The 271,707-nt window shown below is 44.2% G+C and overlaps 45 protein-coding genes and 1 non-coding gene across 78 annotated transcripts; 27 read left to right on the top strand and 19 right to left on the bottom strand.

Annotated features, from left to right (window-relative positions):
* Window positions 1-52,557: 52,557 nt before the first annotated feature.
* Window positions 52,558-54,264, top strand: LOC6608152 (venom serine protease). Its single transcript, XM_002032862.2, has 5 exons — window positions 52,558-52,822; window positions 52,892-53,216; window positions 53,427-53,525; window positions 53,611-53,776; window positions 53,835-54,264. The coding sequence occupies exons 1-5, from the start codon at window positions 52,583-52,585 to the stop codon at window positions 54,220-54,222; spliced, it is 1,218 nt and encodes a 405-aa protein (XP_002032898.2). The 5' UTR covers window positions 52,558-52,582; the 3' UTR covers window positions 54,223-54,264.
* A 367-nt stretch (window positions 54,265-54,631) lies between these two features.
* Window positions 54,632-56,078, top strand: LOC6608151 (venom serine protease). The gene is made up of 4 exons (XM_002032861.2): window positions 54,632-54,856; window positions 54,947-55,379; window positions 55,437-55,605; window positions 55,663-56,078. Exons 1-4 carry the CDS (start codon window positions 54,638-54,640, stop codon window positions 56,036-56,038), a joined length of 1,197 nt encoding a protein of 398 aa, XP_002032897.1. The 5' UTR covers window positions 54,632-54,637; the 3' UTR covers window positions 56,039-56,078.
* Window positions 56,079-57,599: 1,521 nt separating this feature from the next.
* Window positions 57,600-58,634, top strand: LOC6608150. The gene has a single exon (XM_002032860.2). The coding sequence runs from the start codon at window positions 57,825-57,827 to the stop codon at window positions 58,503-58,505; it is 681 nt and encodes a 226-aa protein (XP_002032896.1). The 5' UTR covers window positions 57,600-57,824; the 3' UTR covers window positions 58,506-58,634.
* Window positions 58,635-58,819: 185 nt separating this feature from the next.
* Window positions 58,820-59,444, top strand: LOC6608149. Its single transcript, XM_002032859.2, has one exon. The coding sequence runs from the start codon at window positions 58,925-58,927 to the stop codon at window positions 59,252-59,254; it is 330 nt and encodes a 109-aa protein (XP_002032895.1). The 5' UTR covers window positions 58,820-58,924; the 3' UTR covers window positions 59,255-59,444.
* A 1,106-nt stretch (window positions 59,445-60,550) lies between these two features.
* LOC6608148 lies at window positions 60,551-61,345 on the top strand. Its single transcript, XM_002032858.2, has one exon. It carries the CDS (start codon window positions 60,824-60,826, stop codon window positions 61,157-61,159), a length of 336 nt encoding a protein of 111 aa, XP_002032894.1. The 5' UTR covers window positions 60,551-60,823; the 3' UTR covers window positions 61,160-61,345.
* Window positions 61,346-61,548: 203 nt separating this feature from the next.
* Window positions 61,549-62,121, bottom strand: LOC6608147. Its single transcript, XM_002032857.2, has one exon. The coding sequence runs from the start codon at window positions 62,012-62,014 to the stop codon at window positions 61,634-61,636; it is 381 nt and encodes a 126-aa protein (XP_002032893.1). The 5' UTR covers window positions 62,015-62,121; the 3' UTR covers window positions 61,549-61,633.
* A 126-nt stretch (window positions 62,122-62,247) lies between these two features.
* Window positions 62,248-62,809, bottom strand: LOC6608146. Its single transcript, XM_002032856.2, has one exon. It carries the CDS (start codon window positions 62,682-62,684, stop codon window positions 62,421-62,423), a length of 264 nt encoding a protein of 87 aa, XP_002032892.1. The 5' UTR covers window positions 62,685-62,809; the 3' UTR covers window positions 62,248-62,420.
* A 2,535-nt stretch (window positions 62,810-65,344) lies between these two features.
* LOC6608145 lies at window positions 65,345-67,449 on the bottom strand. The gene is made up of 3 exons (XM_002032855.2): window positions 67,228-67,449; window positions 66,168-66,870; window positions 65,345-66,058 (listed from the first exon to the last, which is right to left on the bottom strand). Exons 1-3 carry the CDS (start codon window positions 67,447-67,449, stop codon window positions 65,394-65,396), a joined length of 1,590 nt encoding a protein of 529 aa, XP_002032891.1. The 3' UTR covers window positions 65,345-65,393.
* A 4,709-nt stretch (window positions 67,450-72,158) lies between these two features.
* Window positions 72,159-72,413, top strand: LOC116800568. Its single transcript, XM_032716273.1, has one exon. It carries the CDS (start codon window positions 72,211-72,213, stop codon window positions 72,343-72,345), a length of 135 nt encoding a protein of 44 aa, XP_032572164.1. The 5' UTR covers window positions 72,159-72,210; the 3' UTR covers window positions 72,346-72,413.
* Window positions 72,414-80,994: 8,581 nt separating this feature from the next.
* Window positions 80,995-83,493, bottom strand: LOC6608144 (protein peanut). The gene has a single exon (XM_002032854.2). It carries the CDS (start codon window positions 83,289-83,291, stop codon window positions 81,672-81,674), a length of 1,620 nt encoding a protein of 539 aa, XP_002032890.1. The 5' UTR covers window positions 83,292-83,493; the 3' UTR covers window positions 80,995-81,671.
* A 5,617-nt stretch (window positions 83,494-89,110) lies between these two features.
* LOC6608143 (protein deadpan) lies at window positions 89,111-92,467 on the top strand. The gene is made up of 3 exons (XM_002032853.2): window positions 89,111-89,456; window positions 89,766-89,861; window positions 90,963-92,467. Exons 1-3 carry the CDS (start codon window positions 89,331-89,333, stop codon window positions 92,046-92,048), a joined length of 1,308 nt encoding a protein of 435 aa, XP_002032889.1. The 5' UTR covers window positions 89,111-89,330; the 3' UTR covers window positions 92,049-92,467.
* Window positions 92,468-92,730: 263 nt separating this feature from the next.
* On the top strand, window positions 92,731-93,368 carry LOC6608141. Its single transcript, XM_002032851.2, has one exon. The coding sequence runs from the start codon at window positions 92,833-92,835 to the stop codon at window positions 93,247-93,249; it is 417 nt and encodes a 138-aa protein (XP_002032887.1). The 5' UTR covers window positions 92,731-92,832; the 3' UTR covers window positions 93,250-93,368.
* A 1,649-nt stretch (window positions 93,369-95,017) lies between these two features.
* Window positions 95,018-149,382, bottom strand: LOC6608140 (low-density lipoprotein receptor-related protein 1B). Of its 2 annotated transcripts, none has more exons than XM_032716944.1 (22): window positions 148,675-149,382; window positions 114,731-114,844; window positions 111,859-111,984; window positions 111,656-111,778; window positions 111,173-111,424; window positions 110,788-111,108; window positions 110,134-110,510; window positions 109,188-109,933; window positions 108,066-109,133; window positions 106,239-107,997; window positions 105,883-106,178; window positions 105,462-105,817; window positions 105,136-105,404; window positions 102,966-105,080; window positions 102,048-102,717; window positions 99,869-101,906; window positions 99,394-99,780; window positions 98,519-99,332; window positions 97,883-98,447; window positions 96,483-97,815; window positions 96,299-96,425; window positions 95,018-96,184 (listed from the first exon to the last, which is right to left on the bottom strand). In XM_032716944.1, the coding sequence occupies exons 1-22, from the start codon at window positions 148,847-148,849 to the stop codon at window positions 96,020-96,022; spliced, it is 14,196 nt and encodes a 4,731-aa protein (XP_032572835.1). In that variant the 5' UTR covers window positions 148,850-149,382; the 3' UTR covers window positions 95,018-96,019. The 2 variants fall into 2 exon arrangements, with proteins under 2 accessions (XP_032572835.1, XP_002032886.2); XM_002032850.2 differs by having other exon boundaries at window positions 95,018-96,172.
* On the top strand, window positions 115,779-116,578 carry LOC6608139 (protein nemuri). The gene has a single exon (XM_002032849.2). The coding sequence runs from the start codon at window positions 115,779-115,781 to the stop codon at window positions 116,502-116,504; it is 726 nt and encodes a 241-aa protein (XP_002032885.1). The 3' UTR covers window positions 116,505-116,578.
* Window positions 149,383-149,656: 274 nt separating the features above from the next.
* Window positions 149,657-150,971, top strand: LOC6608137 (succinate dehydrogenase assembly factor 2-A, mitochondrial). The gene is made up of 3 exons (XM_002032847.2): window positions 149,657-149,835; window positions 149,946-150,142; window positions 150,545-150,971. Exons 1-3 carry the CDS (start codon window positions 149,818-149,820, stop codon window positions 150,819-150,821), a joined length of 492 nt encoding a protein of 163 aa, XP_002032883.1. The 5' UTR covers window positions 149,657-149,817; the 3' UTR covers window positions 150,822-150,971.
* Window positions 150,914-153,059, bottom strand: LOC6608136 (DNA mismatch repair protein Mlh1). Its single transcript, XM_002032846.2, has 2 exons — window positions 152,205-153,059; window positions 150,914-152,149 (listed from the first exon to the last, which is right to left on the bottom strand). Exons 1-2 carry the CDS (start codon window positions 153,019-153,021, stop codon window positions 150,972-150,974), a joined length of 1,995 nt encoding a protein of 664 aa, XP_002032882.1. The 5' UTR covers window positions 153,022-153,059; the 3' UTR covers window positions 150,914-150,971.
* A 150-nt stretch (window positions 153,060-153,209) lies between these two features.
* LOC6608135 (poly [ADP-ribose] polymerase tankyrase) lies at window positions 153,210-155,361 on the bottom strand. Its single transcript, XM_002032845.2, has 5 exons — window positions 155,177-155,361; window positions 154,233-155,113; window positions 154,106-154,168; window positions 153,855-154,050; window positions 153,210-153,791 (listed from the first exon to the last, which is right to left on the bottom strand). The coding sequence occupies exons 1-5, from the start codon at window positions 155,258-155,260 to the stop codon at window positions 153,633-153,635; spliced, it is 1,383 nt and encodes a 460-aa protein (XP_002032881.1). The 5' UTR covers window positions 155,261-155,361; the 3' UTR covers window positions 153,210-153,632.
* A 235-nt stretch (window positions 155,362-155,596) lies between these two features.
* LOC6608133 (probable ATP-dependent RNA helicase DDX27) lies at window positions 155,597-158,468 on the bottom strand. The gene is made up of 5 exons (XM_002032844.2): window positions 158,299-158,468; window positions 157,416-158,240; window positions 156,480-157,212; window positions 155,876-156,419; window positions 155,597-155,814 (listed from the first exon to the last, which is right to left on the bottom strand). Exons 1-5 carry the CDS (start codon window positions 158,389-158,391, stop codon window positions 155,661-155,663), a joined length of 2,349 nt encoding a protein of 782 aa, XP_002032880.1. The 5' UTR covers window positions 158,392-158,468; the 3' UTR covers window positions 155,597-155,660.
* Window positions 158,469-158,674: 206 nt separating this feature from the next.
* Window positions 158,675-159,355, top strand: LOC6608132. Its single transcript, XM_002032843.2, has 2 exons — window positions 158,675-158,779; window positions 158,841-159,355. The coding sequence occupies exons 1-2, from the start codon at window positions 158,745-158,747 to the stop codon at window positions 159,280-159,282; spliced, it is 477 nt and encodes a 158-aa protein (XP_002032879.1). The 5' UTR covers window positions 158,675-158,744; the 3' UTR covers window positions 159,283-159,355.
* Window positions 159,356-159,838: 483 nt separating this feature from the next.
* Window positions 159,839-161,655, top strand: LOC6608131 (ras-related GTP-binding protein C). The gene is made up of 5 exons (XM_002032842.2): window positions 159,839-160,020; window positions 160,102-160,572; window positions 160,636-160,854; window positions 160,914-161,056; window positions 161,112-161,655. Exons 1-5 carry the CDS (start codon window positions 160,018-160,020, stop codon window positions 161,431-161,433), a joined length of 1,158 nt encoding a protein of 385 aa, XP_002032878.2. The 5' UTR covers window positions 159,839-160,017; the 3' UTR covers window positions 161,434-161,655.
* A 436-nt stretch (window positions 161,656-162,091) lies between these two features.
* Window positions 162,092-163,851, top strand: LOC6608130 (glycoprotein-N-acetylgalactosamine 3-beta-galactosyltransferase 1). The gene is made up of 3 exons (XM_002032841.2): window positions 162,092-162,282; window positions 162,346-163,229; window positions 163,287-163,851. Exons 1-3 carry the CDS (start codon window positions 162,240-162,242, stop codon window positions 163,698-163,700), a joined length of 1,341 nt encoding a protein of 446 aa, XP_002032877.1. The 5' UTR covers window positions 162,092-162,239; the 3' UTR covers window positions 163,701-163,851.
* An 870-nt stretch (window positions 163,852-164,721) lies between these two features.
* Trnai-aau lies at window positions 164,722-164,795 on the bottom strand. Its single transcript has one exon. It is a non-coding gene; the product is annotated as a tRNA-Ile (tRNA).
* Window positions 164,796-165,800: 1,005 nt separating this feature from the next.
* LOC6608128 (phenoloxidase-activating factor 2) lies at window positions 165,801-166,513 on the top strand (the record flags this gene model as incomplete). Its single annotated transcript, XM_002032840.2, has 2 exons — window positions 165,801-165,945; window positions 166,017-166,513. Coding segments are annotated over 2 exons (642 nt in total), but the record flags the coding sequence as incomplete, so codon positions are not given.
* Window positions 166,514-167,442: 929 nt separating this feature from the next.
* On the top strand, window positions 167,443-177,453 carry LOC6608127 (PDZ domain-containing protein GIPC3). Of its 3 annotated transcripts, none has more exons than XM_032717201.1 (2): window positions 167,443-167,532; window positions 176,182-177,453. In XM_032717201.1, exon 2 carries the CDS (start codon window positions 176,294-176,296, stop codon window positions 177,302-177,304), a length of 1,011 nt encoding a protein of 336 aa, XP_032573092.1. In that variant the 5' UTR covers window positions 167,443-167,532; window positions 176,182-176,293; the 3' UTR covers window positions 177,305-177,453. The 3 variants fall into 3 exon arrangements, with proteins under 3 accessions (XP_032573092.1, XP_032573093.1, XP_002032875.1); XM_032717202.1 differs by lacking the exon at window positions 167,443-167,532 and adding an exon at window positions 175,141-175,250; XM_002032839.2 differs by lacking the exon at window positions 167,443-167,532 and adding an exon at window positions 175,414-175,629.
* On the top strand, window positions 167,446-188,061 carry LOC6608126 (phosphatidate phosphatase LPIN3). 8 transcript variants are annotated; one of them, XM_032717193.1, is made up of 12 exons: window positions 167,446-167,532; window positions 182,315-182,743; window positions 183,103-183,311; window positions 183,382-183,519; window positions 183,590-184,720; window positions 184,783-184,885; window positions 185,028-185,156; window positions 185,250-185,445; window positions 185,509-185,720; window positions 185,777-186,277; window positions 186,354-186,457; window positions 186,799-187,156. In XM_032717193.1, the coding sequence occupies exons 2-12, from the start codon at window positions 182,564-182,566 to the stop codon at window positions 187,154-187,156; spliced, it is 3,261 nt and encodes a 1,086-aa protein (XP_032573084.1). In that variant the 5' UTR covers window positions 167,446-167,532; window positions 182,315-182,563. The 8 variants fall into 8 exon arrangements, with proteins under 8 accessions (XP_032573084.1, XP_032573088.1, XP_032573089.1 ...); XM_032717197.1 differs by lacking the exons at window positions 167,446-167,532; window positions 186,799-187,156 and adding exons at window positions 178,571-178,796; window positions 187,697-188,061; XM_032717198.1 differs by lacking the exons at window positions 167,446-167,532; window positions 186,799-187,156 and adding exons at window positions 178,571-178,796; window positions 187,697-187,892 and having other exon boundaries at window positions 184,786-184,885.
* Window positions 188,062-190,264: 2,203 nt separating this feature from the next.
* LOC6608124 (general odorant-binding protein 99a) lies at window positions 190,265-190,988 on the top strand. The gene is made up of 2 exons (XM_002032836.2): window positions 190,265-190,388; window positions 190,459-190,988. Exons 1-2 carry the CDS (start codon window positions 190,344-190,346, stop codon window positions 190,843-190,845), a joined length of 432 nt encoding a protein of 143 aa, XP_002032872.1. The 5' UTR covers window positions 190,265-190,343; the 3' UTR covers window positions 190,846-190,988.
* A 583-nt stretch (window positions 190,989-191,571) lies between these two features.
* Window positions 191,572-194,003, bottom strand: LOC6608123 (polyadenylate-binding protein 2). Of its 3 annotated transcripts, none has more exons than XM_032714578.1 (6): window positions 193,926-194,003; window positions 193,287-193,505; window positions 192,629-193,030; window positions 192,335-192,468; window positions 192,202-192,272; window positions 191,572-191,735 (listed from the first exon to the last, which is right to left on the bottom strand). In XM_032714578.1, the coding sequence occupies exons 2-5, from the start codon at window positions 193,395-193,397 to the stop codon at window positions 192,230-192,232; spliced, it is 690 nt and encodes a 229-aa protein (XP_032570469.1). In that variant the 5' UTR covers window positions 193,398-193,505; window positions 193,926-194,003; the 3' UTR covers window positions 191,572-191,735; window positions 192,202-192,229. The 3 variants fall into 3 exon arrangements, with proteins under 3 accessions (XP_032570469.1, XP_002032871.1, XP_032570470.1); XM_002032835.2 differs by having other exon boundaries at window positions 193,701-193,983; XM_032714579.1 differs by having other exon boundaries at window positions 192,202-192,269; window positions 193,701-193,982.
* A 91-nt stretch (window positions 194,004-194,094) lies between these two features.
* Window positions 194,095-194,808, top strand: LOC6608122. Its single transcript, XM_002032834.2, has 2 exons — window positions 194,095-194,201; window positions 194,267-194,808. The coding sequence occupies exon 2, from the start codon at window positions 194,338-194,340 to the stop codon at window positions 194,788-194,790; it is 453 nt and encodes a 150-aa protein (XP_002032870.1). The 5' UTR covers window positions 194,095-194,201; window positions 194,267-194,337; the 3' UTR covers window positions 194,791-194,808.
* A 24-nt stretch (window positions 194,809-194,832) lies between these two features.
* LOC6608121 (snRNA-activating protein complex subunit 3) lies at window positions 194,833-196,126 on the top strand. Its single transcript, XM_002032833.2, has one exon. It carries the CDS (start codon window positions 194,853-194,855, stop codon window positions 195,984-195,986), a length of 1,134 nt encoding a protein of 377 aa, XP_002032869.1. The 5' UTR covers window positions 194,833-194,852; the 3' UTR covers window positions 195,987-196,126.
* LOC6608120 lies at window positions 196,002-197,911 on the bottom strand. Its single transcript, XM_002032832.2, has 2 exons — window positions 197,218-197,911; window positions 196,002-197,155 (listed from the first exon to the last, which is right to left on the bottom strand). Exons 1-2 carry the CDS (start codon window positions 197,766-197,768, stop codon window positions 196,684-196,686), a joined length of 1,023 nt encoding a protein of 340 aa, XP_002032868.1. The 5' UTR covers window positions 197,769-197,911; the 3' UTR covers window positions 196,002-196,683.
* A 233-nt stretch (window positions 197,912-198,144) lies between these two features.
* LOC6608119 (coilin) lies at window positions 198,145-200,378 on the top strand. Of its 2 annotated transcripts, none has more exons than XM_032714577.1 (5): window positions 198,145-198,343; window positions 198,399-198,484; window positions 198,539-199,812; window positions 199,875-200,078; window positions 200,136-200,378. In XM_032714577.1, the coding sequence occupies exons 1-5, from the start codon at window positions 198,209-198,211 to the stop codon at window positions 200,273-200,275; spliced, it is 1,839 nt and encodes a 612-aa protein (XP_032570468.1). In that variant the 5' UTR covers window positions 198,145-198,208; the 3' UTR covers window positions 200,276-200,378. The 2 variants fall into 2 exon arrangements, with proteins under 2 accessions (XP_032570468.1, XP_002032867.1); XM_002032831.2 differs by having other exon boundaries at window positions 198,147-198,343; window positions 199,872-200,078.
* Window positions 200,285-202,351, bottom strand: LOC6608118 (nuclear pore complex protein Nup50). The gene is made up of 3 exons (XM_002032830.2): window positions 202,031-202,351; window positions 200,794-201,974; window positions 200,285-200,732 (listed from the first exon to the last, which is right to left on the bottom strand). Exons 1-3 carry the CDS (start codon window positions 202,254-202,256, stop codon window positions 200,394-200,396), a joined length of 1,746 nt encoding a protein of 581 aa, XP_002032866.1. The 5' UTR covers window positions 202,257-202,351; the 3' UTR covers window positions 200,285-200,393.
* Window positions 202,352-202,464: 113 nt separating this feature from the next.
* Window positions 202,465-210,841, top strand: LOC6608117 (arfGAP with SH3 domain, ANK repeat and PH domain-containing protein). 7 transcript variants are annotated; one of them, XM_032714574.1, is made up of 13 exons: window positions 202,465-203,139; window positions 205,724-205,796; window positions 205,876-206,021; window positions 206,090-206,430; window positions 206,495-206,937; window positions 207,023-207,458; window positions 207,521-208,001; window positions 208,062-208,181; window positions 208,326-209,079; window positions 209,135-209,211; window positions 209,318-209,365; window positions 209,628-209,813; window positions 209,880-210,841. In XM_032714574.1, exons 1-13 carry the CDS (start codon window positions 203,011-203,013, stop codon window positions 210,075-210,077), a joined length of 3,432 nt encoding a protein of 1,143 aa, XP_032570465.1. In that variant the 5' UTR covers window positions 202,465-203,010; the 3' UTR covers window positions 210,078-210,841. The 7 variants fall into 7 exon arrangements, with proteins under 7 accessions (XP_032570465.1, XP_032570462.1, XP_032570466.1 ...); XM_032714571.1 differs by having other exon boundaries at window positions 208,242-209,079; XM_032714573.1 differs by lacking the exon at window positions 202,465-203,139 and adding an exon at window positions 205,491-205,538.
* Window positions 210,842-211,863: 1,022 nt separating this feature from the next.
* Window positions 211,864-212,696, bottom strand: LOC6608115. Its single transcript, XM_002032827.2, has one exon. It carries the CDS (start codon window positions 212,603-212,605, stop codon window positions 212,123-212,125), a length of 483 nt encoding a protein of 160 aa, XP_002032863.1. The 5' UTR covers window positions 212,606-212,696; the 3' UTR covers window positions 211,864-212,122.
* A 68-nt stretch (window positions 212,697-212,764) lies between these two features.
* Window positions 212,765-216,802, top strand: LOC6608114 (cullin-4A). 2 transcript variants are annotated; one of them, XR_004361273.1, is made up of 12 exons: window positions 212,765-213,062; window positions 213,140-213,548; window positions 213,608-213,852; window positions 213,914-214,374; window positions 214,426-214,612; window positions 214,711-214,903; window positions 214,962-215,098; window positions 215,153-215,542; window positions 215,601-215,879; window positions 215,939-216,091; window positions 216,155-216,453; window positions 216,517-216,802. XR_004361273.1 is itself a non-coding variant. In XM_032714576.1 (11 exons), exons 2-11 carry the CDS (start codon window positions 213,230-213,232, stop codon window positions 216,248-216,250), a joined length of 2,460 nt encoding a protein of 819 aa, XP_032570467.1. In that variant the 5' UTR covers window positions 212,765-213,062; window positions 213,140-213,229; the 3' UTR covers window positions 216,251-216,802. The 2 variants fall into 2 exon arrangements, 1 of the variants encoding a protein (XP_032570467.1); XM_032714576.1 differs by having other exon boundaries at window positions 216,155-216,802.
* LOC6608113 (CSC1-like protein 2) lies at window positions 216,722-220,372 on the bottom strand. Its single transcript, XM_002032825.2, has 3 exons — window positions 220,215-220,372; window positions 218,588-219,505; window positions 216,722-218,529 (listed from the first exon to the last, which is right to left on the bottom strand). Exons 2-3 carry the CDS (start codon window positions 219,497-219,499, stop codon window positions 217,159-217,161), a joined length of 2,283 nt encoding a protein of 760 aa, XP_002032861.2. The 5' UTR covers window positions 219,500-219,505; window positions 220,215-220,372; the 3' UTR covers window positions 216,722-217,158.
* LOC6608112 lies at window positions 219,937-222,129 on the top strand. Its single transcript, XM_002032824.2, has 2 exons — window positions 219,937-219,940; window positions 220,705-222,129. The coding sequence occupies exons 1-2, from the start codon at window positions 219,937-219,939 to the stop codon at window positions 222,000-222,002; spliced, it is 1,302 nt and encodes a 433-aa protein (XP_002032860.2). The 3' UTR covers window positions 222,003-222,129.
* Window positions 222,126-227,382, bottom strand: LOC6608111 (potassium channel subfamily K member 16). The gene is made up of 7 exons (XM_002032823.2): window positions 226,923-227,382; window positions 223,572-224,011; window positions 223,143-223,494; window positions 222,852-223,081; window positions 222,663-222,789; window positions 222,414-222,515; window positions 222,126-222,358 (listed from the first exon to the last, which is right to left on the bottom strand). Exons 2-7 carry the CDS (start codon window positions 223,874-223,876, stop codon window positions 222,287-222,289), a joined length of 1,188 nt encoding a protein of 395 aa, XP_002032859.1. The 5' UTR covers window positions 223,877-224,011; window positions 226,923-227,382; the 3' UTR covers window positions 222,126-222,286.
* Window positions 227,383-227,903: 521 nt separating this feature from the next.
* On the bottom strand, window positions 227,904-229,692 carry LOC6608110 (solute carrier family 2, facilitated glucose transporter member 3). Its single transcript, XM_002032822.2, has 5 exons — window positions 229,499-229,692; window positions 228,699-229,445; window positions 228,430-228,642; window positions 228,267-228,369; window positions 227,904-228,213 (listed from the first exon to the last, which is right to left on the bottom strand). Exons 1-5 carry the CDS (start codon window positions 229,613-229,615, stop codon window positions 227,960-227,962), a joined length of 1,434 nt encoding a protein of 477 aa, XP_002032858.1. The 5' UTR covers window positions 229,616-229,692; the 3' UTR covers window positions 227,904-227,959.
* A 242-nt stretch (window positions 229,693-229,934) lies between these two features.
* On the bottom strand, window positions 229,935-231,997 carry LOC6608109 (solute carrier family 2, facilitated glucose transporter member 7). 2 transcript variants are annotated; one of them, XM_032715015.1, is made up of 5 exons: window positions 231,752-231,997; window positions 231,342-231,625; window positions 230,685-231,285; window positions 230,304-230,625; window positions 229,935-230,245 (listed from the first exon to the last, which is right to left on the bottom strand). In XM_032715015.1, the coding sequence occupies exons 1-5, from the start codon at window positions 231,758-231,760 to the stop codon at window positions 229,992-229,994; spliced, it is 1,470 nt and encodes a 489-aa protein (XP_032570906.1). In that variant the 5' UTR covers window positions 231,761-231,997; the 3' UTR covers window positions 229,935-229,991. The 2 variants fall into 2 exon arrangements, with proteins under 2 accessions (XP_032570906.1, XP_002032857.1); XM_002032821.2 differs by having other exon boundaries at window positions 231,746-231,996.
* Window positions 231,998-232,327: 330 nt separating this feature from the next.
* Window positions 232,328-238,664, bottom strand: LOC6608108 (solute carrier family 2, facilitated glucose transporter member 1). 2 transcript variants are annotated; one of them, XM_032715014.1, is made up of 7 exons: window positions 238,531-238,664; window positions 234,608-234,712; window positions 234,391-234,551; window positions 233,537-234,131; window positions 233,267-233,479; window positions 233,087-233,189; window positions 232,328-232,831 (listed from the first exon to the last, which is right to left on the bottom strand). In XM_032715014.1, exons 1-7 carry the CDS (start codon window positions 238,555-238,557, stop codon window positions 232,578-232,580), a joined length of 1,458 nt encoding a protein of 485 aa, XP_032570905.1. In that variant the 5' UTR covers window positions 238,558-238,664; the 3' UTR covers window positions 232,328-232,577. The 2 variants fall into 2 exon arrangements, with proteins under 2 accessions (XP_032570905.1, XP_002032856.1); XM_002032820.2 differs by lacking the exon at window positions 238,531-238,664 and adding an exon at window positions 235,892-236,303.
* LOC6608107 (sugar transporter SWEET1) lies at window positions 237,014-238,529 on the top strand. Its single transcript, XM_002032819.2, has 5 exons — window positions 237,014-237,198; window positions 237,274-237,351; window positions 237,682-237,911; window positions 237,979-238,154; window positions 238,226-238,529. Exons 1-5 carry the CDS (start codon window positions 237,122-237,124, stop codon window positions 238,343-238,345), a joined length of 681 nt encoding a protein of 226 aa, XP_002032855.1. The 5' UTR covers window positions 237,014-237,121; the 3' UTR covers window positions 238,346-238,529.
* Window positions 238,665-239,142: 478 nt separating the features above from the next.
* On the top strand, window positions 239,143-239,998 carry LOC6608106 (vacuolar protein sorting-associated protein 28 homolog). Its single transcript, XM_002032818.2, has one exon. The coding sequence runs from the start codon at window positions 239,231-239,233 to the stop codon at window positions 239,861-239,863; it is 633 nt and encodes a 210-aa protein (XP_002032854.1). The 5' UTR covers window positions 239,143-239,230; the 3' UTR covers window positions 239,864-239,998.
* Window positions 239,999-240,902: 904 nt separating this feature from the next.
* LOC6608105 (protein lingerer) lies at window positions 240,903-251,575 on the bottom strand. Of its 7 annotated transcripts, none has more exons than XM_032714236.1 (15): window positions 251,550-251,575; window positions 249,227-249,632; window positions 248,994-249,171; window positions 247,298-248,712; window positions 246,761-247,176; window positions 246,310-246,417; window positions 246,089-246,193; window positions 245,860-245,960; window positions 245,114-245,544; window positions 243,905-244,039; window positions 243,724-243,849; window positions 243,406-243,654; window positions 243,033-243,188; window positions 242,227-242,259; window positions 240,903-241,786 (listed from the first exon to the last, which is right to left on the bottom strand). In XM_032714236.1, exons 2-15 carry the CDS (start codon window positions 249,602-249,604, stop codon window positions 241,688-241,690), a joined length of 3,930 nt encoding a protein of 1,309 aa, XP_032570127.1. In that variant the 5' UTR covers window positions 249,605-249,632; window positions 251,550-251,575; the 3' UTR covers window positions 240,903-241,687. The 7 variants fall into 7 exon arrangements, with proteins under 7 accessions (XP_032570127.1, XP_032570124.1, XP_032570125.1 ...); XM_032714233.1 differs by having other exon boundaries at window positions 243,412-243,654; window positions 245,018-245,544; window positions 251,550-251,574; XM_032714234.1 differs by lacking the exon at window positions 242,227-242,259 and having other exon boundaries at window positions 245,018-245,544; window positions 251,550-251,574.
* Window positions 251,576-251,887: 312 nt separating this feature from the next.
* On the top strand, window positions 251,888-253,468 carry LOC116800296. 2 transcript variants are annotated; one of them, XM_032714241.1, is made up of 3 exons: window positions 251,888-252,275; window positions 252,341-252,451; window positions 252,897-253,468. In XM_032714241.1, exons 1-3 carry the CDS (start codon window positions 252,021-252,023, stop codon window positions 252,903-252,905), a joined length of 375 nt encoding a protein of 124 aa, XP_032570132.1. In that variant the 5' UTR covers window positions 251,888-252,020; the 3' UTR covers window positions 252,906-253,468. The 2 variants fall into 2 exon arrangements, with proteins under 2 accessions (XP_032570132.1, XP_032570131.1); XM_032714240.1 differs by having other exon boundaries at window positions 251,890-252,275; window positions 252,341-252,506.
* Window positions 253,469-254,165: 697 nt separating this feature from the next.
* On the top strand, window positions 254,166-267,382 carry LOC6608104 (putative uncharacterized protein DDB_G0277255). Of its 4 annotated transcripts, none has more exons than XM_032715876.1 (5): window positions 254,166-254,458; window positions 262,154-263,320; window positions 263,388-263,774; window positions 264,478-264,606; window positions 264,669-267,382. In XM_032715876.1, exons 2-5 carry the CDS (start codon window positions 262,154-262,156, stop codon window positions 265,146-265,148), a joined length of 2,163 nt encoding a protein of 720 aa, XP_032571767.1. In that variant the 5' UTR covers window positions 254,166-254,458; the 3' UTR covers window positions 265,149-267,382. The 4 variants fall into 4 exon arrangements, with proteins under 4 accessions (XP_032571767.1, XP_032571766.1, XP_032571765.1 ...); XM_032715875.1 differs by lacking the exon at window positions 254,166-254,458 and adding an exon at window positions 257,840-257,931 and having other exon boundaries at window positions 263,421-263,774; XM_032715874.1 differs by lacking the exon at window positions 254,166-254,458 and adding an exon at window positions 257,840-257,931.
* The last annotated feature ends 4,325 nt before the right edge of the window (window positions 267,383-271,707 follow it).

Here is a 271,707-nt window from a genome sequence, read left to right as displayed (position 1 = left end):
AATTAGTTAATCTACACTTTGGCTGTAGAAATCCAACGATTACATCCCACTGTGCACAGAGTTGCCTCGCGCAGCTTGTGCCTCAAGTGGCGTACTTAATGCCATTCGAATTATGCGCATGCGTCCCCTTGGAGGACGTGGCTCTGGAGCCTGAACCTGGGCAGCAGCCTTTCGCGAGGAGGCAGACTGCAATGCCCTTCCACCGCCCATTCTTCCAGAACGCCGCCTTGGCGATCCACCAAAGCCAGCACCACCCTGGTACGTGGTAATTTTGTAATATCGTAAAGTATTTTTTAATTGAACGCACCACCTTCGGCACACTCATAGAGCGGGCTTTACGAGGCCTACGAGGCTCTCTGAACCGGTGGCTGCTCTTTGGGCTTTGTCAACTCTGGGGTCTAGAGTCTAGACGACGCAGTGCTGCAGTCAAGCTGGTGGTGGCAACCCTGGAGCCAGCCCACTTTTATGACTCACTTCCTTTTTGGGTGATTTATGGGAACGCGAATGCCTCTCTGCCGGCATTAAAATTAGCTCTAATTATGAGAGTGGATCGGAACGCAGCCAATTAAAAGTGCATTTCCCGCCAGCATAAATCAATAAAAGATTTATGTGACTCTGCCTATAGATGGGTATAATTTTAATGATTAGTCGCGAGCACATTTGGCGTTTTGCATAACCTTTGGCAGCCTTCCTTCTATCCTTCGCCAGGTCTTCGCCAGCATTTCTTTTATTTTTCGGCCATTCGGAACGGGTCTGGGCCATTCATTCCGCATTCATTCATGGGCGAGCCAGATCGGCTCAACTTGCCCAAGCTTGGGATCGGAGCGGATCGCATCGGATAGGATCGGATCGGAGGTAACCTGTTCCTGTTCCCCAGACTCACGACTTTATAATTAGGCAGCCTCGCTTAGCTGATGTTGCTGCTGAAGCTGCTTCTTCTTCTGCTCGGGTGGTTAATGCATTCATAATAATATTTCTTTTTGCTGTTAAATTTATGTTTTCTGCCTTGTAGCCTTTCGCTGAAGCTCCTCTGCTCCCGCTCCTGCTCCAGCTCCAGCTCCTGCTCGTCCTCCTCTACATCATCATCTTTTTTATTTATTTTTGCCAGTTTTAATTTTCTCGCTTCCACTTCCCCTCGCCGCCTCCTTTGGCGAAATCGTTTTGCATTCTTAAACATAATTGCATGTGGGCGTGGTCACATATGAAATTTCTTTGATTAAAGTCGATTAAAATCGCGGCCTGTTTTGCCTGCTGTTCTCGTTGCTGCTGTTGTTGCCGTAGTTATTACTGTTGTTGCTGCTGGTCAAGTTAGCCAAGTTGGCCAAGTAGTTGGCCAGCATATGAGGCAGTCGCCGCTGCCGCAGATGAGTCGGAGTTTTATGGGTTCAAGGATTAGGGCGGTAGCAGCCGCCCAATCCCCTCGGATCTTAAAAAGCATTGCCAACCCACATTGGGTTCACCAAGAATATCTGAATGCGGTCATGAGCTGAGAGAAAAAGTTAATCAGGGTTCTTAATGAGTTGTTTTTATTTGCACAAAACTAACCAGATTGTATATCTTAGCTATGATTTGTAATAAGACATTAGAAGATAGGCAAATTTCATACTTGTGCCAATACAGCACTAGATTTGGAGGTTAGTATAAATTCCTTAGCAGACGTGTATACAAAAGATTTACATTGTAGCTTTAATAGCCATTCTAGGAATCCAATCAAGTGATCTGTGGTATATTCTTAGCCATTTTAAGGGTTCGATTAATAAGGCCTTCAGTTCTATAATTGATCTAACCAACCTGCTAAGTACTCGACTCGTATATGCTGATCATAGGAAGATCGCAACGCAGAGCTTACATGCTAGCTTAAGATGCTCTGTCTTTAAACTTTTAAACACACTGAGAAAAGTTTTAAATTATCTATGATATTACTTTTTATTAATGAAAATATGAAAAGTGGCCTTTTTGTTTTAAAAAAAAACTATAAAATATACAACTAGCTAATCCGCTCATTGCAAATCTATTAATAACCGATCTTTTAAGTGATCTGTCTTTTTTTAAGTACCCATACCCAAACCTATCCGCATCATCATCATCATCATCAGCGGCTGCGTGGCCAGTTGGCCACTCCCAGCTCCGGCTCCCATTGGCCCCGCCAACACCCCCTCCTGCGATGGTGGACATGCCGCTTCTAATCTGCACTCGAGTGAATTGCAAATTACGTGTCTTAAATTGAAGTTTTACGAGTTGCTACTCTAAATGTTTGCACCAAAGTGCTCGGTTGGATGTGTTTGCTCAGGGTCCCAGCTCCTCGGGATTCTAATGGACGGTGGGGAGGAGGTGCATCTGGGATGTGGCTCTGGAAGACCCCGCTGATGATGAGGATGGTGCTGCGTGTTTAGGCGCGAGTGTTGTATTTCATGTTGCCAGTTCTCCTCGCCAGTTGCGCTGGCCATTCTCCACTTGGGATGGTTGTTTATGCGATGCAGGATATGATAATAATTACACCTTCAACGTTTGCTGCTCTGTGCCAACTCCATCTGGCCAGGAAGTCGGCCTACTGCTCCTGGCCCGGTTCCCCTTCGTATCGCCTCTGCGGCCTGGCTGGCGATTAAAAATTGATCTCATTATAATTATTTTTTATAATTTATGAAGCCTTAAAACTGTGTGTGCTGCATCATGGCCACAAAGTAGTCATTATTAATGCCATAAATTTCGATTCCCCCGAGCTCCACGTCCCTCACTTAATGATGGAAGAGCTTGTAGGATCCGAGCCCTGCCTCAATCCCTATTGGCGAATTATGAGCAAACTCGTAAGATTTCAATGTTCCTCACATTGGACTCCAACTATATACCCGCTTGATTTGACAAGGCGGAGGGAAATATTCAGAGTACTCCTACACATGTCCCTGCTTCTCAGGTACCTCCTGGGCCTCCTGGCCCACCTTCCGGGAACCCACATATCTCAGATAGAATTCAAGCAAACATTATGCATATTACCATAGACCTGAAATGCACCACCAGCTAGAGAACACGCACGGCGACATATGATGATAAAGCGAAGAGAAACAAACACACTGTAAACTAAATCTTGCCAAGATTAAAATGTTCCACATGGACCAAACAACGTAATTAAATGGATTGGTGATTGTGAATAGAGGAGCAATGGGGTGCATTGATCTTCTGCAATCTTAATATACGCAGTTAACTTAGCTTTACGAATTTTGAATAGAATAGTTTCTACAATAATCAACTAATATTCTTTCCAGTGCACACAGAGACACCCGCACATCCGCAAATGAAGGGGTGAATTGGGGGCCCTCCTGCTCATTTTGCATTTTAGTTTGTAATTTAGTTTCATTTATTGCGATTTTACATTGACGCCTGACACGCAAATTCGTGTAATCCTTTCTGCCTTGCCAAGGAGCCCAGGAGGACAGGGGCGGCGGGTCAGGGGCTGCCTTCGAGTGGCTGTCTTAGCCATTGCCCGAACCGCTGGCACATCGAGCCATCGCCAATGCGCCACACAAAGTCCAATTAAATTATGAGGGTCCACACGCCAAGACAACGACGACAGCGACGACCACAGAAGTCTCAGATTCAGCTCCCCCCTGCCAGAAAGTCACCCCACTCATGCCAACTAGGTACACTGAGAAAAAGTCTGTTAAATACTCTAAATGAATATTCACTTTCAGTTGGCTTCATGCGACAGTTCAATGCTGTACTTTCAAAGAGTTCAAGATCAAGATATAATCTTTTTGGCTGAGTGCATCGTCCACTGAGCCGTAGCAATTTCAAGAACTGCTTATGCCTAACTTCAGGACATTGGACTTGGACTGGCTCATTTCGAGAGCCTCCTTTTTGGCCACTACCTTTGCCGTTGGCTTGCATTGGCACTGGCATTGGCAATGCGGTGTAAGAGTAATTAAAATCCCTTGATTAATATGTAAATTTAATGAGATTACGAATTCAGCGAACAAGATTAGTAATGCATGGGTCGCTCTGCTTCGACTTGGTCGCCACCGCCTTGCCTTCTCCACGTATTTCTGTCACTGTCTGAACGGGCTGTTCTCCACTTCTCCCCTCTCGCTCTGCCACACTGTTCGCTCTCTTTCCCACCTTCACGGCTAGCACTGAGTTCGGCGTGTAATTTTCACCATCTTAACCCTTTCAGGCCAAGCAAACACTTGTAATTTGAAGACATTCTTCGACTATATTTTATTAGAATTAAAATAAGATTCTAAAAAATTGGTAAGATTTGGAAAACTAATTTTTGTATTTAATCAATTTTATATGCTTATTAATATACACTTGCAGAGCTGTCCAAGTGTATGCAACAATCATTGTTAGAGTCAACCAACATAGATACTTATGGATATAGCTTCTAAATATATATGCTAACTGAAAATGAGCTTATAAGAAATATTCATTCCAATCTGTTCCACTTGTAGGGTTAAGCAGCGGACCCCAGCCAAGCTAAATGCCAGGCCAGGCCAATCTAGACATCGGCCAGATCCCCAGCCCCCCACTCCCGCCTCCGACTGTGTGTGTGCGAGTGTGTGTGCGAGTGTGAGTGGGTCTGCTAAGAGCTTGTTAACATTTCTGTGGAAAGCCGCAGCAGCGGAGGCCACAACTCGAGAGTCCAAGTGCAAGTCCAAATCGAAGTGCTTTTGAGCCACCCAAAAAGCAAATCGACATCGACGGAAAATTGGAAGCGCGAAATAAACTTGTACATAAATTGTGTGAAATGGATTTGCTTGTAGTTCAAAAGGTTTTCGATTTGTTGTTGCCGTTGTTAGTTGCCCGGCTAGTTTGCTGGCTTGTAGCTGGGGGTCTCATTTGGTTAATCTGTCAGCATCTGGCGTGTAGCAGTTTTGATCCTCATGTGATAAATTTTCATTAAATCAGAGGGGAGTGTGCTGGCCACCTTTGGTTGCATGTTGAATTGGACTTAAAGCAACGGAAACCTCACGAAGGAGTAGCATACATTGTTATTTATTTGGCAGTTGGATGTGTATCCCCTTTGCATTACGCCGTAGACGAACTAACTCCGCTTTGCTCATTCGCTTACGGAATTTTCATCCCCTATTCGGCAGCCTCGCTGTTTAGTAAACTCCGCGAGGTTTTCATCAACTTTTTGCTCATTATCCAAAAACGCGCCCGCGTTTTTTGCCGCTCCAGTTTGAGGCACTTGGCAACTGCGTCTGCCATTGGCCCTGGCAACTGGAAATCCTGCTGATTGGACGGATGAGGTCCTTAGGCGCCAAATCGGGGACGGCTTTGCTCTGCGGGTGAAGGAGTTTTACAGCTTTTATCATAATGGGGTTAAGTTTGGTAATTTAAAGGGGAAATCTAGTTGAATCAAGCTTCAAATAAATCGTTTTTTATCTCTTTCAAAAAAGAAAGGATTTTGAATTCGTAGTACCATATGAAATAGATTTTTGTTCTTTACATAACGGGAGTACTTTTTTTAAATATACATATGTAATCTTCTGGATAGATGGCTTCTAGCCACTTTCTTAATTTTTGTGAAGGTCACCCGAAGGCGTTTCCAGCAAATCAATGTCAGTGTGAAAAAAAAATGTGCAATGTTCTGGGTTCGGTATTCGGAAGACATGCGACAGGAGACCGGGTGGCGTGTCGACTGTGAGGTGGTGTCAGTTATGAGCTCAATGGCCAAATAGCAAGCCAAAGGCTTCAATGACTGAAAGTGAGCCCGAGTCGAGAGTCCGGAGTCCAGGGTCCAGACTGTCGGACAGACGGACTGAAGGACAGAGTGAAGGGTGGCTTGTGGGCGGCAGAAGCACGCAGACAGGCGACAATAGTGTCCATGTCCGAGTGCATGTTCCTCGTCCTGGGGCCGCCCACGTCCTCGCTCATGGTCCGGAAAAACTGCAACGAGTGGGCGGAAAATGCAGCTGTAGTGTGCTTCGGAAAATGGGAAACGGGAAGTGCCTGTTGCCTTTTGCAGTTGCAGTGGCTTGCTAAACATGGTCCAAACACGAAGCGCTGAAATATGCAGGACATCTTCTCTGGGTCGTTCCCAGTCAAGGTCGCTTAACGCCGGCTTAAAGCGACTGGCAAAAGTCGCAATAAAAACGCAAACAAACTGGGCAGACGGAAAAGTGAAAGAAAGAGAATGCAGTAGAGGAACTGGAGTGGAGCAGAAGAAGCTATAGACGTTCGTTAACTTTGGCTGGCTTAGAGATGGTCCCGCTGTGTGAGAAATGACTTTTCAAGGACTGCCACCCACACAGGCACACACACACACACACACACATGGGGGTGGGTGAAAAAACGTAGTATACTTTTTCGAGCGAATGGCCCGAGTTTTTCCTGGCAACTGGTTTTCGGTTCTGCCACTTGTTCCTGGCCACCTTTCACCACTTTCTCCTGCTGCCTGTCCTTCTCGGCTAAACCCTCTTCACACTCCCAGGATTCCTTGTGTCTGTCTGTGTGGAAACTTCAACTGCGAAGTATGCAATATATTTTTGGGTCCGACTAGAGACGTTTGCAGCTCGTTTTGCCATGTCCGCCCCAAGTAAAGCCCCCCTTTTTTTGAGCCAAAATGTGTCAAGGTCGTTTGCCCCTTTCGCCACTTTAAACACAAAAACCATTCGGCTTTAAAACTTGCCGGTCGGCCAACTGTTGCGGCCAAAAACGGATATGCATAAAATGTTGCGTGCTAGCCACGCCCCCTGGACCATTGCCAGAATGCAGCCGCCCCCCTAGCGCTCTTCCTCTTGTTAACACACAACAAATAAGAGATTCTCGTGGTGCGTGTGTGCCTGTGTGTGTGGTGTCTGTGTTTGATTCTGTGGCATACTTTCGGCGCCCGTTCACGGGCCTAACTATAAAATCGGCTGATCCCCTTTCATTTAGCACGACCACTTGTCGTTATGATGATTCATGTGGCCCGCCACAGGACCTCGCCATCCCTTCCGTCCATCCTTCTGGCCCCCCATCCCATCTTTAGGACCCTTCCGAATGCACAAAACACTGCTGGTTTCGAGTGTTTTGTTAAAAGCCGCTCAATTGGAATGCAATTTTCATTTGGCTGTATGTTTGGCCGTTGGGGTCAACGCATTACGCCTACGCCGGGTATGGCTGCCATTTTAAAGTAATTGGCGTCTAGCGGAAACTAAATCCAAGTAGGGATACATTAACTTAAGCTCGTTCATAAAGATAATGTGACCAATTCATTATAACCTAATATATATTGATTTAATTTTGGAAACATGGTAAATAAAAAAGCAATACTGACAAGGAACTGTATAAAACTCGCTGAGAAAAAATACCTTTGGGTAAGTTACCAGCCTTTTTCCCTTTTTTTTAGTTACAAACTTAATAATTTGATCTCAGCTTTAGAGTGCAGTAACGAACAAACCAGTATCGTCCTTCAGTTATTTTGAAAAGTTTAAAGTTTAGTTGCTGGTTCAAATCAAAAATGTATTTCCCCAAATATATGCCCTCTACTATATGGTACATTTGATATAAATTGGTCTCATATTATAATTTTTACCGCCGTTCATTGATACCATTTTTATATTCTTAAAAAGAATACACTTTTATCGCGAAGCTTAACCTCTGACCCCGCCTGTCGCTGGCCGGCTGAATGCAGTAAGGCAGGAAACAGGTGAAAACAAAGTAGGAGGCGGTGTTCTTGGCAAAACAGCGAGCGAAACTGCCGGCGATGCACACATTTGCATTTACTATACGAGTATGTGCGCAAAATAAAGCTCAAAAAGTCAGATGCAAAAAAATTGTCAAAAATCAACTATGAGCATTTTTTTATGTTGATTTCTTGCCACTTGCGCTGCTGCGACGCCGGCCGCGCTGACCGCTTTTTTTTGCGTTTTTTGGTGGGCGGAGCCTTGTGAGGGAACGACTTTTGTTGTTGCTGTTTTCCGGCCTTTTTCCCGCTGCCGTCGCGGCTTTTTTACTGAGCCGCCATTGCGTAGTTTTTGCCGGCATTTGTTACATTTTCTTCTTTTTAGCAATGGGCGTGTGTAGGCAGGCTGCAGGATTGGGTGGACACTGTGGTGGGCGGCGGGGGAAACTGTGGGAGGGAGAGGGAACGAAGGACCGCTGTCCGGCGAACAGAGACGGCACGAGAGGGAGCGAGTGAGAGATGGAGAGAGCAAATGTAACATGCCAGTTAAAAGCGAAACAAAAACATTAAAACATAAGAAGGATGAGCGTTTTTTCACCAAAATTATGCCGCATGAGTATTATATTTTTTTTGTAAGTTCGATAAGCGTTATCTCCTTGACCACCAGACCTTTGCCATTTTCAAGAAAGGGGAACATAAAACCAATATATATGCATATATTTTCGTAATTTGATAAATGTTTAAATGTTTTTGTTTAACAGTAATGTAATTTTTATCTAATTTCTAAATAAATAAAAAAGAACAGAGGTATACTCTTCTTTTAAAAGATTTAAAAGCCAATGTCTCTTTGAAAACTCGACTTGTAGCTTTTATTGAAGACATGGAAGAATTTGTTGCTTCTGAAAAATTTAAATCTTTAAATTGTTATTCTATTTAAAACAATTGGGGGGATAAAATGAGAATGTAAAGCACAAATAATATCACTGCTGACGGCAGTCCACGTAGTGACGAAGAGCACCAAGAAGAGAAGAAATAAAAATCTCTTTTGGTTGTCCGTAAAAGATTAGTTGTACCTAAAAACTAATCATAAATCGAATGACTTATTTAGTTTGTTTATACCGTTTAAGGAAAACTTACAATAGTTGTATTAAATTTGACTAGCAAAATAACCGTTTCCCTTCCACTGCCGAACATTGTTTTCAGCTCCACCTTCCCCTCCTGCTGCACTTCAATGTCGGACTTCCGCTCGGGGATCCGACACTTCTTCACAAGAAATCCTTGAATGTAATCCTCGCTGCATATTGCGGTCATCGCTTCACGGCTCTTTGCTCCGCCGTTAATGATTTACCAAATTTTGCAGCCGCAAATGTAAAATACACGACTCTGGAGGCCTCCGGTCCCACGGCTCCTGGCTGCCTCGTCCTTTCGATTCACCCCCCCGCGTCTGCCATAATCATGACCGGAGTCAGTCGCCAAATGTTTATTAATTGAAAACGTAAAATTGCATTTTTGGACTGTTATTGGCCAGCCCGCGACGCTCTGTGGCCATTGCCATGATTTCGATAATGCGGTTGCCACTGGCCACAAAAACAGTTTGTCGCTGTCAGCGCATTCATGTTGGCCCAGAGACCAGGAGGTGGGCGTTGCGGGCGGAGGTGGGGCGGGGTCTGCTGCAACGGGGCTGATAATTGGCATCGGGTCAATTGCAGCCGTCGATTTGGGGTGGGGATAAATGCACACAGAGTGCAGCGGAGCCTCGCCAATAAAATTAAATATGACTTTGTGTCACATTAAATGTTAAGTACAACTTTCTTGTGTCCTTTTTGCAGTACTTGAAATATGGAAATTAAAGTTTTTTATACTGTGTTGGCTTTGTATGGAACCCTATATTTTTATAGGAATGTATCTAAAAAAGGCACGGAGCTTCTTTTTCGTTATATGTGAATTGTTCCATAATTTAGAAAAAATATATATTTATCTTACATGGTTACATTTAAAATATGTTTTTATTGCCTTAATTGTGAGTAAGCTGAAAAATTCTGTCCTGCAGAAGTTTCTTGGAAGCTATTTATTTATGTAGGCATTAAAAACTATATTCTACACGCAATATAAAGAAGTTTTATTTTGTCTTAAGTACATCTTGTTCCATATAAACAGATATTTTAGATACATTTTTACATTAAAAGCTATCAAAATAAAGAGCACGCGAGGATGAGTACGTTTTCCTTTAAAAAATACTCTAGAGTTGTGTATGTACTTGTGTTTATGTGTTATGTTAAGAACACACACTCCATACACACACACGTGCTTTCCCCTTTCGATTGCCCTCCAGTTTTTGTGCAATTTAGCCAGGAAACTGAAAAAGCAAAACTTTAATCAACATTTTCATTTGGTTTATTGCATAAAACATTTCTCTTAATTTGAAGTCACCCACACTGGAGCGAAACCACTAAGTCCTGGCACAAGACATTGCGTTCGTCCCAACATCAATTCGCTTTCAATGCAGCAAATTTTCAAATTTCCAAATTTTCAATTCATTTGCAGCGCACATCCACACATTGCATTTCGAGGATGGCCAGGATGTGGGGGTGTGCAGCCGGCTCATAAATTTAGCATTATGTGCTTTAGATGCCTATCGCATATTCATATACAAATCATCTATATATCACTCGCACATGCTGGATACAACGCCTTCTCGGGGTGTGTACGATTATATGTATATCTGAATCTCCAGGCTTGTTTGCACTTTGGCAGCCGCTCCACACAAGGACTAACGAAATTAAGAAAAATTAGTTGCATGTGCATGCTATGTACTGCAGTGTGTGTGTGCGAGTCTCAGAAATCATAAGCCACACTCACACAGGACGAAAACAACAACAGCAGCAAGGACACCTGGCCTGGGGCATTGGAGTAGACTGCAGCATGATTTTCAACATTCTACGCAAGATTTTCGTAGCCCGAAGAATTTTTGGCAGGCGATGGGATTATGTCACATGCCTGGGCAGCAATTCGGATAGACAGAGACGGCCATATCCGAGGTGCGAGCGGGACAAAGCTACAGCTTGCCGCATAGCCCAAATGGCTAAGACCATTTTCCCATGCCAAATTCGCATTACACCTATTCGTGCCATTTTAATTTCGTTGCCCTCTGCTGGTTTTCGCATGCAAATAAGTCGAAATGAGAGGCTCCGCCCGTATGTGTGTATGTGTGTGTTTGAGTGAGTGTGTGTGTTGTTGTGTGCACCTAATTGAGCTTAGACTGCCGGAATGCCACTTACACTTGTCTCATATTTCCAGCCATGCAAAGTGCAGCAAAACTATTGTTGCAGTCACAAACTGCATGTGGAAATAGACGACGAGGGACGAGAACTTACTTACGCCGCTTAATTAGTAGGAAGCGGTACACTCAGCCGGTTTTATACCAAAAAAGAGTCAGCAATATTCAAGGACCTTGCAAAAGCATCTCTTAACATGCATTTCATTCAAATAAATGTAAAATATTTTTTTATTATTTCTTAAAAGTTGGTATAAAATATTCCAAACAGAAATTTAAAAATAATCTTTCGTCCCTATTAGGTTTGTATATCAGAAACAGGATAAGAACAGTAAATCTGCCTGTCTGTACGCCTTTTCAGTCGCTTAGGCCATTGAATACCTTAATCTTCTTCTTTCTGTGCCAGTACAGGGTGTGTGATAGTCGAGCTATTCGTGACTACAGTGCTTTGTCTTGTTTTATGACTACTATACTTTTCATTTTACTATATACTATATGTTCATTTATGAATATATATTTTCATTTCAAATTGTAACTTAATTTGTATTGCCATTATTTTCTTCGCGTGTATGAACAGCAGCAACGAAACACTGACAGCTACAAATACAACGGGGGCGATGAGTGTGTTGTTGTGTGCTCACTTCCGCCGACAATTGTGTCCTCGTTGAGTTTGTCGTCCTGCAGAATCTTCCTTTCCGCCCGCTCCACCCCTCTTCACCCCACTGAACCCATCATCCTTTGGCTGGGGCTAATGATGTCAAATTACTTGCGGGCATTTTTATGTCATAATTAAACTGACAACGAGAGGCAATTTTTTTATTTGAGTGAGCGGCACTTGGCGCTGCAACTGGAACTGAACTGAACAGAAACTGGGGCCCAGAAAAGTGCGCTGCGCTTGTGTTTTTTTTTATTTAGATGCACAATTGCTGCAATTGCAGTTCCTCATCCACGCTCCGCTCCTTGTTAACATACTTAAATGCACACAGTGGGCCAAAAGGAAGAGGAAGCCGGGCATAAAAATAAACACACACTCACTGGCACACGTTTGAGGACCTGCAAGTATGCCATGAAGTTTTGTTATTGCCACTAATTACAAGCAGCCGCTGCTTCTATTGTTGTTGTATTTCTGGGCTTATCATCCACTAGTCCACTTTGTTTGCCGTGGCTAATTTGTTTGCGGCCCAAACGGCGGCAAAGAGCGACCCGAATGAGCGGGAGGTCCTTGGGGTCCTGGAGTAAGCCAAATATTTTCGGAGCTTTAGAAGGCCTGAGCACGGGAAGGATTTTAGGGCTTTAAGGCGTGTCAAAGGAAAAGAAAAACTAAGCCATATATCCCCTAGAATGTTAACTTTTAGCTCAATGCGATTTGTGCATGTGAAATGTTCGACATTGCCTCACTACTTGTTCCATTTCTAGAATAAGCACATTGGTTCCATTCTAAGTCTTGGCCTTAATGGAAGGATATGATATATTATCTTGTAAATTATGTAGTACTTCGGAATTACAACGAAATCTTAAAATTCGAAACGCAACCGCAATGGGTTTCTGTGGTGAGCGACTCGCATGCTGTCCGGTAGGGGGTTGTATGGATCTCCACCCATGTGTTTCCCTGACCCCCCAAGTTGACCTGCCGAAAGGGGACGACTAGCGTCGACCTCCTTGATCCATTTGAGGCCGCTCCGGCAGTCACCGGATATGCGTGGCCATTAAAGTCCGATCCGATCCCCCGCCGGACCCCGGATCCACGTGTCCGCAGCCGTGGAGAGGAGTGGAGTGGACAGAAGAGCCGAGCCGAGCTGTTCAAACATTGTAATTCGCGCCCTGGTCGCATCGACTGGCTGGGTGGCTTGGTGATGGTGGCTGACAATGGTTAAAAATTGTTTCGATGTTACCTGTTTGGAGCCAGCAAAGCGGAGGACTGCGCATCCATTTTTTGCGCCAGGGTATATATATTTTATTGCGCTGGTAGTTGAAAGGAAATGAAAATTGTTTTATGCGGTTACGACAAAAAGTATGCGATGCATTTCATTTTAACTTCTTTTTTGCTTTCGCCGCTGCCTGATGGGCAGCAACTCAGATCCTGGCAACTGGGCCGCAAAAGTTTAAATAAATGTTTGATGGAATGCACAATTTGGCCGGCCGGCAAGCCCTCGGTAGCTCAGTTAAATGTTAATCACCTACCCGGTAACAAAACCGAAAAATCTGTGCGCTTTTTGCATTTTTTGCATTTTTCGGAGAAGTGCAGCTGCTGCTGCAGTGGGAACCACATCCGCTGGCCGATTCCTTCGAATCCTTCGTACAATTAAACTAATTTCCGCTGATGGCAAGACAACTTATTTTGCATCGACAATAAGTTGTCCCCAACTGTCCTCTGCCTGCACATGTCAATCGCTGGGGGCCATCGATTTCATTTCGCGACGAGCTCGCCAGCTGCCGCATCTTCCCCATTTTCGTCCCCACTCGGCTCCAAAACCCAAAACACCGCGACTTCTGCTCCTGCTCATCAGTTTCTTATTTACAAAAGAAATCATGCAATTTGCATTTGTCTCTTTGCAAGCTGCTGATGCTGATGTTTTCCACTGCTTTGCCCTGCCTGATTTTGTTTTATTTCATTTTCGACTCGTTTTGTTGAGACGTCAAGTACAGCGATTGGTTGGCAGTGGTTCCAAAGTGAGAAATCTGAGAGTATACGATTTTACTTATTTTTTTTTAAATTTTTTATTTCAATTTTCCATTGCTTTGTTAAGGAGTTGCGAGTGGAAATGACTAATGCACTTAACTTAAAACATGTAGCTTTCTCCACGACTTAAATAACCAATATTATGGCCTGATTCTGGACACTGAGGATGTCTTCATATCCTTATATACAAGGAATCTCACGCTGAATCTCTGTACCTTATAGTTCATCTTAAGGCACTTCTTGAAATGGAAATGCAAAAATCAAATGTCATTGAGAAAAGACATTTTCAAATAGAACAGGATCAGCAGGATGGATTACCTCATTACAGACGAATACCCCCTGGTCACTGTGCCAGCTTGGTCAACTGTCAGGCCATCAGCTGATTTGCATCGAAACGAAGCGAAAGCCACCAACAGTCAAATTGCCAAGCGCTGTGAGGATTAATTCATTACAAAAACCCGTTCAGCACAAGAAATAATAACAACAATCAGTGGATAGCAAAGGACAGGCCCTAAGCGATTCCGATTCGGATTCGCTCCTTATTTTTTATTTTTTTTTTTTGTTTTTTTTTTTGTGTCCCTGTTTTGCTGTCTTTCCTCTTAATGCCACCGAAAACTCATTTGAATTTAGTTTTCATTTAATTTAATTTAATTCGCTAGTTCCCAGAGCTCCACGTTGGATGGTGTGTTTGGCCAGGCTCTCGGTTTTCCTTCATTACGTTTCGGATGACTGTGGGTCTTGGCTGATTTTCATTAGTTTTTTCCATATAAGTTTCAAATCGATAACGAGCATTCGTCGAAATCATATACATATATGAGTGGATGCCACAGCCAGTAGCTGGACTTCAAGTCGGATTGGGTTGTCCGCGCTGGTGAGTCTGGCATGCGCATTGGCCAGCAGCATCATCATTGGCATCCACATCCTCATCGTCATCAGCTCCAGCATCAGCATCATCAGCACGCTTAGCCCACGGGCTGCTTAGCCAGGTTCGAGGGCCACACCAGCTGGCCGGCTGTTTGGGCCACGTTAAGAAACCCGGCCAAGGCGGGCAGAGCGGCTTGTGAGTTATGTAAAGCGGCGCTGCTGTGACATAAATTGTTTGCTTTTGTCATGCTCCACCGGGCGGATGAGGACCACCAGCAGTTGGGCTTGATAAGAGGAGAAGTACCTAGTGGATGGCCAAACGAGGGGAAGACATTGCCCCCGGACCAGACTCAAACTAAGCAATTAATAATCAATTTATCCCCGAGACCGAGCATAGCAAATTTCTTAATGCTTTTACAGAGCTTCTCTGGTGATATTTAAACGAAAATAATGTTTCATAAAATTATCTGAAGCAAATAAGGAAAGGATTAAATCAAATGAAACAGGCACACGTTATAAAGGAACTGCTTAAGCGACAGGTTCTATAGCAAGTAATTTCATTTCCTGACACATCCTCCTCTTTATTTGATATCCAAGGCACCTTAAGCATCAATCGTCTTGTCTTCCCGGCAATTCGTTCATCACCAGACTGATTTTGCCATCTTAAGCAGGACCCCAATGATAAATTAGCATACGTTTAGAGGGCCAAGAAGACAGGACCGCCCATCCGCATGGCCGTATGCAAACAAGCAAAGTTTAACCCTTTGTTGCCGGCCGAAGACGGGCGTCTTCATCGAGATAATTAAAATGCATAATTATAACGAAAATGCGACAACATTTTCCCGACAGCAGCAAATTACGACAAATGCCGACAACGCATTTAGAAATGCAAATCAATCAGGGGTGGTGTCCTGCCGCAGGACGAGCACTGGACCCAGGGCCGTGGCAATGGGCCGTCGTCTCAAGTAGGCAATCCCAAAGGTCCGAGGCGAGGCATTATCATTTGGATACGCTTTTGTGTGTGACGGGCGTCAAAAAATCAACTTCTAATTAGCATAAAATTTCATTCGACAAAAGTTTATTGAGTTCTGCATTAATTGTACGCCCGAAACCGACGAATAACCCTTTAAGATGTGGGGAGGTTGGGGCTGCGGGGTCTGCAAGGTGCGTAGACAATTAATCTTGAAATTGGGCAATATTTGACTTTTGTAGTCGCTCTTGCCTGTCCTGCCCCCCTCCCTCCCTCTCTCCACTCAGCCCGCTTTTAATGGGCAAATTTGAATTGCTAATATGCGGTGACTGGTGAGGGAATCAGACTGTTTTTTGGGGCTTCGATGTTGACATATCGAGCCATATAACATAATGAACGCTTTGGCCGCAGTTTTGCATATTTTCCCCTTTCCGCCTTTTTTCCTGGTCTATTTTTATTAATTTTCTCCCAATGGCCAGAGCATTCTAATTAGTGTTAGATCTGCTATCTGCCCAACAGGATTTTATGGACTTTTTTAATTGAAAAATCGAATGGAAATGGATTTAGAAAAATTGAAAATACTAAAATGATGTGGAGATAAGAGAAAAAATGTTTGTGCCATTGGTTAATAATAACACAAGGGAAATAGAAATAATGTCTTTTTTTGCACCAAAGCTATGAAATTTATTCACTTAAAACATTGTCAATTACGAAAAAAATTACCTAATGAGAAAATTACATTTTGCACTCCAACACTTTCCAGGAATGAATTTTCGCTTGTGGCCTTTACCCTTTGCCCTTTAACTAATTGCAGGCAAATAAAATTGACACAGAGAAGGAAGCTGAGAAGTGATGTGGGCCAGTTTGCATTACGAAAACTAGCTAAATAAACAAAAGTCTTACAAATTATTAAACATATATATTTATATATTTATATATATTTATTTCGTGATTTAAATCAAATAATTCACATTTAATTATATATTTATTTTAATATTTATTTAACAACATTTAAACAAAATATATAAATACACGTTTTTTTCATTTATGTGGGAATTGGTATTAGATCTTTCGATTCCTCTACATTGCAGCCCTGATTAAAATGCAACCCTAGACAAGAGCAAGCTATCGATAGATTTTAAGTGCTATTGGCTAACAAAAACTACACTCTTTTTTTCTGTTTTAGCTAGAAAGTAGCAATACTCGCAACACATTTGTGAAGACAGGATCGCAGGAGGCTGCTCCTGGCCAGGCGCAATCTAATTGCATACTTTCGAGCGCATAACTTTGCACTAAAATTAACCTCTAACCTATTTTACGCTGCTTCCCGCCAGCGGCCCATATAATGAAGGACGCAGACCAGGTTCTCGCAGCGGATGCAAATGAAGAGCTGCACGGAGATGCCAAAGGACCTGAACAGCAGTTGGAACCGGAGGACGCGAACATCTGGCAGCTTTGGCTGCCGTGACGCGACCGCCAAAGCGCGTGGAGCTCTGCTTGCGCGTGGAAGGAGCAGGGGAAGAGGGCAGAGGTCAAGGAGGTGGGCGGCCAGGTGAGTGAGTCCTGCCCGCAACAACATGCAACGCCATCATCGTCGCCATCAGGAGCAGCGGCCCGGTCTTAATTGCACGAATTTCATTTTGTTTAAATGAACAGCAATTTGGAATGGAGGTCACCGCCGAGGAAAGTGCAGGTGTGTCCAGGTGGGTGAACTCAAAGACAGCTGGGCTCCTCATCTAAGAGGTAAATAAACGGAAGTTATTTAATTTTGCTTTCCTGATTTGAAACCGAACTTAAAAATATCTAAATGTATAATATGATAGTTTTGAGTTTGAATGTATAAATATGTTATACATGTTATTTTCATGGAAACATGTACATTGGTTTATATTTATAATCCTTAAAATAAAATTAAAAAAAATAAAATTTAAAAAATTCAACGTTTTTATATCAATCACTAGCAAAGTCTATCTAAAACTGTAGTTCCAAACCAGATTAATTAAAAGCTTGTCCTTATTTTTTTAAGGAGTACAAGTTTTAGAAGCCTGCAGTTGATATGAATGCAACCCCTGAGTTCTGCAGGGGTTCTTTTCCTAGTAATTGACACCAATTTCGCAGTACTTATGACTAGTTTCAAGGTTCTAATTCTCGTCAACGTCAGCATAATTGTATGCAATGGCAAATTTTAATTTGAGCTCACAAAATGCATTATCATGCGCGTCCTCCGAATAAAAGGGTCACTATGTGTGTGTGTGTGAGTACTGGTGCTTGTGTTTATGAGCCAAGTAAGGCAAATACGTGATTTGAATTTTAATATTTGCTTATTGAAAAAGGAAAAGCAGCTTGCGGCACTGGAATCTATGTCAGGGCAGGTCATGACATAATATAGAATGCTGGATTGACACGTTCATTAGTCACTCACTGGTTGGCTATAAATAAACGTGGGCTTAACTTGACAAAAAGTTATGTTAACTCTTTAGAGGTCTCTCCCACCAGTATGCAATTATTATAAACTTAATTAATTTTAAAAATATTATATTTAAGTATTAGCTATGTAGTCTACTGAGCAGCTATCTGCACTAATCCTATTTAGGCAAAATATTTGCCCACTTTTGTGTATCTACCCTTAGAGTTGCCAATCCATTTTCGAAGCCTTCTTTTCCGCTGCTTAACAGTCCAAGCCTGTCCACCCGTGCCACCGAAAATTTTTAATTTATTACGTCTGTCGATGATTTTTCTACTACTTTTTATGGCGATTTAAGCAACATTTTTTTCCGGACCCGTCATCCCCGTTCCGTTTGCACCACCCACATCATATATGTATGCATGTATGTGTACATGTGTATAATGCGAGGCGAATACGAAACTCGCGAAATTCGTAATTTTGCATTTTTATACAAATTCCGCGAGCTTGTTCTTATTTTTATTTTGACCGAAAACGGGGGTGTGGCAAAAAGTGACAGAGAGCGAGCGGCAGAGCGCAGAGCAGAGCAGAACGAACAGCAGGAGCATTGTTTTCCTTAATTAATGTTTAATCAGCAGGACTCGAACAAACGGCCAGCGTCCGTGGCTGCTGACCAAAGCAGCGAACCACACGCGATAATGGTCAAAATAATAAAAATGAACAGCTGAGCATCAGCCAGGGAACCAGGGATCCTGGGAGCCAGGGAAGCCACCCAAAAATAACCCCACCCCCAGCTGAAATGGGGGTTTGCTTTTTAATGCTCGGGTGTGCGGCTTAAGGTGGCGCTGCGATGGCGATGGCGACTTCCTCCTGCATCCTCCACATGGCTCGGCTTCTTCGTTGGCATCGTTTTTTACCAATTTCCAGTGAACCGAAGCCAGCGCGTTGTTTTCGAATCCCCCAGCACACACACACACACACACATCCGCAGGAATGGGATAAAATGGGGATGGGGGATGGTGGGTGTGGCGTTGGCCTGGGCAATGCAAAAACGTAAATGAAAACAAATTCGCGGCCAAGAAAAAATTAACAAAACACAAAACAAACTTTTGGGCGCATGTGAAGGCATCGGGATGAGGTTGGTCCCACACATATACTCGTATGGTGTGGCATGGGGCAACATGGTACTGTCGCTGCACATTTTTCCAGCGTGCACGTACCCATAATCAGTCGACGGGGCAGGAAGGTGGGCAGGACACCCTGCAAGGCGTCTCGGTGGCAGTGGCAGTGGGGTGGCGACCATTTGGTCAAGCGACAGTTCCCCCCAAAACGGAAAAAATGTATGAGAAAGTTGCTGCCTGAATTTACGCGAGAATAAAAGAATTTCGGCGGACGGAGCCGGAAGGGGTTGAAGCGCTAAAAATGGCAAGGCAATGGCAAAAAATCGCTGGTCGCCAGGGTAAGCAGCTTCAATTGAGGACATAGACGGTATGGGTACAATGGTGGGGTAGGGGCGACCAGACGACAACCGAATGTGTGTACCACCACCAGATCCAACGACCCACCAATCCACTACCCACTGGGCTCAATCGGACCTGGAGCGATGGTCAATTGCAAGCCAAGTTTTGACTTCTGAAATTTTTGGAATTAGGAGTTTAAGTTACTTGACATACATGAGCCATTTGGTCACACTGGTTACTCGTTTTCAACCATCATTTAGCCAAATAAAATAAGATTTAAATAAGTACTATATAGTTCATTTAAGTACACTTAATTTGAAGATTTCATTAGCTAATTTCAATATTCTTATACGTATCTAACATTCTTTTGCTTAACTCAGGGAAACAATAATAAGTGAGTGAGTAACTGTTGGCACTCTGAATCAATAATCAATATATGCATGCACTGATTGCCGGGGGAATAAGTTTGAATGCGAAATCAAAAAGTATTTTGCCGACTCAAGGCCCGTATGTATTCGATACTCGAGTGCATACCTGGGCCAACAATCCTGCTATGCGGCTGAAATTCTAATTTACTTAAATTACATTTTATTCCATTCAATAACTTAGAATGACTTTGGAATACTCGCACGCACACAGACACGAAGCTAAACACGTAACCGAAAACTTACATGCACAAAATGCTAGGCAGAGAGAGACAGAAAGAGAGAGCGAGAATCGAGAACTTTGCGACGTAATGAAAACCTCCTAAATGTATGCAATGAAATGCATTTCGAGGCGTACCCACCCGACCCGAAAGCCACCCCACCGCCCAGCCACCCAGCTCCCCACCCAGATACACGACTGCAACTTGTACTAATAATAATGCAAATGTCTGCCTGTCATTTCTGTTCATTTACTTAAAGTTCCTTCAGGCCCGCACCACAACGCATTTGGCCGCCCCAAAATGAAAGGGCTGAGTGGGCTGAGTGGGGGGGTGGTATGGGAGTTTCTGGGCTATGAGAGTTCTGGCGTCAGAACTTAACTACGCATACTAATACATGCATAGGCAAAGCCGGCCACCCGCCCAAAGCTCACCCCGTCCATTTGTATAGCCGAAAATGCACACCAGACTTTTTGGGTCCTTTAACTGAATTAACTTGTACGGCATGGCCACCCCAGGATACCCAAACCCAGGCCGTGCCCGCCCAGGACACGCCCGCCCACCGCCTGCTATACTAACCAACTATTGTGCGTCACTCGAAAACGGAGACGTAGACGGAGACGCAGAAAGAGGCGGCGACAGGATGGCCAGGACGAAGAAGTGGGAGCGGCAGGCGAAGACGGCGACGGCGACTGCGACGGCGACGACGATGGGGGAAAATCCTAGCCCAAGCTACGTTCTCATAACATTTTCGTTTGTAAATTTTGAATTTTCGTAATTCCAAATGAGAATGCAAGCCCTCCGCTCCCCGGCCCGATTCCCCCTCTCCGCCCGTAGTTTCAGTGAATTTCCACAGTCCTCCGCCCCGAAAACATTCCCCCCTCGGCCCGCCCCGCATTGCGGCAGACTTAGACTTGGTCATTTTATGCGTTTGATGCTAATTTTCCAAGGCGGTTTTGGCAGCGTTGGCAAGGACACTGCACTGGTGTTGGTGTGGTGTTGTCAGGCACTCCGGCTATGTGTTAGTATGCGTCCGCCGGAGAGTGAGTGCGAGTGTGTGTGCGAGTGTGTTTGGGTTTGGGTTTCCGTTCTGCTTTGATGGCGCCCGAGGGGGGGACAGTTGGGCTGGCTGGTAGCTTTGTTAATGCCAAAAACTTAAGCAGCCGTAGCGTCGTCATCATCGTCATCATCATCATCGTAGTCGTCGTCGTCGTCGTCATCATCATGACCATCATTGTCGACGTCCATGTCCGAAAAAGGGGGTAATTTTGTCCCTGTGTTTGTGTGTGGACAGATTTATAATTGTGCGCTGTTGCTGCCATTGTTGTTGCTGCTGTTTGCTGTATATATGTATGTATGCGAGTGTGTGCAAGTATTGAAGACGTGAGCGGAAACGCCGGGGAGCAGCAAGTCATCTACATGAGTGCAAGTAGCTGGCTGCATGTCCTGACGCTTCCTAACGCTTCCTGTCCAACGCAGCCAACTGGCCAAGTTGTTGTTGCTGCTGCTGCTCGCTGTGTTTGTTGTGCTTGCAGCTATCGGTGCGGAATAGGCTTTTGTATTTGGCCAAAATAGGGAAAACGAAGAAGCTGCAGCCGGAAAAGGACAGCAGCAGTCGGCAAAGGACAGCGACAGTGGCAGCTTTTAATGTATGCAGACAAGTGCTTAATTAAGCCAGAGTCGTGGTCAAAGCTTCGTTCACTTAAGGGGGGGAAAGGATTACCCCTTTTGTGGGGATTACAAAAAAATTTAGATTAAGATAAGGTAAGATGTGACCTAAAATAGGCATGCCTTTGGGCTCTATCCTTAAAGCATAGTTCCTGGAATTGAATTCACTGGAGGCTTCTCCATTATGAAATAAGTAATATCTTTAATAAAAAAATATTTAAAATAAAGTGATTTTTCAACTAAGTACAGATACATATAAATACATATATATTGAAAAATATATTTACAAACATACCAAATTAAAAATATTTTAATTTTATAATAAGGTATTTAAAATTGCTATAAATTATCTTAAATGCATTGCAATGCACCTCTTAATTTCGGTAATAAATACATACATGTACGACATTTTCCAATGTTCAAGTGGCGCTAGAATAGGGACTTACCACTTTTTTAGTTTTTAGTTTTAACTGGACCCCCGTTGAAACTCTGTAAAACGCCGCCCCTGTGTTGCGACTAATTCATTTACACTGCAATAGTTCATTTATATATGAAAACCAAACACTGGCACACAAACCCATGAAGTGGAGTCAAACTCCAGCCAACTTATGTATTATATGCGAGCTTAGATATGTACGTACGAAAGGACAACATGCAACTAAATACATGCACAGACCGATGTCTAATTGTACATACACACACATTATCAAATTCCACACACACACACAGCCAAAGCCAAAGCCATGGTTGTGTGCGAGCGCAAGACATGGACATGGACAAAGTATGTTGGTGTCGTCGTCAAATGAATCTCATTTGCATTTAAATTAGGAACCTCGAAGAAGCAGAAGCCGAAGCCAAAGTTGATGGGCATCGGGAGCGGGCAGGGAAGTGCTGTCCATGCGGCTGTCCGCCCGTTCCACCTCGTTCCCCCGCCACTGCCGCTTCCGTTCCGTTCCCGTCCGAAGAGCCCCCGCTTGCCGCTCCCTCGACTGGCTGCATAAAATCTGTTTCAACATTTCGATAAATTTTCTTAAGGGGGGCACCACGGCAGTTTGCATTTTCGGGCCATCGCTGCAATGTCTTTCCAATTCGGCTTAGTTAGTTCGGACTGGTGTGTGTTTGTGGGCTTAGGGTCTTCGGTGGGCTTGGGTCCTCGTTCCACGCTCCCCGCTCCTTGCTCCTCGGTGTGGAGTGGGTGACTTCTGAATGCATAAATGTTGATAATAATGTTGAGTAAAACTTGATTTGTTTAGTGCTCTCGAAGCATACACATCTATCCGAGCGTCCCTGGGATACAGATACATGCGCACAGCGCTCCGTCTCTTTCCCGCCCACTCGGCCAATACATAATGCATATAATGAGTATGCAGATGGAGTTGCAGATGCCTCGGATGCAGTTGTGGTCGAATCTGGCCTGCAGCGTGGAAGGAGCTACGAGTTCGATGGCTGCAGGAAAGATTCTGCACCCTGGGACAAGGTCGAGATATGTGCTCCTAAAAAGTAGGTTTGAATACAAGATATAACTAATCGGGTTGGAATAAGAGTAGATACAACTGACAATAAAACAGTTAATAGATCCAACATCATTAATGGTATATCATATCATTTGCTTCATTTTATAGTTCTTGCTTTGAAATTTTGTGTTTTACAGTTGAATCATGAACAGATATCCCTAAGTGTGCTAAATTTTATTCTAGTAAAAAAACAATTTTCCCCACTGTCCAAATAAACACAAAACTACACTCAACACTCATCTGCATATTGACCATTAGTTCTAATCATTTTATATGCCTAAAGAGACAACAACAGCAACCGAGCGAGTCCTGGCAAACAACAGACAAAGCAGACATTTCTGTCTTTGTCATCTCTACAAGCCACAGATACACACACACACACGGATACACAAACACACATTATTTCGGAGGAGCGTAGGATCGAGGCGGCGAGTGCAGTGTGCAGGACCTCGACTTGCATATACCTGCATATAAAATAATCTGTTTACTATAAATATCATTTCATATGCAACGTAAATACATAAAAGCCAGCACACACACGTCAGGCAAATTTGCAGCACATCAAAGTTATACGAAATATGCATTAAATAGCCAGGATGAAGGGGCGGGGAGGGGTGGTCCGATGTCGTTGTCCTGCTCAGGGCTGTTGTTGTCTGCTGCATATCCTTAGCAACTTCGCTCGGCCATGTGTTTGTGCATTTTTGAGTTTCTAATTATAAGTGATACTCAATGTCCACATATAAACACCCACACACACACACACGTCCATGCGCATACGGCACAAATTGGTAATTTTGTAGACGTTCTCCAAGGCGCCTGGAAGTATGCAATGCAATTTATCCCAGCACATATATGTATATCCTGGCTCCACTGCAGCCGTTGTAAATTCGTTTATTGCCCAATACATAATCGTCTTATGTGCCACATTATTACATAGGGAGTACAGCCACAGCGAGCTGAAAATATAATTGTTACATAAGCAACGCCTTCGGCCGAGGCGCAACATTTCTGATTATACACATTTTAATTAAAAATATTCGTCAACTCCCGACACCGAGCCCGAAAGTACAACTCGAACAATTTTAAGCATAAGCGAATTATGCAAAACTTTTGATGTTTTTCCTAGCTCCAGCCCACATTTCCCCCCCTCCCTCATAATCAAGCATTTTGATTTTAGTTTTCATTATGCCCAGGTTCTGGACGTGGACGGCTTCTCAGCATAATATTTACCACTATGCAGTGGATAACCATCCTCCCTCCGCCCGCCATCCACATTTCCCGCTCCGAAACCGAGACCAAGCTGCTTAGCATTGTCATCCATTTGCTTGTTTTGCATATTCATAATTTTATTTTACGTATTTCAATTAGAATACCATCAGAGAAAGTGCTCTACTTAGGACAATGGAACTATCCGAGTGTCTGCTGGATTAACTGGTGGTGGTGAGTGGATAACAAAATGGGGCAGGGATATTATAGCTATCTGTAAGTGTTTTATAATTAATTATATTGCCTTGGCTTTGAACAGCCTGCTCTAAATGAAGGCAGGATGCAAGATTCATCCATCAAAAAGGCGGCTTTTCAGCTATCGAGATCCCCCAACCCATAATTACGCCCAAACATAATGAATTCGATCTGAAAACTAGTATAATTTATAACCCCCCTTTGCCAACTCAGAACGTACAGGACTTGAACCCGGCGAAATCTTTCACTGACATTGACGGCACAAAGTCAAAAGTCAAAGGAGCAGCCATAATATATTGATTACGAGTTTGAATAGGCGACGCAGCAGGGCGGCTGCACCATGTCTATAAGGCGTTTGGGTACCGATGGGTGTGCGCTTTGGCCTGGGCGCACAAAGTGCGTCCTGGCTGCGATGTCGCCATGTATGCGGTTGCCTTTTGTCGTGGCCACAATAACTTACTCATTTTGCTCAATAATAAATGCAATTATGTGCCGGGTACCTCGGCGAACCCCTTCGTGGCCCCTCGCTGGCATAAAGGAGACGCAGTGCGCCCAGAAGGACCAAAAGGACGAACAACAAGCAAATTAATTTAGACACAAAGCCCGCGCTGACGACGAAGTCCTGGAAAGCGCTGTCAGTTCTTGGCCCGAAAATTTGCATTTGGGCGCAGCTTCCCGAAAATGCCTTTGTTTAGATTTCCTTGCGAAATTAATTTATTGGAAAATTAGCGCACGACACACACAAGCTGCTGAACTAATTGAAAAGGGTGGCGAAGTGTCTAGATAGATGGGCTCGGATTGAGGCCACGACAAGTCAGCTGCATGCAACATGAGTACCGCATCATTTTAACATATTTATAAGTCTGAATTCATTATTGGCCAGCCCGGGACGAGCTTAGTTGAGCCGAGGCGGCCAGACAATTACCGGCAATTAGTTGCGGTCTTTCAACCGACTTGGCTAAGTAGTTGCAGCTCTTGACTCCTCTACTTACTTTCTATAATTAGCACATTCTTATTTCGCCGGTGTTAACAGGCTCCAGGCACGCAGATTACCACAATTGTGGCTCATAATCACGATGTTTATCCGTGGGAACCTGGCCCATGGCCATCGCACGCTCAAATTATTATGCTCGAGAGCAATTGCCATTCGAAATTGCTTAAATAGGTAAAAAGATAGGAAAACTAACTTATGCGATGTGCGCAGCAAAAGCTAAACTAACAATAATTATAAATATTCTACAAACTAAATAGAACCCAAGGCTACTAAGCGCAACAAATTTATTCGGATAGTTTATGGTTTAATTAAATTAATACATTTAATTAAATTAATAACATGCCAGAAAAATCGAATGATGCTTGAATATTTCCTTTGCCTCAAAACAGCCCTTTCGAAAAAACATCATTATAAGATGAAAATTGTATTTTCCTGGCACTTCCTGTCGCTCTGCCCTCCTGCACTGCTTGTAATTAACTTAAATGATAATAAATAACCTTTAATATTTTATTAATTAACTTCCGTTGTGCGTATGCCAGTACCTGAACCCAGAATTCAGAATCAGAATCCAGATTCGAGAATACCGAAGCATTGAGTGCCGAAGTTTGCAGGGAGGGTACGCATTAAAACGCATGGAAAATTAAATCCTGACGCAAAACCGATTATGTCAGCTGGATTTTTTGGCAAGTCCTTCATTAAAATGTCATTCGGCACAGGAAATTGAAACATTTAACATTTGCAAATGGCCCACGCCCTGTAATGTGCAAAAAGTGCGTTGGCCCAGTCATTGGCAAATTGTTTTCGTTAATTTCGAAAGTTTTCACAATTTTTAGCGAGTTTGCCGGCACGCCATTTGGCTGGAATTAGTTCGACTATTTCCTGCTCTGCAATCGCATTTGGCTTGCAAATCGCGGGCCCCTTACGCCCCACCAATCACTCAAATGTAGTCTAATTTTGTATTACATAAATGTCGGAGTCGCAGAACGCAGCCCCTCCTGTCTTGGCTTCTTGGTTTCTTGGGGGTCTGTCGTCTGTCGTCTTTGGTCTTTCTGGGTTTCGATATCTCCGATATCCGTGGTCCGGTATAATTTGTGCGCGTTTAATTTGTAATTCTATTACCCAGGCAAACCGAGTAGACTTGGGCCAACTGGTTCGGTTCCCTCCTCATCTACTGCGTCCGCGGCGCCCCTGCCCCTCTCAATTATGTTAATTCGAGCTTCTGTCGAAACAGTTAGAGCGCGGTGTCCGATCGATCGGCATCGATCAATTCGCCTGTCCGTATAATAATATGAAAATTTAGCATTTCCGCTGTGTGTATCGCCAGCGAGCGGGGATTGGGAAATGGTCCGCTTTTGTCTGTGGCACGATCAGGGGGCCTGATTTTTGTGCATAATATTCCCCCTTTAATTTGGTAATTTTTTTTTCAAATATCAGTAAACTGAAATGCTGGAAACAATGCATTTTAATACCAAGAATGCATAAATTAAAAAACATCTTTCGATACCATTTATGTATTTTATGTAACTGTTAACATTTTAAGGCCAATCTTTCTTATTTTCTCAAAAATACTATACAAATATTCATACAAATATTTAAAATGTTTATTGTTTCAAATGTTCTGTGTAGATATGAAATAACTTTGTTCCTATAATTTACCTGTAGTTCTACCACATTTTTTATAATATTTAAAGCCCACTTAGCAATCATGGTACAAAAATCCATTTGAAAATACTTGAAATTTACTAAAATTGTCTGCAAAATAGTTTATCTGTTAGGCGTTTGCCTACTGTTTGTTAATGAATGGTTCCGTAAATCGTTAAAGGCTTGTTTGAGTAACCCAGATACCAGAACCCCTTTTCAATACCCTGCCTTTTTTTTCCCCCTTCAGTTATTGTGTGCAAAGTATCCGGTTGACTCAACTAAGCCCCTGGAACCCATGCGAATCCCATCCCTAACAGCTGGCGCCCATTTCGGTTCACGTAACCTGGCCAAAAGCAGACCAGACCTCAACCCGCCGACGACTGGACTGGACTGGACCACATGCCTCCGCGCACTCCGAGGACCAACTGATGGATGTGGATGTGTATATGGATGCGTACGTGCCAGCATCTCGAAGCGAAAGCCAAGGAATGCCCAAAGAAGTGGAGCAGCCGGCGTGACGTCACGGTCGGTGAGTAAAAACTGCAGGAGAAACCGGAGCCAACGAAGCCTGAAAAAAGGGGAAAAACAAACTGAACGAACGAGTTAAAACCGCCGGCCAACTCGAGTGAGTTGGGCGCAATTGAGTCAAGAGCGCAGAAAAGGAGGCAAACGAACTCAAGCAGATGCCAGAGGAAGGAAGTAAGAAATGAAGACGCAGGTGAAGGGTTGCCGGGGCAGTTGGGGTCTGGAAAAATTCACGGGGGGAGTGGGTGAGCATTGCTGAGAGTGGCAAATGAAGCAACCGGTTTCCCAGAGAGTGGTGGACTCGGAATCGTAAGTAGAGGGTATGGGCTATGGGGGAACTGCTGTCAATTTGGCCAGCTCGACTTGCTCAGTGCTTAGTGGGCTAGGTCGTGTAGGAAGGATCCACTAATTGCTTGGGTGGCGCACATTTTTTCACTCAATTGCCAACTGGAGCATGAGGAGCCATTCCAGGGGATGGATGCTAAAATGTGTCAAAAGTTTTGGATTAGTCGATGGCGAATGGAACGCATTTGAATCGGATAAAGGATGATTGATGTCGCCTGTGCTGGGCTGAGTCGATCTATCGCAAATTCTATTCACAAATAAACTTTAAATATATATTAAATCCGTTTTAAATGATTCAAAGTCGTAATGTACTCGTTTATTAATACAAATATATAACGATTATCTAGTATAACGTTTTATTTATGACGTTATTGCGAACTACGGTGATGCTGAATTAAATACTCTAACATTTCTAAAAAGCTTGAAACCTTACTTGCACATTGATAATTTTACGTTTACTTTTAAGCAATATTCCAAGCCATAATAAGTAAACAAACTTTTTTGTATATTAATTATATTATTATGTTTCATATCTTCCTTCCGTATTAAAAATAAAATAAGTGCATCTATATAAGAAGAGTGTATTAAAATCTGCATTGAATTGCGACTAGACAAAAGTCATCTTGTGAAAACATTAATTACCCAAGTGCTCAAATCAGGAAAAACTTATTAAATAAAGCAAACAATAATTTAGGACAGCATTTCCCCAGAATAATCTCATTCATAAATTTGATGCGAGATAGCTTAGTCGAACAGGCCGCAAATCACAAATTCAGCTTAAACCAAATCCAAGTCCTCCAAACTCGGAGACAATTTTAATGATCTCCTCGGTGGCCGGCTGTTGTAATTACTTTATAAGAAGCCAGAGCCGGTATTGGCCAACACCCTCGATTAGCATGCCAAAGCCAGCAGAAACTGGTAGGAGCAGTGGACTCAAGCCGCCGCCTGCTGCCAGCCACATCAGCATCATCAATAGACGGTGAACTCCTGCTGCTCCTCATTCTGCACCTCCAACTCCAGGCTCAGCCTCGATTTAAGCCAATAGTCCACGTCCCCGTCCCGCCCCATCCCGTCCGCATTCACCGCCTCCTGCTGCTGGCCTCGTCATGTAACTTAACCTCATTGACCAAACGCATTCGACGAACATCAAATGTGAATTAGTGCACTACGATTGCGGCGGCCGCCACACACAGATACACTCGAACACCAGTGCAGTTGGTAGGTCTTCAGTACTTGCAGTGCTTTTGTTGTCGGCGGTTGGTCGGCGGATAGAGTCTTGCAGTTGTTGTTGGCCTGGCCGCTTCTCATCGGCGACCGCTGACGCTGCTATGCATGCATAATTCGCAGGCATAATTTAATTTATAGACGAGGCAATTGCATTTGCATAGGACAGCGCAAGTGACTTAGGCGAGGTCCCAGCTCCGCGGCTCTACGGGTCTTCGATCCACCTCCCCCGACCAACAACACCCACCTCCAATCTCCCGGAGCAGAAATTATTACAAGACCCCAGCGTGGACCCGAAAACGAGCGGCGCGAAAAGCCGAACGAACGAAAATTTTAATTGCACCAAATATGCAACGGACTTGGAGTCGGGGGGCCCAAGAAATCCCCCAGAGATGTGTGGTCTCCTCTGGCATATCACTAAAAGCCAACGCAGGTTAATGGCGTAAATGTTAACAATGGACGAGGAAGTGTAAATCGTGGCCAAGTCCGTCTAAGGTGCACAGAAAAAAACCTACCTTTGATTTAATTTTTAATATTACTCCCCGCGACATACGATTATTTATGGCTTTAAAATAATAAGCTAAGATAAGTAAGCTTATATATATTAGAGTAAATAGTTCAAACATAACCACTAGGTGTACATTTTTTTCTTTAGTGTAGTTAGGCCAACTTAGCGGGCCAACAAATGACTTGGTCTCGAATTGAGCCAGCGACCACCTGGAATAGAAGACGTCGTAGTTGCTGTTGTTGGAGTATGGCTCTTGTTGTGGCCTAAAGTGCTTGGCTCATTTGGGCCTGTTTGCAAGGGCTTGGTGTTGGAATCTATATTGATTGAAAGGACTGATTAAAGATTCAAGTAATCTAGGAATTAGGAAATCTGCAATCGCACATAAATGCCTGTGCACTAAGAATAAATTGTATTACCAAATTCCTTTCATTTTTTGATTTCACTAAAAGCTGGACAAAGAAATTTAACTTTGAGCCAATTATGCATACTTACATCCTTTTGCAGGCATCTTTTGGTCAAGACATAAGCCTATTAACAGGAATTTAGTACACTCCCTTGCCTCTCATACCTTTGAAAACGAAACATCCCATCGGCCAATGACTTCCCAGCCAGACACATGGAGTTGGAGTAAGTAACTCAAAGGATAGCAGCGAGTTATAGCCATAGTTATTTGGCGCCCAATTTACTAATAACATGGCTGATTCAGGCGGCGCGGAGCCAATAAGTCGCCCGTGCAAAATTTTTTTCGATAGCTCCGTGGCCATTGTTATTTATTTATATAGATTTTTATTTTAATTTTTATTGCCCCTGCGACAGCGACTGGCAACACGGAAATAGTTTAATTGCATTGCCGAGAGGCAGCCTGGGCAGCGAGGGATCAGGATCAGAAGCAGGACGAGGAGGATGTGGAGGAGGAGGATGGCGGGGCAAAGGGCAACTTTGCTACAATCTCAAAGTTGAATGGCGTCGCATTTGTCGCCACGTCAATATGACAGCGGCACTTCCGTTTCCGCAGTCATGGCGTCGCTCGCTGCGCTTCTTTGGCCTCTCTGGCAGTCGGTAATCAAATTGTATCATCATATTTGGCTTAAAAGCGAACCCGCGTTTTTCACAAGCAAATTAAATGCAAAATGTTTCTCGGCCAAACGACAATGCTGTGACAAAACACAAAACGAAGGCAATCAGAGTCACTTTTTTCAGCGATGACTCTTTGATTATTGTTGCAGTTTAATGGATTTAGCCGCAGATAATAAATTGCATTATTTTGTGGCAGCCCGTGTACGCTTATCGCAAAAAATATTAATTAAGCACATATGTACTTACACACACTAGAACAGGCAACATATAACAACTAAACTACAAATAATTGTGTACTTTAAAAAGTATCGTTTGTTGTATAATCTATGTACTAATTCAATGATATTATGAATATACAAATTTCATTTAATCTTATATATTCACATTGCTAATATAAACTGAATATAACTTGAATTTCCTTAAGTCTTTCATTATCTTTAGTATGTTTTGTTTTTTATCAAGGGCTTTAAAATAAAAGATCTCCTTAAAGAACTCCAACCCCAAGAAAACTCTTAACTCTATGAGCACCTTATGTCGTCTTTTGTCCAAACAAATAGATGAAGCTAACAGTATAGAAGGTTGCATAACTTTGAGCGAAAGGAAAACGCTTCCGGTTCGAAGGAAGTGTCTGTGGGGAAAAGCTTAGAGCCACCCGTTGCTCCCAACTCCTGGGGCGGATTTCCAAAGTGTCACACAACGAAAAACAGAAACAAAAACGAGGAAAAAATTAAAACGTTTTCCTGTTGCTCTCCTTTGGTCCTTCCTGCTCCTTTTGCTCCTCCTGCGCGCTGCTCCTTTCGGCATCTACGGTCTCGGGTCTCCCAACTGGCTGAGTGTTGTTTTTCAAGGACGCAAGACGACGCGCAGACAAAATGTTTGCTAGACAGGATGTGGCCGGCGAAGTGGGGCAAAGGAACTCTGCCACTGGATGTGGCAGGGCGATGTCAAAAATGTCTTTATTGGCTAGGTTTTGGGTCAAAGCTCGGCATCCTTGGGGGGTGTGAGCCAATTCGACGTTTGGCCGTGAAAGGCAGAAGACTGAAAGTTACTTCTAAAACAAACAGAAGCACTGAATGCCAACAAAGACGAAAATCCAATTAATCGGCAGTTAATCCTCATGAAAAAATCTAAAAAATTGCTACACAGTGACGAATTTTGACACAAATTATACACACGAACAATTAAATTTAGCCAAGCAGGCTTAAGAACAATTAAAATGAGAAAAAGTGGTAGTCATTAATTTCAAAACATAAAAACTAAGAGAAATTTCAGATATTTCAAATCAGTAGTTTTACCGAAAAAGAACAACCAATGCTGTGCAATCATTATTTTATTAATATCTTTCGGATTCCCCAACTTTCTCTCGCTGTACACTGGCCAACCAAAGGAGATGGATGCTGCTCCTCCGGCGACTTGGGCCGCTTATCCTTTTAATCATAATAAGGAATGCGCCAGCGTCGGAGCCATCCCCCGAAAACGCTGAACAGAGACAGAGTCAGCGTTCCGGCTCGCGACTCGCGGAAAAAATAAGGTATCCGAGTGTATGTGTGTATATGTGCGCGGGGAGGGAGGAACATTTTCCGCGTCGTCGTTGTCGTCATCGTCATCGTTTTCCTCAGCATCCTCGTCGGCGTCGCGACCAATCACAAAATTTCGTGGAAAAGCGCGCAAAAATAAATAACGCAAAAAACGAAACGAGGAAAACATAAGTAGGCAACAACAACCGCTGACAATGACAGGCGCTGCTTGAGGTTAGCGACGTCGCTGCAAACTAATGCGTCGCTGCCGGCAGGAGAAAGTGGCAGCGGCAGCTGCGCGGCGGCAGAGCAGGAGAAATGGCTTTTCCCGCCACTCGGGGGTAGTTTTCTTGACTTTTCCGAGCAGGGGAGAGTCGCTCAAATGACTGCAGTTCTTTGAGTGCGAGCATTGAGCAAGAAACTTCAAACTATGAGTGAGCTGAAATTTTCCATTTGTGGTTGTGGGTGACGAAAAGTTTTCAAGGTTGGCCTGCCAAGTGTTTAAACTCTGTGCTAAGTGAGTGGCAATGTCTAAAATATGGCGAAATGACCGTCTACCCACAGTTTTGGCAGTTAATATTAAATGACCTCGAATCAGATATGTGTTGAGGCTAACCAGAAATAATTTCCCTAATCTTCCGAATACCTACAGATATCGAATACCTAATTGCCTTATGCATAATTAAAGTTCGCATTTAGCATAAATTCATTAAGTATATGTCATGCAACCAGAATGTTTAATTTATCAAGTAAACGACAAGTGAATTTGTAATTAAACCAATGAAACTTACATTACGTATACGCAGTGCAATCTTTCACATCAAGTATACGCCATGTACCAAACGTCCGCTCCCTTAAAAGGCTCTCTTAAGCTTTCTCTTCGAAGCTTTTATGGTTCATTCTCCATCTCTCTCCATCTGTTTCGCTCTCTTTCTCTCCCATACTAAATTTTTAATGATTTTCTGATCATGTACAAGATGCGTTATGTCCAAAGAAAAATGCGAGAAAGGGCAGCCAAGGATTTTCCGCATTTTTTCCGCGTCTCTGCTGCTTAACTGATTATTGTCAGGGGCCGGAGAAAGGGACTCAGTCGAAGAGAAAGCACGTCCAGGACCAAGCCTATTCGCAATTTTCTAAGCCAATCGCAGGACGACGGCAACGACGACGACGTCGGCGCACGACAACAAAACAACAACGAACGACGAACGGGCGGCGAACGCTCACGAAGCCTGATTATGTCCTGCCCCAAGGATGCGAGCTGAGTGTGAGCCACAATTAATTATCGCAGGCTGAATTTTTCCCTTTCGCACCACAGCTGCCAGATAATAAAAATGGGCGAAGCCAGAAAAACAGCGCCGCACGCCACGCCCTGCAGCGCCCATTAAGAGCCGCACACACACACGCACACACATAGATCATTTAAAATGCGCGTCGATGACCATTTCAAATGTTAAACCCACCGACGGGCAGGAGGATCCATCGCCAGTGCCCCCAAAACCCCCACGTCGGATGTGTAGACTGACAGAAATAGTAGAAATAAAACGCCGCACAGAAAGCGGAGAGAAGAAAAGCCGGGTAAGGTGGGGTGGAGGAACCGATTGGCGCTTGATATCAGAGACAGAAAATAAAACCAATGCAAATATAACACAAATATGTGTACAAAGCGAAAGAAAAATTCTACAATTGCTGCGCCTCGTGCAGACCACCCTCGGATAGCCCCAACTCCTTCTGGAGCTCCACCGAAAAAACCGCGTGTCTGCGCCAAAAAACAAAGTCAAATGGAAAGCGTTCAGGGGGCAAACAACAAGCAACAACCAACAACGCCAGCAACAACATCAACAACAACGCAAAGTTAGCAAAACAATTGAACAATCGCCTGGCATTTCGAAGCTGGCGGCCAAAATATAGAGAAAACGGGTCCGCATCCGCGGATTTTGGACTGAGGTTGGAGTTCCCGGGATTGGGATTGGGTTTGGGATTGGGATTTGGTTTGGCATTGGTATTGGCATTGGTCTGCGGATTGGGATTGGATCCGGTCAGCGAGTACCAACTGACCACCATGCATAGGTTGCGGTTTCTCCGGGCTTCTCCGTCAAGTTCCGCCACCAGCCACCAAATGAGAAACAAACTTTATAAATTGAAGCCCGCCCTCATGAGCTATGATCTATTTGCTTTGTGTTTCAGGAACAAGATATTTTAGGTTTTGTGCTGGGTTTAAGTAACAATCAAATAATATACTTGGCTTTTTTATTTCACAAAACACCAAGAGCACTTTCGCTTATATACTATATATATATAGTTACATATCAGAGTTTTTTTCCTGCCTATAAGAAGTGTACAGATATAGATATCCATATTTGCCATTACGTTTTTTGTATGGTTTTGCTCTTACTTACCAAGACATGAACAAAACTACGGACGTACGGACATATACGGCTATTTATGCTATGCTATATATATATACTCTTGATCCTCTTCTAAATCATCAATTTAAAGCAGAATTTCTTACCATTTAAGAATGGTAACTTCCTAACAAAACTAGTTTGAATTATTTGAATCATTTTCGTAGTTGAAACCATAAATTATGTCAGTATGAAAACCCTTCGGTACATCTATATACATTGTTGTCCATGATTAAAGCCACAGATTTGTTTAAATCATAGGTATTCGCAGTTTGTGTTCCAACACAATTGTTTTTGAAGCCCAAAAGGAGTTTTTATCAATTTAAAGTCCAATGGAAATTAATAAAAAATGCTCGAAAAAAAATTAAAAAGTGCATGGAGAGCGAAGGTCGCTTGAATTTTGGCCGCGATCAGGGTCATGGGAGCAAATACTTCAACTGCATTGTGCACTGAATGCATCGGTTGATTTTCCTGCACTTTTACCCCTACACCCACCCTCTTCTCCTTTGCATCCACTGTTTTGGCTTCTATACGCTATATATCCTCTTTGTGGGGTTTGTTTTTGTACGTATTTGGTATTTGGGACACAATCAAGTGCAATGGCACGAGCTGCAATAAATCAGACATTGATCCACATATATATATGGGAATATAGATACATATATACATATATGCATGCATTTTCCGCACACATAAAAACCCCTAGACTCGACGGACTTTTTGTTGTTGCGCTGTTAAGCGACCTTGAACCCCAGTGCGAAGAGCGTTCAAACAAAGATGAACAAAAACAGACCAAAAAGAATCGGCAGTGCAGAGAGGCAAACGAAAAAACCGCCTGCATGTGTATAAAATGTGTTAAATAAATATCTATATGCACATACATACACACATATATACCAAAGCCGGCCATGAATGGCGGCAGAGCCCCAAAAACAGGCCTCCGACCATATGTTCACAAAGCCGGTCCATAGTGCGTGTGCCACATGTTGCAAGCGTTGCACTCACTCAGCCCGAGCTGCACACAAAGTTCAGCGAAATGCTGCAACAATCTGGGGTAAGTTTGGAGTCCAGGGGCTCACGGACTTTCCCGCCCACTGAGAGCATATTTGATTCCAGTGCAGTAGTTGCAGTTGCAGCTGCATCTGCAGTTCCTGCTGCAATTGCAGTGCACGCAGTTGCAGTTGAATGAGTGGTAAGCTCCAGCTGACAATGCGCCAAAAGCCACTGTCGTTCAAAGGGAATCTGTAATGACATCGAACTGCAGCTGACAACCTATGAATTAAGTAAATATAAGTTAATATTTAATGAGTATTAATAGTTAATAGTTTACTTTAAGACAAAATAATAACTAAACTAATAACTTAACCCATTTCAGGAAATAAATCATGCAACAAAAAATCCTTGGAATAGAAGGTGCACAATTTATAAAAACTTTCAATGTTCTACAACAATACTTATATTTTAGCCAATACAATAGTAGAACACTCAAAAGCTAAAAATCTGTTAGGCAAACTTTTGTGGGATTAATTTCTTCTACGATTTGCGTTTTAATCCAATTTGTGTGTCACGAGCATTGAAATGTATAATTACACAGAAAATATTAGATGGTAATAATAATGACTTTCAAAAAGACTTCAATTGCAAGCTACACTTAAATCATATGTACATATTTACATTATAGCTTGTGATGAAACACCTTTTTGCTTAATACCAACTTCTTAAGCCTTGTCTGTAACGTATTATATACATATATGTAACGAACTAAAATGTTTCATTTAAGATTAAACTTGGTATACCAAGAACAAGAACTGCAAAACATATTTAGCGGAAAACTAATGTCCCTTCACAGGGAAGAATTTCTTGCGAAACCGCAATGCAAAACTGTCATTTGCCTGGTGGATCCCCATTTTTTCCGCTGGCTAAAACCACAGACAACGACAACGGCACACAAACACAGGAGACATGTGTGTAAGGCGAGCAAGAGGGGCGCTTTTCATTAAAAGAAATTCAGCTTTGAATTTTTCTCATCTTTTTTCTGTGCTTTCCGCCAAGCGAGTACATAAATAGGCAGCAGCAGAAGCAGCAACAACAAAGGCGGCACATAGGAAAATGTGGAAAAGCTAACTGCAGAAAGGGACGGGAAAGCGGCGTAGGGCAAACGAGACAGAGAGCGGCAACAAATGGCGAGCATCTTTCGCTTTAATTGCAAACTAAGCGTGCGGTTGGCAGGGCCTAAAAAAGTGCATAACAAATGGTAAAAAAGGACCACGCACATGGGAGACGCCAAAAAGTAGGCTTCAACGGGCGGTGCGATAAACAACAACAGGGCAGCGACGCCGGCCGAGGCAGCGGCAGCGACAGCGACTGCAACTGCAGCAGAGTCCCGTTAGTTGCAACCCCCATAACCGAAACCCAAATACCAATCCCAAAAGCCAAACGTGGGCCTGTCGGTAGTTTTTTTCCCCAACCACCCAGCCACCCACCACCCTTGAGTCCCCTTTCCCGCCCCTCCACGCCCATGCAACGCAGCTGAACGCAGGGCGGAGCCTAGGATACATAAGGGGGCTCACACACACACACCCAAAAAAAAACGGGGGGCCCATTTTTTTTTACCCCTGCCAGTGTCTGTGTGTGGGTGCAGCGAAAGTGCACTGGTGTTTGTGTAGTTTGCACGCATTTCATCATTTTGGGGGGCGTGGACGTGGGGGGTTTGCTGGCGAGGGGGGGCTGCGCGTAGAAATTGTTTTTAGAAATACGCGAAAATGTTTGCTGCACAGCAAAAAAATGTTTTTCACATCGTTTTTTCGGCTCCGCCGCCTGGAAATGAGAAATTTTTAGTGTCTACATAGAAGGCGGCAGATAAGCGAAAATGCGGCAGGGGTATTTCTGTGATGGCTGCGTGCTGTTGACTGTTCCTAATGGCCACTGGGTGTATGTGTGTGGGTATGAGAGTGTATGGGAGTGTGTGAAACCGTTTTTTTAGGCTCCAACTGATGTAGAGACAGACACACACACACGCAGATCGGAGGTTAGAGGTTGAGCAGGAAGGAGGGAAGGAGCGCAGACATCAATTGGTTTCTGTGCAGAGCGGGAAAGTAAACTACACATAGGCATAGATAAGCACAGAGCTGGCGACCAGAGGGGGCTAAAGTAGAGTCTAGTATTTTTACAAAGAAATTGACCAACACTGGTCACGATCGATTCATACAAGTTTTTCTGTTTTCTATTAAAACATTTATGAAGTGCCATTAAAGAGGTTTGTTTATAAACTTCTAAACATTTCCATTGGTATTCATTTATTCTTGAGTTTATTCAGAAAATATATCATAATTGATTCATTGATGCCATCAATAACTTAGGAAAGCATTTGTACATTGAGCATAAAATGAACGAATATTCATGATATAGGAAGATCTTAATCTTAAGACCTCTATTGTTTCAATTAAGCTTATAACAAATTTACCAACATAATTACTTGCTTGTTTAGCATACCTTGTCCCATCCCCCTTTTTCGCCACCCATGGGCCTACAATCTGTAACTACAGTCGCCTCCATCCAGCAGCAATTTCGGCCACCCAGCCAACTTTTTAGTACATAACCATTACGCTTGGGTAAATGCCCCTTTTTGGCATTGTTCTTAGCCATTCGCACAACTAGGCCTCTTCCTGCGAGTGAAGAGCTGGGTTAAATGCAAGACGCTTTCCTCAATAGTTGATCAACTGGACGATTTGGTCCTGAGGTTGCGGCCGAGTTTGCGGCTGCTAATGAAGTGGCTCGGGTCAGGAGTTGGCATTAAATGCCAGAATTAAGACACCCGGTGAGCAAACGGGTACGAAAATTAATGCAAATAACCGGCAGGTATTTTAATCAAGCGGTGTCCCGCCCATTTCGCAGACCCAAGGGGAATGCGGGGTTGTGCAGGACCTCCTAATACGTTTTTCCCGAATTATTTGATATGTGCGCGCACAATAAAAAGCCAGCGACGGGGTGTTGGCATTGATGATGGCCACGGTCCGCACTCGACATCCTACACCCTGGACGCTCTGGGCCCGAAATTAAAGGCTAACCAAGGCGGAGGTCCTGGAAGGGGCTCTGGAGTAGATCCCGGCTGTACAAGTGCGCATAATAACCATCAATCAAGCGGCATAGACAGGTGGTCGGTCAGGCGGTGAGCGGTGGTGTGGGTGGAGGCTTCACCGGACCGGCAGCAGACTCAAACAAACAACGCTGACCAGTCGCCAACTTGCAGACTCACACACTCGACAGCGACAAAAAATAAAACGCGAAATTTTCGCATTTCACGAAAAATTTTCGCATTAATTTACCAAAAGGCGTTGGGCCAAAGCAAAAAACAAAAAAAGCACATTTTTGACTCCCTGCCCCGTGGAAAAAATTACGCCGCATAAAATGGACAACAAAAGCAACAAGCCAACAAATTTTTAGAACATTTTTTTACCCACTCAAGTGCCAAAGGGTTGGGCGGCTGACAAGGGAGGGGGTGGTGGGGTTGTGCCCCGTTTTTTGGGGGTAAGCTTTAGATTTGTCCGGGCCACCAAGTGGAAGTCAGAAAAACTGCGAGTTTTATGTGTTTTGCGTTTAACGGGCATTTTTCGCGGAATTTTTTTCCGCGGATTGAACTGGGTGGTTATTAAAGTCAAAGCATAAATAACTCATCTATTGCAGAGGTTACAAAATTTAAAATAATTTATTTAATATTATCTGCATGCTTAGGTACATTTCACTGTAACTAGTAACTAGTAGCTACTAATTAAAGAAATACCAACCTTATCGGATAAAACACTTCAATCGCCTACACAATGATTTTCAATTGCGAATGTAAACCACTCGATTGGGAGAGCACACAGGAAGATGTTGGCATAGCAATTAAATTGCCTTTTGCGAAATAATTGCAGGAATGCAGTTTGAAAAAAGCCTGAGACAAGTTTTGGAAGGAATCGAGTGAATAAAAAACCGGTATGCCACAAAGTACACAACAGAAAATGCATAAATTGATGGAAGAACACACAGACGCACTCAAAGATGATGATGAAAAGTTGTGAGCCAAAGTAAAGTGAATGTTTTGGCGTATGGAAATTAGAAAGTTTTTCTCGGACCGTCCAAAACCCGATAGCAACATCCATAGATTGTGTAATAGACAAACTACAAATTATTATTGCTATTAAATGCACAGCAAGAACTTCTTTTCAGGCAAACTTTTGCTTTTGCTTTTGCTCACTTCTTGGTCCGTCATTATGAGGCTGGCATCTTAGGGCGGTCTCCGGACTCGGACTCCGTACTTTCGACTCCGGACTGCGGACTGCGGACTTCGGACTACGGACATCGGACATCGGACATCGGACCTCGCACTCCGGACTTTTGAGCCGTGTGTGCGTAACAAAACCAATCAAGCGGCTGTCCATCGGCCCTGATGGAGATGCTGGCCAGGCCAAAACTTTGCCACTGGGAAACTTAATTAGTGTTCAATCAACAATAAACTATAAACACTCTTTTGCCTTAGAACTTGGACTTTTTGCATGAAAGGTTGCGGTTGCCATGGCTTTTCCCCAGTCCCGAAATGCCGGAAAAACCGTAAGACGGCCAACTCAAAGACAACCGAGACGCAGGGCGGCGGCCAGCGTGCAAATTATAAGTTATTACTTTTGAGTGCCAGAAGAAGTTTCACTCTTTCTGTGGAATCGAATTATTTAGTGATGCAACTGCAATTTAATTAATGACTCTGTGTGCAGCGCTGCTGAATTTGATATACGAAATGCACGCACAAAGCCCCATTAAATTGAAGCATTTTCGTTATGAAATTTAATTGGCAACTGGCAAATGCGCTTTCCATTTTCCCTTTCGCCCAGCACCCCCTACTCGAGTTGCAGCAAAAAACGACAGAGTTTGACCATCAATTAACTATGTATTTAAGTTGGTGGTTATACCAATATATAGCGAACAAGAGTCCTTTTCTTTTCCTACCCTATCACAACTTTTTCCAAATCGAAAGCCAAACACATGCAAGGATGCTGTACAAGAAAAGCCCTCCTTTGCAAGCACATTTTCCATAAAATATACAAAATTATGTAAAAGTTATTAAGTGCATGCAAAGAAGAAAAACATCACACGCACACGCACACACTTGCACCTGCAAGGAAAAACTTTCTAATCACGTGGACATGCCGGCAGCCAAAGTTATATTACTTGGCCAGGCCAAGACAGCCGACCGGTATGTGCACATACATACAAATACATACATATATATTTATGTATGTATTTCCAAAGTTTTCTATTTAAAATGTAAACAGATGCTTGATTGGAATTGGGATCCAACGAGGGCACAGATATTTTAATTGCTGTTATTATAAGTTTCAAAGAAAAAGTGAAGTCAGTCTGCAAAAGCACCGAACTAAAGAATATTAAAATCCCATGAGTTTTTTGTTTAGCTGCAGTTTGCCGGATGAAAAATTTACAAAAATTAGTGCACCCATTTACAAACCTACAAATGGCAGGAAAAGGCATTCCAATTTCCAATTGCTTGTATATATATACAAAGCTCGCGTTTGTACATACATATATGTATGCTCTGATTCCCAGGCAAATCTCACGAGGATTTCCTATTTTTCAGCACTTTTTTCGAGCGTTCCCTGGTTTTTATTAGAATTTTTTCTAATTTGCCAAGGCAAAGCTCAGCTCGCACAGCTCTCGGCGCTCATAACTCACAACACCTGGCGGCCAGGTGAAACGCCAAAAGTGCCGCAAATGAAAAATGCAGGCGGAATTAAATTATAGTCAGTAACGAAACAGCGAAAAAGCGCAAAAAACACTGTTAAAATAACGGCAGGAAAAGAGTAAACTAAAAAGTTCAAACAGGCGGCGCATAGTTGGATGGCAGCGTTTTTTTTCTATACCCTACACCACCCATTTCACTTGAACGAAATTAAATCTGAGCGGAAGCAAAGCGCACAAGCGCCCCTCGGAACACACACACACACACATGTGCACCTTATATGCATCCCTATATACACCTAGAGGTGTGCCCGTGAGCCAAATTAGAAATCTATGCACGCACAAAAGCCTTTCCTTTGCATGTAAGCTCTGTGCTGGCAGTACGTGACGTAAAATTCATTACATTTCACGAGTTTAAACTATTTCTTTTTAAGACTCATAAACAAATAGTAACTTTAGAATCATTTTGTTGTGAGATGGCATCGTGACACTAAAAATGTAAGGCGTGCGCCCATCTCTAAGTACACTCACACAAGAATGAGTGTCGTAATGATGCAGCAGCCGCGCTTAGATTGCATTAAGTGGGTGGCTGAGGGCGGAAAAGCGCCGAAAAGCATAACGCAAGCAAGCAAACTTTTAATTTCCGCGAAAAAGGGAAATATAGTAGGCGAAAGATTCTGAGATGGTACATATATAAATGACTGGACTAAATAAATAATACTCAGATATTCTTATTAAATAAATATGCCAGTATGTATGATAGGACAACAACATTAAATAATCATTCAACTAAATAATACAATATAATATTAATATAATATAATATACTAAATATAATACATAACTAAGACTACAACATTAAATATTAATTCATATAAATAATTATAGGTTTCTAGTATGCATACATATTTTTAATAGAGTATATATCGGATTTATAAACACTATTTCAATGGGCATCTTCAGTTTTGTAAAGTGTATTTTTGTAGCTCTTTGTGAAAAAGCATTAGCTTAAATCACACAGCATCGGCAAATAACAAAAGACACAAATTATAAGTCAGGAGATGCTTTTGAAAGTGTAATTAGTACTCCAGCTCCTTCAATTTGCTGGTATTAGCAAAATATAATTCAATTGAACCCATTTCTTGCAAACTTCGAGTAATTCGAGCACATTTAATTGTTGCTCTCAAAGCAAAAGTTGAAAGGCTAAAAAAGCACAACTCAATTATTTTTATATGGTATTTATTCTTCCATATTTTTCCATCCGTTGCTCTCTAATTAAAACATCATATGTAATTTCACCTTTTTCGTACGTTGCCTTTCTCTCCTGTGTTGCATTAAAATTAATTTCCACATATGTTTTTATACACTTTTTCCGCTTGTCAAGTCAAAAGCTTAGCCCCACATGAAGAACAACTTTTTCTAGTTGCAATTCGAGTTTGCCACACAGCCACACAGTATTTGCCGTGCATCCACCTCCTTTCTGTTTGTAATAAAAATATTATTTTTACAGCGCTCGTTACCTTAACAATGTCCCTAGACCGCCGACGAGTCCTTCCGAAAGTTGAAGAGTGTATGCGCCAGAATGAAAAGCTCGAATAACCTCGCGAGCATTCAGCGCCGGTCAGCAAGTTAAAAGTTAATGAGACAACATAACTTTTGCGGTCCGCAAATGAGTAACAAAGTGTGAAAAAATCCCATCTGTAGTTATGGAAAAGGCTTATATATTTATGCTGCCTTTAATTGCAACCTCTGGGGGACATGTGCCCGTGCGATCAATGCCTAAAAAAGCTGGAAAACCAGGAAAATAATTAAAATGAGAAACATTCACACTGAGAAATATGACAAAGCGAAAGGCTGTTCCGGCTAATCAGTAGAATCCTGTAATGTTAAGCCTACAATATGATTTACCTAATTAAAAATAAAATAATTTTATTCACAAGAGTCATTAAAAATTAAGGATCTCAATTTGCTTACCTTTGAATATGTTGTATTACCCAACTGAAGCTTGCCACTGCCCCACTTGCCCTTCGCATCCCTTAATCAGTGGACATGGGAATACATTTGCCAGTCCAAATGCAACTAGCGGCACTTCAACTTGTGTCTTACGTCGTGTTAACATTACGAAATTTATACCATCATCCAGCGACTGGCGACTGACAACTGGCGGCCAACACCTCCAGGCAGAGCTGGCCGTGCCTTATCCTTTGGCAAGCATCAGCCATTAATCAGGACGAGTTCCAGGACTCGACTGGCGCAGAGCCCCCTTTCCCTCTCGCCCCTCAGACCATCCGCATAGTTGTCCGTCAAGTGGTGCACGCTTATCACTTGCTCCATTGAACGCTCGCCGCGGCGTCTGGCATAAATATCACTTAAATCAGTTGACTTAGCCGGAGCCAGGATATATATGCTATGGCAAGTCAGCTGCCCAGGACATATCAACTTGTAATTGTGACAATTGCTGTCAACAAAGCGCTGGTTCTAGCTGGCGAAGATGGGGGCACAGATTCTGCAGGAAACCGGAAGCCAGACATGGACTGCTTGCCAGGACCCTTTTTCCATCCATTTCCCACACTGCTCCCAAACTCGCAGTCTCTTTTTTCTTTCACGCTGTCACTTTTTTGACAAAATAAGATAAATGACTTTGTTTTTGGTTTTTTTTTTTGGCTTGGTTTGGCTTGGCGGAAAATGCTGTTGGATTGGATAGCTTGGGAGAAAAAAGATAATGACTGGTTAAAATTGCTTATATTAGAATTTTTGAAACTTTGTGGCTTTACCAGAATTTAGAGGAGTATAGAACAATGACTTAACTAATGCGACTGCTACATATCATAAGAATTTTAATCATGTTAGCAAACAAACCAAAAAAGGGATTACTTAAAGGCTAGTTTCGGTTGTAAAAATGAATGGAAAACCGGTAAACAGTGTTGGATAATAAAATACTTTTCAGAACACTTCAAGCCAACTATTATAGCTTATAGATGTGGACAATATTTAAGTGCAGTGGGGCGAATGAAAGTAATGTTGTAATGCATTTGGGAAGAAGTTTGCTTCAAAAGCATTCGCAGAATAGCGCCCCCACCATTTTTGGGGTAACGCGTCAACAATAAATTCGCGATTTCACTCAGTTTGTTGGCTCCATGTGCTCTTCCCGGTTTTGGGTGGCTTCTTTTCGCCGTGCAGGCAGAAGTGAAGGGGAAGGGGACCTGCTACCATCTATGCTCAATGGCTAGTATTTTTATCCCTTTTTTGCTGTGTGGACCATTGACTAAGCCAAACAAAGTCTGATGCTCGAATTTATTATGCTCACTCCAATCGCCGGCTGGAATCGGTCGTTTTCCTTTTTGGTTTTGTCTTTGCGTTTTTTATGTGCTCTCGCCTTTTTTAATTCAATTTATTTTTGGATTTATACGTATTTATGCACATGGGATTCATTTCCGCTTACGGTTTTCTAACTTTTCGCGAGCTAGGGAAAAAATTCAACTTTTTACGCGCCGCGCGTTTTAATGAAAATTGATGCAGCAAAAGTGCGCAAAGGTTATTGGCGTGCCTAAATTAATGTCGTCCATATCGGGCATCCTGGCCAGGATATCTGGTGGCCATGGAGCCTGGGTGACCCTGAAGCAAAATCCGGGATCCGCATTGTGTTCAATAAAATTTTGACATTTCTTAATTGAATTCCGCTGCACAAAGTTTTGAGCGATGGCGAACTCGAACAAAAGCCAACAAACCAAAAATCAAATTACAACAAAAGTCAGGCCAGCAATGAAATTTTCACCACAGCCCACAGACACGCACACTCCTTCACCTGTACACACTCACATATCTATACATATATATATATATATATATATATGTATTTGCACGTACCTGATCAGCACATTGCCAAAACTGTATAACTTCATTAAATAATTGCGCGACCCGAAATGCAGCGGCAAAAGCCGCAAGGACCCAAGAGCAGCGTTGTCCTGGCAAACTTTTCGAAGGCATCGCTAACTGGCAAAAGACGGACGGACCGGCGGTAAGAAGGCAACTTGCCACCTGAACCGTGGCAGAAACAAGCCCCCAAGAACGCAATCCTTCCTTCCTGCCACCATTTCGCTCCTCCATGCTCCTCCTGCTCCATTTTGCTCCATTCTGCTCCTGGTTTTCCCTGGCATGTGTTGCAAATGCTCAAATATTGAATTTTGCGATTTTCCATCGAACATTTTTCGAGCTGTATTCGTGTTGTGTGGCCTTCAGGGGTAAATGAGGTGGGGTTGGCCATACTTGTAGTCAATTAGACAAAATAACCAACGTTATTTGAGTAGCTTTTCTGAAAATAGTTTGGCACTAATGCAAGAAAGAAAGAACAAAAAAGGGCGGTATGTTTGGATTGGGGAGTTCTTGAAGGCTCAACTTAAATAGTTAGCTTTGATTCTTAATTTAATGATTAAAACAACTGTTTAGAAGTCATCGTGATTAAGATAAAACCATGCAATTTTTTACACTTTGTGTTTAACATGATTAATTTAATCACTGCAACGCGGTACATCTCACACTCCGCTGGATCAATTAAAAATCCCACTTCATTAAGTGCATATTGAACAAATAACTCGTGCCGACGTAACCGATATTCATACGCAAAGTGGCAATTTTATCATCAATGCCATAATTTACAAGTTATCAACAGTTGCAGCAGGCTCACCCCGTGGGCAGCTCATTTGCAGTAATTTTCAATAAATGCACCGCTATCAGCCGTCTGCCATCGGCCAAAGGATGTGGAAGGATATATGGGGGACGCTGAGGAACACCGCAGGCTGTAATTCGCGGCAATAATTTTAATTTTAATTGGCTTATTTTGTATTTCAATTAAGTGCCAGTTGCCAGCCAATAAACCAAAAACCAAAACGGCAAACCAAACACAGTTGACAAGGTGTGAAAATATGGAAAATATTTGAAGTGAAAATTCCGCACGAGCGTGGTTGTGTGCGGTGCTCATTAGTTCACCGGAAATCGCACACACACACACATGACCGGCTCGTTTTCGTACGAGTATGTGTTTTCACGCGGTTTCACGCGGCGTATGCGTAATACGAGTAGGTACGATTTTCTGGGTGGCTGTGGCATTGCATATGTTCAATAAACATTCGATTAAATATTATAGAAATATCAAGCTGCAATTTAAAGTAAATAAACCTCTAGTTGAACTAAATTCCAGCGCTTATACTGTTTATTTATCCTAAGCAAACATGAAAACTGGGAAATGCATTCCCTAACACTTTATTTCATTTTTAAAGGCGCCTCATTTTTGGGTTGTGCAGCCCCAAACCTTTTCGAGCATTGTACCTGATTGTCCTTCGATGTCCTTTGTAAACATGTTGACTAAACAAACCGCGACAACTGAGGCAATCTCCCTTTCTTCCCACAGCGACACTCGCTCCCTTTGAGCGGCCATAAATGTCACGACATGGCGCACAAAAGCTTAATTTATAATTAAATTAATTGTTGTAATTACTTCATTAGCGCCCACCTTGGCGGCTTCATTAGGGGCCATTCCGCGGCTATTATAGGGCGCCAGTGGGAGCTGGGTCAGCTCCATTGTTATGTCCATGTAAATGGCAGCCAAAATGCGACACCACGAATTACACAATTAGGCGACATTAACGTTTAATGCGTTATGTTTACCGTTTCATTTAACTGTTTGCCTGCTTCTTTCGTCCGCCTTGTCTTCCGATCCCGAAAAAAAACCCCTAACCATTAGTTGAGAAATATCTGCTTACAACCGGGCACGCAGGTCATAAGCGGCCTAATCGATTCTGGGCTAATAGAAAAATTCTTTGGGGACATTTCGGGCTGTTTTACCTAGCTCTATTTCTGGGTTAATGAATGCCGTAAAGTGTTTTGAGTGATGGAAGAAGTGGTTCTGGTAATTTTGTGTAATTCTTGTGTATTTCTTCTTATCTTGTGAATGGGTTTCGTTTAGGAAATGGCTTAAAAGTTGTTAGTCACTGAACGAACAATACAATACAAAAACCAATATATTGCTTAAAAATAAAATGGAAATTTGATAAGACGCAGCGTAACTATACATTTAAAATATATATCTGGTAAATACGATTATAATTAGTAACAACGAAACTATAATTTTGTTTTATTACTTTCAGTTCATTTTATGCCAGTTCTTGGAAAGTTTTATGCAGATAGATTTTAATTGATTGGCTAGTTTACTTTAAAACGGACTGACAAATAGACGGACTTAGCTTTTGCTAGTGATCAAGAATATAAAAGTCTCAATAAAATCAATATTGCATCTCAAAAGGTAGAAAAAGCTTCATATCCCTGTAAAAATAGACAAATAATTTTAACTAAGGTATATGTTGTATGAACTTATTCAATCTTTTTGTTTTTCCTGAATGAGTGCACAAGGCAATTTTTAAGAATGAGGGGTATCTAATCTTAAAAAAAAATTTATTTGTTACTTAATTTCGTTAGTATGAATTTTAAAAATTATAGGTGTTCATTTGGGAGCTGTAGAAATGATAATAACAACATTTTCAATGACAAAATATCCCACGCTTAAAAAATCATTAGTACTAGAGGCAGAAGTTTTAAGGGACACAAAAAAACATAACAGAGCTGTTAAAAGATGAACCTCTTAATTAAAAAGCCAACAATGTCAATATTTCATATTTATTTTCTCAAAACATTTCAGATCATTTTATGAATCTTTGAGAATAAAAACCAAATTAAATAATTATTTTTTAATAGTGTAAAAAAATATATAATGTGTTATGTTTATGTGCTCTTAATTGATTAGTAGAATGGTATACTATATATTATATATATGTATATTTACTTACTTTCCTTTAATTTTGCTTATTATATCAGCCACATCTATACAATTTCGAAGGTGTAACCATACATGCTTTAAGATGTAAAAAATATTTTTCTTCAAAAGTATTTCTGAAATATATTTTAATAGATAGATTTACGATGTATGGCCTTTTAGACACACGCCAAAATTTTATTTTTTTTAAATTACTAACTAAATCAACTAACTTTTCTCTTATTTTCAAATTAACATCTTACAGCTATTTTTGTTTTTCATTAGTTTCAGCATTTAAAAGATGTATTGAATTGAATTGCGTCCTAAGTGGATTTACTTGATAAATAAAATGTTATATCCCCAACATTTTGCCGAATCCAATAAAATTTAGTTGAGGCATTGCCTTTCGCTCTCGTTTCCCCCTCGCATTCATTCATCAAACATTTACAAACATGGACCATTCAATTAAAATTTGTTGACCATATTAACTAAAACGTCAATCGACAGAAACCCGTTTGCCAGCCAACCAAAGCGAGTATGTGCTGCCCGCCGCTCCCGCCAGCCCCTGCATTTTCCACCGCCGCCCCCGCGTCTCGTGAAAACTCAACGAAGCAAAGAGAGCGCGGCGCCTAAGAGAGCGATGCGCTCGACACGTGGCATTCGAGGGAAAAATAAAAACTGTGCCGCGAGAGGGAGTTGGGAGAGCAGAGTGTGGCGAGCAGAGAGAGCGGAAAATGCAAGAGCTCGGTGAGCATTTTTCTTTTCCCCAACTGTTTTCTTTCTGTTGCTTTTGCCACCCAATTCGTAAACAAATTCTGCCATTGGCCGAGCCAGTTGCTGGGGGAAAACGCTCTTTCCCTCTATGTATCCGCATCTCAGTGTCTGTGTGTAGTTTTTGCCCCACGTTTTCCTCTTATTAACGCGTTTTTGTGATTGGGTTTGGGTGCTGCGGTGGTGTGTGTGGCGCTTCTGTGTGAGTGTGTGTGTGTGCGGAAAACGGAAAATTGCCTATGCGCCAGCCCCAAACTATGCGAAATGAGTGTAATGAGCGAATGTCAGAATGAGAGGCAGCGAGCGCAGTTCGCCAGCTTGCGTCCCATTCGCACATTACACATACGCCGCGTTATCTATGTATGAAATATCTTTTTTTCCTCTGCCTTAGTTTTTCCCACCCCGCCACCCAGCCCCGCGCCACCTGATTTTTTCCTTGGCTTCTCTAACTGCGTTGCCGTTGGCCGAATCCGAGGCTGAGGCTGGAAAACACAGCAAAAAATCGAGGCTCTGTTAATGTTTTTTGCGTGTTTATGTTAATCGGCGACGCTGGCAGCGACAGAGCGTTGCTTAGACGCATACCAAACAAGCCCACCCACCGATGCAAAAAAAACACGCCCAAAAACCCCACTATGTACAACCCATATGTACTTGCTGGCAGTGCGTTTTGTTTTTTTATGCAGTTACTGGGCACACCAGTTTTGTGTTTTTGTTTGCCTGCGGATTGCTTGCTCTTTTCCTTTGGCCATTTTTTATCTGACGTGGAAATGGAAAACTGTACTGGCGAGAGGGAGATAGTTGGTGGTGGCAAGAAAGCCAGGGCCGTTTTTTAATTGCAATTTTTCATTAATTAAAATTTGCTTAGTTTGCATTTGAAAAGCGTTGGGCCCTGGAAAAAAGCGGAAATTTGTATGGATTTATTGTGATTGAAGGTGCAGCAAATTGAATGTGTTTTCCGTTCTGTCTATATGCGTTTTAACTGAATTTCAGAGACTGTATCTGGGAGCTAAGGAGGATGGAAAAGGCCTGATGGATGCGCCGATTCTGCCGGATTACGGTCTCGGAAACTGCAATTACTGTTTATCGATTGCATACTTCTTATTCGCAGGGAATTTGATTAGAAACTTGTCTATTAACAATCAAGATCATAATTTCTTTAAATATATAAATACTTTTTGAATAAGAGCCCAAGAACTAATTGTGCTCAATATCTCAAAATGGATTAGCAACGGGCGGAATCCTTGATTAAAACAATAAAATTTGTATATAATTTTTAGAAATAGCTTTTTTATTAAATGAAATACAGTTAACAAACACAGTTTTAATACTACATATCAAATTCTGTAATTTGATTTCAGGCTATAAAAATAAAAAAGAATTTTAGTATGCAGTAATCATCGGTCCACACATATAGATATGGCAAAAACATATCATAAAATTCGAATTAGGATCGCTAAATGGCCGTTCTTTTGCGGCTTTCTATTAAATATTGGCCGAGGCTACTAGATTTCCCAATCAACTCCCATTTCGGCATTTCCCACGCAGATTTGCCACTACTCCGCATTTTTCATGCTCATCCCGTATGCAATTCAAATAACCCACTAATTTGCGTGTGTTCGGGGCCTTTTCATGGCCGGTTCCTGTTACCGGGCTAACGGCAATTAATGATATGGCCACAGAGTCACAGCCACATCAAATGACAAGCCCTGGGAAAATGCACTCCAACTAACGGAAAAAGAGACATAGACGGAGAGCCATGGGTGGGGAATTTGGCCAAATACCCGACCCAAGCAAAACCCATCCCCCAGTGGAGCCCACTCGGCAGCCAACCAATGCATGAAAACGCATTTTCCCCAACGAAAAGTTAAAAAGTGCGTAGCGCAGCCCACCCACCAATACCCACGCGCTATCACACACACACATTGACACACTGGCGATGTGAAAGAGGGAATGCGATTGGTGGAAAGCCAAAAGGAGCACAAAAAACTCTAACACATAAACTGGCTGGGAAAGGGGGTGGTGGGTGTTTGGAGGGGCGACCGCAACAATACAAAAGTCAAATTAGTGGAAAATGCAAATGCACGGCAAAAAAGAGAGCAAAACAAAAAACGCACAGAAAAAATGCGCAAAAAATGTGTGACACTAGAAAATATAGACATTGGATCGCTATGTGCCAGGGCAGGAAAATTAGAGGAGGCATGGCATGGGCGTGGTGCTCCAAATGTGTTGGGAGCGTTGGAAAAAAGAGCATTTTGTTTCCATATTATAATTACACAGCTCGGGGCATCCTGTGACAAAACTGCTGCATGCTTTTGGGCCTTTTTTATGTGAGTTTCCAATGGGTATTTTTGCATAAAGTCAATTTTTGATGGACAGATTGCTTGATTTTCATCGACATTTAGCTCCACCTTGTCAGCCATTACGGCCATGTTCGTTTTGCCGATTTTCCAAATTGATTTTGAGCGCAAGTTTAATTTCTGCCTACTGCTTTCCATTGCGTTTTCAGCATTTTCAACTTTTTCATTACTAAAAGTTTCCGTATGCTACTTTGATGGCAAACGTACTACAGCTATGCAAATTTACATAAGCGTAAACATAATTAAATATCAACAATAGTTTTTCATCGCCATTTCTACTTGAACTTTTTAAAGTACGTACACGTAAACATATTGATTGATATCTTAGTTATTTGTTTTGAGCCAAAATATATAAAAACCTCAATTGTAACGCAGTGTTTGTTTTAAGCCAATTAAGAAAAGTTATGCAAGAGGGCTGTCAATTTATTTGTGTCTGCTGAGTGGCTTAGATGTCAATAAAAATTAAGTTAAGGAAGGTTATAAAGTAAAAAAATATTTGTAACTTCGCAAAAAGGGAAATGTATTTGCCGTAATTAACTTAAATAAATAGTAATTCCTTAAATGTAGATAAATGATAAAATGGTTGATGTTCTGCTATCTTAACTAGTTGGTAGCAACAGGAAAAAGTAAATTCACTTTTAATCTGTTCAAACAGATCACCGAACGTTGACTCCGCGTTTTGTTTTCGCGTTATTTCTTTATTATTTAATTAAAGCTCATTATTCAGAAAACGGTTATTTGCCCAAGGCTTTGGCTTATCACCAGGCGAACAGCTGTTGGATAACCCTAGAGTATCTTGGCCGAAAAACATACCGTGACATATGAGACTAGAATTTTCCCAAGTTCCGTTGGCAAATGCAGTGGCTCTTATCTACCAAGTGGAAAATGCCTTGGCTCTATTGGCCAAGTTCAAAGTCGATGTGGTATGCATTTGACAAGGCCGTTGGAGTGTTACGATGTATATATCTGTTTGCACAACTGCAGACTGAGGGCGAAATCGCTTTCAACCAAGGCGTATACTGAACGGCAATTCCGTGTGTATTATCATCCGCTGGAACGCGGCCTTTTATTTATTTAATTAGCTCTAGCTTTAGTGTCTTGCCTGATATTAGGAGTGGGTCGCGTTAGCCCAGTTGAGTGCTGGCTGCGATGCCGAAAGGTTTGGCCAAAATGCTAAGTCGCCTGCTAATCTCGCTGCTGCTGTTCGCACCCGCTGTGTTGGCCTACTTCGAGGGCTGTGATAACAACTTCAACCTCAGTCCGGGGACCACCTACGTTGAGTCGCCCTACTACCCCAGCAATTATCCTGGCGGCACTTCCTGTCGCTACAAGTTCACCGCTCCCCTGGACTACTACATCCAAGTGCAATGTTCCCTGGGAATTCCAACGGTAGGAAATTCGGCAAGATACATGGCTATACAAATGGAAAATACGTAAGGCATGTCTTCCCACCCTCAGGGCAACGGTGAGTGCACCACGGATAACTTTTGGCTCGACACGGAGGGCGATCTTTTGATGCGCGGTGCCGAGAACTTCTGTGGCTCCGGAACCCTTTCGCGGGAGTCCCTGTTCACGGAGCTGGTTTTCGCCTACATCTCCACCGGCACGAGGGGAGGCAGCTTTAAGTGCACCCTGATCACCGTCAAACAGAACTGCAATTGTGGATGGTCGGCCACGACGCGGATTGCCAATGGCCAACAGGCGGCGGCAAACGAGTTTCCCAGCATGGCGGCCCTCAAGGATGTGACCAAGAACCAGGCGTCCTTCTGCGGCGGAACCATAGGTGCGTTAATACAGAATACAAGTGGAAAGGTGCCAAGTGGATTTAAATAAAATAAGTCAAATAACCATTTGCGTGCATGAAAAAGTTCGAGTTGCGAACATTTCAAGCTATAGAGTGCAATACAAGGTATCTAAGTAATAGAATATATTTTATATATGAATTTAATTAAGTTTGTTTGGCAATAACATATTTTGAATTATATTCTTTCAGTGGCCCATCGTTACATAATAACCGCTGCCCATTGTATTTACCAAGTTAGCAGGGCCACGAATATTGTGGCTATTGTGGGAACCAATAACCTCGGAAATCGTAAGTTCGCAAAACTAATAAAACTAAGAATATAAAGATTTAATGCCCTGTTATTAACCTAATTCTTACTGATCCCGCTATTAAGCTTCCAGTTCCAGGTACTACCAGCAGTATAATATTCAGCAGATGATACCACATGAGCAATATGTGAGCGACCCCAACGTAAACAATGATATCGCAGTTTTGATAACCGCCAGCAATATTCAGTGGTCCCGTGGCGTGGGTCCCATTTGTCTGCCTCCCGTAGGAACGTAGGTTTCCCCATTTAATATCCAGATTGGATAGAAACTAATTCGATTTCCCATTTAGGAGCACACCATTCACTTACGATCTCGTCGATGTGATTGGCTATGGCACGATCTTCTTTGCCGGACCCACGTCCACAAGTCTGCAGAAGATCAACCTGAATGTGGTCAGCAACCAGGACTGCCAGACGGAGTACCACAATGTGGCCACGATATACACTGGACAAATGTGCACCTATGACTACTCGGGCACAGGTCGCGACTCCTGCCAGTTCGACTCGGGTGGCCCAGTTATCCTGCGGAAGTCCAGGCAGTTCTTGGTCGGAATCATCAGCTACGGAAAGAGCTGTGCTGAATCGCAGTATCCGATGGGTGTCAATACCAGGATAACGTCGTATATTAGCTGGATACGCCAAAAGATCGGAAACTCCAATTGTGTTGTCAGCTTGTAATGTAAATAAATGGACCGGATAAGCTTTAATATTTGAAAATTATTTAAAAAGGATGTTTTCTTCACATAAAGGGTGATTGCATGTGATTAGTGGCAAAGTTTTCAAATCAAAGTTAATACCATAGAAAATATTGGTTTTAATAGCAATGCTAATATTTTTTACTGCGGGTTGTCACTTTGTATGCAAAAGTTATTTTTTAAGGCATATCTTAGAGTTTAACTTCTGCCTGCATTAAAAAGAAATGTCAATAGTAATATTTTCTCACCTTGACCTCAAAACCCAATTGAGCGCTCTCAAATATTTGCCTCGTATTTCAAAACAAAGAAATATACTTTTCCTTATCAATTGGAATGGTCTTATATAAGCAGCACCGAATCTTCATCGAGTTTACAGTTGCAACAGCTTCGCAACCATCATGTACGAACTAAAGATTACTGGGTTACTTTCGCTACTATTTTTTAGTTTGTCTTGTGCCCAACAACAGTGCACTAGATTCTATGATTTGATCCCAAACCGAACGATCAATATAACAAGTTTTAATTACCCCAGTGCAATACCAAGTGGTTCCAACTGTCGATTTCGCTTAAAGGCACCCAGTAATCACGTTATCTATTTGAGCTGTCGCTTTGAGTTGGTAAGTACTATTCTAGAACATAAGCCATAATTAAAATAATACTTTAAAATCTATATCTTGCTTATAAAACATTGATTCCGTTCAAATTAGTTTCCCGACACCTGCGGCTCGGAGTTTCTGTTCATCTCCCGCGATGGCGACCTGCAGTTCCGCGATGGCGAACGGTACTGCCGCATGGGCCAGGTCAACCGGATATCCAACTTCCAGACCATGGCCTTCGCCTACTATTCGAGCAGTCCGCAGACCCAGCAGCGATCCAGACTCAATTGCCAAGCGGTGGCTCGACCGGCGCCCTGCGACTGCGGCTGGTCCTTCCCTAATCGCATAGCCAACGGAGTGGAGGCGGGAAAGCACGAGTTTCCCTCGATGGTGGGCCTCCGGGATCTGGCCTCCAACCTGCCCATCTTCTGCGGCGGCAGCATAGTCAGCGAGCGGTACATCATGACCGCTGCCCACTGTACCGCTCGCCAACCAGTGGCCAGTCGCCTATTGGCGTTGGTCGGGGAGCATGACTTGAGCACGGGTAAGCAATTTGCACAGTTTATTAGAGGAATATTTCTGAAATCCTCATTACTTTCAGGTAGCGAATCAATCTATGCGGCTCAGTATCGCATCCAAAACATAATCAACCATCCTGGCTACATGGAAACAGCATCGGGCAACATAAATGACATAGCCTTGCTCCAGACGGCGACGCCAATCGAATGGTCCCGAGGAGTGGCGCCCATATGTCTTCCCATTAGACAGGCGTAGGTTTAGATCTCATATCTAAAGTCATGGAATCATACAATATGGTTTTCTCACAGGGAGAACAGCTTCAACTACCAGAACGTGGACATCATGGGTTGGGGAACTCTGGGCTTCGCAGCCTCCAAGTCGAACACCCTGCAGAAGGCCACCCTGCTGACCATGGACAATGCCGTCTGTCGAAGTCGTTTCAACTCCAGCATAGCTCCCAGCCACCTATGTACCTACGATGCTGGCGGCAGGGGCCAGGACTCCTGCCAGTACGACTCCGGCGGTCCGGTGATCCTGCGCCAGCGGGAGCGGATGTACCAGCTGGGCGTGATCAGTTACGGCCGAGCCTGCGGTCAGCCCTTTGGCATCGGTGTCAACACCCGGGTCACTTCGCACCTCAACTGGCTGTGGCGCTATATAGGGGGATCTGTGTGTGTGCGTTAAGGATATGCGTCGGATGACTGCCCAAATTTGTGCACAGAGGGAAACAATATTGACCATTAAATTAATTTTACCATATATTGTTACTAGCATGAGTTCCATAAAATTTTTACACCCAAAAGAATTATCCTTTTACTGCAATGTTTGTCTATTGTCTACAAAGTCTATTCTTAAAATCATAAGCAACAAGAGAGAGCGTTATGGTCGACTTCTTTGACTTTAAATAATCGTAGTCGAAGTTGGAAAAAAAATTCAAACAAAAAGAAATCGATAAAAATATGCAAGATTTCTTAAACTTTTTTTCAGAAACGTGGGCGTGACTATTTTAGGCTTGGGAGTGGGCGTGTTTAAATTTGTAAAACAGACAGATAAACGAACAGACAAGCGGACAGGCAAACGGACATGGTCAGATCTACTTGGCTAGTGATTATGATCAAGAATATGTATACAATTTCTTAAAATCTCTTAGAATACATATTTTCCAACTTTTTCTTTTATTTTTAATGTACATATGTACATATATATATTACTTATGTAAAAGTAAAAACTCTGTAAAATATCAAACTAATTGTATTTAATAATACAGCTGCTTTCAATACATACCTTACTTAAAGCCATATATAAATATTTTATTCGTCGTGTACAACTGCTATAGCAGTGCTATATAGTACTCTGTATTTTTTTCCCGTGCACACGCATATTTAAGAATATAGTTCCTCAGAGTCATTCCTTGGCCGACCTCCTTGCACTTTCTTCAGGCATTTGTCGGCGTTGTCTTGAGTTTGGCAAAGTGTTGACAAAGGCCTTAATTTGCATTTAAATTAAAAAGCAGTGACATGTTTCTGCCTACATTTAAACAACGAACAAGCTCGGCAGCCCCGCACTTACCAATCATACCCCGCTGGCCATCAAGAACCGCCAGGCGTAGCAGTTCTTTGTGTGCAATAAAGTTTTATCGCATACTCTATCTGAAAATGGTTGGCACTATTAGTTCACAGTATTTGCCAGTGTTTAACAAAGGCTACACAATCGATGTATGGAAAAGCGAAAAATCTGATTCTAGTATATCAGAGAAAATTAAAACTTGAAATCAATTGGGTCGTAACATTGGTTTTTCCGAATTTCGAAAGCGGGAAAGCGTACAGAGTTCTCACAGTTTTCCTGTGTATTTTGGTATTTATTGTAAAATTGCTTAACTCATAATTGTTGTTGTAATTGTGGACTAACTCAATTCCATGTCTCGCAGTTGTTGTTGCTTCCATTTGGAAATTGCGTTAAATTCGTCCCAGGACTTATCATCGGACCACCAAAGGACCTCGCACCACTGCAGCTGATGCAAAATTAATAAATGTTCATGTGACGAAGGCAAATTGTGTTTTTGGTCTATGATTTTCATTTTGGCTTTGTTGTTTAATTTGCCCGAAAGACTCAAGTCGCAATCAAATTGAATTCCTTGTGGCTGTAAATAAATTATGATATTTTCTTTCGCAGCACACAAATTTTTTTTTCTGTTATGTCTTTTCAGTGAGAGAAATCGAAAACTAAATTGGCCGAGCACAGTAAACATTTGTTTTAGTGTCAGTGTTTTACGAAGACTTCAGCAAACGGCTTGTTGTGTATTTCATTTTAGAAATAGTTTTCCCCTAAAGACAACCAAAATTATCTTGCCCAGGCGCCTTGTTTTTATCAAATTAAAATTTTAGTGGACCCAATTTCGGCCAAAGAATCCGAATCTTTTCGCAAATTAGCCGTTAAATCAGAAAATTTAGGGGAACCAGACAAAACAGAGATGCCAATATTCGCGAAAAACCTACCATGCATTCGCCATCTGGCCAAGAGGACTCTAATTGAGGGGCGGCGCTGGATATCGGGCCTAGAGAAAGGTCAAAACAGCGCAGCCCAAAACGTAAATCCCTGCTACAACAACTGGCCCATGAGAGAGGAGTCTTTTGCGGCAGCCCAGCAGCTCCGCCAAAGGCAGCAGAGCCGCCGGTGGAGCAACAACTACTCCGGCCTGGACTCCGCCATGTTTCGACCAGTCGCCAAACCGGATGAGGTGGTGCCCCGCCGCAACAATGTGTTGGCCGCCCAGAATGCGGCCAGGAGGCGGAACTTCAAGTCGGCGCAGGTGACCCAATACCAGCAGAGGCAGGAGGAAGAGCAGAGACTGGGCGGCGAACCAGAAGCCACGACGGAGGAGCACGACTACGAGTCGGATCTGGAGGTCCGATCGGTACGGGAGACCGTTTTCGGCCTGCCGGAGGACAACTCGGAAGAGGAGATGGATCGCGCCCGGGCTGAGCAGGAGCTTCTCCAACGCGTGGCCGAAGCCTCCAAGCAAGCGGAACGTTTGCCCGAAAGCGCCACCATTTCCCGAAAGGTCATCTCGCCATACAACTCCTACCGCAGCCATCGCACCCGATGGGCGGAGTTCCGGCACAACATGATCTTCGGCCGTACGAGTTACTGAGCCAACAGGAGCCTCAAAGCAAGGTTCATCCTTATCCATTGACGTCTACCTTTCCGGAAGTGAGAAATTTACGGTTGCATTTTTATGTGAGGGCTGGCGATTTTCAAGAACAAATAAAAAATTCGGTCTTCAAAATTATTTTATATTGTATATCTTATTAAATATGTGCTTTTACTTCTGCCCGGAAAATTATCTAACAGGAAGCGGACACGCCCAACTATGGCAGTAAAGATAATGGGTATCTAATAGTCGCGGTACTCGTCTAAAAGATCGGCAAGGACATTCACACAAGTGAAAGCATATCAATCATTGAATTTTCAATCTTTGAGGAACAGCAAATGAATCTCAGTAGTCTTTCCGGCGTACATCCCAAATACTTGGGATTACAAAATTATCCAAATTTGTCACACTTTTGAGCCATGATCAATATTCTTAGGACACTGACAGGCAGAGGTCTTCACCTCACCAGGAGACTTCATCGACGAACACAAATCTGCCAGAAACCCGGAGTCTTTGTCCATCCGGAGCTGCGGCGCACCATTCCCCTCGTCTACTTCAGGAAAGGGGAACTGCCACCTAAGGCGAATAAAGAAGTCCCTTCCAAACAGCAGTGCGAAATATCTCCTTTGGAGAAGAATCGAAAGAGCACGGAGGCCTTCGATCAGTTTTGTAAAAGACAACGCCAATGCTTTTCCAGCACCTACCAGTGGGCAGAGTTCCGGCGAAAGATGATCTACGGCAGTTACTAGAGTGAAGCCACCCAAAAAGGACCAAATCCAGTGAAAGACTCCTTACCCATTAGCCCCTGCATTGTGGCTTAAAAAGTGTTTTGTTTTGATCTAATTCAAAGGCTTTATAAGCCACAATGCACTGCAGTCTGAAATGCATAGTTACATAGCACAGTTCAAGCAATAAAACAGGTTAAAATTGGAAACTGCATTTATTTCTTCTCTTCTTTGTTGGATTGGAAATCTTTAAAATTATTATAACAAGTATCCTTAACCCTTTTTGCTAGCGACATACTTTGACATACCTGCGCATCCTTCTGATCTGAGAAAAGCCAAATACAAACAAGGACTGGGTGGAAAAGTGGCAAAGGAAAGAATGGAGAGAGGCACCAAGTGCACTCAAGTAATATGCTTCATAATTTTTATTGTCAAGCCCTTTTCTTTTGGCTCGGGTGGCACTGGCGCGCACTCGACAACAAAAGCTCAAAAGCGCTTGAGAAAAATGTGAAATAAAAAAGGACTATGAAAAGCAAAGGCGGAAAATTAAGTGCACTGGGTGGTAGTGGTGCAAGAGTGCAACAAAGCAGACCGGGCAGCATAAATTTTATAATATAGAAAAAATCAATGGGCAACGGGGGCACAAAAAATGCAGAGCAGCAAGGATTACGGTCCGGGTTCAGGCACTTTTCATTCAAAGCACTGTCCTACTAGACGGCACTCGAAAAAAAGAGTTGCAACAAGGCACCTAATCAACAAACTATACTCACTAAAGGTCATTTTTTAATAAATTTAGTTAAATTCAAGCCAGTATTTTCCCAGCATTTCCGTATTTTCATTGGAAAATAATTGCTATGATTATTTCGTTCCGTGCTTCGCTATTTGAATCCTGCTCCTCACTTCAAAGCTGCACAATTAACTTGGCCCGCAAATGCTGTGATTTCGCCACTCGCTCCCATTGTTGCCAGTTAATTTTGATGGATTTTTTTATTGCCTTGTTGCAAATTTGCATTTCACTCCGCTGTTCACTGCACTTGGCCGCGTAATTAGGCGCACAACTCTGCCGCGGCTTTGATGTGCCGTCCTGCGAATTGGGCTAAGTAAGGACGAGCGCCGAGGACCTTAATTGTTTAATTATGTTTTGTGCTTTGGTCTCGAGTACGTGCAATGCGATAATTGCTCAAAAGGGAACGCACTCAAATAATGTTACATTATCATTTTGTAAGTTGGCCAAAAGAATATGAAATGTGTGATAGGTACACTTAGCTGCTAATCGAACAATCAACTGAATATGTTCTTAGTGAAGTGATATAAGGTGGGTTCTTTCTAACCCAGTCAGCTTTTCTTTTTAACTAGTCAGCTTTTAGTAACACATAGCCCCGTTTTACTTTTTCTACGTTCCTCCCGTTTAACAGGCAAACTAATACAATAGACAAGTCTTAAATTTACATACCCTATCCTTTCGGCCAATCCTTTTAGCCAAACAATCGCTACACCACAGTACAACTGCATCCAGCGAAAGGCTTACCAATACCGACGGCATCAGAACCACGAAATTACAGGCAAATCCGACTAGTTTCATTCCCTTTCCAAATGCTGCCAGCCAATGGAAGCCAATCGGCCCTATCCGCCTATGTCCGACTGGCGGTCCAGCAAGCCACGTCCCGGATGACTGGAAGATTAACCTACTCGACGCGCCGAAGCCAGTGCGTTGGGGATCTGAAGAAGATCGACGAGGTCCTGTGCCGCCAGCGGGATGAGCCCAATCCAGAGTACCATCACGCTCCGCGATGCTTTGTGAAGAACTTTCATAAGTACCAGGAGCAAGCGCAGGATTGCGGAGAGGTGCAGACGACCCGCTTCCGCAATCCACGATACCGCTGGGCGGACTTCCGGCGACGAATGGTTTATGGCACCTACGATATCTAGACTGTTTCTCTCTGCAATCAATTCTCACCCGGACTTGTCTTGTACGAGTTCAGTCAATCCATAACGAAGTATTCCAAACCGACATGTACAATAGTAAGAATTTTGTGGCCAGATAAACGGATCCAACTCGGTCGTCCGCTCAAATTGCAATATAATTCAGCACAGAATAAATCCGTTACATCTTAACTTTATTGTGCACTTCATTATAACTTAGTCGGGCTATGAGTATTGACCAGGTTTTAGACGGTACCTTAAGCATCAATCTCTAATCTGTTAGCCATGACCCATTTTACAGTTTTTATATGAAATAAGGCCAAGGTCTAATCATGATAAAATATATTTTTCATCCACCTTCTTTTAATTAAAAACCGTATGCCCCTCATATATCAAAGCATTATTTGATAAAATTAAAAAGAAACATTTATATTAAAATACTTAAAACGTTATCTTCCATTTAAACGCTATTACCCACTCTCACGGCTTCGAACCCGAGTCCAAAGCTACCGAACTTTCATCCATCATGTCCGCCATTGGTTCCGTGTTCGAAAGCTGACGATGCGGCCCTCGCAGGGTATTGATGAAGAGGGTGCGGTGGGGCTGGAAACTTAGCTCGTCCGTAACTCGTCTCATGTTCGTCCCGTTGTCGCCGTCCATATGGCGCAAGTTGAGGAAGCTCTTGACCAGCAGGAAGGGCGGCCTCTTTAGATCGGTCCTAGAACTCTTACGCTCCTGGAGCTTCACGGGCACAGGTCTGCGATGGTACGGAAGTCTGTGCTCCGACACTCGTCGCCTCTGCTGTGGCCACATCTTACCCTCCAATATCAGGGAAAAGATGAGAATCCGACCGGTAAACATTATGCCATAGGTGAATGCGGTACCGGTGATCAAAAAAATACTAAAATTTAGGTTAACCAATGTAAAATTTATGTTATATTAAAAAAGTTTTCATATTATGAATGTATCTATCGGGCCTACTGTAATGCGTTGGCTTTGCAACTCCTGATTTGAATTGAAATGGACGTTCTTACTCCCACAATGCACAGATCTTGCATAAAACTTGATAAATAATAATAAAATAATATTCCGTATATAGCAAGTCTAAATTTATAATCATAGCATATTATCATTTTCTTGCTAAAAAATTAAGATTTCAATAAGTCGAATATATTTTTAGAACAGTATTTTTTCGAAAAACTTTAAATTTTGAATAATGACCGCAATGGCGGTTCCCATGGTTATGAATGGTAGTCAAGGAGGGGTATCATCTTTTCTCGTTCTTCCAGCTCGACATAAAATAGTCTCTAAGATCACGAGGAGCACCCTGCATGTACACAGAATCCAGATGATGGAGGGCCAAGAAGCTCTTCACCAGGATGCGGGGTGGTCGGGTTGACTGCGCCGGGGTCTTAATCCTCGCGTCGGGAACTACCGGAAATGGCCGTCTCGTCCTCCTTTGATGCAAGCTCCTGTTCCAAGAAAAATGTAAAACGGATAGGCCCCCGAGAGCTCGACCAATGGACATCATGGCTGGATGTTCGGGGGTTAAAAATACGTTTACTGATAATTCAAATTTAATCGAAGCCAAAACGATGAACTAGGGTTTTTGATGTCATTAAAACTGCCTACTTCTCACACAATTAGTAACTGATTTGAACTTATTTTTTCAATGGCATTTTAGTATGTAGGCTTCTATATGTAGGATTCTATAAATCCACTCCGAGTTGGTATTGTTGAATCTGCAATGTGAAAACTTGGTAAGGCTAATACCTTTTAATTTCGATTTTGAACCTAGAAATAAAATGGTTTCACATACTCGATTTTTGTGATGTAAATGGATTTAATTGGCCCAGTCGTGTGTGCAGGGGCTACGTGGCGAAAAAAAGTGCTGTGTACTAATTTCTGACCACAAACCGAATTTACTTCTGAGGGCTAGCAAAACATTTGCATAGTTGTTCCGAAAAGCATATTCTCTGTGAGTTCGCTCTAGACCATAAAGTGCAGATTCTTTTTCAGATTGGTAGTAAACCCATATGAGGCTTATTTAATATGCTATGCACAGCTCCTTAAGTATCGGCGTTTTGTTAGATAGAAATAGTTGGCTGGAACAGTGCGGCATTGCATGTGGGTCGGCCATTTTGTATTTTCATCGCTGGGGCTTTTGAGCGACGACGATTTGGCGGCTTTTGTGCAACGCGTGGTTTTATGTAACAGACCCCAATCCCTAGTCCGCGAAAATCCCTTTCCCACACGCCCGCAAAACGTCAATTGCATGAGCCGGCACGTCGATATTTTTGCCAATTTTTTAGCCGGCCTCTCGCAAATTGCTTTTTGAGCTTGTTAGAGTTTTTTGGCCCTCATCCCCGACGCACAGATACATATGCACACCCACACACTCACACCAGCACACACGCTAATGAATAGTCAAAGTCCAGGCGATTGCAGCAAAACGAGAACTAAACGCAATGTTTAGGCTGCATTACGACTGCAACTGGAGCCAGCAGGTCCTGCAGGTCCTGCAGGAGCAGCCAGCATCCCGGACAGCCGCCATTTTGTAATCAAATGCAGCACAAAAGTATGCAAAGGAAATTGCCAGAAAAAAAGCACGAAGTAAAAAGCGTTGTGCGCATTGGCTTTCTTCGTACAGTGGACAATCGCAGGATGGCTGGGAACTAAAATGATAGATTTCTACACCACAATCCATAAATAGTAATATAATTCTCCAAATATATACATTGCTGAGCAGAAAAGTAAGTAATGCCTCAGCGATACCAAGTATATCCTTATTTCTTTTGAATTCCTCAAGGTTTCTCTTTACAACGCTTGTGGAATACCCCACATACTTTTCCAATGCGAAGACATGCTAACTAGCTCCTTTACTTTCAGACGAGGAATAGCAACTATTGCTTTGCTTCCGGATTAATCAGAGTTATTACATTTCTACTGTAGCACTGCTCTCTAAACCCAATCCCTTGGCAGCCCTTTAGCGACGGCTGCTGTTAGTGGCTGCTGCTTTTCAATTAGTGCCACCCGAGTACGGATGCACCCCCAGCCACACCACGCCCCCCCCCCCCCACGCACCACCGCCCATTTCTATGCGGAGCCGCCAATCCCCGATCCCTGCCAGCACTTGATGCCGCCGACTGGGTTGACGTGGGTTAGCTGTGTTCTGGCCGCGTTTTACGTAAATTGAACAACAGGCTTGCAAGGCAGCGGCAGCGGGTACCCGAAACTGCAAAACTGCAAAACAAACACGGCCAATACACTGCAACAGCTCGGAACTGCAGGCGAGCTAAGCCAGACAGACGTACACAAAACGAGGACGAGGGTGGAGCATTGAAAAAGTGCAACGCCAGTGCCGGGTTAGACAAAAAACAGGTCCTCCAGAAAAGCGAATAAAAAGACGCGGCCGCCAGACGACTGCCGTATTGCCTTTAAGCCTAAAAGCGAGCTCCATCTGTTATGCGAAACGTTTAATTATTTATCTGAAAGGAAGATCCCGGCTGGCAGTGAAAATAAAGCATCTGAATGGAATTTTATTGACACACCACCCCATCTGAGTGACTGAAGGGGTTATAGGTTGCAGGCAATCGCCGCCCCCGAGGTTAATTAGTTGACATTTGCGCTTAATTGCAACGCCTCGGGCGGAGGACATAGAGCTCCATCCAGGCGTTCCATTCGCATGCATGATTGACAGCCGAGTGGTGGGGCACATCCATCCATACACCTGGTGGAGCTGATACATGCGTATTGATGCCAAGCGCGTTCAGGCAGAGCGACAAACTTGACACCCACTTACAGGTGTTAAGTGCTCCAGCACTCTGATGCTGGTATATTCCCCCATCCCCATCCATTCCCATCCATAACAGATCAGATCTTCAGTACGGCAGGAAATATTACAGCACTGACAACAACTACTATCTACGGAAACAGATGCAGAGTTTCCTAAAACCATTCGATACCAATTGTAAAGGATATTAGTTATGGAAACTTTAGTACAATTCTTCTTATTTTATAACTAAAGGTCAATTCAAACATTAAGAAAAGTATTTCGACTTTGTACCAGGTATGTTACATTAATCTTTTAAAATAAATCAGCAAACAACGACCTCGCAGATCATCTTACAAGATCTTTTCCTTTACAACCCCTATTATTACCCATTAATCAACATTTTTGTTTGCCACATAAAAACTTCTTAGCCTTGCATATACACATAAATCAGCGTAGTTGCTGGTCCTATGTTCTGCCAGGACAATAGGTCACCTCGGGGCTCTTGGTGCGAATCCACTTGATGAAGGAGGCAACGCGAGTGTTGACCGATGGCTGCTGGGCGGCGCAGGCCTGGCCGAAACTGACGATGCCCACGGCCATAAGGCGTCCATTGATCCGCTCGTAGAGAGCTCCTCCCGAGTCATATTGGCAGGTGTCCCGCCCGGGCGTGTATGTGCAGAAAGTGTGGGGCGGTACTCCGCCCGCGGAGCTCAAAGCCTGCCTGCACCGGCGGCCATCGATCACATCCAGCGTGGCCTTGAGCAGGCGATGGGTCTGTGGACCGCCGTAGGAAGTGGTTCCCCACCCGGCGGCCACCACCTGCTGACCCGCAAGCGGCAGCTTCCGGCCATCCTCCGCCGGTTGCAGAGGCAGGCAGGCGGGACCCACATGCTGGCTCCACACGATCGCCGTTCGTGTCTTCAGCATGGCGATATCGTTCTTCGGCTGTCCACTTGCTTGGCTAAAGTCCTCGTGGAGGATCAGGGCGTCAAGGTCGTAGCGCCGAGTGGCAAACGTCTCAAAGGAGTTGGCCAAGTCGTGCTCACCCACCACCACCCGCAACTTGGCAGCACTGTTCGTCTCCGGACCCTGAAAACAGTGGGCGGCGGACAGCAAGTAATGATGGTGAACTGGAACAAATAATACCGAAGTTATAATAAGAAAGAATCTAGTTGATTTTTCTAAGTCAATAATCATTGAAAGTCCCCTTTCCGTTTTTGTACGAATATATGTACTTACTGATCGCAGCGCCGCAGAAGACCTTTCCATGTTTTTTGGTCAGGACACCGGTCATTGGCGGGAACTCGTGCAGGACGGCCTCCTCGTTGGTGGGACTGGCAATCCGAGGAATGCGACTCCAGCCGCAACTGCACGTGGGCTGAAAGGCCTCCACGAGGCAGGAGAAGCGTCCGCCGCCGTGACCAACCGATGGGGCAGCAGGTGGGTAGCTGGAAACAATCCGGGCATGTATTGCGGAAGTCTTTGAACTGCTGCGAATTGGCAACTTGTCAAGGTAAATAGTGGTGCGGGACTTTCTGGACTCTTCGACGTCGTAGAGTAAGGAGGCTACATAGGCCAGGGCATCGCTGACGCCCACATCCTGCAACACGTGCAGCACCTCGTCACTGAGGTCCTCGTCGGCTTCTTCTGGCTCCTCTTCCGCCTCCCGCTTCTCCTCCTCATCCTGTTCATCTATGGAAACAGCTTGTGGTGCCTCGGTAGTTGTGCTCGTAGTTGGCACCGCGTGCAGCTTATCCTTTAACTTGACGGCTGAGGGCGGCTCCGAATGTCCACTCGATATGTAGGAAATCACCGCACGATTGAGAAAACTTTTGCGCTCGAATTTTCCACTGCCGCAAAAGTATTCGGAACTTGTTAACACCTCATCGCCCTCGGAATTGAAGTGAAACACCTCCGTGCGGCATTTCAAGTCCGTGGAAAGCTGCGAAAATCGAGATGAATCATGGCAGTGGTGATTGAAATGGACCATGGCGATGCCACTCTACCTACACAAGCTAGAAAATATAAATGCATTTCTTTTGATTCGTAAATATTTTTCGTAAATGTTATTTACTGAGATTGGTTCATTATTTTAACTTTGTACTTCAGAGTTACGAAAATTTTTTAATAAAATAATTTTGTAGCGCGAAAGAACGCACTCTCTTTATTTTTTGATAATAAAACACTAATGTGAATGGTTATAGATATATAAAAGTAGCACGAATATAGTTTCTTGCATTTAGATTCCACTTGAACATATAATGGGCATCACTGTTATAACTTCACTTGATTTCCTCACCGTTCGCAACTGGAGCTCGCATTTGAATTGGAGCACGTGATCCTTGGGAGCCTCCACGGCGTAGCGACAGGAAGTGCCCACTGGATACAGTGCCGGGTAATAGGGCGAGTTGATGAGAAGTTTCTGGCCCGATTGCAGCTTCACCTGGTGGTTGCACTGCTCGAAGATGGCATTCGTTGAGGACGCTTTCAAAAGAGGCAGAAACAGCAGCCAAGTCCACATGATCCCGATCGCGACAAAGTCTACAGCGGCACTGAGGCGGCTCCATAGGCGACAGCCTCTTAAGAATGATGGAGCTAACACCCAAGTCATCACGCGATCTGCCTACATCTCCACCTCTCAACACCTCTCAACATGGGCACCCACGCCCCGTTCCTGCCTCAAATGCCAGTTAATTAGGGTCTCGAAGAAATCCCAAATTGTTACCGCCGAAAAGATAAGACAGCGGCCGGCACACGAGCGTCTTTAGCGGCTAATTGAAAGAAAGTGCAAGTGTGTCAATCAAAAACTGGTTTTCGGAATTTGGAACACTTTGGAATCGGTAGGTGGAAGTGACCATAAATAGAACTACGTGTTGGCCACCAGTTGGGGTAGGTCGCAGCTGAATTGGAATCTTGTGTCATTTATGTTTTGCTTTCAAATAAAGTTAACAGGCCACTTTTATTCAAAAAGAATCCATTATTGTAGTGTAATCAATATATTGTATCTTTAAATATTATTGTAATTATTTATATATTGATCTTATCATTTTATATACTTAACTCATATTCAACAATGAATTTCTTAATGTTAATTGCTTAATTTTCAATTTCCTATTTTGTCACGTGGCATCCGCTATACAGTCATTAGTTCCAATTCCCCGAGATCCCTTTAAAGTCGACAATTTCGCACCCGCCGTTCCGCCCAGCCCCTGCCACCAGAGCTCATTTTTTAGACCACTTTCAGAGCTGCTTAATTGGATGTGCTCCATATGAGCAAAAAGAGGAGAGCACACAAACTACAAGACCAGGAGGAGCGAAAAAATGGAGCCCAAACCGGCAAGTTTGTCGCCCATTTTGCAAAATAAATATCAGAAAAAAAGGGGAATCCTTGGGAGGGACGACGGATGGCGCCGAGTCTGTCAGAGGCGCAGAGACAAACGCTTAATGCTAATATTATTTTCTTGCTTAACAAGTGATGAGCTACACGCGGGGCACATTGCTGCTGGCCGGACTGGCCGGGGTTTTCCCCGGCAGTTCCGCGGATTTTTCCGACCACACCGCTGGCCGCCAGCCTGCCTGCCTGGCTGTGACTTATTTGCACAAGCCATAAAAAATTTAACTTTATTTCGCCATTTTTAATTTCCTACTCCGCGGATCGTTACGTGGCGCAGCGCATTCGGCGTAAACAGTCAACGTTGGACAATAACTACAAAACCGGACTCGGACCCGGACCCAGAGAATGACCAGCAGAGCTGGGTCCTAGACGTCCAATCTCCACCCAGAAGTCCGCGGAACAATGCTGCTGAAAAAAGCTGATGCTGTTTTCTATTTCCTTTTTCCAGTTTTGGCCGGCGGAGCGGGCGGGGAAAACAAACAGCAAATAATTCAAAGTGGATACAACTAAAGCAAAGTCAAAGCTAATATACGAAAATGTAATAAAAATTAAAAAGAAATAAAAACGAATTAAAATGAGTTTCGAAGGAGCAGCAAAGACCTTCTGGCACCATAAAAAATACACAACAGGGGGATCGAGGACCACGACGAGGTGTGGGCTCCATGGGGGTCTCCGCAAAAGCGACAGTTGTAGGACTTCTTTTTGCGCAGTGGGATGATGACACATGCGAGTGGAGGTCTCTGCACCCTCGAAAGGGTCGGGTCGTCCAGCGGGAGGGGGGATAAAAATATGTGACCATTTGAAGTATGAAATTTATAGGAGCGTATACTAATTCCACTTAAATTACATAAAAGGCCAGGACAAAAGCAGAAACGGTTATATTAACTTTAATTTATTATTGTATTAATCAAACAATGCTTATTATTCTATTAAACAGAAGATTCAATGCTTAGCATTTCATGGTGGAATAAGTCATCCCAATACTTATCTTAGATGATATCTTTCCATGATTTATACCTATGCAGTGATAAGGGTACATATATTATGCACATTACCCACGCCTGTTGGAATTCGCCTCTTTTCTTAATTTCTGCACTTCTATTTTACAAAAATATTGTATCTGAAATTGAAGACAAGGTATTTAACTCACATTATACGAACATCAATAACATCATCAACCTCAATTAATTATAAATAAATAAATTTGACAGTTTTTGATTTTTTTAGGAATGAAGGAAAAAACTCTAATTTGAAACCAACTATATAACATTTTATTTTTCAGAACCTTATTTTAATATATTTATTTTATTAATATATTAATTATTAATATATTAATATATATTATTAATATATTCCATTTAAAATTTTCTGTGGTATAGCCCTCTCTAGCGGTGAGCCGCAGTACTACGAGGTTTCTAGGTTAATAAGACAACGTGTAGGTGGCGCCTTTGAGCCGCGTATACAACGAATGTAGGCGCCAAGTACTGTCCCTGATAGATAGATGGCGCTATCTTGACGGTAAACAGTCCGTAAGATGTATTGTCAAAATTTAGATACAATACAAAATACTGCAGAAGTAATAGATTAGATAGAAAGATTAATTATTAATTATTAATTGTGCATATCAACTAGGATATAATACTAAGGCTAAACTTTTGTGGTAAATTCATGTCTGATTTCTGCGACGGCCTATAAAAAGTATAAAATAGGATGTGTTAAAGATATTTTTGTATTTCGTCAATACAAATCAGCGTTATTTCAGATATATGGAGTAAATCGAGTTTTCATAATATACACAAATATTTGAGCTATAACCAAATTATCGTAGCAAAGAGAAAATGACTGATGTACCCCCACTTATCTCAAGAGCATTTCAAAACTGTATAAATCAAAGTATAAAGTTGCTTGTGATGCATAATCAGATTGCAAGTCAATGTTTCTATATTCTATTTCAAGTCTACCTTGTTAAGAATACACATTTTTCCTTTGCCTTATGTTCTATTCTAATACACTTCTTTTTACTTGTGGTGTATGTATAGAACCAGCACATGAATATCCTCCACCCCTTTAATGATTACCTGGCATCCAGGCCACTTCCTCTTCCCAGGCGTCCTGCTTGACCAGCACAATTAATTAACAATAGATTGTTTTGGCCACAGGGTTCCAAGTGACCCACAGGAAGTGCCTGGCAAGCATAAAAGGAGCCAAAAGGACGAGCAACCATCATTCCGGAAGGAAGAAATGAAGCCAAGCGCAACAGTTGCATGAAGTGCGGGCACTTCAAATTAATAAAAGGAACTGCAAATAACAATGGAAATTAAATGGAAGAGGAAAGGTCAGTCAATGGAACGTCCTGCCGAGAGAGATGCGAGCAAGTGCATGTAGTCCTGGCTGCGTGGGGTCCTTTCCCACAGGTGTGTGTGTGTGTATCTGAGATTTTCCAGAGTTTCCACTGACCACTGATCCTTTGATCAGGACCGCACGGTGCAAATCTAATTAACGCTCCCCAAGAACAACGATCGATCTTCGGGGCCAAGGATTTGTTTGCTTGCATTGCCATTCGATGCGCCAATGTGAGCCCCGACAAAGGACTCTCATGCCAGCAGGACTACCTGCTCGTCCTTGAGAAACGCACTCCATAAGTGTGCGCGTATCAAATTACCATTTCATTTTATTTCATTAGTTCGTCTTGTTTCTCATTTTTTCATTATCCCTTTTCTCGGACTACTTAGCCTAATTGCTGGTACTGAAATGCAAATGAAATCCGAACCATTACGGGCGTCCTGCGATTTATGGGACAGCGAACATGCCCCATTCCGTGGCCCATGGATTCCAAGCGATAGCTGACCACCCACTCCAGATATCGCATCCCATCATCCATCGCCCTAATCCTGACTGATCTCTGGGCTAAATACCTGTTAACCTGTTTCGAGCACAAACAAGCAAATGTTTCTCCCAGGCGAACAAAGGAACCCTCTGCCCTGCCACAACAAACGAGATTTTCTCAGCACCTCCTTTGGCCGATGATCTTATCGATGCGAGTGTGTGCGAGGGTGGGCCCTCATCAAATTGGTTCCCACAAGCCGTGGCCCATATTTTGCAATTTAGATTTCTATTTATTGTCTGGCCGGAGAATATCCTTTCTGCGTGCTGCTCGCCCCTATGCGCCCCTTTTCTTCCGCTCACCGGAAGGAAGTGCACGAAATTTGTGAGAAATGTCTCAAACCGTCGCCCTGGGGCGGGCACAGGAAATTAGCAGAAGGCCGAAACATTTGGCTGTGAAAAGAAATTAAATTAGAATTTGTGCGTTCTTAAAGTGGCTAGGAAAATACATTTAAACTTAAACTAGTAGCTAACCAATGACGGCATTTAGTTATAGACTTAAGTTAATGTTAACATAATTTTATATATTTTTCAATTGTTTGATTTTTACAATTAAGTAACATAAAGCTACAACATTTATTATAGGAGGCATTTTATTTAAGTGTTCTTGAAAAAGTTAGTTATAATAATCACAATTTATTTAACTTTGCATTTACTTGGTATACTTGGCTTTGATATAAAAAGCAAATGAAAAGCATTTGTGCTTCAAATAAAATACACCACCATTTACTGGTCTAGAAAGCATTCCTTGGGAACTCCTTCTAAAGAGTTCCTTAACTTGTCCTCATCTCTCATCCCATCACCGCTGACAAGACCCAGAGTATTCATCAAATTCACACCAAACAAAGGGAGCTGAGCGAATTCCCACCGCACAACACAACACAAGACTTTCCCAAGCCAGACACCTACAAATTCCCATAGCAAACAAATTTGACTTTTGCATACCTGTGCAGCAGGGCCAGGATCTGCTGAACCTGTTACTCCTGCGGGCGAGCCCCTCCCTAAATGCATTCAATTCTCACGGCCAGCAACGGTAACACTCCAACGCACACACAAAAGGACATCCAACCCTGTGAAACAGGTTGCCATGGGAGCGAGAATGCGAACCGAATGGGAACCAGAATGAGAACAGGACGATGACAAGTCCTGAAGTAGGCGCTTCGTTTTCGTTTCGTTTTTATTGATTCAGCTCGTTGATCATAATAAACGATTAGTGTAGCACAGGAGAATCCTTGCTGATCCTTTAGATTTTGCGCTGAGAAATTCCTCAATTTTTTATTGTTTTGTTATCCTTTTTGTGCGGACGATATGGGGATGAAACAGGGGCTGGGAAAATTAGTTAGTGGGTTCGCCCTGGGTTTTTTTTTTGGTCGAGATTTCCAATTCTCAACTGTTTATTTTCTCTAAAATATTTTGATAAAAAATGTACTCAGCTTATCAGCAGATTATTTATGATTGCCGCTGTCACTCAAATGAATTTTTTGGTGAAATCACAGCAAGCCTTTTTCCAAGAATTTTCCATTAAATAAGTTAGAATGGCCCAACAAGCTTACATAACATTGCCGCATAACCAGACAAAGCCTTTTCCTGGTTTCCCAGAACCAAAATTGACTTTCCTAGCAGGAATTCAACGTTTTTTACGCAAATGTAAACACACTTTTTATGCCAAACAGTAAAGGATTCCTCGGAACTATTGACTAACATAAAACCTTTTTAATTCCTGGAATTCTAACTGATTCTTCAAACCGTTGACAAGCGTTTTTTACGCAAATCTAGCTGCATTTTTTACGCAAAACTAAAAAATTACGCGGAGAATCTGTAAAAGGTTCCTTCGATACCTGGAAGTTTCACTCAGCCCTTCCATCCGCCGAATGTCCCGATGTACAAGCCGCTAATCGTCGTGCTAATGGCTTGAGGATGCAGAAGGATATCCTTGCATTATCCTTGCCACCCGCCGTCTTTATTGTGACCAAAACAAATAATCACCCATTGCTCATATTGTCCAATGCTCAAACGGTCTTTACGAGCGGCCCATAAAGTTATCCTTTCTTGCATCCTTTTGACCCACAGTCCTTCCTCGCAAGCAGTTCTGCCGTCAACTTTGCGCATCGCATCCTTTCGAGCCCTTACACGGAACTCCGCCGCTGGAAATTCGCCAAATCATAAACCGTAGCCTTGGGTCGAGGACACTGCATCGCACATTATGCACACGCACAGTGCGAATGGGAGTGCCATATAAAGCCATTAGCGCGCCCATCAAGGTCGCGGATTTGTTTACATTGACTTGGCCGACGATTTAGCCGTAAGTGCTCAGAGACATTAATGAGCAAGCCGAGAACTAGAACAGCCCAAGGTCTGTCTGGACAGGAAGACTGTCATTTTATCGAACCTGGCAGCGAGTATAATATAACAAAATTGATATACACACGAAATAAAGAGCAACTTAGCTTTCAGTTACAAGGAATGAAAGCATTAAATAAACTAAATAAGACCAATTAACATAAATGAAGAAGTGATGTGCATTACAGACTCCAGTCGCAGAATTGTATCTCCGAAATTTAAAATCTGTTTCGATTTAAAAACTATTTCATCCCAAGGAACATTAATCTATCTGATCCAAATTTAAGAAAAATCTATATATTTTCTCAAATAAAAAACAATTCTAAAGACGCAATTAAAATATTTTAATATACATATAATCCATCACGGGTGATTTGCCACAAAACCATGGGAGATCCCTTTTGTTGCGCAATCTTGTTTTCCCCTCAATACGAGTTTATGCCAAAATAAATGGGGATTTTTTGCTGCCTGCTGTTTTAGAATGAATCCAAAATTTACGACATTTAGCTCGCTTCACAGGAACTATAATTTCCTCGGCGAACTTCTTTTGTTGCCACAGCCTGAGATCCAGAGGGCCAGTTTTCCCCCCTAGATCCCGGAGCACACGCTTCTGCCACATTCCCACCACCCAAGGACGAGTTTCTTGTGCGCCGCAGCCAGATCGGGAATTGGCTGCCCAAAAAGCCGGAGAATGCTGAACAAAATGGCTGAAGCGTGGCCAGGAATACGGATCCAGTGCGGAACCAAGGAACTGCAGAACTTTCACACGCGTTGCACACAACCAAGACTGTTTTTTTTTCGGGGTGTCTTGACGAAAATCTTTCGTTCGAGCAAAAACAACAGCTGCAAAAGCAAAGAAAACCCCCGGAACGCGGAAAGGTCGTTGCGCCTCAGCGACCCCTGGCAACCTCCGAAGCCCCTTTCTCCGTCGGCTCTGTTTTCCAACCAACCCCCTGATTGTACATTTCGCAAAAGATTTATCGAGACAAAGCCAAGTTACCAAGGGGTGGAGACTTCTGAGCTGCGCATGCTCAGCTAACTTTTGCTCGTTTTTTAAGGAGATTTTCTAAGGCGACGGGGTGGAGTTGCGTCTATAGCATATGCATAAAAAGGTCTGCGCAGATATATGGGTTGTGTGCTGCGATGTCGTCACACGACTTGGCGCACACCTGGTCACGAGTTGCCATGCGATCTAGGCGATCCATGCTATCCATGCTATCCGGGCAATCCCTTCCGTTTCTGACCTCAGGCAAACTGGCTTCGATTCGTTCTGGCTGAGCGATATGTTAAATTAATAGTTTACTTATGTAGAACGAAGTCGTTCTAACAATGCCCCTAATTACTTTTTACTTTCCTCCCAAAAGGCGAAAAAACGAATTTTCCCAATCATAATCGCTTTATGGTCCACCTACAAAAATCCCTCAAAGAAAGAGAGATTGTCAAAACACTGGCCTAGTCAGAGTCAGTCGAGGGCGTTACCTGATTTCGCCCGCTTTTCCGGGAAAACGCGTTATGGTTTTGTAGACACTTTTGCACATTCACCACGAAAACTGCAAAATTGTGAACCGTGCACCCCCCAAGGTGGCATGCATAATGCGTTTATGAGTGGCCAAGGATCCCGCTTTCCTCCTCGTCCTTCTGCTTCTCGTTTTCTTCCGGGGAGTGTCCTTTGGCCAACGGCGACACTTGCTGTGGTCAGCGTTGCTCGGTTTTCGCCCTAAACCCCGCGTCCAGAAAACTCCGAATAGATAATTTGCTGGCAACCATGAAAATGGTTAGAGAACTTTGCTCTGCCGCTGTGTTCGCCGGAATTCCGAGGCTGAGACATTTCACGCCCTGTATCCTTAGCAAGGATGTGAGTTGAGTTCGGCTTTGAGTTGTTCCTTGAGTGGAGTGCCACATCCGAGTGAGCTAGAGTATTTGAGTCTGTGTAGCTCTGAAAAGAACGAGTTTTGATCAGAAATAAATAAGTGCTTCCAATGTGGAATTGTGAAATTATTTGCGCTTTTTATTACTCATTTTATTACATATTTACTATAAATATTTATTCTCTAATATCAACCACTTTACGGGTATTTACATAATAAGACTTTGAATAGATTATAAGTTATAGTTTATGATTCAATATATCATATTCAGGACAGCAAATGTAAAGACCTTGTAGTGAAATGAACTGTAGCCAGCCTATGAATAAAATATTCAATTTAAATTAATTTTGTTTTGAAGATATTTTCCAATTATTATTTTTTACAGCAGGCAAAAATTTGTTAGCCCAAGTGTCAGCTTTATTTTAAAAATATCACTACGTATTGACAGTTGTTGGTGACCCTTCATACATATAATTTAGTTGGTTGTAAAGAAGATCTGAAATATTTCAAAAAACATAGTGACACATTCTGTCAGATTTGAGTCGAAGCAGTGCTACCTTTCTCACATATTCGGGGGATCAGCTAAAAAAAGAAGCCGGGCTGGCAATTCAATTACTATGAAATGTCCTGCAGGACTCGGTAAAAAAGGAAGAGCAGCTGTTCGAAGCAGAACAGAGTGGGGGAGACTTTGGCGCGTGCCAGGAAAAGAACACCGGGCCTAGGGCTCAAAGTAACGTTCGTTTCAGGATCACCGATAACAATTACTCAAACAGGACGACGATGCAGCTCAATGTGCAACTGCAACCCCGAAAGAGAGAGCGCTCCTTGCAGCTCTTAAGGAGGATCCTGCCGGCGAAGAGAGGGGACCTTCTTTTGTTCGGGATCCTTTGCTTCTTCGCGCATTGCAGAAAGTAACGTATTTTCCTCATTGCTCTTTGGCAGATGATAGCTTCCTGGCACGTGTGCCACTTTTCAGAAAGTCACCCACTCCTCTCATTTCCGCTGTCTAATTCAGCCTAATTAAATCAATTTAATGTGGCGACACAAAACCATCATCTGCCCGATTTGCAGCATGAATAACAATAATAATAATAATAATGCCGCAGTCCCAACGTGTCACAATCGAGAGGAGCACAACACAAATCTGTGACAAGTGTCTCTGCAGCAGCAGCGCTTGCATCACCATTCACCAGCTATTTGAACATCAATTATGAGCACAGACTCGCATTGAATGGATGCTGATGCATTTGAGGGGGTTCTTTGGACAGGGGATACTGGGGAAGGGGCACCGACAATCCGGCCGACATCCACAGAGGATGAGCAGCACTCAGCATGCAGAGACATTCAATGGAGCAGGCCAGCACACAAAAAGAAAGGGTGGCACAAGCCAAGATGCATCACAAAAGGCCGACCAGCAGTGACAGGGTCGTCCGACAGAGGGGGATCCTATCTACAGTTCCCCATGTCAAACTTTTAAGTGCCATATTTTTCAAAAATCGGAAAAGCTGTCAGTATGGGTAACACAATCGGAATTGAATCATTCAAACTCGATATAAACCATATTACCCGTTCTTAGGTGGCCTTTATAAACGTGTAAAATGTGTCACAAAGATTACACTCACGGTTTGATATACACGATCAAGGTGGTTGACTCACTCTAAATTCTGATAAAATTATAACATTATAAACAACAAAGTATAAGAAGAATGTGTAATAATGGACAGATGAATAAAGATGAATACATTTCATATTTTAATATTTATATATGTATGTACATCCTGCTTAGCACAACATTACAGTGCATCAGCTCTTAAAAGCCCCCTTGGGGGCACCACTGCACCCTCGGAAGCTCGGCAAAAGCATCAGCATCGCATCAAGCTAACCTACTTTCAGGTCACTTGACGAACTGCCACAATGTGAACAGACTGCCCACTGGAAATGTTAGTGACCCAAATTGGGTTTGCATAACCGACCGGGGCAACTGTCAATGGCCAGGGAAATCTGTTCCCAGGGTCAGGATGGCAGACCACAAATCTGCTCGTCGCCAACTGTCCCCAATTACATGAAATTATACCCGAAATAGCCCTTTCAGTTTTGATTTTTTCCTCTGTGTCCTTTGTGGCGTCGCATTGTTGGCAGCGTTTAAGAGCCATAATTGTGCGGTTAGTGTTCTTGAGACCATGTGTCAAGTGGCCTGACAGATTGTGGGATAAATGGCTGTCCGAAAGTGAAGAAAAAGTGCAAAAATCTGTACATTAGTAGGTAAACCCCACCTCTAGATGTGCCGCATGCAATTGGTATCGAAAATTATGCTTATGTCTTATTGAAATGCTGTTGCAATTAAATCCCTTAAATTATTTACATCTCTATTAAGAAGCGGGTAAACGATATATGAATTATTTGATCAGTTTCGCATAAACAACTCAATTAAAAACTGAAGAATTCCAGTTCTTCCCACAATCGGAAACAGAACAATACCAACAATGGCCCAAAATCCACCCTCAAAACTATCTGAATCCGAAAGATATTTTCACACCTTCGCAAATGAATTGCCAGATAGCGGGATCACCTGTGCATCGCTGCGATTCCCAGGATGTTGGCAATCGGAATCGGGATATTCCAACTGTAAAATGCACAACAAAAGGGAACGAACGATTTGCGGAAAGCAAAGGGAAGTAGAGAGCGGATGTTGTGCACGCTTCACGCGCAAGCGTAGCGGAAATAAAAAAAAGGACAATGAAAGGACGAACGAAGAGAGGCACACGGATTGCGGGTGAGGAAGTAGAAGTAGAACACGGTGAATTAAATTTTACCGCTATGGGATCGAAATAGAGACAAACGGATGTGAAGCACAATCACTTCCGATTGCGGGCAGGGTAGAGGACCACACGCAGACGGGCGGACTTTGTCCACTCTCAGGTTCTTCAACTGATTCCCTAACCAATCACTATCACTATCGCTATACAATAAATAATTTATCACTAAAAATAACTTTTCTAGAAATATATTACTGCTCTTCTCGATGCTTTGACTTCTAAATTAAAATGTTAACTGACCTCTGCAAATTGGGTGAACTGAACACCCAAACAAATATGTGTCAGTTCCAACAAGTGTTTGTTTATCTAGTCGCGCCGGATAATTTATGGACCCAGCGGTTTTATCAACGCCTCGCAGTTGCGTTCCCACAAGTGTTGCATAAAGCTGATAGAACGTCTCGATCGCTGCCCGCACGATCTCAATTTATTTGCATTGTAAACAAGAAAATATTATATGTATGTATAGGAGCAATCATAAAGCAAAGGAAACAGACCGAGGAAGGCGCCCTTATCACTGTGACATTGAGTCGATGCGAATGGGGGGCGCATGGGGATTGGAATGGGAAATGTAAGAAAACCAAAAAAAACAATCAAACCAATGAACCAACCAACCAGTCTATTAAAATTACTTCCCATTGCCATTTGACATGGAGGAAATCGTATAAAGACAATTTAAAGCTGTAAAACGGATATCTCAAATAAAAATGCATTTAAACACTTGGTTGAAGAGATTTATTGTTACCCTATAATTCAAGAAATAATCAGTTTAAAAATATTTTAAAGATCCTCTTATGTTATTATTTGCTGGGTTAGCTTGTTATTTCCCAGACCCAATAAATAAAATAACTAAAAACCAATTCAATGTATTAAGTTATAGAGAAAGAAAATTGTAGAATATAAGGTATTAAAAAAGCCCCAAAACAAACAGTAACTGTTCATACCCTCGATCATTGTGAAGCTAAGAGTAATACGCATGCGCAACTCTGTTGTTCTCTCTCTCGCAGTCACGTAAGCGTAAGTGTGTCATACTGATGTGGGTGTGTGTGGGAGAGAAGAGGGCTCAGTTTTCCTATGTTATACTCTCTCTCTGTCTACAATGTGCCGGCTCGTTAGAAACGGTCAACATTTGTTTTTGATCTTAAGCGTTTGACTTGCGTTGGTTGGGATCGGTCTTTTTTTGCGTTTGACGTGCAGGAATGCCGTCCACAAGCGTGGCAAACCCCGTAACAGGGTGTTCCTTTTACGCACGCACACACTCTCACCAGATGGACGCCACATAAAGTTCACCCACAAGCGAAAACAAACGGCCTGTTGTGCTCTCATTCTCCCCACACACACACTCACCTACCCTCTCACCCCCTTCCCAACCGACACCCCTGTGCTGTGTACTTGAGTCATCGTCCTAAAAACAGCAGCGAAACGAACTCCACTTTAATACACTCGAAAAAACAGGGTTAAAGCTTTTGAGGGTTAAAAGAATTGGTGAGAGATATTTGAGTAAATAACCATATCACACAATATTGATCGCATCTGATCAATAAAATGAATTCTTCTTTTGAAAGTAGAAATTCTTTTTATATCATATTTAATTAATCAGTACTGCTTCAATCTAAGAAATAAAATAAATCTCAGAAAATCGACATATTTCAAATAGATTTTGTTCAGTGCACGCCGCATCTTCTTCTTTGGTGTTGCGTTCATTGATCGCCAAAGCCAATTGCTTCGAGTTGAGTTAAGTGCTGCGTCAACGTTGTTGACTTACATACTCGACACACACACGCGCACACACAGGCATATCTATATCTTGATTGCCACCCCTCCTGCCGCAAACCGCCCACCACCCACCGCCCCTCTGCCAACTCTCGCTCCATATTTTTTCGACGTCTTTCACCAATGGATTTTCATTTTACGCTTTATACGGCTCTAATTGAGTGCCTTCCAATTGGGTTATGGATTAATTTTTGTGCATAAATTAAATATCCATGCACACATGTCTCTCAATAAAGCTGGTGTCTGGGGCATTTAGAAAGCAATTTCAAGTGGAGAACCAACCAGCGAAAATGCAGTACTTTCTTGTGGAAACAATATCGGCCAAGAAACTAGTAGTTAGTCCTGATAACATCTCGTTGTCTATCAGACAAACGAGATCATGTACTTCCCAGAAGTAATGGTATTGTGATATGACTAAACTGATCCAATATTTATGTACATCACGGAATTCAACTTATCTTATCTGATATTATCTTGATTTTCGCAAAATAAAGCTCATTGCTATCAACTGCGATGAATACCTATTATTCTGACCTAAATTGTGGCCACATAAGGCGAAAGATTGTACACATGAACTTATAGGGAGTGTCGGGCTTTTCGGAATTGCTTGAGTTGCATATGGGCAAGAACTGCATAAAGGTTATTTCTTAGGAAACGAAGAGCATGATACTTTTAGGTGGCACCACCAACTGTTCTCGTTAGTTTTCACTGGTCCGATATGCATCATCTGTACATAAATACGGGGTAAACACTTTTAATTGTTTGCGGCGAGTGATTTACCTATCCGCTTGACTCGAGCCACGTTCCCAGCCAATGCTCCTGCGGAATGACTCATCCATTAGCTCATGGGTAACTAAGAAATTAGTCAGAGATTGGGGAATGTAATCGTCATATCCAAATCGCCATATCCATCGTCATGCCGATCATACCCAGACGTGTGGCAAGCGCACCCGTTCCGCCGCAGTTGAGTAAACAACGAAGTCAATATGGAATTCTTTTCGGTTTTTATGTAGTTAAACTAAGGAGAAGACTTTATTTTGTAAAATGCAAGAGTATATTTTGTTTCTTGATGTTTTCTGCTGCGCTTGCGGCTTTTGCCTTGCTGGTGTGTGTGTTCGGGTGTTCAATGACTTTATGCATAATAGGTAAAATACAATTACAATATCAATATCAATAGCATACGTTATACATGGATTCGTTATTCGTTATAATTAATTTTAGGATCAATTTCGCCTCGCACTCGTACATTCTGCTTCGATTTTTATTGTGATTAGGCTTTAAGATACTTAAGTATTTTGCAAATACCGTTTGTTACTGTCTCCGATTTAATTCGTTTGCGTGTTCAATTCATTAGGCTAGCAAATGTGTTTCGTCAAGTAATGCGTGGATATATATTGGTAAAATACTGCAACTGCTATGTGTTATATGTACTTGTATAGTATGTAGAAAACAAATGCAACGTCCTCGCTGGACGATTGCTGTGCGAATAGAAGCCTTGTGGGGCGGCTGGGCCCAACAATAGATATATTTATGCACTTTTCGAATTACTTTATGTGGTAGGAATAAGAATAGGATACGCTAGGGTTTTCGTTTGCTTTGTTCTCGAGATTAGCGCTTAAGTATACGGGGAGCGGAAGATGGTCGGGGGAAAGGGAGTTTTGAGCGTGTTGACTTAGAACAGACCCTTCTTTTTCTTCTCCTTCTTGCCATCTACATTGTCCGTGCTGCTGTTGGCCCCCAGGCTGCGTCGCTTGAGCTCCTCGAGCGTCACGTGGTTGACATCCTCCCACTCCTTCTTCTCGCGCTCGAACTCGCGTCTCTTCTCCTCCAGCTCCCGGATCTGCAGCTCCAGCGCCTTCTTGCGCTCCTCGTGTCGCCGCGCCAGCTCCAGCTCCGAGTCCCTGAGCTTCTGCATCTTCTCCTTGACCTTCATGTCGAACACCTGCTCCATCTCGGCCTCCATCTTCTTCATCTTCTGCTCGTGCTCCCGCTTCTCCTCCTCCATCTGGGTGAGTGGGTTCTTGTTGGACAGCCTGGCCTTGCCGTCCACCAGTCCCAGTTCGGATAGCTTTCGGCAGCGGTAGTTCTCGTAGTGGACGTTGTTCGTCACGTCCTTGAGGTCCTGCAGGTGCGTGCGTATGACCATGTTGCGCAGCGCTATGAAGTCGCAATGCGTCAGGTTCTCCACCTCCACCAGGCCCCAGGGATAACGCCTACCCCGCACCTTCTTTCCGTCCTGCTCGATGATGGTGTTGGCACCCACCACCGCGAATGGCACTCGGCTGCGCAGATTCTGCGTGGTCTTGGCCTCCTCGGCCGCATCCTCCAGCGTGGCGGGGAAGTCGTAGATCTTGATCTTGTGCTGGGCGATCTCGTTGAGGATCTGCTTCTTGAATAGATGCACCTCGTCGGGCGTCATGGTGTCCGCCTTGGCGATCACCGGCACCAGATTCACCTTGTCCGACAAGCTCTGCATGCAGGCAATGTCCAGCGGCAGGAGTCCGTGTCCCGATGGCGCTATGAAGTAGAGGCAGCAGTGCACCCGGCTGTCCGAAATGGTTTTGCGGTATACCCGCGACTCGGCGGTCAGGTACTCCTCGTACTTGCTATCCACGTACTCCAGGATGGGCACCCAGCAGTTGCTGTTGTCCACGGCATCACCGAATCCGGGTGTGTCCACCACCGTGAGTGTCAGGTTGACGCCGTTCTCCTTGAGCATCACTTTGGTGGCCTCCACGGCCACGGTCTTCTTTTTGCGCAGCGAGGGTCCCGGATACTGTTCCGCGTTGTAGATGTCTGACAGGAACATGGAGTTGATCAGCGTCGACTTGCCCAACCCACTGGCGCCCACCACCATCAGGGTGAACTCGAATCCCCGCTTGACGGCCTTGCGGTAGACCTGATTGGGCAGGTTGGCGAAGCCCACATAGCCGGCGATCTCCATGGGCTTCTGGCGCACCGGTAGCGGTGGCTTCTGTGGCTTCTGCGCCTGCTGGTGCTCCTTCTCCTGCAGATCGTGGGTCAGTTTGTTCGAGTCGCCGTTGGAGGCGCCTCCGCCGCTGGTGTCCAGCTTGCCACTGGCGGCCACTGGCACACTGGGCGGCTGATTGGGCGGTCGGCCACCGACGCCCACCAAGGACTCACTGCCGCCGCTTCCGTTCGTGGCAGAGGACGCCGATGCCGACGCAGCCTGCTGCTTGTCGCGCAGAGCCAGTTGGGCCAGAGTGCTGGGCAGAGCGGAGATGGCGCCGCCGCTGCCGCCATTGACCGCGTTCGAGCGAGGACTATTCATTGGAATAGCGCCAAATTCGCCTTTGAGCCTTCGATATTCGTTCGCAGGTGGGCTTCACTGTATTTATTCACTTTGCTTGCACAGAACCGTTGCTTTTTCACCGCTTTTGTCACGCCTACGCCAGCTCTTTTCGCTCTTACTTTTCTTGCATTTTCTGTGTCAGTAGGACCGTGCGCTGCAACGCGATTAATACTTCTGCTCCGCTCTCGCAGGCAACAACAACGCCCCAGCTCAGGCGCAGTGTGACCCTGGAAAATACCGCACGAGAGCCGCGAATATACCAAACGACGCTTGGAGTGAGAGCGCATGAGTAATGCCACACATACACCCAGAGATACACACACGCACACTGGCGCAGCAATGCACATGCAAACGGGCAAAGAGAACTGTTTTCTGCTGGCCTTATCACTTGAAATGGAATGTTATGTTTAAAAATAGGCAATAAAACGCATTCCGGTGTCCCAGCATTTGGGATTCCAGATTTCTGGCCCGAATGACTGCTCTTGAGTGGCCACGGATCGCATTACAATCGCCCGCTGATGCACAGGAAGAAATTATCCGTCTAGATGACTTTGACTTTTGCTTGAAGCAGGGGTGGATTACTGAGGGGTTTTTTGACTACATATCGTACTATATTTATTTTAAAACATTTCCAGTTTATGTTTGTCCATTTTTATATGGAATTAATATCCAGGGCACACAACAACGGGTTTTTAAATAAAATTGTTCTGGCCCCTATCACTACGCCCATGACTTTTGTGGTTACGGGTTCCCTTTAATTTTTGTTGCAATGTTGCGCATGCCTGCGAGAGCAGCAGAAGGAGCAGAGAAAGAAGAAGAGGAAGCTGAGCTTATCTCTCTCGCTGAGAACTAAAGATGCTTCTGTCGCGTGGGTGTTGTTATTGTGACGCTGAGAACGCGACTTTCGCTTCTCTCTCACACTTGCTATAATTCCATTTGGAAAGAGGTTAGTGAGCTAACTAACGCCCCTTGTGGGCGTGTGAGAAGTGCCATAAAAAGGAGCTGGATAATAGCTGCCCTATGTCGTTTGACCCGCTTCATGCTCGAGTGTCCTCGTCGAAAGTTCCCACACACGCCTCGTCCTGGCACCCTCTCTCCCCCTCCCTCTACGCGTCATCGCATGCCGATGCACACACGCACACGGACAAAGCCCGCTGATTGTGCGCTCTGTGTTTCTGTTTCTGTTTGTTTGTAATTTAAATTCTCATGCACTTCTGGCGATCGTCACTGCGCAGGGGAAGGGGGAGGGGGAGAGGGAGGTACTAACCACCACCATTAAGAGGGTCCTGCGTCCTACTCCGCCTGCTTGGTGGTGGTGGTTTCCTTCCTTCCTACCATCCAGCCTTCCTTGCTTCCGAACTTCCCCCTTTTGCACGTGGATTTCCACCAAACGCCGTCTGCGCGACATCAAGGTGATCGTGAGAAAGTTTTTTTCTCACATTATTCCACGGCGACTCCTGTTTTAATTTTAGCCTCTATCGGAATTAATATGCATTTATGAATTGATATGACTCGCGGTGGCTCGATTTTTACCCTAGGGGATGACTGTACTTATTGGAAGATTTACAGTTGTTGTCGTCAAGGGAAAAGGTAAATCGAGGGAAGTTCTGGGGAATTTTGTGGCTAGAGATCCCCTTGTTTAATTTCTTGTTTTTCTTACTAATTTGATTGTCGATTGAATTTAATGTTCTCTATACATAGTTTTTGTTCTAAAAATTTACTTAATAAATGTTTTTATTTTTTATTAAACTTTATTTAACACATTTAACATTTAAGACTATCCAAAACCTATTGATTAACCTAAAACATATAGAGAAAGGCGATTTTATTCATTAAGTCTTTTAAATTAAATTTATTAAAATTGCAGTACTTAGGCTGTGTATTATGTAGACTCTAAATAATAAGGACATGGCTTAAAAACACTGACAAAAAAGCTTTTTATACATATGTATGTACATATGTATGTACCTTTACTTGAGCCAAATTTTTTTCCAACTTATTTGAACAAGTTTTATAAAGCTTTATTTTTTGGGTGCACCTTTAACTATTAAAAACATGTGCATCGTTTTTTAATAACACAAAAAAAAATGATTTTCTATTATCGTATTCATCAATGCTAAGTACATTTCATCTTTGGCTATGGATTCGAAACTAGACGTTTTTTACGACAGATGCTAGGTCTTGAAATGTGCCACCGCAACTGCAACCGCAAATCTTTACAGCGAACAAATCCCAGCTAATCTCCCCGCAACCCTTCCTCGTGTTCATAGTTTTGAGATCTTGAGCAGCTGTTTCGCATCAGGCACACTCCATACGAAATCCATTCGGAGACGCATCTTCTTCAATATTATGTAAGATGCTTGCCAGCAATTAGGGCCCGCTAGAAGCCAGAGGAAAACCCCGTGCGCCCCTGAAAAGTCACTTTTCCTTAGCGCCGACCATTGTCCGGGCCAAGTCCATTGTTCTCGTGGCCCGAAGAAGTGGCGGGGGATGCAGCCGGGAGAATGGAGTCGGCAGCTGTGCCAATCCTTGGCACGAGAGCAAGGACAGTTTAGTGCAAATGTTGGCTTAGGAGCAGCTGATCCTCCAAGTGACCGTTACATCAGCTGGCATGGGTCACCAATCAATGGGATCAATAATCGGCAGTCGACCCAGTCCATCATGTGTGCTAGTTATTTAGGGTACACCCAATAAAGGTGAAAGTGTTCCTGAAGTCCAATAGCTTATGGTAACATACAGATACAGATATCAGCTTATAGGGTTTTATTAAATTAAAAAAAAACTTTTGGCATAAAGATTGTAATTCAAGTTCTATAAAGAAATATCAGATCCCTATACCCAAAAACGTGTTGGGTTCCAATATGTAGGTTAAATTATGCAGCCAAATATAACTAAAGGCGATAAAAAAGCCAAAAGCAACCACCGCAAGTGTGACGACTCCCTTTCTCAGCAAATAAATTATGGCATCATTTGCTTTTTTTGGGTGGAAAATACATTTCCCCCTTTTTGGAGTCTGTCAGAAAGAACTTTCCAGTTATTAGCCCGACTCCTGGCTGGCCATTTATCAAATTCATAAAAATGAAATCTCCCACAGCAGGAAAAAACAATCAAATAGTTGGGCGGCCCGTCACGACTTCTAATGCCCCGCAGACCGCACACTTCACTCAGGTTTCCCCTCGTCGCTAAGCGCCATAAAAATCAACAAGGAATTCATTTAAATCAACATATATCTTGGCCAAAGGAGGAGTTCTATTCCTGCCCCCGCATCCGAAATCCACTTGGGTTTAGTTCCGTTTGGATCAGCTCACACATTTGCTACCGTTTCATATTTTTCATGCTCATTATTTCTGGTGCATATCTACGTACGTGTATGAATGAGAGGCGCGGGGGCGTTGCAGCTAGCACACCCCAAGTAATAACTGCAGTTCCCACAGCTAAAAATACATACCCCCAAAGTCACTAATTTGAGGTTGAGAAAGGTCTCCATCTCCGTCTTAGTCTGCCGGTGCCCTCAGAATTGATTAAAAAAGAGGGAAGTAGATCGTCACTGGTCGACCGATCGAAGCTCCCAGCCGACCGGGTGTACAATAAAAATTAAAGTGTTTTAATGTGTAAATCGTGCGTTGGGAACGACGCACCGAGGATCCGAGCCCGGGAAGCCCCAAAAAGGAGGACCGGCAGACACAGTACACATCGTACTGACAGATACAGATACAAGCCTGGCTACCGATCGGCAGCGATCGTGCCACACTAAATGGCGTTTACCTTGATCCCTGGGCCGGGAATAAAGAAAAAAAGGAAGGAAAGAAAGAGGAGAAGCCACAGCAGCAGCAGCGGTTGGGGCTGATATTGAACTTTGATTTCTGCCTGGTTTCTTCGTTATAGAATTTCAATTCTCAGTTTCTGAAGAAGCTCTGCAGACTCTGCACGTTTCGCCAGACGATTGATCCACATATGTCGGATGGTTCTGAGGTTTCTTCTCCCTGGCCCATGGCACTTTTACATTCTGCCAGCTCATCGTGCTTATTTCGGGTTTCGTGGGAAAATGTTTGCCAAATTTGCGGCGTTCGAAGGAGCCAAAGTGAACGCCATTAAGCAGGGTGATGTGCTCATCAGTGCAGAATTCAGCCGAACCCCATGGTTTAGTTGCTGTGGATGGTTTAGTTGGTCAATCGTAGCGGTGGCATTTATTCAATTTACGAAAGTTGACATCGGATCAGTGTTGCAGAGCTTGTGCATGATGGATTATCGCCACAGATTATTGCTCAACACGGGATTTACGCTCAGGCGGCGAGGGATCACTTTGCACAACCAGGGTTGCCAGGCGGCGCAATACGTTTACGATCCCACCCAAAACTCCCCAAATCGGTCCATAGGTAGATCTACGTCAGCTGTCAGCTGGCGCATGACCCGCGTCCGTGGTTATTGACAACTCCTATGGTCGTAATCCTGCCAACATCGTAAAGTAATAAATTTGCCTGAAAAAGGAAAATCTGCCGGTGATCGGCTATAAAAATTGGCCCAGCCAGGTAAGCTCCGTAATGATTGACCCCGACCCTGAGTCCCGATCCAGGTCCGATTCCGATCCATTGCAAGTCGCGATTCCGTCCCAAAACCCAAGCAACCCCCTTAAGACGCTCCTGGCGATGAGCCGGCCAGGCAAGAGCGAAGAATTTGAAACTAAGGATTTCGCCTTGCAAGGGGGTTGGGTTGTCACGGGGGTTGCGGCAGCTGCGTCGAACAATTGCCAAGGAGTTCTCCTTAATGAATTGCAAATCATTCGCCGGGCATTGATCAAGTTTGTCCTTGCCAAGGGTGAAATCTGTGCGACTAAATGTGCCATCAGCCACCCAAAAGAGAAACGGACACATAGAACATCTGTCGCGAATAATGCTACTCACTGATAATTTAAAGAAAATCTCAGTTGATACATTTTTTTAGGGATCTAAAGACTTTTTGCTTTGCAAAAGGAAATTTCAAAAATTTAGGAAGAATCGTTGTTAATTCTCCGAATATAGTTTATATTTTTGTTATAACTATTGCTTTAATCGAATATTTAAAAGTATTAATATTGTCATAAGATTTAAGATTAGTTTTGTATTATTATTGCAAAATACATGAATATTTTAGAAAAATAGACGGGATATTAAATCGGCTTGAACACGAATTAAAAGATTAAATTTTAGTTATACATTTTTGTTAAATTTTAATTAATGATAATGTTCTTGATATTAATGCTTAATATTCCCTCAAAATTATTTATATTATTATATGCTTGCTGTATTTTAAAATAAAAACACCTACATTTGGTGGGTTTCGTCAAGCTAAAGGCTAATGACTTGGCTTAACCGAATGTTGTGTTGTTTCTCGATCAGGCTCGACTTAGTCTCGTTTACTTGAGTTCAGCTCCTATTTCCACTAATCCCCTGGAATCCGCAATTCGTTGACTCGGCAACTCTGCCTGCCTGGGAATACCTACTAAAATACTCACTTAAATCTCACTCCGAGCGCGAACTCATTGGAATTGGGGTGGTTATGCACTCACTCACTCTCCGTTTGAGTGCAACTGCGCTGCTGCGGGGAAAAGTTCTCAGTCTGCGGATGGCGATCGTTGGGCTGCCTACCTGCCTCTGCCGCTGCCGCTGCCCGCGTCGCCAGGTAAGAGAGTCCCTCGGTTTCACTCGGGGACTCGTTTCGGCTTCGACCCGATTCGTTTTTAGCTGGTGCCCGTCGCCTCGGAGGATCAGTATCCTTTTGGCATCTCGCGAGCGCGGTCGTCTGCCGCTCTCCTTCGAATGAACATTAAGAATACTACGATTCGATAACCAGAAAGATCTGAAACGAGTACCGCCTGTTAAGTTTTTGTTGTTCGGACATTACAAAGAAGTACGTGCAATAATTGTTATAACTATTTTCGTACTCGAACCAAAGTTTATTGTGTTGTGAAAAAGACCAAATCGAAGCAGAACTATATTGGATTATCTCCCACTTGGATATACAAATTAAAATCGTTACAAAATGGATTACAAAAACGATATTAATTCCGACGACGACTTCGACTGCTCCAACGGCTATAGCGACAGCTATGGCTCCAATGGACGCATGTCCAATCCCAATGGATTGTCAAAAGCAGAACTTAGAAAGGTGAGTTCGCTATTTTGCGATGATATCGCGGGATCTTATGTTATTACAAATAGTGACATAAAGACTCGCATACTAAAAAATAGCAGAGTTTATTAGCACCCTGGATAGTTTTGAATCCAATGCTATCCAGGGATACTGATAAAGTTTATTTTACAATCTATTTTTAATGGCTTAAAAAATGTAAATAATTAAATTTTATTATTTTTTTAAAAATCAACTGAAGACCTTGTTTTATATAATCAAAGATATTCCCTAAGCTGAAATCAATTCCTATAAAATAAACTAATTGATTTCCCTTTTCTATTCCAGACAAACAAACCGATTATGGAGAAACGTCGCCGAGCTCGCATTAATCACTGCCTCAACGAACTGAAGTCCCTTATCCTGGAGGCGATGAAAAAAGACGTAAGTATCTTGCCCGAGAGTCAAAGCAGAAAAGGAGCGGTCCGCCCGCGAATTAGAAACTAGCCCCCGATCCCTATCGACTCACTTTCTTATAAATTATGTCAGTCCATAAAAAAACCCTTAAGGCACAAGTGTCCGAAGGGCGGCAGAACTACAAAAGAACAAAAAACTGTATAAAAAACGAACTCCTACGACACAAGAACTGAAAAAAAAAAAAAAAAACACAAACCAAGGGCTCTAATTGAGTATTAAATTTTATTGATGATCATTACACTAGAGCGCCGACGAGGAGTCAGTCAAGAGACCAAAAAGTGTTAACAAGTCGAGGAATTACGCAGAAATCGCCGGAGATGCGAACGAAACCAGTTTCCAAGGAGTGATCCTGCTGTGAGAAACTACAAAGCAGAAATCAAGTAAAATTTGCCGCCGCAGAATTCTGCAGGAGAGCCGGACCAAAAATCAAATAAGAAAGACATTGAGGGAAAAAAGCAAAAGTAAACAAAAGGTTCAGACAGGGGAGCGGGGGAGGTTGAGGGGGCGGGGCTGGCGAGCGACCTGCGTGGGAACCTTTTGCTAAAATATGCAGTCCCAGCGGCCAGAAAGGGACGGACAATCGGGGACCGAAGACTGGCGAAGATCGCACTGTGCGAAAAAGAAGATCAGGAAGAACATTTTGGATTCTTCTGTGCCCAAAAATGTCTTCATATGAGATCGGAAACGATAAGATCGGCGAGTAGTTTAGCTTAGAACCACTAACTAAAAAAAGTCACCTTTTCATTATTGCTATCCACTAGCCAGGCAATTTTACTTTAAACCCTCTTTTTGCTCAGTGCACGGTAGCAAGATCAGTCGCTCTTCTCGCTGGAGTTGCTGAATCTCACCTTGGTCGTGTGATATTTACAGAGTGGACTCGACTGAAGTGGACTGCAGATTACACGCGAATAGTTGGACATATGAGGCACGAAACGTGCTTCTTAACTTTGCTTTTTCCCAAGCCATTGAACTTGTTGTAGGGCCCCAAACAATTAGCCCGACCATCTCCCACCCCATCCCCATTTCATCATTATCTGACTTTGGTTCCTTCGTCTTCTCTACTTTTAGCCGGCTCGTCATACCAAACTGGAGAAGGCCGACATACTTGAGATGACGGTGAAGCATCTGCAGTCGGTGCAGCGCCAGCAGCTCAACATGGCCATCCAATCGGATCCCAGTGTGGTCCAGAAGTTCAAGACGGGATTTGTGGAGTGCGCGGAGGAGGTGAACCGCTATGTTAGCCAAATGGATGGCATTGACACCGGTGTTCGTCAGCGGCTCAGCGCCCACCTGAACCAGTGTGCCAATAGTCTGGAGCAGATCGGTTCGATGAGCAACTTCAGCAATGGATACCGTGGTGGCATGTTTCCCGCAACGGCTGTCACGGCTGCTCCCACTCCGCTGTTCCCCTCGTTGCCGCAGGACTTGAACAACAACAGCCGCACGGATTCGTCGGCCCCGGCCATCCAAATGGGTGGACTTCAGCTAATTCCCTCCCGCCTGCCCTCGGGAGAGTTTGCCCTGATTATGCCGAATACCGGATCCGCTGCTCCGCCTCCGGGACCCTTTGCCTGGCCAGGATCCGCAGCGGGAGTCGCAGCTGGAACAGCCAGTGCTGCCTTGGCCAGCATTGCCAATCCCACGCATCTGAATGACTACACACAGAGCTTCCGGATGAGCGCGTTCAGCAAACCGGTCAATACCTCAGCCTCAGCCAATCTTCCGGAAAACCTCATCCACACACTGCCCGGCCAAACGCAACTGCCGGTGAAGAACAGCACAAGCCCACCGCTGAGCCCCATCTCCTCCATCTCCAGCCACTGCGAGGAGTCGCGGGCAGCTTCGCCCACCGTGGATGTGATGAGCAAGCACAGTTTCGCCGGCGTCTTCTCAACTCCGCCGCCAACCAGCGCGGAGACCTCCTTCAACACCAGCGGATCCCTCAACTTGAGTGCCGGCAGCCACGACAGCAGCGGATGCTCGCGACCGCTGGCCCACTTGCAGCAACAGCAAGTGAGCTCCACCAGCGGAATCGCCAAGCGCGACAGGGAGGCGGAGGCCGAGTCCAGCGACTGCTCCCTGGACGAACCCTCGTCCAAGAAATTCCTAGCTGGCGCCATCGAAAAGTCGAGCTCCGCTTGGAGGCCGTGGTAGATCAACTGCATAGGCCACTTCTATGTTACGTTTTTACATTGTTAATTTATTTCATTGCAATTTTTTCAAAGATCACTTCAATGCTTTAGAACCCCATTAAGTTTCAACGATTTCTATATGTTTTTATGTATCCCCGTTTCGCTTTCTTCATTTTAAGTTCAGCTGTGATTTTGTATATTTTTTGTGTAGTTCTCGTTTAAGCGCTTTATACGACTATTATGTAGTTCATTAACTAATTATGTTCTTTAATGTTTCATTAACTGCTCAAGTATTTAAACAATTAAACGTGTTTCTATTTAAGTTATGTAGTTTTCATTGTATAGCGTTTATCATTAGGTCATTCACGTTTCTATTTTAGTGTTTTACTTTAACGATTGTAATTTTAACTTATAGGTAATGCAAAATTCGATGGAGTGAAAATAATGATAATAAAAGACAAATGCTGCAATCGAAATTTAATGTTTTTTGGGTTCTTAACTGATTAGAATTTGAAAATTCAAGATCGCAATAATAATCTAGTACTTGAACTCATTGGAAAATCGGAAGCTGAATTCAAACCAATACGGAAACAGCCTTGTCATATATGTTCAATGTTTTCGCAATATTCAATTGAAAAGATAACTCAATCAAAAGCTCCCAATCCATGCTATATAAGCACTAGACACATATTCAGTGTGTGAAAAACAAAATTATTGCAATCAAGAGCGCGCAGTGACTTTCAGGCGTGCATTGAAAAAACTCAGAAATTATTAAAACAATTTAATCGAAAAATTCTACTTTTACCATGCCGGGAAATCTGTTTGAAGTGTTACTAACTGTGGCAATCCTGCCAGTTATTAGTTTGGCAGCTAGTCCTGAAGATGGTCTGCACCAGTACCGTGCTTCTCCAAAGCTCACGGGTCCCGTGAAGCTCCTACACGATCCCGAGGACACCATTCTGAACAGCTTGGATGGCGCTCTGGAAAAGATCTCCACCATCTACATGCAGGCCTTGTTCGCTGGTACCCACACCCCGGAACTGGAAGCACCACTGCGAGCCCTCGAAATGGAGTTGTTCGATCTGCTGGACCAGCTCTATAATCAGAATCGTCTCAAGGACTATATAAAGTACGAGGCGGAAGTGACGCGACAAATGATAATCTACAACATGCTCAAGAGATTGTTTGGCTACACACAGGAAAATGAGGCTGGATCTGTCTGAGCTGTAAATTCTACAAATGTTTTCTAATTATAAGTCCTTCTATGCAATAGCAAGAGAAATGAATTTTAAAATACCATACCATACTGTACAATATATTGCCTAAAACGTGTTATCTGCAATGTTTTTATAATTGTTACTCATTTAAATATTCAAGGTTTTGATTTTTTACTTTCTTGTGTTACTTCGCAATTATCTTGGATATTTAAAAATAAAGTAATATTAAAGTAATTGATATTTTATAGTCAAGAAATTCGAAAATTAAGTTTTCTTTTGTTTATCTGTACGATTTCGTTTGATATTGTAGCAAAAGTACATATGATCCATGGCCTTTGTAAAAAATGAACAATTTAACAGGATTTCAATAAACTTAATTTTAAGCCACAGAATTTGAATGCGTTCGTATATATATCTCTATTATAGTAATAATTTATTAATAATAAATTAATTTGGTTAGCAAAACCACATGGCTAACAAAACATCTGTGTTGTGAACTTTTCATTTTGATCTCTGAATGTAAATGATTGAATAAGGTATCCAAATACAAATAGAATTACATCCTCATATCCCATTATTAATTTGTAGTTTCCCCACCAATGCCTTTCCCTTTCGACCCTTTTTTAATTGTTCCTCACAATTTGATTTTACTTCCGTAATAACTTCCGCAACAGCCTGTTCTCGTCCTGCGGCTGCCTTGCGTGTGGCTGTCGAGTGTCGCCCCCGTCGCTGCCGTTTAGGGACTCGGATCCTTCAACATTTCGATCCCGGTACTTCCCACACTCAATCATATCGGCGCTGCTGTTACCCGATCCTGCTGTGAGAAAGGAACAACACCTTCGCCGAGCGATCGAAAATTATCATAATTTCCATTTCCTTTTACGCTATTATCCTTTTGCATTTCCCAATACCGATGCACTTGTTCGTGTGTTTCCCACACATCCTTGAGATCCCTTATCTGTGCTTGTTTGCTTTGTGGTGGTTCGCATTCCCCCCACCGCTGGGCTCCTTGCATTCCACTTGTCTCGCTGGATCCTTCGCTTTCATTCCATTGTGCGCTGCGTTTGCTGTGATTTGATGCTGGGATCGGAATCCTGTGCGTTTTCCGTGGGGTTTCGGTTATCACTTTTGTTTTTACTTTTGATTTCATTCTTGGGAATCGCTGTGGGAACTCGCACGTCCATCAGCTCGTTCGTATATGAGTTAGGCCATCTACCAAATTTTTGGGCAAACTTGTTTAGCATTATTAACAGAAATCGTCTTAGCGCCCCCTTAGTCCTTTGTCTTTGGGTCTCCGGCATATTTAATTGTCATTTAACAAATTAACTTGCCAAAAATTCAAAAACTCTGGCACTGATTTTCCCACAGACAAATTCCCCTGCTTACAATAGAGTTATTCGTACGGAAAACAAAGTCATGCGGTGTTTCGCAGGAACTCTCCCACACACACATTTTGAATATGCCCCTGTGATCCTTTTCTGCTGCAAGAAAAGGATGAAATGTATCCCGGCTACCTGTGCATCGGCAAATTCAAATCGGCTGCGTTTCTCACAGCCAAACAAAAATATGTAGGTCCTGAATGAACCCAGCTATCTGCGTTTCTTGGGACGATTTGGATTTCTTGTGGGTAACAAGTGTATCTATCGGTATCCGTGAGATGGTCGTGATTGAACAGCTTTGCGCAATGGGAAATGTGGAAATGGGCCTCCCTTAGTTTTCCCAGGATAAGAGCGCCGCTGAAATTCCTTGAGAAAAATGCATGATTGCGGCATTATTATTGCTTTGTATCTTTTTATTTTATTTTTTCTTATTTCGCCTAAAAGAAACACTCCTTAGCTCTATTTATTGCGAATTAATGCATATTTATTATATTTTTACAGTGTTTTCTTGCAGTGCGTTTCTGTTGCGCGTTAGTTAATCGATTCGCGATTTGCTTAGCTTATTACATACATCATTATATGTATAAATATCATTTTTACATTGTATAATTGTTAAAATTTGGCTTTAGTCTGAGCATTATTTTTACAGTATATCCCTTTCGGTTTTAGGTCGATTGATTTGAAAATCGTGCAAACTAAATAGTGCTACAAGTTTGTAGTCATAAGTATTCTAGATGTGTGATGCAATTATTCCTAAGAAATTTGATCGTTAATTGATATATTCTGGATGTGCTGGCGTTGTTCGTCCTGGCTTTGTGAATACTTAATTAATTTAAATGCATATTTGGTCAATCTCAAGAGACGATTTCGATTTCGCCCGCATTCACTAATTGGCAAATTGTTAGTGAGTGCTCGAATGATTCCTCCGTTTTGTTAAATGTTAACTAGGCTGCTTTTGGGCAATAAATGTATAAAATATGTACAACTTTCTCTTCAGCTCGTGAGCTATAACTAAATCTACCAACTACTAAATTTACAGATCCACAAAACGTATCGGATATACACAGATTCACGTATGTTAAAACTTCATTTATCAAAAGGCGCTTGTAAAACGTGTAAGCAAATAAAGTATAAGGACATCGTTAGGGACATAACAAAGGGAGCAAGGCTGCCTGAGTTATAGCTCTTTGGATGAGGGCTCAAGTCAGCCCAAAATTAAAATAATATCAAAAACAATAGAAGGAAACAAAATATACACAAACGTTTACAAAAGTTCGTTATATGGCTAAACTATCAGTCCATTGTGTTCGAGTTCAAATCATTATTGAGGGTTGGGATATGGATGTCTCCATGTACGAGTGCGCCTAGCACAGCTCTCGGTTATAGCGGGTTAATCATCAGAGGATGTCCGGCGTGTGATTCTCGTCGTGCGTGTGCTGCAGCAGACCCTTTCGCTCCTCCGGAGCCGTGCTGTGTGTTATTTCCGTGCTCACTGCCTCCGGAATGGCATCCGCGTACATGGATTCGTACACCGGATTCGCAAAGTTACCCTGCAAAATAAACTGGAGTTAGTTGTGGTCAATAGCATATGTAGGCTGTGGACAATTAATTCTTTGAGTTATAAATATCAAAATGATTATAGCTACATATTATATATTATGAAAATATGTGCTCACCTTGTCATCTTCACTGGCGAATGTTGGCGCCTCATCTGCATCCCCGCGATACATGGCATTGGTGAGCATAATCTCCACGTTGTCCGTCAATCGAGCGTGGGAGAATGGCTGGGCTATGCGATGTTTCCTGTGTAAAAAGCGTAGATTAGATACGCCACATTAAGTCATATTAAAAAACACTCACTTAAGGAAGTAAACTGCACCAGCGAACAATGCAAGTACCAGAAGGATCACCGCCAGAACCAAGACCAGCACAGAGAACACGCTGCCCGATTCCGTGGGCTCCTGTTCGCCCTTTAGGGCATCGGCGCTGTCCGACAGACATGGCACCACCCTGTTGTTTTCACACAAACACTCGTTAATGGAGCTGCCCGGACGGCAAACGTTGCACTCGCCTCCGACGCAGTGAGGCGGCATCTCACAGGCATTGCCCTGCCAGTCTCCAATGCAACTGCAATGTGGCAATCTATACTCGTCCAGGTGACAGACGCCACCATTCGCACAATACCGCGCGCAGGGATTGTCATCCGTAACGGGTAAGGTGCATAAATCTCCATTCCACTGGTCAGTGCAATTGCAGAGTGCCACGCCCTTGATAACGTGACAGGTTCCCGCATTCTGGCATATCATTAACGTGCAGGGATCCCTGGTGGGTACCTTGGTGTTGTCACAAAAGTGCGGTGGGCTGGAGGTTTTGCATAGATCCGATTCGCAACTCTCGCCAATGTAACGCGGCGGACAAGTGCAACTTAGTCGACCACCTCTCTCCGAGCAAGTTCCTCCGTTGCGGCAGAAGTCGCGGCATGAATTTGACTCACAATGTTCGCCAAAGTAGCCACTGGGGCACTTGCACTGCCGTTGACCCTTTGTGCTGATCACACAGGATCCGCCATTCCTGCAAAAATCGGCGCACTCGTCGATCTCGCATCGCTTGCCGGTGAAGCCATCCGGACACTCGCATTGCGGGGTGCCCGTTAGCGTTTCCCTGCAGATACCGCCATTTTCACAGGTTAGATTCCTACAGTGCTCGCATTGCTCGCCCGTGAACATTTTGGGACAGCTACACTTCATGCCTTCCGTTTCTGAGATCAGGCACGATCCTCCATTGTGGCAGCGACTCTGGCAAGCAGGCATGGAGGTCTCGCAACGTGCCCCCGACCATCCTGCTGTACAGGTGCATTTTAGGGGAGGCGGTTCCTGAGATCCTGGCAACGCTGGCGCAACAGAGCAAACTCCGTAGTTCTGACAGTAGCCGGAGCATCGATAGTGCTCACAAAGCTCGCCCTCAAACTGCGGCTGACAGATGCACTTGGGCACGTGGTCCACAATCTTGCAAGTACCCAGGTTACACTGCAGAGGACAATAGTCGGGTATATCCGCGTGCGCCTTGCATACCCCATCATCGGTCATCACATAGCCTTCGGCGCACTTACAACTGTACCCAACGGAAGACTCCGAGGAAAGAATGCAGAGGGCGCGAGATGACTTGCACGGATCCTTGGCGCAAGGATTGCTTACTAGAAATAAAGACATTTGCATTATATAAGAGAGAACATTAATTTTCAGCTTAAAGAGCCAACTTACTATTCCTATTCTGCTTCATTGGATGCAGGATGCCAATGTCAGACGAGCGATAGCCCTTCAGCAAGTACGTGCCGTTGTCGTTACCAAACTTGTTCATCTTAATGATGCTCTGATCGTAGAGCTTGATATACAGATAGTCCTCGAAGACGTCGATCTTCTGCGGTTTCTCTCGATTTCCGAAACGCCTAACCACGTTGCGATCCTTGCCATTGAGTCGGCACGTTTCAATCGTTCCCTTCCGATAGTCAGCCCAGTATAAACGGCCTGTCGGGTAGTCCATTGACAAACTAATTGGCCAGCCCACGTCGCGCTCCACCAAACTCTTTTTGTTGCTGCCATCCAAAGAGGCTACCAGTATTCCATTCTCCAGGGTGGACCAGATCATAATGCGTGATTCCGGCTCCAGGACAATATCCGTAGGATTCATGCCCGTCGACACGAGAGAGATGTACTTTTTACCCTCAATATCGGTGGCCAGAATTTGATTATGCCTCGAGTCAATGATGTACACACGCTGAGATATCCAGTCCACGGCCAGCGATTTTGGATCGTCCAACTCGGGAATCTAACAGGCAATAATAATAGACCACAACGGTTATTTTATGTACAAAATGAGTATAAGTGGTATATACTCACATTAAATGCAGTAAGCTCCTTGAGATCACGGCGCACCCTTACTCCCGTACCCTCCACATGCGGTGTGGCTATCTTCATGGTGTGAACCTTGCCGTGGTGCGAGTCAATCCAGAAGAGCAGCGTATCCTTGGGCCTAATCAGTATGTCGAAAACGTCTATCTTGAGACTATCCGTCTGGAAGAAGCCAACTACGGTGGTGCCCTCCTGCTTGGCAGGGAGAATAAATCGGAACTCCTGCTCCGAGGCCAGCAAGAGGATCTGATCCGGTCCGGATGCCAAGCAAGTGGCATTCTTCTCTGGCCCCTTGTGATAGCCATCCGCGCACTTACAATTGTAGTGGCCAGCCTTCTTCTCAATGCAAATTTGGGAACAGCTTCCGAAACCGCAAACAGGCGGCTGGCAGTTCATCTCATCGGATCCGTCGACGCAGTTGTACTGTCCATCGCAGCGGAAGGCCTTCGAGATACAATCGTCGTTTTCGCATTGGAATTGATCGTGTCGACACTTGGGCAGTGCCGCACACACAGCATCAGATTCATCCTCGTTCTCCCCACAATCATTGACGCCGTCGCAGAGCGCCGAGTTGCGGACACACAGTTGGTTGCGGCACTTGAAGGCGTTTGCATGGCAATGGGTTTTGGCACAGGTCTCCAAGCTCTCGTCACTGCCGTCCAAGCAGTCATCCCATCCATCGCACTTCCAGCGGGACATGATGCACTTGCCGTTTCCGCAGCTAAAGTGATCCGAATGGCAAGTGCAGTTCACCTCGTCAGACCCATCCGGGCAGTCATCATCGCCATCGCATTTGTATTGCCTGCAAAAAGGAACTTTTAAATAAGTACATACATTCCAGGAAAGAAGTCCTGATCACTTACTTGTTGATGCACGTGTTGAAGGCGGCGCACTTGAACTGGTTCTCCTTGCAGGTGATATTGCAGTTGATCTCGTCGCTGTTGTCGTCGCAGTGGATCTCTCCATCGCAGCGATAGTTGTGCTTGATGCACTTACCCGTTCCGCAGCGGAACTCGCTCTCCGAGCAGTTGCGCATCTGGCAGTTGAGCTCGTCGCTTCCATCACCGCAATCGTTCTCGTAATCACAGCGCCAACGGCCGGGAATGCACTTAGAGTTATTGCACTTGAAGTAGGTTGGATCACAGGTGGCCTTTGAGCTAAAGCAGCTGGCAGGCTCGTCCTCGCCATTGGGGCAATCGTGGTCATCGTCACAGCGCCAAGCCAGTGGAATACACCGACCTGAATCGCATCTAAAAATGAAAACGCACTCGTTACTTGATGAAATTCTACTCGCTATTTACTATAGGTACACAACAATTTGTTTTAAAGCATACTCACTGGAAATCATTGGGTCCGCAAGAGACATTATCACAGTTAGCCTCGTCGGACTTGTCCGGACAATCGATGTCTCCATCGCACACCCACACGAAGGGCATGCAGCGGTTGTTGCCGCATTGGAACTGATCCTTTTTGCAGACGAGCGGCGTGCACGCGGACTCATCTTCTCCGCCCGGACAGTCCTTAACACCATCGCATCGCTTTACATTGTCCACGCAGAAAGCACTCGAATTAGCCGTCGCTCCGCACTTCATGTGGTTGTCGAAACACGTGAACTTGTCGCAATTAAGTTCATCAGAACCGTCGCCACACTGGTTGATGCCGTCACAAAGGTTCGATGGGTGGGTGCACTTCTTGTTGGCACACTGGTATTGTCCTGGCTCACAGTGAAAGGGCGGACAGGTCTCTGGCTCATCGCTGCCATCGCCACAATCGTCCTGTGTATCACAGCGCCAGTAAAATGGAATGCACTTGTAGGTGTTAACGCACTCGAAATGAGCTGCCGTACAATTTGCCCGACAAGTCCGACCATCGTCCGCCAAGATAAAGTTTGTGGGGCACATGCACTTGTAGTACGGTTCCTCCGGCGAGAGAACGCACAGAGTGGAACAGTTGGCAGCCAGGCAGGGATTCCCGCTCATCGGCTGCTGCTGTCGGTAGGGATGAAAGACACGTAGGTCCATGGGTCGATGGATTGTGGTAATCAAAGTGGTACAGTTTTGTCCATTGAATATACTGCAGTACTCAATGGACTTGGTCTCCCAATCAGACCAGTAGATGCGACCCTCCCAAACGGCAATGGCAAAGATGTGGTGTAGATTCAACAGGGGATTAATGCTCCTTGCCAGTAGCAATCGCGTATGATTTCCATCCAAATCACTCACCGATATCGTATCTTCCCTGGCATCGCCCCAAAACAACTGTTGCGTCTCAAAGCTAATGGTCAAGGCGTTTGGCCAACCCAAGCCGTCGCGAATAATCATCTTGGGATTGGAGCCATCCATGCCAGCCTTGCCAATGTGCGGACTGTCCCCCCAATCTGACCAGAAGATGTGTCGCTGATATGGGTGCAGGGCAATTCCACGCGGCTCCCGTAGATACTCGTTGATTAGGACCTTCCGGTACTTTCCATCAAGCTGGGAAACTTCTATAGTATCTAATCCCTTATCGCACCAGTACAAATTTTTGGCCACCCAGTCCACGGCTAGGCCATCCGGGTTCTTTAGCATAGCTTGATGCAAGGTCTGCGTTTTGTTTTCCTTGGGACAGTATCGTTTGATGGTGCCCACGGTACTGGTGACATCAGACCAGTACAGGCACTGGCTATCCCAGTCGTAGTCCAGGGCCACTGCATTGGAAAGCTCGTTGATCAAAATGCTGCCATTGCCAGTCATGTCAACCTGACGAATGTAGTAACGGTTGGAGAAGATTAGCTCCATGGACACGTTGCTGGTGGCCTTGCAGGTGTGATGGTCAACCAATGCATAACCCTTTGCGCACAGGCACTTGTATGATCCGTAAGTGTTGATACAGGTCTGTGAGCACGGCTGCTGCTCATCGCACTCATCGATGTCCGTGCAGAGGTGTGGACTCCTGGGGAGAACCTTGTAACCCGGTCGACAATGGCATTGGTAACCGACCACCTTGTCCTCGCACTCGTGCTCGCATATATCTGGAATCAGACACTCATTTACATTGCACAGCTCCTCGTCCGAGAAGTCAGCACAATCGTTCCTTCGATCACATAACAAATCAGCATGGATGCATGCTCCATTTTTGCAGCGGAAGTCATCGGTGCCATTGCATCCACGGGTGTGGGCACAGAGACTGCTCGTCTCGTCGGATCCATCGCCGCAATCCGGTTTACCATCGCACGTCTGGTTCTTAAAAATGCAGAGGCCATCCTGACACTGGTGCATCAGCGATCCGCCAGGACAGGAGTGCGGCTGGAAGGCTGGCACACAGCCTTCATACTCATCGTCACCTCCGGGGCAGTCCTCATCGCCATCGCACACGTAATGAGAGTCGATACAGAGGCCTGTCGATTAAAATGATGATGTAACTTTTAATAGATATAAACAAAGAAAAGCAGTCCCTCCTCATGCAATATAAAGCTTGGATTTGTATTGTGCACCAGATTGCTAATATTATTACGAAATAAATAAAACTCATATCTTACCGCTGGTGCAAAGGTGGGCAGGTGGCGGGCAGTCCGGAATGTGAGCGACACCGCCGCATTGGGGTCCTTCGTCTTCGCTGCCCTCGTCCCCAAGGCCACTAGGACAATCCTTTTCTCCGTCGCACACCCACTTCTGGGGAATGCAGCGACCGGAGCTCTTGCACTGGAACAAGTGCGGCCTGCAAGGACGATTCGGACACTGTGGTCCCTCATCCGAGCCATCTTCGCAGTCACTCTTCCCGTCACATTGCCAACTGGCTGGAATGCACGTTTTATCGCAGGCGAACTGATTGTGCCTGCACTCGGAGCGGCAATTAATCTCATCACTTCCATCTGGACAATCCCTTTCACCATCGCAGTGCCAGGAGCCGGCAATGCAGTTCCCGCTAGCACAGCGGAACTGTCCGGGATCGCAGCTTAAACTGGTGTGGTTGGCGCAGTCCAACTCATCCGTGCCATCTGGACAGTCTGGATCGCCGTCGCAGCGCCATCTGGGCATGATGCACATAGTGCTGTTCCCGCAGTGCACAAACGTCATATCGCTGACCTCGCAGGGAATGGGAGCACACATCTTTTCGTCGCTGAAGTCGCGACAATCCTTCAAACTGTCGCAGAGGAACTTGCGAGGAATGCACTCTCCGCTTCCGCAGCGGAACATATCCGGCATTTCCTAAAAAAGAAGTTTCAAATATTTTCATATCATATTTATATATTTATATACCACTGCCCTATTCAACAAGCAATTAATAACTAATATATTTATTATTTAACTGGTTCAATAAACAACAATTTTCAAAGTAAATGTGATAATATGAAAATCCACTTTTGTACATTGAAAATCCAATTTTATAGATTGACCTCGATCTTTCTTCCGTTCACCTCGATCTTTAAAATTAAATTGTACATGCATGTACTTACCTTGGTTTGGTTATTGGACTGATGAATATCAATATCTTCGGATTGGCACTTGCAGAGCAAGGGGGTCTCATCACTGCCATCGCCGCACTGCTGCTCCCCGTCGCACTTGTGCTCCTTCGGAATGCATCGATGGTTTTGGCACATAAAGTGCGTCTCAGGACATTGGCGGAAGATGCAGTAGCTGCGGAACTCGTCCGATCCATCTGCGCAGTGGGTCACATTATCGCAGGTAAGCTCCAAGGGAATGCATTCGCCGGAATGGCAATTGTACTGCGATAAACCACAGCTCGTGTTCACGGGAGCAATGCATCGACGACCATCAGGTGCCAATACTCCCTGTGTGCAATGGCAGGTAGCATGACCGCTCTTGTTCAGGATACACACGTCCTCGCACTGCCCATTGAGGATCTTGCACTGATTCGCATCGCAGTTGATGCTGGTGTTCTGCACTGCCACAATTCCCATTGGGCGGGTCACGTGTTCTCTCAGAAAGAGCACATCCGTGCCGGTGTACTTGTTTGCTCGAACCACAGCATGAAGTACCCAGTCCGTCCAGAAGAGAAGATCCCCATACACAGCGATTGCAAAGGCGTGCTTGGGCGTGGAATGGGCCAACACCACACGGTTGCTGCCATCATAGTTCGTCCTTTCAATTTTGTCAAGCCGGGCGTCCGCCCAGTATAGCTTCTGCTGCTCCAGGTCCAAAGTCAGCGCATTTGGCATTTTGATATCGGTCTTTATGATCACCTCCGTTCCGTATCCCGTAAGGTATGATCGCTGAATGCAGGGCGACCCCTCGTTCCAGTTGGTCCAGTATATCATGCCCAGACAGGGCTCCACCGCAATGCCACGCGGCTTGTCATTCTCCCGAAGACTAAGCACTTTCTTCACGTGAATTTGGTTCTGATCAGCATGCTCAGAGAGATGCCGCAGCTCAACGCTTCGGATAGTCGCATTATTATTCGAGGTCCAGAAAAGCTGCTCGTTGACAATGTCGTAGGCCAAGCCTTCCACTCGCTGTTGCTGCTCCAAGAGGACGCGCTGGCCGGTGCCATTAAAGTGCACCTGGTTGATGGTGCTAAGCTGGACATCCGAATAGTACACCAACTGTTCCTCGTAGTTATAGGTAATAGCAATTACGTTTCTCATCAAGCTGGTATTGGAAATCATTTGAACAGGCCAGTTTTTATCAGAATGGTCGGTCATGTGGATGCTTTCAATGTTGCTGCGATAGCTAAACAGTAGGAAGTTTTCGTAGGGCTCACAACTGTAGCCATCTGAAGCCAGACGGCTATGGGCACAGGCGCAGACGGCACTGGTTCCGTTAAACAGGCAGAGCTGCTCGCAGGCTCCGTTGCTGTGGGCGCAGGGATTGCTTCCCCGCTGAAGGTGCTTCGAGTATATCTTCAGATCCCTAATGGCATCCTGCTCTGTCTGGAGGACCATTTTTGACTGACTGAGATTTGCCAGAGGAGCCACCCGGATAATTCCCTCGTTGTACTTGTTTTCTGCCCAATATAGGTAATCGCCCATCTTGGCCAGAGCGACAGGATTGTTCAGGCTTTCGTTCAGCAACTGCTCCCGAAGGTTTCCATCGTAGTCCACCTTCATTAGGGCATCCGGATATCGCTCACACCAATACACCTTTGTGGCTTCTATGTCAAGGACCAGACTCCCAACCGCCCAATTGGCTCGGGTTTGATTAACTAAAACAAAGGGCTGACTTCCATCCAAGCCGACACGCCCTATGTGTTGTTGGGTTACATAGAATAGCAGGCCTTGCAAAGGATCCACTGCCAGAGCAGTAGGTTTCTCCAAATTGGAGACCACCACATATCGATGACTGCCATCCAAACGCGCGACCTCAATGATATTTCGCTTTGTGTCGCTCCAGTAGATGTTTCCAGCCACCCAGTCGATGGCAATGCCACCTAGCCAGTCCTGCTGCTTGTATCCCACCAGGTTGAGGGCTTCTAAAATAGTTTCCCTTTGGGTTCCGTCGCGTTTCACGCGGGATATGCTACCCAGCTCATTGTCGCCCCAGTATAATGTATCTGTGTTGGCCAGGTAATCGATGAAGCTTGCCGAGCTTACGCGGGAAATTGGTACCAAAGCCTGAAAAATCGATTTTATCAGATTGTATTTTCCAAAGATTCAACCGTTATATTACCGGAGAAGGCGTGTCGAACTGCTCCGATGGGTCGATCATTTCCACGCCCTGCAACACATCGATGGAGTAGAAAATAAATTCCGCCCGCGGAACACAACCGGTTGGATTGTTCGGCTCTACATCGTAGCCGAGCGCACAGCGGCAGACGTGATCTGTAGAAGAAGTGGCCAAGCAAAGCTGCTGGCAGCCACCGCGATAAGCCCACTCGGCACAGGTGTTTGAGCCGGTCTGGGCGTCCGCATAAAATATCTTCATGCTTTGAATGCTCTCTGTAAACGAAAGTAAGCATGAATAAAGAGCAATATCTTAGTCTTGGATTCGCTTACTCGTATTGACCCTGAGATAGGACATGTTGGAGCAGGCTTCCTTTTCGCATTGCATGATCACACTCTGAATATTCTCCGGAAAGTAGAGCGTTCCATTGTAGACAGTCAGGGAACTGATCGATGTGATAGGACTGGCAACCAGTACCTTTCGCGTCTCGTTTCTTGGAATGTCGTAATAGGCAATACCCGAATTGTCGTATGCATAGTACAACCGCTGAGAATCGAAGTCCATTGTCAAGCTTTGAAGATTGTTCTCGTGCTGATAGATCAACGAACGACTTGAGCCATCAAGATTAGACTGCTCCAATTGGGACATACTTCCATCAGACGCAGAGTGTATCCAATACATTTTGCCACTGCAGAAATAAAAAGATGGTGTCAGGATTGTCACTGTTTGTAGACAAAAGAGCAGATGACTTACTTGGTAGGATCCAGGACAATGCTGTCCACCATATTAAGATCCTCGTGAATAATTGACACAAATTCGCCCTTGAGGTTACTTGCCAGAATATTGCACTTTATCTGGCCAGATGAAAAGTACATGTTCCGGGCAATCCAGTCAACTGCAAAGCCATAGGGTTTCTCAATGTTGGTGTTAATTATGGGCTCTATCAGGCCGTTTGAGATTCCAGCGCTCGAGATCTCATTCTGCTGGATATCCGACCAGAAAATGCGACTTTCGTCTACGAGGAAATCGATGCGTTGTGGAGCGACCAACTTTAAATATCAATAATTAATAAATATTTTGAAAAGTGAACATTTAAATGCTATATTTACCCTTGGAGACTGCCGAATAGTCGGTATGGTGTGGTGATTGGGCTGATGCAAGTCAATGCCCCGAATCTCGTCCACCATAACAAACAGAAGAACCTGCTCATTGGGAACACAATTACGTTCATTGGCTGGATCTAGACGCATTACGTGGGGACATTCGCACTTGAAGGTGCCCCTTCCACTCAAGAGGCAAAGATGGGAACATCCTCCGTTATTCTCGCCACACGGATTCCGATCCCAGGGCTGTCGACTGGAGTGCAAAACCTGAATGCCAAAAGGCTGGGACTGGGTGCGCTGCAGCACCTGTACATCGCTTCCATTCCACTTGTTGGCACGTATAACCGATGTGGTTCGCCAATCTGTCCAGTAGACGTAGTTTTCGAACACAGAAATGGCGAATGGGTGGGAGAGAATTTCTTTGTTGCGCAGTACTACATGATGCTCGGACCCGTCATACATGGTACTACTAATCGAGTCCGACTTGGCATCCACCCAATACACTCTTTTTTGGGTGTAATCCAGAGTCAAGCCATTGGGCCATCCTGCACTTAACTGCCAACTGGTAGAGATCATGCGTCTTCCATCGCCCGACATGCTGGCCCGTTCAATTCTGGGCGAGTTATCATCCCAATCTGTCCAAAAGAGGAGACCCTCCCTTGGATCCAAGGCTATGGCTCGCGGGCTCTCCATGTTTCCAGCGATCAGCGTTCGTCGGAAGCTTCCATTCAGTTTTGCCACCTCGATTTGGTCCAGATTTGAGTCAATCCAGTATAGGTTTTTCCCCACCCAATCAACGGCCAATCCCTCGGTAGTGGAAAGTCCAGAGTGAATAACGGCTTCCACATTTCTCAAACTCTCGCCCACCAGATGACCCCTGTAAATCTTGTCGTCTATCACATCCGTCCAGTATATCTCAACGTTGGATTCGTTATTGTACAAAAAATCGAGAGCGATAATATTCCTTAGGGAACTGTAAAAGTTGCCCACGTTTAATGTCTTTAGGTTGATGCCTTTGATGTCCTGCCTGTTGGTGAAGATAACGTAAGGCTCATCCGGAGCGGTGCTTTTGCATGTGAACCGATCGAAGCCCAAGTCGAATCCATCCAAGCAACGGCAGTCATAACCCTTACCGCTACTTTCACACACCTGTGAACAAGTATCCCAGTGATCGCAGGCGTGCTGCATGCTGCAGCGCTTTCCGTTTGGCTGCAGGTATAGGTGGTCTGGACAGGAGCAGATATATCCCTCCGGAGTGTTATGGCAACGATGGGAGCACTCGTGCCCGCGATCGCACAGCTTATCCGCGCACAGAAAGCCCTCGTCCGTGGTATCCTCGCAATCGTTCTTTCCATCACAAAGCTGATCCACTGTTACACACTGCTTTGAGAAGCCACACAGCCGATCTGGGTGCTCGCAAATCACCGTCTCGTTCATATCAAATCGACTGGTATTGATATGACTGCAGTTTAACTCATCCGTCTTGTCGAAACAGTGCGGAATGCCGTCGCAGCGCAGAAAGTCCGGAATGCACTCGAACGGATCCATGCAAGCGAACTCGAGAGGAGCACACTCACCCAGCTCCTTCCACCCAGTTACTGGGTGGTTATCGCTCTTGGTCTGATTGCAGTTAGCCTCGTCGCTAAAGTCCACGCAGTCGTGGATCCCATCGCACATGTGCATCTCGCCATAGCATCCAATGGGCCGGCAATACTTCTCGCCGTGTTCGCACTCCTGCTCACATTCCATTTCATCGGCATTGTTTCTAGAGAAAGGAAACAGAATATTTATTTATTTTATAAACGTCGAAAGGTTAGGCCAGGATGAACCTACCCACAGTTATCAATGCCGTCGCAGACATCGGCAAACTGGCGACACCGCCCGTTGTTACAATCGAATTCCGGGCATTTGCTGGCAAAGATCGTTTCCGACATCTCATCGGAATCATCATCGGGCCCACAATCAACCACTCCGTCATTAACCCAAGTTAGTTGAATGCAGCGCCCACTCTTCTGGCAAGTGAACTCATTGCTATTGCAGGTGTTCTGGTGGCAGTTGGCCTGATCCGTTCCGTCCGAGCAGTAGGGAATGGAGCTGCACAGCAGCGATCGCTGATAGCAGCGACCATTGCAAACAAAGTTATGGGTTTTATCACAGGTATTGACATTGCAAGGTCCCTTCGGATCAGAGCTCTCGTCACTGCCATCTTCGCAGTCCTCGAAGCCGTCGCACATGTCCTTGCTGTCGAGACATTGTCGCGTGCTGCGGCACATGTAACCAGACGTGCACTTAGGACGAATCGGAGACGGAGCCAGTTGGGGGATGCAGTGGCTTCCGGTGCCGTTAAGTGTGAAACCATCGGGACATCGACATATAGCACCTTTCGGTGTGTTCAAACACATGCCCGGACACTTTGATTGCGCACAAGCACTTGGAGTTTGGGGCAGTGGTTGTGTAGCTATGTCGAATATCCGCAGATCTGCAGCTCTTCCAGTTTTCTGTAAGTGCACTGTTGAGCTAAATGTGCTTGATAGATTGGCCTGATGCGCATGGAAGCGCAGAATAGTGGAGTTCTTGTTGTCTGCCCAATATATCAGTCCATTGTTCTGCACTATCGAGTACGGATGAAACTGGTCCGACTTGAATAGCACCTCCCTCCCGGTGCCATCCAGCCTCATGAGCTCAATTGTGCTCAGTCGAATATCGCACCAGTAAAGCTCCTTTGTGCGTCGATCCACGTCCAGGCTGCGTGGCCATTGCATGGGCATCGCGCTGGTGCCCTTGGCCAGCAACTCCTTGTGCGTGCCATCCATCCAGGCGCTGTAGATGCCGGCCTCGCAGGATTGCGACCCCCACTGCGACCAGTAGAGCAGTCCGGTCGTGGGGTCAAGTTCCAACGACCTTGAAAATAAGATTCGAATTAGATAACATTTATTTCGGTGTCTTTAAACTTACATGGCATCACAGTCAGTGTTGAATGTCAGCACTTTGCTCAAATTTTTCAGTGGGGCGACCTGCATTTTTTTGTGGCTGGTCCAGTACAGGTGATCGTTGACCCAATCGAAGGCCACGGCGTGCACCCTCTTAAGACCTTGGGTCAGCAGTCGCGAGACACTACCATTAAGAGATTGGCTCCGTATGCTGCACGAGGGTTCACCATTTCCGAATGGACTCGCACCTGAATCAGCAACCACATAGAAGACCACCTTGCCTCGAACATTTACATCAATGGCCAGTGTTTTGGATACATTGTATACCGGCACCATTACATCCGGCTGCTCGCCGATCTGCTCCAGCTGCTGAACTTGCTCGGTATCCAGCGGTATGCCGCTGATCCTAGCCAGATGTTTGTCGCTGTACACAAGGAACTTGTCAAGGGCGGAGAGAAGGCAAGTCGTCTGATTGTGCAATTTATAACCGGCGGTGCACATGCATTTGGCGCTGGCGAATCCCTTCGTCCATTGCGGCACACAGATCTGGTTGCAACCGGCGTTGTTATCTCGGCACGGATGAGCCACCTCGGGCTGCTTTTGGCGGTGGAAAATTCTCAAATTGGCTCCACGGCTCACATTCGAATGGAGGATGCGGGTTTTGAGCGAGAATTTGTCCAGGGCAACGATGGACGCGTCCATCCAGGCTGCCAAATAAATCGAATTCTCAAAAACCTCCACGGCATGAATGGTCTTCAATGGCACTGGGGACTACAAAATGAGATACAAAAATAATCAGATAAAGAACAAGCTCCAAAACGTATGCTAAACGAAAGGCTAATAAGGAAATAAGCGATTGTAATCGCCCAACTAAGCTTTGTTATATAAGACATGACCAAAATAATTCATTAGGTTAATTAATTAATTAAAGAAATATTAAAATTGTCAAATATTCGCATCATAGTACTTACATCGAGTGGCCTTTTGAGGGTCCAACGGTTACGACCCTCGTAGTCAACACGGTTAACCTCATCCTTGTAGATGTCAATCCAGTACACCAACTCGTTAGCCAAGTCCAATGTGACGCTGCTCGGGTGATAAACCTGGTCGGTGACCAAAACAGTTCGATTGCTGCCGTCAAGCAGCGAACGGGACAAACTGGGCGTCCAATCCGTGTAAAACATAAAGCCCTTGGTGGGGTCCAGAGCCAGAGATGACAGCGGGTCCACCTGCTGCAGTATCACCCGGCAGTAAGTCATCGCATTTGTGCACAGATAGACCAGGCCGTCGTCCTCGCTGACCAAATACCAATTACCCGACAGCCAGTCCAGCCGAAGCTCAGTGAAAACTGTAAGGAGAAAATAGATCCAAATGAGTTTTCCTAGGCTTACAGGTTCAGTTTTCATTATCAACACCTAGATAATTAGCTATCATAATCGGATATCAATTTAATAATTACTTATAATGATATAAATTCTTTAATATTGTTTGAAAAACAATATATAACACTTAGTTTAGATAGGAAGCTAAAGTTAAGCGAATGCAACTGGGCAATGAATTCTACTTTTGAACCGGAATACCCTCTGCAAGGACCCTCATCGGGGTCAAGATAAACGGTCACTCACATTGCTGCGGCGAGACGAACGAGGAGAAGGGCAGTGTCCAGTTAACCCGGGCGTCATCGACGCGCTGGCACCGCATTTGCAGTTCGGGCCAGCTGAAGAGCAGGGAGCAGAGGGTGCGATTCCGATGCCACACCTCGAAGGCGTGCACGAAGCGAAGGGGTTGCGAGAGCAGCAGTTCCTCCTCACTTCCGACGCCATCCTTGTCCGTGACTTTATCATTATCCTTTGCCCCCGGGGGACCGATGACTTCGCCATTCGTTCCAACACTCTGTACGCCGTCCCGCGAAAGAAAAATCAGCGTGGTCGGCTCCGTTGGTGGCACTATAAATTGAGAGGGATTAGCCGGATGTGTATCTGCTCTGGCGTGTTTTTCTGTGGACCTTACCATTGATGGCCCGGCAGCGATTCCCCTTGGTCTTCGCATAGCCGGAGACGCAGGAGCACTCGTAGGAGCCGGGTGTATTGCGGCACACCTGGTCACAGGTGCCCGGCTCGGAGCACTCGTCGTAGTCCACGCAGCGGGTGGAGTTCGACGACTCTGGCACCTGATCCTTGGGGCAGTAGCAGCGTGCCCCCTGCGGCGTCAGTTTGCAGTTGAAGCTGCAGTTCAGTGCTGCACAAGCAGCGTTCTGTTTATCTATTCAGAAGTGGACATTATCGTTATGAGATTATTTGAAAGATAAGTTTTAAAGAACCAAAATGGTGTGCACCGAATAAGAACAGAATAATGAAATCTTATTAAACTAGTTACGACTTTGTAACCACGCAGTATAACTAAATATTAAACAATTTTAATAGCTCTTATTTTAGGAACTTTAGGAACAGCATGTTGTATGCCCAATTAGCCGAATTGATCGGCTGCACTTACCACATTGCAGCTCATCGTTATCACAGTCCCAGCGGCCGTCGCAGAAGCGGGACAACTCCAGGCAGTCGCCGTTGAGGCACTGGCCCTCGAAGGCGCGGCACTTGGGCGTATCACCATTCGGACCTGGTCGGGAGGCAAATGAGGCGGTGGTCAGTGGGTGGCATGTTGGCATGGTGGCGTGGCCAGGCCCGCGGCTTACTTACAGTTCAGTTCGTCGGATGTGTCGCCCTTGCCGCAGTCGAACTCCCCGTCGCAGAGCCAATTGTTCGGGATGCAGTGGCGGCTCACTCCGCACCGAAACTGGCCCTCGTTGCACTTGGGCGCTCCGGCTGGAAAACGGATGAGAACCAAGCTGAGTACACTCCTCCCGTACAATAACAATAAGCGAAATGAAGATTTATGGAGGGGTTTGTTAGTGGTCTTGGGGCTGGTTGCTCGTTGGTCCGCTTTTCGGCCAACAAAAAGTTGCTTCTGCTGTTGTTCGTACAAATCGCTGAATTATTTCGCGAGATATCGTAAATAACACGCAAACAAGGGCAGTCGTGGCCAACTTTTGGCAGATATAAAACTTTGTACTCCCGCTTTAAGTGGAAACCCCCAGAAATAACTATATAACCCTGGCACTTATAATTGGTTGGGGGTTGGGCGAGCCAAGCGGAAAGTGTCATCAATGTGGTTATGGGGCTTAAGAAGTACATAGTTTATGTCCCGATGAAATCGAAAAAGTATTAGACCGCATGCAACCTCGAACGGGGAAAACGGAGATGTGGTCTCCCAATAACCATCAGTTAACACACCTAGTTGTATTCCATGGGAACACATACACTTTAAAGGAAAGCAAATTAGTTTGGCAACCATCTGGTGGCTTTCTGGAATGGAAAATACCCCTAGTGTCCCCTTGCTCCCTGTTCCACGTTCCTTTCATGGTCATTACCCAATTAGCTCGGCTTTTATTAAAGCGAATGAGTTTCATTCTCATTTTAGGGGGTGACAATGGCCAACCCCCGAAAGACCACGAAAAAGTAACTGTGACAAATACTGCCTCGCTAAATGGCACGTTAATTTTTCGAGTTGACTTCGCCGCATCCAGTTAGTTGAACTCCCCGTGGCACTTGAAAATGTTTAACAATTGCCCGGCAACATAATTTTTGACCATTTTCGAGGGCCCGGGTTGATTAAATAACTGCCGGGCTCCAGTTTGCGCTGCTCCCGCCCTCCAATTTCGCGCGGTGGTCAGCATCCCACGGCTCCGACTCCACGACTCCCTTGACAAAATTTCTGGTACCGGTTTCGTTTTCGCCCGCTTACTCCTTGCTCCCTGGGTTCGGGGGAAAATAAAAAATTTAAACTTTCCTCGGGACCCGGTGACTGCATGCCCTTGGGCTTATTACGTATTATATCCGTGTTGCCTTCCGCCAGCGCCATGCAAATTGCCACGCGAACACCCGAATAGCCGAATGCCGGAATACGGGAATACGGAAGCACGGCAGACGGAGACATGGACACGTCCAATGGATGTCTCTGGAGTTTAACCTCTTGGCAAGCAAAATATTTTTGGCCGTTCCCATGTGTTGCCAATGTGGCTTTTATGGTTATAGTCGCGCATGTCGGTCGCCTCCGTCCTCCGTCCTCCTCCAGTCCACCCATTCCCATCTCCAGGATCACCCATGCCACCCGGCCGCTGTCAAGGCATTGTCATGGTTGCCTTTGATTTGGACCACCATTGCGGAGAAAATACGACGCGTTATTTGAATTTTTCTTTGCACAGTTCCCCTTATTTGTGTCAAGCAATTTGCATCTCTGAAATGCTCACAAGGAGCACAAATGTATGACTCTAGGAAAACAGGAAAATATTATAATATTGTTCGTAATGTCTGCTCTATGGGAACATTCCATTTGCAGTCAAATGAGGAAGGACACCTCGTAAAAGATGATACACTCGAAAATGACACAAGTATGAGCAAAGCACGAAAAGTGAAAGATGGGTCAAAAGGTTAAAATGTTAAGCTCAATGTAACATTTCTCGTTCGAACTTCAGTTATCAATTTAAATCCTCCAATTCGCTCATTTAAAAGTAGCAACTGAAATATTGCCAATGCTTAGATACTGACAGTTGTTAAATCCCAAGGGTCCATTTAAGTCAAGTCCCATTTAAAAGTTGCGTATAAATTTGAATGGAATTTATTTGGGCCGAGGATCTGGGGAAACTTTTTTGTCGCTAGTGTAACGAGGCCAGTTTAAATGCAATATATCAAGAGGCTTATATATATGACAACACTTTATAACTCTGGGTGTGTGTGCCTGTAGTATGTCTGCATTCAGTTCAGTTGTGTTTAATTGAAATTGCGCGAACGGCAAGAGGGGGCAGTACATACAGAAGGCAGGAGACTGGGAAGCTGGGTAGCTGGGATGCTGGGCAAATGGCGAATGTAGATGACAACGATGTGCCGGGCACATTTATTATAATCTGTTGCATTAATATTTGCCGACAATTTGTCGTCTGAGTTGTCGTTCTCTGCCGGCTGCAGTGCCACAAAAATTAAATTAAAAATGCCAGAAGAACTCGGCGACCCAGCAGCAATTGTTGCAGTTCGCAGTTTTCAGTTTGCAGTTCGCTGTCGTCATTGAGTGTAAAAAAGAGCAGATAAAAATGTCTACACATTAATTTTAGTCTTGTGGCTTATTCACTTATCAGCCCTACAAAAAATTAAGGACAAGCGCTTAAATTTCCCACTGACAGTCGACCAGAGTTGGCTTTTATGGACCATGACAACTGGGCTTTCAATTTACGGATTTCTCGGCCCAAAAATGGTCCGACAACTAATTGCATTTGCTGCGGACAGCAGGTGAATATTCCTCCGGTGCTCTCGACCATGTATTTGTGGTGGATTTTTAGGACTGCCCGACCAACCCCCACCTGTCATTAGGACGGACACACGGGGAATAGTCGAAAAAGCGTTCCGACCAAACAGCCAAACCAATAATAAAGCAATCACCGCCTGCTAATGTCCCCAGCGGGGGATGACAGCCCATATGGGGGGCTTACACCGATCGAGGAACATATTGAATACTCACCGCACTCGCTGCCCTCATCGGACATGTCCGGACAATCGGCCTTGGAGTCGCATTTCCATCGCATCGGTATGCAGAAGCCATCGTTGCATGTGAAGTACGAGGCTGGACAAGGACCTGCAATGGGATAGATGACGGAATAATGGTCACTCAGGATGCAAAGGAAGAACGAGGAAGCGCAGGCAGCCAGCCATTCAATCATTCGAGTCTCGGCCACAGTTTGCATACTAATGATTGCAAGGTGATGTGTGTGCGAACGAAACCATTATGCTAATCACAAATAGTTCCATTGTTGTCAAAGAGCTATTCATCGCAACACTAGGGATTAGCTAGAGTGCCACAGCCTGTACTTAAACGATTTCTTAGGTGCGACAATAAATATTCAGATAGCTAATCATATGAAATATGACATATTTTCATTATTTGCAAAACAATTTCTATCCTTGATTTCGGCGCATTACTCTAATCCAATTCAGCCGCCGGGGCACGCTCACATAAATTATTCCCGAACAATAATATTCTCCATCACTTGATCCACAGCTGCGTCCAAAAGGTTGCCAAATTATTTTTCCATTTAATATGCAGAGTGGCGACGTGTTAACGCCACCTTGCCAAACACCATCACCACCCACCGAAAAAGCCCGATGCTGTTCCATACTCTTTTCCAAAAACGCCAGATAATTTCAATGTTTATGCAGTTGTTGTAGGCCAGTACGTGCCTACAATTAAACATTAACAACGGAGCCACATTGCTGGAAGCCAAATGCCGAGGTACGTGACTCAGGAACACTGCATCATTAGGCCGGTCGAAGCTGTTGCTAGCATTTCGTAAACAATAAAAAAGTAATTTAAATTTGCTTAGCGCATAAGTAAGAGGGTGTCGAAAATGTGCCAGCTTCCTGGTGACAGCATTTTCGGATCCAGAAGACCCACTTTCCCAAGTCAAACAAAAAGCATTCGACTCGTTTACTCAGCCGCCCAAAAGCTGAACTTTGGATCGCCATAAAAGCCATGTCCGGGACAGTGCAGCAACATAACGCATCCAACAGCCATGTCATTGAAGTGGCTCTTGTTCGTAGCCCTGGTGGCGCTGCTCAGCATTGGTACAGGTTCCCTGGCCCAGCCCAGGAGGACCAACGTCCAGGGCAGAACTGCTCTGGAGCAGCAGATGCGACTCCAGCGCTTGAATGCCAAATACTATGCCATTCAGCAGGACGAAGAGGATGGCGATGACATCCTGGAGCACGAGGAGGACCTGGGCGACGATAGTGAGGACGAGGAGGGCGATGATATCAAGGATGGTGAGGAGGAGGAAGACGAAAACACAGAAGCTGAAAAGGAGAACACAAAAGTGGATACCAAAAAGGTGACATCTAACACCACACCCGCCAAGCCGAAGACTGAAGTCAAGCACAAGCTGGCGAAGGAGCAGGAGTCCGTCGATGAACTGCAGGACCTTGAGGAGCGCGAGGACGAGGAGGAGCTGGATCTGGAGCAGGAAATCGAACTTCCACGCGCAGAGGTCCGCAATCGACGACGCGGAGGCAGGCGGAACGGCAAGGGCCGACGCAAGGGGCGTGGCAGCAGCAAACGCAGGAGGGGAAACCGCAGGTGCGGCGGCAGGGGAAAGCGCGGCCGTCGTGGCCAACGGAGACGCTCTCCTTCAAAGCGCAGCGGTAGCCAGCGGCGAACGGGCTCTAAAACCAGGCGACAGGGTCAGAAAAACAAAACAACCGCCAACAAGGAAGCTGTTGCGCCTTCAAACAAGGTGGCCTAAAGGCTAAATACTCCCATCTACGAATGCAGCTTTAAGACTCATTAAAACAGCAGCGAAAATCCAAATAAATAAACCACAACAAAATCTTGCTTCCTTGCAACCGATGTATATATATAGAAAAGGACATTTTCCAGGGTTCCATTCACAAAGCTTGCTTTTTCCTAGAATATCTACTTTCAAAGGATATTAGGCCAAAAAAGCTGTTAATCATAATATACTTAGGAAAAAATTACTCACAGTTTCATACCATGAATCTATTACAATGGTTGTGAAAGCTGGACAGATGAAATAATCACTGAACCATGAAGTTTGTTTTCTATTCAGTAAACTGAAACAAATTTATTCAATCGAATTCGACAAAAAGTACAAATTTAAGCCCAGTAAATAATAGATTAATTTAAAACAAATTCTGCACAGGATGTGTTTTGCACCTCAACTTAGTAGAAGAGCTTAACAGCTGCGAATTGCAAATATTGCTGGATATTTGCGTCGGAATGAACTTTATTGTAGCATACTTTTCGGACCAAACACTCACGTATTTCGCCAGAGAAAGTTTTTATCGCGAACTCATGCACAGGTGTGTATATGTGTGTGTGTGTGCCAGGTAGCAACCGCAAGTCATAAATTTCGCAGCTATTCCGCTTTTGTTATAGTGCTTTTTTATGTATTTATGCTGGTATGCTCGCATGACCCCATAAATTATAGAGCGCTGCAATTTCGTTTAGCGGCTTTTGCACTGTTCGAAATTAGTTTTACGCCTCTTTTTGATTTAGTTCGCATTGAGGTTTAGTGCTTGCTCCACATAAAATCAAAATAAGGGATTCCCGCTGCAGTTAGTGAGCCAGCTCCAACTCCCAAATCTGCCTGGGAGGATGCACTCAATTTCAGTTTGTTTTCCCTTCAGCTTATCTTTTGCCCGGCTGCCTTGGCCACTGGGCACTGGGTTCGTTTACCTGACAGCGTCGCCATGCCAATCGTTTGTTTAAGGATGTTCCGCAGAAAGTTCTTTGGAGTCAATGGGAATGTTTCGCAGAGGATTCGAGGAAATTAAGTTCCCGTTAGGTGTCTTTAAGGATTTCATTAAAAGGAAAGAAGAGAATCCTTTGCTATTGAAATAGAAAATCCTTAAAAATAAATTATGTTCCTGTCCCTTCGCCCAAAGCAAGAATTCTTTTAAACAATAAATACTTTACTAACTGATTGCACCTACAGTTAAAATTAAGTGAAAAGGAGGTCGCTCGCATAATTAAAGATAACTTTTATTGCCTCGCTTCACTCCCTTGCAATTTTGCGAAATTCCTTTTGGGAACATTGAGGGACGTTATCCTGTGTTTGCGCTGTCTACCCGGTCTACCTGTAGCCAATTTCGAGCTGCTCTTATCTGTCTGCACTGCTGTTGGCAGTTGGTCAGCACAATGCGATGTGGGTGGATGGCTGGGGATGGGCAGGTGCTCCTCCGCTTGGCTGAGTGGGCGGGGCTGGCTGGTGAGTCCTGTCTCTGTTTCAGGACACGGCCCTTCAGCCAGCCAGCTAGCGCCTGGCAGCCAACGACTGCCTGCCACTGACATTTGCCAAATCAAATAGAAATTTTAATTGACTCTTGGCCGGCAGACGTGCCAACGCTTTAGTTTCCGACTGGGTTCCTCCTTTTCGTAGCGGGCTCTTAAACCACAAGCGGATCTTTAACGCAGCCCTATTACTTTTACAGCCTTAAAGCGTTTGTCCTAGCTATTTGCTCTGATTTCGAGCGAAGCGACCTCTGCCCTGAATCTCTGCTTGTTTTTCCATCAGCAGGAAAACGGGTTAAGCGCCTTTTGGGCTCGAAGGGAAATTTGCATCTGTCGCTGTTGCGAATTATGTGGGCGCACACGGAAAACAGAAACTTTCGGATTCAGGACTCAGATCCAGTTCAGCATCTCTCCTCCACCTCCTCATCTGCTCCTCCCTGTTTGTCAACAACTTTGCGCGCACCTCATATCCAGCAGTCAAAGGGTATATTTGTTGCGTTTAATATGCATTGTTTGTCTAATGAATAATGAATATGTATTTCAAAAGGAATACGAATATGAATAAGATAAGGATAGGTATAAATTGTTTGATTTTCCTTTGTAAAACAACTTCTTTAATAATCCCGCGTTACTTCCTTGGATCACAATGCCACATTGTATCCCAGACTGAGTACCAGTTAGTCGTGACCCTTGTGGACGGCTTTCCATCTTTTTTTTGCACTTGTTTTTGTTTGCTTTTTGGGTCAAAAAGATGTGTGTTTGTGCGCGTTGGCTGTCTGTGTGTAACATAGTTTTTCACTTAATTAGCGCGCTGAATGACGCGTTGACAGTTGGCAGGAGTACGTGCCACGCCTGCGGGGCATGCAACACACAACTTTCCGTGATTGTTGTTGTCTCTTGTTGTCTGCGGGAGCGGCAGTTGTCAGCTGAGGAATGAGCCAGAGATTTCAGGGATTGTGTGCTGCCTGAACTTCCAACTGCAGTGGACGAGGGCTCATAATTAAGGACAAATGGTGTTTATTACGAAAAACAAAGGTCGGCTAATTGGAATTTAAATTTAATTTGGATAAATAGTATTTCTTAAATTGCTGAACTATGTCAACAAAGGGGTGAAAAGGCAAGTGATAATTAAGTTGGTAAAATAAAAACGCATTAACGAACTACAAATTAGTAGTGTAATAAAAAAGTACATTTAACAATTTAATGGATCTAAGAGAAAAAGCAAATTGGTAATCCGCCGCTTGAGATATTGAAAGAAAGAATTGTCAATAAAATTCGCAACAAAGTTAATGATTGAAAGCTTAAATTTACTGCAGAACTCTGAGCCATCATCCCTCATTCGGAATGGAGTTCTTGAATATCGTTTACATTTTCACTGCTGCCAGCCGACAAATTTCCGTTGTCAGCTCGTGCAATTTGCAGTTCACACATCACTTTTATGTCCGCCGCCCCCCGTCTCGCTACTATTAGCTCTTCATCTTTTTACTCCTTTAATGGAAAACTTTGTGGAAATTCGTACAACGCTGGGAAGACTCCTTTTTGATGTCACAACATTTTTGCCTTTACTTTTAATGAGCAGCATCAAGGCAGCGAAATTTTCCACTTAAAAATCGATGCTTTAACAAGCGTTTAATACGGCACAAAAGTAGTAGTACACTGAGAAAATAATATAAAAGGGAAAAACTTAAGTACAAAAATTTAAAAAAAAAGAGAATTGTTAGAGAAAATCATTACTTTGAAGCTAAAGTTCCAAATCCCATAATCCACAACGGTGTAAAAAATTAAAGGGGCAAAACAAAAACAGAACGCTATAGTTAAATTCCTCGACTATCAGATACCCGCTAATCAACTATTGGGATTGCATGTGGGAAATCGCATATCGATAGATACATAGTATGTATGAAAGTCGAGATTCAAGTAAAAGTTCGATTCAAAATGTTGCCACACCAACAAATCGCAAAAACCTATCACTACCACAGTTTTCAAATTTGATTTTGTTGATTTTTGTATTCTGGCAATTTCCACCGATAGATTTAATGCATTTTTAAAGAATTTTTGTGTCAGGGGTATTTGATAGTCGAGGAAATCGACTATAGCGTCCTGTCTTGTTTTATAATAGCAGCTTCCCCTGGCATAAAAATCATGAGAAAGGTGACAAAGAGAGTTGCGGGCGGTGCAGATTTCCGGCAGGCCATGGCCAAGAGCAAACTGTGGAGTCCGCGGGAAGCAGGAAGCCGGAGCTGCATCCTGTGTGGGGGGTGAGGGGGTGTTCCCTCGCTGCGGTGCAGGTCAGCATCTGGCCGTACACACAAATATGGCGGCTTCCGTTGGCATTTCGACTTCCTTGTACTGCGGTCTCAATTTTCATTTATATCGACAGCGAAATCTGATGCAATATCCTCGCATGCGCCGCTCTCCATGTCCCTATGCATAATTTAATGCACTGGAGTGCGCATAATGAGCGTGATTGACATAAATGTACTTTAAATGCATGCGGGAATTGGTTCCAAATTGGGCTCATATAATGGGTCCTACGAAGGAAGTTTTTGTAGGATATGAAAAGGATACAAACAACAGTACCATAAATGCCATTTAGATTTAAACATACCGAATAAAATAGATATATCTTCTAATATCACTAAAATAAATTTCCGTTTTATAAGATGTAAACTTAAAAAAGGATTCGCGTAGAGAACTTACATTGTCATAGGCAAAAACAGTTTATTGTTTGCTAACCATTCTATTTTGATTTCATCCAGTTGTTCTCTTTTGGTCCTAATTTTTTCAGAATGGCTTGCTGGCATCACTGCATGTTTTAGTAGGCGGGCGGTGGGCGTTGGAAATGGGGGATTGCTTTGGGCCAGAAAGCCGTGTCCGGCTTTGGCTTGTTTGCCGTGGACATGGGACTTTGCCGGCGTTTTTGGTTTCGGTTTGCTCGCTCGGTTTGTTGTCTGTGGCCGTATGTTTTCGGCACTTAAATCGAGTTTATTACGTGCTTTCCAACTGGCCAAATGGAGAAAATGGGGCCTGAGAGCACTCCTAAAAGCCAAATCACTTAGAAGCCATAAGTAAAATAAAACTTTAACCCTAACTTTACTTCAACTGCGCCAGGGATTTGTTGTGTCTGTAACCACGAAACTTGTAAATGAGTATTTCGTTTATTAAATTTAATTGTTTTCGGGAAGCGCATAAACAAACAAGAACTTCTTCTCCCATCGACAAAGTTTGTGTAAGCTCTCATGTTAGGCGAAAAGAATAGGGGATTACGATATTAGACATCTGAAGTGCATTTGCACTTCAGCTTAGAGGCTACCTGAATATTTTGAGCATTTTGCATAAAAATGATAAGCTAAACTATTTAACTTATACGCGACCACGCAACCTCCCAGTGCACCCTTTGCCGAAAATTGAGATATAATTTTGCATCTGGATGGACCATAAAGAGTTGCAGCATCATCAACGCTTGTCGAGGGACCAAAATGCAGAAGCTGCGAGAACGAAATCCTGCAAAAGGGCTGAAAAACTTTCTCTTTGCAGTTGAGGAAAAACTTTGTAGCAAATATTTGAATAAGCTACCCTCTGCTTTCTTTTTTCACTCGTACTACCAATTTTTCTTGCATTTATTGCTATGTTTTTCGGTTGCCTAAGGCCAAACTTTCATTAATGAGCCAAAAGTTGTGCAGAAATGGAGCTAAGGAAACAATGATGCCTTTAACACCGTATAAATGTCATTATTGGGTAAATCAAAAAGGAGAGAAAATTAAATTTAAATAGTTTTCATGAATATGTTCGTGTTGATACATTTATTTACATAAATTTGAAAGCTCTAGATCAATAGTGTATTAAAATGAAACGTATGCAAAACTCCAAAAAAAAATGAGACAGACAATGCATACTTTTGCATTGCAGCATTATTTTGCAGTCTGCAAACTTTACCCTTCCATCGATCCATGTTGTGTTCAAGTTTCGGGTTAGGGTTGAGTCAATACCTTAAAGCACTTGATGCCTTTTCATGCTTCCCACAGGCTGCACCATCATCATCGCAATTGTGGTCCTCTCGTCGTTTTCCATCTCCCTCTGGATGTTGAAAATTTCCATCATAAATGTTTATAAACACAATTTTCTAGTTGCGGCAAAAGTTATATTATTGGAGCAGCCTCTTTCCCTGCCATCCGATGCACTATGATTTATACGTAAGCGATCATCAATCTTCTTTTGCTGACATGGTTGTTGTTGGTTCTGTTACTGCCAGTTGAGTGGAGCCGAACAACCAGGCCTTAAATGATTTTCTTTTTGTCTCCCCTTGATTTCCCAGCTCCTAAGACTGCAAATTCATTTTGCTTGTTTCTGGGCAGGAAGGAAGGATGTCAGGACGGAAGGAAGGAAGGATGTGGGAGTGGGTGTGGGTGTGGGTGTTGTGGCTTGTCGTGTCTGTCATTGTCATGTACTTGTCGTACTCGAGGACAATAAATGCATTTACAGCAGCACTAAAAACTCCAGCTGCCACCACAGCAAACGGCAATCAATCGATGATTTCTATTCATTTTTAAACACTTTCGACCAATAAGTATGAAGGACCCAGTCTGATATATTAGAGCTGCTATTTGAATAATAAGAAAAGAAAAACTTAAGTATCAACCTTTTCAATTTTATAGTTATTTGTTTAGAGCAGATAAAATATAATATTTTAGTCTACAATTAAAGCTAACTTCAATTGTATATCTTTTATTTCGCTTAGTGGATCAGCGGCATGATAGTTTAGTTTGATTTGTGGTGATTTCATTATGCTGTTGACAGAGCTTTACGCCTGATTCGCCTTTTGTGCGGCATACCCGGCGTATACGCAATGTTTAACCACATATGCATTACACACACGCCATGTTGAACAACCAATTTATTTACCCAACTACTCAGCTTGAATTGTGCAGGCACTTCGCCTGAAGTGATTGCCGGGCGACAATGTTTTTGGGACCAGATATCCACATTATCCTCTTAGTCGAACAATTCGTTACTCATTCTATCTTCCGGCTCTGTGATAAAGCACTTTCCCGCTGCCTTTGAGGTGGCCCGCACTTTGAGGCACTTGTGGAGATCCTGGCTGATGACTTTTCAAACGTGGCTTCATCTCTGACCTCTGTGTATCTGCTTTTTTTACTCTGACATTGGCAGCAAAAAATCGCTCCAAGTGATTAGCCAGCCAGAAGGATTGGGCTAGAAAAAAGTTAAAGCCACGACGCATATTTTAAGTGGCAAAGTTTCTAAAGGCTAAAGAAAATGGTTGCCCCAACTACCCTCACCCATTTTCCATTCACTCCACTCTGCCGGGCAATAAAAAATACTAGTGGCTTCACAGAGGGGGCGATGCCGAGTAAATAAAAAATTATTGCAAAACTTTCCCATGCAATAAACGATGAAAGTAAGTCCTTCTCCAAGAAGGCACCAGAGCACGAAAATCGCAGTAAAAATAGTTACAGCCACTAAGAACCGGATCTTTCGCAAGAACATCATCTTTCAGTGGCATGTCTGCCTACAATGTCACGACTCCCACCCCCCATCGTGTAATCAACGCAGGTGCCACCCAACCAGATCTGCAGCAGTAGCATTTTGGGGATTTAGACGCAGTTAAACGGCCTACTGACAATCCAGCCCTCCCCACCCGTTTCTGAATCCCATTATGCCGAGGAGCGGACAACACTTTCGTTGGCATGGCACACACGCTTCTATAGTTGCGGCAGACGTGACAATGACCAAATGGCACAATGTTGCACTGCACAGTGGGCATTGTGGGCTTTAGACTGGTGATAGATAGATACATAGATAGATACATAGATAGATACATACATATATAGATAGATAGATAGATAGATAGATAGATAGATAGAGAAATAGAGAGATAGATAGAGAGATAGATAGATATATCGATAGATAGATCGATATATCGATCGATAGATATATCGATATATCGATCGATAGATATATCGATATATATATAGATCGATAGATAGTAGATAGATAGATAGATCATAGATAGTAGATAGATAGATAGATAGAGATATACATAGATAGATGTACTTGCTAAGAGCTGGGCATTACTGGCAATACTATTAAAAATTATAGAAAATGAATGACAACAAACCTAATGAATAGAAATTAAAATAGAAATACCTTTTAAGCAAACAAACCTTATTAGTTAATTAAGGCATCCAACAACATGATGACTTTGGTTATGTGTGCATCATTTTCGGTTGAATTGATCAATAATGTTTTGATTATTATGATTATTATTTGCCTGCCATTCCAATGCTGCATGACAGGCGAATAAAATCAATCATTGCAATTAATTGTTGTGCAAATTCAATTGGCGTTTATATGAGCAATCAAACACCCGTAAAGGAGCATTTATTTTCGGCAAACAGCCATCGATGTATTTAATTGAGCGCAGCCGTTCGCAGCCCATTGTCCAATGTCTGAGCAGTTATTAGAGAAGATGTTGCAGCTATCAAAATGCCATAAAGGCGAATGTTAAACTGTGCTGCCGTAAACTGCTCGCAATACGGCCGTGTTCCCTGGATACTGATGTGGAGCCAGCGGAATGCTGGCCACTCCGTTGAGAATGGGGTAAGGGGCAAGTCGAGCGTGGCGGCCTCAATTAGGCCTCAGTTTGATTAGAGGAGCAGTTGGCCGAGGGAAAAATTTCCATTACACTTAGCATGCCACACGCCCCATTCCTCATCGGCATCATCGCCATCGCCATCGCCATCTCCATTCGCTCCTCTCTTAGGGGCTCTTTCTTTTCATTAGCTAAGTGGCAGAGTGCGGGCTATCCGTTGAGCCTCCGAACAATATAATTTTTATTTGCCCCTCTGTTTTTGTAATTATCCAATGCGAGTGAGTGAGTACCCTGCCTTGAGCTGCATTAAACTTTTCGGGCGTTGATCTATTTTATCTGTTCCCTCAAGTGGCATAAATCACACAGAACACTGGGGCACTGACACAATGGGATAATTAGATGGGAATTGAGACGTCCAATTCAAATTCAAATAGAACTGGATGTAGAACATGTGGCGTTTACCAAAATACACAAAAGAAAAAAATATTTTATTTAACGAAATTCATTCTCTTAATAATCACCAATAATCGTATTTATAAACAAATTATTATTTATTCTTAGAAAAGAATGCAATAATAATAAACAAAGATAAAAAGGAAATATAGATATAAATTCTTCTCTTAATATTGAATTAGAAACTAAATTATTTTATTTCAAGATAAAGAGCTTACTAAAATGGCAGTTGATGATTTCAAATTGTTATGAGAGCACTTAGCGGCATACAGTAAATAACATTTATTGTCATTCATCACCGCATCATAATCATAATACACACAAACACAAATTGTCACTCAAAGCCGAAAGGGGCATTATAAAAATATTACTGCCAAAGCGCAGCCTGGGGAAATTTCAAAATAATGGACAAACGTGACCAGCGCATAACGAGGACGAACATGATTTTCACTTAAACGAAAACTAGTTGGCCAGAAATCCTTTAAAGACCAGGATATGCGGACTGCCAGCCAGCCAGTGGAAGCGGTGTTGACTCACGGACATCTGTCAGAGGCAAGCAAAAGCGATTTTGCGGTTAGTCTGGTAAGCCACAGTGTTGTTGACCCCCTCAAAAAACCCCTTCGACTGCACTTGACTCTGACCCTGCCCCGCTCGTCCCCTCTTCGCTCTCCTCTTGCAGATCCCCGCCGACGCTCATTAAAAACAACAGAGACAGTTGACTCCACCTGTCCCAGGTAGCTCTCAACATGGAGAAATATTCCCTACTACTACTAAACTAAAAACAATGTTTGGCTACTCACAACACTCTTTAGATACTTTTCAGATACTAAGAAAATCTTCCATATTCTTACGAACCTATGGTTGCATTTTTTCCAGTGCATCGTATTTGCCCAGTGCCACCAGCAGCAGGAGAGCCGAAGAGCTGCAGCATCAACAGCCACGTAACTGAGACAGGAGCAGTCCACGTAATTGAATCACCCTCGAGAACATATTAAAACCATCCTGAGCAGCTCGGCAGCATTCCCCACGAGTCCCCGGCTCTCTTTTCTGTATTTCTGGATGTCGGAAAGCGGTTTGGCCTTCAGACAAAAATGACCGATACCAGGGTTCAGGATTTACCGTCCGTCTACCTCTGGTCGGATTGTTGGTATTTTGTTGTTCATCTGAGTTGTGCAACTGATTGCCGGTTGGCTTTGCAATACGTTTCATAAGTTCATTTGCTTACTTTTGGGTTGTAGAATTATAAGTTGTAAGTCGGTTATAACTTAAACAGCACACTTTCTGTGTTGGAATGTTTAAATCGTTTGAGAACGCTTATCAAAGCATTCCATGAAGTGATATAATTAGTCATAATGTTCCCATTCCGATATTTATAAACAAATGAAGTTGAATTCGATTTTGCGTAAAGTGTATAAATGCGTCGTGTGATAAGCTTAATTCCCTTGGGACCCCAGCTGCCCCAACTTCCTCGCTTCCTTGCTTTCTGTTTTTTCCTGTGATCCAACATGAAGTTGCTGCTGTGAGCTGCTGTTGAACCGAACAGGTTCAGAACGGCCACCTGAACAAAGCATACGACGAGAATAAAGGCAAAATCACGACTGATAAATGAAATAAATATTTATGTATATATATATATAAATATCCGTGTGTGCACCGATACACTGAAGCACACGCATGTAATGTTTAAATTTAGATATGTATATCAGCAAATTCCCCGAACGTCGCGAGCACTTGGCCGGCTTATCATTTCGTCTGTGTCGTAAGTCGGTGATGCCTGCTGCCTGCCAAGTAACCAACTACTCCTCCGCTACTCCTGGCCTGGACATGTGTTGGCCAAAAGAGCAGGGCCAGAAGTGAAGGAGGAATCGCCGAGCAGGAGCCGGAATGCAGCGCCAGAACTGCAGCTCCTCCTTTGGACAACTTTTCGTTTTGTGTCATTCTAGAATCTAGATGCAGAAATTTGATGCCAGCTGCAACTTGTTAGGCTCCTGCCTCGACTCAGTCTTCTCCCTCGCTTTCCCGATTTTGTTTGCGCCTTTGAATGGCTTTAACTGGTTACTGGTTTTGGGTTTCAGGAGCTCCTGCAGCTCCTGCACTCTTGCACTCGCTGCAGTCTGTTAATTGCAGCCAAGTTTCCCACATTAAGCTTGGGAAACAATGAAGAATTGAAGTCCGATGAAGGGGAATAGGGGATTTCGCAAATCATGATTTGCTTTCGTCCCAACGCTTTTTGTTTGCCTTGGTTTTGTTGTTCATTAAGGTAAAGGGTAATGCCGACTTGAACTTTTTCCTTGGATCGGTGTGAACTTTCGAAGGCGAAAGCCAAGTCCAAAGACCTTTTAAGTTGTGCAAGCAAAAGGTCTGACCTCTGCCACAATTGGTTGAATAATTGATTTGAGTTTAAGACAAGTGAAGTGAATGTAAGAAAGTGTTGGAATATGCACAATTTTTATTGGTAACTGAAGCGGCTGCTGTGTTGCACAATACCTTTTTTCGGGTGTCTACCCCAAAAACTGTCATTTATTTCAAATATATGTTCCATTATACTTTCCCAGACTTTTTTGTTTTGTGTAGTCCTCTCACGTTTTATTTTTCTTCTACCTTTTATTACAGACAGTTACTTTCAAATTTGAATTTAATTTAAAAGTCTGTATTAAAAGGCTAAAGAAAATAAGAGATTTAATCTGGTAGCAGAACCTGCCATATCACCTTAAGCCTTGAGACCCCACCTGAAGAGCCGCGCTTCCATTATTTATTATCTGGCCAAGAGGTCTCCGCATTTTCCTATTTTTAACCAGACACGGGTTTCAACTTAGTTTGGCCCAAACCCACACACAGAGGCTGCGATAAGGCTATGTAATCGCATTGGAAATCAATCTAGATCCAAAATCGATAACTAGACCATGCTGGCAAACACATTTTAATGTGATGCCCGAGCTGTAAATGTGCAATAATTTATTTAAATTCCCAAATGTGTGCTCTCGCAGACATTGTCATTAATATTTACTCGATTTGATTTTCTTAGCCGTGTCTTTTGGGTTAAGCCATTAAGCTGAAGTCCAGCGGAGCTCCGAGCTCCGCGTGGGCCGCGTCCAACGATCTCTGGGAGGCTTGGAGAGTCGTTAACCGGCAGACCAAGTCAGTCAATCAACCAAGCAAACTAGTTTAGACAGACGGACGACTTGGGCCATCTGGGGACAGAAGGGAAGCAGTTCGAGAACTACATACTTGGGCCAGAGAACGAGAAACTGTAACACGAAAAGCGGCTGAGTGACAAGTTTTCTGAGGCCGAGGCATACATATTAAATGGCATATTTAATATTTTTGTGTTTTATTAGGGGGCAAAGTTTTAATTGGACGCCGAACTACAGAGATATTCCTGTGGAAGCGATTCTGTTTGGAAACAAAGAAATCCATTCTACAAGTACTGCCGACTGAACTGAAATTAGCCTTGACGTTTCGGATGAAGCTGATTGCGAAAATAAATATATATGCACTTCTCCAGCACAGCGAAAGTTTTAATTCGCCCAGATTTTTCGTTTTTATTTATGGCTTTGTTTCTGGGACGGCAACCTTTTGGCTTCTGGCTGAACTTTGATTACACTCAGATCTGTTTGCTGAAAAAGCACGTTCCTCGTGTCTGGGAACTCGGCAGGTCGTTTTCCCCGATACAGATAATCAAATTTCTATGTGCCATATTTTCCCGCTTTTTGTCTGGCTGTCCGTTGTAGCTAAACCCAATTACCTTTTCGCAAGTCGTAAATCTATCTGAATTCACAGAGATGTATAAATACGCCATAAGCGGAAATTCGGTCTCTGGGGTAAATGAATAAATGATATCCTTCTATCCGATATGTGCGATAAATATTTATGTGGCAATTTGGAGCACATTCTTCGACAGCTCAACAACTTTACCCCTCCTCGAAAACTCTGCTCCATTCTTCCAGGGCATTGAGACACATATGTGACATATGTCAATAACATCTTACCACACCGCAACACTCCACACACAAAAAAACAATCATCTCAAATCATAACTTTTTTCCTCTCACTGAAAAATGAGTGGATTGCGCAGTGTTAAAGGGCAGAAAGCTATCAATTATGTAATAGCTTAATTAAGATGGATTAATATCTAGGTAAAATATGTCTCAATTTGCTTTGGGAAAATGATTTTAAAGGGATTTAACCTTTATAACATTGCTTGACAAACAAATCGATCGATTTTTTCCAATTGCACTCTCTCCATATTGTCAATCCCTGCCATGTGAAGTGTTCTTATCACGCTTGTATGGAACTTATGCCCAACGATTTCAATTTCCATAGAATGCCCGCCCAAACTCTTGAACCTGTTCCCCTAGCCATTGATTGGCAGCTGGTATAAGTTTAAACAACCAGAGATTGTTGTTGCTATTACCTTTTCAAAATATGGGCATCGAGTAAGGAACCACAAGGCTTTCAGCATAAGCTACAAAGCTCCTAAGCTGCTCAGCTTCAAAGGCTTAGAGCACTTGCGTAAAAAGCGAAGGAAAACAGAAGGGGTAAAATTAAGAGAGGGAAACTGTTGCAATCAGTTAAAAAAATCTATGGGTACTTGAAGCTAAGGAAAGAGGCTTATGGTAACCTTAAGTTGACCCAGTTTAATGGACTCGACACTTGAGAATCTATTGAAATTCAAGCTGCAAGCACATCCTTCAGGCCCCAAACTAAATCCTTCAGTTCATTTGCTGTAACATTTTCGAACGGCATTTTAATGGTGAATTTCTTGGGGAATTTTTTCGTATTTCGAATGATTAGGCAGCAGTTTGCAGGCGTCCACGGGGCTATTAAACTGTCGAAGTTTGCCATCATCACTCACCCAACAATTACGACAAACCCTCCGAGACTTGCGTTCTGTCTGCTTACTTTAAGCTTTAAATTACGCTTAAATTGTTTTTACGCCTCTTTTGCGTCCGCTTCAGCCATTGAGCAGAGATCTATAAAAGGCATTTGACGCAATCTAAACCCAAGGAATGGCCAGGAAAATGTACATAGCCGTAGAATAAGCTGTTACAAGGGGGTGATTGATAGAATGAGCGCGGTCATGGCAACGTTCGTATCTGTGGAAATTTGTAATGTTATAATATACTTAATTTGCAGCATGATGTACTTAATTTCCTTATATACAAGGATAGTGTACAGCTTTAGTGGCTGTAAACCAATTGCATCTATTATTCAATCACTCCTTAGTTTGCTTTTACTCAATCCGACGTACCTTTAAGAACCCACAAAAAAAGAGGGGCAGCATACTGTTCAACAATTTGGCACATCGTTCGTTCCCTTTTTAGACAAAATTTTTATGCTCTCACCCACTAAAGCTCTTGCCTTTGGCCAACTTCAGCAGACTTGAAGCATTGTCTGCTGGCCATCAATAATTTATGCATTCGACCATCAATCACTTTGAGCTGCTTTGCGTTAGCCAAGAATTGAGAATTGAGAGAGACGTTGTCGTAGAAGTGGTGGTGGTGGTGGGAGGTCTTGGGGATTCCGAGCCGGAGCCCGAGCTAAGTAAAATCAGTCAAGTGTGGATAGCAAGGCGCAAATGGGTTTTGGCCAGGATTGGTTTGATTTCACCCCTCACTGCCATCGAATACCCCATCGAATTGCGACAGACAACGAATGCTTGGTTGTGGAGCACATATTTTATGTATTTTGCATCACTTTACTTAATTTGTGTACAATTCTGTTAATTTTTTTCTTGGCATTTGCCGCTGCGCACAATTTCCATCCTTTGTTATGACCCAAAGACCGGAAGAGCAGAAAAGAAAAACTTTTTCCGTTGGCCCTCTGTAAATTTGCAAAATTGCTTCCTTATTTCATTTTTGGCAAATAAACTGAAAGAATAACATTCCCAGCCCCACCCAGGACATTTCTAGATGCCCGCTCGCTTTTCCAATTTGCCAAAGACATTTCAAACAGCTGACGGTGCTGAAGCATTTGATTTATGCAAAGTTGTTGCCTAAATTGATTTGCAATTGCCAATTTCCTCAAAGAAAACTCATAATCAACCTAGGCAAGCCAAGCCGGGAAACCCAATCCCTCGTGGGGAGCGTGAAGCTACCCCCATACTTAGCGTTGCGTAAATGTTTCACATCGAGGCGTCAATGTGGCTCAAGATGTTCACAGATCTTCGCCGGCTGCCTCCGCCACCCACTCCAATTTAAATTTTCAATATGCGAGGCGACGAGCAAGACGATGACAATGAGATGTGAAGCAAAGTTCACGCCCCAGAGCGACGAGCAAGTCAACAAACAATGAAAACCTTGTAACCCGGGCTTCACCAATGTGAGAGCATTGAACTAACGTATACCGTGTAATGCACTTTATATGGGTTTTCCAAATATATCAGTCCAAACACGATATAGCTAAATGGTACGATTTTTGAAACCCACCAATTTATAATTTCTTTGATGATTTTCATATATCGAGCGATTCCCTTAAACTTTTAGTTTCAATATCGTAGGAATTCCCTTTAAATTCGGTTAGCAAATTACTTCTGGAATTAAATAAATTATTATTATTAATTGGATTAGAATTTTGTAACACCAAACTCATCAGTACGCAAAACTACCCTCTGAATACAACACAAAAAATCCATTTAAATTATATTGAGTTTGTTAGCTGGCGTGCCAGGTTTTTGAGACTTTGGGGGCTTCATTTACATATGTACTTAACACGTGTCGGTTTGGGTGCTTCGGCTTCATTGTGAGCAGCAGGAATCTTTGGGGAAAACAGGGGGCAATTACTTAATGAAGAAACAAAAGCATGGAAAAGTTCTGAGGCCGAAATGCAAATACTCGTTGTACTGGTAGCAATACTCGCACAGCTTTATGCTGCTTAATATATTTATGCAGACAGCCGACAAATGAGACCGACAGGGGGAGAAAGTGAAAGAATGAGCTTTTGTGCTTAATCAAATTACAGCACTAATTAATTTCAATTGTTGCGGTAATGGGATTCTTGTGAGCTGGCTGAACACAAGAAGCATCTTAAAAGGCGTTCTGAAAGATACTTTGGGATTATCTTTACGAAGGCGAATAGCTGTGAAAACAATACAGTGTTTGTATAATGTTACGAACAAGATATATAAATAGATATATTTATAAGTTTAACTGCTGCTTTCTTGTTAATTTAACAAGCAATTGCTAGATGCAATTGATAGATTTTATTAGATACTTATGGGTACTTTCTACAGTCTGCGATACATATGGTTAAACAGGAAATTCTGTACTCTTTATTAATTCTATGCTCAACTAGTGAATTTACTAATGACCTCCTTAATAGGTGCGACAAATGTTTATTTGATTTTAGTGAAGCACTACAATGCTCTTCATTTTACCCACTCATTGCTGCCACACAGCCCACAGTGGTTGCCGCAGCCAAGAGGCAGCACACCGTTGCAAGTTCATTACAAACAATTGATTTGGCAGAACGGCGTAAAACTTGGCACAGGTAAGAAGGAAGGGCCAACTCAGCGCCAGCAATGTCTGCGAAATGGGAAAAGCCGGCATAGAAAGGGGAAAGCGCCGCCGAGGAGAGACAGGAAGCAGAAACCCACTCGGAGCGACAAAGTCTGCCCATGACCAACGCAATGTGGCTGCAACTCTAGACAAAAAGCCAAGTCAGCATTTGCGCCGCAGACGCTCCGGGTGCGAGTTGGGTGGAGGTGGGGCATTGGACCGGAGCCAGGTGGGTGGCAGGCGGGGATGTGGCAGAAGGAGCAGTCGGTGGGCTGGGCTGGGGCATAAATGAGGGCGAGATGTGATGACTGCTGGCGCGCATTAATAATGAAAATATTCAGGCAGCTGCTGCTGCGGCTGCCGTTGATTGAAACCGAAAGGGCAGCAGTCGAGGAATGGCAAGGAACTCCAAGGAGCTACACTTGAATAAACACCGTCGAAATCGGAAGGGATTACTTTCAGGTGATGCAAAGTCTTCATTATCACAACTACTCACATCTACTTTTGCAAATCTTTTACAATACGAAATAAAGTAGAAAACATTTTATTTTTATTATTTTTGAAAAATTTAATGTGATTTAAAGAAACATGATTTTAAAATTTTTAATTATGATTAGTAGGTTTAACAAAATGGTCTTTAAAGTATTGCTTTAAGGTAACCATTTCCATGGTGTAAGCGAGTAGCAAGTGGGTGGGAAATCTTTTCAAAAAGGATTAACATTAAATATGCATGTGTGTGTGTGTGTGTGCCGAGCAGTTTGAATGTGTGTGTGCGGGTGAAAAGTTGCCCGTTGGTTTGAGTAATGTGCGCACATAATGAGTAACAAAGCGCCCTAATGAAGTACTCAAAGCCTTCGAGCAGAAGCCAACTTTCAAGCTCCTGGATATAAAGTTGGCCAAGTGTTAGGGGCGAATTGCCCAGACCCCAGAGAACTTAAACCTTAAAAGTTTCATAAATGCTCGGCTACAAACAGGAAAATTGCGCCCATTTGCCAAATCGGAAGTGGGTAGCAACTTAAAATCAATGTCAATAAGTGAGAGGAGCGTTGAAAAGTAAACAACATGCCAAAAGATTAAACCATTCGCACAACATTAACGTAAACAATGCAAAACACAACATTCAAGAAATTTAAATTTAAATTCCTTCTGGTCAATTCTTTCCGGCTGAAATGTTTTCATTCATTTCATTACACCACAAAAGTCGGCTTTTCGGTATATTTTACTCAAAATTTAATACTCGTTACTTAAAGGGTAAAATATATATTATATTTGATATATGGTATATTTGATATTATGTAACATGCACCCTAAAATGCATATATATTCTAGATGAGGATCATTCCCTATTAACGTCGAGGTCTTGAGAACTATAACAGTTGAGATACAGCCTGCAAATTCTAGTTCACAGTTTGTTTTTAAACAGTGCCACGCCTCCTCTAACGACCACAATTTTGAAAAAAATTTTGATTTCTGCTAACTTTTGTCAATATATCAAAAAAAAATGTTAAATATCCTCATATTCCAACAAGCTTAGTAAAATTTACCTTGCTCACATTGCATAATCTAGGGTATTATAATAGTCTATAGTCTTATATGTACAAATACATATGTATTTTGTATATGTTTACTGCCACAATTATCTTGAGAAAAATTCCTACCACCTGCTTGAAATTTTTGGTCTAAATAAATACATTTATAATTTAAGCAATGATTTCATTTACGTTCAATTTGCTTTGACCACAATAAAATATTTCAGTGAATGAAAAAGTTGCAAAGCACTTTAAAATTTCATATTAAGTGGAATGTCACAAATCTTGATATTTGACTCAAATGTATTTAATACAATAATTCAAGGCGGAAGCAATGCTTTCAATACAATAAATATTTAAAGCAAGTTTATTTTTGTAAACTGGAATTTAATTAAGTGCACTTAGGCTGATTTGATTTTCGTTCGCTGAAGTTGATGCCACCGAGATGCCTACAAGCGTATACGTAATGTGTGACAAATAAAACGCAATCTTGCGGTTTTCTGCCTTTTTTATTGTGGCAATCACGAGCATAATAAAATTAATGATAATAGTAACCATAAAGAAAACGAGAGTAGTTCGCCATCACAATAACAAATGGTAATGATGACAACAATGAGTGGTACTTAATAAATTTAATACGATCCTATTAGGCTCACAATTAGGCGGAAGATTTTTGGTCAATTTAACCCATGAATACCACCGCCTGCGGTTAGTGCGTCATTTGGGCGGATAAACACGGTGGGCTTAACACGATTTCTGGATTTATGTGCATTACCTGGAAATAAAGGAAATAATATTCATTAGTAACGCTGTTTTGTGAACTTGAAGTGCGGAATGTGCGATATAGAAAATATATAGATGTATAAGAAATGTATTGAAGTTATGTGCAGATTGCTAATCGAATTCTGAGTAATCATTAGTAATTGTGGGTTAAGATCTTTAAATGCGCATTAATGCGGTAAAGATAATAAGGAATGTTTTAGAATTAATAATGTTACAGATTAGGTAAGCCGCTCTAAAAATCATGTGGTACCCAAAAACTTATAGATTTCACAAATCAAATTTAATATTATTCCAATCTTCTAAATATAAATATATCATTTATATTTATTTGATTATAATTTATTTATAAAAAATACTGTATAATATAATTCCTTCGATCATTTTCTCATTTATTTCGAATTTAATCTTCGAATTATATTTCAAGCAGGCATTGGTTTACCGTGTGACGTGGCAATTTCGATTTCGATTGCATTACCTGGCGGTGGCAGTGGAAGCCGCATTTGGAATGCCGGGAGGAGACATATTGGCTAACCCGATCCGAACCCAGTGCCACCAATAAATCGCCGGTGAACGACAGGCGCGCTAGATAGTCTGGCGGTACAGAGAGCACCCATGAATCGCCGGCCTAAGCCCGCTGAAATTTATTATAAAATTCAATCTTTTTATTTCTCGCTGGCTTAGATGGGGCAAGAACTTTCCCAGCCCATGTGTCGAAAGCGGCTGCGATAAGAGGAATAGCGAAGAAAACATGGCAAAAGGTATTTAAATCGTTTTTAATGGAAAAATATGCAAAGCAGCAGCGCGGCGGAGTCGTAAGCCGCTGAGAGGCTGAGCCAGGATACCAGACAAATCTCTGCCGACTGCCCGGCCACCTCCTTCATTAAAATTCCAAGCATTTTCACTTTGCGAAAACACACGACTGATGAGGGGCGTCGTGGGTGTGGGCAAAAGGAGGCGCGGCAGTTGGAGAATAAAGAACAGACGGAGAACTCGGCGGGAACTGCTGACTGACACACTTTAAAACAATTTCCTGGCCTGGCATCGCTTCCTTCTGAATACTGAATACAGAATCCAGAAACCAGAAACCAGAAACGAGAATCTAGAATCCAGAATCCCGCCCGAGGAGGTTGGACACATCCTTGTCAGCCCAAAGTGCACGCAGGACATATGACAAACTTGACGTGGCATGTCAAAAGATTTGAAGCCAATTTGTCTGACGAAGTGGGGACACAAAATGGGATGAAGTCGGAGCCAAAAAGCTGTAAGTTGAGGAGTGATTCGCCGTGTTGCTGGGGAATTTTACATTTGAAAAACTCACAAAACGAAAGGAGAAGGCCATTCGATGCAGAAGCTAGCTATATTTCATTCTAAGCACACTGCATAAGCATATTCAACATGCAATTCTAGATGCAAATCGTTTAAGATACATTCAGCTTATGTAGCTTGTACAAGTTATGAAGTTAACAGCCATGTTGATTTAAAGAAATCATATAAGTATTTAGATTTGATAGTAAATTCAAATCATATCAATTTATTTTATATTTATCAAATACGAAATCCTCTATAGCCTCATAATGAAATAATTATGGAAAGTAACACGTATTATATAACATAAAATTCAATAAAAGCCAAAGCCTATCTACGGACAAAGCTGATTAAATAATATATATTGTCTGACATAAACACGGTCATTAGTAAAACTATTTATAGAATAATACTACATAGTTAGTGCCATGTTTCGTTTATAGAAAATCAACGAGTCCACTCGAATATAATAGTTGTAATAATAGAATGATTATGGCGCAATATTTCGGCGCCCTAATTGGATGGAAAGCCCAGGAGATATTTCATTTAGTTTACTCATGTATGTAAATACAAATGCTGATATAATATTGTCTCTCTAATTGGGCGTCCTTTGGGTGGGGAGTGTGTGTTATGTTGTGCATACCAAATGCATATTTAAACTGATTAAATTAGTTCGAGCGTTGTCATAATGAATGCCAACCATGCACACACACACACACACACATTCAGTGGCAGGACCCCAACAAGTTCTAAAGTGCCACTAAAAAGTGCAGGAGAGATAGACAGTTGGCAGCGGCGGAGTGGGTTGGAGCCCGCTCTCGACAGGAGGGTCCTGCTCCTGCTCCTGGTCCTGGCATGTTTGCTCGGGCAAAGCTTTGCACTACTATAAAATTAAGATTAAAAGCTCCAGCTGTAAATGAGTATAAAGCCAGTCTTTGGCCCCTTCTGCGGGGTGCCGTGTTTGTCTAAGGTGAGCATTTGTGTGCCTGCTTGTGAAAGGATGCTCCTCGCGAAAGTCAGCAAGGATACACACAGAGAAAGTGGGGACAGCGACAAATAGAAACAAGCAAACAGAAGCGACATTCCCTCCAACCTTTCCTTCCCTCTCCTAGATTAGCAGCGAATTCTTTTGTGACTGCGAGGAAATTAAAAATTTTTCACTCCAAACACGCAACAAAAGCCAACAGAAGTGAGACAAAGCTTCGTTTTAATTTCCTAGAATACAAAAATATATTATATAAGGGAAATGGGAGCAAAAGTATGATAAAGAAAATGATTAGTAGCAGTTTTGTGGTTTTTGTTGTTTTTTACTTTGTGGAAAGATTACAGAATTTAGTTCTTTTTTGTCTTAGAAAGACAGCTCTGCCTGAATTGGTTCGTATCCGGAAAATATTCAGGATTTTTCAAAGAAACCCGAGTGATACCAAAAAAAAAAGCTGCGGGTGCCTGCACAATTAAAAAAATATTCCATTTTCGTTCCCTCTTTTAAAAAATGTAGTACGAAAAATATGGCTCTTCCTTTTTAGATTCTCCCCTGTCGGGAAAAATGATTAACAAAGATTGATGAAAAGTAAAGGGATTGGCTCGGGTGGTTGTCCTCCTTTTTTTTTGGGCTCGGTGGTGACTTTTGTGATTTTAAAAAGAGGGTTGGGTTGGAAGCGGAAAATAGCTATCCAGAAGTCTGCAGCTGAAAGGATTTCATTCGTAGTGAACAACTGGGATATATACGATAGAAAATTTCTACTGAAAGTGGCTGGGGAAAAATTCCAATAGGATATTAAATTATTTAATTGTTTCATTTTATGAACTCGGTAACGGACCGCCAAACCGAAAGGTTACATATCATTTATAAATGCCTTGCCCCCGCGCCTCCTCAATGCCATAGTTGTCAATCATTTGTCAATTAAGCACTCTATCAATCCGCATGTCTGCCGGAATTCGAATTCCATCTTGTTTGTTTATGCAGCCAATCGCGGGTCGTGTAATATATCTCTGATATGTATATATATATATATTTCAAGCCTACAATACACATTTATTAAAGTGTGTTATTTGCGTTTTTTTGCCCGAGCATAAATTGAAATTCTGTCAGCATCGGGATGATATGGATGATTTGGGTGATGTGATATGGGGATACGGGTGAGAGGGACGGCGGATGTGATCCATCTTTTTCACTCCGCTTTCATTAAATTGAAAAATTGTTCGCCAGGCGCAAATTACACAAATCATCAACGGCGTGGCTCTGGAAATATTGTGGAAATGAATTGCAACTTTGCGCTGCATTATTGTTTTATCCTTATACGTTCTTTTTTTAAAGTATTTATTGCTTTATTATTTTTAACAATTAAGGCAATTCAGAAAAAGTGGATATTCAATAACATGTTGAACTCAGTCGGTTTTTTATCACTTCAGCAGCACAGCAGTAATTAATTAAGGGCCAAACAAAAGAATTTGATTGATGGCCGATACTGTCCCTGATTTCTGATGGAAGGTGTGTTAATAAAAGGCATTAACAGATATTGAAATAATCAAACATTTTACCACATCTATTTGGTTGAATTTAAACGCATAAGCCTCTTTAAGGGATTAACCGAATAAGTTGCCATAACTGTGCCATTTCATTATCATTTCGAAAATCATTCTCATCACAACGGCTTTCCGCGGAAAATAGCATTACTTTCACATAGCATTTATGCCTTTTCCAATTCAGTTCAAGTTGGAATGGCACAGAATACCACATTTTCTAGTTATAAGTACGCGGGACAGAAAATGAAAAACTTTTGCTAATCATTCAACCCGAAGCGATCTCTCACCCCCAAACACCCCCTACCTCTCTCTATCCACACAGTGCCTGACAAAACGTGGCTGGAGACAGTCTCCGCCAAAAGTTTGCACATTAAAATTGGCGCTAAAACTAACAAACTTTGTCAGCAAGCTGAGGGAAACAAAACCCGCACTCCACTCTTCTCCATCAGCCACGCATAACGCGCTTGGAAACTTCTCCAAATGAACTATGGCGAAATGTTGGGAAAAGGATATACTACATATAGATGGATATGGCCAGGCTGATTTATCAGGCGAAATATTTTAATTAGATTGTTGCTATTTAAGCTTGGGCTCTCCATCGCCGAATTCTTCTGCAGAACCCAAATGAGTTGAAGGCCTGAAAGCTTTTTTCTTAATTAAATAGTTAGCAGCCCCAAACATTAGCGCATTTGCATTGAATTTTAATTAAAATGGTGCCTATATCTGCACTTCAAAAAACTGCAGATGAGTAGTGAAAAATTGTGTGTATTGTTCAATACATATTTTAGCATTAGATACGCTTATCTAAGGGACTAATATTAGGAGTTTGTAATAAAATACTTATAGAAGCGATGGTTATTAGTCGAAATCTTAGGGGTAGGCTTGGAGCAATTAATGCGAGACAGGCTCATATTTCATGGCTCGCTTGTCTCAGCCTGATTCCGCATTCCGCTGATAAGGATCTGCCCACCCATACAACATACACGTCCACTGGTGGCTCCCCCTCCAGCGATGCTCCCGCAATTGATGGGACAAAGCCATAAATTAGAGAACAAAGTTGCGACGCATCAACGAGCATGTGAAACATGTTGCGACGCGGAGAACTTATCATCGATGGCCAATGCAACGTGTATCTATGGGTGCCCAGAGCACTGTGATTAACCGGGGGGGCTGCCAAGTGGGCGGGGCGCAGTGGAAGGAAGCAGTTACTCCAAATGGATCGGGCGCAACAAAAGCTAGCAAATCGGGCGGCGAACGCGGTCGGGGCCACCAGATCCAAGGGAGCTGGAGCTGGAAACAATTTTGCATAGCGTCGAGCGCTATGCTTATAATAACAGACGCAGCAGTAGCAGCAACAACAGCAACAACAACAGCAGCAGCAACAAGAGCAGCAGCAGTCGGGCAAACAAAGGAAGAGGAACAAATTACAGCACAAAAACCAGCAGTGCCAACAACAAAAACGCCCGACGAGTGCACCAAAGGTAGGCAAATATGCTAAAACACAAAAAAATGCGGGAAAAAGCGGGGGGCAAAAGGGAAAATTTCAGGAAGCTGTTCTTAAAAGGGTACGACTGCTGCGCTCGATACCCATCATGGCAGAATATTGTATAGGACTCATTAATGACTTTCAATTAAAATGTAGTATTTAAACTGTTTCTTAAATACTTAACTTAGATAGCATTTATGTAACTAGTAAATAAAATGTATTGCAAGACTTTAAATACCAGAAAAACTTAATTTAATGGCTTATATAAATTACACTCAGATAGCATCGAATATACACTAATTGAACCTAAAAGAACAACTCTGGCATAACGCGTTATAGTTGCGCTTCTAGTCCGCAGTCCATTTTAACCAAATATTGTTCGCGGAAAACTGAGGGGCATCCGACTGTTATTAATACAACTAATTGAGAACCTACCACAACGCGATGCGGAGTCGGACATGCAGTGGTGCAAATGGTGCGAATGGGAAAAAGCGGGCAAACGACAGCTTGCAATTACATCCGAGACCACTTCTGCAGCCCGCTGCCTTTGGTGCACCACCCGCTGCACCACCCACCACACCACTACACTACACCACTGCCCCACTGCACCCACACACACACACGAAGGACAAAGTGCACTTCAAACAAAACGTCGCCCACATGGAAGCGTGCGATTTGCCGCAATTGCGTATCATTAATTTGCGTTTTGCCTGCCACCTCCCATCCCAGCTTTCCCTTTCCACCATCCATAATACCGCCTGTCGTCGTTCGGTTAAATTACTTTGTAAAATGTTTCATGGATGCAACGCGAGGAGCAGCAGCACAACAATTACAATTACACAGGGAAGAAACATCACTTATGTACATCAAATGAATTATTCATAAAGTTATAGTAAGTGTTAATGATGAGTAGACAATGTTATTATATTCATTTCAAGTTTCGTTTCGTTTACCTCTTTAAAGGTTAGTTTAGAAAATGAGTATTATTACATAATTAACCATTAGCAACATAACAAAAGAAAGGCTTTCTCAATAAATATCTCGTGTAAATAAGTCTTAAATGACCTAGATATTTAAAAACATAAATATTGAAACTTAGAATACAGTATAAAACATTTAAATAGCTAGTGTTCTTTACTGAACTGATAGTAAAATCTCACAGGTAAATTCGTGAAGTTCGCAAATTCAGTCAGCGCATAAACCAAGGAAAAGAGTAGACAGAGTCCATAGGTGGAAGGATTGGTTTGGCTTTGCGGTTTTGCTGTTACACGAGTACAGCAGTTACTACTTACGTTGCACAGACAACACACCCCACCCCCGCAGTACCACCTCCCACCCCTCTAACGACAGTAGGCGAATCCGTAGCGCTCTTTTAATGCATTTTCAATATTCTAACGATGCCACAGCAAACTGGCCAGAAACACATCAGCGCATCGAGAGCTGGCCATATATAGAGATTATACGAGTGCCCACCGCTATTGATGTTTTCCTGTTTCGGAGATTAACTGCTTTGAAAGGGCTTTTGGCATTGTGTCATTGTTGCCACTGAAATCGAATTATTAAGTGGTTAAATGAATTAAAATTGGTCAAATTGCAGCAGTAGCTAAATGAGATTATCTTTGGTATATGTGCACTTCTATAGAGTCTGTTCAACTCGTAACTTTCGCAAACCCGACATTCCACTCAACTCATCTTGTTTTCAAGCGCCGCTTTTGAAGCTGCTTCCCATCTCAACTGAATGCGAAAAGTATTTGACCTCAAGTAAAACCATTTTATGAGCAATAATAAATGTATTTTCGCTATGTAAAAAAAATAATTATTGCAAAAGTATGCAGAGGCTGTGGAATAAAAGGGGCCAAATGGCGAGGTCCACTCGAGATGCTCGTTGAGTTTGTAGCTTTTCGTACAATTATTTCATGCTGACTGCTAATTAAAACTAAATTGAGTGCATTCGGTGGGCGGGCAAATGAGTGGGCAAATGGGAAAAGTGAATTCACGTTTGACAAATATTCGGACTATTAATCATTTCGATTTGCAACAGCGAACAACACTTCCAGCAATTTCCGTTTAAGGGGAAGCTGAAAAAAACGTGCTAGTAGTAAGCGTTCGCTTAATTAAAATCGTGACAGACAAGAAAAACACTGCGAAAGTATTTAATTTGCAAATGAAACTCACGGATCTGCATGCACCGAAAAAGGATTTAATTTATTAATACAATTAAAGTCTTTTTGCGAACGCAACTTTTCCATTTCTGAATATGTTCCATCACCGTGCACAATTCTCTTATTTAATCTATTTGAATGCCAACTCATTTCGCAAACACAATGAATTCTTAATTGCCATCTAATTATTTGCAATTCCCCAATCGACATTTTTAAGTAGTTGTGAGCGAAATGGAAAATTGAATAAAGAAACCTCAGGTGGATGAGGAAAACTCTGCTCGGTCGCAGTTGGTTTGCAAATCGAGGATTCAACTTTCAGTTCCTGGCAGAAAGTCAAGTCAAGTCGGCGATGATGATGACAAGAATACGTACGCTTTTGCCAACTGTCCTGCCCATGACCATATTGGGCACTTCGTCTAGACCCCCTGGCGATGTTGGTGTCTTTGCCCGACGTCTTGAACCCAACCGATCCGATCTGAACCGGTTCCAGTTCTGAGACCAACCAACCCACACGGCAAGAAATCATGTGGCCGTGTGTCTGGTCTGGTTTTTGCCAATAAGTTGATAAAGTTAAGAGCAATACAATTTGTAAACCCAAATTCATTGAAACCACTTTCAAAATCTCATACATCACAAAATGAAACTAATATGATGTTTGAATTTATTATAATTTCGAGTATAATACGATTTCATAGCTTCAAAGTAAGCTATCTTTTTCTTAAGCATATTATTTATAAATAAACTCTTAGACTTCTAGTTATATTGGCATATTATAGGCAGTGCTGCTGCAATTGATCCCAGATTTTTCCGTGCAATCCCCATATCGGTGGTGCGTCATTCGAGGCCGAAGGGGCCATAAATGCCCGGCGCAGCCAGCAGGAAGCACAATAAAGACAGCACACAACAGCTCGCCTGCATTGAGCGGCAACAATAAAATGTACAATAAATCAATATAGAAAAACGTCTTGCATAAAAAGTCAGCAAAAAAATGGAAAAAGAAGAGGAGCCATTGAATTTCGTTGTGCGAAAGAAACCCTGAATGGATTTTCCACATAATTGCTCTGCAACAAATTACTGGCTTAACCGATTTTTCCGACACAATTATGAAGGGGAGTAAAAGAAAACTAGGTATATGTATATCATGATGTGCGGAGCCTTGCAAACTTTAAACGTTGCCCACCAGATTTTCCCCTCGATTTTCCACCACTCTTGTTTGCCTTTTCCTTTTCGCAAGCCGGCCGGCTTGTATAGTCTGTTTTGGGCCATTTTGCTTTGCTTTTGGCCAACTTGTTTGTCTAAAGGCAAATTTTATCTTTCTGGCTTTGCGTTTTCTTTTTTTTTTTCTTTTTCGGCTCTTTAAGCAGGTGTTACCAGTGTGTGTGCGTGTGTGTACCAGTGTGTTTGTAACCCACCTTACAAACTTGTTTGTTTCTATTGTTGTTGGCGTTACTTAATCGTCTGCGGACAGGTTATCGTTTGCTCTTGAACTTGAGGCGAGCAAACAAACAAACTTAAAGTGGAACTTGAACGGACCCGCCTGGGAATAAATATACACTACAGCCCGAAAATTGTTCTAAAGGTGACTTTCAATCTCGAATTTTGTACGTTCATTACCACATAGGAAAATCATCCAAAATTAGTATGGCTACAGATAATATATAGTCAATATATAGCCAATCATTTGTTGTTTACTTCCATTATTTACTGTAGACTGTGGGAAGGACGCACCACATGCTTACTTAAGCAAATAGAATAGCTTTAGTGTTCAAGAGTACCGATTAATTTTAAACAAATAATCAACGTTTAATCATTACCTACAAATCCTTATCAGTGTCCGATTTCGTGACTGAGTAACACACAAGCAAGATAAGAAATAAACCCAGGATTATAATTTAATCAAAAAAGGCACTTATGCTATATAATCCATCTATATTATTGCACTATTTAACTAGTTAACAATATATCTGAATATATCTCTGGAGACAATCAGTGTGCTTTCATCACTTCTTCTGCCTCCGTTCGTGAACACAAATGAGGCGTGCCACTCCCACTTTGCCTTCCGGTTTGCAGCCCCCTTTTCCCACACCGTCCGTTTAACGCGGACAGCAATTATTAAAACAGAGCCATTGGCGACATGATAAACGATTTCCGCAATATTTCCGCCAGCCCAGGATGGCCGTGGCAGAAATGGCAATGGAGGTGGCGCAAGGGAGGATTCACTGTAGGGTTCACCCCACCGCCCCTCCATCCCTTTATAGCCGCGGGGCAGAACGCTCACTGCGAAACACTTTAGCCGGCTACACAAATTTGTGCACGGGTCGCAAATTGTGGGTGCGTCGCAAATTGTTGAACAGTTCAAAAGGCCGCAGCAGGTTAAAAAATTAGACAGAACTCTTACGTAAAAAAATAGCAATCTTTACATAGCAAGTTGTTCTTAAAAATGAATTAAAAACACGACTACTTGATTATAGAAAATTATTAGTTAAGAAAGAGCTAAGCCTTTGGGGCCAAAACAGATGCTATCTTGTTTTTCAGAATACAATTCTCTTTAATCGAAGCATTAGCCATGTCCATTTGTCTGGATTAACAAAATGCAAATTGGCTTAATTATGCGATTTGTGAAATAGCAAGTGAACGGCCTTGCAAAACGCGATACAAAAGGAAATCTATACTGTAAATGCATACGATCTATATAAATAGCTGGACTTTAAATGGAAGCAACAATACACATTTTGTGCTCTAATACAGTTGTTGTTGTTTACACTTTGGCGAAAAGATTAAAAATGAGTTTTTAAAAATAGAACATAAACAACAACATTTGTGGGTGCAGCTAGCTCCTAGCTACTGAATTCATCGCAGAAGATGTAGATACTAAATCTGCGTAGGGATAGGGATTACAGATATCGCAGTGAATGCGAAATAAGTGCACAAGCTTAATAAATGAATAATCCGAGTCGCTTTCTAACTTTGTCGTTTATCTCATTCGTTGCTTTGACTCGTTGGAATTGTCAGACAGACGGACAATTCAGCTCAAAGAAGCTGGGTTCGGAAAAATCGAATTTTTGAAATTTAAAAGCTGGAATCGTTTGCCCATTTTTTGCCCATGTTTGCCCACCAATTAGTTTTTTTTGCCCACGTCCAGTTTTTGAGATATGAATTTTCGAACAAGTTCGAAAATTTTCGAAGATCAAAAATTTCACTTTTTTCAAAATTTTTTTTTTTTAATCGCAATAACTTCGTTTGCCCACGTTTGCCCACCCTTTAGAATTTTGAAATTTTCGAAAATTTTCGAAGATCAAAAATTTCACTTTTTTCAATTTTTTTTTTTTTAAATCGCAATAACATCGTTTGCCCACGTTTGCCCACCCTTTAGAATTTTGAAAAAATTTATACTTTAGAAAATATAAGACATTCAAGTTTACCTCGGTCTACTTTGCCCACCCTTCGAAATTATTTTTTTTCGTTTGCCCACTCTTAAAAATAAAAAATTTCGATTGCCCACCTCTTAAAACTAAATAATTTCGTTTGCCCATCCTTTAAAATTAGTTTATTTCGTTTGCCCACCCTTTAAAATTAGTTTTTTTCGTTTGCCCACCCTTCGAAATTAGTTTTTTTCGTTTGCCCACTCTTAAAAATAAAAAATTTCGATTGCCCACCTCTTAAAACTAAATAATTTCGTTTGCCCATCCTTTAAAATTAGTTTATTTCGTTTGCCCACCCTTTAAAATTAGTTTTTTTCGTTTGCCCACCCTTCGAAATTAGTTTTTTTCGTTTGCCCACTCTTAAAAATAAAAAATTTCGATTGCCCACCTCTTAAAACTAAATAATTTCGTTTGCCCATCCTTTAAAATTAGTTTATTTCGTTTGCCCACCCTTTAAAATTAGTTTATAATGTTTGCCCATCGTTTAAACTTAGTTTTTTCATTAGCCCACCTCTTTAAAATATATATTTTCAGTTAAAAACGTTTGCCCACCCCTTAAAAATGGTTTTTTCGATTTTCCATCTATAAAACCAAATTTGTACAGATGTATGTAATAACTGTAAGTTGTGGCGCCAATTTACATATGTATCTTAGGATCGGCGGACAGAAGCACTAATATTATTTGATTATGATGAACACATATATGTATGTATGTACATAAATATATATGTATATATACAAACAACTATATATATGTATGTTCATCAACACTTGCATGAAATTTATTAATGATTAAGAAAATTTGATAATTGGTCCGCCGATCCGGTGGGCTAATGAAAAAACTAAGTTTAAACGATGGGCAAACATTATAAACTAATTTTAAAGGGTGGGCAAACGAAATAAACTAATTTTAAAGGATGGGCAAACGAAATTATTTAGTTTTAAGAGGTGGGCAATCGAAATTTTTTATTTTTAAGAGTGGGCAAACGAAAAAAACTAATTTCGAAGGGTGGGCAAACGAAAAAAACTAATTTTAAAGGGTGGGCAAACGAAATAAACTAATTTTAAAGGATGGGCAAACGAAATTATTTAGTTTTAAGAGGTGGGCAATCGAAATTTTTTATTTTTAAGAGTGGGCAAACGAAAAAAACTAATTTCGAAGGGTGGGCAAACGAAAAAAACTAATTTTAAAGGGTGGGCAAACGAAATAAACTAATTTTAAAGGATGGGCAAACGAAATTATTTAGTTTTAAGAGGTGGGCAATCGAAATTTTTTATTTTTAAGAGTGGGCAAACGAAAAAAACTAATTTTAAAGGGTGGGCAAACGAAAAAAACTAATTTTAAAGGGTGGGCAAACGAAATAAACTAATTTTAAAGGATGGGCAAACGAAATTATTTAGTTTTAAGAGGTGGGCAATCGAAATTTTTTATTTTTAAGAGTGGGCAAACGAAAAAAAATAATTTCGAAGGGTGGGCAAAGTAGACCGAGGTAAACTTGAATGTCTTATATTTTCTAAAGTATACATTTTTTCAAAATTCTAAAGGGTGGGCAAACGTGGGCAAACGATTTTATTGCGATTTAAAAAAAAAAAAATTGAAAAAAGTGAAATTTTTGATCTTCGAAAATTTTCGAAAATTTCAAAATTCTAAAGGGTGGGCAAACGTGGGCAAACGAAGTTATTGCGATTAAAAAAAAAAAATTTTGAAAAAAGTGAAATTTTTGATCTTCGAAAATTTTCGAACTTGTTCGAAAATTCATATCTCAAAAACTGGACGTGGGCAAAAAAAACTAATTGGTGGGCAAACATGGGCAAAAAATGGGCAAACGATTCCAGCTTTTAAATTTCAAAAATTCGATTTTTCCGAACCCAGCTTCATTGAGCTGGACAATTCGTTTGATTGATTTCGTTGCCTTCTGTGCATTCGCGCGCTCAAATTGTCACTGAGTTCTGGCGTCGCATCGCTCGTCAAATGAGGAAATGCTTACTTTAATTTTATTTACTTCTGCGCGTTCCTTATCTCAATCTTAACGAGATGGGGGCAGCGGTGGCCTTTGTGCGCAGACTTTTGGACCCCCGGGTCATGGATCATGTGCATGCATAATGCGCCCGAGTCAAGAAGTCCATTGTATGTATGTACATAATTTATTTAAATTCATTTGTTGTTGCAAATTTTTCGCGGCCATAAGTATTTCATTCGGTGTCAGCGGCTGACGCGAACTACGAATTCTATGTATCTTTACTTGCTTACATGCAAAAAGTCAAGTGATGGGTTCAAGTGTAACATTTCTAATGTTGTTTAATTAATTTAATTAATTTTAAAATATATATAGACCTTAAATTAGTACATTTTTGCAGGACTTCTTCAACTTCAACTTTTATATTTGAAAACTCTTTGGAAAAAATTCAAGCTGAGTTCAATTCCTTTTTTTGGACTATCCTCGAGATCTGCATCTTGCATGATGGCCAAATATTTTTATTTAATTCTCGTTGCGTGAAAATTCCAACCGAAACCGCAAAAAAAGGGACAAAAATATTTTGCATACACTTGTTTTTGTTTCTATTTTCATTTGTTTTGCGGCATTTTGCGGCGAGAAAACCAAGGAATTTGCATAACAAAGTGAAGTGACGGTTGGCGGGGGAGGGGGAATGGGGAAAGGGGAACTAACAGCATACAAAAACAGAGAGACAAAGAGACCGACAGAGAGACAGAATGGCAGACGGAGAGCAGTTGTTATTTTTGGCACAGCCAGAGTGATGGGCGGGGGAGCGCGGGGAGAAAGAGATGTTTACTTAGGCCAGGTTAATGCACCGCAGATTAACAACAAATAAGATGCGGGTGAGCGAGAGGGAGATAGGGAGGTGGGCCAGAGGGAGATAGCACACGTACCTTTATCGGGTAGGGGACGCAGAGTGGGGGCCTCCTGTTGCTCCTGCCACTGGACCTTCCTGTAGCTGCTGCTGCTGCTGCGAAAATTGATGCGCCCGCTGCTGTTGCTGCTGCATCTTTCCACGGCGACCAACAACATCAGCAACAAGACCCATGAATTCGCTGTCGCCGGCATTATGCCGCTGGCCTCTCTCCTCGCACACACCACGCACACACAGACGCGCGCGCGACTCTCCTTGTTGTTGTTCTTCTTCTTCTTGCTCTCCTTCGTGTTGTTTCAGCCTTCCTTTTACACAATAACGCAACACTCGCACACTCACGAACTCGAACTCACACCAACACAGACGTAAACCGGGGGTGGCAAGCAAATCACAAACAGGTAACTTTTTTACTTAGATTTCCATTGAAACATGCATTTTGTTTGTTTACTTTTTCGAAACGCTTTGCGCGCTCAGAATTCGCAGCACATTAGTACACCGCACTCAATCACTTCAGCATCCCTCATGCCGCGATTTTCTTATCCGCCAAACACAACGGAAAAAACAAATACTAACTCATTATATTATGCCGGCTGTTTGTACCGAAGCGGCGTGATTTCCCGTAATATTTTCTTCGACTTCAGCAGCACGCACGACCGCTCGATTCAAATATTTTTCGATTTCTGCCCTGCGAGATTTGCGCGAAGCAACCGAACACCTTCAACTGCGTTTACCGATTGAAGCGCTCCAGCCGGTTAAATACTACGTGCATCTATGGAAAGGTATTTTTACATCCGTGACTGCGGTCACACTGTCGCTGTTAGTGAGATGAAGAAATTTAACAGTGCTGTTAATGGACCACAGAAATTGCAAGGCGCTTATTTAAAATAATTTTGATTTATAATCATCTCATTACTTTTAATGGAGATATTTTGATATTATCGAAGATATCAACAAGTGCTAATTAAAAATAAAACAGAGGAAGTCCCTTAACAAAAAAGCTCTGTTAGACTGAAAACGCTCTTTTCGTTTTTTAGTCACAAATCGAACAGCCGGCAGTTGTCACAATATTTTGATTTTTCAAATTTTCCTATAGCCCAATACAAATTTAAAAATACATACTGAACAGAGAAATTTAAGAAGTTTATAATTGTCTGCACCCAGAATGCTGCGCCAATTAAGGGTAAGCCCTGGAACTGTACCCAAAGCGGTTGCATAAGACTGCAATTGAATGCATTTTGTGCAGTTTTCCTACATATGTACATTTTCTATTTATATTTTCGCAACGACCAGTTGACAATGGATATTTCGGGTTGGATCTTCCTCCCGTGGAGACGCTCCATGTCCAACATGAAGGACTCTCCTCCGCCGCCGCCACCTCTGGCCAGCACTTTCGACGACGTGATTGTGGACTACGAGGACCCGGATTATCTCCCACTGCCGGAGTATCCGGTGCGTCCCAATGAGCCGTTGGAAACTCGCAAGCAGCGGTGGGTAAAACTATTAACTATTAATTAATAACTATTAAATTATAAATATTTATGCTTGCCAGAAGGCGCACAATATTATACTTTATTTAATCCTTAATTAAAAGAGATCATAGTTTAATTTCTATATTTTCCCTTGCTTTCATCCACCATTGTCTTGGATTAGCTTGATATATAAACTTATTAAACTAAACCAATAATAATTTTTTACTGACTTTTATTAAGCAAACATGATTACCGCTATTTAGATATTTCCATACTACTTTTCATTTTGAAATGTAAAACAGGAAATTAGGAATTCAACACTCAATTTCTATTTTCTTCATCAAACGCATTTCTGAACTTATTCTTTCCATAAGTATTTCTTAATATTAACCAGAAAAACACTTCACCAATGCTCTCCAGGCTTCTGTACCAATCGCGCAAGCGCGGAATGCTGGAGAACGATCTTCTGCTGAGCACCTTTGCGGCCAAGCATCTCCAGAACTTCAGCGCCGAGCAGACGGCGCAGTACGACCAGCTGATCAACGGGGTAAGCAACGACTGGGACATCTATTACTGGGCCACCGAGGTGAAGCCCACGCCCAAGGAGTACGACACGGAGATTATGGGGCTGTTGAAGGAGCACGTCAAGAACGCCGAACGGGTCACGCGACTCCGCCAGCCGGATCTGAATGCTTAGACATGCACCTCGTGCTTATGAATATGATTAGTTAGAAGTTTTTATGATCCAGGAGATCATATCCTTACCACAATTACCAAAGCGCAAATATGTATGTTTAGAATACAAAATATAATGAATCTTTAAAGTTATGGAAGTGAACAACCGAAACTAACACCTCTCGAACACCTTGTACAGAGTGGGCAGGTTTGTGAGCTCGTAGATCTGATCCTTGATGCGTGGTGGTGGCAGAAGATATTTCTTAAAGGCCGGAAATAGAACGTGTTCCATTGTCCATCTGGAAAAGCACGCAGTCGCACCCTCCCGCCAATCCAATTGCGCGTAAAATCGAGCAGTTTCCCTGCAGAAAGTCTCGAAGCATCGTGCCTCCTGCTCCCAGTCCACTTCGGTGGCCAAGCGGAGCAGGTAAACGGGCAGGAAGGCCACACAAGGTCGATGCTGGTGCAGCAAACTTGGCAGAGATTCGAGCATTCCATCCTCGGAGATGCGCAGCCCGAAATACTCTTTCATGATAGGCGCCTTTTTCAGAAGAATGTCCGCAGCACTGTCCGCCAGCTCAGCCTTATCCCCGTCCTCGGGCGTCCAGCCGGCGGCTTCGCTTTCCAGCGAAAGCACCAGCAGCTCCTTGAGAGGCAATGGCGGAGTTATTGTGATTTCAGAGCAGTTTTGAAACTCGTAAATCATCCGCTGGTAGAAAAGTTCCTCACTAAACGAGCGTGTGTTGCACATATAAAGGCGCGTTTCATGCTGGAACAGGGCTCGCCTCTCATCCACACACCCCACATAGACCAAGTTTTTGAGCGTGCTCCTCAGCTGAACGCTGCACTGCCGCTCCACCCGCTTCCGCATGTCTAGCACGCTGCTCAAACGCACTTCTCGCGATTTTTTTGCCGCTGTAACGCGAAAACTCTCTTCTGGCAGACGAGTCGCTTCTTGAGAGGAACTGGAGGACATTCCCGAGTCACTTTTGACCAGCGGCGCCAGAAACTTATCCAGCTTTTGCTCAGTGGAGTCAGTGCGCACCAGCTCCTTAGGATAGATACGTTGCGTTTTATCAGCCGACTGGGTTTCATCCAGGTCGGGGGCTCCTGGTAGCCTTAGCTGTTTGTAGAACGTCCGCGTGGCATTGCTGCCAAGGAGTCGGGCTTCAACCTGCTGCTTGATGCTATCCGCAATCTCTTCCTGGTAGAGAAAATGCACCTCATGCTTGGTGGGATGGACATTCACGTCCAAGTTCTGGGGCGGCAGCGTCAGGCTCATATATACGAAAGGATGGTGGCCACGGGGCAGGTATGTGGCATAAACCGAGTCCACGGAGGTTCTGAGAGCTAAGGGATATGTTGGATTCGTTTTCTGAATGAGGAGATGTTTAAACTCACTAACCTGTGGACTCCACCAGTCGCTGGTTGATGAACAGCAGCATCTGGCACTTTTTGGCAGAATAGTTAACCTGGGTGATCAGGCACTCAGCCTCGAACTTGAAAACCTCATCGCGGTGGCTAAACTCCAGCAGTTCCTTGGAAATTGCTGCCCCGTAAATGATGCGGATGTTTTCGGATCGGGAACTGGCCACAGGTGTACGCAGGGCAGGTTGCGCGTCTCCCTGCTTGCGGAGGGTGAAGCCCACCCTTGGATTGTGGACAGCGTACCTAGCCAGAACCTCGGACAATCTCTGGAACTCCTCGCCCGGCGAACGGAGTGCCTGCCTCCTTTGCGGCATGTTGTAGAACAGATCCTCTATGCAAATGATCGTGCCTTGGTTTCCGGCACACGGCTTCGGTTGTCCCTGGAGCTTGCCATCCGCATAGGTGGCCTTGTAGCCGCACTTCTCCTTCGCCGTCTTGGTCTGGATGCTTAGGTGCGCCACATGACTAATGCTGGCTAAGGCCTCTCCTCTGAAGCCAAATGTGGCTATCTGGGACAAGTCCTCGAAGCGGGTCAGCTTGGAGGTGGTGAACCGCTCGCACACGATGGCCAGATCCTCACGTCGTATCCCCGTGCCATTGTCCTGGATTTGGAGCAGCTTCAGCCCACCGGCCTTCACCTGCACCTGGATGTGGCTCGATTGGGCGTCCAAACTGTTCTCGAGCAGCTCTTTCAGGGCGTTGGCGGGTCGCTGAATGATCTCACCAGCGGCTATGCGGTTCACCACCACCTCGTCCAGCTTCCGGATGACCCCAGGCTCCAAATCTGCCGCCATGGCGGGAAATCTTTACGCGAAGTTTAATGTAAACAAAAATCAGTGTGCCCGTTTGTTTGCGCGGGAGTATACAAGAGATAAAACAGACTATGCGGTAAGGCGGTAAATTTGAATTGTGATATCACTTTGCCTATAAGGATATGAACAAAAATTGAAGATACATTACCTAATTTAAAACTAAAAATGGGCTGGTTGGTTAACAACTTCTTTATTAATGGGTTAACAAAAATAATTCTTCAATTTTTACATTCGATGTTGTATTAATATATATATATATGGTGTTTTCCGTCATAACCTTTAGTTCATACATTTGAGTACTTCGTTTCTTTTAGTTCAGGTATATTCATTAGTTTTGAGGTAATGTTTGATATATTTCTATTGGGTTCTAAAATATATTGTCTTAACGAGATAACTGTTGTTAAATGTATTGAGAGATTACGCGTTTCCTAACAGTTAGAAATAACAATTAATAAAGTTTGATTCCTACGAAACATGAGTTTTAGCTAAAACTATTTGGATTTGCAAATAAATTCCGCCAGTTCAGAGCGGTAAGGAAAACCACGTTCTTCGTAAACGTTGGAAATAATATGGGGAATGTTCTTCAGCGGATACTATGCGAACCACTTGCACTTAAGGCAAATGAAAACTGAGATTCCCAGGATAATGGTGGTGTACTTGAAATAGCTACGCACCTTTTTGCGTTTACGCTCTGCGAGTATTTCATTGAAGTCAATGAACAGGGGATTCTGGGAGGGACTGAAGGAACCAAGCTAAAAATATATTTAAAATAAGTGAGGGTCCTGACGTAAGAACAATTAAAATGCGACACTTACATATTTGACTGTCTTTGTGATTTGGTTGACTACATCTCTATATCCCTCAAGACTGCTTTTCATCGCAGCCAACTGAATCTCCGAAGGTTGCCCCATTTTATTGTGCTCCTGGTTTTTTAGGATGAAGCGCAGGGAGGCCTGAATAATGACCAAGTGCTGCAGATGACTTGCGGTGATCAGTAGGATCTCATAGAAGCTGGAAGCATTTTTGTGTTAGTTGAAATAGTAACAGAATATAGACCACCACTGACTTGTTCATGTCATCCTTTTTGACCCGAGCTATCGACGAGATGCTCCAGTGATGAAGATGAAAGCTGCAATAAAGGGACATTTTATGATAGGTTCCATACGAATTTTACGTTATTTAAGTCCACTCACTCAAGAATGCCCGTCAGTATCTTGTGACGGAAGATGGGATACTCGATGCCGATCTTGCGAAGTGACTCCTCATCCATGACGAGGAAATCTGCCAGCGAGATCTTCGCAATGGCAAAGTATTGAACCATATTGCCAATATTGATGGCCTGCAGTATGTTGTTAAGTTCCTGAAAATATTCCGGGCAATCGCTCTTAAGGAAGATGCGTGGAATGTGATCCCTTAGCGTGTTGTAGCCCAGGAAGTGCGTCGGCACCAGGTAAGTGGAGGCTGGGCGCGGCAGGATCTCCAGCAGGTCGTAATATCCATGGCACTCCGCCACCTGGGTGGGCGTGTAGCCCTTGTTATTGGCTATCGTGGCATTCGCGCCCGCCTCTACCAACAGCTTGACCACCTCCACGTGATTTTTCTCGATGGCGTGAAAGATGGCAGTGCAGCCCTGATTATCCACAGCATCAAAGCTAACGTCCTTGATAAGCAGACGCACAACACCGACGAAGCCATTCTGGCTAGCGAACATAAGGGGTGTCATTCCATATTTGTCCGACACATTGATCACGGCTCCGTGCCGCAGGAGCAGGCCCACAATTCTCTCCACCACACACGGATCCATGTGGGTGGTGCTGCAGGCCATCATCAGCGGCGTGACGGAATCCAGCTGGCGATTCACGTTGGCCCCTGCCCTTTCCACCAGCCATTCAACTATTTGGCAGTGGCCGCGACATGCGAGCATCAGTAAGTTAAGACCACCTTTTACTGGCTGATCCACTTGGAGGACGAGGCTGCGCATCTCCTGCTGCATCGTCGTGAGATCCCCATCGACGACTGCATCGTAGAGCTTCTGCTCGGGATCCACGTAAGGAGCTGGTTTCGAGCGTTTCACCTGTGCGGAAGATACCCAAGTCACCCAAGGAACACCAGAAGGAACAGAACAAGGAACACATACCACATCCGAGAAGTAGAATCCATCGTAGCTGCTATCCGAGTCGGAATCTAGGGGAGGTCCGTATTTGCTTATGTTGTTCATCATACGGAAACTTAGATAAATCCAAATTTAGCAGCTTAAGCACATTGTTGTGGCCAAAATCAGGAAAAAAGCGAAAGGAGGAAAATGGCCAGGCAAAATTAGTGAAGGGAGGCGATGTTCTGAAAAAGTTTACACCATATCGATTCTTATCGATATCATTGGCGCGCTTTTTAAACTAAGCTAAATGTGACAAACGAAACTAATTTAAGCAATAGTAAATTTGCAGTTACATTAGAGATTAATGTGTTATCCCGACACTCTTAAGGGTTTTATTATTTCATTCGGACTCGCCATTTTTTTTGAGGCGCCTTATGTTTAATGTAAATTAAAAGAATTAAATGCCTTAAAGAAGAAAAAGTTTTATTTTACAAGTATACGATTTAACATAGCGTAGTTTGCAGCTCTACTTCTTTTTATCATTCTTGGCATGACGAGGTCCTCCGAAGTTCTTGCCCTTGTTGAACTTATTCTTTCCCGCCTTGTTCGTTAGCTTCACACTGCTCGCCTTCTTCTTGGCAGCGATCTTGGTCATTTTCTTGTGCCGATTTGCCTCGGACCTGGAAAAGGGTGTACAAAATTAGAACAACTGTTAACGAAAAGCGAGAAAGAGCTACTTACCTTAGACGCAGAGCTCCGCCACGACTCACATCGGTCAAATCGTTAGTGAATGCCGACTGACCGCCGCGTCGCTTCGGTTTGCCGTCGGAGGCACCTCCTCTGTGAACTTCGGTGGCGGCTCCCAGTTTGCCCGGACGCTTGCGCAGCTTGGCCATCTTGGCGCGCACAAGCGACACCTTCTCGATCTCCTTCATGGCTCGCTCTTTGGCGAGCTGCTCGGGCGTCTTCTTTCGAGGCTCCTCCTTCTTCTTCTTGCTGCGCTTTGCCTCGAGCTCCTTGACCGGTGGTCCATTCTCGCCATCGCCGCCGTACTCGGGTCGCTTACGCTTTCCTGCCGTTTTGCCCTTGCCCTTTCCTCCAGATGCTTTATCCTCGTCGCCGGTTGTCAACGCTAAGCGATCCTTCTCCGCCTCGCGTTGCTGTTTCGTCTGGAACCAACCACGTCGCTCGTTGGTCTGTCCCAGCAGCTTTCGCTCTGTTTTTGAGAGCTGTTGCTCCGTCTTGGCTAGTTGCCGTTCGGCCTGTTCTTCGTCCAGAATGTTTTCTACAAAACAATAAAATTACATCAGCAAATTTAAAAAATGTTACATTTATATGAACTTACGGATTTCTGGCTCCAAGCTTGTAAGTTTGTTGCGGTATTTTTCAATAATCTCTGGCGGAATAATACGATTCTTGATGGTACTTTCCGCATTCTTGATTATGTCCTTAACAATCTTGCGCTCCTTTTCACCGGCCAGGGAAACGGATATACCAGCACGCCCAGCTCGAGCGGTACGACCCACACGATGGATGTAGTGCTCTGTGGTGATGGGCATTACAAAGTTGATGACCGTTTTTACGCCCACAATATCGAGACCACGAGCAGCTACATCTGTGGCGATCAGCACATCAATCTGCTCCTCCTTGAACTTCTTGAGGGACTCCAGACGCTGTTGCTGGGTGAGATTGCCATGCAATTCGCCGGCCCGGACGCCCAAGAGACCCAGTAGAATGTGCAGTCGATGGGCCTGCTTTTTGGTTTGCACAAATACCATGCAGTGATCGTGGAACGTCCTGCAAATCAAACTAGCCAGGATGGGTTCCCGGTCGCCCTCCTTATCCTCACGTATGCGAATGAATTCCTGACGCAGATTGAAGGCCACTTGCTGGTTGTTGTTGACGAACACCTTGATGGGCTTGTCCAGCGACACGGCGGCCAGATCTTTGACCTGCTCGCTCATTGTGGCGGAGAACAACATGGTCTGACGTGTCTTACAGCAGGAGTTGATGATCTCCTTCATCTGTTCGGCGAAGTACTCGTCCAGCATACGATCGGCCTCGTCCAGAATGAGAACCTGTTCGGGATATCAAAAGATATTTAAAGTAAGGGTTCAGCTGAAGCAAACAAAGCAAACACAATAGATGTAAAATCAGCTTGCAACTGCCGCGCACAAGCAAGAACCAGGTTTTCCTCTTAGCTCCACAAAGAGCTCAGAGCGCAAGGATGGAGAATCATCATTCTTAAGTTATATAAATTAAATTCTCCTTGATTTCTTACCTCAATGGAATCCAATGTAAAACTGGGCGTATTTTTAATGTGATCGATTAGACGACCTGGCGTGGCAATGACAATGTCGGGATTCTGGCGAAGTACTGCCTCCTGAGCCTTCACATCCAGACCACCAATTGCCAGACCCACATCAATACTGGTGAACTGGCACAACTGCTTTGTCACCTGGTAGACCTGGGCGCCCAGCTCACGAGTGGGCACAAGAACCAGTACCCTGGTGATGGCCTTGTTGTTAAGAGGACGATACAGCAAACGCTCTAGAGTAGGCAACATATAGGCAGCCGTTTTTCCAGTTCCCGTGGCAGCACAACCGCAGATATCACGACCTAGCAGAGCCACCGGAATCGTAGAGGCCTGGATCGGCGTAGGATATGTGTATCCCAGCACACCGATGGCACGCATCAGGGGACGTGACAGGTTCATCTGGTAGAAGGAGGTGATCTGCTCGTTCGCCTCCACTGTGTCGGCGAACTGCATCTTCTCGCCCTCGTCCTCTTCATCCTCCTCTCCAGCCTTCTTCTTCTTCTTCTTGGACTCCTTCTTCTCCCTTAGCCGCAGGTTGTCATGCTTCAATTCGTCTTCGGAGAGATCTATCTCACTTCCATCGCTCTGCTCCGCGGCCACAGCTTCGGCGCCACCCCGCTTTTGCAGCCGGGCGGCGATCTTGTCGTCGGTCTTTGTGCGTGCCTTCCGCTTCACGTACTTCATCAGGTCGTCCCAAGTGTCCTGGTTGTACTCCTTCACCGAGGACACGAACTCGAATCCCTTCTCAAACTCCGTCACCTTCTTGTGCCTCAGTTTTGTGGGTTGGTACTGCGAAGGCACTCGGAACTCAGTTTTGCTTTCGTTTTTAAAAGTGCGAGCTACTTACCTCGACCTCCGCATCGGAGTCCTCCGACAAGTTCTCCACCTCGGCATCGTCCTCGATGGTGCCTATCAAGTCCAGGTTCTTGGTTGCACCCATTTTTGCAGCAAAGAACTATTAAAAACTACACCAGCGCGTGTTTACAATTTAAAACACACGTGTGGCGTGTTAGGGATGGGCAAACCTGTGGTCAAATCATCGTTTGCAAGCGAGGGTGGAATTTGGGTAAATATTAGTTTGTTGCTTTTGTAATGTTAAGTAATTGCAAATAACCATAAACATAAGAATACTAAGTACAAGCAACATATTATTTTCATCATAATTGATATTTTACTTTGTTTTTTCAAGGCATCGATACATAACGAAATTGCGTGCCGGCGATAACTATCATCTCTAAAACGTCAGCTGTTTAACCAATGTTGTTATGAAATTTGCTTGAGTTTTCATCGAAAATGCTGCGTTTGCTGACAAAAACAAGGGTGCTGCGGTGAGTTTTTATAATGATAAGATACCTCGTCAACAGAAGTAACAATGGGCTGTCTTCGTAGGCAACTGATGCCAGCCACAGGCGCCACTCCACCTGTATCCCGCTTCTATGCAAAGAACCAAGGAGCATCCAGCCAAAAGTCGGATGACGACATGGTTAGCAATGAGCCCATCAAGTTTTTCGGCAGCCAGGCGGCCACTTGGCGCGCTAAGGACACACGCAGTGGCGGCAGCGACGAGACCCTGTGGTACCAACCCTACGTAATCTCCGCCAGCCTCGCGATCTTCCTCCTGTACTTCTGTGCGCTGCGCGAGGAGAGCGACATCGATCTGCGACTGGAGGGCAACTTGTACGAGCATGTCAGTGGTCTGGAGGAGGTGCAGCTGACTGTCAACTACAGGTACAACAAGGAACACGGACTGGACACCAAGGAGCAGGAGAGACGGCTCAGGGAACTGGGCGTTGATCTGGGCCAGTTGGACGCCAAGTTGGCCGCCCAGTAGTCGTAGGGTTGGTTTGTTGTACGTTTTTGTTTCGTTAAGTGAAATTAAACATTTTTAATAACTAGAAAATGTATGTTTCTACCAGGGTAAATTAATTATTAATCTTTTTTTAATGGATCGGTGATATTTTCAATCAAGTTTTGGTTGTTTTTGTTTGGTTAACCGAAATTGAGTTTCATTTTGGTTTAGCTTAGTTAAACAATACTTCATTTCTACTTCTAAATCTAAAAATTAAATTGAAAATTTCTTAAATAGGATCGGCTAAAAATAATCATCCAAGTTTTAGATTCAGTCTTGAAAATGTGCAAATAATTTTCCTTTGTTACGCCGATCCACCTAGATAAATATACATATACTGGAGGACGACTTGTGCCCGCACTTTATCACGCGGTGCTGAAGCTGGAAAGGATTATAAACTATAGTATAAAGGTATAAGATTTGAAAAAAATGTATGGATTCGCGCCAAATTTCTTTTATGTGGTCTGAGTGTGACCATACGGCAGCATCCTTGGTAATCACGCCAGCTGTTTGCTATCGATAGGAACAGCTGAGTTCGGTCAGCAGGTGTGCACACACTGGGATTGCGATAAGAAACGCGCAGGAAAAACAGAAAAAGGTAAACTGATCGTGATCGCTATCGCCATTACCTGTGCGTTTCATGCACACATTCGCTGACCAACGGCCGGCCCCACCCCCAAAACCAGAATCCAGTGGAAGGCGGTAGACTCCGACAGCATGGTGAGTAGACAAAGAAGCCATATCGCCATTGGCCCCCGCCCATTGCAACCGACAGACTTGCACCCAATCACGCCCTTTCAGAGCTACGATGACGATGACTATCCGGCGGACACGTTCCCCAAGGACTTTGGCTACCGAGCCTACAACCAGGATGGCCTGGAACTGGAACCCAATGCAACGGGCAGCAGCGAGACAAAGCCGCGCATTCTGCTGATGGGAATGCGGAGATCCGGCAAGAGCTCCATCCAAAAAGTGGTCTTCCACAAGATGTCGCCGAACGAGACGCTCTTCCTGGAGTCGACCAGTAAGATCGTGAAGGACGACATCAACAACTCCAGCTTTGTGCAGTTCCAGATCTGGGACTTCCCCGGCCAGATTGACTTCTTCGAGCCGACCTTTGATTCGGACATGATCTTTGGAGGCTGTGGAGCCCTGGTCTTTGTCATCGATGCCAAGGATGACTACAACGAGGCGCTGACCAAGTTCAAGAACACAGTGCTGCAGGCCTACAAAGTGAATAAGCGCATCAAGTTCGAGGTTTTTATACACAAGGTAATATCCATGAGTTGGGCGCTTATCGTGTTGATAACCCAGCGACACCTGCTCTTTTCCCAGGTGGATGGAATTAGCGACGACTCGAAAATGGAATCACAGCGGGACATACACCAGCGGTCGTCGGATGACCTCAACGAGGCTGGCCTCGATCAGATTCACCTGAGTTTCCATCTGACCTCCATATACGACCACTCCATCTTCGAGGCCTTCTCCAAGGTGGTGCAGAAGCTGATTCCCCAGCTGCCGACGCTGGAGAATCTGCTTAACATTTTTATACCAGTACGCGAAACTTGCATTGTTGTTTTCGAACTACGCAGCTAATTCCTTATCCATTGCAGAACTCCGGAATAGAAAAAGCCTTTCTGTTCGATGTGGTTTCCAAAATTTACATAGCCACGGACTCGTCACCAGTCGATATGCAGACGTATGAGCTCTGCTGCGACATGATTGACGTGGTCATTGATCTGTCCAGCATATACAGGCAAGTTAACTAATTTCGATGTATTTACTGCTTAATAACCATTGCTTTTCCGCAGCTCCGAAGAAACCGCCTTTGACAGCGGGAGCTCTAGTCTCATCAAGTTGAATAACAACACGATACTCTACCTGCGGGAGGTGAACAAGTTCCTGGCCCTGGTCTGCATCCTGCGCGAGGAGAACTTCAACCGGCAGGGCGTCATCGACTACAATTTCATCTGCTTCCGCGACGCCATCAGCGAGGTATTCGAGCTGCGGCTAAAGCGCCAGAAGCAGCTGGAGAACAACGACCAGGACGACGATGATCTGGTCGATGAGCAGACACTGATTCGCCATGGCCACGACGCAGGTGGAATTTCGCGAGCGCAGCCGATTAATTAGGCGCACTGCATCCCCAAGCGGCGAGCCCCTTTTATTGCCCCCTACGCTAGCTTCTCTGTGGACTCTTCGATTCCAATTTGTACGTTCTCTTCCGTTAAATCTGCTGTTACCTTTGTCTATTGATACGTTAAGACGCCACTCTCACAGAGCAGCGTAAAAAATTGCCCAGCGGTTGAAATTAATGATAATACTACCAATAAATATGTCTATTTTTAAATACAAGTGTGCTTTGGCCTAATTTATTGTTTCTTACGTTACTTTTTTGTTGTGATTGGTTGTTTTAGATGCTGCCACGTACATTTTTTGGAAGTGCTACTCTATGATAGTTCATTGTTTTTAGATAATTTTGACCCTCAAAAAAAAGATAACTAGTTTTGATCTTTTAAGAAAAAAAAACTATCCATGGTCTAAAATCTCTCCGCTGAGTAAAGAAAACTATTTTGTCTCGAAATCATATAAGAATATAAGATATAAAGGATAGTTTCTATCTTGGAAACTTTCTACTTGCTTCCTACGCAATATTCCTAACCCACTAAAGTACATAGACCCATTTCTTTCTCCTTAGATCGACTACTCCACAAGTTATGTTTAATCAACTGTTTTCAGGAACTATAGCTCCAGACCTGGACAAGATTATGCTGCTGCTCAGTCGCTTGGCAATCGCATTAGGGTTCATTTGCTGGTGTAAATAGAGTCTTAAAGTTTTGACGTAATTGCAAGACAATTGGACACATAACCCACTTCTTGTTTGCACAAGTGAACCATTCTGTGTTCCCAGTTGAAAGGGAAACCCCAATAGGTACAGAATGACGAGTGCAAGTCTTTTGTCTCGTTCCCTGCTAACAGAAGGTGCATAATCCTCACTTATATCGTAGTAGCTATCTATCTATCTAATCCACTGACCAATTGCAGCTCCGCGCTCCAAGAATCGCTCGGTGTTTACCCTGATTGTAGGCTTGGTGGCCGGCTACTGCCTGGCTCAAATCTTCTCCAGCATTGCGCCGCACGAGAGTCTCTATCCGTATCTCAGCAGACGCCTTCGCCTGTCAAGCGATTCCCAGGGGGCCACAAGTGGTCAATTGGCTCCGGAGCAGAGCGCGTTGAAGCATGATCATCGCAACGACAACGTCAGCGTGGCCGAGCAGCTCAAGAAGGAGGTACGCATCCTCTGCTGGGTGATGACCAATCCAACGAACCACAAGAAGAAGGCTCGCCATGTGAAGCGAACCTGGGGCAAGCGCTGCAACATCCTGCTCTTCATGAGCTCCGGCGCGGATGAGGAGCTGCCCACTGTGAAGCTCGACGTTGGCGAGGGACGGGAGAATCTATGGGCCAAGGTCAAGGAGGCGTTCAAGTATGTCTATCATCACCACTACAACGACGCCGACTTCTTCTACAAGGCCGATGACGACACTTACGCCGTGATCGAGAATATGCGGTATATGCTCTATCCGTACAATCCCGAAACACCCGTGCACTTCGGTTTCAAGTTCAAGCCCCTCGTGAAGCAGGGCTACATGTCCGGCGGAGCAGGCTACATACTCAGTCGGGAGGCGCTGCGTCGCTTCGTGGTCGATGGCATTCCCAATCCCAAGATGTGCTTGCCAGGAACGGTGGTCAACGAGGACATCGAAATCGGGCGATGCATGGAGAACCTGAACGTCACCGCCGGCGATTCCAGGGACGAAATCGGTCGCGGTCGCATGTTTCCCTTCATACCGGAGCATCACTTGATCCCGGCCAAGCGGGATAAAAACTTTTGGTACTGGAACTACCTTTACTACAAGACGGATGAAGTAAGTTTCGCCTGGATAGGTTTTCATAACTCTTATTTGCATCTTGTGTTTCGACAGGGTCTCGACTGCTGCTCGGACTTGGCCATCTCCTTTTACTACGTAGCTCCGAATTCCTTTTATGTCCTGGACTACCTCATCTACCACTTGAAACCGTACGGCCTACTGCGTTCCCTGGAGCCTCTGCCGGCTAAACTCAAAGTTGGCCAGTTGCTACCGCCTCCCGTGGTGCGTCCCCTGGCCAGTAACGAGGATTCCGCCGATGATTACGACAGAATCTATACGACCACGACCGAGAAGCCAAAGGAGCCAGATGCGCGGGAAATGGACTCCAAGGAGGTGGAAAAGGAGGAGGCCGAATACAGGGAAAAGCTTTCAAAGGAGGCCGAGGAACGCGAAGACAATGATTCGGAGTACACTGAAGAGGAAACGGATAAGCATTCCAAATCCAAGGAAACATCGAAGGAAAATTAACATGTATTGAGTTTAGTTGGTAGGAGGTGGTTAGTAGGTGGTTTGGAACCGAGCTGTTTCTGAAACTACTCAGCTCTTCCAGTTAATACAAAGTTTCTTAGATTATTATTTTATTTAGAGTATTTCAAATATATCATAATAAAGATATAGTAAATCCAATAATGGGCATGGTCAGATGTCAGTTCTTTCACAAAATTAGTTGATTTAATTCAATACAAAATTGGGAGATACTCGACTAGCCAAGGGATCTTAAAATCCTAAGCTGATCCCTTGGATTCGCAGGAGATTCCCGACACCACATGGACATACTTTTCCGGAAGTTGCATTTTAATCAATAACCCATTTTAAACATTAAAAATGCACGCTCATACAAGACAACATTGCCTATACGCAATTTTAATTTTTAAGATCGGTAAGTAGAGAGCTAATATATTGAAGGTATTTATGTTTTTAATCTTTGGATTGTGTTTTAATGCAATATGAGTGATTATTAAACTGCAACATAATAAAACTAGTAATATATTTCTAATAATTATAATATACTTGCATTTTGTACATTGAGTTTCAGGGAAAATGGGTTTCGCAATCAATTAGTAAGCTAATATATTTCTAATAATTATATTATTCATTTATTTTTCATATGTATAGTTCAAAGAAAATTGGCTTGCGGGACCTTTTCCACCTTTTGATCTTTTTGGTCGAAATTATATGATATTCGAATGCGATTGAAGATCTATTCTTGACATGAGACCAATAATAATGCCCATAAGCTAAATATGGACATTGATGTCTCTATACAATTTTTTATAAAACTGTTTTCTGAAAGCTCACTAAGTACTTTCGTACGCTCTCAGGGTGCGTGTCGTCACTACGTGAACGCGCGTCCACAGCGATTAGATGATTTTAATATAGCGTGATCTATGCTAAAGTATTCTGGGTACTACAGTTCCTATAGAGGATGAAGACAGGAATGCCTAGATCGACTTGGCTAGCTATCCGGCTAAAAGCAAAAAATGAGGATTGGCCCATGAGGGGATCGAACCCGCGACCTTCGCGTTATTAGCACGACGCTCTAACCAACTGAGCTAATGGGCCTTCGTGACAGCGGCGTTCTGGGTTATCAATTTCAATTAGGGGTGCTTCTCTAAACACTCATATCGCTACTTATTTAAAGTTCGAATAAAGTGAGTGTTATCTATAAACTGATTACTTTTTTGTAATCCAAACCATTGGTTTATAAATATATAGAATGATATATAAATGTATAAATATAATATAAAATTTATATATATATATATAAAATAAAAAACAATTCGATTACAATTTTAAATTTCTTGGAAAACATATTGCATGTTTTTTTATTCTTATCAGCAAAGAAGGAATATAATAAGAAAGTCTGCTGAGAATACTTATTGCAAGATTAGTCTTCGCCAAATAGTCATCTGAATCGGACGATGGAGTGCCGCTGGACCATTGATGTGATGGACCAAATAGATGTGTGGCCAACAATGGGAAGTGCATCAAACCGGCGGTTGTTGGCATCGACCAACTCAGGTATTCATGTGGACCCACTGAAGTGTGTTGGGAAATGGGGGGAGCTCAAGTAAGTGCACTACAGGTCTACAGAGTTTGTACGCAACTTGTATCCATTCTACCCCCAACTACTCCAGATGGAGAATCTGCCCTTGGACCCTATGGATTACGCACAGAATGGCGAGTTTCCCTGGACAATCGCACTATTCCCCTTCTTGGGGATCAGATTAATTTCCACAGCAGCCGTTATGCCGACAGGCTTATGGCCCACCCGAACCGACTAGCAACTATCCTAGCTGATCCCATCTCCCTCCGAAGACTGAAGAGGGTACACCCCAGCGATCTCCTTACCCGGAGGATAATATAACATATTTCATTTTAAGTAATTGATAACTAGACTAGATTTTTCTTTCTTTTGTACTTTATAATTAAGATACCAATTGGTCTCATTTATCTTTATCACACATTAGGTTATGTACAGAGGAATTACTGAACGATTCCTTAATAAACCTTAATAAATAGAATTAGTATTCAAAAAAAAAAAAACTATTCAGAAGGGGTTCGTTCTTTGGAGGAGGCTCCTTGATTGCCCCCGGGGTTGTGCTAACGGCGGCCCACCTGCTGCTGTCCAAGACCTCACATGAGATTGTGGTCAGAGCTGGCGAATGGGACATGGCGTCCGTGGACGAACCGCAACGGCATCAGGAACGCCGTGGGGTCAGGGTGGCTCGACACGAAGACTTCAAATACTTCTATACCTGGACTCTCCATTTAAACTTATAGACGACATCCAGTCCATCTGCTTACCTCTTCAAGGGGCGTCCATTGACCAGACACACTGTTTGGTGTCCGGATGGGGAAAGCGTTTTTTTAACGACTCTCAAATGTCGAGCATACAAAAGAAAGTCGAGTTACCCATAGTGAACAGAGGAGATTGCCAGAATATGTTGAGGAAAACCAGGTTGGGAGCCAGGTTTCAGCTGGCCACCAGTCTCATGTGTGCCGGCGGAGAGAAGGACAAGGATGTCTGCATTGGCGACGGTGGTTCCGCCTTGGTTTGTTCCCCTGACGTAATCTTCGCTAGATTTCAGCAGGTCGGGATCGTGGCCTGGGGCGTCGGCTGCGGCAGGCCAAACGTCCCCTCGACCTATACAAATGTGTCCATGTTCAGGGAGTGGATTGATCGCAACCTGAAAAGCAACTCAGTGGAACCGCTTAGGAACTGTATTCCTATCCACCCAAGAATTTCGTCCTATCAAAAAAGATACAAGCTGCTTTAAATACCAAACTTCGCTAATGTAATTATATATATCGAATCAAATAAATGCATTTATCAAATTAAAAAGTAAGAGTTTTTTCTCTTAGACTACCATTCAGTTGAATGAAAGTGTAATATATATTATTATTTAAATGCAGTATGCGATATTTAGCACATGAAATGACATTTGTTTGATTTGTTCTTTACAGTGACCTTATTAAGATTTAAATTTTTAAACCGTCTATAATAATTTTTATTGCTTCTGGTAGCTTCCACCAAAATAGTGGAAGCTAGTCAATACTATATAAATTTTTCGCGTAAACTTAAATTCCCTTAAATCTGTTAAGTTCACCTTAACCGCCAAACTTTCAAACTCAGCGAAAATGATAAGCCAAAAGTACTCAATATGCCGATTGCCAGCATCGATGGCGGCATCGATGTTTGCCCACCACGAACAGAGCGGCTGGCCACACTATCGCTCAGCTGGCGCAGTTGTTGTTATTCTAGCATTTCTTCAGCGCGAGGTCCGAATTTTCGAGCGCACCGCAGCAACATTTTTCCGGGCGTTAGTTAAACGAGGCGACTAGTTTAATTAGTGGAATTGTGCGACGACGTCGTAGTTGAAATTCAATTTGAACGCCCAGGCGGTGGATCGGTAAATTTGCGACATCAAAGCACGCGAGTGAGTGAAAAGAGAACCCTGGAAAGTGGTCAATGTGTGTGTATTTGGCGAGCAGTGGCGGAGCACTGAAAAAACCAGTTAGCTGGCAGTGAAAGAGATTCAATAACGTGTTGGTGGGCAAAAGAAGAACAAATTGTTTCGAGTGTGCGAGGCGACGACGACGACAGCCAACTGGTCCGGTACGAAAAAGTCCGCTTTCCTCGCTCATTAGCGGCGCTTTCCTCGTGCCCACGATCTGGAAGTCTGGAAATCGGCGATACCTAAAACCGGGCCATACCCACCACTATCATTATCAACAAATTGATATACATATGCAAGTGCAGCAGCGCGTCATCAGCACAGCGCCCATCGCCTAACAGGTGCGTACCGTACCGTCCGTCACTTTCGACATTATATTGGTCTGATCGGGAGTCTCTATCTCTCTCTGGTGCGTGGTCTCTTCCATATACTATAACTATGCATACTATATATGCTCCGTAACAACACACTGCATTGTCTTTCGGGCATTGTTAACACCCCGCCCGGTGGTGGAGCATCTTTGGCATCCATTCAGTCGGTTGCCCATTCATTTGCCTAACAGACTCTTTTCTGCGCCAATCGACGAACAAGTAAAGTGAAAGGCGGCGGCACGCGTTTTCCCATCTTTTGTGTTGAATTTCGCTTCGGCAGCGAGGAAAGCGAAATCGTTCTTAGTCATCAGGACGTGCGGGGTAAGGAGGAGAGTGGGCCAAATCAAGGAGCAGATACACATGCATCCGCCTGGCAACAGGCAACACGTCACAAAAAACAAGGAAAACAAGGAACGAGGAGACATTTCCGAGCTGGGATTACTAATTAACTAAAGGAAAAAAGATGAAACTCTATGGATTTTTTGCCGATTGTAGTGGTGGGGAAGGTGTTACCTGGGATGGAAGGAAATCAAAGGCGATCGATAAAATTATAATATCGATAACTATCATTTGTTTGAGACGAAAGAAAAGATTCGTGGTTTTTTCATTCTGTAGGTTATTTTTTATGTTTGAATAGTTTTTGCAGGATAGGCCAAAACGCTGTTGACCCACGACCTTATCGATTTTGTGCAGCTGCTGGGCGGCTGGCTAATCATTGTTTTTGTGGCGTGACAAGTGTTTCGGCACCACACCCACTGTCTGTATGTCAGAGGGAAAAGCGTAAGCGGAAGTGATTTCATAGACCGAAACTCACCCCGAAAACTGAATACTGAAACGTTGAATGCGGCGTTTCCGTGCTTTGTGGCCATTGCCTGCCCCAAGTCGCTAGTTCATTTTCCGCCATTATGTTGAGGTTAGGACTTTCCGAATCCATGTGATTTCCCAGGGTGCCGGCTTCTGTGCGTCGTCGCAAAAATATGCTACACTTCGGGGGTGCAAACAGCATGCTTTTCGTTTTCGTTGAAGTTTCACGGCCGAATTGATTTTTCCAGCATAGACATTACAAAATGCCTCGCCGAAGTGGCGATAATAAAGCGCCTTTTCAGTTTTGCAGCCAGCACGCACATCGGGGCAATTATTACCGCTTTTCCGTTTTCCCTCTTACAAAACTGTGAATTTAATGCGGCCAGCACGTGGCTCTACGCACTGAGTTTTCCGTTCCTTAGTTTTCATCTGGCCAAGCACTTCTCAGCTGGCCGCCGAAGAGAAAGGGGAAACGAAAGACGCAACCATGAGCAAAGAAACTTAAAACTCCAAACTTGAGCAATTTGTAGGCAAATTAAGGTGTTAACTAACCGTGAAGTTGGTCAGTGGGAAACCCATCGAAGATGCTCTAGCTTAAAGCTCATACAGAGCAGTAATTTTTTTTTTTTAAAAGGGAACTAAATTCTATTTATTAAGGTTTCAAAAGGAATCGTTCAGTAATTCCTCTGTACATAACCTAATGTGTGATAAAGATAAATGAGACCAAATGGTATCTTAATTATAAAGTACAAAAGAAAGAAAAATCTAGTCTAGTTATCAATTACTTAAAATGTAATATGTTATATTATCCTCCGGGTAAGGAAATCGCTGGGGTGTACCCTCTTCAGTCTTCGGAGGGAGATGGGATCAGCTAGGATAGTTGCTAGTCGGTTCGGGTGGGCCATAAGCCTGTCGGCATAACGGCTGCTGTGGAAATTAATCTGATCCCCAAGAAGGGTAACTTTCATATCTCTTTCGATGACCATGTTCGTCACGTACCAGGGGAGCCCAGATGCGTGACGTGCAGCTCTCGACTGGACCACACGGAGCCTATTAAGCTGGGATTTGGCAGCAGTTCCCCACACCTGGATGGCATAACTCCACGTTGGAGCGAGAATGGCTTTGATTAAAGGACCTTAGAGCTCATTTGAAGTTTGCTGGAGTGGAAGAGCCAGTCGAGCTTTTTTAGCTTCGCCAGTGACTTAGATTTGACCGACGTGATGTGGGCCCTCCAGGTCAGTCTCCGATCTAGATGAACTCCTAGGTAGCAGTGCGATCTAGCATTGGTGATAGGGCTTCCATCGAAGGTCAGATCTGTGCAGGTTCCGGGTCGCAGGGAAAAAGTTACACAGGCTGACTTTGAGGAGTTAATGGTCACATTCCATTTGGCAGTCCATTTTTCGATTGCGTGCAGCCATTCCTGGACTGCGTTGGAGGCAGTTTGCAGTGAAGGATGAGACGCCAGCATGGCAGTGTCATCGGCGTAAGTGGCCAGGAGCAGCTGAGCCGGGGGGACTTCGGCGTTGTTTGCGGGAGATGGCATGTCAGCAGTGTACAGGGTGTATAGGAAGGGCCCAAGAACAGAGCAGTAAACAAGAGTTTCTTTGCAGATCTTCGATCTTCTTTTGTAATTTTAGATAAGAAACTAACAAAGTTGAACTTAACTCAGGCAGATAAGAATCTTTAAGTTTAACGAGCTATGATTTCTGACACATTTCTCGCTGTGTATATTCGGCAGACGAGCAGCTCGGAAATTGTTTGATCGATTCGATTCCTTCGCCCGCTTCCGCTCCGCCGCTATCGGCTGTTGCCTTTTGCCCGCCCATTCGCCACTTGCTAACAGTTGTTTTCGTACGTGAGCAGCGCTCGGATACACAGATACTCCCGTCAGATACAGAGATAGCTTCCTCTTCTGCCTGGATGCGATGCACTGTGTCCGCTCCGCGCTCTCCGTTCTCCAGCTCTCCAAGCGGAAGCAACTCCATTTATGTAAATTGCTTGCCTGACATTTCAATGCGACGGGGCGCTTTATGAAAATCTGGAGCGGAATGGTCCAAGCGGGATGAGCGGTGGCTGGGAATAATAGGTTGAAGAATCAGCTCGATTGTTGGAACCATGAGTCTGGTCTGGTAGCTAGGGCTGCAACGGGCTGCTCCGTCATGCCAACAGTTGGCAATCAGTTTAACTGTGCTTTTTATGGCCGTACTTTGCGCTTTTTATGCGCACTCATTGCCGCACATGTGCAATATCACTGGCACTAACGTTTTTCCAATCAGTATCAGATGTACTCGGAACTGGTATGAATGAATCTGCATGTTTTTCATCTGCTTGATGTTCTTACTCCGCTTTAATTATCCACAGTTCCTCAGTTGCATAGCGATCAATCTTTTTGCATACTAAATACTTGTCTTTAACTACAATCAGAAGTAATAGAAAAATCGGATTTTTATTGTTTAGAAGCAATATCAGATACAAAAACTGGCGCTTGTGTACATAAATACATATGTACATATATGTAATTCCACTTTTTTGCCACTTCCAGTTTTAATTATACCGAATTTCCGCTCCGATTTCATCAGCCGTAATTTGTGAACTGATGAAAACAATACAGCCTTCGGATTAACATATTTTAGAGAAACGTTACAAAGAGATAAAGTTCATATTTGGGTTTAGTTTGTCGGGCAGCGTAAACTTGGCCCAAAACAAACATTGCCAAGGCTTTTCGGCTATAATTCGTTTGCTTAATTTGCTTTTTCGAGCTCGCAGTTCAGCGAGGTGAAACGGTTAAATGTTTTCAAAACTGCCCCAATGTTTTCCCTTCGGCATACGTAGATACATAGATACATACTTGGCGTTGCGTGTGGTGCTCTTTGTTGTTTGGCTGTGCCGCCCGTCCCTCCCGTGTGCGTGCATTATGCTAACTAGACCCTAATGTCGGTGCCCGGGTGTTTTGAGTGCTCCACATTAGTAGTTTTTGTGGAATATGCCCCATAAAGGGCCATTCGATATGTTTCCGCCAGGGCTGCGAGTTCATTGCACTGGATCATCGAATCGTGGAGCAACGACTCTGGGTCGGGACCATGCCCAATGCAAAATGTCAGCAATTTATGAATAATGCAGTGAGAAACACAGGAACCGCAGAAAACGTGATCGGAAAATGCCACAAAAACAGTGCATAAATAATACCAACATATTATCGGGCAGGGCGAAGCGACATTTAAGCTTTCGCTTCGCCCACAGTCCATCTGAATTATCTGTGGAAATCGCAAATTGGATACTTGTTTGTATTAGCAGTGGGTCGGGTCTTCGTTCGCCAACTGATACTTCTGTTTTGCTTGTAACTTAGACTAAACGATCGATGTCACTGCTTATTTATGCATTAGCATCACTACACAGAGAGATTTTTATATTTTCTTTTTCTAAGATTTCAAGGTCGAATGAGAGATTACTACCTGCAACACTGATTAAAATGTCATAAATATAAAAGCAAAACTTAAGTGATTTATATTAGTATACATAAATTCATCAAAACTGATGGCTGTTCCACTGGAAATCAATAGAAATGGGGAAAGTATATCTCTCTTCGAATACGCCAGATATTACCTATTCATTTTATAATTATATTATAAATTTCGCATTTTTCTTAACCACATGAACAACAATGAAGTTTAAACTGGATTAATAAAATGAACCGCTTTAAATTGAAATTTCAGTTTGAATATGTTAAACCAAAGACACTAGAATATTATTATTCTAGTGTCTTTGGTTAAACCGATACTGAGTACTTTTCCAGTGCAGCGTTTTCTTCGATTTCATTAGATATGGCAAGCTCAATTTTCTGCTTGTCTCAGTGCCTTTGCCCACAAAATGTTGACTTTTCGAATTAAGTTTCACCGTTAGCAAAGATCATGCGGTCTTTCGCTGGATTCTCGCCTTTCGGCAGCGCTGCCGGCGATTTTCGCATTCAGTCGAAAAAATTGACCTAGTCAACGAAATGGAGATCTCCCCAAGTGAGAACTAGTTTGAAGAGCTTTTGCAAGTTTTGTTAAAGCTTTTGCGCTCTCTTTGCAAAGAGAAAATGCTCTTAAAAAGCAAAACTATTTTCTCTTGCGCTCTCCTTGCACCTTTTGTTTTGGCATTCGAATACACTACTTGTGGTTTTGTGGATACTACAAACATTGGAAACAACTATAACCAACCTTTGGGTTCCCAAGGTTTCCGAACAATCAAAACCTATACTTTGGGGATGACTGTTGAGCACATATGTACAAAGTGGAATGGAAGCATGCGATGGGCAAAGTACATACATACATTTCCACGTAAAGCAGCAAATTCATTTCCCCTTTACTATCGAATAATATTAAGCAGGTAATAGGTTGTTTACAAACCTACGAAAACAAAAAACAACGCGTTTGTTTGACAGTGCGCTATAATGAATAAAAACAAGTGCAGCGTCGATTGCAGCAGCAAACAGCTCGATTGATAATAACAACATTATCGTGCATTACGCAAATGAAAATCAAATACCCTTCTCTGATATCTATAAATATTAAAGCTTTGTTCATACTTTGTAATTTTTAATGCACCCTTTAAGCAAATAGTACATACAATACAGAAAACCTGTAAATCGTTTGTTTTGCAAAATGCATTTTTAAACGTCTCGATAATTTATAGGCGGCGAAGTTTGGATGATTTAGACTTCATTATTCACAAAATTTTCATTGGAAATTTCTTAATTGACTCCACATAAACTATAGTACTTTCATTTAAAACAGTTATTTCAACACACAACTTATAAAACGATGATTAGGCATTTTTGAAGCCCAAAAGTATTATTAACTCCACTAACAAAGTTGCAAGCACTTTGTGCAAAGCTGAAATTGATCGAAGTGAGTGTAAATGCTTTTGGAAGAAAAATTCACTAACAATTTTCAATAAATAGATTGTTGTAAACCATCAAACAATTGTTTTGATTGCTTTAGATTACATTATCGATATCGAGTTAAGACCGATTGACACTATCGACACTATAGTGAGGGTATCAGAAACTTGACGACCCGAACTAGAGTGGCTATCCGATATCCCACGCGCGTGTCGATCGTGCAATGGTGTGCGTATATATTTGGTCACGTATATGTGGCTTTACTTTGTTGTAACAAAAACAAGTTAATAAAACAGCGATTAGAAACGAAGTTCCATAATGTGCTGCTGAAACTAACCAATACACTTGCAATTCGTATTGCACCCCACTCGTGTGTATATCCACATCCAATCCGTTGGGGCAATCAAACTCACATAGTGTTGTTTACACATTTGTTATTTTTAAGTGTGCTTTTCTGCAATTCGACCAGAGGCATGTGCACTTGTTGTTGCGGCCTGTTGTTGTTTACAGCAAACTAAAGCTCCTTTACATATCCAACCCACCGTTTTCCACATTCTCAGCGTCGAGCCCTCCGACGGCGACCAATGGCAGCCAAGTAAACAAGCTGCGGGCAAAACAAAACACACATAATCAGCCGGCAACGCGGAAGCGAATTTGTTTACGTCTTAGCCGAGCGGCAATTAAATATCGAGCCATATCTGTAGCTACGACTATTTACTGGTTTTATCGCCAAATGCACAATGTCTTAGTCCTGAGACTTGTCAACGAGTGAAAACCCTTTTTTAAAGATACCAATAGCAATAATAGTGAGCAGCATCTGCTGCACACGTGCCAAAAAGATTCAAAAATTCCACTTCTTTTGCTGGTTTTTAGTATTTTTTTTACAGTATTTTCGCTTCCACTTGATACATTATTAATTTCGTTACTATGTAAAAACAAACATAATCTTGTGTAATAAATCAAGTCCTTGTGGCTAACAAAAACCCCATTGATTTGCACTCTTTAAGCTGAAAATCGCTGCCGTATTCATATGTTTTAAACAAAAACGAGTTGATTGGACGCAGAAATAGCTGAAATGTCAACACTGCCCCCCAGCAAATGACCCTGGGTGTTATAATTTACGATAACTCTCGGGCGTGTTAGTTCATATGAAGCTTTTTTTGCCAGAAAACAAGAAACCTAAAGCCGAAGCAACTTTTTCGGATGGCGAGGTGATTGTTCGCACCGGTTTTTTTTTTTTTTTTTTTCGTCGAAGGGGGCCTGCCCTCCCAGCCGGCTTCCGCCTTTGGGGGCACACTCAATTCTATGCTCCAACCCAACTGCGTAGTTCGCCCAGGCGGTGCCATATGGTATCTGCCGATGTATGTCATGCTATATGATCGCTCCTCCTATATGTTCGCAGATTCTTGGTCTGCTGAGGCGCGAGTAAGCCACACGCGCTCTCAACTATTTCGACCTTGATGCGACTAGCGGCATTATCTATCCACTGGCGGTTGTTTTGCTTGTTGTGCCAATCTGAATATATTACATATAGAACCCGATTGTCACGAATGTTCATTCACACATGTACATATGTGCGAGTATGTACATATATGGGAATGGTGCAGATACATGTGAATTAAGGGGCTCGTCTCATGCTTGGGATGTGTGTAACGTGCTTTTAATTAAGGCTGCGAGGAAAACCAGTTATTGATGGTGCTGTGGATTCGAAATACATTTCCATATCTGTCTTAATCGTGGATAGTGTTAATGGAACATACGCATATCACTAAAGGTCTTAGGGTCATATTAATCAAGCTTGTCTAATTATCTCCAGGGCGCAACCCACACAATTCACGTTGCTTCGGGAACCTAAGTACTTCGTGCCGGTTAACAAATCGAAGCAAGTCTGTGCCTTAAATTTCTCCAGGCCTTTTTATTCAAGAGACTTCTCTAAATCGATCAAAATTTTGGTGTGTAAATGCAATTTATCAGATCAGTGTACCAGCGTCATTCCCCTCATGTACGTATAATTAGCGGAGATTCAAAGGTTCATGAACCGCGGCTTTTCTCCGGCGGAAGTGCTTACACATGTAACTGCAGAGGAGTAGGGCGGGGAAGTGGCTGCCATCAAGTGGTCACCTTCGGCCGATGGCGGCTCAGTTCACTTTGACGGACTGCTCCGGACGGACGTGGTGCGATAAACCCTCGGCTCCAACCCGTATCTTTTGCCGAGGCCCTTATCGTGCCAAGTTTTCTTATCGGACATTGGGGCAATCTTATCGCCAGCACCAGAAAGTCGGTTAAAAAGTAGTGGAAAGCAGCCAGCTCAGTGTGACTAAAATTGGTCGGAATTCAATGTGTTTTTTCGCAGCTCTTCGCTGTTATGCTGGCTCAGTAGGGTAATGATTTATCGATTGATTACCGAGTTGACTAAAAGATTATAAGTGAGAGTGTTTATGTTGTTAAGACCCCATCTAAGAACTATTCGTGGAAAAGAGCCTTCTGGCACGAGCCTAACCTCAAATAGCAAACGAATTTAATAAGTGCTACTGACCTAAACTTTTGACAAAGACCGGCGATAAGAAGTGACCACAGAGTACTACAAGATCGTACTGAGCTCTCAATATCAATCTGACTAGATCGATTTCTGACTCATCGCTCCATACAGGAGGCCTTGGTATTTCCACTTCCCGTTTGCAATTTACGACCGATTTGAACCGACAAACCGATTAGATAAGCCCGTAGCTTGGTTGTGGGCTGTACTTTACAGTGTTAACTCTGCGCTGACACACACACGCACACACACATCCCCCAATTAATCGCCACTAACTCACCCACCCATGACTAAGTCTATGTCCAAGCAACAGCCACATAAACTACTAAACGCAACGCCTAACACCGAGTGTAATCGCCTAATCGCAAGAGCATCCCCATTTCTTCTACGCACACAGATCAGTGACAGGATCAAGAGCAAGGTAAACGTCCAGCACTACATGTGCTAAAACTAGGAACGGTTCTCCAGCCCAAGGACTTATCGAGGACACTATCCAATCCAAATCAATCATGCCGCTCTTCACGAGAAAATCACCCAAGCAAGGACCCACCGCGGATGGGGGCTCCCAGTTCGGCAGTCGCTCCTCCATGAACTCCGGGTCCTCCCAGGGCAGCCACATTAGCAATAACAACAACAACAGCATTCCGGAGAAAACAAAGCCCCCGCTGGTCTTCCACTGCCAACTGGCCCACGGCAGTCCCACCGGCCTAATCCACGACTTCTCCAGCGTTCGAGAGCTGTACCAGAAGATTGCCGAGTGCTTCGATATATCCGAGAAGGACATTCTCTTCTGCACCCTCAACTCGCACAAGGTGGACATGACGCGTCTGCTGGGCGGGCAGATCGGGCTGGACGACTTCATCTTCGCCCATCGCAAGGGTCGGCCCAAGGAGATCGAGATTGTGAAGTCGCAGGATGCCCTTGGACTGACGATCACCGACAACGGAGCTGGCTACGCCTTCATAAAGCGCATCAAGGAGGACTCGATCATCGATCGCATCGAGCACATCAGCGTTGGCGACCACATCGAGAAGCTCAACGGCCAGAATATGGTGGGCAAGCGGCACTACGAAGTGGCGCGCATGCTGAAGGACATTGCCACCGGGGAGACCTTCACCCTGCGCCTGGTGGAGCCAGTGCGTAGCGGCTTCCAGGGCATCGGACCGCGCAGCCAGTCAAGGGCGTCGGGCTCGGCCGGAGGAAAGAACTATGGCAGCGGCAAGGAGACGCTGCGGTTCAAGGCCAATGGCAATGCCCAGATCGAGCCGCAGTTCGATGAGGCGACTGTGGCCGGCATCGAGGCCATTAACAACCTGCTGGAGTCCTTCATGGGCATCAACGACACGGAGCTGGCGTCCCAGATCTGGGACTTGGGCGACCAAAAGTCCAACTCAATGGACTTCGCCGAGGCCATCGACAACTCGGACCTAGAGTCGTTCGGCTTCACGGATGACTTCATCATCGAGCTGTGGGGTGCCATAACGGATGCCCGGCGCAAGTCCACGACCAGTCCCAAGTAATGGGGTAACCATACCAGACGCTTTTCACCTTGCCCGCTTATTGGGTCCAATAAATGAGGAGTGCTATTATCTACTATCTGAGAACGTTTTGTTTTAGAGCCTAGTTTTATTTACCACGTATCATGCTACAATCCCATATACAAACATATGTCGTCTGCCTTTGCCAATTGTTTATTTATTTGTATTCTTCACGGTAACCTATTTATTATATATATTTTTTGCGTTCAGATGAACGGGGGGGATGTCTCGAGGCATCCCTACTATGCATATATTTTTGGTACAATTTGTTTGATGTACATACATACATACGTATAACTATACTTCTTTAGTTTTATCCTTTAAACAATACAAATATATTTAAATTATTTAAATCGTATGTGATTTTGGTTATTTGCTTTTTATTTCGATTGCTATTGCTTTCTGTTTTGGTAAGTTTGTTTATTTGCTCGGGTCTTTAGGTATTATTTGATTCATAAATAAGAACTATTAGTTTGTCGTAGGCGTTGTTATCTTTTGTTAGCACACCGATTGCATGGCATTCGGAAAATATTCCACAGTCCCCAACTGTGACGAATTGTTTGGCTGCTTTTCTCTTTGCGGTTTTTCTGTTTTTCTACAATTTGCTTCTATAGCGACGGTCCTAGTATACATATTTGGGCCATGGATCATTTGTACGAAAGAACAATCTAGTCAGTGTGAAAACGTCTCCAGTGACGTAGATCGCACCATCCCACAGTGACGCTCTATTCGGGTTCCAGATCGGATCAGATCATACATATACACCATTCCTTTATTTATTACATGCGCGGGAGCTTTTGATTGCTTATAAACAGCTGCTGTTTGGCGTGCGAGCAGCTGATAAGCACAGTTATTAAGGCTTGCGAAACGAGCGAGAGAGAGAGATTGGATTTTGCACACTACACTGACAAAAACCCCCATATACAGCGGAGGTCAGCTGTACAGTTGCTTTTGAACAAATTTAATATTATTTTAATTTTAACTTTGTTGAGTTTACCTATTAGGAATTTCAAAGAAACGTTTAACGAATTCTTACAATTAAAGCTCTGAAACAAGTTAAGTCAGAGCTATTATTGCGGCCACAGCTGTTTGTGCATACATACAAATGCAGATATGCCATGGCAACAAGAGTTACATGACTTTCCGGTTTTACAGGTTCGCTGCAAAGCTTTCGCTCTCTCATTCGGCGCTCTCTTTCACACACACTCTGACACCTGCCTAATTCGATTAGCCGCACCGCTCGAACGCTCAGTCTTCAAAGAGATCTCGACCGAGCAACAAGTGAACGGAAGAATCCGAGCAGTGAAGAATCAGAAAGACCGAGGAAACACTCGAGAACTCTTTAATAACATTGTGAACCAAAAACCAGAAACAGCCACTGAAAATACACGGAAAGCAGAGTGATTCGCCATAGTTTTGCTAGTGTTTTCAAGGGCACCCATCTCATACAGCTGTGCTGCAAATTTTGTGCCAGGTAGTGAATTTAAATAAAAGGCCAAAAAACCACGAATTATATTGAAAATTTCCATTATACTAGAGATCGGTCGAGAATGTACGCCTGCAGACGACACGTATTCTTGGCAAGATTTTCGGTTAGACTTTGGTCGCGTGTTTGTTTGTTTGTTTGTTTGCCCCCTTTCTTGCTCGCGTTCCCCGATCAAAAATTCCATGGACTTTGATCGTGACTCAACACAAATCAGCAAACAGCCGCAGACCCAGACCCATTAAAAAGTGCATATTATAGCTAAACTCGTCGCGAAATGAAACCAATCCGCTGGGACTTAAATTAGACGCGTGATACTTTGTACACAGCCAGAAACCAAGACCCACTTTTTAGATGTGCTTGCTAATCTATTTTTTATCAAATAAATAATGGTTGTGTTTGAACAAATATTAGGAAATACCAAAGTTATTCTACATTCTTATCTATGGAGTCCCTGCGGTTTGTTTGTGTGGAAATCCGAGTTCTCCTTTGTGTCTTTGTTTGGATATATATATAAGTCCTTTCTTAGGTTCTCCCGAAGTTGGCCCCATTCTGAAGTTTCTTTGTTGCCCTCTGTTGTTACGCTTGTTACCATCGCCCGATTCCCATGTGTTTCATCGAATGTTGTTTTGCTCCCCGTTTCTCGGCTTACTTGCCTCCCCAGCTTCGCAGGTGAAAGTGAAGCGGCGGCAACGCGTGACAGATGGCGTGATGTCTGCGGTTCGAGTGCGAGTGCTGCGTGCAATTGTAGGACCCTTGATTAGGTTCCCCTCCTATCATACACTGAGAGAAAAGGTTTCAGCAAAGTGACCGATTAATCTCTGTCGGAATAGTTGGTCTGTATGAAACAGAAAACCATATTCATTAGATAGTAAGTTCCTTTTTGTGGCTTATCTTTAAGTTTCTTCAACATGACTCAATTATCAAAAAATACTGTCAAGCTTTAGTTAAAAGAAAATAAGTCATATTATGGAAACTGTTTATAAACAGATTGCTATATATGTATGTAGGTGTGAACTATTAGTGGCTAGGTTTATCAGTTCAAGCTTAAAATTTTTATATGAGTTTTGTGTTTAGTAGAGGTCGCACAAATGTATGTTTGTTTGTCAAATCGGTTTCGGAACATCCGATGTCTAGCGATCTTTGATTAAAAGCATACTTTGTTAGTAAAATCATCATTAGACGAATACCTATGAGTTTGTAAACAAATAGTAATATCGCTACATCCCCCCGGCTCAGCTGCTCCTGGCCACTTACGCCGATGACACTGCCATGCTGGCGTCTCATCCTTCACTGCAAACTGCCTCCAACGCGGTCCAGGATTGGCTGCACGCAATCGAAAAATGGACTGCCAAATGGAATGTGGCCATTAACTCCTCAAAGTCAGCCTGTGTAACTTTTTCCCTGCGACCAGGAACCTGCACAGATCTGACCTTCAATGGAAGCCCTATCACCAATGCTAGATCGCACTGCTACCTAGGAGTTCATCTAGATCGGAGACTGACCTGGGGGGCCCACATCACGTCGGTCAAATCAAAGTCACTGGCGAAGCTAAAAAAGCTCGACTGGCTCTTCCACTCAAGCAAACTTCAAATGAGCTCTAAGGCTCTTTTAATCAAAGCCATTCTCGCTCCAACGTGGAGTTATGCCATCCAGGTGTGGGGAACTGCCGCCAAATCCCAGCTTAATAGGCTCCGTGTGGTCCAGTCAAGAGCTGCACGTCACGCATCTGGGCTCCCCTGGTACGTGACGAACATAGTCATCGAAAGAGATCTGAAAGTTACCCATCTTGGGGATCAGATTAATTTCCACAGCAGCCGTTATGCCGACAGGCTTATGGCCCACCCGAACCGACTAGCAACTATCCTAGCTGATCCCATCTCTCTCCGAAGACTGAAGAGGGTACACCCCAGCGATCTCCTTACACGGAGGATAACATAACATATTACATTTTCTTTTGTACTTTATAATTAAGATACCACTTGGTCTCATCTATCTTTATCACACATTAGGTTAAGTTCAGAGGAATTACTGAACGATTCCTTTTGAAATCTTAATAAATAGAATTAGTTACTCCAAAAAAAAAAAAAAAAAAAAAAAAAATATCGCTACAAATCAGATGTTTAGGAAAAAATTTCACGTTTAATCCGACGTCTAGTGATAAGACAAACAAACGGTGTAGTTATTTTAAATAGTTCAACCGAAATACGAAGGCATTCAATTGAGATTTAAAGAATACTGATCAATAACAAATAGCCCAGTAAGTTATTTGGTAGTTCGAGTTGATACCAATCCAAGATTATGACAACAAACTACCAACTTTTTTCGTATTCAGATCGATTGAATCTTATCTAGCGAATTCCCAGTCATGTTATTTACGATAATCTTGCCAGATTGTCCAATGTGTGAAAAAGTGCCGATACCGACGCCCGTTGGCACGGCTTCCAAAAGCCAAAAATCTAGCAATTATTGTTTGTCGAATTCGCTTAATTATTGTACAATGTTGGACGTTGAACTCAGTGGCTAGTTATTAACGAACTCGCTCGTTTGTATTTCGAGTTGTAAAGCCCGCGTTTCATTCGATATCGCGTGATGATGTCTTGCGGAGACCACGATTAATTCAACTTTTCTGCCGTGTGCGAATGTGTTTGTGCTTCGAGGCGATATTTGTTCTGAGTTTTATCATTCGCGAACAGTAAAACACGCCACTGGCATTGGTAACCGTCGTTGATAAGCGGCGTTCGACCGGGTTTATCGCCCCAATTCATCGGTGACACTCGTAAATAGTTTTTATCCCAGATAGGCGCTCAAAAGTGCCCACAGCTCGTATAATTTTATTTACCCACCCTCACTGGTTTATTATCGCCTTGAACTTGTAAGAAACGCAACTGCAAGCAGAGAAAATAAAACAAATAAGTCAAATAAGTATTTGCACATTACAGGATTGATACATTTCAAGATACATTACAAATACTAGCTATGATTATGTAGATATCTAGAATTCTAGTCCAACCTCAGCACTATATTCCAGTGCTAAATAATGTCAAACATTATTCGCTTTGGTTGCTATGGCTGTGGCCACGGGTGTAGAATATATTATACGTATGTGGCTGCTTTGTTTATAATTTTCATACTGCGCTTGTATTTCGACGTCACGTCCGCCGTTTGGCAACATTTCAGTGTTGCTGGTGTTGGTGAATGGATGGCGCGGAGGGAGGGAGGAGGGATGTTGCCGGCGGTCAGCAACACTTTGCTACGCGGCTTTGTCTCTGGTCTGTTCTGTAGGCAATCACCTTGACTTTGAGCACCGCCAGGGAGAGGATGGGTTAAAAATACCATGCAGGTGCATTGGCGGGGCTTCCGAGCACAGGATGGCTGGCTGCTGATGCAATGCGTCTATTTTCCGAGCGGCGCTGGCCGTTGCCAAGCCGAAGAGAGAGGCGGGGAAATATGTATGCTTTATGGCCTATACGAATTACTCATGACCGTTTCCGCTTTGCCCTTTACAGTTGCCGTATCTCAGAAGCGGCGGGTCCAAAGTATCGCCGAGTACGCCACAGAGCCGATTCCTTCGCCAATAAGCGGCGCATTTGACCGCCTGCCCATAAACATGGCCGCCATATAACCGCAAACGGCGAACGCAACCACACAAAGTCGGAGCTTTGCGATTAGACAAGCAGATAGCGGGGAGTTCAAGGAGAGATCCCCGCCAGCAAGGAAATCCATTTTGAAGGGAGACCAGCCGCAGCAGACCAAAGATGAACAGCCTGGCGCGGGTCTTCAGCAACTTCCGCGACTTCTACAACGACATCAATGCCGCCACCCTCACGGGAGCCATCGATGTGATCGTGGTGGAGCAGCGCGATGGCGAGTTCCAGTGCTCGCCCTTCCACGTCCGGTTCGGCAAACTGGGAGTGCTCAGGAGTCGGGAGAAGGTGGTAAGTACAGAGATCAGATTTTAAAGGCTGTTTCTATAAACCGAACTAGGAAAATACTCAAAAATATGACTCTTCTGCGAATATAATGCCATTCCTTAAGGAAGTAAACACAAAAAAGCTGACTTTATTGTTATAGCCAATGATTATAACTTCTGAACCACCTATCTAGAAGGTATAATCCCAAGATATTTCATATCTTAAATACACAGATCTATTAACAGGGTCAGTCACGCATTCCTATAGGAGTGAAATCAGTTCAATATCATTTAAATTTTGTATTTCATAATAAAATCAGACAGAATGCCGGAAAAAGATACATCCTATAGAAAATTAACAACTGATCTTAATCATTCATTCAGGTGGACATTGAGATCAATGGCGCACCGGTCGACATACAGATGAAGCTGGGCGATTCTGGCGAGGCCTTCTTTGTGGAGGAGTGTCTGGAGGATGAGGACGAGGAGCTGCCAGCCAACCTGGCCACCTCGCCCATACCCAACAGCTTCTTGGCGTCCCGGGACAAGGCCAACGACACCATGGAGGACATCAGTGTAGTGGTGACAGATAAGTAAGTGAGGTTTACTGCATACTCCACCAGATCCACCAGTCTCACCCTATCATTGGCGAAACCATTTTAGAAACGCTAGCGAGGAGCTGCTTCTGCCACTGCCATTGCCGCGGCGCAACTCCATTGACTTCTCCAAGGAGGAGCCCAAGGAAGCCGTTGTTGAGGGCAGCAAGTTCGAGAATCAAGTCTCGGACTACACGCAGCGCAGGTACATAATGCCTTTTCATGCTCATGAAACTCAGGACAGAGTTAGTTAACAAATTCCTTGACCCAAACAGACACACCGACAACACACTGGAGCGTCGCAACCTAAGCGAAAAGCTCAAGGAGTTCACCACGCAGAAGATCCGGCAGGAGTGGGCCGAGCACGAGGAGCTGTTTCAGGGCGAGAAGAAGCCGGCAGACTCGGAGCTGGAGAACCAAAGCAAAGCTTCAAACGAAGCTGAGACAGAGAAGGAAGTTCCGGCGCTCATTGAAGACAAGGAAAAGGAGGAGATCAAACCAGACGTTAACCTCACACCAGTCACAACCAGCGAAGCCACCAAGGAAGTGTCCAAGAGCAAAACCAAGAAGCGGCGCAAGAAGTCGCAAATGAAGAAGAATGCCCAGCGCAAGAACTCCTCAAGCAGCTCTTTGGGCAGCGCCGGAGGCGGTGATTTGCCTTCGGCGGAGACGCCATCACTGGGAGTGAGCAACATCGATGAGGGAGATGCCCCCATATCCAGTGCCACAAACAACAACAACACCTCGTCGTCAAACGATGAGCAGCCATCCGCTCCCCTGGTGACAGCTCGCACTGGGGACGATAGCCCGCTCAGCGAGATCCCGCACACCCCCACTAGCAATCCACGTCTGGATTTGGACATTCACTTCTTCAGTGACACGGAGATCACCACTCCAGTGGGTGCCGGTGGAGCTGGGTCAGGTCGCGGTGCCGGCGGACGACCTTCGACTCCCATCCAAAGTGACAGTGAACTGGAAACCACAATGCGAGACAAGCGGCATGTGGTGACTGAAGAGAGCACCGCATCGTGGAAGTGGGGCGAGTTGCCCACACCGGAGCAGGCCAAGAATGAGGCCATGAGCGCCGCCCAGGTGCAGCAGAGCGAGCACCAATCGATGCTCAGCAACATGTTCAGCTTCATGAAGAGGGCTAATCGGCTACGCAAGGAGAAGGGCGTCGGCGAAGTGGGAGACATCTACCTGTCTGATCTGGATGCCGGCAGCATGGACCCCGAGATGGCGGCCCTCTACTTCCCTAGTCCCCTGTCCAAGGCGGCATCGCCGCCGGAGGAGGATGGCGAGAGCGGCAATGGCACCAGTCTGCCCCACTCGCCCAGCTCGCTGGAGGAAGGTCAGAAGAGTATTGACTCGGACTTTGACGAAACCAAGCAGCAAAGGGACAACAAGTAAGTAGCACTTGGGGTCAGGCACCAATTTGTATACTAGATTCACATCAATAATCTGCCAGCAGGTACTTGGACTTTGTGGCCATGTCCATGTGCGGAATGTCGGAGCAGGGAGCACCACCCTCGGACGAGGAGTTCGACCGCCACCTGGTCAACTATCCAGACGTGAGTATTGTTCAAATGGCCCAGTGCTATGTTCTGTGTATGTGTTTAAATTCCAAGCACTTCACTGCGCCCCCACGCACTGCATCTCGCCTTGTTAACAAGTCTCTTCCCATGCAACGCCCTCATTTGTACCTGTGCGTAGGTGTGCAAAAGCCCCAGCATTTTTTCATCGCCTAACCTAGTCGTACGGCTGAATGGCAAATACTACACCTGGATGGCTGCATGTCCCATTGTCATGACAATGATCACCTTCCAGAAGCCACTAACCCATGTAAGTTGGCCAAACGCCATGCCTTTTGTGTAGCCCCATGCCTTGTTCGCTTCCGGCTCTAATTAGATTATGTCCACAATTGCCATTTGTCAGGATGCCATTGAGCAGCTGATGTCTCAGACGGTCGACGGCAAGTGCCTGCCTGGCGACGACAAGCAGGAGGCAGTTGCCCAGGCCGACAATGGAGGTCAGACGAAGCGCTACTGGTGGAGCTGGCGGCGCTCGCAGGACGCTGCGCCCAACCACTTGAACAACACTCATGGTATGCCTTTGGTCAAGGATGAAAAAGGTACATAAAGGGTACCCCTAAATGTTAATGAACAGCCCATCTAAAAATTGTACTGCTTTTCAGATGGAGATCAGGCAGCTGTGGCAACGCAAACCTCGCGGCCTACCTCGCCCGACATCAGCGATCCCACGCTGAGTAAGAGCGACTCCCTGGTGAACGCGGAGAACACCTCGGCGTTGGTGGACAACCTGGAGGAGTTAACCATGGCCTCCAACAAGAGCGACGAGCCCAAAGAGCGCTACAAAAAGTCGCTGCGACTCAGCTCGGCAGCTATCGTAAGTCCAGCAATGCAAGCTTCAAATCGAACCTAACCATGCCTATTCTCCTCCAGAAAAAACTAAACCTCAAGGAGGGCATGAATGAAATCGAGTTCAGCGTGACCACCGCCTATCAAGGCACAACGCGCTGCAAGTGCTACTTGTTCCGCTGGAAGCACAACGACAAGGTGGTGATCTCCGACATTGACGGCACCATCACCAAGTCGGACGTGCTGGGCCACATCCTGCCCATGGTGGGCAAGGATTGGGCGCAACTCGGTGTGGCGCAGCTCTTCTCGAAGATCGAGCAGAACGGATACAAACTGCTCTATCTGTCGGCCCGTGCCATCGGCCAGAGCAGGGTGACACGCGAGTACCTCCGGTCGATCCGGCAGGGCAACGTGATGCTGCCGGACGGACCGCTGCTGCTGAATCCCACGTCCCTGATATCGGCCTTCCACCGCGAGGTGATTGAGAAGAAGCCGGAGCAGTTTAAGATCGCCTGTCTGTCGGACATCCGCGATCTGTTCCCCGACAAGGAGCCCTTCTACGCCGGCTACGGCAACCGCATCAATGTAAGTCTGGCGGGCTTATCATATCTGATATGACTAAACCAAATTATTAATTACGCAATATTCTTGACTTTTGCAGGACGTGTGGGCATACCGAGCCGTGGGCATTCCCATCATGCGCATCTTCACGATCAACACCAAGGGCGAGTTGAAGCACGAGCTGACACAAACATTCCAGTCCTCGTAAGTAGCGATCCGTTCACGACCTATCCTAGTGTTAGCTGTATCCGCACATGTGCCTCCCCCATGTACGTGGTTCCGGTGTTGCTCATTACTGAACTCATGCCACATTCGATAACGTTAACTAATTCGCCAAAGAACACCAACAAACAAACGCTAATTGGCTCAAGTCGAATTAACTTCATCAAGTAACGCTAGGTGTCGTAAGCCGTATAAGTGTACCCTCGATCTGTGTAGTATGTATCCATTGTACTACCTAAACCGCACCCCACTCAATCAATCAATCGATCAATCGAAAGCCTGCCAACTCCAATTCAAGCATTTTGGTTGTCAAATTTACACAGTGGCTACATCAATCAGTCGCTAGAAGTCGACGAATACTTTCCCCTCCTAACCAACCATGATGAGTTCGATTACCGGACGGACGTCTTCGACGACGAGGAGTCCGAGGAGGAGCTTCAGTTCAGCGACGACTACGATGTGGACGTCGAGCACGCTCCGAGTGAGGAAAGCGGCGGGGATGAGGACGATGACGATTCCCTCTATAACGATGATTTTGCCAACGATGACGATGGCATCCAGGCAGACGTGGCCTCCGGCGACGAAAGGTCCGCCGACGTGGGCCTCATAATGCGAGTCCGCCGCGTCTCCACCAAAAACGAGGTCATTTTGGCCTCGCCTCCCAAGTGGAGTAATTCCTAGATTAGCTCCAGTCCTAGCCCCAGTCGAAGGTTGTGCAGCTTGCAAATTGTGATAAGTTTTTTAAGAGAGTTAGGATTGTGCTATACCTGTATGTCTGTGCCTGATGTGCCAGGCCAGCGAGCTCCAAGTTCGTCGGCCAGTTAAGTTTCGAAAGTATTCTGCTCGCAGCAGTTCTTTATGTTTAGTTCTAAGGATGACCATTATACATATAAATTACCCAACGAAATATACCTTATCTTTCGCCGTGACGGAACTCTTTTATTTCTCCGAGTGTGGCATGAGTTGTGAGCTAGATCCGTTAGTAGACTGTAGTTAGAGTAGACTGAAGAGGTATTCGGGAGTATGAATCATATAATTCACTTCTCGATGAATTTACCATATTAAAAAAAATGCAGTATATCCCGAGGCGCCTTTTCCCGATCGAAAGTGTCCAAGGAATTGCATACCCTCGGGCTGCTCAGATCGTGGAGATCATAGCATAGCCACAGGAGTGGGTCGTAAATTATTCGTTTGAGATCTAATACCATGCCATTCTTCCAGATACTGCAGCATGACGTACATCGTCGATCAACTGTTCCCGCCGGTGAAACTCGACGAAGCCTCCGCCGAGTTCTCCAACTTCAACTACTGGCGCGACCCCATCCCCGACCTGGAGATCCCCGAGCTGGAGACGGCGCTGGTGCCACCGAGCACCAAGGTGGACATAGCCACCCTGCGCCCCATTCCCGAGAAGTGAACTGGTTGCTGAGAAGTCCAGCTTGCGTACTACAAACCTATTTACTTATATGGATATGCAACACACTCTATTTATAGCAGATATAGCTCTTTTCCAAATTGTTTGCCTAGCTTCAAACCTTCTAGATGTGCTTACCAAAAATGAAATATCTATATTATGCATAAGCTTAGCCAGGATTCGATATTTCCTTGGTTCCATTATCATTTCCTATCGATCGTTTCTAGTAAAATGGGTGGTTTAAGTTGTTATCAAAATTCAGTTATTAATAGTGACTACTATAAGTATGTTCCTTTGAGACTCCCCGCAGGTTCGTAGAAGATGCATATTCCAGACGGCGCAAAGGAGTTGTGATTTTGATTTCATTATTTTTCGTATGTGATCATTTAATTTAAGTTCATTGTGATTAGGTTTTTTTGGAGTTTTTATGAAAACTGTGCTCTAAACCTATGTATACTTAACTGATAGTGTTTCAATACCAATAAATGCTTCAAATTCAAACAAAAGCCGGTCTATATACAATTCTCTGTTTGTGTCTGGAAACCACCTGCACCTGCCTGGCGTCTGGCAGACGAATTATGAGCTGACTGGGGACGACACTCGATTCCCAGGCGGCTTCTCATGTTGCAGTGGAAAGTTCTCGCATCTGGCTGGGGCACCTCCATGATCCGAGCCGAGAGCCGCGGGGGCGTTGGCGGGGGGCATTTCATTTGTCAACGTAATTTTGCCAATTCAATTAATGCTCATTTAATGCAGAGCAGGCCGACCGGCCAGCCTACAGCATACACATTGGTGTACAATGGCCCACGGACAACGAAGTGGGCAGTTAAGTGGCCACAAACGGTCGGTCATGCAAACTCAGTGGCAGATCCACAATTACTTTTCCTAGGGGGCCAAACTCTCCTAGTTTGTATGGGGGAATTACGAAAAGCACGGGTTTGCGTATGTGAACATGCCTTTTGGTTCCAAAGTTCTATGAATTTTATTTTCCATTTAAGCCAGTCGCTATGAAAAAACAAAAACTTATTTATACAATCAATAAACAAACATCAGGAGGCTGACACATAATAAAGACATCAACATTTATTCAAAGATTTATGAATGAATAATGGTGGTTGTTTTGGTATAAGATTGTTTTATATATATTCTTAAACAATCAAAGGAATTTCCAATGAAGTTATATTACATCGATGTCATTTCCTTCAATCCAGAATTATAGCATAAGATAGTTCCATCCCGTGGACCACACCTATGTGATTTTTTTTTTTTTTGGATTTTATACTTATTCTTATTATACTTATTACATATTATTTATAAGCAATGGGAATTTAAACAGATTTTTCTGCTTATGCTAATGCCACAACTTAAATCAGAAACCGCTGATATTTATATTTGAAATGTTGTTGTATAAAATATTTATTAATAAGAAGTCATATGCTGGAAAAAGAAGATGGCAGGGTATACTGACTTTGTCTGGAAAGAGGAAAACCTTTGCTTACCATAGAGTATATATGTATATTCATGATCAGTATCAGCAGCCGGGTGGATTTCGCTATGTTCTACGCAAACTCAGTTCTACAGATATCTAAATGAAACTACCCTAAAAGTCTTTTCTCTAGTAGTATATAAGTAGGAACAGACTGGATTGTACTTGGATCACTAGGAAAATTTGAAAAAAATTTACCTTCGTTGCTGTTGGTTTTCGGCATTTTGTAAACGATATATAATTTCGGTCTTAATTTGGTAAAAATCCAACGTATATATGTGTATTCCGAAAGTCGGAAAAGTAATTGCAAATAACAAAAATTAAATCTTTTTGATTTAAATCCTTATTCGGAATAAATTCTTAGTTTTTATATATGATATATGATGATATATAATGATATATATCTTTCTTTACTGCTCCCTATTTAAATTAGGAAATGCGTTCTCTTGGAATGCTAATGTTTTGGATAGAATAAACAAATTAGCTCATCATATAGAAAAATTAATATATAAAACAAACTTAACCAGAAGTAAATGCCATTTTACTAAAAAAAATATTATAAATTTTGATAAAAAATCTCATAAAAAAATTTTTTCCAGAATGTGTCTGCTGAACAGTAGTAAAAACCCAAAACTGCATTCTAATATTAAGACCTACTGCTAGTATCCCTACAAGCTCTTCAATCCTAGATATCATTTTCATATATCAGGTAATCCTTAATTTCTCGTCTCCTCAACAACCTCGACATTATCAAAAAATTCCATAATGAGATTTAAATTACGCCGGCGAGTGCAACTCAATTGAGCGACACTCAAAATCGCCCCACAGTTGAGTGCGACATACCCACATTGAGCGGGGCTCGAAGGTATAAAAGCTGGAGCAGCCCAGACCACAGTCAACAGTTTCCTCCGAGCGAGCATTCAGTCCTCACACAATCTATCGAAGCAACCAAAAAAATTAGATTCACCATGAAGAACGCTTTTGCCATTTTGCTGTGCGCCCTGCTGGGTCTGGTAAGTGTTGCAAGGGGAGAGAAGCCGATGGCAGCCAGTAATCCAAATCCGTACGCTTGCTCCTCCACAGGCCTCCGCCTCCGACTACAAGCTGCGCACCGCCGAGGATCTGCAGAGCGCGCGCAAGGAGTGTGCCGCCAGCAGCAAGGTGACCGAGGCCCTGATCGCCAAGTACAAGACCTTCGACTATCCCGACGATGACATCACCCGCAACTACATCCAGTGCATCTTCGTCAAATTCGACCTGTTCGATGAGGCCAAGGGCTTCAAGGTGGAGAACCTGGTGGCGCAACTGGGCCAGGGCAAGGAGGACAAGGCCGCGCTGAAGGCCGACATCGAGAAGTGCGCCGACAAGAACGAGCAGAAGTCGCCCGCCAACGAATGGGCCTTCCGTGGCTTCAAGTGTTTCCTTGGCAAGAACCTGCCCCTCGTGCAGGCCGCCGTCCAGAAGAACTAGGAGTTCAGCGCAGTTCCAGGTCAATTCTAGAAGCGCAAGATCAATCAACACGCTAGCAAAGCGGCATTTTCGAGTTGAAGTCCGCTCGGGCTCTGCAAATCCTACGATTGAAATAAAACCATATAATAGTGCTTTTGAATGAAGAATGTTCTTTTTATTATTCACAATATTTATGAGGGCTGGAAGAGAGGCGGTGGTGGTGGTGGCAGGAATCAAGCTGTTACTCGCATCCTCAATCCCAAAAACCTTGTCCCGCCCAAAGGAAAGGCATTGATAGCTTGTTTAATTCGATTATATTTGTCTTCATCTTTTTCGGTTTAGTAAATTCAACTTCTTTTCTTATCTTCTCTTTACTCTATATATTTTTTTGAATATATAAATTACGCACACTTTTTTTTTAAATATTTTGTTGATTTACTTCTTTCCCAAGAGTCTTGTGTTCTTTTGATTTTTTTTTATTATTTTCTTCCTTCTTTACTTGCTTTTGCCATCTTTTAACTTCTTTTATTGGGGTTTGTGTTTCTTTTGCGCTTCTTTTATATATACTTATTGATGTATATAGTTTTTTGTTTTTTAAATCAACTTCTTGTTTTTCATAATCTTTTTTTTTTTTTTTGATGTTTTATTGAAAATTAAAATGTGTGAAAGGGGGTGTTTGGTGTTGGGTGCTTCAAAAAACATTATAGCCAAGTCAAGATATTCGTTTTCCATGTTGATTTTTTATTATTTTCGAGGTCTCTTCTTTTTCGCCTGTTTTCTTGCTGCGGATGCATTTTTTATTGAAACGATATTTTTTCTGGCGTTTTCTGTTGCGATTGTTTTCTCTTTTTTATTTAGCAAAGAAGTTTGGCAATAAAATAATGTTTTTTGAAATTATATTGTAAAAAAATCTGAAATCAAATAGTTAATGGATTAAAGACGAGAGTCGGTAAATTGAATGCAAGCATTAAAGTAAGTCCCAAATACGCTGCGGATAAGAGCAAGCCATTCCCTTAAAGGTTTCGGAAAGTTATTCAGTCTTTGACCTTAAATTTGAATCTTTTTATTCCCCCTAATGATCCATCCAGCTGTGCAAACTAACTCCATTTAGCTCTATAAAAACATTCGGCATTTTCTAGCAATTTAATTTTGTTTTTGATACAGAAAATTTAACATAAAACGACGTGCTCTTTGGTTTCATAAATTTCAAGAAAAAAAGAATATATATCTAAATATAAAAGATATCGGTTTAAAGATTACTTTATGTAGCCCACATAAATCGGACGCCACCCCCACATATCAAATTTCAACAATCAGTCAGTTTCAGTCTCGTTCGTCTGGGTTTTTAAAGAGATCAGTTCGAAAATGTCAACTTACCTTACTAGGGATTTTAATAAAACAATAATCAGTAAGGAGCGTAGTAATTGGCGCGACCACGGTAACCCCTTCTGGAACGAAAGACAGACCGGGATTAGCTCGATCCAATCTAAATTTTCAAGAGCCCACTTACATTGCTCGTCTGGCGCCTCGGAAGGTGGAGTGACAGCACGCCCGGGAGACACGAGCTCCTCGACCACGGAAGCTGCCGCGTGCGAAGCGGTTTGTGGTGGAGAGTCCAGGGCGGTTTGTGCGCTTCGACATTACCTGGAAGCGAATAGAGAAAGGATTAAGCTAAAGTCAACTCTACATATGTGTCTCAAAATTGCGCTACGTAAGAACCATAGTCAGATCTTTTACATTTCTATATATGTATCTGAGAGATTGATAGGTAGCAGGTCTAGCAAAAAGAGCTTCAGATACTCACCTTAATTTGACGCCCTCGGAAGAGGGTTTCGTTCATGGCCAGTGCCGTCTCGACGAACTCCTTGGATCCGAACTCGATGTACGCGAATCCCTTGGGGTGCCCGTCAGCCTTGTTGCAGAGTATGGTTACTCGGTTGATGGTGCCGCATCCGTGGAAGTGGGCCTCCAGTTCCTCGGCCGATGCGCCGTAGTCCACATTGCCCACATAGACGGACCGCGTGTCGATTTCCTGCTTCTCCTCAAGAGAAAGCGGGACTGTGGCCAAACCGGTGGTGGACCCACCGGCCATTTGTTTGTCCACCTCCGACTGCATCTGCTTTATCTTCTCGGCCTCCTCCTCCATCTCCTTGACGCGAGCCTTTATCGCCTCCAGTTCCGGGTCGATTTGCATGCTGGCCTCCTCCTGGCGACGCGGAAAAGATGGAATTCAGTGGTATTTGATTTGGAGCGATGAGCAAACGCCCGAAACCACAGCAGACAATGGAATGGAGTGGCGGCGCGAAGTGACGCTCTGAAAAAGGCAGCCATTGCTGCGGCTTTCGGCTTGTATATCCCCCAAAGCTTTGCGAGCTTTTCCAGGGAATTCGGCGGGCTTTCGCAGGGCGTGAGGCCAAGAAACTGGTTCTTGGGCACTGTCAACAAAGGCAAACCCAACTCACCTCGGTCAGTGTGGCGATTTCTGTGGCGATCTCAGCCTCTTGCTCCCCGTTCGTCTCCTCCAGCGATTCCAGGAGCTGATCCTCGTTCAATGTGATATCTTCATCGGCCATTGTTTTGGATTCGGGTTTGTTTACGTCTGCTACAAAAGCTCGGTTTTGTTGGCGCAAAAGCTTCCGGCGTGGTACACAAAACGGCAGTTGTCGTAACTATGTATGTAGCTGTCAATGAGAAAGGGGCGGCGAAAGTGAGCATAAAGAGCGTAAAACTTTAAGAGCGCGAATGAAGAGTGCATCATGCAAATGCAGTGAAAATCCAGGCTACAAGTAAATAAATTCAGGCTCCGGACACCTAAATGCCTAGGTGTCACTGCGTTCACCCTACGCCTGCTATTTAATTAAACACACTGTTCTTACGTTTAATTATGTACAATTTAGGAGCTCGTTCTGCTGACGTTGAGTTCGCCCAAAATGGCTGCCTGTGAAAACACACGTACGCTGGGTTGCTGTTTTTTGTTCAAAAGTCTGCGTTTTTACAGCCTTTTTAACTTTGTTGCGCGCCACACTACGTCCACTTATATATTTATTTATAAGCTTATTAATTTATTATTTACTAATATTTACAGTTATACGAAAACGTACGTAGTTTTTGACACAAAATGAAACAGTTTTGTGTTCGCCTCGTTTTTACCGATGACAGTTCTGTACAGTCTTCGCCTCGATATGTTGTTTGGTGGTGGGTTTACCTATCGATAACTGCCGGTATTTAAGCAAGCAGTTCTTTGGATGATTATAATAATAGTATTTTCGCACCACAATGCCATTTTAAATTTACCATAGAAAGGGAAGAAGAGAAATGTGGACGCATATACCTAACAAGGTTTTGTAAAAGGATCAGGCGTGTACAAAAAAAACAAAGTATGTTTAAGGACGTCATCTATTGCGAAATAACGCCAACTAATTTATAAACTGCAAAACTATAGCTTGTGGGTTACATGGAACCGGTTTAACCATTGAACATCAAACAACACATGCATAACGATAAAAGGGGAACATGAATGATTCCTCCGATTCGGAGTACGAGGACACAGAGTACCTGGTATTTGCGGATTTCAAGAACCACATCCACCCGCACCAGCTGAAGCACGAGGACGCGGCCATTAAGGTCATCGGAATCGAGAGTGACACGCCTATGGCGGAGGTGAATGGAAGCATCTACCGGGGACGCTACGAACATTCCGTGGGAACCAACGTGTTCTTCGAGAAGGAAAAGGACAACCTGGCAAGTGATCCGCTTTTTGAGTCTGTGTGTCGCCAGCGGTACCAGTACGTGGACAAATCCACCAAGGTGATATCTTTTGAAAGGGTCTACGTGGACAATTTGCACCAGGAGGTAGAGAAGTCGGCTGAGGCTGAACAGGACGAGCAGACCGAGCCAAAGCCAGAATCTCTGAAGCTAAATATAACCTACAAGGAGGCTATTAACAAGTTCGGAGAAGATCACTGAGTGTGGAGAGCTGAGTGTAATCCTCAACAGAAAACACATTTTCAAGACATACCCCTAGTACCATGGATAGCACCTATATGACAACGAAGCCAGCTTTAAACCTGCGAGACTTTCTATCCGACTATCAAAATAAGATATCCGGTACTGCAGACGAAGTGCCCTTCTTTCTGCAAACAAACCCAGTACTTGTCGACGTGTCTGATAGCTGTTCTCTGAACTTGATCGAGTCCCCAGACGACAGCTCGATTGCAGTCTTCCAGCCCGCCGCAGACAAATGCCGCCCAACCTTTTCTCTGCCACAGGAGAACCAGCATGTGCCCTCCACATTTACGGCTCTAAGCCAGCACAAGGACAAGTCCCGTAAGTGTCCCTTTGGCCGCACCCAGTACAGCCACAAACTGAATCCGCAGCCGACAGACGCTCCTAACCTCCACATCGATGCTTGCGGTGAACTGGAGCTAACCGTGCGTGTCTATCGACCACCGCGGGCCTACCATCGCGGGTTTAAGGTGGAGATTCCCGTTTTCGCCGAGGAATTCGTATGTCTGGGCAGCAACTATCTGACCGAGCTGCGGGACAAGATCAGCTGCGTTTGCAATGGAAAACGCTTTGTCGACATCAGCGACGATCCGGATGCACCATTGCCATCTATTGACACAAATCCCGGTTACTTCTTCATCAACGACACATTCTACAACGACCAGCGCAATCCGAACAATCCCGACTATTCCAAGACCGTGTTGCAGTGGGCGGCCAGAGCGAACGGAGTGAACGGAGAAACGCTTAAGGTGGAGAGTATGGAGGGCAAAAGATTCATCGATCTTACTGTCAGCCCCGGGTCACCACTACACTACATGCACCACGGGAATTGCGAGCACCTGTTCGTGATCTCCCAGATCGAGGTGCTAACGCCGCTCAGTAAACGGCCAGATCGCAGCCTGTATCCCTATCCTCACGCCTTCAGCACCTTTAACCGCAGGACCTGCTATATGTGCGGCATTCGCAGCTATAGCTTCATCGTGAACCAGTCCCGGCGACAGCTGCACGATCCCTCCTACCTGTGCCGCAGTTGTTTTCTCAGTTTCTTTTACGTGGATGGTGTCAAGCTGGGCCAGTTCAAAGCCTATCGCATGTACGACCATGTAGAGCTGGAGGACGAAGAGGAGGACGTTAAAGAACAAAATCTCCCCTTCTGAATAAACATGCAGATGTGTGATTTTTTCTTTATTTGCGATCTCCTTTGACTGCAAGATCGCTCAAGGAGTTGATTGATATTTTGTTCTTGTAAAATATTCGTAGATAGATTTAAATAAAATACATACACGTTGCAACAAGAGTAATTGGCATTAAACGTATTCGATTGCCGTAAAGCTGCCTAAATTCCTTGCAATCTAGATTAGCAAAAAGTTTGTGTCCAAGTTAGGAATACAAAAATGCAAACAACGTAAATAGTACGATACATCTGGCTTAGAACTAACGTTAATACATAGATGCAATAGTTCAATGTTTAAAAATTTGTTTAAGGATTTGCACACTGTGGTGCAGAGTATAGACTTGACCAGGACCCATATAAAACAAACCAATAGACTAAATATGGCAAATAACATAATACATTATCCTAGACAAGATACTAGTACTAATGGTACTTAGCAGTACAATACAGTAAAATTCTGTGCACTGGGATTCCGGCGTGCACGTGAAGAGAGACTGTGCGCTTAGTTACGGGGGCGTAGAAATGCATCAACAACATATTGCCAATCCGACCAACAAATATCATTACGAACAACTGCAGGCTGGGATTCCATTCGCCCGGACCTCTTTGGTGTACGCGCTTGCGTTTACTTCAGTGTTAAAGCTTTGACCAGCGGCTTCTCGACGGCGGGCGGCGGATGCCTAGCTCTGGAAGACCAGCTCCCGCTCCACCGACAAGTACTCCAGCATCTGCGCCGGCACTGGCATCTGGGCCAGCTGTTCGCGCGACATCTGGCGCTGCAGAACGCGGCGGCATAGGTCCTGCAGCTTGGGCATGTTGGCGTACCGGCTTAACGGGTACTTGAGGATCACTGGAAACGGTGGCTGCATCTCGTTGGGAACCTTCACAAAGCACACAAAGTTGTCGTTGGTGCAGCGGTGCAAGATATCTTCGATCATCTCCACAATGGACTCGTACTTGAGTTCCTCGAAGTGCCAAAAATTGTCGCGATATTCTAGTCGATAATGCAGGGTTACGTTCACAATCCGAAAGCTGAGCGTGAATTGGGATCCGCTGGTTTCCGAGTCACGGACTAGAAACGACCCAGTCGGCTTGTCGCTCAACTGTCGCTGCGAATCGCGCCTGGAGATCTCACCCCAGTACCACACTTGGCTAAAAACAAACAAAGGGCATGAGTCATCGATCGTTGATGGACGGAGAAACACGGCGCTTACTTGAGCATCTCGGAGCAGGCCTTGTACATGATCTGGTTGGGCGAGTGGGCGTCCTCGCGTTCCAGCCACTTCTTCCGGATAAAGCGCAAGTAGTCGTGTGTGAATGGTAGCGTGGGTTCCGGACAGATGGCCGGCGTAAGGAACTCGTAGGTGGCATCAGTGGTTCCGCCGTCGTCGCAGTCGCCCATGGAGTGCCAGTTTCGCAGGGAGCTGAGCCCTTGGCCAACTTTCCTTCGTAGTCTAGCAAACACGTTTCGCTTGTCCTTGTCCCGCCTTCTGCGCAGAGTTCCTGTGCCCGTGCCCCCATTGCTGCAGCTGGCCATGGAAGAGTCCGCTGCCTCAAGGACGCACACTTCGTTGTTGTTGTTCTGGGATCCACTGGTGGAGGCGGATGCAGACACGGCCAGCGCCGAGTCTGACTTCTTGCGCCTGGTCAGCGAGTGGAACCAGCCCTTCTTTTCCTTCTCCCTGTCCCTTGCGGAGCCACCACCGCCAGTGAGCGCCTGACTCCGCTGGCAGCTCTGGTTTTGACTCTGGTCGCCGTGGCTCATTTTTGAGTGGAGTCGGATCGGATCGGAACGGAACGGCGTCCTCGTGGCGGAATTACATCATTTATCTAATTCGGAGCCGTGATTAATGCCTAACTTTATTGATAAGAACTATTTGTTTTCGTTGTACACAAGAACTGTCTTATCGCTATCGGTCGTGCGTACCTCGTAAATGCTATCGATAACATTGGGGACTTTAAAAAATTAAATTCTAAAATCTTGTTGACTTAAATATATTATTTTCCATATTGCAATTTTTTAATATTAATGTAGTTTGTCATTCAAATAAGCTCAATTTTTATAAATCACTACGAAAAAATGACATTAATTTTACAGAAAAATAAACACATCGATTTAACGATAACGAAATCGAACATACTTCCATCTCTAGTCATGTTAGCACATTTTAAAATAATTTTAATCGTAAGAAAACTAAGTCAGAAATGCGTCAATCCAGCATGAAGATAGATCTATCAAACTTTTTCAAGGACGAACGACGAAATTCGTTGGTTTTCATCGATGCAGCATGGAACAACATCAAGGACCTCCAGGACCACATACAAAACCTCTTTAGCTTGGCAAGATTTTTAAGAATCTCCAACTGCTAATTATTAATAAATTGCATTCCAACAGAAGGACATAAGTTTGCTCACCGCAGATGGATGCTTTCTGCCCCCGAGGGAGTCTATCAAAGTGCTGAACTCTGCCGAAGGACTCAAGTAGGTGAGCTTATTTCTTTTTACGTGCTACTTCAGCATATTCATTTCTTGCAGAGCCTTTCGGTTTGCCAGCCATCATAGTGATACCTTTGTGAGCCCTGCTCCTGTAAAATCCAGTAAGAAGCGCAAGAATCGATCCGTCGAGGAACAGGTACACCTAACCGCCTCCACTCCCCTCCGACCTTCAAAGCGCTCCAAGAACCAGAACAACTCAGAATGGATCAATATTAAGGAAGATCCGTCTTGTGTGAGAAAGAAGGAGTTACTAGATAAGGCTCGTGGACCTTCTGTGCAGTCAAAGCTCTTGATAAACAAGGGCACTCCAAAGGCCCCTGAAGTTTCTAGCATGTCAGCGAACATCGAGACAGAGAACAAGGAATCTGCTCCTCAGATTAAAAAAAAATCGAAAAACAAGAAACCGCCCAAATCGCCCGAGGCATCTGAGCAGGTACAGAATGAACCTGCTCCTAAGAGTGTTTCTCGATGCACGCTGAAGGAGAGTAAAATGTCAGAAAGCAAGAATCAAGATATTCTATCAGAAAAATCTGGTGTGGTAGCGCTGCAGGAAGACGAAACTCCAGAGGAGCAGCAGGACAAAACACACTTGGCTGTGGACCAAACTGAGAAGGGTCCTGGCATTGCTGGTAGCCTCCCATCGATCTCGTTCCGCTCCCCTCTCTTGGAGATGAACTTTAATGTTCCGCGCATAATTCCATTTCCCACTAAAAAAAAACAAATTGAAATTCTGGAATATATACAACTTAAGCCCATCAGCCCTCGTTTGTTTCTGCAGAAAGGGGCTAAGAGTGATACGGCTAAACAATTCCCAAGCAATGGGAAGGATTCAACTTTAAAGCTCGAATCTATCGACACTTTGCACGACGAAGAATCTCCAGATGTAAAGGATAAAAAAACTGTTTCAGAAGATATAAAGACAGCAGTTGCTACTTTTTCCGAAGACATCATTGAAACATCAACCACTCTTCCGGAGGCCATAGCAGCAGTTGAATCCGCTTATCTGGACAATTCGACTGAAGCTGAGACCACTCTTCCCCCCGAAGCTGAAGCAACTAATCCACTTGAGCTTACTGATTCATTTCTGCAGAACAACACATCTATGGAAAAAACACCCAAAGTCGAAATAATTTTGCCAGATGACGAAAATGCATCTCCGATTAAAAATAACGTTGATTCGAAGGATGTAAAAACGGCAAAAGTACCCATTTTTGAGGAAGAACTAGTATCCGATTCCGACGACGATGTAATGTTGGTAGATGACTCCAATATCGACGTTACATGCGACGACTCTGATATTGAGCCGATTCCAGGTGAGATCCGAGACATTAAAATGGTAGTTCTATGCTTATGAGTGCCCTTCACATCTTAGTAGTACAAGATAGGCAATCTTTGGGCATTATAAGGAACCTACTGCGAACTGCAACTCCGCTCACTAGCCTGCCGTCCAGGGGCGATACGGTTATATTTAAACTGCTGAAGATTAAGGGAAACGCCAAATCTGGCTCAACCGAATTTATCGCCGGGAGATGCACTTACGTCAACCGGCGGACCAAAATTGTAACAGTGGAAACAATAAGTAAGCGACTATCAATTTAAATTGTATACCCGAAACTGACCTCGTTAAAATTTGTAGCTTATCCCCCCGAAATCGGTCGCATATTGAGTCAATATTATATGAGTGGGTTGGACGAGTCTTCTGAGGATGTGCGTACTTTAAGTATTCATCTTAAAGATATGATTGAAGCCAAAAGCATTATACCCACAATCGACTGATTATCATTATTGTGTGTACATTCTTGAGTTCTATTTCCAAGGTTTCGTACATTTATAGCTTTCAAAATACAAACGATTAAACATCTATATGTACGAATTCATATTAGTTGTCTATCCTCTACTTCATGTGCTCCTTGATCTTCTCCAGCAAGTCGTCGGCTTCGTCACCGTTCTTTACGCGCAGCAACATCGATGTGGCCTTGGAGTCCTCTGGCGTGGGCACGCAGACCATCAGCACATTGTTCTTGCCCATGCGCTGGCAAGGTATACCCTTGCTAAGAATAAGGTTGACCAGGATGTTGCCCAGATTGGTGTCGGCGCGGACTAACAGTTGGGTCTTTTCGGAATCCTTGACAGGTTTCAAGTACAACGTGCCCACGCCACGATCGCCAAAGTCCTTGTCTTTCTTAATGAATACCTTACACCGCTTGGAGTATACAGCGTCATCCTCCACAACCTGTTTGGAGTAGAAGTTACATTATCTTTCTCTTCGAAAAGAAAATTCTCTTATCATTCACCTGTTTAAACTCGACTTTTGGGGGCGTATCCTCTTCTTTTTCCTCCGCTGACGCTGCAGCTTCAGCTGGCGGATGAATGTTTCCGAGAGAGAAGGGCGTGGCACTGTTGGTGAAGGAAAAGCCCTTTGCGCCGTCTCCTGCTCCTTCCGGCGCTTTTCCGAAACCTGCAAACAACGAGGTGCTTGGCTTGTCGTCGTTGTTACTTTTCAGTCCGAACGAAAAGCCATTGGTCTTCGGTGCCGAGAAGTTAGGCTCATCCTTTTTGGTGGTCGTATCCTTAGCTCCAAAGCTGAAAATGCTGGACTTAGGGGCACCATCGGATTTGGCTTCTCCAGTGGGCTTTGCTGTCAAACTGAAGATACTGGAGGAAGACGACACTGGCGCAGTGGACGCTGCCGTACTGCCGAAGGAGACCAGTGGTGTTGTGGTCGTGGTGGTTGTCCCACCACTGGTTATGGTGCAGTTGGGTTTCTTGGCTAAGGGCGATACGCTGGCGCCTATTGGCGCGCTTGGCTTGCCAAACGTAAACGTAGCAGCCGCTTTTGGTGGCGACGATGCACGGGACACCTTCGCAACTGGTTCTTCAAAACGGGCTTGTGCCGTTTTGGATTTCGTGGAGTTCGTTCTGGCGCTCTCCTCGTCTTGCAGGTCCTTTAGATGCTCATCATAGGTTTTAAACACTGGAGTCAGTATGCAGTAGGGACTTTTGCACATTTGGTCCTGCAAGAATTTCATGACGGACCGATTCAGGTCAGCAACGCATTCGCGGTACTCAGAGGTCTCTATGGTGGATGTGAGGCTAGTGCTGCTGCTGCTGGCTAGTGGCGTTTTGGCTTCGCTTCTCTCCTTCTTGGCAGATGATATGTTGCCAAATATCGAGGTGGTCGGCTTAGCGCCATCGACGGTACTTGTTGATTCCTTGGCCGGCGAAGGAGACGGGGCCGTGCTGGCGGTGCCGAAAATGCTAGTGCTGGCAGGCCTATCGGCCGTGTTGCTGGGGCTGGCGGTGCCGAAAATGCTAGTGCTGGCAGGCCTATCGGCCGAGCTGGAACTGGGGCTGAACCCAAACGAGAATGCAGACTTTTTTGGCTCGCTGCTGGAGGTCGTGGCTGGAGCTGGCAGATTGGCCAGGAAGGAGAAAGGCGAACTCGCGGCTGCGCTCGCAGCCGGCTTGCCGAAACCTAAAAGCAATCGGTGTGAGCAAGTCCCTCAGGTCGGATCAGGTTTGATAGCTTACCGGAGAATCCGCTGAACACGCTTTTGGGCTGTGCAGTCTTTTCTTCGGCGCCATCCTCTTCAGCGGCGGACGATCCACCGGCAATCTTGCGGCGCGCCTTCTTGATAACGCGTGTCTTTAGCTCCTCTTCGGTTGCCGTGCGGAAAGTGCCGCGCTCCTCGGGTTCCTCCTCCACGTCCCAGTTTTCGTGGTTCAGGTTCGAAGTGGCTTGTCGCTTGCCAGCCATTTTGTTCTACTCTGTATTGAAACTCAATGCAAATGCAGTGAAAATGAAAAAAACCGAATAAAATCCACACCGCGTTGCTGGCGGTCGATAAATGTTATCGCTACCTCAATTGGCCGACGAAACTGTGAGTCAGTGAAACAGGGCTGCTGCTTTCGATAGCATATCGATAGGGTAACAACAGCGAGACGCCAGCAGCACAAAATCGCAATAAAACAAAAGTATTAAATCACGCCTAAAGTTAAGTCGACCATGTCCAGTGCCGCGAGTCCCAGTCCCAGTAGCAGTACCAGTCCGAGTGTGTTCCTGATCCTGCCATGATTGCCGCGATTCCGGGTACTGCGCACTTCCCTCGCCCAGAGACAAAGTTAATTGTGCATCTCGATTAGTACGAGCAGTACCAAAAACGCAGAAAACCGAAAAGCGAAAAGCAAAAAGCCAAATCGCATGAGGATGATGAGAACGCCAGTGTGTGGATATATGGATATAGTGCCAGGGAAAGTACGACGAGCAACAACACAAATCGGGAGTGAACAAAGACGCAGAGACACGTACAGTGCTTAAAGGCGTTATCCTGGTAGTTTCTCAGCTATTCGCCGTCCCGCTCCCACTGCCATTTTGCTCCCGTTCCACGGCCTTGGGCGTGAGCTGGTGTGCGTGCGACTCGCGTGCGTTCGTGAGTGTGTGTGTGTGAGTGTGCGTGTGAGTAAAAGATACGCTGTATATACCAGGACATCGGGATATCCTGAGCAGAAAAATGCCGCCATCCCTGATTGCCGTGTCCGAGTTTGTGGAGGAGACGCGCTCCGACTACAGCTCGCCCACCACCTCCACCTTCGCCTCGCGGATGCCCGACTGCCGCCACACGATTGGCGTCCTGGAAGAGGTAAGTGTGTTGTCCAGGCAACTCCCGAGCCATGTTCCTTGTGTAGAGGCAGGTAGTCCAGACAGCCAACCATCTGTGTAGCTACAGACCAAGCAATCCCTAGTACAAGGTTGCCTATCCAGGTGGGTTTACAGGTGTGTTCCGGGAATCCCAGTCTAGGGGTCACTGAATTTAAAGGCATTTGAACCGATGAAAATTTTGTTTACTGCTCAAAAACTAATATCTTTGTAGGCTAAGGAGAGTGAGGAATGTGTTATCATCATTACTGGTTTATTTCAATGGGTAAAAATTTCGATCCATCTACGGATAATGAGTAATAATTCTACCACAATTAGTTTTGCAAAACAAAGTTCCTCTAATTCAATGGAATCTGATCGATGTCGGTGAAAGTGAAAACAGGAGCACGGCGATACTGCAGCTAACATGGCAGACGACGCCCCCTGCCAAACGGTGATGATTATTATTTTCCGGGGGCTGCGGCGGACAGATTTGTAAATTGGCGCGGCGCCAAAATGAGCCACCGCCTGTTATTTTAGTGCGGTCTCTCTCTCCCGGCTGGCGCTCTCTCTGTCTGCCCGCAAGGTGGTTTTCCTCGATTCCACAAAAATAGTACAATGAAAATACAAAGTGCCTTCCGAAACGTGCAAATGCATATGGAGATAGAGGCGCTGGGAACTGGGAGCTGGGCACCGAAGTGCTGCAATTTCTATATTTACTCAAGGCAGCTGTGATGTCGCCTCCACTTTCATGTGCATATATGTATGTATTGATGTATGTAAGTACACGGATATAATACGCCTGCTGATAAAGCTAAGCACACAAAGAGTATTTTACGGCCGGAAAAAGGCGTGTGATAAGAGCAGCGAATCCGAGAACCACGGCTATTCCTGTACGGGAACATTCAGTCAGCTGGGGATATCGGCCACAGAAAACACAGAACGCCTAAGTGGAAAAGTCATCCATGTTGTCACCCGAAAGACCCTTGAGTGGGCCGGTTGTGCAATATACACATAATGCTCCAATTCCCCAGGCTAATGCAGCGCCCGGCGAAACAAAATTAGACGATTTATTGGTCGGTCACGTCATGCCCAGTTTTTCCCGGAACTCTGGGCCGCATTCTTGGACGCCACGTCAAACATTTAATATTTAATTTCGCTGATGGATTTTTGGTGTAGCCCAAGCAGCCCGATGACCTCCATTCCCCGCCAGTTAAATGAATTTTATTTCATTTTTTCAGCCAGTCTCTCCCATTGCGTGTTTATTATATTTGGAGCAGCTGTAAAACTGACTGTCTAAAATGAAATTTAATTTGGTGCGTCCAAGAGTTTCTCTCTGTGCCATTCATTTGGCCGCTCCACAACAAAGTGCTGCTGTAGCCTTCTTCTGCGGCTTTGACTTATTACAAATTAGCATCTTTTGTTATCAAAACAGCTAACTGGCCGCACAACTCGTCCAAAGAGCAAAACAAGTTGACGAATATCGTTAGCTGTTAGCTGGTTTTTGTTTTCGGTCTAGGCGTGTTGTTTGCATTCCCAGTAATTTGCTCAACCTCTATAACATGACTAATCTTCTCCAGCCGATGGCGGATTGCTAGGGGTTCGTTTGTCCCCAGATGTTTGCCACTCAGCGACTATCGCGTAGTATAGAATTGCAATCGCTAATAGTCAGGTTTCCCGGAGTTCGGTCTTGGCCGATTCGCTTGTTAGTTTTTTTTTTCATCACATAACATTTAATCTAATCTGCAGTATTTATTGGGCAGTTGTTGGCTGCTAGCTCATATATCAGTTTCAGCAGGAATGTAAGCGATCTTTGCCGATTCCCATTTGATTCGCAGCCGTGTCAGGATCCCTGCGCCCCTCTCCTTGTCGGCTAATTCAATTTTGAACGCAGCATTTTGAATTGGAGGCAATTGGGGAGAGTCATCGGGTCAATGGGGGAACGAACTCTTACCTTCTCGACTTCGGAAATGTACTGAAATCATTGTTTATGCGATTCCGGTTTTGGCTTATAAAAAACTTTGCCGCATAAAACATTTATGCTGGAAAAAGGGGTGTGTGTCGGTAGGGAAATTGCCTCGAATCTTTTTCACTTGCTGTCTTAATTGGTGCATGCGACTGCATTTGAAATGGGGCTGGTTCGGTTATTAAGTTTAATAATAGAAGTGACCTTGTCGTACATTTTCAATTAGCTGGTGCCATAAAATGTGAGGGGAGTATCGAAGGGATGGCGTTGGTCAACCGACCGACAGGCGAACTGAATACCTAATGCCGATATTGACGCGATTTCAATGTGAAAATATTGTTCATTCGGCGCCCGTCCAAGGCGTTTCCTCTATTGTGTCTTCCCATCTTTGGCTAAGCTTGGGAATGCATTGTGGTTGCTCATCTAAAGCACAGAAGGTGCAGGTCGTTTATTGAAACGCTAAATACAAATGATCGGTCTAAGAAATTTGAAGAATTCCCTCTATCAAAGACTCTCCATGATGCAAAACCTTTTCGCTATCAGTTGTCCTTAAACAATCCACTTTTTTGTATTCCCTTTGACACCATGCTCAATTGATCACTGTAATAACTATCTCTTTCAGAGATTGGAGTTCGACCGGGAGGGTCTAACTAAGCTGAAAAAAGCGGTCAAGGCTATCCACAACTCGGGAAACAGTGAGTACATTCCCTGAGATATGATACCATTTATGTTATTTCCCTCCAAATAATCTTTGCTTTCGCTTTTATCTTTTAGCTCATGTGGACAATGAGATGTTTATGGTGCGAGCTCTGGAGCGGCTGGGCGGCAAGGTTATTGAGCAGGATGAGCCGGACATCGGCGCCGCGTTCCTTAAGTTCAGCGTTGTCACCAAGGAGCTCAGCGCGCTGATGAAGACCCTGGTAGGCATCACGGTTTTGCAACCATTATAGTATTATCTAAGAGATAATTTGTTTACCCACAAAAACAGATGCAAAACATCAACAACATTGTGATGTTTCCGGTGGACTCAATGCTGAAGAGCGAGCTGCGGGGCGTGAAGGGGGACATGAAGCGGCCGTTCGACAAGGCGGCCAAGGACTACGAGGCAAAGTTCATCAAGATTGAGAAGGAGAAGAAAGCCCAGGCCAAAGAGGCGGGTATGGTGCGCACAGAGATCGACGCCGCTGTGGTGGCCGAAGAAATGGAGAAGGAGCGTCGACTCTACCAGCTGCAGACCTGCGAGTATTTGCTGAAGTACAAAGACATTAAGACCAAGACGGGAATCGAGCTGTTGCAGCACCTTATTGAGTATTATCACGCGTTAAGCAAGTGAGTACCTCAACATAGTTATGCTATGTCCACAGATTAGAAGTAACATCTATGGTCTATGCAGCTACTTTAAGGACGGCCTACAGACGATCGAGCACTTCGGCACATACATCGGCGACCTCAGCGAGAAGCTGCATGAGATCAAGCAGAAGCAAGACGAGGATCGTCGCAGTTTGCTAGACCTGCGAACAGTTCTGCGAAGCACTCCAGATTTTGAGCGAGTTGACAATGTGCCATCGTCGGAGAGCCGAAGTGGGGGAGCTGGTTACTCCCTCCACCAGTTGCAAGGTGACAAACACCACGGCGTCACCCGGCAAGGCCACCTTCTCAAGAAGAGCGAGGGCAAGGTGCGTCGCGTGTGGCAGAAACGACGATGCCGGGTCACCAGCGATGGTTTCCTTGACATCTTCCATGCCGACGAATCGAAGCCGCCAACACGCGTAAATCTGCTAACCTGCCAGATTAAGCCGGTGCCGGATGACAAGCGCGGGTTTGATCTTATCAGCTGTAAGTGAAGCACCATAGGACTTGTAAAGACTTAGTTCTCTCATCACTTATACTAATATGATCATTGTGCTCTTCCCTTTTGCAGACAATCGTCCGTACCACTTTCAGGCGGAGGATGAAGGCGATCAGAAGGCATGGATGGCCGTCCTGGTGAACTGCAAGGAAAAAGCACTTACCAAGGCCTTCCAGCACGCCAATCCGCAGATGAGTCCAAGTCTGGTGGAGTTGCAAAAGACTGTGATCCGATATGTACAGCTACTGCCGGGAAACGATCGGTGCTGTGACTGTGGATCGCGTAACGATGTGACCTGGATCAGTTTAAACTTTGGCATTCTGGTGTGCATTCAGTGCTCTGGGGTGCATCGCGATCTAGGCGTCCACCACTCGCGCATCCAGAGTCTTACGCTGGACAACCTGACGACGGCTAACCTGCTGATCGCTCGTGCCATGGGCAACAGCACGCTGAACGACATTATGGAGGCGAAGCTGGGAAGGGGCAAGCTTCAGCACGAGAGCAGCATGTAGGTGTTATTGGCATGGTAGCGATTATTTCCAAGTGCTTACTTTTAATATGTTTTTGCAGGGAAGAGCGCTACGACTTTATCCGCGCCAAGTATGTTGCCAAGCGCTATGTCATGCGCACCTGCTCGGATGACAACGACTTACGGTGCGACTTAGAGCAGGCTGTGGTCAACGCCGACATGAGTCAGTTGCTCCAGGTGTGGGCGGAAGGAGCGGATCTCACTTGCTGTCTGCCCAGCTCTGATGCCGGAGAGACGGCCCTCCATCTGGCCGTGCTGCGCGAGATGGGATCCACGCTGCACATAGTCGACTTTCTCATCCAAAACATGCCGCCCAAAGGTCTTAACAAGGCTACCAACCCGGCTGGTCTGCTGGATGTGACTGGAAAGAATACGGCGTTGCATTTGTGCGCTCTGCACGATCGGAGGGAGTGCATGAAGCTGCTGCTACGCTCTGGAGCGGACTATGAGCTCAAGAACTCACAGAACAAAACAGCTCTGGATATTGCCAAAGAAATGGGACACAATAGCTGCAGGGAGCTCGTAATTCTCTTAATATGGAGCCACTCAAACCAATATTAATCAGCATTTGTTATCCTTCAGATTGAATGTGCCATTAAGCGGGAGAAGAGCGCCTTCGACCACATCAACACTGACTGGAATCTGCCAAACGAGGACGGTTCCACGGATTTCAGCGACGATGAAACAGTCATCGATGAGCGCGTAAGTGGCACATTCCGACTAGCCAAGTTCTATGCTGATCATCTTTCGGTTTACTTGCAGAAATCCCGTTCGCGTCCCCCCAGTTTTGCTGGCGGGGACTCGCCCGTTCTGCGCTCTCGTTCTTCTACTTGCGACTCCATACAGTCCAGTTCTAGTCCAATCGCCAATTGTCCGAGTCGGCAATTTACTCTACCCTCCGGTCTGCCAAGCTATACGCATTCTGCAGGGACTTCACCCAAACAGCACATAAGCGTGGGACAGTATCTGGGCAGTGCTACCAATGTTGGAGGCAATGGGCCCGGGAATGGTGGCTCAAGTCCCAGTTCCGCCTCCAGCCAGAGCGTTCGTGCGGCGCGAAACAGCTTGAATATGCAAAGCGATCTGGGGGGTCATGTGACAGGTGCTCGGAAATCAACATCTACGGCCAACATGAATTCGCTGAAGAAGCGTACAGCCCCAGCACCACCGCCCGGGACATTGGGCAGCGCTTCGTCCAGCTCTTTTTACGGGACTTTGCCTCATCCTCCAAGGCATTCGCAAAACTTCGATGCCAGCGACATTCGAGCCATTAATCACAAGAACCAGTCGCTAGACGTGGCGTATGGCACGTTGCCGCACCTTCGGAGCGTAGAAAGCAGTCCCAGGGGCGGAGGGGGATACGGGTATGGAGTGTCCCAGGATCCAGGAGGATCTGGAAACGGGAGCAATAACAGTCTAATGCCTGCCATGACAACCTTCGGCCACAAGCGTTCACCCAGCGGTGAGTCGCTCAACAGGAATATCCATTTAGCGGGCGCCAAGCTTGTTCTGCCGCCCACCGGGGAGTTGCCCACGCTGAAGCATGTGGACAAATCGGCGTTAACCAGGCCAAAGATTCCGCCACCAGGACCGCCATCAGGTGAGTGTCATACCAGACAACTAAATTGCACTGTTTTTAATATTCTGATTGACAGAGCGCGAAATATCAAACGGACAATCGAACGAGAGCATTAGTTCCATGGACGAGGGTCCAGTGGCGCCTCCCCGTAAGGTAAGTCCCCCAAGAACGTTTAGAGGGTTATGAAAAGGTCCTGTAGATCAACACCCACACCTTTCTTTGTATTTGATCTAATCCGCACTCGGAAAACAATTTGCAGCGCAAGCAACACATCACTCAATTGAGATGCCAGTCCAGCGAGGAGACGGTAAATGGCAAGCACCACCGCTCATTTGCACTTTCATACAATGTTTGACAAGCGAATTACGCAATCTAATAGTTGTTCTTGCTGTTGCAGTTGTCGTTTCTCTAATAAGTGTCTCGCTTTGTGCATCTCTCAAAAGCTCTAACCCTTTCCGCCCATACCTACAAATTATATCGAATCTATAATTTTCAATGTTCAATTGTTGTTGCCGTCTATGCCATTGTAATTATCTCCTTGCTAATGTTTTCGCTTTGAAATCTTTCAGCTGGTTAATCAGTCGGCCAATTTTCCCGACTACGAGTCCTGGCATACGGATATGGACAGCTCCGGTGGCGGATTAGATCACTCAGCCGAGTCGAATGTGTCCTCGAGCGATAACGACCGCCTCAACTCATCGCCGGACAATCCGTCGAAAACCGGTGGGACTGGGATGGGCGGAAAGTTTCACTATGTAAGGGTTTTAATTTATTACTATCCTTGGTTTTTATTGAAGAGATATCAATATCACCATTTCCAGAATGGTCAGCGGCGGTGCCGAGCTCTCTACGATTGCGTGGCGGACAACGATGATGAGCTGGAGTTCAAGGAAGGGGAGATTTTGATCGTGCTGAACGAGCGCACCGACGACGAGAACTGGATGGAGGGCATTATTGAGGGACAGCCGGCGAGGAAGGGCATGTTTCCCGTCAGTTTCGTGCATATGCTGCCTGATTAATCAATCCCCTGTTTGTGCTGAGTGCTAGTGTGTGGCTGCGAGTGATTGTATATAGATATATATAGATGTGTGTATGCGTCTTTTAAACTCTAATGATATATAAAACAAGTTTTTATTTATTACGACTATTTTATCACAAAGCGTTTGACTATTAATTTGCCTAAGACTAAACATGTAAACGTCTCAAGTAAGTTACTCTTAGCTTAGAAGCCAACTACTCATTTACACTTGTATTTCAATCAAAGCCTTTAAGTAGCGATCTTGCTGTGCATTTCCCGTTGGCTTCCTTCCAAGGTTAGCGCTTTAATAACTGAATATGTCCTGCAAATGCTGTAATTCGTACCATAACTAGATCTAACTGTATCTTAGCCTAAAACGCTGTGCGCAAAAGTTACTCAATGTCAGAAGAATTGTCGGGAGATAAACTCATGTATTGTATGCTTGTACTTTATGCTGCCATAAACAGATACTAACGATATCCACACGGGCCCGACCTGGTCGGGATCTTGGTTTTCACTTGAACTCTAAAGTATTCTAAATCTGTTGTTAATGGTTTGACGAAGAGTTTATAAAACAACGTTGAAAGAAATATCAATTTAACCAAACCCAAGCCCAAACTATCCCTGTTGAGGACAAAATTATAAAGAAATACGAGCATATTCTGCAAAAAGGAGAGCAAAAGCCCTTTGTACCTAGAAGTTGTTACCAATTAAGTACCCAATATGTATAAACGTATCCAAAAATTACAAACTGCAAGATATCAATTGTCGAGATTTGCTTATCACATATGATTAATTTGAAAATTCAAAGTGTATATAATCATTTTTTTTAAGACACTGCACACCTTTTTCTTTTTACTCATTTTGTATACACTTTTCAGTATTTATTTAGCAAAACCTTAAAGCATATTGATATTATATGTAAGTCAAATAAACGGAAGAACATAACGCTTATTACATATATACACATATATAAGGTTGTGTTTTTACCAAAAACAATAAGCGGTCGGATTTATTGTGTGGGTTAAGGGTATAGGCAAAATGATATTTATATATGTACATATATTTTTTTTTTGTGAAAAGGTCCGGCAGAAAACCAAAATTCCATACTTATCGAAGGTTTGTTTTGGTAAAAGGTAAATTTTCTTTCAACTTGCTTGCATCGTTAGGGAAAACGTAACTTAAAAAAATTATTAAAATGGGACATGGAAAAGCAGTGCAGTGCAGAAAAACGTAACATGATCAAAAAATGAACTTCTGACAGAATATAATACAACAATTTTGGTAAATTGCTTCAATGCTCCAACCTAATGATATGCAATGCAATCACCTTCTATGAGAAGCCCGAAACACGTGGTAGAAAACAATCCTTTAGCACCAGTTTCACAGCAACAAGGATCCATTTAAAACTGCTACTGAAAATAGCAATTAAGCACAGGGATCCAGCTTAATGGTATGGGCTTGTTTTTCGTACTACGGAGTTGGTCCAATCCATTGAATAAGAAGCAACATGAATAAACAATTTTATGTGAATATTTTGGAGACGGTGATGCCAACCTGTGCCGAATACAATATGCCGCTAAAATGGGTCTTTCAACACGAGGATTGGCTCCGAAATAAATCTATTTCTGTTTTGGGGTGGCCTGCACAGTCGACAAACTTCTTTAATCCCATGGATGTTGTAGCTTCTAAGCCATCTAAAAAAGAAAACCATTGGGCTGTAATTAAGGAATGCGGTGTAAGACCTGGTTGACTCCATCCCAAAACGTTGCACATATACTAAGGGATGCACTTCCAAATATAAATATTATTGGGATAGCCGGATAGCCGCAGTTTTAATGGGAAAACATTTGTTATTAGTAAAAATGTTACTATTGAGTTTATAATTGAAGATTTAAGCATTTTGTATGCGGTGTTAATATTATATTTCTTGCCTAATGTTGTCGTTCTTAATATGGTAATGTTTCTTAATTTAGTTAGCAATTCACAGATTACTATTTTCTTATTTCCTTTTAAGATAATGGCTTTAGCTTTTTAAAAAGGTAACTAGGATAGAATATCATTTAATGATTCGTCTAATTCTTTGTCCTCATCTGTGGGTCTCTTCGAAGGGGTCGGCTCCTCCACTCGCAACTGCTCCATTTTCGTGTAGAACTTTGGGCACTTTTGAAGAACCTTGGAGTATTCCATGAATATTTGAAAGGAGGCCCTTTGGAGCAGAGTTTCTCCCATATGATTGGATGCCAGTATTTTGGCCAAGTTCTTGTAGTCCCGCTGCATAAGGCAATTCCGGGCCAGTCGTAGTTTCTCGTACGCAGTGGATCGTCGAACGTTGAAGTAAAACTCGTTACTGGCCGGAGGAGCACAGGATGGGTTTTGGTTCACCCAAAAGCCATCTTCGGGACTGGTGGCGATCTCAAGCGTGCGTTTCAAAACATTCGCGGGTATCCTCCTGGCTGGGAAATTCTCACCCTTTATTTTACGCGGTGCCGTTTTCAAAGGCGATTGCTTCTCAGCTTTGGTTTTCATTTTATGTGGGCTTGCAAAGCAGAGTTTCTGGAAAGAAAACACTACTTCTTAGGAAAACAATGCGTCGTGCTAACAGCGATAGGCAATGTTAACCTGTTTCACACCAATATCGATAAGCAGTGCTACCCGCTGAGCTATCGAGTACCCGCAGTCAATCGATGTTTTGATTGGTCCGATATCCCAAAAAGCAATATTTTCCGCATGCAACCAAAAACGAAATAATAAAATGTTGCCTGTGTAATTGTACTTGCGAAGTTTTGTCGATTTAAATAGTCTCCCAGGCGCAGAAGGAACCCCATGTGTCCAAAAGGACCCGTCTGTAGGAGAAACTTACTTCGCAGCCGAAAAATTCACAGGAAGTCAATTCGTCTTGAGTTCGCAAGTTGCCAATTTATTGACGGCCCCAGTGCAAAAGTCGCAAAAATATTACGAATATTTGCTGGTAATCATTAGAAGGGTACGTATCGAAATACAAACTGCAATCCCTGCCCTTAAAGGTAAAGCCAGCAATCAATAACCGATCTCCACGACCAGGACTAAGCAAAGCCGGTGCGACGAAAGCAGGGTAGGATCAGGAGAACAGGAGCGGAGTGGAGATCCTGCTGGCAGCAGGGGCCCTAGGCTATGAGTGCGGCCAAGAAGTACAAGCCCATGGACACAACTGAGCTGCACGAAAACACAGAGAACATCGCCGCCTGCCTGAAGAAGGCCGAGAACGTCGCCCCCACCGCTGCCGCCGCCTCGAACCTGGGCCGCAGTGCCTTCGCTGCCCAAAACATGAATTCTGCGTCCACCAACGGCGAGCGCCTGCCAAACTTCTCCAAGCTAGGCGGCAGCGAGATCCGCACGGCTTCAACTACCTCAAATCTCCTCAATCGCATGGGGGCTATTCACAATAGCAAGCCCGGCGATGTCAAGAAGATAGTGATTAAGAACTTTAAGGGTAGGTCCCGTCTAGATCAAAACTGTGTTTACACTGCATGATTCAACTTCCTTCCTTAGATAAGCCCACACTGCCCGATAACTATTCCAAGGACACGTACGTGAAGCTTGAAGAGGCCGTTATCGCCATCCAACTCTCCAAGCCCATTAAATATTCGCTGGAGGAGCTCTACCAGGCGGTGGTGAACATGTGCAGCCACAAGATGGATGCGCAATTGTACGCGAAACTCAAGGAGCTAACAGAGCAACACGTAAAGCGCAATATTAAGCTTAAGGAGCTCACCGGCGGCAGCATGGACAAACTGGTAAGTTCCTGTTTAAGGAGCACATTTAAAGGCTTACTTATCAACTTATATTGTCTTATAGATTTTGCTGGAAAAGATCAACCACTGGTGGCTCTCGTTCTGCCAACAAATGATCATGATTCGCAGCATATTCTTGTATATGGATCGAACTTATGTGCTGCAAAACTCGACCATTCACTCGATTTGGGACATGGGGCTGGACCTTTTTCGCATCCATTTTGCTCAAAACAGCGTTGTCCAAAAGCGAACCGTCGACGGTTTACTAACGCTTATTGAAAAAGAACGGCAAGGCTCCACCGTGGACCGTGGTTTGCTGAAGAGCTTGGTTCGCATGTTATGCGACCTGCAGATCTACACCAGCTCCTTTGAGGAGAAGTTCCTGGACGCAACCAACCAATTGTATAAGGCTGAGAGTCAACGCAAGATGCAGGAACTAGAAGTTCCTGAGTACTTACAGCACGTCAACAAGCGTTTGGCCGAGGAGAACGAGCGTTTGCGTCACTATCTGGACTCGAGCACCAAGTATGCTGGCGTAGTCAAAAATAAAAACAATTATTAATGTATTTCTTACAGACATCCGCTGATTTACAATGTGGAAAAAGAGTTACTTGCCGAACACCTAACGTCCATATTGCAGAAGGGCTTGGATTCATTGTTGGAAGACAACAGACTGAGTGACCTCACACTGTTGTACGGGCTGCTTAGTCGAGTCAAAAATGGAACATCCGAGCTGTGCGGCAATTTCAACGGTTTCATTAAGGTATGGATATGTAAAGTGCTATAAATTTATTAAAAGATACATTTGTTTTAACTGTAGTAGAACATAATAATAGATTGCGCTAATATGCTTACTTTCAGAAAAAGGGACGCACCATTGTCATCGATCCCGAGAAGGATAAGAGCATGGTCCAAGATTTGCTCGATTTCAAGGATAAAATGGATGTCATAGTTCGCACCTGCTTTGAGCACAATGAGAAATTCACAAACTCGTTGCGCGAGGCCTTTGAGTTCTTTATCAACCAACGTGCCAACAAGCCGGCCGAGCTTATTGGTAAGCGCCCACTGTTACTATATTTAAAGGAGTTTGCTAAACTTTATTGTTCCATTAGCTAAATACGTAGATATGAAACTGCGTTCTGGCAACAAGGGAACCACGGATGAGGAGTTGGAAAAGACTCTAGATAAAATCATGGTTCTGTTTCGTTTTATACATGGCAAAGATGTATTTGAAGCGTTTTACAAAAAGGTTGTGTCCATCTTTTGTATATCGAGCATTATTTAATAACGAATACCTTCTTAGGACTTGGCCAAACGATTACTTGTGGGCAAATCGGCATCAGTGGACTCCGAAAAGAGTATGCTCTCCAAGCTTAAGCAGGAGTGCGGTGGGGGGTTTACGTCCAAGCTGGAGGGCATGTTTAAGGACATGGAACTGAGCCGAGATATCAACATTGCGTTCCGCGGACACGCGTTAAGCAATAACCGCGATGTCCACAACTTGGACTTGTGCGTCAGCATTCTGACCATGGGCTACTGGCCTACATATGCGCCTACAGAGGTCACAATGCCGCCACAGTTTATCAATCCTCAGCAGATTTTCAACAAATTTTATCTGGAAAAGCATAGTGGGCGGAAGTTGCAGTGGCAGCCTACATTAGGAAATTGTATGCTGCGTGCTCAATTCGATGCGGTAACTAAAATGGCTCCTTATTTTCTATGCGGTTGCAATGCTTACGTATGTTTCACAGGGTCCAAAAGAATTGTTGGTCTCGCTGTTTCAAGCGCTTGTGCTTCTATTGTTTAACGATAAGCCAGTTCTGAGCTACGAGGAGATATTGGCCGCCACCCTCATCGAAGATGGTGAGTTGCGTCGAACACTTCAGTCCCTGGCTTGTGGGCGCGCCCGCGTTATAACAAAAACACCGAAAGGACGCGAAATCTTGGATGGCGATCAGTTCGATTTTAACAATGAGTTCACAAACAAATTGTTTAGAATCAAGATCAACCAAATACAGATGAAGGAGACAGTAAGTGCCTTTAGTTTTGATGTAATTTGCACACCCTAATCTTTCCAATTTTCCATTAGAATGAGGAGCAAAAGGCGACGGAGGAGCGTGTATTTCAGGATCGCCAGTATCAAATTGATGCGGCTATTGTGCGCATTATGAAAATGCGAAAAACGCTGAGCCATAATCTTCTCATTACCGAGCTGTTCAACCAGCTTACCTTCCCCGTCAAGGTCGGTCAACTAATCCTATTTGTTCTTAGTAAAATGAAGCTAATATGTTTATTGGTATTCCAGCCCGCTGACCTAAAGAAGCGAATCGAGTCGCTCATCGACCGCGACTACATGGAGCGGGACAAGGATAATCAAAACCAATACAACTATGTGGCATAAATGGCCTCAGATTCTGTGAAATCCGAACACCGATTCGATTGTAATTCGCTCTATACCATACACATAAATACTAGCAGTCTAATGAAGTTTTTGGAGTGCCCTGGTCCGATCGGCGATGTTCAGAGTTTTTCAGCTGTAATTTTGTTTCTATAACTAAATCGTTGAACAATCCGCCAGCTAGTAGTGTAGCGACAGTTCTTTTTGTAAGTTACCTTATCATACAATAAATTAAGCGTTTATTTTACAAGCCGAGTCCTTTGAAATAGATCATCGCCCTCTGAACGTCGTGCCTCCAGCAATTTAAAACAGTTTTCGAACCGAAAGCAAACTAGGGGTTCAATAAACTTATTTATTGGACTAATTCTAATTTGTTTACTTTTAATTGATAATTCTCCTTCAATTAACAATAGAAGTGACATTTGCAGGCTAATTTTCTAAAGGAAACATTAAAATAATTATAACTCGTACTAGTAGCTCTGTATGCAAAAAAGAGATACGCATAACTTAATAGTTTTTTATTTACCATAAATAAAAAATTACGTAAAAATATAATGCACTTCGTGTTTCATTTGTAAAATATTACCAGGATTACTGCTTAAAAAAATCAGCGTCGATCCCTTTGTTAAGCATTTAGCAAGGGAATATAGTATATACACAGTTGTTACAGATAAAATTGGGAAATTATGTAGATTATATACAGATCCGAAGTAAATATTGTTATCGCTTTCACGTGCGGAGGTCATATTAAAAATGACATTGAGGCTGGTTTAGGTATCACAAATTGCCTTGGTGTTATCCTCCTGTCATTCTTTCGTATGCAAATCAAAGCCGCCAACTTGCAAAGTTCTCAGTGGCTTTCGTAGATATTTTACAAAAATATTTGTAGTGTCTCCCGACAATAATAACATTTATGCCTCAACACTGTTGACGCTGTATTGTGAGCTGTCGTACTCGGACACGCTGTCGGAGCCGTAGCCCCCAAATCCTGCCACTGACGGTCGCACACTGCTGGTCCTTATCCCATTATCTTTCAGCACATCAGGCACGTAGATGGGTGCCGGACCTGCAATTTCAACAATGCTTGGGCGGCGCGTGGCCGCACACCGCTTAATTGGTGACATAAAGGTGAACAAAGTCATGGTGATAGCCAGGGTGATGATAAGCAGCAGGAATCGAGCCATTCCGTTATCGCCACGGAAGAAACAAATCATGGCCATGACCAGCACCAGGATCACGACCGAGAACTTTGTCATCGTAACTGCCGTGGAGTGGATCTTACCACCCTTGCGTGATATCATATTTGACGGACCGTAGGCGAAGTAGAGGTTGTGGCGATCCACGAAGTGTTTTAGGCAGATGTAGATCATGGCAAACGGCATGATCAGCGGACAAGCTACGCTATACACAATGGCTATGGTGAAAACGAGCGTTGTCCAGGCGTAGTGCGTTCCGAAAGGAAACTCAATTAGAATAGCCTTGCGAATGTACGGCGTTTCGGCCTTGGATTTCGCCTTTAGCAATGACCAGATGTATACAATCAGCTCCGGGAAGCGTAGCAGTTCCAACGCAGTACCGATAAACGCAGCCGTAATGATGTAGTTCACATAGAAGGAGCCGCGTTCCGGCAGGAAAATGCACTGCCAGCGATCAGTCTGATTTAAGAATCCCCACTCCAGCAGCGCCTGTGCCGATGTCAGTCCGAGGGAAGGCAGAATCATGATCATCATGAGCAGATAGCCAAAGCACTTCGTCATGATTGAGTAGTTCTGCTTAGAGCGCGTGTAGTGCCGCATCCACTTGTCCGAAATGGCAACAATCACAGGCATCAGCGCCGAAAGAGTCCAGAGCATCAATGTGGGTAGGAAGTCGGCAACGAGGGGCGAGATCTTACCCTCCGTTTCCTTTACCCATGGTCGACTGTTTAGAAGGCTTACCACCATGGCCGGCGTGGATAGGAAGAAGAGAACAAGAAAGAGCACTGCATTCACACAGAAGAATTTCAAGTACCAGTGACTCTTATTCACATTTAGGTTCTCCCAAAAGAGATCATCAGGCGACGGAGCGAACACCAAGTGCCATTGGCGGTAGGTGCCCGGCGTAAAGTGCGTTACTATGTTCTGGGCCTCCTGCACAGTGGACACGGTGATAAACGCAATGTCCAGGGGCTCATTCATTGTTGAAGCGCGCAGGCGGGCAACATCACCGGACAACTTGCGCTCCTCTCGCTGATAATATTCGTAGGCGTTCTCCTTTTTGCAGGAACACATGTCTGGTTTGGCCTGCAATATACGGTGTGAAACGGATTCTTGACATCAATGTTTAAGTGAATGAACTTACCATGAGAGTATCCCTGTTCCTATGCTGCTCGCAGTACAATCGTGCTTCGTGAACTCGCTCGAACTCGGCGTTCCTTACGTAGAGTCGTGAAATGTTGTACGCAATTGACACATTCTCGATGGTGACGTCTGGAAAGAGCTCCTGCATATAGTTCCGTACCACAGTCTTGTTACGATCGCTGGAGGATATGTTTGAAATCATAATCGTGCGGGTGGCTGCCTTTTTGAAGGCATTCCGTCCCGAGGCGCGCCGCATGATGAGCACTACGAGCGGAATGTACAGAATCGTGATGATCGTGTGCACCCACAGCCAAGGCGAATCCGGCGAAAGATTCGCCATTGTAGTGCGGCCGAAGGCATTCACATCGTACGGATTTTCTTTGGGCCCGTTCAGGAAGTTAACAGGCAGAATGATGACCAGGGAGACGATAGTAACCAATGCCATTACAGCCATCAGGTGCTGCTGAAAGGACAGATAGTGCACGGCATCCGGTCCAGTATGCAGCAGTATGGTCTCCTTACGCAGCTTTAGCGTAACCCGTATCCAGCCGAAAATCCCCTCCTCCGGCTGGATGGGGGACAAGGGCGTGGAGTCGGGAATTCCTTGGGAGGTGGTACTTGGTCTCGGCGACACCTGCGTTGAAGTGCTCGGCTGTGGATCGACCACACTGGCGGCGCGCGAGTAGAAAATCTCAGTCCAACGCTTCTTGCTGCCATTGCTGTTGACCAGCGCCAGACGTCCAAAGTCACCGGCCTGGTGTCGCAGAACCGTAAACAAAAGAATCAGGAGTACCCACAAAATGGTGTTGAGTATTAGGGTTTCCGGAATGCCATTATAGGCGTTGGTAAAGAACGAAGTGCGATTGGCCACCGCCTGGCAGTAGGCATTGTTGCTGTCTTCCGACATGACCATAAATCACTAAAAACAACAAAACCAGAAGCTATTAGTAGTGTGTTCAAAGTCACTGGTAAAGACTCGATAAGAGCGCAGCTGATCGAATTTTCTTCGATGCAATTCCTTTTCGTTTCTATATTGATAAGGCCGTGGGAAAATCTAGAAATTTGATTCTAAAAAGAACACAGTGCTAGCTGATCGGTTTCTTGCACGCCTCCCAGACAGATTAATCTTTTTGGGTCACTCGGGCAAAACAAAGTCCGCAGACCGCAGATGCAGATGCTGGTCTGGAAGGCAATGTGCCCACAGACTAACCCAATTAGAACTAGCAGATACTGTATCTTTATGGACGAAGCCAGAAAGAGTACCAACAAAGGCGTTATAAATCAAGCTAGTCTTGGAAATGAGATAATGGGGAAATCAAACATGTTTTTGTGGGCGTGAGACAACCTGCAATGGGTTGGTTTTTGAGTGGTGGGGGAGGGGGGGAAGAAGAAGCACTACGTCATGTTAGTCCACCACCTCACTTTTGGCTTTGTCGCAATGAATTATCGTTAATCTATTTTCAGCTTGGCTTGTCGCGTGGCAAATGTGCAAAATGCAACAAAAGAAACCCATTCATCGCATTTATTTATTTAATTATTTTTCACTGGCTAAATGGCATTGTATTTGTGTGTTTCTGATTGTTATCCACTTTCATAGCACTGCGATTACCGAACTTTCCACATCATACCTTAGGTGAAATGTATTATTTCCAGTGACTTCTTTTGCGTAGCTTCACATTAAACATCAGCCTTTTAAATCCTAAATCGTGTTTAGCAATAAAAGCAACCAAAGTCGTAAAAGGTATATGAAATAATTGCCTTTCGCTACTTTACTGCATTTTGCTGCCAGTTATCGATAATATTTTTTATCGATTTTTAGACACCATTAGGGGTAGCCCTCGAAAGATATGACAAATTATATTTTATTGTTTTGAATAATACAAAAAAATTTATAAAAGGTATAAAAGATTATTTAAATATGCATGTCCGTATGATATGTGATATTTTGCAAATATTATTATTATTTTAATAGGATATATCGTGGTGATGAATTATCATCACTAACACGCTTAAGGTTGATAAACGATCCTGTTCCTATACCTGTTTACATTATTGCTTGGTATGTCAAACAGACATTTAAATACAATTTGTAGTTATTTTTATCGTTGCCTTTTACAGACAAAGAAAATTTTGTTCAGACTTTTATAAGACTTGTGCCGGCCCTTACCCACCAAATCATAACCATGCAACGCGCACCACCACTGAATTTGACCTTCAAGATTCAGCTGTTGTCCGGCCAAAATGTTATCCTGGTGGAGTGTTCTGGCTACGAGAGCGAGCTGTTCTTGCCGCAAATCGTCGGGGAGCGAATCACAATGCAGAACATTATGCAAAATCGAAGGTGCTGTGCAGAGAGCATGATGTTGCGGGATCCCCCTATGGACATGGGCATGGGCTCCGGAACCATGATTGCGAAGAGTCCGCCACGGCGCTTTGCCGCTGCCAATCCCCCAACCCCACTGGCTAAGAGCACACCGACGAATTCATCTTCTTTGAGAGCTCGTGCTGGTAAGGAAAACGCTGTTCCGCAGCTAACGCCAGAGGGATTGCGATGCCGACCCTTTCATCTATCTGCACCGGGGGAAATGTACGTAGACGAATTGTGCTGCGAGGAGCAGACACCTGAGAGACGGTCATCCTCCAAGTCTATAAGTTCAGCTAACACAAATAATTGTTTTTTTGAGAATGAGATATCACAGCCAGAGATTTCAAGCAAGAACGTCACCAATGTCTATGCCAACGATTTGGGACGTAACAACATTACGCCCTTAAGCATCTCTGAGACTGGTATCTCACCGCCAGTCTTGCCAAAAGAGAACCTAACCGAGCAGAACCATCAAGCGATGGAACTTGCCATCAACAAGACTAAGCCCAAATTGACCGCCGTACGGACATATACTCGTAAACGAGCGGACACCGCCAGCAAAGCAAAGCCCACACCCGTGTGGTCTCCTCTTCAAAAGAAGAAAAAGAACTCGTCGGTATCATCCACCAAGGTGCCGTCTCCCACCATGAAGGTGGAAGTGCGTAAGCGCAAACTGATAGTTGACACCAAGAAGACGCTAGCTGTCCATGATCCTAGGAAATTGTCTTCGGGGTCCATCACAATGAAGAAAATCATAATGAAGCAAGTGACGGGAAAGACACGAAAGCAATTTGAAGCCCTAAAAGTCACAGCCTTTGACTTATTAACCAATTTGTGTGTGAGCAACATTTCCGAGGATCTAAACAAGCAATTCCACAAAGCCTGTGCGAACAGGGTTTGCACTACCTTGCCCAACTACGCAGAGATCGCAGTTGTCCCGCCGCTGGAAATGGATCGTGAGGTGATTGCGCTGATGGCCAGGCAGAAGCGGATGGAAAGGGAGACCCAGAGGCGATGGAGCGCAGTGCCACCGGAATGCAATCCAGCTTAAAGGGCCTGAGGCCTGTTTGTTAGGCTGATCTCGATGTATTTGTTCTGTCATCCAGTCAGTAGTCCAAATGCATATATGCTCTTGTTATTTAGATTAAACATAGAATAAAATCATGCTTTGATCTCCATTTATGATTACAAGTATTATTCATTTACCAAAGAGGAACACATTTGTCTAGTTATATGTACAGTTCTATCTTAAGCTAGCCTAGGAGAGCCTACACTAACAGCGAGTAAAAATATGACTTTGTACGACGACATCTTTGTTTTGGGACTACTTGGCTCCTAGGAGGAGCGGCATCGAAAGCAGGCCTTGAATCCCCGCTTGATCGCCCGAATGTTGTGAACGACTTGCTCCTGCAAAAAAAAAAGTGCGTTAGAAACGATAAAGGGGCTATGCTGTTCAATTTACCTGCATCAAATTGAAGCACATGGCAATCACGGCCATGCCGAGCAGCAGATATATGGCGCAGAGAATGAAGCTGACCTCCACCTTATCCCTGTCGGCGGTTATCTAGCAAATGCAAAATTATTTGATCACTTTCGGCATCTTTTGCAAGCCAACAAATATATATAATCACAATCTTTCCGTTTAAGAATGACTACTTATAACAAGTTCGATTGAGCGCTGAAATAAATGTATATCTCTGAGTATGCATACCACACGATCGCCTGGCACCAGATCTCCAAATCCAATGCTGCTCAGCGATATGAGGCAGAAATAGCTTCCATCCAGATAGTTCCAGTCCTCCCAACGACCGAAGAGCAGCGCACCCCACAGGATATACCTGTATTTATAAGGTTTCAATAGAACATGTCGTAATTGAGCAAAGGATGGAGTTTTTCATACCCGACCATAACGAAGACGCACACAGTGACTGGCACTGTAATCTCATCCGTGCTGCCGCGTATTTCCCGCTCGATATCCGAGTCGGACTCGGTGTACGGAATATCCACGAGGCTGGAACTCTGCCGGGAACTCCTGGTGTATTCGCTACTGCTGCTGTTGGATGAGGTGGTACTGCTGGTGCTTGTGTAGCTGCTGCTTCCCCGGGCATTCTCCATGTCGTGCATTTGGAGCTGAAGTCAGATACCCAAGATCAGTGAACATTTCCCTAAGTGTAAGGTATTTTCAACGCACCGCTCTGGCCAACTGCCGCATTTTTCGTCTCTCGCGGATTATCCGGCGCTTGGCCACGCCGGGGCAAATGCGGCATAGGCACACCTTCGAGTATATCCACTTGAAGGACTTGGCCAGGACGTCGCCAATGTTGGACAGATAGAGCAAGAACAGCGGCATGCCTATGATCGCATATAGAATGGTCACCAACTTTCCCCACTCGGAGTGCGGCGTGATGTTCCCGTATCCGATGGTCGTGATCACCGTCAGCGAGTAGAGAAAGGCTCCGGAGAAGCTCCACTGCTCCACGTCGGGTCCCTTCAGCTGCTTCTTCACTATGGCCCTCTGATAATCCAGAAGCACATCGTTCACCCTGCCGCAGTAACTTAAGGTTTAGGTCACTCGAAAACAAAACAGGTTGCTTAGGTGTGGAACACCTGGACGACTTACCGTCTCCTGTAGGCGTGGTGGTCGAAGAAGCTGATGTTCTCCGCCGTCAGCTCCCATATGCGGCTGAGGCACTCCCCACTGAAGTTCCGTGCTACAAACCGGTGGGGCTTCTCCGACTTGAGCCGCTCGTACTCGAAAATCTCGATGCTCTGGAATATGAACGCTCCGCCGATAATATAAAATGTGACCAGTAGAATTATGCCCACGTTGCTGAACATGAAAGCGGTGAAGTGGCGGCAGTGGTCCTTGAAGCGCTCAAAGGCCGGCTTCTCCCTCCGCCGGAAGGAGCTCCGTCGGGAGGACATGTCTTGGCGGTTCGTTTCCGTTTCGGTCTTAGTTCCGGTTCCGGCTGGCCTTCCACGGACGAGCGCCTGGACATGCTCGGGTCTGGTCCGGCACTCGCATCGATGACGTCTGAAAGGATTTCCGGCTACCTATCGCTGAAAATATCCACGATTAGTTTACCGAATCGCCAGTGCAGAGTGGTAAATAAACAAGTTGCTACATTATCAAAGTGTGTTTGGCGGCATAAATCTTCCAAAATAAAATGTATGCGTTGCTTCAGTTTGTGTGGGTGGTTTATTTTCATGGTTTGGGATTAATGTGATATATACTATCCGAAGATTCTGCTTTTTAACATAAATTTGAAAGAAGATTACAAGCCAGCATTAGTTTGATAGAAGCTAATTCACCATTTGGATATGTTTTTAAAAGAAATTGACAAATTGTCGCGTGACGAAATTCAAAATCAATACATAGCACAAAAAATAAAAAAAAAAGCTTTCGAAAATATATTTTTTGGGCCATTAACATAATTGATTGTATTTTATTTTCACTAACTTGCGCTGATTACTTGTTGAAAATTCTGAACTGCATGTAACTCATGCGATGTGACAGTTTGCGGGCGTTTTTGAAAGCATCAAATATTTTGCCTGGCAGCATGAATGGCTTTTTATTTTTAATACACTGTTTTCTATGCTCTCTAATAAATGGCCAACATGAACATGAATTATTGGACTACAATCTTGGCAGCTGGCCTATGGAACAGTCACTTCATTCCGTCTCATCGCGACTCATCCCGCACCATCGCATCATCCCCACGGATCGTTTGTGTGTGGTATTTCAAATTTCTCGCGTGGCCGGAGGATGACACTCGTCTAGATTCGAGAATTGATGGCGTAGCCGTGGCGTCAAATTGGAAAGTTTCTAACGATCCAATGCGGCGTCTGCGGTTGCCAAACGCGGCCTTTTTGTTTGCTTTCCGTCTTTTTTTAGGGTTCAATTTAGTGGGTGTGAAATACGAGTTCATAGCGGATTATTTTTATAAACTTCTGTTCTGGACGAGGCCGACAGTCATTCGCTTGATTTGTGGCTGACGAAATTGTGCGGCTCCACGGATCTGGATGGCCTTGGAATCCAGCTGCCCACCTGCCCATCTAACGCACCTCATTCGACCGCCCAGAAAATCGGGGGAAATCTGGCACGCACTTTGCCAGCGGGCATAAATTAAAATCGATTTGCAATTGATGTCTGCCTTGCTTATACATAATTAAAAAATGCAAACACAAAACAAACAGAAAGCAAACTAAAAACTGAGGCACGCCAGCCTGTGTGTTTCCAATGAAAATACACAAAATCACGGAAGGCAAACACATTAGTGGATCACGTTCTTTTTCGCAGGGCGAGTCCGCCGAGGATCTGACATAAAAAACATGCCCCACTGTTTATATTTTGGATGCAATTAAGCCACCAGAGCGACGGACACGACGATTCTTTCTGGCCAAGACCGAGCGCATTTTGTGGCCGGCACTTAAAATGCACTTCGTGCGAGTTGGCCGCGATATTTTTGGCCAGCGGGGCAATAAAGCCATTTTCCATTCCGGCCGTACTGCACTCATTAGCTCGAAATGTCTGTTTCGCCTAGCATCGAAATTTTCAATTATAATTGCTCTGAAATTCCCAAGACATCCTAACTCGAATCCGCAGATTAACGAAAAGATCAAAGCGAAAGGCGCAGGAAACTGCCGGCCAATGCTAATGTATGTATTGTGTTTGGATCTCGCCCAGAAAGCGGTTCCATGGGCATCAAGAAGAGGTATTCAATAATTCCATTTAGCCGCTGTGAATTATGTTTATTTCCCAATTTGCCTTTTAGTTAGAGACTAAGTTGCTCATATGTATCTCTCGGGTTCTGTTTACGCCAGATATGGACTGTGACGGCAGTGAAGCACAGTGGATGGGGGTCACCTGAATGTGGAGGAACCTCCACAGCCGGACAAGTGGTCGGCCAATCTGCGGTGTCAGTTGTCAGTCATTGCTCATCACAAGACCTGGCACACTGGCCAAGTAGTTCTGGGCCGGCCATGCAGATCCTTCGGCCAGCACACTTGCACAATTAATTCTCGGCGCTTTTAATTTGCCACGCCGAGAGGAAAATTGAAAGCAGAATTGCTTAAATCTGACAGACAGCCCCAGAATGTTAAGTGTCAGCGGCTACAAGAGAGGAGATTTTAAAATTTAATTACGTTGAAAATTCGGTGAAAATTCGGTGACAATGGCGGGGCGAAAAGCTGACTGACTGACCGCCTGGCTGGCTGGTTGGCATGGAAAAAAGAAATTACGGCGACGACATCATCGCCATCTCCGCACATTGATGACCGGCAGCCCAATTGACATGACAGATCGGCGCGCAAAATGTGCGATTCGAAAACTAATTTTCGAGCATTGACCGCAAATTTGGAAAATTGGGTGCGTATCCGGTTGCTTTCTTTGCTTGTGTACGACGTAAAATTTAAGTTTTTAATAGATTCAAATGTTTTTTTACCTGGACGAAGCCACGCGGAGAAATTCGCGACTATCCGAATATAGTTTTGAAAATGTTCGCAATTTACTTGTTGTTTAGATCGCAATAAATTATTTTAACACGTTCCTCGCCTTCAAGTAAATAAATCAAATTTAGTTATCTGCTTTCAAAGCAGATTTATGATTTTTTAAATTTTCTGGAAAACGATTCTTAAAAGTAGTAAGGGCTGTTTTCATTTAGCTGCTTAAAATACTAAATGGTCCATTAAGAAAATGGAAAATGTTAGAAAGATGATTTTTTAGGGAAAATTTTCAAATTCCAATTTAATCTTTGGTATTGGATAGTTATACATTATATCAATACTTTTCTTAACAGCAACATATTCCATTCCCCACTCTTCACATTGATGTTATTTCTATGTTTTGAAATGTTTTTAAAATTAAATGATTTATTTTTGGAGAATTGTCCAGCGACACTATTTATTTTTGAGGCTGCGGTACTGCAGTAGTAAAACCCACTTTGTGGTCAATGTAAAGGATCACACGAACCTGTTTATTGTTTCGGATTGCTTCGCTGCTGTTGGTGATGCCACTGATGCTCCTCGCCAGATGCTCACCCGTGACGTCATGAGCGACGGACGGGCGGCTGTTGTTCGCGTTGTTGTTGGAGCTGCGAACGCTCCGTTTATTTTAGCAGCTGATGTATTTGCGAGCTATGCATGTGGAATATTATTTATGTTTGCGCGCTCTGTATATTATTTTATCAGTGTTATTCAACGCGCGCCAAGGAGTGCCTTCGACCAGCTACTGTAGAGATTTCCCAATTCCGGCTGATCTGCACAGAACAACTTCTTGGCTTGTTTCGCGTGCCTTGTTTATTTATAACCGAACCACACTTCACCTCACTTCATTTGGCCACCGCCATCACCGCCCGTTTCCCGATGCCGAATGCCGAATGCGATTCCGGAGCAAGTGCCTCATCCGCCGGCCGTGCGCGCTGCTCGACGTTCCGCTGCCCACTGAGACCCGTACTCGCACCCGTATTTATAGAGGGCCATATTGACGCGCTACCTGTGACGTCGCTGCGCTCCACTGTTGGATACCGAATGGGGATCGGGGATGGGCGATCTGTTGGAAAGAGAGGAATCCCCTCTCCCAGGTAGCAAATCGCATCGACTTCCAAATGCCCTATAATTAAAATCTTTAAAAAATAAAGACCATATTTCCTGGCTTACGATGGAGACCAGTACTGATGGTACCAGCAATATTATATACTGAAATATTTCATAAAAGTCAAAGTTGTATATTTCTATATTGTATATGGAGGTCTTGTGAAACGCAAAAAAAATTAGATTTCTTAATACCAGACAGATATTGTATTGAGTTTTAATAAGAGAGGCATCACTGTAGTTTATTTGCTGGTTTAAAGAACTTTAAGATTTGGATTACAAAACTTACAACTTAAAAAAAAAAATACTATTGGATGAGATTCTACCAACATACATATACATATATTTGAAATTGGTAGAAATGTAACCAAAAGCATGGTCAAATAATCAGTCTTTCCTCATCGTCCATAGATGGATCTACTTTATCTTGGACTTGAAGCCGTTCTCCATTAGCTGCGTCACATCCTTGGCATCGCGGTTTCTCGTCTCCGGAAGATATCGGTAGGTTAACAGGAACCCGTAAGCACAAAACACCACACATAAGAGGAACACAAATGGTCCAGTCGCCGAGTTCAGGGTGGGGAAGATCATGTTAAGCACGAAATTGGCCAGCCAATTAAAGAAGCTTCCAAGGGCCATCGCCGAAGGACGCGATGGTGTCTCAAAGATCTCTGTGGGATCGGAAGATATAAGCAATACACCGGTTACCACCGCGGATTTCAACCTGAGCCAATGAAGTATGGAATGGGTCCCAGACCCATGTTGAATGTGACGATATACAGCGACAGGAAGACGATGCAGGCGAATGAGAACTCATGTATAGTTGACTATGGGTGGATTAGAAGGATGTCAAAATAGCCAAACCTAGAGCAGCTAAGTGATGTCACCATTAGTTCCAGGCCAACGACCAGGAGGACCAGGAAGATTGCAGAGCAGAGGCAGGAAGTCGCCATCATGAGGCGTCTGTTGAAGCTTCTCATTAACCAGGGTCCCAGGAGGGCGGATATGAAGTTCAGAAGGCCCAAGGCGAAGTTGAGCCACATAGCCACGGCTGCAGTGAATCCGGATTGGGTGAAGATCTCTATGGAGTAAAACCATATCTGTCAAATTGAAAGTGGTCAGTATGGATAATGTATTCGTATTTAATGTTGCCCACCGCACTAATGCCGCTCATCTGCTGGACGAAGTGGAAGGAGCAAACGATGAACAGCGGCAACTTGAGCTTACTGTTACAAAGCACCTGCTTCATCGTGACCCTCTGACCCTCATCTGCAGAGCTGACCTCGAACTCCGCCATCTCCGCGTTCACACGCCCCTCATCCCGCCGCAGACGCATCAGCGTGACCCTGGCCTTCTCCCTGCGGCCCTGGGACATCAGGAAGCGCGGACTCTCGGGGAACCAGAAGATGGGTGCCAATCCGATCAATACGAAAATGGCGGAACCGGACAGAGCGTAGGGCCACAGTTTCTCCGTTCCCAGAAGGAAATCAAAGCTAAAGACCTGACCCAAAACAATGCCGCCGGTTAAACCGATGCAAGTGAAAACGCCCACGCTGCCACTCAGTTCTGCCGGAGCCAACTCCACCAGGTACATGGGCTGCGTGGCGTAAATCAGAGCGGCAGCAAGTCCTCCGATCAGACGGCCCAGCAGCAGCATCTCGATGGAGTTGGCCATCCGGCAGAAGAGCTGGCAGATGCTGGACACCAACAAGAGCAATCCACTGAGGGTCAGAATCCCTCGACGGCCTAGCCGGGCACTAAAGATCGGGGCAAACGGAGCGCCCAGCATGCCACCTATCAGGAATATGGAGACCACGGCCGACATCATTATGGTCATCTGGGAGTCGCCCAGCCGCGATGAGTACCGCACTAGAGCCGATTCCATTATCCACGACCTAATGAACTAGTTATGTCATTCAGTTGGGACTATTTGGAACAATTCCTTGGTTTACTCACAGCGGACGGAGCATTCATCACACCGAAGGCATATCCAACGGGGATGACGGTGCCCACGGTGATGCACACACATATGAGCACCAGAAGGCAAGTCCAGCCCTGTTTTCCCTCGGCCATACCGAAATTTATGGTAGTGTATGTACTTCGATCTCAAGGTATTTTCATATTACTTTGTTATGATTTTAAAAAAATGTTGACAGTTTGCACGGCAAATTACTAAAGCATACTTTTGGGCTTCTTAATTCCGTCAGATATAAAAAAAATTAAGTGCATAGGTCGTATGAAGATCTGACGGGTTAAAACTCTGCGTCTATGAATGACTGAACTTACTTACTACTAATTACTAAGCCACTTGCCGTAAGGACTTCACCCTATCCTATAATCAGAATTAAATGTAAACCAAATTAAATATCTTTAGAAAGTCCTGCAAGCAGAATTAATTTTTCAAGAAAGCCCAGCTTGTTTTATTTTCAATATAAAAATTAATGCCACTCTAGCTCCGTTTGGAGGAAAGCCCCTGGCTCATAAGCAGCTTCACATCCTTTGGCTCCCGGCCACGTGTCTCTGGCAGGTAACGCCAGGTGAGCAGAAGGCAGTATATGCACACGCACATGCACGGAATGAAGGCAAAGGAGCTCCAGACACTCTGCAGCAATGGAAAGCACATGCCCACAAGGAAGCTTCCGATCCACGAGAAAAGGCTGCCCATGGACATGGCCACGGGACGAGGCGAATCCTCGAGGAGCTCTGTTTAAGATGTAAAAAATATGAATTACTAATGTTGCTCTGGTTCTGCTCTTCGTACCTGAGCCAATGAAGTAAGCAATTGGTCCCAGACCCAGCTGGAAACCGAGGATGAGAGTTAGAATGAAGGCGGCACAGAAGTAGGTGAGGACCGTGCTCTCTGATCTCTCCAAGAAGAAGAGCCCCAAGGACATGGCAAGCAGGGCCAGAGCACACATGGAGCAGGAAATCATCATTAGCGGACGACGCGGAAACCTGCGAATTAGTAGTGGTCCCAGAAGGGAAGTGCACAGATTGTAGATTCCGATTCCCAGATTTAACCATGTGGCTGCTCCGTCAGAGAAACCAGCTTTAGTTAAAATGGAGAGCGAGTAGAAGAATATCTGCAAGAAAACCAGAAATTAATACAAAATCCAATATGGGAACTATGTGCATTACGCACAGCATTGATGCCACTTAGTTGTTGGGTGGCCTGGAAGGAACAGACTAGCAGGAGTGGTAGCCACAGCTCACTATTCCTTAAAACCGTGCACAAAGAACTTGCTTCGGAGCTGGACTTGGCCTCCAGAGTGGCCTTCATCTCAAAAAGTTCTTGCTGCACCTCCTCCTCTGCATTTCTTCCACGCAATCGGAGCAAAGCTTTCTCACTGGCGGCCGAATCCCGCTTGTGCAGGTAGAGCCACCGCGGACTCTCCGGAAACCACCAAAGAAGGACCAAAGATGCCATCACCAAAAGGGAGTAGAAACTCAAGGCATAAGGCCACAGTCGCTCGCTCCCCAGCAAGTGGGACAGAGTGGCCACCTGGGCGAGCAGGATACCACCAGTTACACCGATGCAGGTGAACACTCCGACGCTGCCACTGAGCTCCGATGGAGCGGACTCCAGTAGATACATGGGCTGAGCGGTGAAGATCAGAGCGGAGGCAATGCCGCCTAGAAAGCGGCCAGTCATCAGCATTTCCAGCGATTTGGCTGCTCGACACCAGGTGAACAGGATGCCGGAAACGATGAGGAGCACGCTACTGATCACTAGGCATCCCTTACTGGAAAGATAAGTTAGTTAATATAATCCAATCATCATAATATATTTAAACCTTACCGGCCGTATTTATCACAAAGCACAGCGCTGAAGCAGGATCCGCAGATGCCTCCAATCAGGTAGATGGACACAATGCTTGTCCATAGTATATCTAGCTGGCTGGCAGTGACGATGGTGTCGTATTCGTTTGCCAATATGTCCTGGCACCACTTCTTGATGATCTCGGCCGGGGAATTGAGAACCCCGAAGAAATAGCCAACTGGAATGGTGGTGCCCAACGTTACGGTCAGACAGATGAGCATCAGAAGTGGGGTCCATCCATTGACTTTTGGCGGAGTCACGTGCTGTAAGGAAAGCAGAGTGATTTACATGATTAGCGCGTTGCAATAAGCGCAAACGAAAGACTTAAGCAACAAACTCGTCCCGGATGGAGGGGAAAGTATCAAGAAGATATTTTAAATCACCATTACAACAACCATGGCGATGGAACGATGCTGGCACCCCAAAAGTTAAACCGAAAGTGACTCGCATCCGACGGTTCACTCAGTGCCATTCGACAGCTTGTTGAGTCACCCATACCGCTTGTATATCAATCACGTAAACACATCTTCACTTCGGTTGCCCCGGACTTGGAATACATTTACAGCATATAACCAGCCATAGATAAATTCAGCGTTTTTGTCTTGCGAATACTTGTTTTCTTATCGTTAGACGGGAGCGTTTGTTTGCTCCAACTACTTCCCGGCAATAGAAGTCAATAGTTATATACTCTTACGAATCGATCAGAGATCGTTCGAAGTGGAAAATACAAAATAAGCATAGATATATAAGGAGATCATGATATATTTGTCTTCCAAATCCAAGCGTTGACACTTAATTATCTAACCCAACGCCGTGGAAGAGTATACAGTGATTCCGCGTCGCTCTTGTTCAACAATAAATCTAATTAACAGAGTATTACTTGGCGGTCCGTCCCAAGGCGTTTTAATTGAACTTGTGCAGTGATAAGAGGACGCAGCGCTCAAAGCTTTCCTACAGGGTGACTCTTAAAGTTAGATCAATTTTCGCATTTATTGGTTTGTACAAAAGAACTTACAGGCTAGGCGGGAAATTACAATTAGTAAGAGTAATTTAACCCTGAACAACGTGAATTCCGGCTTATTGTCGACACATACAAAAGGCACACGACATGGACGAATCATTAAGCGACCCACTGCACACATGAAGTTAAACCGTATTATCACAAACCACCGGCTACTTATGGCTAATTGTAAGTTGAGCCCACTGGGCCAGGTCCTATTTGACTTTGGAGCGGAAGCCCTTCGATACGAGTGGCGCCACCTCTGAGGGATCGCGTCCCCGCGTTTCCGGCAGATAGAATTTCGTGAGCAAGAAGAGCAGCACGCAGGTAATGGAGAAGGGCAGGAAGACGAAGGCGCCCCATGCGTTCTGCAGCAGGGGGAACGATATGCCAATTATGAAATTGCACGTCCACGAGGCCAAGCTGCCCATCGACATGGCCACGGAGCGGGGAGCCACCTCGAACAGTTCTGCAAAGTGGAGAGTACAAATCGAATCAGTAAGAGCTCTAAAAATAAACCAGCCATCCAATTATATGGAGAGTGCCTCTGGGAACGTATCTAGTGGTCGTAAACAAATGTGTGCTGGGCAGCCATTGAACCCAATTCGATTCCAATTCCGCCTTAATTGCAGAATCACTTCTTCGAAACACGAGCAGCTGGCCCAATAACGATTAATGGAGCTATTGGAATGCGCACACACAATGGAGTCACGCGACAACTTACCTGCGCCAATAAAGTAGGGAATGGGACCCAGCCCGAATTGGTAGAAGAATATGTAACCCATGATGCAGACGATGCAGGCAATGGCAAACCAGCTAACTTGGTCCTTTAAACAAAAAAATGAAGAAAATGTACCAAAGCATTTGTAGACGTTGTTTTGCCCGTATAAATAATATTACTCACAATATAAAACAAAACAAAGGCTATGGTGAACAGAAAAACGGAGCACAGAGCGCAGGAGAACATCATCAAGGTTCGTCTATTGCACTTGGCCATTAGCCAAGGTCCCAACAAAGAGACAGCCAGATTCAGGCAGCCAGCACCCAAATTGGCCCATTGCGCATCCACTGTGGACAGTCCGGCCTTCTCAAAGATGCTGACCGAGTAATAAAATATCTAAAAAGCCAAAAAATTAATAGGAAGGCCTGAGAAAATGGTGAATACTCCACTTACCGCATTAATGCCCGACAGCTGCTGACCACCATGGAAGCAGCAGACAATGATCAGGGGCAAAGTGAGACGAGGATCGCGCAGGACATCGCAAAAGCTGCTCGTCTGCACCTTGGCATTGGACTCTGCCTCCATCTCGGCCATTTCTTGGGCGATAAGCTCCTCCGCATCCTTGCCCCGCAGCCGCTGAAGCTCCCGCTTGGCAGCTGTACGATTTCCCTTGACGATATACAGGAACTTGGGACTCTCGGGAAAGAGGTACGATGGCAGGTAGCAGACCAGGATCAGAACCATGTAGGCAGTCAGGGCGTAGTGCCAGAGATCCTCAGTGCCGAAGACATCGGCCAAACTGCAGACCTGCCCCACTACCACGCCCCCCGTCACGCCCACGGCAATGAAGACTCCCAGAGTGCCGCGCAGAGCCATTGGAGCCACCTCGGACAGGTACATGGGCAGGGTGGCGGTCACGAGACCGGAGGCAAGACCCACAACAAACCTTCCGATCACCAGCATCTCCACGGAGCTGGCAGCTCGGCAGAAGAAGAAGAGCACCGCTCCCACGGTGAACAGGGCGCCGCAGATGAGAAAGCATGCTTTCCTGGAAAAGATAAGGTAATTATTTATTTGTTACTCAGGGACTGGTATTTTTCATTTCATAGTATATTTAGTTCAACAGAAGTTAAAACAAAAAAAATTTAAATTAAAACAGCTTAAATATATAAAGGGCAGTAAATAATTATTATGGCATAATCCCGCCGCTTATGAATGGTTTCTACAAATATGTGAATTGGCGGATTAGAAGCACTTGAGGAAGGCCAAGTGGCTTATCCTTATCTAATTGATTAACAACTACATACCTGCCAAATTTATTGGCCGCTCCAGCTCCGCCCAGCGAACCGATGGCGCCTCCGACCAGGAACACAGAAACGACGCACGACCACAAGAGATCCAGACCGCCTGCGCTGAGGTTACTTCCGTAGGTGTCGTGCAGGGTCTGATTACACCAAACTTTCATCAGCTGTAAAGATATCGCTTGAATCGGTGTTCCACTCGCTGTGGTTCTCCATATCTCACCTTTGAGGGGGCGTTGATAACGCCTATGCAGTAGCCGGTAGAAACGGCGCCGCCAAATGTGGTTGCCAGGGCCACAAGCAGCAGGAGGTTGCCCCATCGCGGTTTCTGCAAGTGTTCCAATCACAATTAGTTACTCTGGAGCAATAGTTCCCCTTGGTTGTACCCAAAATGCGGACCCTGATAGCGGTTCAGTGCGTCATTGTGCAGGGTCATTTCGGAATTTGAATGGGGGTTGCGTTATCAGCACTCTCTGATTAATTCCAGCTTTGTCATAATCGCAATAATTGGCGCTAATTACGACTAAACTTGACCCACGGCCAAAACTTTCCATTTCTCAGCAGGAGCATTTGGGATCAGATACGATTAGGTCGCATACTATTTATAACCGAATGGAAGACCGCAGGCGGTGCCTCTTTATAACTGATAAGCAGCAATGGCTGGGAACTCAGCCGAGGTATATGTGCACACTGGGAAATCAGTTTGTTTGCCAAAATAATGAAAACGGTGCGGTACCAAGTACTTGTGTACAAAAAAGGTCAAAGTTACAGTACTAAAAACATGGTTGTAAAGTAGAAAGCTTTTAAGCTAACACTTTTAAAATATATTTACATAAAAAGTCATAACTTCCCATTACTTTTATATAATATAATCTAGCTGAATAGTGGGAATCAAAATTCCTTCGTATCTTGTAAATGGTATCTTGTCATTAACGTAGGCATTTGAAATCAGTAACTTCTTAATTGCGCTCAATTTTATAGACATACATACATACGTACATATAGGAAATATTTGAAAAATCCATAAAAGTAATTTTTTAGCGAATTGGATCGTATTTTTGTACTCTCTATATACATATGTGTTTACATACATCGTGTCAACATAGGCTCCACTGTAGGTGAATCGACCATATGCTAATGCGTCGGTTGTGTGTGTGCATGCAAATAAATATCTTTTCGACTTTGAAAACAACTATGCATGACAGAAAATAAAATTAATACATAGAGGAGACGCATATATCCGAGTAAATTTACATATAAAAACAAAAGAAAGAGAGGAAATATTAAAAATAAAATGCGTGAGATAAAAGAGTGGGAAACAGCATCCGGACAGAGAGCGAAAAACAACGGGATCGAAAGAAGAAAACAATGAAAATATGCATGTGCAGAGATGCTGTCCACAGAACAACAACAACAACAAGAACAAGAACCACAAAACAGTGGTGATAGGTAGAAGGAAAATTCGGCGATCTTTCCGCTCTCTCTCTCACCTGGAAAAGAGTCTCACCTGGCTGGGATCCGTCTGCGCCGAAAGCAGTTCCACTCTGTTGGGCTGGGGGTACAATTGCTGAGCCTCCGCCGGCTGGCTTTTGGTGGCCATAACAGTGGACTTTGTCTGGTAATCACCACTTTTTGAGAAAACACTTCCCAAGGCACTCGGAGCACACGGTTGCGTTGTGTGCGTGTTAACACGGTTAGAACAATTTGTAGCAATTGGCGGTAAGGCAGGTAATCGGGTTCTGAAACAGTGTTGTGCAACGGGCACCGAGTGTGGATTCTTAGTTTGCGATCCCCCAGCAGTTCGGAACGCTAAACCACAATTGTTTGTAAACGGCGCACCGCCAGCAGTGCACGCGGGATCGAGTCGGAATCAAAGCGGTACGGTGCGGCAGCGTTGGAGTCGGGAGCGCGACTGAACGCCGCCAGCTGAGCGATGTTGGTAGAGAAAAAGCTTTCGCCAAGAACGAATCGCCCACCACAACAACGCTTTGGGTGCCGGCAACAGATAAGGGTAACATAAATAAGTCAACCCGAGGTAATAATACCCTTGGATACAATTCAACAAGTTTTCATCACCAACTAAACATTTTCCAGATTGCAATCATTTCCAGAACTTAAAAAAAAACACGATATTTTTAAAAGATCTAAATATTTCCCAATAACAGTTTCATAATATTCAAACCCTTTGCTAGAGTATAAAAAGCTTCTTGCGCTTCTGTTGCAAGAAATAGCCAAATTAAACTTTTTTGTAGCAAAGAAATATGGGCTAATAAAAAGAACACAATAACTTAAAAACAGAAAATGAAATAGGAGATTAAAACATTTTATGGACTAAATTATTCCTTTTTCTCAGATTTTAAAAATTAGGTAGAGCTGCTTCCCAAATTATTTTAAAACTGCGCGCGCTGATATCGATAGAAAAGAAATCTTTTAGTTAGTGATGCAAAATCTTTTGTGACACCAAGGGGTGGAAATTTGATGAGATTCTTGTTAAGGTTAAACAAGGAAACTGTTTACTCTAATTTATTTTACGGATACCGAAAGGTTATGCTGATTAACAGCGTAGATTTTAAAAAATCGTGAACTATGTCCTCGCTTACGCGACCATCTCTAGTCGAAAGTGCCATCTCTACGCCCTCGACCAGCTGTTCAGCTTTTTGTTGACGTTGTAGTTGAAACCGCAGCGTCTTTAACCACCTTTTAGGTTTAGCATTAGTTACTAAGGAGATCGATCGCTATGTCGGCGGTGGCCTACGACTCCCTGCTGTCCACGACGGCGGTGATCAGCACCGTCTTCCAGTTCCTCTCCGGCGCGTAAGTCATCCTTGAACCAATGCAACTAGCTTTGTCCAAAGTAGTAGCAACTGTTTGATTTCCTTGTACTTGCAGCATGATATGTCGAAAGTACATCCAGAAGAAAAGCACGGGCGACTCTTCCGGAGTTCCCTTCATATGCGGATTCTTATCGTGAGTAGAAACTGCCGACTTGGCACTACTGAGATAAATTCGAATTGGTCGCGCTTGGCGAGACCGCTGGTTCTTAAAATAAGAAATTCCGTACATGCACATGTGTTTAGAGACTTAAGATTGAACCATAGCTAATTATTTCAAGTTTCATATATTAGGAAAAGACCCATTTTCCTTCCAAAGTTCACGGATTTGGCATACAAAATCAATTGGATATTATACAGCATCCATATTTCAAGACACGAATTGTGTGAACTGCTCCTGCTTGGCTGGCAATTTCCCCTGTGTTCGGCTTTTAACCAACTTTAATAATTGAAAATATTTGTACAGGTGCAGCTTTTGGCTGCGCTACGGTGTCTTAACCAACGAGCAGAGCATTGTGCTGGTCAACATCATAGGATCGACGCTCTTTCTGGTCTACACGCTGATCTACTATGTGTTTACCGTCAACAAACGTGCCTGTGTAAAGCAATTTGGATTCGTTCTGACCGTTCTGGTGGTGGTCATTCTCTACACCAATCGACTGGAAGATCAGCGCGATCGAATGATACACGTCACAGGTACGAGCACGTTTGCGAATACCCTTTGGCAATGTCAGGTTTGCTAAATTACTGAATAAAATTTCAGGAATTGTGTGCTGCATCGTGACCGTGTGTTTCTTCGCCGCCCCGCTGGCTAGTTTGCTGCATGTGATACGGGCGAAGAACTCCGAGAGCCTTCCCCTGCCCCTGATAGCCACGTCCTTCGTGGTCAGCCTGCAGTGGCTAATCTACGGCATACTGATATCGGACTCATTTATCCAGGTGAAACACTTCCCACGACTGGTCAGCCAGACAGCGAATTACGACGGCGTTTGTTTGCTTTGCCTTTTCAGATTCCCAACTTTCTGGGCTGCATACTGTCGCTGCTGCAGTTGGGTCTGTTTGTCCTCTACCCGCCGCGAAGCTACTCCGGCCACGGCTACAAGCTGGTCGAACAGGCTGTGCCGTTTTAGGCAGCTAATCGGACAGAGCCACGCATTTTGCTTTGGCCTCCGAGCATGCCGCATACAGGGTTTATACGTGTTGCTTGCTTAGGCGCCAGGCTTATTTACTATAGACATACGTAAAAGTAAGCCTATATTTATTGTAAAGTATTTATTAAATCCCGAGGATTTGCCTCGAATATGCTGCTACTTACGTTGCCTTGCTGTTCGGTGGCGCCCATTTAATTGTAGCCTTTAGAGTCCGTGTTCCTATTAAACCAACACACGGGAAACGATTGAGTAGCCGAAGCACTTGTTGAGTTCAACTAATATTAGCACAAAGCTCGAATTCGATTCGGCACGTTCTGTACAGATTGAGAGCGGATTTCTGACTGCGAATTCAAATGAGTGAACCCAGTGCACTTTGCTGCGGTCTGCGGTCATTGGTATCGATAAGCTGATATGCTGATATTCCGGGCCATAAACTGTTGAATTAAGCGACCATATACTGCCTGTTTTGCACCTCTGATTTAATGAAAATGTTCGTGGGCGCGGGGGTGGGGGTCTGATCAATGAAATCGACTTGTCTTAATTCAATAATAGTGCTTATCGACCTGCGTGGAATTAGCCAGTAAACATGCAACCAGATAAGGCGGCAATCTTTATTTGGCGCCCAGCATCGATAAGGTAGCATTTTGGGGGGCGGAAATTATTAGCCGGGATCATAAATATTTTCTCTCACAGATTCAAATTTGAAGTGGAGAGACGGTTAGTACTCGTGCGCCTACCAACACTGACTTGATGGTTTTATGGGTATGTGCGCCGTAGGGAGCAACGGCCACACTGTCAAATCCCTGTGAATCATTGTTTTGTGTTTAAAACTAGAAAATATTTGAGCTAGAATCAAATTACAAGATGCAGGAACAGAGTCCCGAGCTGTACGAGGAGGTGAAGCTCTTCCGTAACGCCCGCGAGCGTGAGAAGTACGACAACATGGCCGATCTGTACGCAATCATCAACACCATCCAGCAGCTGGAAAAGGCCTACATCCGCGACTGCATTACACCGCAGGAATACACTGCCGCCTGCTCCAAATACCTGGTCCAGTACAAGGTGGCCTTTAAGCAGGTGCAGTGCGACGAATTCCCCTCGGTGGAGACGTTTGTTAAGAAGTTTCGGCTGGACTGCCCGGCGGCGCTGGAGCGCATCCGCGAGGACCGACCCATCACCATACGCGACGACAAGGGCAACACCTCCAAGTGCATCGCCGAGATCGTGTCGCTGTTCATCACAATCATGGACAAGCTGCGCCTGCAGATCAACACCATGGACGCCCTGCAGCCGGACGTCAAGGACCTGGCGGACAACATGAACCGCCTGTCCCTCATTCCCGAGGACTTCGACGCCAAGCTGAAGGTGGAGAAGTGGCTGGGCAGCCTAAACGAGATGCAGGCCTCCGACGAGTTGAGCGAGGGCCAGGTCCGCCAGTTCCTCTTCGACCTGGAGTCGGCGTACGCGGACTTCAACAAGCTGCTGCACAGCCAGTAGCTATCAGTTTCTCATTGTTTACGTGTATCCCTAAATTTATATAGCATATTCCGATATTAAACAAGTTTTATATACCTTACTTTTGCGGTCCATTTCATCATGTTCGTGAAATGGTTAGCGCAGACTAAAAAAAAATTAAATAGTTTTCAAACTAAGGGGGTATTTTGTTGAACTAAAATAAGAAATGCTTTTTCCTCATCTCACAATATAGTAACTATGTGAAGCGGGACTTCAAATTACGTTAAGATACTAATAAAAGGTGTATCTTATATATCTTATAGGTTTTTTTTTTTTTTTTTTTTAAAGAGAACTAATTCTATTTATTTCAAAAGGAATCGTTCAGTAATTCCTCTGAACATAACATAATGTGTGATAAAGATAAATGAGACCAAGTGGTATCTTAATTATAAAGTACAAAAGAAAGAAAAATCTAGTCTAGTTATCAATTACTTAAAATGTAATATGTTATATTATCCTCCGGGTAAGGAAATCGCTGGGGTGTACCCTCTTCAGTCTTCGGAGGGAGATGGGATCAGCTAGGATAGTTGCTAGTCGGTTCGGGTGGGCCATAAGCCTGTCGGCATAACGGCTGCTGTGGAAATTAATCTGATCCCCAAGAAGGGTAACTTTCAGATCTCTTTCAATGACCATGTTCGTCACGTACCAGGGGAGCCCAGATGCGTGACGTGCAGCTCTCGACTGGACCACACGGAGCCTATTAAGCTGGGATTTGGCGGCAGTTCCCCACACCTGGATGGCATAACTCCACCATTAGTCAAACATTTCAACAGATTTAAGTAAAAATGGCAAGGCGCTTCATTTTTTTTTTTTGCATTTTGTTTGGATTTAATCGTATCTTCTTTTTTGTATTTAGTTTAAATATTAAGGTTATAATTATACATATAAGTTTAAACCGATTACAATAATTAATTTTTGTTTGTTTTGTTTTTCTCATTCACGTTATGTTTGTGGTTTTGTGGTTTATTTAATATATATACTTGTATTTTTAATTTACTGTTCTGCATTTCCGGTTTCTCTCTTACACTCTTAAATCTGTTAAATCGTTTTACGCCTTTAATAATTAATAATTGTTACTCTTTATCTTTGTAAATTTATTTGTATGCAATGTGAAAATGGTACTTGGTATATTTATGCGGATGTTGCTGTATGTTTCGTTTTACTCTTTGTTGTGTGAGGAAGTGTGTTGTGTGTGTGTGGTTGGCTTTAGGAGTCGCCTCCGCAAGTGTGGGGTGTGGTGTGTCTTGAGGCTGAGGGGAGGAGGGAGGCGTGGTCAGGACGCTGCTGAGCGGCGCCTTTACAGTGCGTTCGTAGTAAAAACGTTTCTTATTAAGTAAAGTATGATCGCTTATCATCGTATATTAGATAATCATTCTCCGACGCTGGCGAGGATTTCTCGCTCCCCACCCCGTCGGCGAGTGCTTGATGTTGTTGTTGTTGTGTTGGCGGCTGTGGTTGCTGTTGGTGCGGTTGCTCTTGCTCCTTGACCAGCATCAGCAGCTGGCCGGGAATGGCCGGCATCGCCGATGTCGTCGTCTTCACTATTGTTGCTGTTGGCGTGTTGCTTCCATCCGCGCTCGTTGTGGAGTTGCTGGCTGCTATTGTGGTCACTTTAGAGTTGGTTCCGAGTGTGATGGGCAGCACCCGGGCATTGCTGGCGCTGCTCTTGCTGTAGATGTGGTGAATGGGCGTGGTGGTGGTGGTTGTTGTCGTTGTGGTGGTGCTGGTGTTGCTATTGCTGCGAAGGCTATAAATGTCGTTCGCGCGGGCGATCTGCAGTGGCCGCCAGATCGTGTTCTCCGGAAGCTAGTTCTGTCCGGCCCAGTACGAGGGCGAGTAGCCTTGCTTGCCAGCGGACTTCGACTGACTGGTCGATTGCTGACGCTGCCCGGCACTGTTCGAGTCCTGAAACGATACGGTAGGAGATCAGTACCTAAGTTAAACGCAATCTGGACTGATTGATGCTTCCGCCTCTTTCCAAGCAGAATCAGAATCATCCGCTTCGTTCGGACCGCACCCGGTCATCCATACACAAATGTGGGTTAACGGTTTTAGATACACATATTCGCTGATTATATACACGGCAGTATTATATTATAGTAAAGGCACATGAATATGGATATGCTGATCTGATTATGGCGGCGCGGCGCGACCCGTTCGGCGATCGACATCTTCTTTTGGGCGCCGCTTCTGTGGTACACATGCAACTAGAGGCTAGATGATACGTAACATACTCTTTCGATGGGACAGATTACATGGGGATGAGGCAGGCGTGGGAGGGTTAGTATTATGCAGTTCACCAAGCATTAAGCAACTTTACACGTGATTACAACAAAGGAACTTACCCGGCGGGATGAGCTATGAATCCTGCCGTCCATCTAATAGTTGTCCCATAAAAAATCAAAAGAAATTATAAAGAAAAGTCAAACAATAGAACAGTTTCATGCATTTCTCAATTATTATATGCCTCACTACCATCGTATGAATTAAGCTAACAAACTTTCCAAGGACACTATTTACTCGTACTTCTGCCGATGCTCCAAATCAATTTCAAAGTATCAGAAAATGCATGAAATGTTATTTGTTAGTAACGATCCCAGGTGAAAATGAAAAGGTTTAATGATTGTCACACATAAAATACTTTGGGTGTTTGTCTTACAGATGATGTGCGTAGGTAAATACTTACAAATATATGCTTGGCAGTTAGTGTTCTAATGGAAAAAATTTACAAATACATGCAGTTCAACAAAACTAGATTCACAGCTACAGGACAAATAAAAACGAGGTTAGTGTGATTATCCAGGATTAGTGTAGGAGTAAGCTTATTTAAGGACATAAACCTATATGTCATCACAGTCAACAAGTGTACAATGTAGTGGCGGGTGTGCAGCTACACAATTGGTGAAAATAAAATTAATGTGTTAACAATAACGAGATGAGTTCCCTAAGAATTTCATCAGTCGGCGAAGAAGGACAAGTCGTTGTGATTGTTATTGCAATGGGCGGCAACGAGCTGATTCTGACACTGGGCAGGGTCGGTTTGCCAGATCCGGTGGTATGTAACTTGAGGACCGTTCACATTCCCATGAATGAGCACATGACTTTCCGTCCCTCCGCCTACAACAACCTGAAGTGGTAATTCTGAATGTACCTGATGGATGGGCTGATGGATCATATTGTGGTGTCCGGCCGCTGGCATCGGCAAGTACATGCCGTACGGTTGGGCAGAGGTGCCTCCAGCCGTCTGAGTGTTAGGCATATTAAACGGCGGCGGAGTACCCGAATGGAAACTCTGCTTCTCGTACGACTGAATAACGAAAAATACAATGGTACAATGTAGACAGGTCGGGAGATAAGGTGTTTTAACCAGGGCTGTGAAATCTTATTGTTGTATTGTTTAAATAATTACGCAATGTGACGCAGTCATGTTCATTTGCTCAAAGATAATTGAAGTCTTTTAACATCGAATTCAGGCTAAGAAGACCTGCATCCAAGTCCACAGCCCTGCTTATAACCATACGTACATTAACCTTGTTCAGCGCCACGTGTCCCTTTCCATACATAGAAGAGGTCAGATCGGATCCAGTACCTGCCTGCGACTGGTTGGACACAGTCTGAGTTTTGCTCTGCTGATTCACGCTCGACGAGTAGCCGCCCTTGCTGTAGTCCTGCGTGGTCTGCGACAGAGTGTCATAGCTGGTTGACCCGTAGCCCGCGCTGTACGAAGGCTTCGGGAACTGTTGACCGGAGGCAGTGTTTGCTGCCGGTATTTGCTGCAATTGAATTAGTTCAGACGTTGCTTAGGAATTGCATATCAAGTGATTTCAATGTAATTAGCTTACGGGATATATGGCGGGCGTGCCATATTGAAAACTACCGGGCATTACATTGCCGCCATAGAAGTAGGCGTAAGGAACATTTAGCATGGGCGCACTTGAGCCCGCCTGTTGCGACATTGTGCTGGAGACCTGCAAAATAAACATTTTCTATCTATCTATTTATCATTTAAGCTGAGCCACATACATTGCCGACCGGACTGGAGTTATTGTCAGTGCGGGCAAAGCGTCCGTCATTCATTGCAGAATACGTCACAGAGCCGAGGTTGTCACGTCCAGCTCCTAAACTGGCCGGCGGATAGTTTAGATCGTAATATCCTTGCTGCAATTGAGAATGATTATATTAGGTTTGTCTCCACGCGAGCATTCTGGGCGTGTTATTATGGCTGTGAAGATGATGAACGGTTCACTTTGTCAGAACTTTTTACTGAAACAAATTAGATATGTGATAAAGGTCTGACAAAGCCACGCGTATCGGTTTCGAAAAAATGAAATATGTTTTGTTCAATGTAAGAAATTTGTACATTAGTCAGATGTTAGATTGAAAAAATAAAATGGATAAGATGTCAGTAATGAAATAGAATGAAATGGGTCAGTAAGGAGCAAAGATTTAGAATTCGGTGTGGTTTAGGGATGCAAAGTAATTCAAATATATATATATATTTTAAGAGCATATTTATTCGATTTTAATTGTCTTTGCATTCCTAATTCCACAACTATATCGTAAATGAAAATGAGGAAGAACGTTCGGATTAGTTTTAGATTTGGGTTAATTTGGAGTGTAAAGCAGAGCCTGGGAGGTAAGCAATACATGTGGATTGTTTTTGAATTTCTTTTGTGATGATAATGCCAGGAATGTGGACTGGATGGAAACGGATGCGAATGGTGCAGGGTGGCGAAGGAAAGTGTCAGCTTTTTACACAATCACACACACACACACACTCAAACAGACACAGACTTTTAGGAGGTGGTATAATAAAGACTTGATCACAGACATCGCGGTATATTATGTTATTATGTACAATGCACGCTGAGAAACGGTTAGGAGTGGGAGGCCGCAACGTCAACGAGCCAGGATCCGGATTAACGATTTCGATCAGCAGCGGGAGGCGAGCTGGGATGCGCTGAGCAGTTGTCGTATGCGTTTAAATGGAACTAGGACTTGACTAATGCGAAAACGTTGTATTATGGTAGGATATTGATACGATTACTGATTGATTAGAAACGGTTCGGTTGATTTTGGTCGGTTGCATTATGTAGTTGGTTTGGTATTTGCTTTTGCTTTTCTCCATGAACTCACCACATGTGGCACTCTCTGTTGCATCATTTGCAATTCCTCGTAGGAATACACTGGTTGCTGATAGTATGGCAATCCAGTCTGAATATATTGACTAACCATTTGGATGTTGGTGGGCACCAAGCCGCTGCCGCTGCCACCACCACTACCAGCACCACCAGCACCCGACGCTCCGCCCACGCCGCCGGTGCTCGCTCCCGCACCTTGTCCGCTGGCATTGCCCGTCGTCGTGGCAGCACTGCCACCGCTGCCGCTGCTATTGCTGCTGCTGCTGTTCTTGTTGGTCAGCGAGGCCAGCACTGCAGCGGTGGTTCCGGTGGCTGTCTGGGCAACGGCCGTTGCTCCCACCGAGCTGGCGTTGCTGCTGTTGTTGTTCACATTCACACCGACGCTGGACGCGCTGCCACCGGCCACGCCGACTCCACTACTTACGCCGCTCTGACTGACGCCTCCGCCCACGCCGGCTACGTTGCCACTCGCAACGCCTGCCGTCACATTGCTGACCGAGCTGCTGCCGCTCACGCTGTTATCTGGAAAGATCGGAAAGGTTTTAGTTTACATGCGTATACTAAAAGAAAGCGGCCGAAAATAGAGCATTTCAGCTAAGCAATAACAATTCTGTTCAAAAATTCTAGTTATTTTGGAGAGTCTTATTGTCATTGCAGAGCCAAAGTCGTGGCTGAATTGAAGTTGATTTGAGTAATAGTGCGTTATATTTGTGAAGAAAACTCTCTGATGTGGCAAGAATATGCATTAAAATGTTTAACATTTTGAGTTTGTTTTTAAGATTGCAATGCATACTCTTTTGGGCCTCATTCTGTGATATTAACTCCTCGATTACTTACTATTCGATACAGCCGCCTGGTTAGCACCTGTTTGACCGCTCACCACACCGCCATTGCCTGTGCTTCCGCTGTTGCTGCTCACTCCGCTGCTGGTCGAGACACTGAAAGGTCAATGAGATCAACATTAAGTGCTACAGGCATCCGCCTCTAAGTGGGACATGACCAGGGGGTTGGGTTAGTCGGAATATTGGAAAAAGCGGGTCATGCAGAGCGGGGGTTTCGCTCTTACCTGTCGTAATGAGCGGCACTACTGGCCGTGGTCGCATCCTTTAGCTTGGCGCTGGCACTGAAATTGGCGTACTGCGAGGACGCGTTGCTCGCACTGCCAGAGAACCTGAACGAACGGGCGAGAAGCCGCAATTTAGCATAATGGAGAACCAGTCCAAACCAATGTGTCATCCCCAAAGAACTGATCGTAATGGGATTGGGATTTTCGCATTTGGTACTTACCCGCTGCTGTTGGACAATCCAGTATTGCCATAAACACTCTGGCTTGACTGGTAAGCACTTTGTGGTGTCGAATATCCGGATGTGAGGTAGGCAGAGCTCGCATTGCCGCTGTTAGGTGCGGAGCGCGATTGCGGTTTGGGTTTTTTGGGACATAAGCGAGCATTAAATGTGTTAGGAGAGAAGAAAAACAGTAAACAAAATGAAGATTAGCCTTCTTTCGGATGGGGCGAATTGTTAAGCAGCACTTGCATACAAACAAATATTTAAATCTTGAAGTAAAAGATTCGATTAGGGTTCTACCCTTGCTGAGTAGAGTTAGTTTATCTTTTCCAAATCGAGTTGTTGCTTACAAATAATTTTGAAATTTGACAAATATGTAACTACAAATCTCTGCAAGGGTAACCCCCTTTGGAATTAAATATTAAACAATCAATACTGGAACATGTCCTACCTCGTGCTATTTTGGCTGCTGCTGCCTCCAACCGGAATGTTTTGCGTCGCTGTTCCTCCGCCGCCGCTTACCGCACCTGTACCGCTTTGAGCCCCGGTGCCAGCCTGCTGCTGGTAGGAACTGGGCTGGTATGAGCCGTATCCCTGCTGCTGGTAACTGTTGGCCACCGAGCTTTGCACATTCGCGTATGTGGAGCTGCTGTAGCCACCGGGCGCCGTCGTCGGAAAGCCACTGGCCGTCTTGCTCGCTCCACTGTTCTGGTACGCGTTTTGGTAGGCGTTACCACTGCCGCCCGTCTGTCCGTAGGGATCGCTCTTGGTCAGCTGATCGATTGTGGCATTCACCGATGAGCTAACGCCCTGCTGCTGCTGTGACGTCGAACGGCTTGTATAGCCCGCTGCACTCAAGGCATCGCTCTATAAATGGGAAATGCTATTAGATTCTCAGAAATATATGCACTATGCTACAAACAATCGTATTAACTAAATCATGGTGGCGATTACTTGGGTAATTCAAAGGATACAGTACGGTACTCACAATCTGGGAACTCTGCAGACCCGCCGCTAGCGTCACCTGCTGCTGTTGCTGGGACTTGCTCTGGTAGTCATCTGGCTGCTGTTGCTGCTGCTGACCATCAATGCTAAAGCCCGAACCAACCTTCTCCGGCAATGGCTCGAAGCCATCGTCCGTGCCGAAGTCCAGAGCGCCGAACTGCACGTCCAGGTAGCCAATGTTGTTCAGTGCATTGTCTCCGGGCATTTCGACGGCACTCGCAGGAATCTTCGAGGGTGGTGGCAGCTTAACGCGTGCCCTCCTTATCTGCGGTTGCTGCTGCGATTGCTCGCCAGTGCCAGCTCCAGCTGCCGCTCCAGAAGCGAATACGTTGGCATAGGTGTTGGGGTACTGGCTCACACCCACGCTAGTGCTAGTTTGGGAGTAGGCGGCCACGGGGTTTTGCGCGTAACCCGCTGGCGCCGACTGCACTGGTACAGAACCTGGGCTGACGCCCTGGCTGGCCAACGAGTTGAAATACTGAGATTGCTCGACCGACAAAGTAGCCGACGGCTTGATAGGCGTCGTCTGCTGCTGAAGTTGCTGCTGCTTTTGTGCTTGATGCACCAGCGTGGCAGCTGCCGAGGCGGCGCTTGAGAATGTGTCGGGAGAGGCGGATACAAAGGATGACGGTGTGCTGCCTGCTCCTCCGCCGGCAGCTGCACTCGCTCCTGTACCCGCTCCTGACTGTGTGCCCTGGGATTGCAGCTGAGGCGGTGGATTACTGACCGCTGCGCTGTATTGCAGCAGTGGCGTGGTTGCCGAACCGCTCAGCGTTGCTGGCGGTGTGACCGCCGCTGGACCACTGCTGGAGCTCTCCTCCAGATGAGATCCCTGCTGCACCAACTGATGTTCAAGGCCCGGTGGCGCCGATATCTCGCTTCCAGACGCCGCAGGAACACCTGTAACAGCGCCAGTTCCGCTAACTACGTTGGCAGCGGATTGCGTTGCCAGGTTGCTGGTGGTGAACACCTTGCTGTCCTTAAGCGAGCCCTCATACTCCTCGTTGTTCCAGTCGCCCCAGGCATCGTCATGAGCCTGTTGCTGCTTCTCGGCATTTTGGGCAATGGTGTTGTCCCACAGCTCAACCTCGTGGTGATCCTCGTTTGCGTTGCCACCGCGACCTGATCCATAAGCACCACCAGGGCCTCCGCTGCCGCGATCGCCACGAGGGCCACCGGTGCGTCCGCCCATGCGGCCGCCACCACGGCCAGAGCGAGAGACAAAGCCACCGCCTCGTCCACCGCCACCGGGACCACTGCGTCCGCCGCCGTTGCGCTGCCCGCGGTAGTTGTCGTTAGCCCGATCGTCACCGCGGTCCTGACCAGCGTTTTGCCCGGACCAAGGTTCACGAGATTCGCGCTGATTGCGCTCGTTCTCACGAGTCTCTCTTCCGCGCCCTAAAATATTAGAAATCAAGTTTTAGTTTATTTTCAGAGGATTAGGCTCATTTACTAAAATTATTTCATTAAGGTAATATTTTCTCTAGTTACAGATCGTGCATGAGCAACAAAGCATAAATGCCAGCATTGTAATATTTAACGATCTTAATGTTTATATATCTTCTACATTAACTGGATTTCAGTTTTGCAATAACTGTAATGCAGAGCTTAAAGATCCAAAACGTTTAGTAACGCCCTAAGAAATATTTTAGTAAATGAGTGTGGCTTATGATACTTACATCCACGACTGTCACTGGAGCCACGTGTGCCTCCGCGATTTGAGCTGCGGTTTCGCGACTTTTCCCGCCTGTCCGCATTGGCATTGCCATCGGCCCAATCGCCATCGCCAGCAGCGCCATCAGCCGTGTTATTTGCAGCCTTGTTCTTCCGCTTTTTCTCGTACTTGGCAAAGGCGCCCTACAACAGATTCAATTAAATAAATGGAGCGCGGGAGATTAGAATCGAAAGTAACCTGCGGTAGCTCCTCGATCAAGAAGTTGGCCGCTGCCTCCAGGTCGTAATCGCACTCGTTGAGGGCACAGCAGACCTCCTCCTCGGAACGTTGGGTCATGGTCAAAAGGAGGAGAACCTTCTCGTTGATCTGCGGATCCTCTGTGGTGCTATTGGTGATCTGGGCAATGCGCAACTGTTCGGTGGTAGCCTTAGGCTGGGCCTTCTCTGGCTTGTCTGTCTTGCTGGCATCCTGGCCTCCCTTCTTGCCAGCGGCCGCAGCATGTGAGACTCCATCGTGATGGCCGATTCCTCCTCCGCCGGAGTTGCTGGCATTTGACTTTTTCTGGTTGCGGGCATGGCCGCCTCCCCCGCCGCCTGAACGAGTTTGTGTGCTCATCTCTATGTACACTGTATATACAAATTAGCTGCAATACGAAAAAGATTAGGGATTCGATCTTAAAACCAGGGAATCTACAAACTGACTGATCAAAATTTAGGTCTGTGCTGACTGGATTCTGAATATGGGATTCTCTGAGTTTCTTTATGTTCTATAAGTGAAATAGTAACATCTTAAGATCAATGCAAATAAGTTATGAGTATAGAGAGAAATAATTAATGATTTAGAAAGTTAGCCGCCTGTGGTTCATTTTAAAATGAATCCATGCGTATTCAATTACAAGCCTAGTTCGATTCTGTTAGTTTATTCCCAACTATAAAATATGAGAAATCCAATTCGATTTTAATGTGTACATTTACATACATTTTTGGGTAATTGAAGATAATGGAATAAATAAGATATAAATCTTGGTTCGTCAGTGTGAAAATATTAATGATAAACTCCCACAATCCAGACAGCTTTTATCTGAGAATGTGTTAAAATGGCTAAACAAGTGGGCGAAAGAGAGCAGCAAAGGAAAAGCTGGCAAGATGAGAGTTCAATGTACATTTAATAAAAGAGAATGAAAGAACGTGAACAAACAGACACACGCCGAAGCAAAGGAGTGCGAGAGGAAGGGAAGAGCGCACGCACAAACAAAGCGAGCATTCAGAAATAACAAAAATAATGAATACGGGGTTGTCGAGGGGGGTGAAAAATGTATTGGCAAAACAGGTAACAGAAGGGATGCCGAGAGGGTGGCGGGGTACGTGACCAAGACGCATCCAAGCCGAAACGTCAGTTTGGCTTTTAGGGGGAAGGGGGTGGTTCATGGGAAAGAGAGCGGGAGAGGCGACCCCGATACTAAGTGCATATCTGAATCACTCAATTTTTGTTGTCAAAACAGTTTTATCAACGTTTGCCGTGAATAACGCCTTTCCATGCATTATTCATACACAGACACACGCGCGTACTGCCGCACACAAACAAAAGACCGCTGTCGCCATCACGTTTCCATCAGGTTTCGTATTTCGCACGTACACCATGATATGGAAATTTGACCACGGCAACTGGGGACCTGCGATCCTGGACCCGGAAACTACTCAATACCAATTGCAATGGGAATCGCGAGGACTGACATACACAAAAATTGATTTATAAACTCCTTGGCCTCTTCGCTTCGGTTTTTCGCTTTCGCTTTTGTGCTCGCTCTTCTGCATCTGCCCTAGCGGCATCTCCCTCGCACCCGCACCAGCGCGGGCACACCAGTGTTGCCAGGTGCGAACGAAGCGCAGCGGCAATTGGCAAGGCCGTTAAATTAACCAACAATTGGAGCACAATGGTACGCTTCGTAAACGAAGCAGCAGGTCCTAGAGAGGGCAAACAGAGTTAGTTACAATATCTGTACAAACACACCAATTCACGGCAGGACTCGGATGGCACACATCACTAGGCACGCTCCGGCACTTGGCAACACTGAATGCGAGGGCATTGAAACCGAATGAAGCGCACAAAGCGGAATGCAAAACCGGACAAAGTGGCGTACACTGCGCCGAAATAAACGAAATGTACGATTCGTTGTGGGCGAAATTTGTCCCATATGTGACATACCCGGCAAGGATAACGCACTCCCAGTTGCACATTTCGGGGCAAACGGGAAATATAGCCTTAATAGACCCAGCCATGTGCACATACTTCGACGCCATTTCTGCAACGCCACACTAGCCGACTCTTTCGCTCTTATGTAAACCAAGGCACCCAGTAATTGACGACGACCGCCGCTCCAGACAGCGGCCACTATTGAATTTTCAAGCGAGTTTTTTGCCGACAAGGCCCCGGGAGACATGTCGAAAACACGTTGCACAGGTGGGGGGACACTTAAACTAAACTTTAACACCTCAGGAGGGTTCCGGTCACGGCTTTAAATTGGATAAACAAATTTTCAAAACGGAGTCACACTCAATACCTGCAAATGCGCCGAGAAACGCACTTTTAATGTGACCGCTCGTTAGTCGATCGATATAGCTTTATCTAGGCATGCAGCCCTGGACTCAGAGTCATTAATCTACCCTTGCCTTGAACCAGTTTTGCTAATTTTGAAATTGATAACATTTTTCTACCACTATTAGAAAGCTTCAAAAAGCTAAAATATCTAATTTTCCATTAGCTAATATAAGCAGTTTACCTATTAGAGCCTGATTGAAATCTGAAACAAGTTTTGTGTTCGTTGATAAGAGGTTCTGGACTCGGATTACATCAAGTGGTGGTTTATCGATATCAAATGAAAAGTTGTTGGCGTTTGCACACCTCTATCGTCAACAAACCATATTACTTTTGCAAAAAAAAAAAAAAAAAAACAAAAACAGTTAATTTACAAAACTATGGAAAAAATGGGGCGTTTGATGATAAACATTAATTATATTTACCCAGGCGCGCAATGAGCACACACCAATGCACCAAGTATTCGAGTGACGACGACGCCGAGAGATTGGAAGATGCAATGGAGGAGCTGCAAAATAAGCTTGATAAGATCCTAGAAAACCAAAATGAGATTCTCGCGCGCCTTTGTCAGGTGGCTTCCATCAGGCCCACCGGTGACTTGTGCAAGGCGGAACTAGACTATTTTCCCGTGTCTGATCCCGACGAGCTTTCCAATCTGGATGCGAATCTTTCAAAGCCGGACAACAAATATGTGAGAGCACAATGCGTAAGCCTGATTGTTGGGGTATTACAAACTTGATCTTTTTTGCTTTCCAGGCTCATATTATTCACCGCATCCTGAGGCCAGAAGGTCGAATAGAACCGCTGAAAAACAATTTCTCAAAGATGTTCAACTACGATATACTCATGGCCTACAACTATGACGGTGTGAGCACTAAGCAGTCATTTAAGCAATACAAATATATTAACAAAACTATTTTTGGTGAGTTAAGTAGGGCTTTGTGCAGATTAAAAGCTTTAATTTCGTTTACTACATTAGGTGTTACTATTTATAATTTGGCCTAAAAAAACTATCTTGGCTTTAAAGATAATGGCTCCATTTAGTTTATAATTACTAGTCATTCTAAATAACTAAATTAATATTTGCATGGAAGCTGCAAAATTGAATATTTTTATGCAAGCGATGGTTCTTTTTTTGTAGTGAATCAAGCTTTTCATATCTAAAATATTATTATATATTATTAGATATATATAGATAGATATTATTATATCTTAAGTTGTTCGTATTTGTGAAATGAAATTAGTAGGCTAATACTTTTAGTTAGTTTAGCTAAATTTAAGAAAACATTTTCTGGTAATCTCTCATCTTCAGGGATCCTGAAAACAGATGGATATACGCAAGCGGACTACGTTGCCGATATCAGAGGTGCCTTTCAGACATTAAAGCGACGTTATCATAAAAGAAACCACGACTTGCGAAGGAGGATTAGACGGACTCAAAAGTGCGAGCCAGATTCTGATTGGGATTAGCCGATAAGCTGGTATTAATGCTGCATTTCGTTTATTTGCAACGTTTATCTCAACGAAAGGAATATTAAGCCAAACCGGTTTTGGTTCTCTGCAGTAAGTTGTGTTCTTTCCGCTTTAATGAGGTTATTTTCGGCTTGCATAGCACCTCGAAACGCCAGTCTTTTAAACCGTAACGTTCTGGTCGACATACCCTTGGAAAAATATGGATCAAAGATTTCACCATCTAATATGGCTTTTAAGTGGCTCTAATAATGTTATTATTTACTTTACTTTTGGTTTCCATTGCAAAGAAACCACTGATTTATTTATTTATTCGATTTTTAAGATCTGATCTCACCTAGTTAGCCATTTTTTTTAAAATATATTGTAAATTAACTGACGCAATAAAGAAAACAATTTATTTAATTTAAAAAATGTGAGTTTGAAGACACGCTTCTTTCTCGTTTCTGAAGGTTTTGGAAAATGTTTACTTGGGTTTATAAATATATTTTGTATTTGCATATGGAAAGATAGCATCAATACCATCTTCAACATTCTTCAAGGTTTCGCCATCATCGTAAAGGAATCGCAAGATTTTAACGAAACGCGATGCACAAGATATTTGGCTAATGGATACTTAATCGCCAGTGCCACTGAGACAAGTGATTCGAAATGAAAACGACGAGTGTCGCCGCTGCTCTTGGTGAAAAAGGCAACCAAAAGCAGGGTTCAGTAAACTTGTTTTCAATTTGAAAATGGTTATGCCAGCCGGATAAAAACATTTTCCGATGGTTTTAGGCATTGCAACAACAAGTACCAGGCCAGTGCTCAGTTGCACAGTCGGTGTAGCGGGCCATAAATGAGAACTCAATTAGAACGTTTACATTTCTGTAAGAAACGAGTTGGTGCCGCCGCTGCTGCCACTGCTGCCTGCCGTAGTTGCTGTGGTACATTATTTTTTGGCCTAAATAGTAGGCCTTGAGGAATCGGAATCGCTTGAGTTGTTTTTGTTTCACCGAGCGCCACGGCAGCGCAGCCGGCTGCGACGCGGGCAGCGGCAGCGGCAGAGCGCCGGCGGAGCGGGAGATACCGATTCCGAATCGGAATCCGCTCAGAGTGGATTCGTCTTTTGGCCCATTCGGATGTGGCCTCGCATGTGGCGCGCGCGTTGTCCACTGACAGTTTTATTATTATTATTGTTGTTATTATTATTATTATTATTTGGGGCCCAAAGCTAACTCTTGCCCTTTCGAGCTGCGCGTAATTTCAATTTCGATTTCGGTTTGGTTTCGACTCAATAATATCCATTCGGCATCTCGGCGTTCGCGTTGTTTCGAGTGCATCCACATCCACATCCGACTCCACAGCCACATCCAAGTCCATTGCGATTGTTGTGTTGTGTTCCAGTTGCCGTTTTTGTGGGAGGTTAGTTGGTTGAATAATCCGCGACTCCGCAGTGTACGCAAATTGCAAATTGCAAAAGCAATGCAATGCCCCGCTCCATGAAAGTCCCCATTGAGAAACATAGATCCAAGAACTGCAATATGCCCTAGTGTATGTGTGTGTGTGTGCCGGAGAGCGGGAGAGCGCACCAGTGCCTGTTTGTGTGCGTGTGCCTATGTGTGTGTGTGTGTTTAGAATGCACCTTGTGGTATTTTGAAATCTAAAATTGCCAAACACCCAGCGCGTTTCTTTTTTTCGAGAGCATTGCAAAAGACTCCAGCTGTGCTAATGCTAAGTTGAAACGAACAAAAAAAAAACTATCAAACCGAAGAATCGAAGAACTGACAAGCTAAAAACGAGAAAAAGAAACTGAAAATCAGAAGCCAAGGCTGCCGCTCTTTCATTTTAGCGGGTATGTAATTACGAAACTCCTGCGAGCGCCTGGCTGGCTATTTCGGATATCTGTCGGATTGCGACAGATTTTCGTGGATTTTCCGCCATGGATTAATGGGCGCCAAGGGTACAGCCAGCTTTCCCACACGAACACGCACACACTAACGCGTTTATTGGCCAACACACAGTCAAAATTCCATAGGTGGCCCCACCATCTGCCACTTTAATAACTCAAGTTTTAATGAAATCTTATAAAGGTATAAGCAAACGAGTATTCAAAATCATAGTCAGAGTCATAGGAACTTTTTCTATTAATTAATTTTATTTAATTACCGGAAAACCAAGCTATAAGAAGTAGTATAACCTTATTTTGGCATAGACCAAGTCAGAAGTTTTAGTAAAATTTCCGTTACAAACCAAACAATAGTAGTAAACCGATTAAACAAACGCATTTACTTCGAGTTCCCAGAATTCAACTTCGCGGAGTTGCACTGTATTTACCTACGTCACGCCCACCTGATTTCAGTGCAATCGCGTTGGCCCAGTTTACGGGCATGCTCCAAGACAAAATACACTCCTACAAGGTCGATTGCCTATGTGTGCTGCTGTTTCTGTTGCCGTTTCTGCCTTTGCGGCTGTGGCTGGCGTTTTTCTATACCAGTTTCTAAACCTGCCGCAGCTAGTTTCAATTTCTACTGGGATTATCTGCTCCGGCTTCGGTGGCTGCGACGCCTCCGTCGCTGCTGCAGGTGGCGATGGCGATGGCGATGGCTGCAGCTCTCTGGGAGCTCATTACTTGGCCCGTCCTCTTCTACCCGCCCCTCCTCCTCGTGCCACGTCCACCTTGTCTGTGTGATTGTGACACAGAAACCAACTAAGAAGTATGTGGAAATCTCTTGGCTGCATCGAAATCAAATCAGAAACTCAAGTTGGTCTCGCCAGTCGGCGGCTCCGCGTTGAGTTTCCATTTCAGAACATATGCGCGTTTTCGCAACAGTTTTCAGCTAGAAGATTGCTGCCTGCCCATTCGGGCCTTTTAAAACGGCAGTCATGCCTGTCCACGTCCGATTTGGCTGGAAGTTGACCAAGTGGATCCCAAGAAACAGCACTCTTCCCTAAATGTTGTTTGCTGGCTTTATTTTGAAACTTATTTTCAACATATTTTAAATTATTTTGCGAAAGTCCTCCGATGTAATAGTAGTAAGCCAATTATCATCTCAAAATGAACTGAGTGCAAGATATAAGAAGTCCCAAATGGGTTAAAAAGAATCTGTCATTCATATAACTCTAGTTTCGCCTTAGCCAAATTTTCTATTGACTGTCACAAAAAGTTTCACTTCTTTGTGTCAAGAATTGGGCTTGTTGAAATCTTGTTGATATCATATGGTATGTTTTTCCCAAGTTTACCTATTTCGTTGAAATAAATTGTAATGCTTCAAAATCTGTTCTTAACACGGATCATACATATTTTTCATTCAGAAAATGCGTCTTATACGGGCTTCACTGTAGTGGCTTGGCGTCAATTTCGTTTATCCCCCCCCCACCTCCCCCTATCGATTCCCAATTTGTCTCTTGCCGTGGGATGCTAGAACTGTGCTCTGCATCCCTGGTTCATTCCCCAAAAGCAGCACACGCACACAGTGACGCTTGGACAACCCCTTTCCCATCGCCCACTACACACTACCCACCACCCACAACCCATCGCCCACCACCCGCACCCCTGCGCCCGCACAGCCACACTGCAGTGTGCTCAATTCGGATGGACGGCTGTGTGTGTGAGTGTGTGCGAGTGCATCTCCCCCACAGCAACTGCAAACTGAAAACTGCAGACTGCACGAACTGTGGTGCAATAAACGACGAACGGCGAACGGGACGGAACGGAACGCATATTGCGTTGGCGGCGATAGCTTGGATGTAGTTGCTGCTGCTGCTCCCTCGGCTCCCCCTACTCCCCCTCCTACTCCACCGCCTCCTCTGCTCTCCCGCTCCCTTGATGATGACAGCCGAGGTCGTAGGCAAAGACGACGGCATACGCTCGAGTAACTGGCCCACCACTACAAGCAGCCAAACCTGTTGACCTAATTTCAAATTCTGCTGCGTCTTGTTGTTGCTGCTGCGGCTGATCTGTGTCTCTGTGCCATCAGTTGGTGTGTGTGTATGAGTGTGTTTCAGTGAGTGGCGGCTCTCTGGGCGAATGTGTGTTGGTGAGTTGGTGTGCCGGAGAGCCAAACGATTGGCAAATCTTCGCCAGTGGTGTTTGGCGCCAAGGGGGATCCACATCCAAATCCACATCCACTCTTCATGGAAGAATAAGCCAACAAAAAATAAAAGGCCTTCAAACTCAAGCATTCCCCCAAACGAAGATCTTCGAGCATTAGTTGTCTGGTATACATTTTAGGGAAAATATGTGGTAGCTTCGGTTGTACCAATGATTAGTTGTGCGAGATGAAAAATAAAATGCATACCACACTGTTAAATACCTATCCTTTAATCTACATTTAATGACCAGAAGATACAAAGGCTTTGCAAGCTTATTATCTAGTTTTAGTTTGTAACACTTTTGCGTTATTAACAGTAAGTCATATCAAGGAATATAAAATATACTATACCTAGCTTTTATTTTTTCAGCTTATTAAATGTAAGGCTTATAATATTTTCATAATATTCAGTGCGCTCTAATTTTTATTGAACCAAAACAAAAATAGTAACTTTTGTCAGTGCAGAAATAATTGTGGCTAATATCTGTCTGATCTCCATCACCAACCCTGCGAACTCTGACTCACCTGAAGTGGTGACCCCCCTCGGACGCCAACCCTGGCATTTCCGTCCCAAACAAAACGGAGACAGACACAGATACGTACTTACATACATATGTACGTACGTATATTGGGATTCGGAAACCGATGCAATTGGTGTGGGACTTCCACATCCATTTCCACCAGCTATTGCAGTTTGGATTCAGTTCGGTTCGGCTTGTGTCGGTATTTGGGAATTTCGGAATCGTGATTTATTGGCAGATACCGGAATGCTGGGATGCAGTGGCTAAAAGCACGCATCGTGGTGTAAGTTTCGAAGGGGGTGTATCCCACCTTATTTATATGTAGTATTTGTTTTTGCGTCCCAGTAACCGAAAGAAATTACGGTCGCTGCCACAAGCTGCTGCCTCTGCCGGCGTCGCTGCCTGCTCCACTTGTCGCAGTGACGAAACGTTCGTGCCTGTGTTTGTGTGTGTGTGTGAGTGTTTGCCAGTGTTTGTGTGCAGAGAAAATCAAGTGAATCAAAATGAGCGTATAATTAGGTCAACACAACAAAAATTATACGCTAGCCACTTAGCAAAGAGAGCAAAGCGGCAGACTCTCTCTCTGGGAATCGGAAGTGGGGCAGAGCATGGTTGCTGGTCCCATCAATTAGAAATTAATTCACGCGCCTAATGCTACAAAATTGCAATTGCAGCGAGAGCAAAAAACGTGCACCTGCAACAACGGGAACAGCAGCAGTAGCGGCAACAACAACAACCACAGCCAGGGAGAGCGGGTGTGAGAAAAGCATAAACAAAAACGGGACATGCGCTGCACTTGCCGAATGGGAGAGAGTGGGAGAAAGAGCGTGGGACGTTGTATACAGAGAGTGCATTTTTCGCTCAGCTGCTTTGGCTGCTACATGGGAAGAAAAATTTAATAAATAATGTCTATAAAAGATAATGAACTTATTAAATTGCTTTTCAATAGCAAAAGCTTATCTTAAATGTATTAATAAAAATATATTTTTAAAAACTCCATAATTCTTGCATTCAAGCTCGAATACTCCATTGACCTTTGGTTTTTCTCAGTGTGCCAGAGAGCGCTTGTACACAGAGAGCTGAGCACCACTGAACTATTTTTTACCCCACGTTTTTTCTCGCCCGTTTCTTGATTTTCTTGCGTTGTTGTTGCTGCTGCTGCCCGTTGCTTGTTGGCCGTGGCAAGTGTTTCGCAATGAGTGCGCAGGCCAGGCCAAAACCAAAGCCGAAATGAAATCATCGCCGTGCCGTGCTCTCTGGCATTGATAGAGGGGGGAAAATCCTGTTCCACTTTCTATTATGGGAGTCGCGTCGTCGTCGTCGTTGTTGTTGTTGTTGTTGTCGGTGTTGGCGTTGTTGCTGCAGCAGCAGCAAAAGCGGCGGCAAAAGTAGCAAAACAGCACGTAGCATAAAAGTGTGTCACCATGGAAAGTGGTTTTCTCTCTCCCGCTTCTCTCCTTTTCGCTCTGTTCTTGTTCTCATTTCGACGCACATGTTGTTGTTTTGTTTTCTTTTTTTTGGTAATGCTTCCTTCATTGATTTGGCAAGGAACAGGGGAACAAGAACAAAAACATCTCCATCGACCGACTGACTCATTTTGTTGCGTGACGAAAGCCGATCTCCCCGCCCATCCCACGCTGGAAAACCGGTAGAAATAAAAAACAACGCTGCTAAGGTCAAATCTGAAATATGGTCTATTTTGCATGAAGATCCAGCCTTCGAAAGTCAGTCGCCTTCAAAAAGATGCGCCGCCTTCGTTTTCAACTTCACTTCCACCTTGGTTCCCCGTCCACATCCAATTCCGATTCCAATTCCGACTCCCATTCCGCTGTGGATTCACCACTGGTCAATGCAATGCTAATAAACTAGCTTTTGATTTAAATTTGAATGGGAATCGTGCGCGGCGGCCTAAGGCTATGCAAAAGATTCATTTGGCCTACAAGCGAACGCACAGTGGCTTTAAGCCAGCGAACTCGAAATGAAAGGCCAGTCTTAAATCACTTTTGGTTAAATGAATCGGATAACAGAAAATGTTCTCTAAAATCCTTTAATACGCCGTACTAAGTTAATCTATAGAATTTGTAGTTTAGTTAAGTATGTTTATTACCTCTACAACAACATTACGTATCCGCCCAGTGAGCTAGATTGTTTTAAGTAGGATTTCAGAGAATTTTAAAATCTAGTATAAATTATTCCAAGTTTAAGACATAGGATATTGACTCTTTCGATTTCTTTCTGATGATAAAAAAATGTTTGATTCAGTTCCAATGAAATATGAACACAATGCATTTAGGGGCCTTGATTTGTTCACAATATTCTACAATAATATCGAAATAATTTTTTGAAAGTATCTTCGTATCTTCATATAAATGGATTTACAAGCTCATAAATGGGAATCCATGACTCTTAGCGAAAATTAGGTTCGTCTTCCCATGATGAAATCATAACTCAGTTCGAATTCCCACACCTGTTTTTGGACTCTTCCCTATAAAAATTAGCCGCCCACGTGGGCGCACCCCTTTATGGCCACCCGGCGGACAGTGTGCGACATCATTAAGGGCTCTCGGGGCGCTCCAATTATGTCGCTCACTGTGTGTGTGTGCTCCCATTCGCATTTCTCCGACCATTTCTCATTTCCAGAGCGCTTTATGTTTTCTTTTGCTCTCGGCTTTCGGGGCTTCGAATTGGGAACAGCTCGGCGGGCAAGTGAAAATGCGGGACACCCCGAAGACCCGAAACCCCAGGTTGGGTCGCACATACATATGTTAGCCAGCGCGCTTGGCCAGAGATTACGGTGATGATGATGATGGTGGTGGCGATGGCGATGGCTATGGAGAGGTGGCGGCGATAATGATAATAATGATAAAGCCTGACCCAGTTGCTCTCTAAAACTTGACCCAATGACTCCATTGGGTTGGCAACTATGGCATTTATAATGCCAAAGCCAACACAGCGCCTCATAATTACTGAAAATGCAAACCGAGTTTTTGTGCGTTTTTCTTGGACTCGCTCCGCCAAAGCTTACGAGTTTACAACATTTTTGAGCATTCGAGTGGCCTGGCCCGAAAAGAAGTTTCGTAGTGCCGAAAACCCGTTCGGCGGCGCATCGGAAAGTGAATTTGTAATTTATGTAGATGCCCCCAAATAGGCCTATGACACACATCTATCTCATTTTTAAGAGTGCTGACCTGGCCAGAAATGCACAACCACTCGCACATATGTATTTCTGGGGCACAGGGAAGCTGGTCGGGGCTGAGGTCGACCCCATGGCTCTTGGCTTTGTGGTCTGGCTAATGCTAATGCACAAGCAACCATTCAAGGTTGAATTAAATTAGCTGCGAGAGAGCTGGGCTCTGAGCTCTGTCCAATGATTATGGATGATGATTTATACGCCGCCCGATATACACCGACACCCGCACATCCGCACCTGCTCGGATGTGCCGAATCTGCACTGTGTATGGGTATCCACATTTGACCTATTGCCCAATTCCGGGCCAGACGACGGGTGACATGCGTCACTAAGCCACAGTTGCACAATGGGGCGAAACTCGAGACTCTAAATTTAATCTCTGTTTGGGGAAGTACCTTCAAAACTCAATTAAACATAATACCTTTTCCAAAATATATGTTTTCTCGTTCGTCTATAAGTTTGTGTGTTATTAGTTTTCTGAGGGAATATTGATGCTGATTTAAATATAAATTTAAGTGTTAGACAAACATTTTTACTCAACCCGCTTAAGAATGATATTAGCTTGTTTTTTGTGAAACTATATTAGGTTACTGAGCGATTGAAGTTGTTTGCTTCAAACAAGAACGTCTTCAAAAGAACCCCAAAATGTTGTGCCAAATGCCATTTGGTTGCCATTGTGCTTGCCGCACAGCTTTTGAATGATACGCTTGGCGATGTTGGTGTGGTCCCCATCTCTGGTTGTGTGTGTTCGGGTGTCCAAGTGATTGCCCACCTGCAAGACCAGTAATTGGCCCCAATAACTTTGGTATTTTCGTAGCACGAAGTCAACGCCGGCAACAACTACAGCGACAAGGCCGCCCAAAAATGGTCGGTGTCGGTGTGGAGTGGTCGTTGTTGTTGCTGCTTTGGTTCTTGGCGAATTCTCCACAGGTTCCCTCAGCCCCCAAACGTCATACCAGTTACCCCTCCCACGGCACCTCCTCATCCCACGAAGCTGCGACGCTGACACCAATTTGGCTTATTAGAGTCGAAGTCTGAGTTTGGGCTTGGGTCTATGGGCTGGAAGCACTTGAAATGCCAAAAACTGACTGCAAAATTCAGCAACAACACAAATAGCAATCACAGCTTGTCATCGATTTTCGGGCGTGGTCTGGACTAATTTTATTCGCACTGAGCTGAAATATGTGTGCTAACATATAGAAATAGGGCATTACCAATTTTAAATAGATTCTGGGCTTAGTTGCTGTATAGTGTATAATACTGAAACAACATATTATAGCAAAGAACTTTAAGACAATGTACTATGTACTTCCAGATGGCCGAAACGATCAGTACAGCGGCCAGCGGCATGGAGTTGGCCCTAAAGGACCCCAGTCCGACGGTGGGTGGCGGCATCATTGTGGACATGACGCCCACCACGGCGGCGCTGCTGCATCACAACGCTATGGCGCTGCGCAGCCTCAAGGAAGCCGCCTCATCCGCCTCCGAATCTGAGCTGCAGGAACCTCGATCGCCGACACCCACGCCCACGAATCTCAGCACCGGACCCCACTCGCCGCCCATGACCTTCCGCTGCGAGCGTTGCGACAGTTTCGAGACCAGCTCGCGGGCATCCCTGCTGCTCCATGTCGTTCAGTGTTTGGCTGGTCAGGCGGCGGCGGCGGCAGCAGCGGCGGCGGCATCGGCGCGCCTGAAGAGCGAGGATCTGCAGGAGCCGGAGAACATGAGCCTGGGTCACATGGAAGGCGGCAAGGGCGATGGCCAGACGGGCAATGGTTCCAGCTCCTCGGCCAGCTCCTCGCCGGCCGGGAATAGCGGAGGAGGAGGCGGTGGCAACAGCAGTTCGCGCAAGGTCTTCGAGTGCGATGTGTGCAACATGAAGTTCTCTAACGGCGCCAACATGCGCCGCCACAAGATGCGACACACTGGTGTCAAGCCCTACGAGTGCCGGGTGTGCCAGAAGAGATTCTTCCGCAAGGATCACCTGGCGGAGCACTTCACGACGCACACCAAGACGCTGCCCTATCACTGTCCGATCTGCAATCGTGGCTTCCAGCGCCAGATAGCGATGCGCGCCCACTTCCAGAACGAGCATGTGGGTCAGCATGACCTGGTGAAGACGTGTCCGCTTTGCAGCTACCGAGCGGGGTCCATGAAGTCGCTAAGGATTCATTTCTTCAACCGTCACGGGATCGATCTGGATAACCCGGGTCCGGGCGGCACCTCTTCGTTGCTCCTGGCCCTGGAATCACAGGCTTCGGCTGCAGCAGCAGCGGCGGCAGCTAGTTACGTGCCACCTGGACTCAGTCCGGTGCCGGTGCAATCTCAGTCCCAGCAGCAGCAGCAACAGGTGGCTCCTCCGGCCAGCGATAGTGGCGAGTCCATGCGATCCCTGGAGAATGCCACGCCCCCCATGCACTTCCTCACGCCTCACGTGGAGATCTCGACGCTGGGCGAGAGTGGCAACACGGAGTTGTTCAATGTAAGTCAATCGCTGTATGGCAGCCCATCCCTTTTTCAAGCCCCCTCGCTTACAAATGATAAACTAGCTGATTTGCGTTTGGCGTGAATCTGCATTACAGGGCAACAACAACAACAGCAATAACAACAACAACAATAACAACAACAACAACTGCGCTACAAACAACAATAACAATATAAATGGAGCGAATAACAACAACAACTGCAACTCCATTAGCAATGGAAATGCCGAGTCCAATGGCGATAAGGTGAAAGATCGAGCCCTCATCATGCAATCGCCGGTGGAGTTGCCAATGGATTGCAACACAAAGGCCACGCCCATCACATCCAGCACCACAGCCAGCAGTCTGAGTGGCGGCCTGAAGAGCCACCACCAGCATTCGCATCACCACCACCACCATCACCACCACGAGAACCACATAACGCCGTCGATCAGTCTTATACCTATCAAACAGGTGAGTTGACGAGTGGTAAGATCGTGCGATAAACAAAGATCGACGCATTATCTATTATCTCTATCTATTGGGTTTATCAAATGGGGTTACGCTAGTGTGTATGTGAATTTATATTACCAGAATAGGTATTTGGATCTGAACTACATAGTTCCCTTCAAACTGAAGAGCAAACATCATAAATTCCACCTACTGAAAACTTTTCTGTTAACTCAATTTTTTAAATATTCATCTTTATGAGATGGAAGCTCGGTTCGTAGTGGATCGAATCCACACTTCATCTGCATGCGAAGGCGGAACCATTTTTTGAAACCTGTTGTGCATCATAAAAGACTGCATACCTAATTTGGTTGAACTGGTGGCTCCAATAGACTGTTGAGATCCAGGGCTTTTATATTGATGGTTGATTCAGCGTTTGATCTTGACCTGTAAAATAAATTTCAGAGTACATTTTCATGATTTGAAATGTCATGAATTATGTATTAAATGCTGTGTATGGAAATGATTGAATTATTATTTTTAGATATTAGTATTTTATTAGCCTACAGGCTTATAATATACTAATTTAATTTTTTGCCAAAATCATTACATTATAGTAATATTTAATGGGTAGTATGTGAATGAGATACCAACACAAACAAACATTATCTACTTTTATATTCCGTGTTAAAAAAAAAACTTAAATTTTTCTCTTTTTGCCCAAAAGGAGCCCATGTCGGAGGATATGGACAAGAAGGACCTGATGAACGGCAGTGATCCAAGCAGCGATACAGAACAGGCTTCCAACAATAACAACAGCAGCAGCAACAACAACAGAATCACCTCACTGATCAAGGTGGGTTAATAAGAAATATACAATATGTAGCCACAATATTAATCCATCTGATTTTGGACCAGGTCTCGCCACTGAAATCGCTCCTGCGCGAGGATCTCAAGCGTCGCATCTGCGCAAAGGCTAACAACCGTATCACCCGGAATGCCACGCCGCTGGAGAGTAACAACAACAATTCGGTGCTGTCCAACAGCCTGAGCAACGGATCCGGTCGCGGATCACCCGGAGTGAATGGCGGCAGCGGAGGAGGTGGAGGTGGCGGGCCACCCACGCCGGCGACACCTAGTGCCACCAATGGCGCCAGCTCGACGCCCATCTGCAACGGGACGATCACGTCGACCGGCCAGGATGGAGACCTGCTGATCAACCGCAAGCTGATCCTCACCTGCCACTTCTGCGGCATCGAGTTCCCGGACGAGACGCTGTACTTCCTGCACAAGGGCTGCCACTGCGAGAGCAATCCGTGGCGGTGCAACATATGCGGCGAGCAGCTGAACAACGTCTACGAGTTCAACTCTCACCTGCTCAGCAAGAGCCACCAATAGCAGCCACAGTTGGCCGGCAAGTAGGCAGCGGATTGAGGAGCTTGCCGGCTCGGGATCTGGACGGTCCCATGAATCTGAATAGGATTCGGAGCGGAGCGTAGTCGATTCAGAATATTTACTTAGCTCAATTTTGAGAGATTTTCCACAACCAGGCACACAGTTAAGCTCAGAGCAAATTATACACTTACCATCTAGTTCTACGTTTACACTTACGTCTACGTTACATATATAGTTAGTTAGAGATAACTCATCATATTTTTATGATCTGCATGCAGAGAGTATGAAAATCAAATGAGAGCTACGTAGTTACCTAATCCCTTAAAGAGTTGAAGACGAAGTAGAAGTCAAACAGTCGAGATGGCAGAATCAAAAACGGAGTGCGATGGATATACACACACATATATACCTTCCCGGAAACCAACCCTGTTATGTAGTCTTATTATGCATTAGGTTTTGTAGTTTAGTCCTTAAGTACTTGGCAATAATTTCCAGCCGGTTCAACTGGCCAGCAAACACTTGCGTCAACGCGGGTCCGCTTTAGTCGGTTTAGTGCATTATATAGCTAAGCTCGCCTCAAAGGTGGCAGTTTATGGTTTAAAACATCCACAACTTACACTTCACACACATAGATACATCCGATATAGATATATATCTATATATATATATGCCTATACAGTTGCAGCTAAGGGCTTTAAATTTGTTATGTTTTCAGAGTTTAATACGACAGCAGCAAGTTTGATTAGGCGGATATAAACGAGAAGCTATATCTACATATATTTACATATAAACAACAGGATATATACGTACATAGCCGGGTTATAAACACCACTCTCACACAGCATACATACAGCTGCGGACACACACACAAACAGATGCAGATGCATATATGCAGATACAGATACATATGCAGATATAGATTCGGATTCAGATTCAGATAAGGATTCTTTTAGCTTAGCAGAGGGTTATCGAATTATGAATTCAATTATTATACTCGTACCTTTTCCATAGCTCCTAGTTTGAGTAACTAATCTAACACAATAACAACAGCGATCGGGAATTACTTCGATTGTGGAAAACATTTCGAATATTCGCACAGTGCTGCTCGTAAGTTTGCATACAACTGGAGCGTAGGAACATTTTTTAAACAAGCAAGACAAAAACATGCAAAAATTACAATTGTGATACGAAATTGTTGTAAATAATTGGTAAATCGAAATATGAGTAACACGAACTTTATCGTTTAGACAAAACTATGCCTTAGATGCCTATGATAGCATTACATACATATACTGATATACTGATATCTACATCTACGATACGAGCGATCACTGTACAAACAACCAACTGGACATGGAACTGTTGATTAGTATAGATAACTTTAGTGTAAATCAAAATTTGGAAAGTAATCCCTGGACCACCCTACTCCCCTACTCCACTACTCACTTCCCACCTCCCCCCTGACCCATCTATCTTCCTTTTCGATCCTCCCCCTCCCTGCTGACGTCACGGGTTGTATGCAGCCAGCATGGCGCCACTGTGCGCTAAATTTTACTTCAGATTAACATCCGTCCATGATGTTCACGAGTTCTAGCGAAAGTAACAACACACTTATCCATAATGCTTATGTATGTAAAAAAGAAGGACTCGAAGCCAATCACATTGCTTAGTTCCCATCTTCTCTGTTATTTGATCTGTACTTTTAGCTAGCGTTAATTCTTAGTCGAAGGTTTTTGTTAATCATTTTGTTGTTTATCCGTTAGCACATAGAAGACACCTGCAGCACTTGCACATTATGTACATTACGTTCTTCCCGACCCTTCTTATAGCAATACATTGTAAACACACCTTATTTTGCTCTACTCTAGCCAATTCACGCGTGTAAAAATGGTTTGTTGTGTTCAGTTAATATTTACTACTTACTACTCGGTAACTTACCACATAGGGCGTAATTTTGTTTTTGTTTTTAACTTTGTTAATGAACTATTATCGCGTTGTTACACGAATCAATCCATTTTCAAATCAAAAGGCGTATAACGTTGAATGTAACAATTGAGCAATTTTTAGCGATCTTTCGTGTTAAATTTTAATAGAATTAAACGATAACAGAACGGAAAATTTAAAAAACACCAAATGGATTAAGAACAGAAACAAAACATTTACTTAATTAGTGATTATAATTCTAGCTACAAACAAAAAGGCATGTTAATTTTTTAGAAATAAAAATGGTTTAAAACAAACAATACAAATATGTTTCATTTTGCCACCGTTAAGCGCTAACGTTTGAACAACTCAAAATCTCAACTGCTTGCGACAATTTTAAAGCAGTTCGTTTATGTTAAGCTGTTTTACCGCTGTTAGTGCACTGCTTTGCGATGTTAACTACAGCGCTGAGAACGTCTGTTTAATGAGGTAAAAATAAAATACTCGGTGAAATCAAATTTTGTTCAATTTTATAAAAAATTAGTCACATATTTGACAGCTACAATTTAAATTTGAATATACTAATTAATAAATAATTATGTTAGCTTGTTTTTAGGATAACGAAACAACATACTAATCAATTTTATATATGGTATAGTAGTTTTACATACGGTACTACTTTACAACTTTGCTTATCAGGCTCATAATCGTACAGTTAAGTAAATCTTTATAAAAATTTAAAACAGGTTTGTCAAAGACAGTACTCTACATCTCAAAATTTGATGTGCACATATCCCAAAATATCGCATTTACTTTCCACTTCTGACGACGCTGCTCCAGTGTTCCGTACATCTCGGTATTGGTTGACTGGCAATTCACCAATCAAAACTCCCCAACACCACAGTGGTTGAAAATGTTCAGAAACTTCAACGAAATGCTGACGCCGGCGCAGTTTGCGTTGTATATACATATCCTAACAGATACATTTATCTCACAGGGGTTGGTTACCAAATGCGAATGAAAGACCTTTTTCAAAGGAAACAATATGTAAGGTCACATCAGCGATCCCAGTTGTGCGTGTGTATATGTGGCAGCTTAGCATATACTCCAATTAAAAGAAGAGCTAACGTTCTAAAAATAATTGTCAGGCCTGTGTCATGTTTCCCATACATGAATATATAGTATTGATAGAGTTCTTCGTTTATTTGCCTGAAACGGTAAAAGGGATTTTGTATTTTCGCTTGGATATTACGGAACATTCTGTAGCTACCAAAGAATTAGCTGCCTTTTGGTCTTGTTAAGGAACCATAAGTTGGTAAATTTAATAAAAAAAATTAAAATTAAAAAAGAAATACATTTTTATGAAGGGAAATCACATATAAAAATCAAATATAAGACAAAATAGTAAATATTAAACAAACACTGAATATTAATTGGTTCTTCAACACTAGCCATTTATGATGTTTTCTTTAATTTTTTGTATAGTAATATATAGCCCTTAATTGGAGCAGAATTTAGAATTTTTCCCTTGTTTTAATATTTGTGAAACTTAAATTTCACAAAAGGATATTCCTTTTTTTCTATTGAAAGATTGAAAGATGTTTTTTATAGCATATAGAGATAACCAATTTTATTTGCCCTTTTTGTGTATTTTTTAACTTAGAAGAAAACCCATTTAAGTTCGGAACTAATTTCTCAAACAGACGGAACAGGATCAGATTAAACATCCCCGATCAGAATAAACACCTTTTTTTGCAGATCAAAGAGAGACTCTGTCGGCTGGTCGCATATATCGTATCATTGGCAGCTCACTTCCTCTGCCGCGGAAGCCATTTGGCCATTTCCTAATACCCAAGATACCCTCCCGATTCGAATGCCGATCCGGATTCCGGGCATATGCTCCGCTCCGCTCTGCTCGCCTCAAATCGGTGTGTTTTTCTTGTTTCGGGAGTCCCGCTTTGCGGCAATTTGTTAGCAGTGTTGTTTGCGATTTAGGGGATAATGCGCCTTAAAGCCAAAACACGATTGACTGAAACCCCGGTCACGACTAATCGCCCGACGAGCAGAGTGGAGAGCAGGGATCTGGCTGGCTGGCTAGCTGGCTGGCTGGCTGATCGGCTAAGGATAATGCCCGGCAAGTCCATTGTGAACGCATCAATGGTTATAATCGCAGCATCAATATTTACCCTGACCGACTCCGGATTCCTCCGATTCCCGATCCCCGATCTCCGCTCTGCGATCCCCGACGAACAACAATGCGAGCAAATCCGCTGCCAGCGTTCCAATGAGGCGATTAACACCTAAATATGTGTGTCATTAGAGGCGACAAATGGAAAACGCATTGACAGCTAGACAGACGGTGGCTTTGACATCCTCATCCTCGTTCTCAGCCAGAATGCTGAATGCAGCCGACGGAATACACTGCCAGAAATCGGGGACGTTTTACTTGAAGTACATACAAGCTAAATTTTATTTTATTTTAATATATATTTCTTAGTTCATTAAAGCAATATTTTTTAGTTAAACAAGTCAGGCACAAAATGAATTGTAGCTCCTCTTATACTTTAGTATGTAATAGATATTTACAAAGTGTTATAATATTAATAAAGTTATAATAATATTTTTAATTTTACTATAATACTGTATGGAGGAATTCATAAATTGATGTAATTTGAATTGGAATACTACGATTCAATAGTCTTGCGCCAATTTTGCTTTATAGACATTGATTTTACAATTTGAGCAAATGAAATCAAAGACCCATTTCTCCCAGTGCACTGCCACATATATATCAACCTTCTGTTCTGCTTGGTGTTGATAATGCGCGTGTTTTTATTTTCAAATGCCGATAACTTGCCCTTAAGCCGATTTGGCATACGTGTCATTAGGCCCACAGATACAAGCAAACGGAATGCAGATGGATTTTTATATGGGGCTTGAGGTCGGCGAGACAATGAACAAGATTTTCGACCAAGCAAATGACGTCATCAGGAAGAGACCTCCACGAAAATGCAAAAATTATTCTATAAAGTGTTAGTGAATCGAAAATAGTGGAGTTTAAGTTAAAACATCTCTGAAATGTGTATAAATGTATAGTCAAGAATTCAAATTTCTAGTAACATTAAAGTTGTTTCAATTAAACTGGAAAAGCTCTTCTCTCAGTGTAGAGCTTACCAATTTACTCACACTTTCCCTGACCGCTTGTGGTCACCAATGGTTGCCATTGGCATCCGAACTGACCGAATATATCCCCTGCATCTGTGTGGGCGAATGTGTGCGGGCGGGCCTAAACCGATTTAAAGCTGACTTGGCCGAAAGGAGGCTCGATTCGAGGGAGATTTACCAAACTAATTATTGAATATCTCAATGAGGCTTTGACATTCGATACTTTCAAAGGGAAGCGGATCATAATCTTGGAAAACTAAGCTCATATGGATAGAATATTATCCATATAAGAAAACGCATGGTAACAGGAGATAACTCTACAGTTGCGAGCATTAAGTTTCAACATTTTTTTTTTGAAACATCGATAGAATTTGGCATAAAAAACGTTTACAAACTAGGAATTTCTAGAATCTGCATGCCTAATCTTTCTAACTACTATAGTTGCCGAGATCTCGAAGTTCATACGGACGGATGGACGGAGACGGAGGTGGTCAGGTGGTCAGATCTACTCGGCTAAAGATCCTGATCAAGAGTACTTTATACGGTTAAAAACGTGTCCCCCTAGAAAATATGACAACTCTATTATCCCAATACTTCAATTCCTAACTGTCAGGCTTCGTCAAATAGAAATAAAGTTCATTAAACAATTAATTTAAACAAAAATCGCAGAAAACAAGAATTTATATTGCATCCAATTGGAATCATGTTTCCGAGCAATTATCTTGTTTATAAACCAATTGAAAGCTTCAATCCGTACGAAAATAATTGTCAGGGACGCGATTATCAAACACTATCTATCTTCTAGCCGATCTCCCCCGAAATTGGTGTTTCCAGCCCCTGACGCACACCATCCAGAATCACACAAGCTCATGTCAGTGAGTTCAAATTACATTTAATTGTTGGACATTTTTTTTTGGTGGCACGAAGCGAGGGCGAGGGAGTACTCATGTATGTGGCATATACGAGGCATGGGGCATGTGGATGGAAAGCCGCCACAAGGTCAGAGGAATGGGAAGCTGGGCTTAATTTGTAAAAGAGATAACATTTACACGTCAAAAGCCTTAGACATGCGTTGGTTTGCAAATGGCTCTGGCCGGGATGAGGGCGGTGCGAGCGGGGATTATGGTGGTGGCGATGTGCGCCGGGTCGGCCAGCTGAAATACTAGAACCTGGATGCGCTGGGATGGGGTAAGTGAATTTGAATCTCAATTGAATTGCGAGTTTGGGCGAACTTTACGCCTGTCTGCTCGCTTAGATCCTGCCCTGCTCATCGCCGAACCCAATTATCTTCCAATAAAAGGGCGGCGGAAAAGTGCATCCTCAAGTTACGGCACACACATCCCAATCTCAATGTTGTTGTAACGGATTTGTAAGCTGGCTGCGTGTTTGCCAAAAACCGAAAAGCCAAAATCTACTTTGCCACAGGGGTTGACTTGCCCTTTTTGTCTTTCGGCCGGAGTAACCGAAATCTAGC

The sequence above is a fragment of the Drosophila sechellia genome, chromosome 2R (assembly GCF_004382195.2).
Source record: "Drosophila sechellia strain sech25 chromosome 2R, ASM438219v1, whole genome shotgun sequence".
Lineage (NCBI taxonomy): Eukaryota > Metazoa > Arthropoda > Insecta > Diptera > Drosophilidae > Drosophila > Drosophila sechellia.
This window is presented reverse-complemented; position numbering and strand designations above follow the sequence as displayed.

What these genes read in the sequence shown, in the direction of transcription:
- LOC6608111 (XM_002032823.2), bottom strand. Translation starts at nt 223,876, where the DNA reads ATGTCCTCCCGACGGAGCTCCTTCCGGCGGAGGGAGAAGCCGGCCTTT. An exon ending in CACCACGCCTACAGGAGACG is followed by an intron (nt 223,495 to 223,571) that starts GTAAGTCGTCCA and finishes TTACTGCGGCAG; the next exon opens with GGTGAACGATGTGCTTCTGG. An exon ending in TGCGTCTTCGTTATGGTCGG is followed by an intron (nt 222,790 to 222,851) that starts GTATGAAAAACT and finishes TTATAAATACAG; the next exon opens with GTATATCCTGTGGGGTGCGC.
- LOC6608105 (XM_032714232.1), bottom strand. Translation starts at nt 249,604, where the DNA reads ATGAGCACACAAACTCGTTCAGGCGGCGGGGGAGGCGGCCATGCCCGC. An exon ending in GCACGCCCGCCATATATCCC is followed by an intron (nt 243,655 to 243,723) that starts GTAAGCTAATTA and finishes ATTCAATTGCAG; the next exon opens with CAAATACCGGCAGCAAACAC. An exon ending in TGGCGCTGAACAAGGTTAAT is followed by an intron (nt 243,189 to 243,405) that starts GTACGTATGGTT and finishes TTCGTTATTCAG; the next exon opens with TCGTACGAGAAGCAGAGTTT.
- LOC6608127 (XM_032717201.1), top strand. Translation starts at nt 176,294, where the DNA reads ATGCCGCTCTTCACGAGAAAATCACCCAAGCAAGGACCCACCGCGGAT.
- LOC6608152 (XM_002032862.2), top strand. Translation starts at nt 52,583, where the DNA reads ATGCCGAAAGGTTTGGCCAAAATGCTAAGTCGCCTGCTAATCTCGCTG. An exon ending in AACCAATAACCTCGGAAATC is followed by an intron (nt 53,526 to 53,610) that starts GTAAGTTCGCAA and finishes CCCGCTATTAAG; the next exon opens with CTTCCAGTTCCAGGTACTAC. An exon ending in TGTCTGCCTCCCGTAGGAAC is followed by an intron (nt 53,777 to 53,834) that starts GTAGGTTTCCCC and finishes TTTCCCATTTAG; the next exon opens with GAGCACACCATTCACTTACG.
- LOC6608149 (XM_002032859.2), top strand. Translation starts at nt 58,925, where the DNA reads ATGATCAATATTCTTAGGACACTGACAGGCAGAGGTCTTCACCTCACC.
- LOC6608118 (XM_002032830.2), bottom strand. Translation starts at nt 202,256, where the DNA reads ATGGCTGGCAAGCGACAAGCCACTTCGAACCTGAACCACGAAAACTGG. An exon ending in CGTGTTCAGCGGATTCTCCG is followed by an intron (nt 201,975 to 202,030) that starts GTAAGCTATCAA and finishes GATTGCTTTTAG; the next exon opens with GTTTCGGCAAGCCGGCTGCG. An exon ending in CAAAAGTCGAGTTTAAACAG is followed by an intron (nt 200,733 to 200,793) that starts GTGAATGATAAG and finishes TACTCCAAACAG; the next exon opens with GTTGTGGAGGATGACGCTGT.
- LOC6608147 (XM_002032857.2), bottom strand. Translation starts at nt 62,014, where the DNA reads ATGTTTACCGGTCGGATTCTCATCTTTTCCCTGATATTGGAGGGTAAG.
- LOC6608132 (XM_002032843.2), top strand. Translation starts at nt 158,745, where the DNA reads ATGCTGCGTTTGCTGACAAAAACAAGGGTGCTGCG. An exon ending in ACAAAAACAAGGGTGCTGCG is followed by an intron (nt 158,780 to 158,840) that starts GTGAGTTTTTAT and finishes CTGTCTTCGTAG; the next exon opens with GCAACTGATGCCAGCCACAG.
- LOC6608114 (XM_032714576.1), top strand. Translation starts at nt 213,230, where the DNA reads ATGAGTGCGGCCAAGAAGTACAAGCCCATGGACACAACTGAGCTGCAC. An exon ending in CAAGCCGGCCGAGCTTATTG is followed by an intron (nt 214,904 to 214,961) that starts GTAAGCGCCCAC and finishes TTGTTCCATTAG; the next exon opens with CTAAATACGTAGATATGAAA. An exon ending in AAATACAGATGAAGGAGACA is followed by an intron (nt 215,880 to 215,938) that starts GTAAGTGCCTTT and finishes ATTTTCCATTAG; the next exon opens with AATGAGGAGCAAAAGGCGAC.
- LOC6608140 (XM_032716944.1), bottom strand. Translation starts at nt 148,849, where the DNA reads ATGCCGGCGACAGCGAATTCATGGGTCTTGTTGCTGATGTTGTTGGTC. An exon ending in AACACTGACTGTGATGCCAT is followed by an intron (nt 109,134 to 109,187) that starts GTAAGTTTAAAG and finishes CTTATTTTCAAG; the next exon opens with GTCGTTGGAACTTGACCCCA. An exon ending in TGCGGACCCAATGATTTCCA is followed by an intron (nt 99,781 to 99,868) that starts GTGAGTATGCTT and finishes TTTCATTTTTAG; the next exon opens with ATGCGATTCAGGTCGGTGTA.
- LOC6608107 (XM_002032819.2), top strand. Translation starts at nt 237,122, where the DNA reads ATGTCGGCGGTGGCCTACGACTCCCTGCTGTCCACGACGGCGGTGATC. An exon ending in TCGAATGATACACGTCACAG is followed by an intron (nt 237,912 to 237,978) that starts GTACGAGCACGT and finishes ATAAAATTTCAG; the next exon opens with GAATTGTGTGCTGCATCGTG. An exon ending in TATCGGACTCATTTATCCAG is followed by an intron (nt 238,155 to 238,225) that starts GTGAAACACTTC and finishes TTGCCTTTTCAG; the next exon opens with ATTCCCAACTTTCTGGGCTG.
- LOC6608137 (XM_002032847.2), top strand. An exon ending in TTGGAAACTCGCAAGCAGCG is followed by an intron (nt 150,143 to 150,544) that starts GTGGGTAAAACT and finishes AATGCTCTCCAG; the next exon opens with GCTTCTGTACCAATCGCGCA.
- LOC6608124 (XM_002032836.2), top strand. Translation starts at nt 190,344, where the DNA reads ATGAAGAACGCTTTTGCCATTTTGCTGTGCGCCCTGCTGGGTCTG. An exon ending in TGTGCGCCCTGCTGGGTCTG is followed by an intron (nt 190,389 to 190,458) that starts GTAAGTGTTGCA and finishes GCTCCTCCACAG; the next exon opens with GCCTCCGCCTCCGACTACAA.
- LOC6608126 (XM_032717192.1), top strand. Translation starts at nt 182,564, where the DNA reads ATGAACAGCCTGGCGCGGGTCTTCAGCAACTTCCGCGACTTCTACAAC. An exon ending in TCAGGAGTCGGGAGAAGGTG is followed by an intron (nt 182,744 to 183,102) that starts GTAAGTACAGAG and finishes TCATTCATTCAG; the next exon opens with GTGGACATTGAGATCAATGG. An exon ending in GCTACGGCAACCGCATCAAT is followed by an intron (nt 186,278 to 186,353) that starts GTAAGTCTGGCG and finishes TGACTTTTGCAG; the next exon opens with GACGTGTGGGCATACCGAGC.
- LOC6608108 (XM_002032820.2), bottom strand. Translation starts at nt 235,984, where the DNA reads ATGGCCACCAAAAGCCAGCCGGCGGAGGCTCAGCAATTGTACCCCCAG. An exon ending in TTATCAACGCCCCCTCAAAG is followed by an intron (nt 234,552 to 234,607) that starts GTGAGATATGGA and finishes ATATCTTTACAG; the next exon opens with CTGATGAAAGTTTGGTGTAA. An exon ending in GCGGCCAATAAATTTGGCAG is followed by an intron (nt 234,132 to 234,390) that starts GTATGTAGTTGT and finishes TATCTTTTCCAG; the next exon opens with GAAAGCATGCTTTCTCATCT.
- LOC6608119 (XM_002032831.2), top strand. Translation starts at nt 198,209, where the DNA reads ATGCGTCAATCCAGCATGAAGATAGATCTATCAAACTTTTTCAAGGAC. An exon ending in AACTCTGCCGAAGGACTCAA is followed by an intron (nt 198,485 to 198,538) that starts GTAGGTGAGCTT and finishes CATTTCTTGCAG; the next exon opens with AGCCTTTCGGTTTGCCAGCC. An exon ending in TGTAACAGTGGAAACAATAA is followed by an intron (nt 200,079 to 200,135) that starts GTAAGCGACTAT and finishes TAAAATTTGTAG; the next exon opens with CTTATCCCCCCGAAATCGGT.
- LOC6608109 (XM_002032821.2), bottom strand. An exon ending in CTTTGTGATAAATACGGCCG is followed by an intron (nt 231,286 to 231,341) that starts GTAAGGTTTAAA and finishes TTATCTTTCCAG; the next exon opens with TAAGGGATGCCTAGTGATCA. An exon ending in AACTAAGTGGCATCAATGCT is followed by an intron (nt 230,626 to 230,684) that starts GTGCGTAATGCA and finishes GTTTTCTTGCAG; the next exon opens with ATATTCTTCTACTCGCTCTC.
- LOC6608117 (XM_032714571.1), top strand. Translation starts at nt 203,011, where the DNA reads ATGCCGCCATCCCTGATTGCCGTGTCCGAGTTTGTGGAGGAGACGCGC. An exon ending in GCGCGCTGATGAAGACCCTG is followed by an intron (nt 206,022 to 206,089) that starts GTAGGCATCACG and finishes CCACAAAAACAG; the next exon opens with ATGCAAAACATCAACAACAT. An exon ending in TGGGCGGAAAGTTTCACTAT is followed by an intron (nt 209,814 to 209,879) that starts GTAAGGGTTTTA and finishes CACCATTTCCAG; the next exon opens with AATGGTCAGCGGCGGTGCCG.
- LOC6608123 (XM_032714578.1), bottom strand. Translation starts at nt 193,397, where the DNA reads ATGGCCGATGAAGATATCACATTGAACGAGGATCAGCTCCTGGAATCG. An exon ending in AAATCGCCACACTGACCGAG is followed by an intron (nt 193,031 to 193,286) that starts GTGAGTTGGGTT and finishes CCGCGTCGCCAG; the next exon opens with GAGGAGGCCAGCATGCAAAT. An exon ending in TCCGAGGGCGTCAAATTAAG is followed by an intron (nt 192,469 to 192,628) that starts GTGAGTATCTGA and finishes ATTCGCTTCCAG; the next exon opens with GTAATGTCGAAGCGCACAAA.
- LOC6608139 (XM_002032849.2), top strand. Translation starts at nt 115,779, where the DNA reads ATGTCATTGAAGTGGCTCTTGTTCGTAGCCCTGGTGGCGCTGCTCAGC.
- LOC6608110 (XM_002032822.2), bottom strand. Translation starts at nt 229,615, where the DNA reads ATGGCCGAGGGAAAACAGGGCTGGACTTGCCTTCTGGTGCTCATATGT. An exon ending in AGATGAGCGGCATTAGTGCG is followed by an intron (nt 228,643 to 228,698) that starts GTGGGCAACATT and finishes TCAATTTGACAG; the next exon opens with ATATGGTTTTACTCCATAGA. An exon ending in TCCATACTTCATTGGCTCAG is followed by an intron (nt 228,214 to 228,266) that starts GTTGAAATCCGC and finishes CCGATCCCACAG; the next exon opens with AGATCTTTGAGACACCATCG.
- LOC6608133 (XM_002032844.2), bottom strand. Translation starts at nt 158,391, where the DNA reads ATGGGTGCAACCAAGAACCTGGACTTGATAGGCACCATCGAGGACGAT. An exon ending in TTACATTGGATTCCATTGAG is followed by an intron (nt 157,213 to 157,415) that starts GTAAGAAATCAA and finishes TATCCCGAACAG; the next exon opens with GTTCTCATTCTGGACGAGGC. An exon ending in GGCGGAGCTCTGCGTCTAAG is followed by an intron (nt 155,815 to 155,875) that starts GTAAGTAGCTCT and finishes ACCCTTTTCCAG; the next exon opens with GTCCGAGGCAAATCGGCACA.
- LOC6608145 (XM_002032855.2), bottom strand. Translation starts at nt 67,449, where the DNA reads ATGTGGACTTGGCTGCTGTTTCTGCCTCTTTTGAAAGCGTCCTCAACG. An exon ending in GCGAGCTCCAGTTGCGAACG is followed by an intron (nt 66,871 to 67,227) that starts GTGAGGAAATCA and finishes CGATTTTCGCAG; the next exon opens with CTTTCCACGGACTTGAAATG. An exon ending in CTTCTGCGGCGCTGCGATCA is followed by an intron (nt 66,059 to 66,167) that starts GTAAGTACATAT and finishes TATTTGTTCCAG; the next exon opens with TTCACCATCATTACTTGCTG.
- LOC6608113 (XM_002032825.2), bottom strand. Translation starts at nt 219,499, where the DNA reads ATGGTCATGTCGGAAGACAGCAACAATGCCTACTGCCAGGCGGTGGCC. An exon ending in GGAACAGGGATACTCTCATG is followed by an intron (nt 218,530 to 218,587) that starts GTAAGTTCATTC and finishes CGTATATTGCAG; the next exon opens with GCCAAACCAGACATGTGTTC.
- LOC6608130 (XM_002032841.2), top strand. Translation starts at nt 162,240, where the DNA reads ATGACGAGTGCAAGTCTTTTGTCTCGTTCCCTGCTAACAGAAG. An exon ending in TCGTTCCCTGCTAACAGAAG is followed by an intron (nt 162,283 to 162,345) that starts GTGCATAATCCT and finishes GACCAATTGCAG; the next exon opens with CTCCGCGCTCCAAGAATCGC. An exon ending in TTTACTACAAGACGGATGAA is followed by an intron (nt 163,230 to 163,286) that starts GTAAGTTTCGCC and finishes GTGTTTCGACAG; the next exon opens with GGTCTCGACTGCTGCTCGGA.
- LOC6608120 (XM_002032832.2), bottom strand. Translation starts at nt 197,768, where the DNA reads ATGAGCCACGGCGACCAGAGTCAAAACCAGAGCTGCCAGCGGAGTCAG. An exon ending in GCCTGCTCCGAGATGCTCAA is followed by an intron (nt 197,156 to 197,217) that starts GTAAGCGCCGTG and finishes GTTTGTTTTTAG; the next exon opens with CCAAGTGTGGTACTGGGGTG.
- LOC6608148 (XM_002032858.2), top strand. Translation starts at nt 60,824, where the DNA reads ATGCTGCCAGCCAATGGAAGCCAATCGGCCCTATCCGCCTATGTCCGA.
- LOC6608131 (XM_002032842.2), top strand. An exon ending in TCGAGGTTTTTATACACAAG is followed by an intron (nt 160,573 to 160,635) that starts GTAATATCCATG and finishes CTCTTTTCCCAG; the next exon opens with GTGGATGGAATTAGCGACGA. An exon ending in GATCTGTCCAGCATATACAG is followed by an intron (nt 161,057 to 161,111) that starts GCAAGTTAACTA and finishes GCTTTTCCGCAG; the next exon opens with CTCCGAAGAAACCGCCTTTG.
- LOC116800568 (XM_032716273.1), top strand. Translation starts at nt 72,211, where the DNA reads ATGCATTCAATTCTCACGGCCAGCAACGGTAACACTCCAACGCACACA.
- LOC6608141 (XM_002032851.2), top strand. Translation starts at nt 92,833, where the DNA reads ATGCCGGGAAATCTGTTTGAAGTGTTACTAACTGTGGCAATCCTGCCA.
- LOC6608136 (XM_002032846.2), bottom strand. Translation starts at nt 153,021, where the DNA reads ATGGCGGCAGATTTGGAGCCTGGGGTCATCCGGAAGCTGGACGAGGTG. An exon ending in GCGACTGGTGGAGTCCACAG is followed by an intron (nt 152,150 to 152,204) that starts GTTAGTGAGTTT and finishes CATATCCCTTAG; the next exon opens with CTCTCAGAACCTCCGTGGAC.
- LOC6608104 (XM_032715876.1), top strand. Translation starts at nt 262,154, where the DNA reads ATGGCCGAAACGATCAGTACAGCGGCCAGCGGCATGGAGTTGGCCCTA. An exon ending in GCAACACGGAGTTGTTCAAT is followed by an intron (nt 263,321 to 263,387) that starts GTAAGTCAATCG and finishes ATGATAAACTAG; the next exon opens with CTGATTTGCGTTTGGCGTGA. An exon ending in GTCTTATACCTATCAAACAG is followed by an intron (nt 263,775 to 264,477) that starts GTGAGTTGACGA and finishes TTTGCCCAAAAG; the next exon opens with GAGCCCATGTCGGAGGATAT.
- LOC6608151 (XM_002032861.2), top strand. Translation starts at nt 54,638, where the DNA reads ATGTACGAACTAAAGATTACTGGGTTACTTTCGCTACTATTTTTTAGT. An exon ending in GGAGCATGACTTGAGCACGG is followed by an intron (nt 55,380 to 55,436) that starts GTAAGCAATTTG and finishes CATTACTTTCAG; the next exon opens with GTAGCGAATCAATCTATGCG. An exon ending in TGTCTTCCCATTAGACAGGC is followed by an intron (nt 55,606 to 55,662) that starts GTAGGTTTAGAT and finishes GTTTTCTCACAG; the next exon opens with GGAGAACAGCTTCAACTACC.
- LOC6608135 (XM_002032845.2), bottom strand. Translation starts at nt 155,260, where the DNA reads ATGATGAACAACATAAGCAAATACGGACCTCCCCTAGATTCCGACTCG. An exon ending in GATTCTACTTCTCGGATGTG is followed by an intron (nt 155,114 to 155,176) that starts GTATGTGTTCCT and finishes TCTTCCGCACAG; the next exon opens with GTGAAACGCTCGAAACCAGC. An exon ending in TCACAAAGACAGTCAAATAT is followed by an intron (nt 153,792 to 153,854) that starts GTAAGTGTCGCA and finishes ATATATTTTTAG; the next exon opens with CTTGGTTCCTTCAGTCCCTC.
- LOC6608143 (XM_002032853.2), top strand. Translation starts at nt 89,331, where the DNA reads ATGGATTACAAAAACGATATTAATTCCGACGACGACTTCGACTGCTCC. An exon ending in CAAAAGCAGAACTTAGAAAG is followed by an intron (nt 89,457 to 89,765) that starts GTGAGTTCGCTA and finishes TTTCTATTCCAG; the next exon opens with ACAAACAAACCGATTATGGA. An exon ending in TGGAGGCGATGAAAAAAGAC is followed by an intron (nt 89,862 to 90,962) that starts GTAAGTATCTTG and finishes CTCTACTTTTAG; the next exon opens with CCGGCTCGTCATACCAAACT.
- LOC6608115 (XM_002032827.2), bottom strand. Translation starts at nt 212,605, where the DNA reads ATGAAAACCAAAGCTGAGAAGCAATCGCCTTTGAAAACGGCACCGCGT.
- LOC6608121 (XM_002032833.2), top strand. Translation starts at nt 194,853, where the DNA reads ATGGATAGCACCTATATGACAACGAAGCCAGCTTTAAACCTGCGAGAC.
- LOC6608106 (XM_002032818.2), top strand. Translation starts at nt 239,231, where the DNA reads ATGCAGGAACAGAGTCCCGAGCTGTACGAGGAGGTGAAGCTCTTCCGT.
- LOC116800296 (XM_032714240.1), top strand. Translation starts at nt 252,021, where the DNA reads ATGAGCACACACCAATGCACCAAGTATTCGAGTGACGACGACGCCGAG. An exon ending in CAAAGCCGGACAACAAATAT is followed by an intron (nt 252,276 to 252,340) that starts GTGAGAGCACAA and finishes TTTGCTTTCCAG; the next exon opens with GCTCATATTATTCACCGCAT. An exon ending in TATTAACAAAACTATTTTTG is followed by an intron (nt 252,507 to 252,896) that starts GTGAGTTAAGTA and finishes TCTCATCTTCAG; the next exon opens with GGATCCTGAAAACAGATGGA.
- LOC6608122 (XM_002032834.2), top strand. Translation starts at nt 194,338, where the DNA reads ATGAATGATTCCTCCGATTCGGAGTACGAGGACACAGAGTACCTGGTA.
- LOC6608150 (XM_002032860.2), top strand. Translation starts at nt 57,825, where the DNA reads ATGCCAATATTCGCGAAAAACCTACCATGCATTCGCCATCTGGCCAAG.
- LOC6608144 (XM_002032854.2), bottom strand. Translation starts at nt 83,291, where the DNA reads ATGAATAGTCCTCGCTCGAACGCGGTCAATGGCGGCAGCGGCGGCGCC.
- LOC6608146 (XM_002032856.2), bottom strand. Translation starts at nt 62,684, where the DNA reads ATGATGTCCATTGGTCGAGCTCTCGGGGGCCTATCCGTTTTACATTTT.